Here is a 288,358-nt window from a genome sequence, read left to right as displayed (position 1 = left end):
GGGTAATATAAGCCATAAAGGTGACCACTCCCCTGGCACCCTACCAAGGTTTGAAACTTTCAGCCCTCAATCAGATGCTTACCAATTCCCCACTCCAGCATCGGGCCAACACTACACTACAACTCCTCCATAAAATAGATAAGCACACCCAAACCTGCTAGATGTGCTTGCCCCTCAGCTGGAGGGCTTACTTAGCCACTCCTATCCCTTTGACCTGGAACGCTCCTGAAAATCTCAAAACCAACATCTCTGTCTTAATTGGACCCCTGGCCCCTGGGATCCATCTCACAAATGCCAACAATCTGTACATTCCCTGAAGGTATGAACAGTACCTCTCTATATGGAAGAAATAGAACCTTAAAGAGGAATATAACCCTATGTTCAACCCCTGGTGTGTTCTGTTTTCTAATTTGGCCTACTGATGCTTAAAGGTCAACTGGACTCAGACATGCTATTCCGCCTTCCTAACCCCAGAGATATCTGTGTACACTGAAGATCAGTTCCTAACAGCTTTTAGCCCCAAGTTTGGGCTAAACAGGCAATCCTGCTACCCGTTCTGATAGGAGCAGGAATTGTGACAGGAATAGGAACCAGAATAGGGGGCATAGGTTCATCTGTAGGACTAGACCATAGACTATCTCAAGAGCTAAATGAAGACATGGAATGGGTGGCAGATCCTCTGGTAACCTTACAAAGCCAAATAAATTCTCTGGTGGCAGTGACCCTCCAAAATAGGTGAGCCCTCGACCTCCTCACTTCAGAAAAAGGAGGGACTTGCATCTTCCTGGGGAGGAATGTTGCTATTTCATAAACCAGTCAGGAATAGTTACAACTAAGTTTAAGGAACTCAAGGAACAAATTCAACGTAGACAACAGGAAAGTATCAATCAATAGTAAGGGTGGGATCTCACAGATTGGGCATCCTGGCTTCCTGCCCTCTCCATAATTTTACTTGTATCCATCGGCCCCTGTATACTGAATGCCATGGTATGTTTTATTAAAAACACAGTTGCTCGCCAAACTACTGCATGTATCTTAGCCTTCCGAGGGTACCAACCTGTAAAACTAAAAGGTGATGCCTACTAAAATTTTTTTTAAAGGCATCAAAGGTGGGGGGTGGGGGCAGAATGTTGGAGTAGTGAATACAGTACTGCACCAAAGATGGCCAATGGGGCTAAAATAAGCTCTGGTCTCTAGCTTAGAGACCCCTCCTCTGGGTTCTTCCTTTGTTTGCTGTGCACACAAAACCCCCCACAGATATGGAAGCTGACGACCATAAATTACCCTCCCCACTTGTATTCGGTGCTCAGATCTTTGGAGAAACGGTCTCTTCTGAGCCCACCGGTGTTAAATAAATCTCTGATCCACCAAGATCTCTGCGTGCCACTTGGTTTTTCTGCCAGCATTCCAGCCTGGTTCCATAACAGTCTGGGACAGGGCTTAGAGAAATAAAATGAGTGTAAGCAAGAGTGATACCCTAGTAAGTACCCATGTGGTCATACCAGCTTGTGCAGCCCTGTATACAAGCTCAACCACTTATAACATGATGAAGTCCTGGTGTGGGCTACAAATAGGGCAGGCAAGAATCCAGGCTACGCTCCTAGCTAAAATCTCTGAATTTTCCCTAAACTGCTTGGGATGGCATTATTATTTCCTTAGTGGATATTATCTTTCAACTCTGGGAAAACTGAGAATTAAGAATAGAAATGTTTAAAAGAATCAGACTCAGAACATTAATATTTACGCATTAAGAGTAAACTTGTGCCTATTTGGTAGTATAAGTATTTGTAATATTCAAGAGAAGTTGTTTGGCCTATTATAAAATATACCTACATTGGGGCACCTGAGTGGCTCAGTTGGTTAAGCATCCATCTCCTGATTTTGGCTCAGGTCATGATCTCATGGTTCATGGAATAGAGCCCCAAGTCACTATCAGGGCAGAACCTGTTTGGGATTCTCTCTCTCCCTCTCTCTCTGCCCCTCCCCTGCTTCCGTGTGAGTGCACAGACACATGCATTCTGTCCCTCCCTCTCAAAATAAATAAACATAAAAAATTAATAAAAAAAAACAAAGATACCTCTGAATAATAATTTCTGTACATGAAATACTTTCTGTTCCTGAGGGCAAAAAAAAAAAAAAAAAAATCTCCCATTTGGGGAAAAAAATGAAATCTTAAGAAAGAAATCAGAATAAATAAAGCACATACTGAACTGAAAGAGAAGAGGGCCTGAATCCAGCTTGCTGATCTACCTCTTGGCTGCTCTCAATGTCAAGCTGACACACATCCCAACACCACTGCCACCCTCTCCCCACTTATATTTGGCTTACATCTACCCAATGGGGAGAGAAGGTGTGTATCACAGGGCAGGTCAAGGTGGGGGGGGGGGGGAGGAACACACCAAGAAATGTAACAATAATCAATTTTGAATTCATATAGAATTCTGAGGTTGTATAATAATCTCTGAGAACTTAGAAAAAGTACATAAGTTCTCTGAGGTAGTTTCTTCTTTTCTAAAGTGGAATTTTTTAAATGCCTATGCCAAGGGTTATTAAGAAAAGTATATCCTGGGGTGCCTGGGTGGCTCAGTCAGTTGAGCATCTGACTTCAGCTCAGGTCATGATCTCAGAGTTTGTGGGATCGAGCCCCGCATCAGGCTTTGTGCTTACAGCTCAGAGCCTGGAGCCTGCTTCACGTTCTATGTCTCCCTTCCTCTCTTTCCATTCCCTACTCATGCTGTCTCTCTCTCCAAAATAAATAAACATTTAAAAACATTAAGAAAACTATATCCTGTATTTTCTTAACTTCCACCACTAGCCACTGGGAGTATGGTTGTGAACAAGACACAAATAGATAAAATGATGATTGTGCTTATGATTAGTGCTCAGTCAATGGCTGCTACACCTGCAGCTCATCATCACATGGAGAAAATCAACACTGCCATTGAAGTCAGAAAGATCTAGGTTACAGCTCAGCAATGCTACTTATTAGTCATGGAACTGTGGCCTCTGAGCCTCAGTTTCCTCTTCTGCAAATAAGGACAATTGACTGCAATACAAAGTAGTTGAGGGAATCAAACGAGATGGTGTGTTTGTAATAACATCTGGCACAGTGCCCAATGTATATAGGAAATTCTCGCTGTATTGTATATCATACAGGTGTGTGGCAGGTGGCAAGTTTCTCCTACCCCACTGTATTGAACAAAAACCCCAAGTACAGGGTGAACCTCAGGTCAATGTCTTGTTGACCTCCAGGGATAGAGAGAATTTTGGAATTGATGTTGTCCAGGAAGCCTGGCATTCTCTCCTGTACCCATGGCCCCAAATGAACCTGAAGAGCCAAGTCATTAGGCTGGAACAGTTAGACAAACATCTGGTTCCAGTCAAAGTTTCTCTTCATTTCACCTCTTTACAAGTTCGTATAAAACAGTACATCTTGGGGCGCCTGGGTGGCTCAGTCGGTTAAGTGTCCGACTTCGGCTCAGGTCATGATCTCACGGTCCATGAGTTCGAGCCCCGTGTCGGGCTCTGTGCTGACAGCTCAGAGCCTGGAGCCTGTTTCAGATTCTGTGTCTCCCTCTCTCTCTCTGACCCTCCCCCGTTCATGCTCTGTCTCTCTCTGTCTCAAAAATAAATAAACATTTTTAAAAAAAATTAAAAAAAAAAACAAAAAAACGCTATATCTTACCTGCCCACTGCTAACCCCAGCTCTTTTTCTTCCAAAATTTCCTGGTGGAGATACTGTCTGTGACCTCACATTGCACTCATTTTTCTAGGCACCTATGTAATTTCACACACCAAATCCAAGAGCCTTCTAGTGGCCTAATAGTGATGGGTCTTTAAGAGTGGTGTCTTAAAAAAAAAAGAGTGGCTGGTCAGTCTAGAATTCACACCAAACCCCTAGCAAGATGCTCCTAATATCAGCAAGATACTCCCCAGTAAAGATACTTCTTTTTAGAGCTTCCACAAGCTCTCAACTTGTAAAAGCACAAGCTTCTCACCCAAGTAGCTAAAGTTTGAGCCCTGGGATTCTTAGAGCAACATTCTCAACAGTCCTTTGTGCCAGAAACATATTGCTGTGTTCCCCTGGTGGGAGGTATAGGGGAGGAAAACTTTCCCTTTCTTCCCTTGTAGGTTCTTTGGCTGGTCTAATAATTAAATTAGCATAACACAGATTAATAGGAGAAAAACAAATTTAATTTTCTACATCCAGAAATCCTGAAGCTATGAGGCTCAAAGAAAGTGAAGCAACTGAGGTTTATATGCCATCCTAAGCTAAGGAGAAGGGGGAAGGAATCTTGAGCTTCAAAGGGAAAGAAGACAATTCACAGGAAGGTGGGAAGAGCAAATGTTTGGTGGAAAAAAAAAGTTTATTGTGCCATGCACAGACAATAGAACACAGAGAGGAATCTGACCAAACAGGCCCCTTCCCCCTACCCCAGTCTACCACACCTAGCCCAACCTTGAGGTTATCTCTGGTGATAGCCCTCTTTGGGACCAGATCCCCTAACTAAATTCTTTTAGGCAGTTAAGGGAGAGGTATAAAGCTCTTCCTGAGTCCTTTGGGCCTTGATTGTCATAAGCTTGAAATAATCCACATGCCAAAGTGGCACATTCTCAGGTGGCTTGCCTTGAACCCCCTGTCAAAAGCAAACCACAGAGGTGCCTGGGTGGATCAGTCAGGAAAGCATCCAACTTTGGCTCAGATCACCATCTCATGATTTGTAAGTTTGAGCTCCACATCAGGCTCTGTGCTGACAGCTCAGAGCCTGGAATGTGCTTTGAATTCTGTGTCTCCCTCTCTCCTGCCTCTCTCTCTCTCTCTTAAAAATAAATAAACATTTTTTAACTGTTTAATTATCTTTTAAAGATATCTTTTAAAAATCTTAAAAAGAAAAAATCAAGCCCTCAAATCATGGAATATTTAGACTGTGGCTACCCTATCAGGTTTCTATTCTTTTCCTCTCCTATTTTCCCCCCTTATACACAAAAGGAGTGATCCAATCATATATCCAGAAAGGCTGTCCTGACACCTGAACCCTCTGAGCCAGGAAACTATTTCTTCTGCCCAGAGAGAGGGAGAACTTATGATGGATGTTTGTTTTGCTGTCTGCTTCCAATCACCCTTCCAGTAATGATACCTGGAATTTCCTCTGAGGAAACCCCTTTCCTTTCTCAGTCCAGATGCTTGGATCTGTCAGGTTCAGCCTGGAGAAGAAAAGCCTTAGTCAGTGTGGGGTTCCATAACAAAATGCCATAGATTGGGGGGCTTAAGCAACAAGAAATTATTTCTTACCATCTAGAGGCTGGGAAGCCCAAGATGAAGGTGCTAACCAACTTGGTTCCCCGTGAGGCCTCTCTTCTTGGCTTGCAGATAGATGGCTGCCTTCTGACTACATCCTTATTTGACAGAAAGAGAAAGCTCTCTTATAAAGGCATTAATCTCATCACAAGAACCCTATCCTCATACATCACACTGGAGGGTGGAGTGTCAACATATGCATTGATGGTGAGGAGAAACAACTGAGTCCCCAGCAGAGAGCTTCACACTTCCCAGCCCTGGACCCTGGCCCAGGGACAAACAGAGAACATAAACAGAAGCAGTAAGGCCAAGGCCTTGTTTCTTTCTGGATGACTGAAACCTCAGACAAGGAGGCCTGAGCTGTAGGTGGGCAACTTGACATCACGTAGAAGACAGAAAAGCTGACAGAAAAAAAGAACAGGTCCTAAAGACACCTGGCCTGAAGCCAGACATACCTTACCCTTCTGTATGCTTTAAATTTTGTAAGGCAATGGGGCACCTGGGTGGCTCAGTCGGTTGAGCTTCCGACTTCAGCTCAGGTCAAGATCTCGTGGTCTGTGAGTTCGAGCCCCGCGTCTGGCTCTGTGCTGACAGCTCAGAGCCTGGAGCCTGTTGCAGATTCTGTGTCTCCCTCTCTCTCTGACCCTCCCCCACTCATGCTCTGTCTCTCTCTGTCTCAAAAATAAATGAACATTTAAAAAATTAAAAATAAATTTTGTAAGGCAAAATAATTCCTCTCAGCTTAGGCAATTTATTTGGTAAACTGTTATTACTTGCAACCAAAAAAGTCCTAACTTCTGCAGACCTATACCAATTCATCCAGTGGTGTGCTCAAGAGAACTCACGAGAACCAGTTGTTACAGTTTTAGGAATCATGCAGACCGGGTGTCAAGCACGGCCATTATTAATCATTAAATCATGCAAACTTACGAACAAATCAGTAATATTGTTAAAAGGTAATAAATATTCAAAAACTATCACTTCCTAATAGGTTTACATTTACTTGTGCTTGGAGGTTATTTCCATCTATGTGTGTGTGTAGTGGAAAACCTGTAGAGGGGTGTGCTGCTGCGCCCCTCTTCCCAACTCTGTATTCAATGGTGTCATTCTGGAAGCTCGAAATCAACAAGGCAGAAGTATTTTCACCACAAAAATTGACAAACACTGCAAATCATGGCCTGATTTATTGGTTTGTTGATTGCCTGGACTTAAGAAAATAGTGGAGAGCGTGTCAATAATGTAGATTAGATTGAAAGTCGTTAAATTGTAGCCAGAACAAAAACTTGGGGAACATTATTCCAGTATTTTAAAATTATTATTTGATTGAGCAAAGAATATTTGCAGCCACTAACATGACCTGGCACCACTGTGCTAGTCCTCGGAGGTCAAAATGAGCAGGACACAGACAGCCCTGTGCTCAGGGAGTTCAGAGCTCAGGGTGATTTGTTTGAAGCCAAGTATCACAGAAGAGACAGCAGTAAAAGACATTGCATCTGTCATCAAGAAGTGTATAATTTAATTGTAAAGACAAGCCCAGCACACAGAAAATACACAAGAGTCTCTAAGTCAGGGATGACAAATATCTATTATGCATGCTGCCACCTCCCTGTCTACACCTATGTGAATAAGTGCTGGCACTCTGCCTTGAGCCAGGATGTGGCTCCAGCATCCTGCCCAAGAGAGCACTCCAGGCAGCCACTGCTGGGCTCACCATGGGTGCCATTCCACAGGAGTACAAACCATGGGACATCCCAGTTTACACATTTAGAGTAGAGACCAGCTGGAACTATAGTACCTAAGAAAGGCTTCATGAAAAAGAAATTTGAAAAGGGTCTTGAATATGAATAGACACTTCTCTAAAGAAGACATCCAGATGGCCAACAGGCACATGAAAAGATGCTCAATGTCACTCATCAGGGAAATACAAATCAAAAACCACACTGAGATATCACCTCACGCCAGTCAGGGTGGCTAAAATGAACAAATCAGGAGACTATAGAGGCTGGAGAGGATGTGGAGAAAGAGGAACCCTCTTGTACTGTTGGTGGGAATGCAAATGGGTGCAGCCACTCTGGAAAACAGTGTGGAGGTTCCTCAAAAAATTAAAAATAGATCTACCCTATGACCCAGCAATAGCACTGCTAGGAATTTACCTAAGGGATACAGGAGTGCTGATGCATAAGGACACTTGTACCCCAATGTTTATAGCAGCACTTTCAACAATAGCCAAATTGTGGAAAGAGTCTAAATGTCCATCAACTGATGAATGGATAAAGAAATTGTGGTTTATATATACAATGGAATACTACTTGGCAATGAGAAAGAATGAAATCATGCCATTTGCAGCATCGTGGATGGAACTGGAGAGTGTTATGCTAAGTGAAATAAGTCACACAGAGAAAGACACATACCATACGTTTTCACTCTTATGTGGATCCTGAGAAACTTAACAGAAGACCATGGGGGAGGGGAAGGGGAAAAAAAGTTAGAGAGGGAGGGAGGCAAACCATAAGAGACTCTTTTTTTTTTTTAACGTTTATTTATTTTTGAGACAGAGAGAGACAGAGCATGAACGGGGGAGGGGCAGAGAGAGGGAGACACAGAATCCGAAACAGGCTCCAGGCTCCGAGCCATCAGCCCAGAGCCTGACGCAGGGCTCGAACTCATGGACCGCGAGATCGTGACCTGAGCTGAAGTCGGACGCTTAACCGACTGAGCCACCCAGGCGCCCCTAAGAGACTCTTAAAAACTGAGAATAAACTGAGGGTTGATGGGGGATGGCAGAGAGGAGAAAATGGGTGATGGGCATTGAGGAGGGCACCTGTTGGGATGAGCACTGGGTGTTGTATGGAAACCAATTTGACAATAAATTTCATATTAAAAAAAAAAAAGAAAATAAAGGGGTCTTGAAGAACGTGTTGTACGGAAACCAATTTGACAATAAATTTCATATTAAAAAAAAAAAGAAGAAAAGAAAAGAAAGGGGTCTTGAAGAACAGGTCCCACCCCAGGTCGACTGAATTAGAAACTCTGAAAGTGGCCCCAGGATTCTCATTTTGACAAGCCTCCAGGTGGTTCTTACTGACGTGTGAGAACCACTGAACTATGCCCTGTTTCTTCTCCAGCTGCTTTCTCTCACGTGTCACTCAGGTGGATCCTTACAACTTCACCATGCAGTAAGTAGGCAAGCCAGAACATTTACCCTCTTTATACAGGTAAGAAGCAGTTCAAAGACATTACGGGACTTACCCAGGACCACACTGCTGATGTGCAGCAGAGCCTGGGCTTCAGCCAGATCTCCCCAGCTGCCCGAGCAGTGTTATTTCCATCAGCCCTAGGGTAAGAGCATAGTGATAGCATGATTCCCTCCAGCCCCCAGCCTCCTAATTTCCTCTCTCACCTTCCCAAGGAGTTGGCCAGCTTCCTGACAACAGGCTGTGAAGAAAAGCCCTATGGGGTGATGACAGCTGCCTGACAGAACGAAGGTGATAGGGCTTGGTGCAGGGGGTGGGGGGGGGGGGCACCATGCTCATACCTGCAAGGATCGAAAGTGAACTTCAAAGCCAGCACCACCCAGCCAGGCCCAGGCATCCAAAAGCTTCAATTCATCAGATGCCACAGTTCAGAGCTGGCTGCTAATGGCAAGAATGTGGAAACTCAGCCTCCAATGAACACCAGGAACAGAGCCATGAGAGTTGGTCCAGGATTCAGCTCTTTGTGCCAAACACTCTTAGGCAGAAATGATCAGGTTTAAAGAACTATCTCCAGTCCAAGGCCAAGCTGGCAGGTCAGCCTGGGGGAGTGGAAAGGGCATCATCTCTGAAGTCCCACATGCCTGGGTTTAAAATCAGTTCCACTGTTTACAAGGTGTGCAGAGAAGACCCCCTTACTTTCTCCAAGGCAATCTCTTCCTATGCAAAATGGGGATGCTAATACCCACAGTTTGTGTGAAGGAAGTGAAATAACATGCAAAAGTGCTGGCAGAGGTCTTGGTCATTTCCTTCCCTCATTCTTCCCTTTGGGAGTCTTCTTCCTCCATCTCCATGGATCCTGAGAAGGGGATGCCAAGCTGCTAATGAACCAGGCTAAAGGGGAACAACTCTGCCTAAAGCAGAAGACAACCTCTAAAAGTACCTTCTAGCATTAGATCATAAATCTGTCTTGTGTTGAAACTGTATTCATGGGCTGTTAGCTCTGTTAGGAGTGTATCTTACTGGCTTTATCCAGCATTCAGCACTCAGTATGCACAATAAAGAGCTGCTTTGTAACTTATGCAATATTGGACATGAAGAAATTAATCAGGACTTCTCCAGAATTCTCCAATCATCTGAAATGAATCTGTAATTCTCAGCAATTAGTAATTCTCTGGCAAACTACATCCATATGCCAAATCCAGCCACCTGCCTATTTTTATAAAGTTTTATTGGAACACAGCCATGCTCATTTATCCACATGTTATCTATGGTGGCTTTCACACTACAAAGGCAGGGTTGGAATGCAAGGACTGAAATATTTACCATCTGGCCATTTATGGAAAACTACCAACCCCTGCTCCAAAAGAAGCATAGATAAATTGAACTGTTGCAGTTCAAGCTCTCCAAGAAGTAGACTGTGAGAAAGAGTTCAGGGTTCAGGATGTTAAGTAGGGGATGCCTCTGGGATCCACACATCTGGAGCAGAGAGAAAGGTAGCAGAAGTGGGCACAGAGAGAAATCCAACTGCAATATGGGTCCAGCAGCCTCAGCTGACTCCAGAAGGAACACAGGAGCAAATAACCCTTCAGAGTTGGCCTGAATGGGCCCAAGTAGCTGCACTTTTACCCTCTGCCTTAATTGGTCATTGGAAGTGGGCTATCCCCAGGAATGATGTGCCTTTGGGTGAGGCAGCTGTCAAAGGGGCTGACTGCTCAAGGTTGTCTACTGACATCAATCCTAGAACCAAGGGTAACAAATCCTCCCCCCAAGGAAACCTTAGGGGCATATCTTCATGCCCAGCACAGCCACCCAAGCTTTTTTTTTTTTTTTAATATGGAACACTTCACAAATTTACATCTCATCCTTGTGCAAGGCCATGCTAATATTCTCTGTATTGTTCCAATGTTAGTAAATGTGCTGTTGAAGCGAGAACCACCCAAGTTTTTTTTAAGTTTTCCTCCCATTTACAATTGTACCAAAAACTGTAAGATACCCAGGAATAACCCTAACCAAAGAGGTAAAAGATATGTGTGTTTAAAACTATAGAAAAGTTATGAAAGAAACTGATGAGGACACAAAGAAATGGAAAAACATTCCATGCTCATGGATTGGAAGAACAAATATTGTTAAAACGTCGATACTACCCAAAAGCAATCTACAAATTCAAAGCAATCCATATCAAAATAACATCACCTGTCTTCACAGAGCTAGAATAAACCATTCTAAAATTTGTATGGAACCAGAAAAGACCCCAAATAGCCAAAGTAATGTTGAAAAGGAAAACCAAAGCTGGAGGCATCACAATTCCAGACTTTAAGCTGTATTACAAAGCTGTAATCATCAAGAGAGTGTGTGTGCACAAACACACACACACATAGATCAATGGAATAGAATAGAGAACCCAGAAATGGACCCACAAATGTATGGCCAGCTAATCTTCAACAAAGCAGGAAAGAACATCGAATGGAAAAAAAAAACCCATCTCTTCAGCAAATGGTGCTGGGAAAACTGGACAGCTACATGCAGAAGAATTAGGCTAGACCACTTTCTTACACCGTACACAAAAATAAATTTAAAATGGATGAAGAACCTGAATGTGAAGCAGGAAACCGTTAAAATCCAACAGGAAAAAAGAGACAGAAGTCTTTTTGACCTCAGCCACAGCAACTTCTTACTAGACATGTCTCTGCAGGCATGGGAAACAAAAGCAAAAATGAACTATTGCAACTTCATCAAGATGAAAAGCTTCTACACAGCAAACAATCAGCAAAACTAGAAGGCAACTGACAGAATGGAAGAGGATATTTGCAAATGACATATCAGAAAAAGAGTTAGTATCCAAAATCTATAAAGAACTTATCAAACTCAACACCCCAAAACAAACAATACAGTGAAGAACCATCTATGGATATGGGGGTGTCATCAGTGAGATACAAAGTCAAAGTGATCACAGGATTTCCAGAATAATAACTAAAATATCACCTTAAATTTGTCCCTAATAATGTTCTTGAAAAACTTTATGTCCAAAAGTTTTATTGGAAATCATAAATAGAGAAACAGTCTATAAATATATAAATGCCATTCTCGGGAGAAACAGTCTTTCTATTTCTATCAGAATAGCACCCAGAGTTGCTGACAGAATGGTAAGATCTAAGATAAATAACATATATAAGATATAAAATGTTTTATATAAAAGAGATACAATGAGAGATAAGGTACAAAATGTTACTACTTATTAGTGCAATAGCACAAGAACAAGAGATTTTGAGTCTACAAACCTAGGCTCAGTTCCCCACCTGCCAATCACTATGCACAAACCCCTTTACCCTTCTGACATGTTTGCTCATCTATAAGATTGGACTGTGATACTCTACCCACCTCACAGTGTTGTCACAGAATCAGAAGAAATGCTATATGTGAAACAGTGATGAAATCTGAAACGTGATCAAAAAATACTTTTTCCTCTGTCTTCTGTAACACCTCCTTCAATGCTATCTTGAAGTTCTATTCAAAGATTTAATTGATTTAGTTCTTCTTTTTGTCTGGTCTTACCAAGCATATCATCGATATTTTGTCATATGCATAATAGGTATTTACAAATATTTTTTTTATTTTTTCTTGATCTACCTACATACACATGCATAAATAAATATACATTCACACACACATATATATACATACAAATACCGGCCTCATATGATATTTCCTTCCCAAGACAAATATCCTAGAGAATAGATAGGCATTGATAGTCGAAACTTTTGACAAAGAATGTTGGAGAAAATATCCGTGAACATTCAAAGTCCCACCTCTTCACAGTCCTGGCCCCACTGACATCACATGAGGTGATGGGAGCCCACTGAATGGCCCAGAACACTGAGGTTTTGTCCCACGATTTCTACTGAGCTATAAATGGCCATGTATACTACAATAAGATCCAGGGATTACCTTCATTCTTTCTTGTGTCTCTGTTGGCACACCTGTTCTGTCAATGAGTCATTATCTTTTCTGCATTTCTTCTTTCTTTCTTTCTTTCTTTCAAACTACCTCTTCACTCCATGAATACACATAATAATGTATATCGTAATAATATATATCACTTGTTTCTTGGGCTGCATTAGCAAAGGGGAAAAGAGCACCATAGTAATAGGATAACTAGCATTACTCAGGTTCTGCCCACTTCTATTTAATCTGTCAAAAATCTCCATTTTTCATGAAAAGTTCCACACAACTGGTTATGAGAGTTCTTAGAAAGCACTTGTACAGTACCATATTTCCCAGCCCTCTCAATTTCTGTGGGGCACCTTCATTTTCTTTCTCTCCTGCTCTAGGTTTGTAAAACTCCATGAACGTGCCTTGGTCTGCCTGTAGATGTCCAGCAAAGTCCTTCTGGCCCGATGTCATCAATAGGAGGTGTATGTCAGTGACACTGAATTCCAACCTGAGGAGAATCCCTCTTCCAAACCTGTTACCAAAGCAGGACTGTCTGCTCCTCCTCAGTTTTTCAAGACTTTCTTCCCAGCCCTCTTTCCATTTCATTTCCTTCATTTTCTCTTTCATTTGCAGTCCCCTCTCCCCTCTCTCCTCTCCTTAGCACTCAGGGGCATGTCCTACAGTCGAAGGGACTGGCCCTGGACAGCTGTCTGAGTTTCAAACTCCATTCAATTCAAAGAAGAAACCTCTTCACAGACACCTGTGTCACTGTCAGTGGGCCAGGTGTGTTCACCTGGTCTCCAGCTTCCTGCACAGGAACCTGGGTCCCTGCTGCCACACATACTCACCCAATCAACAAACATTTGTTGAGCAACTACACCGGTGGGCCCAGTGTCAGACAGTGAGCATCTGAATCCCTGAGGGGGCATGTCTTTGCCTTAGAGGTCATGTCTTTATACTCTGAGGCCTCTTCCTTTACCTAGGCATTCAATCATTCAATGAGTATATTTGGCAGCTACTAGGAAGGAGACATTAAGCCCTCTGTGGTAAAAGATGAATAGAATACAGCAGCTGTTGCCTTCACAGGGCTCATAATCTAGAGCAGATATAGGAAGTTCACAAATAACCATAATACAAAGTAAAATACAGTAAGTGCTACAAGAGAGATACAAAGTATTTCTGGTATTCAGAAAAAGAAGAGTGTGTTTATTAAGCACTTTCTCTTGCCCAGGCATGATCTCTACATCCCAGAGAGAGGAGGGCAGAGAAGAGTGTGTTTATTGTTGTTGTTGTTGTGTATGTGTGTGTGTGTGTAAGGGTATTTATAATATCCATATTATAAATACATAATAGTGTATATATTTTTTCCATTTGAAATTTATTACCCCCCCCCCCAATTTTATAGGTGAGCATCTCCATCTCAAAATGACTCAGTAACTTGTTTGGAAAGGGATCTTTGTCAACGGGAACATCTGGAAAGGTTTTTTTTTTTTAATTTTTTAAATGTTTATTTTGAGAGAGAGAGAACATGAGTGAGGGAGGAGCAGAGAGAGAGAGGGAGACACAGAATCCAAACCAGGCTCCAGGCTCTGAGCTGTCAGCACAGAGCCCGACACAGGGTTTGAACCCATGAACCGTGAGATCATGACCTGAGCAGAAGTCAGACACTTAACTGACTGAGCCATCCAGGTGCCTCGGAAGCACCTGGAAAGTTTTAATGAAAGAAGTCTCATCTCAGCTGGTTATTAAAGGTTTGGTAGAGTTTTAATTCATATTTATGATTTTTGGTACAAAAGTAGTACATTTTCATCATGGAGATTTAAAAAATATAGAAAAGCACAAACATGCAAGTTGGGGGTGGGGAGAGGCCATAAATCCCACCACCTCAATGTAAAAGTACTAACAACCTTTTGGTGCATGTCCTTATAAACATTTTTCTACTAATCGTCGCTTCTAAAAGAACAATCTGGACTACACTGTTTAGTCCCTGCATTCTTATGACATTTCACTTGATCTTCACAATAGCCCTGCAAAGTGAGAAGTGTTACAATCCCATTTTTTAAGAATAGCTTGAAAGACAGGGACTTTAAGCTTGTCCAAGTCATGTGACATAGCCCAAAGGCACATCCCGAATGTCTTTCTCCAGAGTCCACTCTCAGCTTCCTCCAGCCATCTCCCAGCCCAGAGCTGCACCATAGAGATGGCTTGGCATGGAAGAGAAAGGAAGGAATCACTGGGAGGGATTTATCTTAATGCAGGACTTAGTGACTGCTTCCATATAGGGCATAAAGGAAGGGGAGGAATTTTTAAATGGCACTAATTTTTGCAGCCTGGGTAGCTGGAAGAAGGCTGATCACATAAATTATACCAATTTCATAACCTGCTCAATAATACATGTAACCTCTACTAGGCAGAAATATTTCCTCGATTCAGACTCACCCCTAACTCAGACAGAGCTCTAGGCACCATGTACCAGTGAGGTCTCATCAACTCTGTAATCCAGGTCCCTAAGGAGAATTGGCTCTGGCTGAAAATCTTGTGGGAGGCAGCATGTGGGCCAGAGCACCTCATTTGTGCATGCCCAGGCCTACCCACACTGTGTTTTCCCACGGTGGCTTCTCTGCAACCAACAGAGCATCTGGAACAGACTCCAAGCTAAAGTGCAATTAAGCAGAATGGTCCCCTCCCCGCTCCACATCAAGTGGACTTCAATTCTGTCCTAGCAGGAATGGGAACAACAAGTTTTTGCCAAAAGAAAAGAAGAAATCAAAACATAAGATGTACTTCTTCCTTGGGCTGCACGTTCCTGGCTTGACTTATATCACTTATGTAACAGTGATATAATTTTTTAGAACAGTACATAAAGTTTCAGAAAAGGCCAGAAATACCAGCCCAGGATTTGGTCCCCTAGAGTTCTGGAACCAAAAGAAAGGGAAGGAATATGGCTGCATGTGAGTCAGGAATGTTTCTTCTGATTCCAGCCTCCAGACCCGAGCCACACCCTACCCCACAGACAAGGAATGCAACATGGCAGACAACAGTGGAAGAGGGACAAAGAAGGAAGAGCGGGCACATTTCTTCTTGAGACCACTGAGATCCTTGAACCCTTTGCAGGTCTAGCTGACAGTTCATCTTTGATGGAGAAAACAGTGATTCACTGGACAAAGCGTTCTTGTTCAACTGTTGGCTGAATACACAGCATCCAACTCTACCATCCACATCCCCCAAGCCCAAGATAACTTGTTTTGTTTATTTTCTCTATCAGGTTTTCTAAACCTTGCCACTTTCCAGAAATTCACCCTCAGGAAGCTAATTTTTACATAATCGTTAGTTTCTATTTCTTTCTTTTTATTTCCTTCTTTCTTTCTCTTTCTTTCTTTCCTTTTTTCTTTTTAATCAAAGCTGCTCTCCATTTGGATGACATGTGATGACCCACATCAGTAGAAAACATTAGCTTTGCCCTCTTTGACTCTGAAAACTTGGCAACAGAGTCAAATTCTCTCCAGGTCTCTCTAGTGTGAAACTTCCTGTAATCCTTTTCCCTAACACATACCACAAATCACTCACACAGATGCTTTGGAGAGAAGGCCAGGCCCTTACAAATATCCTACTGAGAGCCTTATTCAACCCTGTTTCTTCCTCTAAATTTCTTCAGTATCTGATCCCTCTTTGCTCTTTCCTCTACATTTTATCACATGGTATCCAACCAGTGTGTCCTCTACTATGTATTGGAACAGATAATGCCTGATAAACACTGATAGATGGAGTCACTGAATGAAGAATCCCTTCCCATCTTTTCCTATTTCATTCTTTTTCTCTGTTTGTCTTTATCACTGACTCCAGAGTCTATGAGCTTCCAATAGAGACCTATACCTGTTCCCTGAGACTTAGCAACTTGCCACTTACCTGTCCCAGGGTCTATCACCTCTTTTATTTCTTAACAAGACAAACTTCATTGAACTCATACCAATGAAAGCTCATTTTCCTCTTATCATTCAATAGTGAATAATTACTGACTACTCACCCTGGTCCAGGCATCATTCTAACAAAACAGATGAAATCCCAAATCCAAAGGAGCTTCCATTCTAGTAGCAGGAGACCAATGATAAGCAAATCGATAAACCAATAAATAATATGTTCAGAAGAAAAATAAAGGAGAGTCAAGAAACAGCATAATGGAGGTTGGCTAGGTCTTTTCCAAGCCTCAGTAAAAATAGTCACTTGTCCTCATATTTATCAAATGTCTAAGCCTCTCACCCCTTTGGCAACAGGCACGGATGTACTGAGATAGCTGATCCACAACATCTGTTTCTGTCAACCAACCCTCAAATAGGAACAGTAATAATGTCCACTTTATAAGGATTGAACAAAGTAGGTAATCCTTGTAAAGTGCTTAATGTAGTGTCTGATACACAAAGCATACTAAATAGAGGGCAGCCAGAAAAAAAATGGGAAGGAGCAGAGCCACCTTTGGCAAAGACTATCTCATTTGTGCTAATTTTAGCTTATTCTCCATATTATTTGTGCTTTCTTCAGGCAGCCCATAGCTTTCTGAGCAATTGGCCCTTGAACTGAGAAGCTGCTTCAGATAAAGACCTTAGCTGAATGTGACATGATAAATAAATGGCACGGTTTAGAGGGGAATGCAGGCTGAACTTTACAGTAGCTGGTGTGTCTCATTTTTCTTCCTGGGGCTTCTCTTCACCCACGAGAACTGACTAGTCATCTGACATATGGGCAAACCTGGAAGTGAGAGAGCTAATACCCCATAGGGCAACTTTGATCAATGGGAACAGGAACCAATAGCTAAACTACCCTGCTTCTGGAATTAAGACAAAAGAGTCTGAAACTTATTCTATAGTTTCTTAGAGGCTTCCCCAGAAGGACGAAGCCTCAGTCACCCAAAGCAGTGACCAGCTCAATGATATCTGTCTTTCCCTCTTTCCCTGTTCAGTCTCATGGTCCCAACCCAACTCCTGTTCATTGAAATCACTTCCCAAAATAATTATCTTTACAAGGCCTTCATACCAGGAAGAACACAGACTAAGACAGTCATACTATCGATGCAGTGGTTTTTCCTTTCAGATTTTACTTCTAATATTATACATATTAGATATAAATTGTGTGATATGAAATTACCTATGATCTCTTCTCTTCATAGCTTCTTCAAGATAGGAAGTCTCCATTGTCAGATTAATGCACAGTTTATCTCCCAAGGATTTCTTAAATTGCTTTTTCAGTGTATTTTTGGCTCCAGCCTGGCCAAGCTGATCATTACTGTTTCATATATGTAAGAAAAATCCCATAATCACATCACTTGTTACAGAAATACTCTTTGGTGCAAAATGTTTACATTGCATCCACTATAGAAGACAAGATCTTAAGTTTTTTCAAGTTGGAAAACTTATTTGGAGGGTTGCTACTGTATTTTAGAGTGTAGACTATTCCTTAATTCTGGAAGCAACATTTTGATGAACCAAAGATGAATCTTGTATAATGCTAATGCCAAGGGATCTGATATATGTGTGTGTGTGTGTGTGTGTGTGTGTGTGTGTGTACACACACACACACATATCTGCAAATGCTTCAGACTGAGATATAAAAAATTCTGTCTATGCATATAAATTGAGTACATCTAGCAAAATTATTGACCCACAGCATTAGATTTTTTTTCTTAAATCTAGATTTAAGCTGTCTTATAAGTAAACTTTTATATTTGCCCTTGGGAAGACACAAAAAGACAACAGCCTAAAGAACCAACAGGATGGCAGGAAGTGACAAGCAGAAGTGGAGTGCTGTCCCAGAGCCAGAGACTATCAAATTGCCTGGCTGGGATGGGAGGGTTTGGGGAATAGCTTCCTTAAGTTTCCAAAAAAAATTGCTTGAGGAGAAAACCCTAATAAAATACTGAACTTATTGATGGCAATAGAATAGAGATTTAGATTCTTATTATTTTGGCATTAATACCTTCTAAATGTGTGAAGAGAGAAACATCTTGATTACCCATGATCCCCAGCACTCCTGCACCCTTTTTTTTTCTTAACGTTTATTTATTTTTGAGACAGAGAGAGACAGAGCATGAACGGGGGAGGGGCAGAGAGAGAGGGAGACACAGAATCGGAAGCAGGCTCCAGGCTCTGAGCCATCAGCCCAGGGCCCGACGCGGGGCTCGAACTCACAGACCGTGAGATCGTGACCTGAGCTGAAGTCGGACGCTTAACCGACTGAGCCACCCAGGCGCCCCTCCTGCACCCTTTTCTTTTACCTTCCTCATGAGGACAAGAGAAATCAAGGATCTAGTAACATAAAGCATGTTTTATCATGTCTTCAGATCTACAGGAACTTGGTAAATATTTATTGAGTGAATGGATGAAATAGACCAACCTCTATCAACAAATACAAAATTATCTGAATACTGAGCAAGAAGGCATAAAAAAGAGAAAGAAGGAGTTTTTTTTTTTTCAACTACTACTCCATTTCCTTTCTATATTTCTAAGTGGGCTCTGATAACTATTAGTTCCTTGGTATGTAAATAAATGGTAGGGTGTGAAGGGAGAACATAAGTGTTAAATATGTTTGGGAATACTGGTTAAATAAAGTAAAAAGGACTTTGTTATTGATAGGGTAGGAATTCTCAGCTTTTAAAACACTAATTATACTACAATAGTATATATTATGCTCTGTTTCTATATGTACTGTTCACCCTTGAACAACATGGGTTTAAATGGCATGGGTCCACTTACTCGCAGATTTTTTCAATACATACAGTACAGTACTATAAATATATTTTCTCTTCCTTGTGATTTTCTTGATAACTTTTTTCTTTTCTCTAGCCTACTTCATTATAAGAATACAGTATATAATATATATAACATATAAAATACATGTTAATCGAGGGGCGCCTGGGTGGTTCAGTTGGTTAAGTGTCCACCTCTTTTTCTTTTTAATATGAAATTTATTGTCAAATTGATTTCCATACAACACCCAGGGCTCATCCCAACAGGTGCCCTCCTCAATACCCATCACCCACCCTACCCTCCTTCCCACCCCTCATCAACCCTCAGTTTATTCTCAGTTTTCAAGAGTCTCTTATGGTTTGCCTCCCTCCCTCTCTAGCCCTTTTTTTTCCTTCCCCTCCCCCATGGTCCTATGTTAAGTTTCTAAGGACCCACACATAAGAGTTTAAACATATGGTATGTGTCTTTCTCTGTATGACTTATTTCCCTTAGCATAACACTCTCCAGTTCCATCCACGTTGCTACAAAAGGCCAGATGTCTTTCTTTCTCATTGCCATGTAGTATTTCATTGTGTATATAAACCACAATTTCTTTATCCATTCATCATTTGATGGACATTTAGGCTCTTCCCATGATTTGGCTATTGTTGAAAGTGCTGCTATAAACATGGGGGTACAATTGTCCTTATGCACCAGCACTCCTGTATCCCTTGGGTAAATTCCTAGCAGTGCTATTGCTGGGTCATAGGGTAGATCTATTTTTAATTTTTTGAGGAACCTCCATACTGTTTTCCAGAGTGGTTGCACCAGTTTGCATTCCCACCAACAGTGCAAGAGGGTTCCCGTTTCTCCACATCCTCTCCAGCCTCCATAATCTCCTGATTTGTTCATTTTAGCCACTCTGACTGGCATGAGGTAAGTGTCTACCTCTTGATTGGGCTCAGGTCATGATCTCATGACTGTGAGATTGAGCCCCACATCAAGCTCCACACTGGGCATGAAGACTGCTTAAGATTTTCTCTCTCTTTTCTACTGCTCATGCTCTCTCACTCTCTGTCTCAAAAATAAAATTAAATAGAAGAAAATATGTGTTAATCGACTCTTTATTTTATCAGTAAGGCTTCCAGTCAACAGTAGGGTATTGGTAGTTAAGTTTTTAGGGAGTCAAAAGTTATACTTAGATTTTTGACCACACAGGCCAGCACCTCTAACCCTGCATTGTTCAAGAGTTGACTAAATTTAATCATGACCTTATTTTGAAGAAGGATTTTGCAAGATAGTATTTCTTGTATATATGGTTCCTTGGAACACACTTTGGGAGATACTGTTTCAGTATCATTCTGATTTCTTTTTGTCTTTTGATTCATACTGCTTTTTCCTGGCTATCACATAGACCTCACACAGAGATCATTATGTACTCATTCTCTTTACAAAGCTTCTTATGTAAGTGTAAATCACTGAGTATTCCCAAATATCCTCCTTACTTCTGTACCCCAAATTTGAAGTTTAATTTCAGCCTAAATCTCCAAGAGGAAGGTCTTCTCAGACATCTTAATTACTTTCTAAGAGTCTTACCAAGCCCCTTAATTTTTAAACCATAACCTATGAAACAAGTTGTTGTCTACCATCCATGCATCAAAGAATGGCTAATAAGAACTTCTTATGCACAAAACACTTTATATGACACAGATGCTATCTTAAGGAGTGTGTAGTTTGATAACAACTTAACTTTAAACTGAAAGGCTTGGGAATGAAAGAACCCTGATTTTGTGGTCTTGGGTAAGTTACTTAACATTTCTATCAGTACCACACTTGTGAAATAGGGATATTTTTGTCATGTTGGTCAAATACCATGATGTATAAAAATATCTAGCAGAGTGTACATTCTTGCACTAGAAGTTGTAATAGCATTAATAGTAAGAAACTCTCTTAGCATCTACACAGCAGCCTTACCCAGAAACAGGCCTTGTCCTCAATTGTATCACTGAAACCTCCAGAAGCTGCCCAAATCACTGAACTATGAGCATACACTGAGGAAATGCCACCACCTGTACCACTATACACCCTCCACCTCCTTGCATTGTTTGCTAGCTGAGGCAATAGTGAACTAAAGAGGAAGTTGCCTTTGCCAAGACTGCCTGGTTGGTCTCTGCACTCCTCTAGCCTGGCCCAGGCTTTGTGGTCTGGCCTGGTTCTCACAGTTATTTTCAACAAATTTTCACAGTATTAGTAGGGCATTTTTTGTCATTATCTACTTTTGACAAACTAGTAATCTCAGGCTCTGAAAAAATAAATGCCTTGGCCAAGGTCGCCCTGTTAATAAGTGACAAAGCTAAAATGACTCTATTTCAGGAGGTCAATAGCACATGAATAACAAGAGAAAAGGTAGAAGGTTAAGGGGCTATTGCATTAATCCACGCAAAGGGTAGATAGGGCCATTGCTAGAATGGAATGGAGAAGAAAGGAAATAATGAAAAAGTTAAAGTTGACATTTTTGACACAGTGGAAAAGCCTGAGAATCTTACAGCATCTGTTAATTCCCAGCCTTTCTCCAAGTATCTTCTCTCTCGTCCCCAAAAGAAAAGCACATCCTGGCTAACAAATGTGTGCACAGAGACATCCATCTTTGATTGAGTCTTCCACTGCCAAGTAAAACATTAGTTACATTGATTTTCACGAAATCCCTGCCTTCAAAGAGTTAAAAATTGGAAGGGGAGGTGAGAGAGACCACAAAAAAGGACATAAAGCCAAAGGTTTTCTCACACACTATCTGGTTACCTGGATTCCAAGGTTAGTTCTGCCATTAAATAGTTATGTGACCCTGGATAAATCACAGAACTTCATTGGATCACACTGTCTTCACTCATCACTCATTCATTCATATATCCAATAAATATTTCTTGGTTGCTCACCAGGTGCCAATAGTAGGCACTAGGAATACAGATGTACCTGAACCCAAGGAAGTTAGAGGCAAATATCCAGACAATTCCAATTCTATAACAGATTCCTCTTCCTCACCCCCACGACAAGTCAGTCACCAACTGCAATCTATTTTACCTCCAGAGAATATCCTGAAAATATTCATGTCTCAGCCCCTCTTTACTAACATCCTGGTTGAAGCCACAGCTCATGAACTCAGGTTTGACTGACTCCATCACCCAAGCAGAAACCTTGTGAGTCAGCGGAGGGCTCAGCTGTGGTTAGCCACCCCTCCTCGGAGCCCTGCCGCCTGGAGGAATGAGACCAAGTCTCCTGGGCAACCGCACCTTGTTTGCAAAGGCAAGGAGGTCCAGAGCCTTAAGAAGGACATCTTTCAATGCTTGAACATGATATTTGCATTCCAAAGAAACCGCAGATTATTAAAAATCACATTATGCACATAATTGTTTCAAAGGAGAAGCCAGAGATTTAAGTATCACAATAACAAAGTTATGTTTCCTGTAGGAATTTTAATAATAAAAGTGTTTTTAATAGCTTTAAGTGTTTAGCCATAAAACCAGTACATCATTAAGTAAATCCAAGTCTTTGATGATTCTGGCTTTTCTTGCTCAAGAGGAATAGCTGTTCTTTTTTTCTATCATATCATAGTCTTTTATCATTTTTTTGTTCAGAAAACAAAACACAAACCTCTCAAACAAAGCATATCAGCTCCCCCCATACAAACCCAGTTCCCCAGCAGAAAAGAAAAACTTGCCTCAGTTTCCTGGTCTGTAAAGTGAGGACCATTAATAGGACCCTCTTCAAAGAGTTATAAACAGTGTTGCATCAGTTAATATTTGTAATGTGCTCAGAACAGTGTCCAGCACAGTGTATACTCTATACGTGGTGTTAAATTAAATTAATTACTAGATAGATAAATCATACTCTATCTAATTTTTGTTATGAAAATACTTGATGGAGAGAACTATATCAAAAGCAAAAAAAGTAAATAAAATGAAAAGGAAAGGGTAGGAAATGAATCTATCACAGCACAGCACATAAGCTGTATAAAAAGGTCAGAATGAGATTCCCTCTAGAGATAAAGTATATTAGACCAAATATGCATATTCCTGAATAAGTGTGTTGTGTGCATATGTACATATACCTACATACATCTACATGCATCCATATAGAGCTAACTGTCCTACTTAAAAACCAGAGTCTGAATCAGAGGCAAAAATGAGAAATTCATTAATTGTGCCCTACTTCTCTCTATAATAACACACAAGAGGTTACAAACCTCAAATTGGGTCCAGTCCCAGAATTTGGTCAGTAAATTGAAAACAATAAGAACATAAAATGACTGAGATTCTCCATCTGCAGAAATAAACCACTCAGGAGTTGGTTGTAAATGTGCTGTTGATGGGAGTAGGGCTTCTCCCCATTTTCCGTCAAGGAGAACAGGATGCCTCACAAATTTAATTAAGGATACCAGTCTCCCCCAAGTCCAATCAGAGTGACCCCAGGGTGCCTCCCCAGGAAAACACATTAGAATGTGGTTTATGGTAACCTATTCAGTTGAATTACAATGAATCTGAGGTAATGTTGTGTTGTCATAATAGAGGGTGGGGGTCCAAAGGAGTCAAGAAACTGAAAGCCAAGTGGTGAAATTCTGAGTGTCTTCACCACTGCCCAGGGCTGTTTCTAGATCATCAGTCCTATAGGATTGAAGCAACCCTCAAAGACAACCAGTTACCTGTGGACCAATTAAGATCTCCAAAGAAAATGGAAACTAACCCTCAGTGTCCTCAGTGGTTGGCCTATAAAGATAAGTGCCCTCTCTTGGCTCCCTAACCAGAACCTCACCTGCTGTAAATTTAAAAAATTAATTGGCAAAAGAGCCAATTCTGCAGACAGGCTTCCTGGGTTTGAATCCTAGGTCTACCCTTTAATGGTTGGAAGACATTTAGCATTTCTTTCTGACAACACTACCTAACTCATGAGCTGTTAGGAGAGATCAAAATAGAATAATCCAGAAAACATGTTTTCTATTTTGTGCCCAATAAATGCTAGCAATTTTTATTATTGGTTATTGTATTGTTGGTCTTATTAAATCCTGACTCATCATCATTATGGTTGAACACCTCTAGGTAAACCAATGAAATCAAATATTTTTCTTTTTTCTTTATTTTTTTAAATTTAAATTCCACTTAGGTAGTATTAGTTTCAGGTGTACAATATAGTGATCCAACATTTCCATACATCACCCAGTGCCCAACATGACAAGTGCACTCCTTAATCTCCATCCATCCTCCCACCTACCTCCCCTCTGATGACCATCAGTTTGTTCTCTATAGTTAAGAGTCTGTATCTTGGTTTGCCTCTCTCTTTTTTTCCTCCTTTATTCATTTGTCTTGTTTCTTAAATTCCACAGATGAGTGAAATCATATGGTATTTGTCTTTCTCTGACTTAGTTCACTTAGAATAATTCTAAGAATTTCATTCTTTTTTATCGCTGAGTAATATTCTATTGATCTTCCTTACCCATTCATCAGGCAATGGACACTTGGGCTGCTTCCATAATTTGTCTATTGTAGATAATGTTGCTATAAACATTAGGATGCATGTAACCCTTTGAATTAGTATTTTTTTTCCTTTGAGTAAATACCTAGTAGTGCAATTGCTGGATTGTAGGGTAGTTGTATTTTTAACTTTTTGGGGAAGCTCCATACTGTTTTCCAGAGTGGCTGCACCAGTTTGCATTCCCACCTACAGTGTAAGGAGGTTCCCCTTTCTCCACATCTTCACCAACACCTGTTGTTTCTTATGTTGTTGATTTTTAGCCATTCTGACAGGTATGAGATGATATATCATTGTAGTTTTTATTTGTATTTCCCTGATGATGAGTGATGTTGAGTGTCTTTTCATGTGTCTATTAGCCATCTGTATGTCTTCTTTGGAAATATATCTATTTATGTCTTCTGTCCATTTTTTTAAATTGGATTATTCATCTTGGGGGTATCGAGTTTCATAAGTTCCTTATATATTTTGGATACCAACTCTTTACCAGATATATCATTTGCAAATATCTTCTCCCATTCTGTAGGTTGACTATTAGTTTGTTGGTTATTTCCCTCACTATGCAGAAGCTTTTTATGAAATCACATTTTCAATCTGAAAACTTACTCAAGCTCCTGAATCCTGAGTGCCCTTAAGAAGATACCTCTTTATAACTGTTAGCAACAATGCTAACATTGCTAACATTAATGTCTTATATACACAGGAATAAGTGATACTTTTTAAAATAAATAAATTACTGTATAAAATATTTAATGTTATAGAACTATCCTCAATTGCCTCCCAGAGACCTAGACCCAGTCAATGTTTTCCCAAATTAGAAATGGTTGGGACCTGAGAGGTAAACCCTCTAACTCTCTTATTTTACAGTTGAGAAAATGGAGACGAGAGAAAATAGGCTTTCTTCTCTTTTCTGGTTCATGCCAAATGCTCATTGCCCTGTGCCCTCCAAGTTCACAAATCATTGACAACACAGCAGAACTGTGAAGAAAACTGCTGAGCCATGGACATGAATTCAGAACACTCAAGCTTGAACCCACTTCTATGTGAGTGACTATGGGCAGGCCATTAACCTCTCTCTCAGGGCCCATTTCCATTCCTGCAGGTAGGAAACAGGGTAATGCTGGCTGTTTCTGCTGCTCAAGGTTATTGGGAAGATGGGATGAAATGAAATGTGAAGGTGCTTTGTGAAGCCTGGGTGCCATGTAAGCAGAGTGGGTGGTTTGGATGTGGACTTCAGAGCAACATTTTACTAGTTCTACTAATTCCTGAGAGGTACTAGAAGTGAACAGTGTTACATTAGTAGTACAAAGGGGGAGAGTGATATGAGGGGACAGATACCACAAGGCCAGAGGTCTAAGAAAACTTTCTGAAGGAAAAACAGTGCATTTACACATTTGTCTACTCTCCTTACCTTCTGTGCCCCCAACCATTCTTAACACATTCAAGAAAGAGGAACTGAGAACGAGGGCTCAAGCTTTGCTTAGAAAAACAGGTGATAAATCATAAGGCAATCGACTCGTAGCAAGGAATGGGAAACACATGGCAGGTCATTCTAATTATTCAATATGTTGCACGGCGTTGGGGTGTTGTTTCCAATGTTTTACGTTTGACTTGTCCCAGGCCACTCTCTCACCATAGCAACTCAAGTTTACCGGAAAGTGGAAAAGTCTGCAGTTGAGAGAGTTAAAGGAGTTTGATACAGTTCAGCTAACCACAATTAATTTTTAAAAAGAAGAAGCAGCCGCCAAATATTTCCCTCTCTGCAAACATCCTTTGGGAGATATTCTCTCCATTTCTCCTTCTTATATGCCTCATTCTCTCTCTCCTCTGCTTCCCCTCCCTCTCTCCCCACCTCTCTGAGAATGCCTTTTCTGTGTTTCTGTTTCTCACCAACTGAAAAGTGAGAGAAAGAGCAAGAAAATTAAGTCCGCATATGTTCTCCACAAATATCTGGTTCTATAAACACCATGAGGACTTATTGGCTGTGTTCTTCGTTATACCCCAATGGCAGCTCTATAAAGTTTTTTGAATGAAGGGTTACTGAGGCTCCTCCCTCCTTTTGCTATAGACTGTGGATTTAAATATGATATCCCTATTTCAGAAAGGCAGTGGGAGATAGTACAGCAGATCATAAAACTACTGGCAATCAATGATACCTTTTCTAAATAAAAGCATTACTGTGTAAAATATCAAACTATCTGCAACTGCCTCTCAGGGACCCAGCTTCAGTCAATATTTTCCTATAGTGAAACCATTTAGCACAGAATATTAGAAATGGCTGGGACTTAAGATGTCAACTTTCTTTCTGACTCTCTGACATCACAGTTAAGAAAACTGAGAAGAGAGAACATTGGCTTCTCTTTTCTGATTCTTTTCTGAGACTCTGAAGGCCAGGGGTCTGATTCAACCTTGCTCCTTCTGTTCTGCATTGGCCTTGAGTTAATCATATCTCCTCTCTGTGCTTTATTTTCTTCCCCTAAAAACAAGGACTTCAAGCAAGAAATTTTTTAAAGTCTCTCCATAGTTCTAACCTTCTAACCTGCAGAGAAATAACCATCCCTTTGTGGATGAATAGGCTAGGCCCACAATATTTGTCTTTTCTGACTACAGATATGGGCCACACTAGAAGAGAAGGCAAAAAGTATCCTGTCTGTCCATCTGTACCTCTTACTCATGTTCATACTAACTAGGCCAGAAAGGTGAAACTGAAAACAGAGCCAACTCTGAATAATTTGAGGACCAGATCACAGCCTGATTGCCCCCATCTGGGCTGGCTGCCCCAACTCAATTCCTGTCACATTTAAATGACATTCTGCTCAGTTAGCTCTTACAGGCAAAACTGTGATCTCTCAGAGACAAGAGATTCAAGAGGTCCCCCAATCCTTTTTCCACCTCCATGAAGGGTGTTGCCTAAACTACCCCTGAGAAATGATTAGATTCTGTGCTTAACCATCATCAAAGAACATTTCATAAATTTCTCCAGGCATTCCACCATCTTTGGGCCAGGCACGACTTCATACCATCTTCAGAAATTGAAGTTTAACAGGAATTCTCCATGAAACACATCAGGAAGCTGCTCAGGTGAGAAAGCCTGGGCTATACCCACAGTGCTCTGAAAGCTCCCTGGTTTGCAGACATCTTAGGCTTTGGGCTCTGCTCTTGGGGCACGGCAGCTTCTCAGATGGAGCAGTGGGACGTGAACTTGACAATTTGGTTGATTTCAAGCCCCTTCTTTGGCATCTCTTCCACTGCCATGAGTAGCTGAGCTATTTGAGAAGTCAATGTAGCCAGGTCACAGGTGCCCACAATGGGCATCAACCTAGATTCATGCCCTCTTGGGGTACTGATTGGGTGGAGAGGACTTTTCCTATATCTGACCTAAGTCCATGAACTCCAAATTTTGGAGTGATTGCTTTAGACTAGCCAAGTTAATGTTTAAAGAGCTCATAAATAAATAAATAGGTACTCTCCAGAGGAAAACTGCCAAAAGCCACTCAGACCTTCCTGCTTTCTAAAAGCCCTTTCAAAGTGGGCATCAGCTGGCAGGTCATTAAGGAAAGTGAAATGTGCTCATTCTGCAAAGCTCCCCTTTCCCTCAATGCTCCTTTGTACCTACAGGCTTCAACATACTCCATTTGACATTCTCAATTCCTTTTGATAAGAAGTTCTTAGAGGTTTATGGAAACTCAGATCTCCCTATTTTGGAAGCAGGTCTATTGAAATCCTAGTAATTATTTGAACAACCTTGAACAAGTGGCTTCATTTCTCTGTGTCTCAGTTTTCTTGTTTGAAAGTGATTTCTTACCTGTAGGACCTCCTTAATAATGCATGACTCTGCCAGAGGCAGTGGGGTCACATGGAAAGAAAGTAGCTTTGGAATCACGCAGGACTGGGTTGGGATTCTGACCCCCCACTCAGTGCTCACTTTGGGTCAGTTGCTTCACTTCTCTATGGCTCCCTTCCCACATTTATATGGGAATAAATGAAATAATGTGTGCAACTCATCTATATAAACTGAAGGTAGAAAAGATATCTTGCTTTATGGGTTTTTTGGCAAGTTGTTCAAGCCTAGTATCTCTCTCACACACAGTTATTTTGTCCACGAGTTTTCCAGAAACTCCCAAGTTTCACTCAATCCAAAGTGCCCTGTCCTCAACCAAATGACCCATCTCTTTCCCAGGGTATTGCTCTGAAAAGGCTGTGCTTGTCCATAGAGCCAGGATGGATTTCTCAATAGCATTACCTGGGGAACACCACACAGACACCAATGCTATAGATCTTCAGTCACACTCCATCCTCAGCTGTTGCTCTCCTATTGGTGATCCTGAGGCAGGAGTACGAGGTACAAGGGGCACATACCATATAAAAAACAGTCCTTGCCCACAAACCTGAGCCTTTGTCTTGAGTTTGGGTGACTGGTCTTGAGTTTGGGCCCTTCCTTTTCAAGAAATCCCTGGGATTAGATCTTTTCCCAAAGTGATCCACTTTCTTCATATCCTTGCCCTGTCTCCCTGTATTCCCTCTCCCTACTGGGCAAATTCATATATCAAGAGGTAAGACAGCATTTATAAAGCCATTTTTCAAAAACTGCAGTCAACTATATGCTAACTAATTTGGATATAAATTTTTAAAAATAAAAAATTAAATTAAAAAAATCAAAAAAAATTTTTAAATAAATAAAAATAAGAAGTAATTATAAAGGAAAAAACTGTAGTCACATCCTTATCTCATTATAATACATGCTTACGTAAGTGCCTTATATTTGTATAACTGGGAGTGTGTTCCCTGAGCTTCCAAGTTCTGCTCTGCTCCTCCCCTAGCTAAACAAAGGAGGAGTTGAAATAGTTTTAAGTACCCCCTTAATGGGCCACCCAATGTGGTCCCTTCCTTATCGATAACCTTAATATGTTTTTGCAAATATAACACACCTGATAGCACCTGACACCAAGTAGGAGTTGAAAAAATGATAGTGCATCAATTCCAATAAGAAGCACACTGAAAGCAAATGTCCCCTTACCTGTAGGGAGAGTGACTCATTGTAGAAGTCTTGCAGATCTCATTACTTCTTCACCAGCTGTAACATCCTTTTTATTTATTCCTTACTAAACCAGAGGTAGGCAAACATTTTCTGTAAAGGGCAAGAAAATATTTTAGGCTTTACACGCCACTTACAACTTTGTCCTATCTTCTTTTTGCTTTTTTTAAATAATGCTTTAAAAATGTAAAAAACATTCTTAGCTCTGGGCTGTTAAACAGGGTTGCTGCAAGTTGGGTTTGACCCAGGTGCTATAGTTTGCCTACTGCTTGTCTAAACCAATGACTACATAAATCTAAACATTAATCAGCCTCACCTGGGAATTGGGGTGTGGGACTCTGTTTGCGTCCTAACCCAAACCCACTCCGTCAGAATCTTTGAGGTAAATTCTTAAGCTCTCTGGTGATTATGATGGAACCAGTCTGGAAGACCTTCTCTGACACACATTTGTTCCTCTCTATCCTCTGTCCCTTCTCCATTTTCCATGGATGTTTCTTTTACCTGCTTTAATGTTATTGTTGAGCAACATCCATCACGCTCTATCCTCCATCTCTCCTATTCCTATCTGCTCATAAATTAATCATGTGCACCTTACTGTTTTAACAATCCTTTCTAATAATACTTCACAATGTTATTTATAGCCCTTTCTCTAAGAAACTTGCTGGCAGGACAGTGTTCTTCCAAAGTGCTGCCTTCACCCCAACTTGGCTGATGCCATAATTCCTCCCCAACCCAATCTTTTCAGCTAAGCATGGACCAGCTTCTGCCCCAGCCATGGCCACCTTTGGGCTGAATGGTAAAGCAGTTATCAGATCTCTAAACCAGACTTAAACTTTGCTTTAGGAGGATGAATATCTAGTTCTTCAGAAGTTTTCCATGATTACACTTCTCGGTTTCTGGTTCCTTGGGTTCATGGTGCGTAACAGGCAACTTAACTACAAGAGCCAAAGTTCAACCTGTGGAATCCTAGAAAAGGGTTTGTGCACAGCATGTGGCAAAAGAAAAGCCAAAAATAAAGGCAACCAGGAATGAAAGCCAAATTTGGGGGGTGTGGGGAGGTTATGAAGTCAGCACAGGATTTTGAAACAATTGGCAATCAGTACTAGATACAAACTGGATCAAAATGATTCTGAGATCACCTGGGCACAACCCAAATCTTAGTATAGGTGCAAGTGGATTGGGGATTTTTGTGGAACTACTGCTGTCAGTATTAGAATTTTTCACTGGAACATAATATACCAGTCAACTCAATAGTCTTTATTCCCAGAACTTTGTCAACAGAAAGAAGCCTTCATCAAAAGAGTCCAAAAGCCAATTCTATCTTAATCTATTCTTGACTCAGACAGAATGGGAAAGAAGCCAAGGGTAAAATATTGGGTGGGGGTTTGTGGAAGACAGGCATGGACAGCAGGCACATATAAAATAGCCAAGCACATTTGAGAGAAGATATGCATCTCTGAATAAAATAATCTAGAAAATAAGGACTGGGCTGTTGATCTGGGTCTCCCAGGATCTTCCAGAAGACTTAACTAGAAGTTAAATAATCTCCCTTTACCTCTTTTGTGTATAAGAATTTCAGTCTGGGGGCACCTGGATGGCTCAGTCAGTTAAGCGTCCAACTTGAGCTCAGGTCATGGTCTCACAGTTCCTGAGTTCGAGCCCCATGTCAGGCTCTGTGCTAACAACAGCTCAGAGCCTGGAGTCCCCTTCAGATTCTGTATCTCCCTCTCTCTTTCCCCCTCCCCTGCTCATGCTCTGTCTCTCTGTCTCTCAAAAATAAATAAATGTTAAAAACAATTTTTAATAAAAAAAGAATGTCAGTGTGTTGGGAGTTGTGATATAATCTGTTTTTTACTTGAGTGAGAGGGTATTAAAGAAGAGGTAAAGAGGTGGGGAATATTGGGGAAAATGAGTGGAAAGTTTCAGAAGCAATATAAAGTTTTTAAAGCACTGAACAAATGCAAAACAACAACACTCCCAGAAGATAACATAGGAAAATATCTAGGGAGCTTGGATTTAGAATTTTAGATACAGCATCAAAGGCATAATCAATGAAAAAATAATTGATAAGTTGAACGTCATTACAATTAAAAACTTCTCCTTATGAAAGACACTGTCAAGAGAATGAGAAAACAAGACACAGACTAGGAGAAAATCTTTGCAAAAGACATGTCTGATAAACGGCTGTTATCCAAAATATAAAATGAACTCTTAAAATTTAACAGTAAGAAAATGAACAACCTGATTTAAAAATGGGCAAAAGACCTGAACAGACACCTAATCAAGGAAGATATGCAAATGGAAAATAAGTATAGCATTAGGGAACCAAAATTTACAACAATGAGACACCACTACATATCCATTAAAATGACCAAAATCCAAAATACAGACAATACCCAATGCTGGAAAGGATGTGGAACAACAGGAACTCTCACTCATTGCTGGTGAGAATGCAAAATGGTACAGCTGCTTTGGAAGATAGTTTGGCAATTTCTTCTTTTTTTTCTTTCAGTTATACTGAGATATAATTGGCTTATACAACACTGCATAAGATTAGATGTACAGCATAACATGACTTACATATATTGTAAAATGATCACCACAATAAAGGTAGTTAACATTAATCATCACATACAGATACATCCTTATGATGAGAATCTACTCTCTTAGCAACTTTCAAATACACGATATAGCAATGTTAACTATAATTTTATGCTGTGTATTACATTCCCAGTATTTGCTTATCTTATAACTGGATGTTTGTATATTTTGCCAACTTCATCTAATTTTCCCACTCCCACCCCTGGCAGTTTCTTACAAAACTAAACATACTCTTAATATACCTATGGTCCAGCAATTATGTTTTTTGGTACTTACCTAAAGGAGTTGAAAACTTATGTCCACACAAAACATGCACACTGATATTTATAGACAACTTATTCATAATTGCCAAAACTTGGAAGCAATTGAAATGTCCTTCAGTAGGTAAGTGGGTAAATAAACCACGGTACGTCCAAACAAAGGAATATTATTCAGCACTAAAAAGAAATGAAGCATAAAGCCATGAAAACACACGAATGAAACAAATTCATATTACTAAGCAAAAAGAAAGCCAATCTGAAAAGGCTACATATTATGATTCCAACTATCTGGCATTCTGGAAAAAGGCAAAACTACAGAGACAATAAAAAGATCAGTGGTTTCTAGGGGGTAGGAGAGTATGAGGGAGGGAAGGAGGGATGAAATCATTCAGAGGATTTTTAAGGTAATGAAACTATTCTGTATGGTAGTATGATGGTGAATCCACATCATTTGTCAAAATTCATAGAATGTACAACACCAAGAATAAACCCTAATGTAAACTATGGATTTTGGATGATAATGATGTGTCAGTATAAGCTCATTGATTGTAACACATGCACCACTCTGATGCAAGATATTGATAATAGTGGAGGCTGTGTGCAGGTAGGACCAAGGGGTATATAGGGAAATCTCTGTACATTCTTTTCAATTGTGCTGTGAACCTCACACCGCTCTGAAAAATAAAGTCTGTTTACAGGGCATAGACAAGCTTACAATAACACTGAAATAAAACTGGATTGGATTTTTTTGAATTCAGAATGAGTTGAGGTCCCAACACAATGATAGATTCAGGCTGGATAACCTAAAATACCAGCTAAAGCCATGCCATAATAGATACTCTGTAACTATTTGTAGACTGAATGAATAACTTATCCTGAACCTCACTTATGTCACCCTTATCTGGACCTAAGGCATGGTTGGCAACCATCATTCAGCATTCAAGATGAGACACTGAGGAAACTGAGGCCCAGGCTCATTTTCAGGCTTCCATTGTTCAACAACTTGTCCAGAGCCACTCAACTCAAGCTATGCACACATCTGACAAGGGCTAAAACCTTGAGTGATCTTTACTCCTTCTATTTCTGTCATTCCCCACATCAAACCCATTAGCAAATGTTGTCAACTCCATCTTCCAAAAGATCCAGAATCCAATCATTTCTCTTATGTCAGCCACTACCACCCTGATCCCAGCCACCACCATTCCTACCTCAACTATTGCAATAGCCCCTATGGCCTCGCAACTTCCACCCTTGCCACTCAGTCTACTCTCCACACAAGAGCTCTCCATCTTGCCCAGAATAGAAGCCAACATGTATACTTACTCTGGATGTAGGATCGTATTTTGGCCAGGCTCTGGTTTCCTCTCTGACCCCATCTGCCCCTCCAGAGTCTACTCCAACCCTCCAGCCTCCTTGCTATCCCACACACACGTACACTAGACAACTTTCTCCTCAGGACCTTACTGTTCCCTATACCTGGAACACTCCTCCCCCAGAGATCCCTGCCATTGAGCAGACCTCTGCTCTAATGTCTCATACTAAGGGCCTAGAATAGGGCATGTCACATAGTAAGTTTTTGATAAATATTAGAAGGAAGGAAGAGAGGGAGAGAGAAAGGGAAGGAGGAGGGAAGGAATGAATGAACAAACAAAGGAATGAAAGACCTAGCATTTGCTCACCACTCTACAAGGCTATGAATAATATAAAAGAAAAATAAAGCACTCTCCTTGTTCCTAAGAATCTCACAGTCTTGTGAGAAATGACAAAATATACTAAAACAAATTGAGTGAATAATAGAAGCACTTCGCTGTGCTGAATAGAATCAAAAGCTAAATATATTTGAACACAGACAAGTGTTATGGGAACCAGAAAAGAAAGAGAACTACATGGAAACTAGATATAGCTGTAAAGACCCAGCTGTGTGTATTTCTCTAGTCCTACAGAGAATGTCCCTCCATAAAGAGTCAAGACACACTATATCATGTTCTCTGAATTGGCTCTGCGGAAATTTGCCCAAATCTTTCTGAAACGCACATTACCCATAGTTTCAGGGGTGTCCAATGACCTAAAAATCCCTGAGCTCCTTATTGTCATTATTGCCATTTCTTCCATTGACCTATAAATCCAATCTCCCCAGTTTCCCTTCCCCCAACCCTCTCTCTTTCTAGAGCAGGGAGAGGAAGGGCACAAAGTCACTCTTGTGTTTCTTTGACTCCATTACTGATATTTTACTTGTCTTTTTGAACTGTCTCTCCCACTCAATCTCAACAACCCTTCTTTACTCATCTATTCACTTAGTTTTAATCTTTTCTTTATCTCCACCAGTGTCCACTCCATCTTATTTTCCCTTCCTTACTTCTGGATTTTCCTACACAGAGTCTTGCATTTATAGCTCACCTCATTGCCCCATTTTTAATAACTGGGAAGCGTCCCCGCCAAAAGCTCTTTGTTACAAGAAAAAAAAAAAAGGTACATTCCATCATCTGCCTGCATCATCCACACAAGGTGAAGGAAGCACCTACTAAATCATTCTTCCACATTCTCATGTGGCCAAACGAATAGAGGTGGCCAGCTCAACACTATCTGCTGTCTTGCTCTCTGCCCCACTGCATTTCCTGTTCTCCAAGCCCTCCTACTCATCAGCCTATAAACTGAAGTGAGATTTTTAATTTGGTGCTACTTTTCTGGGGAAAAGGTGACTGGAGATGCCTAATGGAATGGCACATGTGAAGGGAATGTTCTCCTGACACCCAAAAATTGTATGGACCTGGAGCTGGAGTTACATGCAGCAGGCAGACAATGCATCTCACCCATACTCAAACTGAATGGGGGGGGGGGGGATCTACCTCCTCAGGAGGGGATCGACCATTTCTGCCCCCATGAGTCAGTGATGGGGAGGTCTCACATCTGTCCTCAACAAACTAAATGTGCCAATGGGTGCCACTAGTACAGAAGGAGTCAGAAAAGAAGGCATCAATCAATCCACCATATAGGACAGAAGATAAAGGGTAAAATGCAAGCTGATTAAATCAGGAAAAGTCAAAACACACGAAACCCCCATAGCTTTAGCTTGTCTATGAGGCTCTCTTTGGTAAAAGTAATGCACTTGTTGGAGAAGCAGCTGGTTTTCATTACAGCCAAAGGAGTTTAAAAATAAATACATCCCCCCCGTCTTATGCCCACCCCCAATTCACTACACATTCAATTCTAACAGAATGGACACCCGGACTTAAAAGTCAAACTGTTTGAAACCCATACCATGGAGAATTGTTGCTGTCCTTATTGCTCAGATGGTTTATTCCTTTGGAGGTCACTAACCAAAACAATGACAGCTTTCATGTCAAATTCCAGGAAATAAAAGATAGACAATTATGAGAGATTTTTTTCCCCAAATACAAACAAACGAATTAGTGCTGAGGGGCTGAAGGGAAGCGGAACAAATAAGACCAGAGGACTTCCACCAGCTTGCCTACCCCACCGCACAGCCCTTGGGAGTATTCTCCAATCTGAGTTCAGGAGTAGTCTGGGTTTGGGGACAGACTTGTAACAAAAGAAGCAGGCCCACCCAGGAGATACGGGAGCCTGCCATTAGCATTATATACTGGCACAGGGCCAAGAACTGTCTCCCTCCTCCCAACTATGGAAAAGAAGGGAAATGGCCAACCCACCATTGCCAACGAGTCTCCCCACAGCCAAGAATGGTTTTTGTGCAGGAATAATGCCTGGCACTGTGCCTCCAGAACCTTAGACTGGTAACTACATTTTTAAATCATTAATTTTTCAAACCTGCTCACCATTACCATATTAGATCATCTCAGAGCATTGCCTGATATGTTCAATGCACAGTAAATATTTGTCATTAGAATTAATTAAGCTGAAGAGGCCCTGGGCCAGAATCATTATACCACCAGTCTTTTAGCTTCCTATAGAGAAAAAGTTTATTCTTAAATCACAGTCTTTACCCCCACTGCCAACCAAACACTGAATAAGTCATATATAAGTTGTTAGATGGCTATGCCAAAAAGCAGATGATTCAGGGCAAAAGACCCAACCACCCAAACATGGAGATGGGGTTTGAAACAGCATCTTCTGAAAGTTAACACATTTCCAGTAGCCTCTTGTACAGGTGTGACTGCTGACAACCTGAGGTGTTCAAAGACTCCCCTAGAGCAAAAATCAACAATTAGATTAGCCATAAAGTCTCTTTAGGTGGTTTTCATTAAGAAAATCTTATAGTTGGATTTAAAAATTTTTAATTTCATTACTCGTCCCCACCCGGAACTAAATGCTTTCTTCAACCTCTGCCTTATATAATCTTACCATTTTCTTGTGACTTTCCGCCCCATGCCTTATCCCAGGTCATTCAGCAAATCCCAATTTCCACATACAAATAGGACAAAGGAGGCCAGCTAACCTGGGTGGCCCCAGCAATTCACGGGGTGGAATGATGCCATTGCCTACCTGCAATGTAGGTAGTGTACTGTGTTGGGGTCATTGGAGGAGCCAGAGCAGGAGTCAGTACTAAGACAGCAGATCACTGGACCCCTTGTTAGAAAATGAACTTGGACAGCATGGTTACCTGAAGTCTTTCCATGTTATGTATAAACCAAGACAAGTTTCCTTGGGATTTGTTGGAGCTACCACTAGTTGGGTACCTGGAGTTACGTTCAGCTTGGCTTCTTTGTCTTTCATTTGGGGCTCTCACTCCTTTCACAATGAGCTTCATCATGGACCATTCCCAGCCATCTGATAATCATAATTGGCCTGGCCTACCTGTCACCTGTGCTTGTCAAGGGGCTAAAGTTATGCTGCTTCATTAGAGATGTAACTTTGCAGTCTCTCCAACATACTTGATGTATGTGGTCTCCTTACAGTTGTTCTGCCTTAGCTAAATGCATAGAAGATACCTGTGGGCAAATGAGATGTTATCTCATCTGCAAAGATTCCACTTACACATAACTTTTAGGTGCATATCTGTTGTCTAGGGTAGTAGTTTCCATTCTGTGCCCCTGAAATCCTAAACTTGCATGAAAATATCTTGGAAGACCAAGAAGGCCAAGCTGGTAGGGCTGGGCCCTCCACTTATTCTTCAATACGATTCTTTCTGGTTTTATCTATTTTGTCTATTTTATTTCTATAACATATATTTTATAATATATAACATAAATATTGTAAATGATAATATATACATCTGTATGTATAATCAGAAGATTTTATGTAGAAAAATCCATCGCTGAATAAAAAGCTTGAAAAGCATGATTTAAGCAAAATAAAATCTCCTTTATCAGTGACTACATTTTCTAAAGCTCTATCAGCCTTTTTTGATGTGAATAGCCAAACACATAGGAGATTCTCTGATTGAAGCAGGCCAAAGACTCCCACTTAGGATCATACCCCCCACTCCTTATTCAATTCTCATTCTCTCTCTCTCTTTTCTTTTTCCTTGGAGAATAGTTTTGAAATTATTGAACTAGATGATCTGTGTGACTCCTCCACATTCAATGATCAAAAGATTCCTATATTCCAATAAATTTAGGTGGAATGGATGAAAAGAATGATGGTTTTGTGTCTGAGGATCTAGAGTCTAAAAGATTCTTGATTATATTTCAAACCATCACCCAAGAAAGGAATATTTAGGCAAGCGAGATATTAGGATACCTTAAAATCAGATTTAATTGCATAATTGCATAGATGAGCTCTAAGTTGGGTTTTCTGACTTTCTGGTTTTGTTTTCCTTGTGGCCACCCAGCTCCTCAGAGGTCAAGCAAGATCTTTCAGTCTAGGATTGCAACATGCCAGCTATTGTAGCAGAGGAGTAATGATGATGAAAATAGACCACCACAGTTATCTTTAAGCTCTTCCTTCACCAGTTTGTCATTCCAAACTCTGTTACTTTCAATACCCAAAGAAAATCACTTGTCCCCAACCAAGAAGAAATTTTATCAGCAGCTTTAGCATTGTTATTCAACATTTGAACCTTTTCTCTTGACACTATGTCACCACCATCTACATTTTTAAGATATAAAAATAAAGATTATCCAGGGGCACCTGGGTGGCTGACTGTTAAGCTTGATTTCAGCTCAGGTCATGATCACACGGTTCATGAGTTCTAGCCCTGGGTCCGGCTCTGCACTGACAGTGCAGAGCCTCCTTGGGATTCTCTCTCTCTCCGCCCCCCTCACGCTCTCTCTCACAATAAATAACCTTTTTTAAAAAATGAAGATGGTTCCATGCCATGGTCATTTACAGTGACAACACTATTCTCCCACCCTGCCAAAAAAAAAAAAAAGCACTTTTAATAAATACTTCACATGGTTCCCTCCCCCACCAAGGATTATGTAAAGCATTTCCACTTGTCTTGATAAATATTCAAATATTTGGGCTTTGTTTTGCATGTGTGTGTGTGTGTTTTAATTGAAGTAATGGGCACATTGCAAGTAAGTAGAGCTCTTCATTGAAGACATTTTCTTCCTTTTTTCTTTATTGTCTGGCTCATTTTATTCATTTCTTAAGTAGAGGAAGGTTGGTGCACCTGGATGGCTCAGTCGGTTGAGCGTCCGACTTTGGCTCAGATCATGATCTCGTGATTCCTGAGTTCGAGCCCTGCATCTGGCTCTGTGCTGACAGCTCAGAGCCTGGAGCCTGCTTCAGATTCTGTGTCTCCCTCTCTCTCTGCCCCTCCCCCGCTTGCACTCTGTCTCTCTCCCCCTCTTAAAAATAAATAAACATAGAAAAAATAAAAATTAAAAATAGAGGAAGGTACATGGAATATATCCAAGGAGTTTCCAATTTGCCAAAGCTCAAGATACAAAATCAGTAGGCATGGAACTGTTCTAAATGAAACAGACTGGGTAAAAGGGGCTTCCCAGAGCACTATTTGAGGACCTCACCCAATGTCAATGTTCTTTAAGGATTCCTTCAATTATAGAACTCTATGATCCAACTCAGGATTTAAAAACTGGGTAAGAGGGGCGCCTGGGTGGCTCAGTCAGTTGAGCATCTGGCTTCAGCTCAGGTCAGGATCTTGTGGTTCATGAGTTCAAGCCCCAGGTCAGGCTCTGTGCTGACAGCTAAGAGCCTGGAGCCTGCTTTGGATTCTGTGTCTCCCTCTCTCTGCCCCTCCCTGATTCATGTTCTCTGCCTCTCACTCTCTCTCTCAAAAATAAACATTAAAAAAAATTGGGGGATGGGAGCACCTAGGTGGCTCAGTGGTTGAGTGTCCGACTTCAGCTCAGGTCATGATCTCACGGTCCGTGGGTTCGAGCCCCACATCGGGCTCTGTGCTGACAGCTCGGAGCCTGGAGCCTGCTTCAGATTCTGCATCTCCCTCTTTCTCTGCCCCTCCCCTGATCAAGTTCTGTCTCTCTCTGTCTCAAAAATAAATAAACATTAAAAAAAATTTTTTTTAATGGGTAAGAAAAAGAAGTGTTCAAAGAATCAAACAAGGAATCAAAAAGCCATACTCATCACTTTAACTCATTTGTTAAAGCAACCATGCAATTTATTTTTTCTCCCCATATATCAGTATTCTGTATCTGCAAAATGGAGAAAGTGAGGATCCAAATGGCTAATGATGTTGGCGAAATGTGTTCCTTTCTCTTAATGGTTTTGTTACACCTCTCACAAAGTTACCACCCCCACCCCTAATACCAAAACATATGGGCAGAGTTAGACACACCATAAGAGGAGGGTAAAGCAGACATCAGTAGAGGCAGGGTGAGTTGGGGTCAAAAGACAGGATGGGACAGGAAGCAGAAATCACAGAATTTGATAGGCAGGAGTAATGGGATGGCTCCAACTGGTTTTCCCAAGCCTCATCTGTGCCAATTTGATTGGACACAGTTAAAAGGGGGGAAAGAAAATGCAAAAAAAAAAAAAAAGATAAAGATAAAGAACAGCTTTTCCAAATGGGTGGGCAAGTATCTGGTCCCCTGGCAGGGGAGGAGGACAACAGCCCAAAGGCATGTTTTCTAACCAGCTGAGCCCCCTCTCCTCCTGTGGCAGCTCCTTCCCACGGAGCTCAATTGTGCTTTCTTCACCTTGAACCCATTTGAGGAATTTTTTTTTTGAGGGGGGGTTGGCAAATTATTACATAAAAAGAGCCAAAGAAGAGAAAAAATAAATAAAATCATCTCTTTAGCATAAAAAATTATCCCTTTAATTTAGCCAGACAAAGAATTTTCAAACTCTATCCAGCCATAAAATCAATTCTCATGCCACCCACATTTCACATGCCTCCCCAATTCTTGTTACAGCTATTCCACTCCCTTAGCTTATCTCACCCACCCTCCCTCTCCCTTTCCTCCACCCCTGCATTCACCATCCCCCAGCCTCAAACCCAGGCATCTGTCTGAAGCAAATGTGAAGACCCAACAAACACTGCCTCTCACACATATTCACATGTGTATATACCCACAAATACAGCTACCTCTATCCCTCACTAAGTCTCAAACAAAGATATCAGCCATGATACTCAGCTTGCCCCCCATCCTTCTCCAGTGAAAATACTCAAGGCACAGCTCCCATTTAGAGGGTAGCTGCAGCAGATAGTTACTGTGCCTGGTAAAGAACCAAATTAGAGCTAATTAGACCCAAAGTAGGTAATCAAAGAGCTATGACAAATGACCCTGAGTGTGTAGGTAAAAGGTAAACTGCACATATTCATTTATCTCTTACAAATCCTCTAAGGGGTTTAGGTGACATCCATTTCATTCTCTCTTAACCCTGGAATGAGCTGTGAGTCTGCATATAATGCTCCATTCACATACACTTCTATAGTCTCCTTTATCCTCCTGCCTAAGCCTTTTTCTCTGGAAGAGCAAGTGCCAGAAGATAAGCTTCTGAAACAAGTCAGATTCTGAAAGCAGCATTCCCACCAGCCCTGGAGAGCTTTCACACAGATCAGTGTCCTGGAAGGGGCCTGTTCAGTCTACAGAAGGAAATGTGATAATGAAGGAATGTGGCTTTGAGTCACTGTCCCCCCGGGAAGGGGAGAGAGGAAGAGAAAGGAGGAAAAGCAGAGTTAAACGTCATGAAGAATTACTAGTTGATAATGCCATCTGCCTGTGACATTGAAGTTACAAAGTTACACATGGTAATAGGGCTTTAAGCTCTGGGCACTGTGTAACCTACCAAGTCTTGGGCTGAAACTTAAATTATAGTTCTGGTCTTCAAGAAATTCTCCCATTCTCCCATAATTCTCCCAGAAAATTCTCCCATAATGCCAATACCCTAGTGATTCAACAACCATAGCCTCCCCAAATTCTACTCCTCCCGTTGGATTCACCTTGAGAGTGTGATCCTTAAAATGGGAAGGAGGGTGTTATCCTTCCTCTCTTAATCCCTATCAGGCAAGTTTGATTCCATAAAGTCCTGGAAGTAAGAGTCTTAACTCTGACTTCTGGAGAAATTTGGGACACTCAAGAAATTATTTCCTTGCATTTGGAACAGCCATAGTTTCTGCTGCTGAAGAGTCCACTGGGTTTTCTTAAGACCGCCATGGTCATGCAGACTTCAGCAAGGTGCCTAGACCTAATGAAGAGATAACATGAACAGGAAGAATATTTGGTGGGCAGCAGAAAGACATGGATAATAAACTATGTGTTGGCTTCATTCTAACATACCACATCTTTAGCCATCCACATGAAAACTTTTTCTGGAGAGCTCATAAGATGTAACTCCTTAGGGAAAGAGTTATACACCTCTTTTTCCTTCTTCTTTCATTCTCCAGTGTCAGGACTAGGAAGTAACAAACAAAGTCAGGGAGCAAGAAAGAGAAGGAAGCAAAGCAAAAGTTCTGTACTGACCCCTCCCTGTATCATCCTAGTACTCTAACAAATCACAAGCTGGCCCTTTCAAACAAGATGAATTTTCCCAGCCCATATTATGGCTAGAGCCAAATTTTCTCATTATAGTAAATCAGGACAAATGTCATTGGAATTTCAAAGAGGCTCAAAACTCACATCTCCATGCAGATTCCTCAACCATCCCCTCTGATTCTAGTGGGTAAATCCATAGACAGATAGGTTCCAAGAAAACCCAAATTAGATAATCAGGGAGAAGAAAGAAAGAAAGAAAGAAAGAAAGAAAGAAAGAAAGAAAGAAAGAAGAAAGAAAGAAAGAAAGAAAGAAAGAAAGAAAGAAAGAGGAAGGAAGGAAGGAAGGAAGGAAGGAAGGAAGGAAGGAGAGAGGGAGGAGAAAGGGAGAACAGAAGGAGAGGAGGAAGAAGAAAAAATAAGGAAAGAAGAAAAAGGGTAAAAGAGAGGAGGGAGGGAGGGAGAAAAGGAGGGAAGAAAGGGGGGAAAAGGAAGAAACAATGGCTCTTAGTTTTTTAACTTGGGTCTAACCAATGAGAGTATGATTTGTGCCACTTATCAAAGGAGAAAAAAGCTGAAAAAATCAGAGAGACTAAGTGGTCCTGTACCTCTTGCTCACCTCTGATGAGCTCACTATAAGACAAGAAGAGGTTGTTGGCAGAAATCCCTCAGAAGAAGAAGGAATCCTATTTATTGTTAAGCAATTGCATCCCTTTTCAAAAACTCAAAGAAAAATGATATCTGATTTTTCAGGGAAGGAATTGGGAGAGACCAATCAAGAATTCAACAGATGATGCCTCCAAGTATGACCAAGAAATCTCCTTAGTTCCTCAGGCCTCAGAATTACTGTGAAGCCAGAGGAGAACAGCCTTGGAGAGCAAATGCTTTTGAGAACCAGACCTGGAAGGCTAAAGAACATGGTAGATACTTGTTTTGTGGGGCCACTCAGAATCCAAACACTCCCAAACTAGGGGAAGAAATGCTGAGTTAGGTGGAAGATAGGCCTCCTTTTTATGGTAGCCAAAGGGAATACATAGTTCCTCTTCCCCCTTCCCTGGCAGCTAGAGAAAGGGTATGTGATCTAAGTGTAGGCAATCAGAAGCTTCCACACAGAATTTAACTCTGAGTTAAAAGCCAAGAATCAGTTAGAGATTACTGGGAGGCCATTCTCATGATGGCAAGTTTCTAGGAGCAGTAGTGTCCAAAAGTATGACATCAGAAGCAGCCACCTAAGCCCATTGCTCCCATGGGAGTTGGCAGAGTCTTGCCTTTCTTGATATGTGTCCCAAACTGGTTCACTAGTTTTCCCAAAGATTTCAAGAGCTACCATATTACTTAGCCATAAAGAAGGATGAGATATTGCCATTGGCAACAACATGGGTGGACCTAGAGGGCGCTATGCTAAATGAAATAAGTCAGAAAGGGAAAGACAAATACTATATGATTTCACTTATATATGGAATCTAAAAAAAAAACAAAACAAAACAAATGAATGAACAAACAAACTAAAAGCAGAATCAGACCTATAAATACAGAGAACAAGCTGGTGGTCACCAGGAGGGAGGGGTGTGGGAAGATGGACAAAATGGGTGATAAAGGGGAGTGGGAGATAGAAACTTTCAGTTATGAAATGAATAAGTCATAGGAATTAAAGACACAGCATTAGGAATATAGTCAATGGTGACAGATGGTAGCTATACTTGTAGTGAGCACAACATAACACATAGACTTGAATCACTATGTTGGACACCTGAAACTAATGTCACATCGTGTGTCATATACTCAAACTAAAAAAAAAAAAAAAAAAATAGCTACCAAATATACTTAAAATAAATTTATTTTATGCCTAAGTTAATCAAATTGACTTCTTTTATTTACAACCAAGAACCCTCACTAATACTGAATTATAACAGAAAATGTATCAGAAACTACTCCCCTATTGGTTTTGAAGTGTCAAGTGTCCTTTTCTCTGGTGATGTACACCATCTCCTCTCTGGGCAGTGAGCAGGTAACTGAGAAAACTGTTGCATTTGTATTGGTCTCACACACAACGTGGGACTCTGCTCCTAACACACAACTCAACATTCTGCCCTCTGGGAGAGGACATGCTGACACTCAGCCCATGCTCACTGCATACTCATGGGTAATCTTGTTTCATGTAGTGTTCTCCTTTCTTACTCCCTTTATTCCAATGCTGTTTCCAACAAATATATACCTGGGAGATGTAAGTGTTCTATAACCCACAGGGAAGTATCTGAGAAAGGGAGTAGGTCTCAAAGACTTCCTACCAGTTTCCACCATGGTCATCTGGCCAAGGCCTCTCCACTCCAATCCATTTTCTGTGCGCCATGCATAAATCTGTTGCTTCTGCCCTCAAGGCCCTGTTCAAGAGAGAAATTTCACTCTGCCAATAGAATTTTCTCTTTTTCTCTAAAGTCCTGTTCAAGATCTCCCTCCTCCATGGGATATGGTTCCAGAAATCAACACCTGTTGATTCTCTCAATGCATAGTTCTCTGAATGCATCATGGTGCATTCTTACTCTCCTTCACCAGGAATTCCTAACATGCTCTCCATGGCCCCATACCCAAAAATCTCCACTATCCTGATTAGTTTCTACTTCTTTAAAATTTAGCTCAGGTACCACCAACTCCAAGAAGTACTTGCTGACCCCTGCAGTGTCTATTAGAGGCTTTTCTTCACTCTCCAAATACCCCATGCATACTTCCATTATTGCACTTTTACTGCATGTGTTGTACCCTATTTATGTGTGTCTACCCAGGCAGATCATGAGCTCTTTGGCAGCTGGCACTTTGTCTTACTTATCTCCTTATACCAATATTTGCTATAGTACTTGGCACATAGTAAGTGTTCAATAAATGTTTGTTGAACAAGTGAGTGAGTGAGTGAGTGAGTGAATACTGGGATCCAGCCCCAGATCTGAACTTACTCTGCCCCTGATGGCTCATCTGTCAAAAGAGGAAATGGAGAATGTTCACAAAGTTCACTTCCAGCCCTAAGCTCTTGGGAGCCATTTAAGTTGTCCCTCATGAATCCCATGGAACAACAGTAATAGTCATAGCTAATATTTACTGCATAGGTCAGCAAGGCAGCCACCCTTCCCAGCACTACATAGGGTTATCTCATTCAAACCTAGCCAATGCTTCTTGGCATGTTTGGGAGGGGGGAGCTGTACAGTAATGAAGTGCCCAGCATCGTAGGTGACTAAGTGAGGTCTGGATTCACATATGGATCAAGTTGAAAAGGAGACAGCCAAGTAAAGGGAAAAGACTGGGGCCAAGCAACTGGATGTGGTTTTCCTGCCAGAAGAGACTTAGACAATAAGCCAGGAGAGAAATAGGAAGGGAGGTCACAGTTGTTGAATGCTCCCCTGTGAATCCTCATGAAACCCCATGAGTAAGACATTGTTACTCTCCACTGAGAGGAAAACTAAGGCCCAGAGAAGTGAAAGAATCCATCAGGGTCCTGTAAAACACAAGCAGAGTCCAAAACCCAAGTCTGTTTGATTGCCAAGCCGGGCTCATTCTCTGTCCCAGGATGGTAAAATTCTGACTGTAGGGAATGGTCCCCAGAGCAAACCCTCAAAGCTCTGTTCTAGAGGTTCCTTTCAGAATATTCTCCTAAAGGAAGCAATTAAAATCACACAACCAGTCACAGCACAGCTGGCAGTTTCCAAGGGGACTTCTAATGTTATCTAGGCTAAAGTACCAAGGTGGATTATCATACAAAGAAAAAAACTTACATTTAGAATCTAAGAATGTGGATGCCAAGTTCCCATGAACTCTTTGCTGGCTGGTGATGTGGGGACTTTTGATACTGTAAAGCATTAAACAAATATTAGATACTGTCATTATGGATGCCCTGAGAATCTTGGCCTTAATGTACAATCAGATACAATTGGAGCCTGGATGCCGGTCCCTTCAAACACACAAACAGCCTTCAAAAAGGGCAGCACATCTCAGCTAAGCCTGACACAACCTCTCCAAGACTTCCTACTCTGTTTATTTGTCCTAAGCATCTGTTTGGTTAGAGAAACACAGCAAAAACCAGGAGATTGACATCCCTCTGCCTGCAAACCTCTCCTTCAGTTGGACAGATGGGCCAGAGAGCAGGGCTCACAGGAGTGGGGATGCTAAACAAGACACAGATGGCCAGCTGACCCAGGCAGGCAGCTCCACGTGCCGGGGGTTGAGCAATGTCATAGACAGCTCCTTCAACGCCCCCTCACCATCACTGTGCTGACCCCTCTGGCAAAGAGCTGATGGCTGGGATGGGCATGACAGCTGGGAAATAAACCACTTCCAATCTCCCCCACCCTCCCCTTCTCACACTGGCTAGATTCAGCATTGTTGTCATCAGAAGTGCCTGGAGCCTAGACTACAGTCAGCCGACAGGAACCCTGCATGTGTTTGGGGGGCCATGACACTGCCATCTATCATGTGGAGTAAGAGGGCTTGGGCTAGGTAGTTGGGCTAGATGTGCTCTGGCCTCCTGTACCTGGCCTGGATGGGCCTGAAATGAGGTGCCTTGCTCTCACTTACTTCAACACCCTGGGAAGTTTGGATTCCTCACTTGGAATACCTTCCACTCTGCACTCTCCACCCCCAACACAGACGCAGCACAATCTCAGAACAGTACTCTTGCCAAGACAACTTGTTCTCTGGGAAGTCTCTCTGACTCCCTGGGGCAGAGTTAAATATTCTCATTTCTATTCTCCTGTTGCACCCTATATGGACCTGTACTGAAAAGCTGAATGGTGGGGTAATTAAGAGATAGACCTTAGGGGAAGACTGCCTGGGTTCAAGTCCAGCTATGTCACTGACAACATGGAGTTGTTGCAGGGATTACTGAGTTAGTAGGGGTGAAGGGCAAAGGCAAAGTACCTGTATGTGTATCTATACTATGTACATCTATATCCAAATACACTATATCAATAGTGTATATATATACTACATGGTATACTATACAATATGTATGGATATATATACACACATAATAGCATGTATGTTATTAGTACTATATTATACATCAATACATATACAATATACTATTTATATTTTTCCAGATAAATAATAGCATCATCTGTTTATCTGTCTGAATCCTTCACTAGACTGTGCTCTCTTTAAGAGCAGGGATCATGACTTCTATTTTACCCATCCCTTAAGCCAGGGTTTGGAACAGAGTAGGTACTCAAAACCAACTGATGAATGAACAAAAAAAAATACTCTGTCACCCATCCCAACATACATACTATCAGCTGAGGCAGAAAAGTCCAACTCACCACCCACCCCTCCAGCATCTTTTTAATTTCCCAGCAGAGTCTCAAGTGGAACGTTCCAGTGGAGGCCTGGCTTTAATTTTAAGAGATAAAGAGAGCCAAGTGCTGGAGAAATGTGTTATCCCAGTTTTCAAGCCCTTCTTTCCTTAATCCCCCAAGACTCCCACTCCTGCCTGCCCTCCTCAACCCCTCCCAGGCTACACCCTGTGCTGTCCTGTCCTCCACCCCTGGGCGGCCCTCCTTTCTCACACAGTCTGTGACACCACTGCCCGCCCCCAGGGATACGGAGGAAACCAGCTACCTCAGAGGCTAGGCAGGCTGGTACCATTCCCGCAGCCATCATCCATAGCCTTCAACACCAACCATCTCTGCTGGAAGCAACCCAAATGCCTCCAACACTGAGAGTGACATCCAAACCAGAGTCTCCCATGGCCTGAGAAGCTAGAAAGACCACACACAGCAAGACATGCACACCCCCACCATGGAGCCTCACTCCCCACCCAGGCCTCACACAGACACCCACCTCACACACGGTGCTACACACAAAAGCCCCTCCTGGGGGTATCCTGCAGCCTCCACCCCTAGATGAAAACAACACTATTGAATACACAGCTCACTTAACACTGTCACTTCCTGAGTCTTCAGAACCTTCTGTCTATCTGACATCATGATCAAATGCCTTGTGGTAGGGCAGAAAAGGGAGCAGAACCTTAAGCAAAACTATCACCTTCTTCTGTTGCATAACCTCATAGAAAGGCATGAAACTTAAATGGACACTGAATGTCACATCCTACCCATGTTAGGCATGTGCTAGGAGTGAAAAAGACACTAGTGTCCCTTGTTTTTTCGGTAAGAAGAATGAGGCTCACGATACCAGTAATTTGACAGTGTACTCGGTGAAGCTTCTGTGGTCTCTCCTCCCACCCTTGGGTTCCCCCAGAGCAGCTCCACCTTGGTTTGTTTTATATACGAACTTCTAAGTGAACTTTTAGTTTGAAGACAGAATGTTATAGCAAAAAAACTTACGTTTCTGCAATTCCCATATCACTACTTCTGTTGCATATCCAAATGTAGGGGTTCAACCTAGATGAAGTGTTAGCCACACCTCTTCCCCTCCTCTTCAGCCTTCTCTGTGCACACACACACACACACACACACACACACAAAATGCCACCCCTCCCAAGCCAATGCTTATTTGTTTTTGGCTAAGAAAGAACTACTTGTAGATACCAGGCTTAAATGGCAAAGGTCAGGGTGGCCATGAATCTTTGCTCTGGGACCAATACTTCCTCTGGGAAGCATGCTTATATTTCCAGCATCAGACTCCTAACTCAGCTGCAATGCAGCCTTCTGCAGCCTCCTCCCACCCTGAGGTCACTTCTTTTTTTGAATTTCTGCAAGCCTAGAGCTCCAGGTTGGGAAATGAGGTTGGAGGGTAGAACAGATGCAATCTTGAGGATATTGTTGGGAAATAGAAGAATCTGTGAAGTAAACACTCCACTCTTCTCAAGTTTGTGTTCCCACAAAAGCTCAGTACTAGGGAGGAGGATGCATCTGACTTTCTGTAAGTTGTCATCAGATACCACTGTATGCATGACCCAGCATTTGTACTAGGAGGGGATAAAAAAGAAAGACTTCTGTCTACAAGGACCCAACCATCTCACTAGAGGCATAAGACCATGTCTGCACTTAGGAAGGCAAACATCACCCCAAAGCTGTGTGTAATCAATGCCAAGGGGAAGAAGGAACTCAAGAGGATAGGCAGAGAACTCAGGAAGTCTCCATAGAGAGATGGGACCCCATTAGGGTCTTAAGCACTCTGGTCAGGGAAAAGGGTGGATGGAAAGCTTTTCAGAGGATAAAGAGTAACCTAGGGAACACCAGAGTGGAAATGAGCAGGAAGCGCTTAGTGGATGCTGAGTAGAACAGCAGAGCTACATTTGGAGCAAGCTGAGAAGAAACGCCAGCGTCAAGAGTGGCTACTGTGTGATTATTTATGTCAGGTATATGGCTGAATGATTTATATAAATAATGTCTCACTATTCCTAATCATCCTGGGAGGTAAGTAGTGTGGTCCCAGTTTTCTAAAGAAGGAGGGTGAGCTCAGAGAACTTAAGTCACTTGCCCAAGGCCCCATCCCCTCCTCCTTCCCTCAAACAAAGCCTGAGCTTTCTCTTCTTGAATCAACATGTTATTTGGGCCCAATCTTCATAGTTTCTACAACAGCTAGAGGAATGTCTTCTACTTGATATGGAAAGCTTATGAGGTTTGATGCTAAAGTTCATCTTAATTGTTTCCCCATGGCACCTATCACCTTTAACAAAGCTAGTGATTTCTTCATTCATTCCATTCACTGTAGTGAATATGGTAAGCTGGTGACCTGAAGGAAATAGATGTTGAAAGTCTTGAATTTCAATTAACAGCTGACTTAATCAAGCCACAGCTCTCCAAGAAAGTGTCAGGTAGAGCTATGTCTGACTCAATACAGCTCTGTGAGCTGAAACTGAATTAAGTAAATGGCCTTGAGCTGCAAGGAGGAGATGGTAACCAATCATATACGAGGCACTCTGCAGGGCCTTCCTTTAACTAACCTGAATGCCAACTGACAGGGTAGTTAGGTAGTTCACTATGTGAAGAAGAGCCCCTCCCCTGGCTCAGAGAGGTTAAATAATTGATATTAAATCACATAGCTAGGATGGAGCTCTGACACAAACCTGGGATTTTGTGTGGTTATACTTTGCATAAGGCCTATGTGCCTGAGCTGCCAAAGTGGAGTGAGGGGTGGAGGGGGAGGTACTGTCCAGAGAGAGAAGCCACTTTCAGCTCATTCCCCTTCAGAGAAGCCACTGGCCATACTCTGCCTCCGTGGGGCAACCTTCCCAAAACATCTGTGCTCCAAGGGCTTAGGCACCACAGACAGCCAGGGAAAATGTGACCCCTCCTGGAAAAAGCCTCATCCCCTGCAGTTCAGAGGAGCTCTTGAGACACCTCAAGTATCCACAGTACCCACCCACCTTGGCATTTCCCTCACCCACAGCGACATGCTAAAAAAATGGCCAGGGATGGAAGTACAGCTTCAGACCTTGGGCAGACAGTCGGTAAGCATAGGAAAAGCTGAAGTTGCTGGCAGGCACTAAGCCACATGGGCTTTGGCCATGTTTCCTTCAGCTGATCAAACCCCAGACCTGGGTGTGGGGGCCTGGGGAGGCACAGGAAGGACAGGAACACATGGCAGGTATTTTCCTGAAATTCCTGGGAAGCACTGGAAACAGGGAAATTTAGTCTGTTTTTCTCCCCAGTTCTGGCTACAGGGCTTGTGATGTGGCAGCCCAGTCATATGACCCTCCAAGGCAGCCTTGGCAGGACTGGGAGGCAAGGGCAGGAGGTGAGGGACTAAAGGGACCCTCAGAGATCAAACTTCCTCTGCCCTCAGCTCACCACCTCCTCATCTGCAACCACAAACTCAGGGTTGAGCTAAAGGCCAAGGTACTGTGTAAAATTTGTCATTCAGACCAACGTACTCTTTAGAACACAAGGAGGCATCATTAATAATTATGCTGGGACAACAGATGTAAATTGGAACAGGTGCAAACTGGGGCATTTCTTCCCCCTGGTTATACGGCTCAGGGCAAAGTCCATGCAGGCCCAGCCACTGGGACTTTGCCTTTTAAGGCAAACCACTTCATTTCAGTTACAGAGAACTTCTCCCAAAGATTATTCTAGAGCCCTTAAGGGTTTCATTTCCTTCTCCTCTTTAGTGTAAGGCTCTGTAGTCAGTGAAAACAGGTGGGAGGGAATGAAAGACACTGACTATAAACTAAAAAATAGATGGTGGCAATGGTCCTATTACTGACAACTTGGTTACGCTGGAGCCATTACTCAGAATCCCCTTCCCTACATGGTTCTGAGTTAGAGTTGGCCAAAGGTAGAAATTGCAATAATTTAGTTTAGAGGCAGACGTGGAACAGAGGCCACCACTCATCAGGGTTGTCTCAGAGGTGTCCTGGGATCCCAGCTCCTCCTCCACTCCTCATCAGTTGTTTCCCTGAATGCTGGCCCTGCCATCACCAGATGCTTGGCTTCCAATGGACTTTCCCACCAGCTCCAGATTCGTGGGGCCATTAGGCAACTCAGCTTCTCAATTGATTGAGAATACCCCCCACTCTGCCCAGCACCTCCCACATCATATGAAGACTCATTCCTTTAAGAAATCTCTTCTCCCAGCAAACCAAGACACAGACTCTTAACTACAGAGAACAAATTGATGGTTATTGAAGGGGAGGTGGGCCGGGGTGGGGTGGGGAGTGAGTTAAATGGGTAATGGGGATTAAGGAGGGCACTTGTGATGAGCACATAGTATGACATGTTTGTGATGAATCACTAAATTCTACACCTGAAACTAATATTACACTGTATATTAGCTGACTGAAATTGTTTTAAAAATTGGAGAAAAAAGAAAAAGAAATCTCTTCTCTCCTAACTTATAGTGGATCTGCTTCCCTGATTAAACCCTACCTGATACATATATAGAGAGAAATGTCTTTAAATATCTGGCAGGTGCAGGCAAATAATATGCAAAGGCATCCTGGTCTCCTCTTATCCCCACACACACTGGTGACTCCAGGGAAAGTCTCAGAGGACAGGTCTGATGAGGAGAACCAAGAGATAGAGCAAATGGAGTCCAGGCTTGGGGACCATGGGCTCCTGGAATCAAATTCCAGTTCTTCCAACGAATAGCTACTTTGGACAAGTGGCTCACTCCTACATCTCTATTTTCTCCTCTGTAGTTTCTCTTGCTTTGCTACACCAAAAGGTAGACACACAGAACTGGACATTACTGCCCCCCTTCTACCCACACACCACCCCCATGACTCTTCACGCTGGTTATAAACCCCACATCCAAGGGGCAACAGCAGGAAAGGAAGAATTAGCAAAGCCAAACTAGACTGGGTAGGGAGAGGAAACAGTGGGAAGAACAGGCAAGGAGGAGGCAGAGGGAGTATCTGTGAAGGGAGAGGTGTCCTCACGTGGCCTTCCCCTAAGCTGCCTGGCTGGGAAGATTTCAAGGGATGGATTTCAGAGCAGAGTGTCACTTTTCAAGATGTCCATCTCATACAGGGCCAGCGTCTGTGTGCCATTGTGGTTTCGGTGAGCTGACTCACCGTCCGTCCCCCTCACCCTCACTGGCCCCTGCTCCTCCAGCACTGCTGAAAGATGAGTGGCCAGGCTGCCCAGATGTCATCTCTTCCCCTCCACACGAGCACTGACACTTCAGATCACTGCCTCTTTTTTCAGATCTCAGCCTGAACTTCCCCCTGCATGTTGCTAAACAGGAACACAGACAACGTGGGCCTCCTAAGAGCTGATCTGAACATTCACACATGCAGCAGAGCCTCTGCACCTTCATCAAGCCCTGAGGCCTGTTCAGGAGCTTGGCAGGTGGGATCCTGAGCAGGTGTTCTGGTGTGGCAATGAAGAAGCAGTGCCTCCATTCATTCTGGATGTGAGTGGGTAGGAGATAGGGAGAAGGTGTCCAAAGGTAAAGTCCTCAATGAGAGTTGTGAAGTCAGTGCTGGGGTCCCTTGGCCTCCCAAGAAGACAGTCCTTTCATCAGATGGTTCAACCTATGCAATGCAAGACTCTTCCCACAACACTTACTGGGCAGACCACACTCATCAACAGATGCCCACAGAGCAATAGTAGTTGTGGCCACAAATGTGTCCACAAACCCTGCTCAACAGGCTCTCTACCAGATTCTGGCATTTGAGTTCTGAGACTGATCTGGGGATAACTAAAACAACAAGAGATTTTACCTCAAGCCCTCTTTGAACTTTGAGAGATCTACACTTCATGACAACTTGATATTTGGCAATCTGAGTCCCTGCAATCTGCTTAGAACCAGCATCTCAAAGTTTTCTCATCTAGTCATTCATTGGCCCACCCTAAAGCCAATCAACCTTCCACTTCAATCCTGGTATCCCTCTAACCTTCCCAGAAAGGTGCCCCATTCCAGGACTGGTTAAGACTAGTGGTTCTCAAAGTGAGGATCCCAAATCAACAGCATCAGCATCACCTGGGAACCTGTTAGAAATTCAAGTTATTGGTCCCCACTCCTGACCTACTTACTCAGAAAATCTGGCAGCAAGCCCAGCAATCTGTGTTTTCAAAGCCTTCCAGGTTTAAGAACCACTGGTCTAGACTCATGATCTTTCCCTTTGTCAGTGCCAGAATAGAAGAGAAAGTTCTAGAGGCAAGAGAGCCAGGCAGAGCCCCAGGGCCCTGCCACAATTGGGAACAATGGCTGGAAGTAAGGAGAAGGTCCATTTCCTCTCTGATGAGCTAATAGGGAGCCTGGCCTTCCCTAGGCAGCAGAAGTCCAGGACTCTGTCCCTCTGTAAGCCTAATCTGTCCCCATTAGATTCTGACCATATGTCACTGCAAACATCACAGCTTGCTCTACCACAGAACAGATGTTTCTAAGAGCTTAGCTGTTTGAATAGAGTTAATAGGCAGCCACAAATCATCAGCTGGAGCCAAGGGGAGGCTGCAGGGGAGATGAGGCCACTTGGCTTGAGCCCCAGCATGAGAACTAGGTGTGTGCTTCATTTGAGCCAATATACAGGGCATCAGCCAAAAGGGAAGGTCAGGCAGGGCTCCTCCCTGTGCCAGCTCAGAGCTCAGACTGCAGCTGACTCTCACTACTGGATAGATCCTGAGCTAGGAGGGAAGGGATCCCAACAGGCCAGGGTCATATCCAACTGCTTCAGTGGGCAGTCTGAAAAAGGCACCATGCCCACTCCTTTTGCCTCCATTCCTTCCTCTTTCCACATGGTCCTCACCAAAGTTCTTCACCAAGAGGGCATGAGCTAAGAAAGAGGTGGGAAAGGAAGGGAGCCTAGACAAAAAAAAAAAAAAAAATGAGCCTGAAAATTTCCAGTATGCTGAGGGAAGCCAAGGGAGCCAGCAGCCTGGAGGGTAGCCTTCTCTAACATTACCATTCGGTCTTCCCAATTGTAATCTCCCCCTCAGTTCTGAACTGAGCCTGATACCGGACACTTCACTGTCCTGTGTGCTGAGGCTCTCCCAAGGCAGAGACACCAGTGCTGAGCCCTGGTCATTATCTACCAATCATGCTGAAGGGTATGAGCCACTCCAACACACCAGACCTCACACTCTCTCCATGTCCATATCCTTCCTTCCATTCCCACTCATGTCCATGGTGGATGGCCACTTAGATCTGAGTCTCCATCTGTGAGAAGCCCCTACTGAATCTGGAGTTCAATGGTGGGGACCAGTACTATTCATTTTGGACCAGTTATCTAAAATTGGGAAGGAACAATGTAAACTTCCAAGAGGAGTATGTGGGGCAATGATACCCAGCTACTTGTCAAAAGACAAAGAGGGAAGAAATCAGCTAGGATTTGGCAGGGAGGGAAGTATAACTAATTAAAAGGATTGGGGTGGAGGGGCCTGGGTGGCACAGTTGCTCTTGATTTCAGCTCAAGTCATGATTTCATGATTTGTGAGGTTGAGCCCCACATCAGTGTTCATGCTCACAGCACAGAACCTGCTTGGTTCTCTCTCTGTGTGTCTGTCTCTGTCTCTTTCTCTCTAAAATAAATAAATAAATGTTAAAAGAATTAAAAGTAAAAGAATTTAAATTCTGGGCCTATTTAATGTATAAAGAATGCTAAAATTAAAGTTTTGGCAAAAGAATCCATATAATAAAGAGTAATATCACCATGAATGTTAGACCAATCCTGATGAGTGGACTTCATACAGTTAATGTTCCAGAACAAATTGCACCACCCTGGGACCCCTGGGCAGATGAATGCTATAAGAAGGGAGCAGAGAATTGTGAGAAAAGGTGCAGGAATAAAGTTCTATGCAGAGAGCTGAGTCTGAGCTGTGAGTCCCACACCTCTCCCACTTGGGCTTACCTTCCAACTCCAAGGATAATGAGATGGGATTTCTAGGGGATTCCTCAGAAAATGTTCAGTGTTTCCTGATATTAGAATAAAATAGAGACCTGGTGTGTGAGTCATTCCTAAGAAAGTAAAGATGCATGTGGCTCAGGTAGATGTACCTACATGATCTATCCTGCAGAATGTTCCATGTGTGCTTGAGAAGAATGTGTGTTCTGCTGCTTTGGATGGAATGTTCTGTATGTTAGGTCCATCTGCTCTAACATGTAGTTTTAAATCAGTTTTTCTTAACATTTATTATTATTGAGAGACAGAGAGACAGAGTGTGAGCAGGGGAGGGACAGAGAGAGAGGGAGACACAGAATATGAAGCAGGCTCCAGGCTCCGAGCTGTCAGCACAGAGCCCAACGCAGGTCTCAAACTCACAAACTGTGAGATCATGACCTGAGCTGAAGTTGGACGCTTAACCGACTGAGCCAGCCAGGTGCCCCTGCTCTAACATGTAGTTTAAACTCAATGTTTCCTTGTTGATTTTATGTCTACCCATTAGTTTTAAGTTTTATTAAATTCCAGTTAGTTAACATACAGTGTAATATTAGTTTCAGGTGTACAATATAGTGACTCAACACTTCCATACAACACCCGGTGCTCATCACAAGTGCCCTCTTTAATCCCCATCACCTATTTCATCGCTCCCCCCCACCCCACCCCACCCCCCCATAACCATCGGTTTGTTCTCTATAGTGATGAGTCAGTTTCTTGGTTTACCTCTCTCTTCTTTTCCCCTTTGCTCATTTGTGTGTTACTTTTTTTTTAATTTATTTATTTAAATCTAAGTTAGTTAACATACAGTGTGGTATTGGTTTCAGAAGTAAAACCCAGTGATACATTACTTACATATAACCCAGTGCTCACCACAACAAGTGCTCTCCTTAATGCCCATCACCCATTAAGGCCATCCCCCCACCCACCTCCCCTCCAGCAACCCTCAATTGGTTCTCTGTATTTAAGAGTCTCTCATGGTTTGCCTCCCTCTCTGTTTTTATCTTATTTTTCCTTCCCTTCCCCTGTGTTCATCTGTTTTGTTTATTAAATTCTACATATGAGTGAGATCATATATTTTTCTTTCTCTAAGTTATTTTGCTTATCATAATACATTCTAGTTCCTTCCACACTGTTACAAATGGCAAGATTTCATTCTTTCTGATCGCTGATTAATATCCCATTGTATATATATACCACATCTTCTTTATCCATTCATCAGTAGATGGACATTTGGGCTCTTTCCATAATTTGGTTATTGCTGATGGTGCTGCTATAAATCATTTGTTTCATAAATTCCACATATGAGTGAAATCATATGGTATCTGTCTTTCTGTAACTCATTTATTTCACTTAACATAATGCTAACTCCATCTATGTCATTACAAATGGCAAGATTGTATTCTTTTTATGGCTGAATAATATTATATATATATATATATATATATATATATATATATATACACACCATGGTATATATATACCATTTCTTTATCCACTAATAAATCAATGGACACTTGGACTGCTTCCATAATTTGGCTATTGTAGATAATGCTGCTATGAACATTGGGATGGGTGTTTCCCTTTGAATTAGTATTTTTAGACTCTTTAGGTAAATACCCTAGTAGAACAATTACTGGATCATAGAGTAGTTCTATTTTCAACCTTTTGAGGAACTTCCATACTGTTCTCCAGAGTAGTTGCACCAGTTTGCATTCCCACCAACAGTGCAAGAAGGTCCCCCTTTTTCCACACCCTCAACAACACCTGTTATTTCTTGTGTTGTTGACTTTAGCCATTTTCACAGATGTGAGGTTATATCTCATTGTAGTTTTGATTTGTATTTCCCTGTGATCAGTAATAGTGAGCATCTTTTCATATATCTGTTGGGTCTCTGTGTGTCTTCTTTGGAAAAATGTCTATTCATATCTTCTACCCATTTTTTAATCAGATTATTCATTTTGGGGTTAAGTTTTATAAGTTCTTTACATGTTTTAGATATTAACCCTTCATCAGATATGCACTTGCAAATATCTTCTCCCATTCCATATGTTGACTTTCAGTCTTGTTGATTGTTCTCTTTGCTGTGCAGAAGCTTTTTATTTTGGTTAACCCTCAATAGTTGATTTTTATTTTTGTTTACCTTGCCACAGGAGACATATCTAGAAAGAAGTTGCTACAGCCAATATCAAGGTGGTTATTACCTGTGTTCTCCTCCTGGATTTTTATGATTTCAGGCCTCACATTTAGATCGTTACTCCATTTTTCATTTATTTTTGTTTATGATGCAATAAAGTGGTCCAGTTTTATTCCTTTACATGCTGCTGTCCAGTTTTCCCAAAACCATTTGTTGAAAATACTGTCTTTTTCCCATTGGATATTCTTTCTTGTTTTGTCAAAGATTAATTGATCATATAGTTGTAGGTTTATTTCTGGGTTTTCTATTTTGTTCTATTGATCTGTGTGTCTATTTTTGTGCCATACTATTTTGATCACTATCGCTTTGTAATATAACTTGAAATCCAGAAATGTGATGTCTCCTGCTTTGCTTTGCTTTTTCAAGGTTGTTTTAGCTATTCGGGTTGTTTTGTGGTCCTATACCAATTTTAGGATTCTTTGTTATAGCTCTGTAAAAAATGTTGTTGCTATTTTGGTAGGGATTTTATCAAATGTGTGGATTGCTTTGGGTAGTATAGACTTTTTAATACTATAAAAGCATGTAATATCTTTCCATTTCTTTGTGTGGATGATCTATTCATTGTTGAAAGTGGGATATTAAAGCCCCTCCTATAATTGTATTGCTATGTTTCTCCTTTCAGATCTATTAATATTTGCTCTGTTTATTTAGGGGCTTCAATGTTGGGTGCATAAATATTTACAATTTTCATATTCACTTGATGAATTGACCCCTCTATCATTATATAATAACTTTATTTGACTCTTTTGACAGTGTTTTATTTAAGGTCTATTTGTATAAGTATAGCTACCCCAACTTTCTTGTGGTTTCCATTTGCATGGAATACCTTTTTAACATCCCTTCATTTTCAGTCTATATGTGACCTTAAAGCTGAAGTGAGTCTCTTGTAGGCAGAATACAGATTTCCATGTTTTTTTATCCATTCAGCTACTCTATGTCTTTTTATTGGATAATTAATCCATTTACATTTAAAGTAATTATTGACTGGTATGGACTTACTATTGCCATGTTATTCATTGTTTCTAGCTGTTTTGTAGTCTCTTTATTCCATCGCCCTCTCTTGCCCTCTTCCTTTGTTTAATGATTTTCTGTGATGATGTGCTTTGGTTCCTTTCTCTTTCCCTTTTGTGTATCTACTATAGGTTTTTGTTTTGTAGTTATCATGAGGCTTACATAAAACATCTTACAGATGTTTTACAGTCTATTTTAAACCCATAAAAACTTAACTTTAAATACACACAAAAGCTCTACATTTTTCACTCACCCATTTTATGTTTTTGATGTTATAATTTGTAACTTTTTCTATTGTATGTTCATTAACAAATTATTGTAGCCATATTTGTCTTTAATGCTTTTGTCTTCTAACCTATATACTAAAGTTATAAGTGATGTACCTGCCACATTACAAAATTAGGGTATTCTAAATTTACATATTTACCTTAATTCTTAGTTTTTCACATATTTTCATGTTGCTAATTAGCAACCTTTTATTTCAACTTAAAAAACTCCCTTCAACATTTATTGTAAGGTCAATCTAGTGGCAATAAACTCCTTCAGCTTTTGTTTGTCTGGGAAAGTCTTTATCTTTCTTTCAATTCTGAAGGACAACTTTGCCAGGTAAAGTATCCTTGATTGGATTTTTTTTTTCTGTCAGAACTCTAAATATATCATACCACTTCTTTATGGCCTGCAAGGTTTCTACCAAAAAATCTCCTGGTTGTCTTATGCGGATTCCTTTATGTACCAAGTCACTTCTCTCTTGCTTTTAATATTCTCTCCTTGTCTTTAACTTTTAACAATTTAATTATAATGTGTCTTAGTGAGGATCTCTTTAGTTCCTCCACTTTTAGGCTTCCTGGATCTGGACGTATATTTTCTTTCCCCAGCTTAGGGAAGTTTTCAGTCATTATTTCTTTAAATAAGATTTCTGCTTCTTTCCCTCTCTTTCTCTCTTCTCCTACAACATCTTTAATATGTATATTCATTTGCTTGATGGTGTACTTAAGTTTCTTAAGCTATCTTCTCTCTTTTTTGTTCTTTTTTCCTTTTACTCTTATGATTGGATGATATCCTTTGCACCATATTCTAGCTCATTAGTCCTTTCTTCCACTTAATCTAGGGTTCTGTGAACCCTTCTATTGAATTTTTCAGGGCAATTATTGTGTTCTTCATCTCTATTTCTGTTTGGTACATTTCAATGTTTTCTATCTCTGTTGAAATTCTCATGTCGTTAATGCATAACTCTCCTGACTTTGGTGACTGTATTTATTACATTAATTTGAACTTTACATTGAGCAAATCTCTTATCTCCATTTCATTAAGATCAGTTTCTGGAGATTGATCTTGTTCTTTTGTTTGAAACATATTCTCCTGTTTCTTCATTTTCCATTTTCCTTGACTCTCTGTGTTAGTTTTTGTGCATTAGATAAAACAGCCACCTTTTTCAGTCTTGACAGATTAGTCTCCCTTCTAGGAGATGAGCCTCATCAATCAGCCATGTCTGAGCTCCTGGTTGCTTCCCAAATCTTTGTGAGTGTCCAACTCATTATCTTTGTTCTTAGTCCCAGTAGATGTGCATGTCTCAAAGGTGTGGGAAAAGCCCACACGCCTCTTCAGACTTCCAAAGGACTACGAACCACCTGCCCCTTCAGATCCTCAATACAGGCTAATTGGAAGCCCAATATTCAGGCAGCAGCTGGGGGGATAATCAGGATATTAAATATACAGTCTAGCCTCTATCAGGGAGAAATTGGGAGCTGGGTGTTTTTGCCTACACACTCTGTGCTGAACCAGAGAGAATAGTCACTGGGAATGACTATTTACCCAAATAGAACCACCTTTTTGTTTTGCATGGTCCCAGGAGACTTTCTTTAAATGCTAAATCCCATCAGGGCCCCTGGGTGGCTCAGTCGGTTAAGCGTCCGACTTCAGCTCAGGTCACGATCTCACGGTCCATGAGTTCAAGCCCCGTGTCAGGCTCTGGGCTGATGGCTCAGAGCCTAGAGCCTGCTTCTGATTCTGTGTCTCCCTCTCTCTCTGCCCCTCCCCTGTTCATGCTATGTCTCTCTCTGTCTCAAAAATAAATAAAAGTTAAAAAAAAATTTTTTTTAATAAAAAAAAAATGCTAAATCCCATCAATTCTCAGAGCTAGGTGATTTGGGATCCAGTCTTTTGGATGGCAGATATAATAGTTGGGGTGCTAAAGCTCCCTCCAGAGACAATCTGGAGAAGTGTTCTTATTGTTGGAATGAGCTGGGGGACTGTGGAGGAAGAGTGCACACATTCAAGCTCCCAGGAGGATCCTAGTCAGCTCTCAGGTGCAGGCTGATTAGAAGCCAGAACCACAGTAAGCAGCTGGGAAAGTATGCAGTCATACTCCTTCCATGGAGAAATATGAGATGGACATTTTTGCTTCATCTATGCTGAGCCAGGGGATAAGAGGTGGGTAGCTGCAGGAAGTGCTTGCACACCCATTTGAAAATTGCTTTGTTGTTGTTTTTGTTGTTGTTTCTGTTGTTGTTTAATATTGTTTATGGGATTCATGAATGTTGAGCTTCATTGGCTATCACAGGTAGGTGACTAAGGATGAAGGTTCATTCCTCAGGTGACAGCCTTAAACAATGGGGTACTAGATGTGTAGACAAGCTCCTTCCAGGGAGAAGCCAGAGGTTTGGTTTTATTGTTGGAGTGGGCCAGAAGGAGACAGCAAGGGATGTGCCCACTAACTCTTTCAAACTCCTGAAAGGGTCTCAGTTAGCACTCAGATGCAGGTTGATTAGAAGCTGGGCCCTTAGGCAGCAGCTCAGAAAATATGCAAACGTGTTTCAGGAAAAATCTGGGAGATACACATTTTTGTCTTCTCTCACTGCACTGTGTCCAAAAGAATAGCCACAGGGAGCACTTGTGTGCCTATTTGCAATTGTCTCTTTGTTTACTATAGTCCTACAGGACTTCCGAATGCAAGACCCACTAGCCTTTGGAAGTGATTTGAGGCTCTTACCTTGGGTGGCAGCTTCAAAAGTTGGGGTGCTATATGTGCAATACAAAGCCTTTTTCCTTCTAAGGGAAAAACTGGGATTTGGGGGATGCTTCCTGATTATAAATGCTGTGATGTACTGGGAGTGTAGTTTATGGTGAAAGAGTGTCTCAGCCTTTCTTACCCATTTCAATGTCTGTATTTTTTCAGGCATCCAACGTGTTTCTGGATTTCTCTCAGAGGGAATTGATCCATGTATAATTGGCTGTTCATTACATCCATGGGAGAAAGAAAGGTCAGGAGCCTCCTATGTGGCCATCTTGGTGACGTCAGAGGTGGTTGCATGGAAATCAAACCACTTTCCCTCAGTTTATCAGGGCAAGTGTGCATCATGTCTCTCAAGTATTGAGATTTTAGCCCAGGAGAAAAAGAGGAAGATTGGGGCTGTCTTGTAAATTCTGTCAAAAGGTTTTGCCTATGTAGCAGAGGGGCCCCAACCTCAAAATGATAGAGATAAATTCAGGACAGCCGAGGGCTGTAGGAGTTGAAAGCAATCACCCACATGGGACCATAAGTCTGAACACATAGGCAAATAGACATAACAAATATTACCTTACAGTACATGGCATGTTCAGTGACATGACACAATACTTTCAGTGTGTTAGCCCTCATTTACAGTGCACTGTGCAAAATTTCAGTGGGTATAATTGTTTTAACATTGCATTTTCCATGTTCACCTATTACTTTATGCTGATGTTTTGCCTCAAATTATATGAGGTTTTGATTTTCATTGAATAAGCCTGTGCTTTTAGCATACCCCCAAAGAAGCAATTGGAAAGATTCAATGTTGTTTTTTTAAAAGGAAATAATATTGTCTAGGTTTCTTTTTCAATGTCCTGGTAGATTAAAAATACAACCACTGAGTCAAGGGGTCTGCAGAAGTGAGTGGTATTGAGAATGTGGAAGAACCCACCAAAGTGCCCACCAGTAGAGAGTTCTCTATACACCCCAAGCACAAAGCCACTTTGGGACATTTCCAGTCAACAAGGACCTTTCCTATGTCTTCTCCCTGCTTATTCTCACCACTCTCCCCCACCTTCCCATCCATGGCAGGAACAGAAACCAACCAAGAGTTGAGGGAGAAAGATGAAAACAAAGGGCTGGACACCAACTGATGAATGGATAAAGAAGATGTGGTTTATATATACAATGGAATACTACTTGGCAATGAGAGAGAATGAAATCATGCCATTTGCAGCAATATGGATGGAAGTGGAAGGTATTATGCTGAGTGAAATAAGTCCATCAGAGGACAGATATCATATGTTTTCACTCATATGTGGATCTTGAGAAACTTAACAGAAGACCATGGGGGAAGGGAAGGGGAAAAAAATAGTTACAAACAGAGAGGAGGGAGGCAACCCATAAGAGATTCTTAAATACAGAGAACAAACTGAGGGTGGATGGATGAGGGGGAGAGGGGAAGTGAGTTATGGGCATTAAGGAGAGCACTTGTTGGGATAGGCACTGGGTGTTGTGTGTAAGCAATGAACCACGGGAATCTACCCCCCAAAACAAAGAGCACACTCTACACACTGTATGTTAGCCAATTTGACAATAAATTATATTTAAAAAAAGAAAAGAAAAGAAAGTGCTGGAAAATAGAGAACCAAGCACATCCCCCACTTCTCTCCCACTGTTAGCTCCAAGAGGATCCTACCTGAGGCTCACTTAAGCCAAAATAGGTAGGAGATTTAAAATTAAATCCAGTTCAGAATGATTATTATCTTTGCCTGGATATTGCAGTTTCTGAATTGAGGCCATTATGGCCATCATGTATTGGTAAGATGTACCTGCTAAGCATTTCCTTCTAAGGCAAAGGAAGATTTTGCCAGCTGAATAATTTTAAAGGGACAATAATAAGTTATATTCTGATCATGTCATGAGTTGTGAATGTTTATAGAGTGCTGAGTATGTTCTGGCCATTTTCCTTGCAATATCTAATATAATCCTTGCAACAGCAACCCTGAGTGTCTGAGTGTCATTATCCTCACTTCACAGCTGAGGAAGTTGAAGCGCAAAGAGGTTAAGAAATCTTTCCAATGACACCCAAGTACAAGTAGAGAAGCTGAGACTGACCTAACATGTCTCTGATTCCAAAGTTCTTGCTTTTAATCATCTCAAGTTAGACACATTCTCTCTGCTTGTGGGTTCATCGCAGTTTCTAAAATGTGGGTGTGGGAATCAGGGAGCATCCACGTGTTTGTTTGCATATCACTAAATTTCTTACACAGCTAAAGTCTGAACTCTATCTCTTTGATAGCCCTTACCTTCCCTCTAGTCCAAACTGCTTCCCCAGTAGAAACAGGCCCCACACAGGCAACAGCATTAAAAGTGAGCTTTCAGTTCCAGCCAGGAACAGAGATGTGACGTATGAAGGGTGTTCCTTTTTTTTTTTCTTCACTACATACTTTGGAGTTACAACTGCACTTTAAAGAGAATGTCAGATTGGTGGAGTTGGTTGAGATCCAACATAAATGTTAGATGTTTGTTTTTAAACCAGGCCTCCTGAGCTAAAAAAACCCAGCAAGCTTATGACAGGGAAAAACCTCCTTTTATGGGCATTCACGGGCACAATGACAGAGCTCCTCAGACTAAGATTTTCTTCTCTAGTCCAGAGACTCAAGGGTGCAAACAAAGTCAGATACTGGTCCAAATGACCTAATCAAACTTTTAAACAAATCCAGGTTCCTATGAAGCAGGCAGATAGGATGAGCCCCTTTTAAAGGAAAGGACTTGTTTTGGTTTAGAAACTAAAAAAAAGAAAGAGATGGCCTCGAGCACCTGGGCTTAACCCTTGACTCTCTAAGAATTATCTCCCAGTACCCTCCTGGGTCAATGGAAGTCCTGAAAGGCACCATCCACCACAGCAAGTAAGATTCTGGCCAAACCACATAACTCCTACAGTCAACAACCCATCAATAAGTCAATAGTCTGCCAGGCCTCCCAGACAGAAGAATTTGGCAGTTGGCATCTCAGAACCTTTGAAATCAGGTGCAGGTTCAGAACCCAGCTCTGCACTCACCATCTGTGTGACCCTTGGTAAACTGCTTGTCAAGCCCCAGTTTTCTGATCTGTAAATTCAGGGTTATAGCAATGCCCTTACAAAGGGTCACCGTGAGGGTTAAATGAGATATTTGTAGAACAGCTTTCATAGTTCATGGCTATTAAATCTTAATATTAAATGTTAAATATATTTTCACCAATAAAATATAAAAGCATAAATTAAACAATTATAAAAACTACCTTTGCCCAGGATCCCAGTCCCCAGTTTAGATAATTGTGATAACTTTTGTGAAGCTCAAAAGGAGGGCTGACTCTCCATTTGTGTAAAGAGGAGTAAATATAGTTTCCCCATGCCTTCCACCATGTACAACTAAAAGCCCTGGACAGAATATATAAAATAACATAAATACACTCTGGCAGGTAGAAGAAGGCAGATGAGACAGGGACCTAGGGAACCAAGGACAAGAGAGTGGTGAGTTCCCTCGGCTTATTTTTCACCTTATCTATACCAGATTTGGAGCTGAAGATAGTGGCAAACAGACCGAAACACAGACAAACTCTGAACAAAAGCCTTCTCTCTTTGGCCAAAGAACCAGGAAAAGGAAGCCAAGCAAAACACAAAACTTGCAGACCATCACAGCTCTACTCCAGCCAGATGCCATAGAAAAAAGCTGTGGCCCCACCCTATCTCTGCCAGCAGAGTCTGAATGGGGAGTTACTTTTCATCACCTCATCAGGCTGTAAAAAGACACTCACTTACAGTGTCACTATCACAAAGGCCAAGAAGAGAGCCAGGAGATTTACCCCCCACTGGGCAGTGACAAATCATCTTCCACTGAGGTGTAGGTGGAGACAAATGGGGAACTGGACTTCAAGTCCACATGGAAATAATGAAGTGTCCCCTCAGCCTGCAGAGCTTGTGTCAGAGAAAACTTAGTGGAAAATCAGGACTCACTGCCACCCAGCTGTAATGAAACCACCACACCTACCTTCCCTAGTGTCAGTGGAGACTACATGGGAAACAGGAACAAGATACTCCTACCTCTGTCAGCCAGATTTCAGTGGAGGTCTAGTGAGGAGCCAGAAACCCCACCCTTGTCCAACAGTAATGAGGAGTCCCCTTCAGGTGTCATTGGAGGTCAAATGAGGGACCCAGATATCTATTCTCACCTAGCAGTAACCACATGCCATTCTTCTCCTACAACAGTGACTTTAAAAAATAAATAAATAAAAGCTAAAGTAGAAGGTTTAAATAAGAATCAGAGTCCCAAACATAATACCCAAAATGTCCAAGTTTTAGCTGGAAATCTCACATGCCAAGAACTAAGAAAACAATTTGAATGAAAAAAAGACCACCAATAAATACATATACCAATATAATAGCAATTGTAGTATTATCTGACAGAGATTTTAAAACAGCCATCATAAAAATGCTTCAATTTATACAATGCTTAAAGACAAATTAAAAAATAAAAAGTCACAGCAAAAAAAAAAAGGAAGATATTAAAAAGAGTTAAATGGAAATTTTGGAACTGAAAAATATAATAGAAACTCAATTGGTGGACACAACAGCAGAAAACAGAGGACAAAGAAAAGAATCCATACACCTGAAAATAAAGGCAATAAAAAATACCCAATATTGGCACCTGGGTGGCTCAGTCAGTTAAGTATCCAACTTTGGCTCAGGTCATGATTTCATGGATCATGGGTTCAAGGCCCACATCAGGCTCTGTGCTGACAGCTCACAGCCTGGAGCCTACTTCAGATTCTGTGTCTCCCTCTCTCTGCCCCTCCCCTGCTCACTCACACGCTCTCTCTCACTCTCTCTCTCTCTCTCTCTCAAAAATAAATATTAAAAAAATTTTAATACCCAATATTAACAGAGAGAAATTATACTGAAAAAAAACATGAACAGAGCTTCAGGGTCATATGGGATTATAAGAACATCAAAAATCTAACATTCAAGTCATCCGAATCCTGAAAAGAGATAAAAAAGAGGCAGGACTGAAAAAGTACTTGAAGAAATAATGTCTGAAAACTTCCCAAATTTAGTAAAAATCAAAAACATAGAGACTCAAGAACCTGAACAAAGGCTAATAGGATAAACCCAAAGAAACCTATACCAAGATACATCATAGAAAAACTCTGAAAACTAAAACCAAAGAAAAGTTCCACAGAAGAGAAGTGAAACTTTACACGGGCTGAGGGGCAGGGAGCAGGATTAAAATGAGAGTGGATTTCTCACCAGAGACGAAAAATGCCATGAGGAAGTGATACAATATATTTCAAGTGTTGAAAGAAAAGAATTGTTGATCCAGAATTCTGTATCTAGAAAAAATATCCTTCTGAAGTGGAGCGACAGACCATGCTCATGATTAGAATACTCAACATAGTGAACATGTCAATTCTCCTCAAACTTATACATAGATTTGACATAATTCTTATCAAAATGTCATCAAGGATTTTTGTAACTATAGACAAAATTATTTCTAAAATTTATATGGAAAGGCAAAAGAACTAGAATACTTAGAAGAAATTTTTGCAAAAGAAGAATCAATAAGAGGATGATGTTATAGATATGGCAATAAAGATTGTGTATATTGGCAGAGGGAAAAATATATAGATGAGTGGAACAGAATAGAGAACCCAGACCCACATAAGTATGTCCAACTAATTATTGACAAAACTGCAAAAGCAATTCATGGAGAAAAAGATAACCTTTTAAAAAAAAATGGCCCTGGAATAACTAGACACCCAGAGGCAACAAAATGACTTCAATCCAAGCCTCATGCCTTATAAAAATTCACTCAGAATGGATCATGGACTTAAAATATAAAACTATAAACAGCCAAATGTTGCATGCTGACAAGTGGTAACTACATTTATAGTGGTGAGCACTGCATAATTTATAAAATTGTTGAATCAGTATGTCATATACCTGAAACTAATATAATATTTAATTCCAGTTAAACATCAATTCAAAAATAAACAAATGAATGAATAAATAAACAAATATAAGGACCTTTGTTAAATTGAATTTGCCAATTCACTCAGAATGGATCATGGATTTAAATGTTAAAAAAAACTATGAGGCTTTTTTTTTTTAACCTAGGAGAGAAATCTTTGGGATCTAAGGCTAGACAAAGAATTCCCAAGCTTGACACCAAAATTACAATCCACAAAAGGAAAAATAATAAATTGGATTTTATCAAAATTAAAAACATTTGCTCTGCAGAAAACTTTATCAAGAGGTCTACAGACTGGGAGAAAATACTTTTAAACCACATATCTGGCAAAGGACTAGTAACTAAAATATAAAAAGAACATTCAAAACTCAGTCAAAATATAAACAATCCAATTTAAAAATGGGCAAAAGACATAAAGAGACATATACAAAGAGGACATAAGAATGACAAGTGAGCACATGACAAAATGTTCAACATCATTAATCATTATGGAAATGCAAATTAAAACCATATGAGATATCACTACATACCTATCAAAATGGCTAAAATTTTAAAAAGTGTTAAGGAGAAACAAAAGCACTCACACCTTCCTGGTGAGAATATAAAATGGTACAGCTACTCTGGAAAACAGCTTGATCATTTCATAAAAAACTAACCACACAACTACCATGTGATCCAGCAATTGTACTCTTGGACATTTATCCCAGAGAAATTAAGATATTTTCACACAAAAACCTAAACATAAATGTTTCTAGTAGCTTTTTTCATTATAGCCCAAAACTTGAAACAGCCCAGATATCTTTCAATAGATGAATAGTTAAACAAATGTGGCATATCCACACCATGGAATACTACTCAGAAATGAAGAATAACAAACTATGGACACACACAACACCCTGGATGAATCCTCAGAGAATTATACAGCCTGAAAAAAGCCACGCCTGACTTCTGGTTTCCGGCCTGGCATGTAAGGAGCTTAGAAGTCATCACTCTGTCCTAACAACAAGTAAAAATCAACAACTCTTCTTAGATTTACAGAGAAATGAGGTCACAGCATACACTTCTGTGTCCAAAATTGGAGGAACAGACAGACAATGCAGAGAATTACAACCTACCAGAGCAGAAACCCATGAGAAAAACCTCTGTGGAAACCAGTGCTGAGGCAGGAAAATCTAAACTGCAATTGCAAATTTCTAGAAATTCTGTGTGAACAAAAGCCAACAACTGCAAGACAACTCTCACACTCTTGTGAGTTTTACCCCCAGGTTCTCACAGTGAATGCTAGAGGAAAATCCCTTTGTGCTTCCAGCAGGAGGAGGAGAAAATGAACCATTTTGAAATTCACCAGAGGCCTCTCCTCAAGGGAAACAATTTTACTAGAGCCTAAACTACTGATAGTTTTTTCTGAGCCTAATCCACCTGGAGAAAAGAAAATAGTCAACTCCAGATCACTCTAGCCTTCCCTGTGGGAGAAGGAAAATACCCAACCCCAGTCCCTTCTAGCTATCTTACCACCTAAGGGAGTGAAAAAACAAAACTGAGAAGTATGTGTAAAGTTCACATTCCAGAAGCATAGACTCACTAGAAGGCTTAAGATCTAATCATGTGACTATAGAAAAGTTCCTTCCCCCCACACTTTACCACATTAGTAAAGGCCTATTTACTACAGTTCCTTTTACCTAGTACATCATGTTCAGCTATCAAGAAAAAATTATAAGGCATACCAAATGTCAAAAAACACAGTATGAAGAAACAAAGCAAGTATCAGAACCAGACTCAAACATAGCAAGGATATTGGAATTATCAGGAATTTAAAACAACTCGAGTGGTCCCCCTTATCCATGGGGGATACATTCCAAAACCCCCAGTGGATTCATGAAATAATAGATAGTATTAAATGCTATATACAGTATATTCTTCTTATACATACATACTTATGATAAAGTTTAATTTATGAATTAGGTACAGTAAGAGATTAACAATAACTAATAATAAAATAGAACAATTATAAAATATACTGTAATAAAAGTTATGTGAATGTGCTTTCTCTCTCTCAAAATATCTTATTGTACTGTAACTCATCTTTCTTATGATGATGGTGATGTGAGATGGTAAAATGCCCACAAAATGACATGAGGTGAGATCAATGACACTGGTATTGTGACATAGTAGTGTTAGGCTACTATTGACCTTCTGACAATGCATCAGAAGGAGAGGCCTCTGTCTACAGACCACAGTTGAACACAGGTAACTAAAACCACAGAAAGCAAAACCATGGATAAGGTTGGGATAGGGGACTACTGTATGATTAATATGCTAAGACTGTTAGTGGATAAAGTAGACAGCATGCATGAACAGATGAGCAATGTAAACAGAGAGATGGAAATTCTGAGGAAGAACCAAAAAGTAATGCTAAAAATAAGAAAACGCTGTAACAGAAATAAACAATATCTTCCGTGAACTCAGTAGTAAGCTGGATATGGCTAAGGGAAAAAAAAAAATGTCTGAACTTGAGGATATCTCAATAGAAATTTCCCAAACTGAAAACAAAAAAGAAAAAAGACTGAAAAAAAAAAAAAAAAAACAGAACAGAATATCCAAGAAGAAATATAGGACAACCACAAAAGGTGTAAAATACATGTAATGGAAATACTAAAAGGAAAAGAAAGAAAGGAACAGAAGACATATTTAAAGCAACAATGACTCAGAATTTCCCCCCCCCCAAATTAATGACACTAAACCATAGAACCATAAAGCTCATAGAACACCAACCAGGATAAATGCAAAAACAAACAAAAAGACACCTAGGCACATCATATTCAAAGTGCAGAAGCACCTGGGTAGCTCAATCAGTTAAGTGTCTGATCTTGATTTCAACTCAGGTCACTATCTCATGGTTTTGTGGGATTGAGCCCCGTGTCAGGCTCTGTGCTGATGGTATGGAGCCTGCCTGGGATTCTCTTTCCCTCTCTTTCTGCCCCTCTCCTGCTTGTGTTCTCTCTCTTGCTCTCTTATTCTCCATCTCAAAATAAATAAACTTTAAAGAAAAAAAAGTGCAGAAAATTAAAATAAATAAATAATAAAAATAAACAAAATTAAAATAAAATAAAGATTGAAATGTTGAAAGAAACCTGAGTTTAAAAACACCTTATCTTAGGGGAACGGAGATAAGAATTATATTTGACTTCTCTTCAGAAACCATGCAGATGCAGGCAGGAAGAGAATGGAGTGACATATTTAAAGTGTTGAAAGGAAAGAAAAAAAAAAAAACATCAACCCAGAATTCTATACCCTTTGAAGTTATCCTTCACAAATGAGGAGGAAAGACTTCCTTAGGCAAACAAAAAATTGAAGTAATTTGTTGCTTAGAACTGCCTTAAAAGGTATGTTAAAATAACCTCTTCAAAGAGAAGGAAAATGATATAGGTCAGAAACTTGGATCCACAAGAAAGGAAGAGCACTGAAGAAGAAATTAATGAAAGTCTTTCAACAATAGCCAAATTATGGAAAGAGCCTAAATGTCCATCAATTGATGAATGGATAAAGAAGTTGTGGTTTATATATACAATGGAATATTACTTGGCAATGAGAAAGAATGAAATATGGCCTTTTGTAGCAATGTGGATGGAACTGGAGAGTGTTATGCTAAGTGAAATAAGTCATGCAGAGAAAGACACATGCCATATGTTTTCACTCTTATGTGGATCCTGAGAAACTTAACCGAAGACCATGGGGGAGGGGAAGGGGAAAAAAGTTAGAGAGGGAGGGAAGCAAACCATAAGAGACTCTTAAAAACTGACAATAAACTGAGGGTTGATGGGGGGTGGACAGGAGGAGAAAGTGGGTGATGGGCATTGAGGAGGGCACCTGCTGGGATGAGCACTGAGTGTTGTATGGAAACCAATTTTACAATAAATTTCATATTAAAAAAAAAAGAAATTAGTGAAAGTAAAATTAAAACTTTTATTTTTCTTATAGTTACTTGACCTCAGAGATAACAGTTTGTTCAAAATAATAATAGCAACCATGTATTCAATTACATATACTTGTGTGTGTATATATATATGTACAATATATGTATATATATGTATTTATGTATGCTTATCTATAAGTAAAATGAATAGCAGCAATAATATAAGGGACAAGAGAATAATTAGGGTTCTTTTGTTAATATAAAGTACTTGGAGTATCCACGAAGTAATATAGTGTTATTTGAAAGTGGACTTGAAATAGTTCTAAATGTATATTGCAAACCATAGGTTAACTACTAAAAGAAGTAAAAAAAAAAATTATAACTGATATGGTAAGAAAGGAGGGAAAATGGAATCATAAAATAATATTGTGACAGGAAAGGAATGGTAGACAAAAATAGGAACAAAGTCAAGATCAACATATAGAAAATGTAACAAATATTGTAGTTATTAATCCAACTATATCGATAATCACTTTAAATGTTAATGGTCTAAATATATCAATTAAAAGACTGTCACAATGAATCAAAAAAACAAAATCCTCCTATTGTTTGCAAGAAACCCACTTTAAATATAAAGACATATAAATTTAAAGTTAGCAAATAAAAATATCATGCCAACTAATCAAAAGAAAGTGGGAGTAGCTATATTAATTTCAGACAAGAAAAGTAATCAAGGATTAATATGTAGGGCTCAATTCTCCAAGAAGACATAACAATATTTTATTTATTTATTTATTCATTTATTTATTTATTATTAGTTAACTAACATACCATGAAATATGGTTTCTGGAGGAGAATTCAGTGATTCATCACTTACATACAGCACCCAGTGCTCATCACAAGTGTCCTCTTTAATACCCATCACCCATCTAGCCTATCCCCCACCCACCTCCCTCCATCAACCCTCAGTGTGTTCTCTGTCATTAAGAGTCTCTTATGGCTTGTTTCCCTCTCTCATGTTTTCCCCCCTTCCCATATATTCATGTTTTCTTTTTTAAATTCCACATATGAGTAAGACCATATGGTATTTGTTTTTCTCTGACTTTTTTCACTTACCATAATACACTCTAGCTCCATCTATGTCATTGAAAATGGCAAGATTTCTTTTTTTCTTGATGGCCGAGTAATATCCATATATATATATACATATATATATATGTATATATATATATATACCACATGTTCTTTGTCCATTTATCAGTTGATGGACATTAGGGCTCTTTCCATGTTTTGGTTATTGTCGATAATACTGCTATAAACATCAGGGTCCATGTATCCCTTTGAATCTGTACTTTTGTATCCTTTGGGTAAATACCTAATAGTGCAATTACTGGGTCATAGGGTAGTTCTATTTTTAACTTTTTGAGGAACATCCATACAGTTCTCCAGAGTGGCTGCACCAGTTTGCATTTCCCACATCAGTGCAAAAGTGCTCATCTTTCTCAACATCCTTGCCAAACCTATTGTCTCTTGTATTGTTAATTTTAACTATTCTGACAGGTGTGAGGTGGTATCTCATTGTGATTTTGATAGGTATTCCCTCAATAATGAGTGATGTTGAGCATATTTTCATGTGTCTGTTAGCCATCTGGATGTCTTCTTTGGAAAAGTGTCTATTCATGTCTTCTGCCCATTTATTCACTGGATTATTTGGGTTTGGGTGTTGAGTTTGATAAGTTTTTTTATAGATTTTGGATACTAACCCTTTATCAGATATGTCATTGGCAAATATCTTCTCCCAATCCATGTCTGCCTTTTAGTTTTGTTGATCATTTCCTTCTCCATGCAGAAGCTTTTTATTTTGATGAAGTCCCAATAGTTCATTTTTGGGTTTGTTTTTTTTTTTTTGCCCTTGCCTCCAGTGACATAAGACATAACGATCTATAATGTCTGTGTACCTCCCAAAAGATTGTCAAACTATGTGAGGCAAGAACTCATAGAAATACAAGGAGAAACAGATGAATCCACTGTTAGTGTTGGAAATTTTAATATCCCTGTTTCAGAAATGGACAGACCCAGAAGACAGAAAATCAGTAAGGACATAGTTGAACTCAACAATATCCTCAATAAATTGGATACAATTGACTTCTATAGACTATTGCATCCAACAACAGAATACAGATTCTTCTCAAGAATACACATTCTTACCCAGCTCATGTGGAACAGTCATCAAGATAGATCACAGTCTGGGCCCTAAAACAAACCTTAAAAAAATTAAAAGAATAGAAATAAAATACTATCTGCTCTCAGATCATAAGAGAATTAAACTGGAAATGAGTAATAAAAAGATACCTAGAAAACCCCAAAATATTTGGAGATTAAACAACACACTTCATCTCAAGATAAGTTTTTAAACATCTTGAATTAGATGAAAATGAAACATCAATTTCTGAGAGAAATTCACAGAATTGAATGTATATATATTAGGAAAAAAGAAGGATTTAAAATCAATAATCAAAGCTACCACTTTAGGAAAATAGAAAAAGAAAAAAAAAACTAAAATAAGCAGATGAAAAGCAGAAATCAATTAAATTAGAAAGAGGAAATTAATAGAGAAATTCAACAAAACCAAAAAAACTTGTTCCGTGAAAAGAGCAGTAAAATTGATAGGCATCTAACCAGGCTAAGAAAATAGTGGAGGAAACACAAATGATAAAAGGCCATCACTACAGATCCAATAGTCATTAAAAGGACAATAAAGGAATATAACTCTATGTTCACAACTCTGATAACCTAAATGAAATGGACCAATTCCTTAAAAGACAAACTTTGCTACAATTCACACAAGAAATGAACAATCTGAATAGATTTATATCTATTAAAGAAATTGTATCAAAAATTAATAGTCCTCCAAAACAGAAAGCACAAAACCCAGATGTGTTTACTGGTTAATTCTACCAAAGGAAAAAATTATATAAATTCTCTGCAATCTCTTCCAAAAGACAGAACAAGGGGCAATATATCTTAACTCATTCTATGATACTAGCCAGACCCTAACACCAAAACCAGACAGGCATATAAGAAAACTACAAATCAATATCTCTCATTAACTTAGATGTAAAAATCCTCAAAAATTATTAGCAATATAATCCAGTAATGTATAAGAAGACTTAGAAACCACAATTAAGTGGAATTTACCCCAGATATGCAAGCCTGGTTCAACACTTGAAAATCAATTAAAATAATCTATCACATCAACAGACATATCTGATAAAGGACTACTATCCAAAATATGCAAAGAACACTTAAAACTTAACAATAATAAATTGAACAACCTGGTTTAAAAATAGACAAAAGACCTGAATAGACACCTCACCAAAGAAGATACACAGGTGGAAAATAAATATGTGAAAAGATGCTCCACATCATATATCATTAAGGAAATGTAAATTAGAACTATGACATACCAGGGCACTTGGGTTACTCAGTCGGTTAAGCTCCTGACTCTTGACTTCGGCTCAGGTCATGATCTCCTGTTTCTCACTGACAACACAGAGCCTGCTTGAGATTCTCTCTTCTTTCTCTCTCTCTCTGCCCCTCCACTGCTTATGCACACGAGTGCGCTCTCAAAATAAATAAACAGTAAAAAAAAAAAAAAAAAAAAAAAAAGGCATACCACCACACATCTGGTTGAATGACAAACATCCAAAACACTGACAACACTAAATGCAAGTGAAAATGTGGAGCAACAAGAACTCTTCTTCACTGCTGGTGGGAATGTAAAATGTGCAGCCACTTTGGAAGACAGTTTGGCAGTTTCTTACAAAACTGAATATACTTTACCATACGAACCAGCATTATACTCCTTGGTATTTACCAAATAAGTTGAACACTAGACCCGCACAAAACCTGCACATGGATGTTTTAGCAGCTTTAACCATAATTGCTAAAGCTTAGGGGCAACTAGGAAGTCCTTCAGTAGGTGAATGGATACATAAACTGTGGTACATCCAGACACTGGGTATTATTCAGCACTGGAAACAATGAGCTATCAAGCCATGAAAACATATAAAGGAAACTTAAATGCATATTGCTAAGTGAAAAGAGCCAATCTGAAAATGGTACATATTGTATGATTATGGAAAAGGCAGAACCATAGAGACTATAAAAAGATCAGTGGTTGTCAGGAACTAAGAGGAAGGGAGGGAGGGATTACTAGGTGGAGCCCAGAGGATTTTTTAGAGCAAACTATCCTGTATGATACTGTTATAGTGATGCATCCGTGTCATTATATGTTTGTCAAAACCCATAGAATACACAACACCCTGATGTAAACCATAGACTTTAGGTAAGAACGATGCATCAATGTAGATTCATAGATTGTAACAAATGTACCACTCTGGTGTGGAATTTTGATAATGGAGGAGGCTGGTGGAGGCAGGGGGTTTATGGGAAATCTCTGCACCTTCTGCTCAATTTTGCTGTAAGCCTAATACTGCTCTTAAAAAGTCTTTTTTTTTAAATCACATTCTCCAATTTATTATAAATACAGCTCTAACGTGTTGCAAAAATATTAATGGCAAAAAATTTTGTTGGTTTGATTTTCTTTTTTTTTTCCTTTTTTTAAGTTTATTTATTTATTTTGAGAGAAAGAGAGAGGGAAGAGAGAAGATCCCAAGCAGGCTCCGCACTGTCAGCACAGAGCCGAGTGCAGGGCTCAATCTCACAAACCATGAGATCGTGACCTGAGCCGAAACCAAGAGTCAGATGCTTAACAGAATAAGCCACCCAGGCACCCCTGATTTTCTTTTTGTTTTTTTTTTTTTTAATTGAAGTATAGTTGACACACAAAAAGTCCATTTTTTAAAATGTATCAATTTGTTTTAAATGCAACTACCAGACAGCTTAGCATTTATCACTCCTTAGCATTTATCCCAGAGAAATAAAACATGTCACACAAAAATCTGTACACAAATGTTTATAGCAGTGTTTTTCATTTTAGCCAAAAACTTGAAACAGCCCAGATGCCCTTTAGTGGGTGAGGGTAAAACTGCAGCACAGCCATGCTGTGGACTGCTACTCAGAAAAGAAAAGTAACAAGCTATTGACACAGGCAGTAATATATGCAGCAAAGAAACCCAAAAGGTTACATAGTGTGTGATTCCATTTATATATAGAAATGGGAAAGAGATTAGTGGTTGCCAGTGGTAAAGGAGGCAATGGCAGGGAAAGGGAAGTCACTAAAAAAGGGTAACATGGCAGGGTGCCTGGGTGGCTCAGTCAGTTAAGCATCTGACCCTCTCCTGTCACCATCTCATGGTTCATGAGCTGGAGCCCCACTCTGGGTGAGCTCAAGCCCTGCTCTCTCTCTCTCTCTCTCTCTCTCTCTCTCTTCCCCTCCCTCTCCCTCACTCGTGCCTTCTCTCTCTTTAAAATAAAGGGGTGGGGTGCAACATGGCTCAAAAAGGGCAACATGAAGGTATGATGACAGAAATGTTCTGTGATACCATCAGTATCTTGGTTGTGACATTATCCTACAGTTTTGCAAGATGTTACCTTTGGGGGACCTGAGTGAAGACTATGTGGGCTCTCTCTGAATGGTTTCTCATAATTACATGTAAATCCATAGTTATTTCAAAATCCAAACTTTAATTTAAAACCATAACGAAAGGAGAGCTGGAGATATCCAGAAATGGAAAAAATATACAGCATCCTAAAGTCATGGTGGCAGGGAAATGCAAGATGCCATGCCGAGGTGTTATAAACCACCTCCTGACAAGGCCACCTTCCCTTCCCTTTTCCAAAGAACCATGTGAAGCCAGTTCCCTCTCAAGGCTGAAGGAAGCTTTGGGGTAGGAGCAGGAGGGTGAGGGGTGAGATGTTCATACAATTGCTTTCGAAGGAGGCAAAGAATAATGTCTATGTCAGTTCCGAGGGAGGGCAGACATATGTGGGCTACAGGCACCCACATGCCAAAGTTTCTCATTTCGAAGTCAGTCTTGAAAAATGGGCTACGGGGATGAAGAGGGTAGCAAATGAAGTTGATACTCTGGTAGAACCACAGGCCACAGACACAAAGTGCGGCTTCTTGTGGCATGCCAGCCCCATGCCTGCTGTCTCTGAGCCCCATTTGCTTCTTGAACCCATCGTTAAATTGTCTGTGATACTTCAATGGCTTCCCTGAATTCCCACTTTTTACCCTAACCTAGCTCAAAATGATGTTTTGTCTTTTACAAATAAAAAAACTACTGCCCCAAATACCAAGGCTCGGGCTCTGGCTTGTAAATACCATTAATTCAATGGTTGTCACCTAAGAAAAATTTAATCCAGCCTTCAGTTACCCTCAAGCCACAGGACCAGCTTCAACAAAAGGAAGCAGTGGGATGATTGTGACAGTAGTAACTTCTGTGTGATGCCAGGAAATTGCCTTCCTCTTTCTGAATTGATTTCAATCTCTGTAAAATAGGGATAGTAGCAATCAGTGTCCATTCCTTCCCTCTCCTTCAAGAATCAACTCGAATGCCAACTACATAAAGTCTCTTCTCATTCACTTCATGCAGCTTCTCCCTCCTCTCAACTCCTATAAACTTTATCTAAAACACTCCCACACTTTTCATTTTGGGTTTTAATTACATGAACATTGTGACATTCCCCCATTACATTGTAAATTCCCTAAGGACAATGTTTGTGTTATCTTTATTTGTCTGTCTATGGTGCCCATTATGATATAGATAAAGTGAGCAGTGAGTACTTGTTGAAAGAATAAATTAAGGACAAATTGAGATAATTTGCTCAAGATATGAATAAGCCCTTTTAAAAGTATAAACCATAAATTACAAAGTGTAAATGCACTGCATATATATATATATATATATATATATATATATATATGGTCTGGTTATGCCTCCCTGCCACTTACTGATTGTGTGGTCTGGACCTAGTACCTTAACCTTCTTGTGCTTCTTGCAAACAAGGGCTCCACAGACAAGGCTCAATGGGGAAGGTGCAGTTGCATTCTGTTTGCTTTTGTTTTAATTTCTACCACTCCTAATTTCAAAGTAACAAAAATGAAATTTAGATACAATAAAACCTCTGTGCTCTAGGCATATAAAGATAAAAGGGTGAAATTGGAAATCATATAGAGGAAATGGGGGGGGGAGAGATAAGTTAACTGGAACGACAGGAGACCACAGGTCACTGTAATTAGGCTCTACATTTAGTGCTAAGCTTCCTGGTAGCCAAGGCAAAAAGCAGAACACAAAATTGTTCTTTTTTTTTTTTCTTTGTACTGTCAGGGGAAAAAAATCATACCAAATATTAGGAATGGCAAACCCTTTCCCGGAGCTGCCTTTTGCAAGAATTATGGTGTAATTCCTTTAACAAGTCTGATGAATAACTTTGTGGGTAACATCCTCAGCTGCCTCCTCCCTGAACCACAAGGCTACAAAGAGAGCCACTAATCCAGAGAGGCCCTGAATCTGGGAGAGGATCAGAAAGGGCTCAAGTAAAAAGCCAGCCCCCAACTGACCCCTCAGCCCAAGGCAGCTGTGTAAATTGGCCAGTCACATCATTATTTAAAGCTGTCTGATTGGGTGTAAGAAAATGCCTGCCTAAAACAACTATTTTCCATTTGGCATAAGGTTGGGTTGTTCTCTCTGACAGTCTTTTGCCATTGGATTAGCTCTCTAGTAAAACAGATTGTGTCTCCTGAGTGTAAAGCATAAGCCATGATAATAAACCGTGATAACAGCATTGGTTTCCTGTTTAGTGTGGCACAAAGGCATGTGCCAAATTCACCTAAAAAGTCATCAATTGTTTGCAAGTTAAAGAGAAGTATGTTTCAAGAGAGAGATAGTGAAGCAAGAGGTTGAAGACATAGCTACGCAAAGTCTAGGCTTTTTGAATCCGGGTGATGGGGTACCTGGGCTTTCTTTGTTCTGTTCTCTCTGCTTTTGTGTGTTTGAAAATACCCATTTTTTTTTTCTTTAAAAAAAAATAAGCCAAAGAGCATTGTAATTTATACTACAAGACACTGGCTATGAAAAGTGATTTGAACCGAGTAATAAAGCAGGACCCAGGGGTTACCAACTATTCATTGCCACTGCCATGACTCAACAGCTCCAGGAGGCCCCCAATGGCTTTCCTGAGTTCACACACTGGCCTTGTCCCAGTCCTGGCTGAGGGCACCCCAGGGACCCGGTGGGCTTTGAGTACTTTTAGAAGCATCTCAAACAATGAGCTGTTTGTTCCCATCAGTGGCTGGGCCTTGGACAGCCAGTCTCAGCTCCCTCAATGCCTGCAATGAGAAACTCTGACCTCTGTGAAGGCTGGGGGAGAAGAGGGACTCTGGCCTTCCCTGGAGTGGGGAAGGGAGAATGTGGTACTGGCCCTAGAGACCCGTGGATGTGGGGTAGGAAGAAGGAAAAGAAAGAGAACAAACATGAGGGGGGAGAGGGGTAACTTTCTTGTCAAGACCTCTCCACCTGCAGGCGTACTGAAGCTGCAATACTACAGGAATGGCCCAGAAGGAAGGAGCCCAGAGCAACAGAAACCTGTATGGAGGAGAGGCTTCAGCAGTGCTGGTGGTGAATGGTTGTGACCTGGAGTGAGAAGACCCATAGAGATGGGTGAACTCTGGGCAGCCTCCTCTCGCAGGGCCTGATGCAGAACCCTGAGTCTGGGTACCCTGATACAAGCTGATGCCTGCAGATTAGCCCATGGAGGGGGTAGGCCTATGACCAGAAAGCAAGAGGCTAAGGGGGAAGGGGAAGCTCTCATCTGACCCCTCTGAACTTGGCAACCCCTGCTCCTGAGCAGCAGCCAGCTTTGCTCTTCCTCTCTTTGAAGAAAGCAGAAAAAGAAAGTGCTTTGATTTTCCTAAAACAAACACTATGCTGAGTAAAGAGATAAGCCAAGCCTTGGGTTGGCTCAGGCTCCCCTGTGCAAGGGAAGTCACACTTCATATTTCCAACATGAAAGCCGAAGAAGGGTTGAGCTGCGTGCAGGCCGAAGGCTGGAGAGGCTGTTTGCCACAATTTTCTTCTTCACAGAGAGGCCTATCAAGCTGAGGGGGGGTCTGCTGTGATCCTGCAATGGTGGTAACTGAGGGCACATTTCTCTGGCAGCAGGGACTGAATATCCAGAGCCAATAAAATCCAACAAGGAAAGAGCCAGATCTGCACAAAAGGGTCCTTGGTGGCTGACAGTCAAGGAGGTCCCACCTCCCAACCCTGGGGAGTTGGAAAAGTGACCTTGTCGGCAGAGGAACATTTTCTGCAGAGAATTTGCCTGAATAACACCAGACAGGAAAGGCTGGAATCAACGTGTGAGGCTTGAGGGCAGCAGAAGGACTCCCCCTCCTCCCATGTGCAAGTGCTCATAACTGCTCTCTGCATTGACATCTCTGTGCGTTCTTGGGGTGATCATAAGAACAGCCAGGCACTCAGCGTTCTAAGTGTTGTTCACATGTTATCTCGCTTAGTCTGCTCAGCAAACCTACCAGGCAGGTACTATTATCATCTCCATTTACAGATAAGCACACCAAAGCACAGGGAGGAGCAAAAATTGCCAAGGTCACACATAGTTCATAAGGAGTAGACTGGGGTTTGAACCTGGATCCTTGGCTCTGGAGCCTGAGCTGAATCATCATGCTTCAGCTCTCTCTCACTGTGGCTTGCAGGGCTTCCCACAAGCTCTCTTGCATCTCACCCCCACATGTGATTTCCCCCCTCAAGCCACTCTCCTGAACTTCCTGGTTGCTTGTTTCCATTGATGGCTAGTGTTGCACCTGCAGGTGATGCTCACATGACCCTGTCCCTCAGCCCACCCAGCTCACATTTTAGGCCTCTTCCTGTAACCCTCTGGCCATACTCCCCCCAGCTCCAGTATATATTCTTCTCTGAATAAAAAAGTCAATTCCACATGACTTCCCCCAAAGAAAGAATGGGGGAAAAAGAAGAAATGAACTGTTCCCTCTTTCTAGCTCAAATATTCTTTTGGCCTTGATAAGGCCAAATATTCAAGTTGGCCTTGATAAGCCAATCTCTTATGATTAAATGAAGGGCCCTGCTGGCAACAGGCTCTGGTTTGCACACAGTGAACAGATGGGGTCAGGATAGACACATACTCTGAGTACAAAGGTGAAGAACCTGGAGCATCTTAATAAGACCAGGAGAGCAAAGCCCCAGTGCCAGAACATCACCATCACCACTGACCGATGCAGACTTGACCACAGCTTAACAGGGGACCAACAAAACTGTGTTCAAGGCACAGGGGCAAGGGACAAGAATCCACAGGAACCTTTCAGAAGTAATTCATTCTACAAGAAGGAAGTGCCAAAAGCCAATCTCTTAGGTTGGGACAATGATCTAAGAAGTTATAACTTCTCTCTGTGATATGGCTATATTCAAAGAAGCCCTTGACAACCAAAAAGGAATATTGAAAATGAATTTGTCAGATCCTTCCTACCTGGACCCCACCCTCAATGTTAGGGAGATGACATCCAGCCGTCATAAGTGTTTCTATCTACTTCTAGAGATGTCTAAATGAGCTGGAATATGGCTGACTTAGTGACACTTCCCTTAAGTAATTTTCCCTGAATCTAATCTTCCTGAGCTGCCTTCTAAATTTAGTTTTCCAAGTAGATTTTGCTACAAAAGAGAGGTAAATAATATCAACAATTGTTGTCACATACTGAATTCTTACTAAGTGCCTTATAGGTATTTCCTCCTTAGATAGTCACAAGACTCCTGTGATTTAGGGTTGTTTTGTAGGCAAGGCCATGTTTGCCTATTATTAGATTACTTACAGGCAGGCATTGACCTAACTACCATTGTTCCTCTGCAGATTTTAGCATGGCACCTTGCATGCATAGTAGACTCTCAATTATTTGTTCAAATGAACTGTATTCAATTAACAACACTCTGGAATCAAGAACACACCTCTTCACTCCAAGTTGAAGTGGGAACTCTTTTTTTTTACCATAGTCATAAAAATAGCCAATATTTATTGGTCTTAGTAGATGCCAGGCACTTGCCTAATGTTTTACATTCATTACCTAATGTGACTGTCATAAAAAATCTTATTATTATTTTCCCCATTACAAATGAAGCTCCAGAGATGTAGAGAAGCAGTCACAAAGGGGTAAAACCAGAATTTGAGCCTATACTCTCAAATCATGAATCAAACAATGTAACTCTAGAGTGTGTGTTCTTTATTGCTAAACTAATATAAATTTTTTTGAAATATTAAAAATGAAATCCAAGCAATAAACAAATGGGAAAAAATTTTCCCATAACCCATTCCTACACAGCCACATCCCCTTCACCACAATGTCTACCTATTCGCTCACAAATTTCCACTGTTAAATGTTTGATGTATATCCTTCCTAATGGTTTTTGGTACACATGTGCACATATACGTTACATACATACTTTGTTTTCAAAATGTAATCATACTCGTACTAATTTTCAATTTATTACTTTTAACAATACTAGGCTCTTTTTAATTTGAGTATACATAATTTGTTATAGGCTAAATTGTGTTTTCCCCAAAAATTCATATGTTGAAGCCGTAACCCCCAGGACTTTGAAATGTGACTGCATTTAGAGACAGGAGTGATTAAGTTAAAATGTGGTCGTTAGGGTCCCTAATCCAATATGGCAGGTGTCCTTATGAAAAGAAGACAATAGGACACATACATGTACAGAGGAAAGACCCTGAGTAGACACAAGCCATGGAGAGAAGTCTTGGAAGAAATCAGACCTGATGACTCCTTGATCTTGAACTTCTAGCTTCCAGAATTGTGAGAAAAGTAATAAAGACACCTAGTTATGGCAGCCTAGTAAACTAATACATAGCTTTACCACCATTAAAAACTGTCATATACAATTCACATACAATTTTATAAATGTACCATAACCAATTTAAATAGTTCCTTTTTTGATAGGAATCTAAGGCCAGCCTGCCTGCCTTCCTTCTTTCTTTCCTTCCTTCCTTGTTTCCTTCCTTCCTCCCTCCCTCCCTCCATTCTTCTTTTCTTCTTTCCTTTTAAATTATAAATAGTGCTGTGACTAACACTCCTATGTATACTCCTGCACATTTATAAGTATGTGTTTCTATAAGTTAGATTCATCAAAGAGTTCCCATATCAAATAAGAAGCATATTTTATAAGTCAGTCCATATTGCCTGGAGGCTTTTGAGTTTTGCATGCATACAGTTTGTTAAATAATTCATCATAGTTCTTTTTCTGTACTAAACTGTCTTCCTGCTCTCCCTTCTATGCTGCCTGTTTCATTTTTTGAGTTTTTGACCTTATCATAGAGAGGGAGCTAAAAAAGAAAAAGAAAAAACAGTTACATGTTTAGCTTCAAAAAATGACCAAACCCCTCAATCTTATAGAAGTCAAACAGCCTGTTCTGTCTCTAGCTTCTATTTGGGGCTCTTCATCTCTTGAGTTCCCTAAGCAATGCCTTAAACTTACTGAGACCACATTAAATCATCTGTGAAGCCACATGACCCTAACAGCCAATATGGTTGTCCTTGCTAAATCTCTCCAAGAATAGTCACGGGAGGAGAAAAGCAGCAGTGGTGTTGGAGAATTCTCCACAGTTGGATTCAAAAGAGTTCAACACATTAACACAGAGACTCATTTCTGGTACAAAGGATGTGAGACATCAATCCTCTCTTCATTTCTCTCACTTAAAAAAATGTCAATGCCATATGATTTCAGAATGCTCTTCCCCTGTTTAGAAACCAGATCCACCATTGTTATGGCTTAGCCTAAAGCCCCAAGTTTTCTGGGCAGGAATTCAATTCTCCATAGTCTACTCTTATCTGCTTTTACCTACCACACCTTTCTGGCACAGTGCCTCTGCTTCAGGTCAGCTTCTTCACCACTCCACAGGGGCCAGAGTTATCACTGCCTGGTGCCTACACTCAAGTTAATAAGTTAATTTTACAGTTTCTCCATTAGTCTGTGAGCCCTCTGAGTGCAGATCCTGTCTCATATTCCATATTCCACTTCATATTCCATATTCCATATGGATATTCCACATTCAGTATGCCTGGATTCAACTGAGAAAAATGATACATATTGAAAAGGGGGGAAGAGGAGAAAAAGAATACAAAGGATACAGTGTCTACCTCAAGGAGACCCCCTTCCAATCCACCCACACTCACCATCTCCCATCTGTCTGCAGTCTCCACATTTGACCTGTGCCTTCCTCATCCGTCTCATCCCCTCGTCTTCCACAAAACTTTCTGGACTACCCTGCGCTATTTATTTATTTCCTAAATATATGCATAACCCGCCTGAACTAGATGACAGGCCTGTTAAGGATAAGGACCATTCCTCAGGCTTCTTTCTTATGCTCCACAGCTCCAAGCACACACTGCAATAGAAAGTTATTGGACTGAACTGAAAACACTATCCAACAATTAGTCCATTTTCTTTGTATGCTTGGGAGAGCAGCTGAGACAGGAACATAGTTTTTGAGAATTTCTGTGTGATCAGAGGCCCAGAGAGAACTGTTCTCACTGTTTCTAGCCCTAAAACCTACCAAGCTAGTTGTCACTTATCAATGTTGGTTTCTGCAAAACCAACCTGCAAAATGGGAATAATAATGGAACCTATTTCATCAAGCAGCTCTGAAAATAGACAACATGTAACACATAATGTAACACATAAATACTCATAACCTATAAACACATATAACATACACAACATATAAGGATTTAACGGTACTAGAGCTGGATGTAGAAAACCATCCATTATTAGCTGCAGCAGCCTCATTATTACCCCACCTTCCAAAAGGTATTCAGATTTCTTTGCCCAAGGCCCAGTACAAAGAGAATGTAGTAATGAGAACTACCTATTGGGCGGCAGTGCGGAATTCAAAATGGATTTTGGTGTCTAGGCATGGCATGAGAAATGCAGAGAGAAAATAGAAGTATTTCAGTATCACTTTCCTGCCCTCTGACATCCAAAACTACTTTAAAAGTCAAGAAGGACTAAGGAAACCACACAGGCAATAGCAAGCCTTTATACTGAAATTTCTCAAATATGTATTGTCCTTTTAAGGGCTGCCTACAGATAGAAGAGCAGGTAGGTATGTTTTGGGTGGGCAAAGTCCAAAAAGAGTGAAGAATTGTGGAGTTTTCCAAAGTATAAAGCCAGAAGATACACTTCCTTTCATTTCAGAAGAAATGACAGACAAAAGCATTTGAAAATTCCCCTGGAGCTCGGTTTTTCTATGTATGGAATTGATGAGTCTTTGAGCATGAAAAGAACCATGTCAAGTCCAAAACTTCATCTAACAAGTGAAAAAATGGGACACCAAGAGAAGACAAGTCACTTGCAAAAGGTCACTGAGCCCAGTGGTAGAAGAGCCAAGACAGAAGTTTGACTGTAACTCCCAGAGCCATGATTTTCCATGTACAAAGAGGTACCTTTTGAAGAAATAAGAACAGAGTGACTTACCAAGACATAGTGCCCTGGACTCATGGAATAGGACAGACTTCCCCGTTAAGCAATTAGGTATCTATCTAATTGTCTCAAAGGCAATTTATAGGTGTCAAATTTTCCCAGTATGGTGAGGAGAAAATAGCAGTGGCCTAACCCAATAGAATCTCCATTTCAGATAGAGATTGGGTGGCAAGGAGATTTACCCAGGTTTCTTTAAGAATGTTTTCTTACCCAGATACAGTACATAAACCTTCTCATTCAGAAAAAGCCACATTTTTCTCAGCCTGACTCCAATCCATTTGCCAATCCAAAACAGAGTGTGTTACACATTAAACCACAGGATTCTTTATGGGCAACATATGGAGCCATAATATCTCGTAACCCAGTGGAATTGTCCCTAGAGTTAATATAACTCTGTTAACATATGTTTCTGCTATTCCCATCCTGAGATACATGTATTAAAATATATTATGCACAATGTATGGTTAATTGAAAGATACAGGGGGTATATTAAAAAAATAAATCTGTTTATATGACCTGTGCTGCAATACATTTGAAATACCATACTGTTGCTTTCACACTAATGTATGTGGACTCTCTGTCTTTTCCTCTGATCACTCTGTCCTTTTCCTTTCAATCTCCTATGTCTCCTTGTATGTTTTCTTGGTACCAAGCTAACCACAAAATAGTAAGATTAGAGGTAGGGGGATGTGATGCCAGAAAGTAAGGCAGTCAGTATGGAAGTGTGGTAGGAAGTGAGGAGCAATAAGAAAAAGAAGTATCAGTCATCCCATCCCCTCAAATCTCGGCAGTACCAAATTTTAGAAACATAATCCAGAGAGGAGATCAAGAATATCTAATTTCCTCTCCCTCTGTTCTGTGGTCATATCCATGTGTCAAAATGGCCTAATTTTATACTTTCCTTTAAAGTGAGGAAATCATTGAAAGGGAAAACATTAATCTGCAGTTTCCTTTGACAATTCATTCACTGTCAGGCCCTGTACACAGTTAGTTATCAAGACTGGCTCACACTTGACCTTACATATTTCTGGAATTTATGTCATCCTCTCCAATTCATTTTGACATTAGTCCAGACTATCAAGGTCCTAAATCTGTATTATTGCAGGGACCTCTTACTTGGTTTTTCTAATAACAGTCTTTTCCTATCCCAGTCCATGCTCACTACAAACTCACAAGACTTGTGAGCTCTTAAAATATGATCTGATTTAAAAATATTTTTTAAAATCCTTCAATGGCTCTCCATTGCCCACCAAACAAAGCACAAACTCTTTAATGTGGCATAGAAGGCCCTTCATGATGACACCCCAATCAAGCTTTGAAGACTCATCACCACCACCCTGCCCCTTGCATTCTGTATGTAGTTCAGCCATATCATACCATACTATGCCCATTCCTAAAGCTCCATCCATACATGCTGACCCCATTATGAGGAATGCCTTCCCTCCTGTCTACTAACAAATTCAATTCATTCTTCAAGACCCAACTCCAACATTATTTCCTCTGTGAGGTCTTCCCAGATCCACTGAAAGTTATTACTGTGATTGCTTCTTCTATAATCCCATAGATTAATATGCCTGCATCCAATATAGCCTTCCCCACACTGCATCAGAATCATTTGCTTATGCCTGCCCCGTCCCCAATAAAAATGTGAGCTAAGTGTTTCATTCTATAACTCTTTTGATAAACATGGAATTTAGAGTCCTGACTCTGTCACTTACAAGTTGAGAGAACACATGCTAGATCTTTAACATCTTTGGCCCTCAGCTTCCTCATACACAAAAGGGTGCCATAATTTAATATAATTCCTAATGCTGTTGTGAACAATAAATACAATGACACAAGTAAAGACCCTAACATAATACTTGTATATAGTTAATGCTAAGTGATGGCTGTTATATGTATGCCCAGCACTTATGAAATGCAAAGTCATTTAAGGCCTACTCTCAAAGTCCTTAGAGTATAAGCCAAGAGAAAGATAACACTGTGCAATATCAGAAGGACACAGAGGATGCCAGGAGAGTATGAAATGGGTCATCTACTGTTTTGGCTGAAAGTCATTCTAGAAGGAAGGATTGAAAAGGGTTGAATCTGGAACCAGAGACAACAAGGATAGGCTATTGACGTCCTCCAGGTGAGACATGATGCTGGCCTACAATAAGCTAGCAGCAGTAGAAAGGAACATTTAGGAAGAAAGACATTTAGGAAGTGGAATCAAGTCATGTGAATCAATGAATGATAAGATGTGGGGGTCCCTGCCAGAAAGTCTGAATGTACACAGGTCCAGGAGAAGTATGGGTATGCCAATTTTTTTTTTTTCAGGAGCCATCATTATGCTTTTTTTTTTTAACTGAAGCAATGTGAGAGCATGTGATTCCCCAGGGAAAGTGTGTGTGTGTGAAATGAGCCAAATAAAGGGCTGCAAGGAACACCAGTGTTTAAAGCTAAAGGAAGAAAAGTTGCTAGAAGGGAGACTGACCGGGAACAAGCAGAGAGAGAAAAGGAAGACAGAAGCACAGAAGCAACCAAGGAAGCAGAGAGAAGAATGTTCTTGTTATTCTTAGTGCCTGATACTTGGTAGATATACAGATACTTGCAGAATAAATGAATGAATAGCTGAATTTAAATGACCCACTTAAAACTGAAGACATATGGAAGTCCTCTCATAGGAACAGGGATACATCTATTATTTTACCCCCATAGTCTTCAAGGCACTCAAGATCATGGACAGAGGGACCTCAGCATTCAGTAAAAGAGTAGGGAATCCAACAGCTGGCTGAAATCCATCCCATAAATGAAAGAATGACAGAAAGAAAGCACAAGTTTCCTCAAGACCATCCAGAAAAGAGTCAGAGAAACCAACTAATCCAACAGCTTCACTACTGGTGGAACAGCTGGCATGATGAGACTTCCAACTTGCTGCAACAGAGAGCCACACAGGAAACACGGGGGGGGGGGGGGGGGGGGGGGGGGGGGGGGGGGGAATGGAACAAGTCAAAAGGCACCATGAGGAAACAGAGAATTAAATTCAATGTGAGAACCTTGATTGGATCCTATAAAAGACATTCTTAGAACAACTGGAGAAATTTGAATATGAACTGGATATCTGGTGCTATCATGGAATTGTTAATTAGGTATGATAATGATATCAGGCTGTGTGAAAGACTGTTTTTATTCTTAGGAAATGTATGCTAAAGTATTTAGGAGTGAAGGGTCAGATGCACCTGAAAATTTAGTCTCCAGAAACTTGGAGAATCATGTCCCAAAAACTGTTCTGCAATATCCAGGAAGCAGGAACCACACTGACTCCTGAAGAGCTAGATAAAAGGCAGCATAAGAAAAGTACAAAAGGGGACACCTGGGTGGCTCAGTTGGATAACTGTCCGACTCAATTTCGGCTCAGGTCCTGATCTAATGGTTCATGGGATTGAGCTCCACATCACGCTCTGTGCCGACAGAATGGAGCCTGCTTGGGATTCTATCTCTGCCCCTCCCTCGCTCTCTTGCACTCTCTCTCTCTCTCAAAACAGATAAACAAACTTTAAAAAAAAACAAAGTACAAACAAATAGAGATATCACATGTCCTATTTTTTAAGACATTAAGGAAACAACTATGAGAAGAATAACTTTAACCTACTTATATTTCAACACAGATTGGGAAATAACCATGAAAACTCTTGGAGAATTATTTTTTTTAATGTTTTTATTTATTTTTGAGACAGAGAGAAACAGAGCATGAGCAGGGGAGGGGTAGAGAGAGAGGGAGACACAGAATCCGATGCAGGCTCCAGGCTCTGAGCTGTCAGCACAGAGCCTGACGCGGGGCTTGAACTCACAAACTGTGAGATCATGACCTGAGCTGAAGTCAGACGCTTAACCAACTGAGCCACCCAAGCGCCCCTCTTTGAGAATTATTAAGCCAATGTAATTACTCCTGGTTTAGAGTATAATGAGCTGGCATTGTTTGAGCACTTACTATATAACAGCACTGTGCTAAACACATTAGCCCACTGAATTCACACAATAGCTATAAGAGGTAGGCACTATTATTTCCCCTTTTATAGATTAAAGCTGTGTCTCACAACCAAAAGTCTCAACTCCTGTCAGGCAGCCCCATCTACCTAAACTTCTCTAACTTTGGTCCTCCAAACCATTTCTCCCTTCACCCTTCAAGGCCAGTGTGGAAACTGAGCCCCACAGTTACTAGCCTTGGTGCTACACCAGCTCTTGGGATTTCCCTACCCCACCACCCACACCTTTGTAAACTCTTCTTTATTCCACTCTTTCCTCAGATTATCTCAATTTGAGTGTGTCATCTATTTCTTTCTGGGATCTCAGCTGATAGTAAGAAAGAGAAACAGAGGGGGAAGAAAACTAGAGAAATGTGAATCCTACCCAATAGTAAGGTGGATCAGGAAGCAACCCCCCTTGGTGGACAAGTAGCCCCTGAAAAAAAGAAAGGCAAATTGGCAAAATTCTGGGCATGGTAAAACCACTTGGGAGAATGCATTGCAAATAGCCCATGATAAAGTTGAAGATGGATATACCCTATGGTCCAGAAATTCCACCCCTAAAATCTCTCATATAATACATGCACTGGGAAACATTTGCAAGAATTTTCACAGCAAAAGTTTTGTAATAGCAAAATTCTAGAAACAACCTAAATGTCTATCATGCATATCCACATAATGAAGTAATATACCAGACTGAAAAACAAGTAGAGCTACATGTATGCATATGAATGGCTCCCACAGGCTTAATGTTAAGCAGAGAAAGTAAATTGCAGAAGAACACAGTTGAGGTGCAGGTATACGCAGGTATACGCAGATGCTACCCTATCTGACTTTACCCAGTTGAAAAGCATGCAAAGCAAACTACATTGTTTGGGGAACCAGATATATGTAGTGAAAGAATGACAGAATGGCTGGGGATAATAAACACCAAATTCCGGATAATGGTTAACTCTGGCAGAGAAGGGAGGGGCATGAAGAGGGGAGGTATCCTCTGGGAACTTCAACTCTACTGGAGATGTTTCAGCTCTTACACTGGGTGATTGGCATCTAGGCTTTATTCTCTCATTCTTTGTTCCTTCTGTGTGTTTTAAGTATTTAATTACTATTTTAAGGAAGTGAAGGAAGAAAAAGAAAAACTTCTGGAGGTCTCCAGGGAAAATGAAGAGCCACGTGGATTGCTGGACTCCATTGCCAGTTTTACTCCTTGCCATTCTTTTCTGCTCCTTTGACACTCAAAATAATTCAAACCATTTGAAGTTTCTGGGGCTCATCTGAACTCTAGTTTCATTTGATGGCAGTGTGCTTCCAAGAGCCAGATGCAGGTCCTAAAAACCTCAGAAGAAGCTCCACTGGGAAACATACCAAATAAGCAATCAAGTGAATTGGTTTCCTATTAAGAGATTATGGGGATCAGGGCAAGTTTGGGTTAAGAGATCTTTTAGAAACCATAAAACCTTGCCTCAAGAACATGCTCCCAGGTCATTTCAAAAAATCTTTCAGGACAAAAGAAACAGTTAATTGTCTCTCTGCCTCAAGAGCGGCTGGAAGGCATCCTAGAATACAGCAGAGTCTTGAAGAGCCTAGTTCTGGAAGGAAACAAACTCAAGCTTACATCCTGGCTCCCACTCACTAGGCTGGCTTTGTACAAGTTACTTCACATTTTGAAAGCCAGGCTTCAGCATCTATAAGGCTGGATTGGTCAACCCTCAGAGGGTGGTTATGAAGGCCAAATTGAAACTTGTTTGTAGATTAGAACAGTGCCTGCACGGAGAAGTATCCTCATAGTTCCAGAGAAGATGGTTCTGTCATCACCTTGGGGCCAGATTCCCTAGACAGTGCAGACCCAGTGCAAAAAGGGCTCTTGAAAATGTCATGTCATCCTTCTGAATACCCTTCCTTAGGCTTCTCAAAGTCTCTTTCCTCAAAATCCTCAACACCAACACCATGACATGAGTACCTGCTGGATCACCTGTGGTGGAGGTGATGGGTCCTCTCTCTGCAGAGACACTAGGATCCCAGTCCCACAAGGTTATCCGGCAGTTGGTCAGAAGCCCCAGACACAGTGGCCTAAGCCGCTGTGTATACAGTCTAAGATTGTGGCCCAGATGGGGCATGAGAAGGGTGTGGGTAGAAGGGGACTACTGGTAACAACTTAGGGATGCGGCTGAAATCTTAACTTCCAACCATTCACCATGATGATATTTTCACCATTTTCCCGATTCCAATTCTTCATGAGGAGATCCCTCTGTCTTCCTCTCTATCTTACTCTTTCTGCCAAAATAGCTCTCCTTTGGGAACAAATAGTTCTGTTTCTTCTTTGGAATGCCTCTGGAAGCCAGGAACTCTTATCTCCCTCAACAACATTCTGGCCCATTCTCGGAATGTGATTTACATTACTGACCAGAGTACAGGAGAACAAAACAAAGGAAGGGCTTCCCAGTAGAGCATGAAGGGGGCAGGGTGGAGAGTATGGGGTGGGAGCAAAAGGGGGAGGGCAGAGTTTCTGGAGTAGCGTGGGGTCTGACCCGCTGCCCCGTCCTTCCACACACAATTGGGAGCAGTGAACGTGTCATTGCAATTCTCTTGTGGGCTGGGGTGATGCAGTGGCATCCAGAGAGCTTGAAGAGAGATGTTCTGCTCTTCTGGGATTTGTTGCTAAGACTGCAGGCTTCGGAGCTGACTCACTCAACAGTGCTGGGTGCAAGCCAAGGAGGCACGGAAAGACTCTCGGGGTCACACACGCTGCCCTCCGCGTGCCAGCTCAGGCTGCTGGGGACCAGCCAGGGCTCGCTGGCAAGGGGAGTGAGACCCAGAGAGTCAAGACCTTTTTGCAATTATTGAGGCTATTTCTCCACTGGGGCAAGAAAGCATTCCTCTCATGAGGATGGATTACAAAGCAAATTGTTCCCGCCTCTCTTCAAAGGCCAAGGAGGTTAGGAAACCACTCCTTCCTTCTCCAGAAAGCCTGAAAACTCAGGCATATTTGTCTGCTCCAGATGGCTTCAGTGTGACATGCTACCTCCTTACCCTACCTGGCTCTTTTGAACAGCCTAACTAGCTGCAGGGTGGGACCCAGACTTGTCTCCTTCCTCTTTTATTTGCTGACCTCCTGCAACATGAGAAATATACTTTTGTCTCCATGCCAAGTTCCTGACACTGGACTTGTAAAGCCCTTTTAATTTCCTGAGTAATAAGGGTACTAGCAGCATTTTTTATTCTGTTTGGTCTTTGACCCTTGTTTCTAACACAAAGCTCCTAAATCCCTTGGCTTCCTGGGTGACAGGAGCATTTCTTATTCTAACAAGGCGACTCTGGGTAGGCATCTGAATAGCTTCAGGATGGGGACTTAACACCAGAAAGATCAAGCCATGATCAGAAGCTGAGAACTTTCAGCTCAACCCCCCATCTTCCAGGGACAGGAGAAGAGCTGGAGATATTGAGTTAATAATCGATCATGCCTACATGAGAAAGCCTCCACAAAAATCCTTAAATGACAGTTTTGCATTGGTGAACACACTGAGAGGGTGACACTCCCCACTCTCAGAGACAGAAACTCCTTCACTCTGGGACCCTTCCAGACCTTGCCCTATGTATTTCTTCATCTATATCTTTCATCATATCCTGTAAAATAAACCTGTAAAATTAAGTAAATGTTTCCCCGAGTTTTGTGAGCCAACCCAGCAAATTATCAAATGTCCCCAGAGACTGTGGGAACACTCAACTTTGTAGCTAAGTTGGTCAGAAGTGTGGATGCCCTGGAGACCCACTGCTTGTGACTGGTGTCTGAAGTGAGGGCAGTCTCTTGAGACTGAACCCTAAACCTGTGGAGTCTGATGCTAATTCCAGATAGTTAGTGTCAGAAATGAATTAAATTCTAGGACACGCAGTTGCTGTCTGCAGAGTTGGAAAATTGGTTAGCATGGGAAAAAAAAAAACCCACACATTTGGTGTCAGAAGAATTGTAAGCAGAGAAGCCATTTTTTTTTACCCAGAGACCAACCCGTGGGAACTTTTCCTCAGAAAGGTTTTATTGGCAATTGCTACAATAGAAAACAGAAGGGGTAACAGAAATAACAACCCCAGGATTATGACAATGCTTTGAGAAATTTTATAAAAACCTTAAAGTTGCTGACTTCTAGCTTAGACATCAATCAACCCAAACCCTTCCTGGTCCCTTCCAGGCCTCCAACTAGCCCATAGTGTCAAAGTGGGTTCTTCTGGCTAACTCCTTCTTCCACCAGAACCTTCTATCAAGTGCTGAAGCTTCATCCAAGCTCCCACTCCACACCCCTCGCCCTGGGCCTCTAGGTTTCCAATCATTCATTCATCCCATGGCCTTGCCCTGCAGGAAAGGCATGAAAGGAACCCCATTCATCTCTGAACACCAGACTGAAACCAAATAATCATCTGCCAAAGTGTAAAATGTAACTGTGCCTAGAAACCCAGACCACTAAAGCTGGAAGCACCTTAAGGAATTAAATCTACCTTTCCCACTTTGCAGATAGAAAATGGGGCCCCAGAAGAGGCTTTTAGACCTAAGACCAACGCAAGTTTCTGGACTCCTCCTCGTTGGATGTTCATTAAAATGGGTCACACCAGTCCCCCGCCTGTATATTTGTTAACATTGTCAGACCAAAACCAAATAAGGAAGAGGGAAACAGTCTTCAAACACAATGAAACTTTCCCTCAGGAGACTTAGTAGGGCCCTCAGGGGTCTGGGAAACCCCACATGAGGGACCCTCCAGCCTTCCTTTGTGCCTTGCTCCCTTCACCACAGTCCTGCCTCAGAGGCCTTCTCTCAGACCCTCCTGCACACCTGGTCCTTCCAGTCACCAAGTCCCAGCATGCTGCTCGTCTGCTGAAAGGCTCCCATCCCCCTCTCAAAAGGGTTGTGCATTTCAATATTTGCAACCTTATTAATATTATTAATATTTGAGGGCCCAAGTTTGGCATGTATACTAAGTGAGGGTCTATTTAGTAGAGACAGACTCTGAATGCTGTCTGACACTTAGATGCTAATCACAGAATGTCCCTAAATCCCATCCTCTGCCAGGCTTTCCCTGGGCACTCTACCCCACACACCACACACACCCAGATGCAAGTTCTCTTTCTTAGCATCAGTTCATCTCTTCCTTGCACCTACCTCATCTGTCATTATTCTGGATCTTTGCTTCCCAACTGTTCACTCTGCCTCCCCAGCTAGCCTGGGGGCTGCACAGGACAGAGACTGTGCCTGTCCTAGTCACTGTTGTGACTATCATAGCCCCTATTCCCATGGCTGGTGCATCGTGTGTGTTCACAGCAGATACAGGGGAATCTATGCATGGATAAGATGAAATCACAGAAGCAGGACACAGATTTTAAATACTTACAACTTTATTAGGAGCAGGCTGTCGTCCCTGCAGCAGCCAGCTCCCATGTATACACAGTATACACAGCCTAGCCAGTACCCAGGTCCTTCCATCCTTCTGCAGCACGTGGAATGCAAAAGAACCAAACACAAAGGGGGCTCTGTAAGTGACAGTGTCTAGTGCCTTTGGGAGCCAACTCCCGGGCTGGGAACAACCAAGCCCCCCAGCTCACCCAGCCCTCTACTCCAGCACAGCAAGGTTCACAAGGTTGGACTCCTCCAGTCAGTGCACACAAAGGGCAGAGGAGGCAGGGGGCTCCAGAGCCCAGATCCTTACTGGTCCACACCCCATGGAAGAAGTTTCTGGAGCCCACAGAATCTCCCTCCTCTTCCACAGACATGAGATACCACCTTAATTTTTTTTTTTTTTTATCCCATCACCAGAAACCTATACCTTGAGGCTTGTCTCTGCTCAGCCTTGGAGAGCATGGTTGGATTAGCAAAATGGTCAAGGATAAGACAAACCTCCCAAGTTGTCTTGGTCATACTTATTTTAAAAAGAAAAAAAAAAAGGAAAAAGAAAGACATCACAACAGCAAAAAGCACTGAGACCCAGCTTGTGTCAGGAACAAGATAGGTTGTCCCTCCTTGAAATAATTTGTAAAGCTGCTCTGCTAGGGGGCCAGTCACCCCCACTGATGGCAGCTCCCTTCCCTCCCACCCCATTCCCCTGCCCATTCTGCACAGCCCCTGTGCCACCACCTCCTCACCAAGGATGGGTGCACCAAGCACAGGGTGCAGTGCTATCGTCGGCTAGTGGGGGTCCACATCTGCCCTAGAGCCCTGGGTTCCCTTTGATGCTGCAGCCCCACAGTGTTCACCCACGCAGGGGGGAAGATTCCTCCTCGCTTCAGTCTTCAGAAGTGACTGCAGCCCTGCCTCAGAAATCCACATGCCCTCAGCCCCTCTGGGGGAGCGTTGTTCAAGGGCTCAGCCTGGGGTTAGGCTGGAATTTGGAAAACCATCCCAGAGGCTTGCCTGGATGGCTGGTTTGTGGGTTCTGGCTATTAGGGGATGCCAAATAAAAGGAATGAACCCCTTTCCCAGGGAAGATACTTGCTCTGATGTCACCTTGCTAAAGTCCAGTATATATTACGTGACTCAGAAGCAGAATCTCCCATGTACATGCTGGAGCAGCTGCACCTTCAAGAAATACCCTGCTTAACCAAAGACTGCTAACTCCAAAACATCTTCCCATGTGGAGCTATAGGAAACACCCTGGTATCTATATCCCCAACATGTTTCCAGGATAGACAGGAGTTCCCATTGTGGCTGCCAAGGGCTTCTGGGTCAGATTATTGATTCTTGGTGTCACCTGAAACTTGTCCCCAAGGCACTTGAGGAGAGAGATCCTGTCTTCATATTTGGAACACCAGTGGGTGGTTGGCTGGGCTATGCGGAGCAGGACACAATGCACCACACAATCATCTTTGTGTCTGGGCAGCTCAGTCTACAGGAGGACAACAGCCAGGTCTGCTGGAAGCACCAGGGTCACCACTGCCCCTGGGGAGGGACAAATGTTGGTTCCCAGAGAGCATAGCCTGAGGTAGCAAACAGTGAACCCCACTATCCAACTGCAATGTCATGTGATGTGCCCAAAGCCAGACCACATGTAGCTGGCCAGATGAAAACCAACCTGCAGGCATGTGGATGTTCAGCACCTAGCCCTCTGTGCATTTCCCACGCCCTTCTTAGTGGGGACAAGACCATGGCCACTCTGAAGGTTCTCTGAGGCAACACAGACCCTAGGTAGCAGCCCTATTTATACCTGCCTCTCTGGAGGAAGAAGCCATCTAAACTGGGGCCTCCTCCTCCCCATCCCAGGGTGTTGTGTGCCATAAGTTCAAGTCCAGCCACCAGTGATACAGAACCCCCTACATCACTCTTCAAACTCCGTGCTTTACCACAGAATCCATCATCCCTTGTATCTTATTTTAATGGTCAGATCCCTCTTGAAGAAGGCAGTAGGCTCCCTATTGGCTTCCTATATCTATATGCAATGTGTCAGAGGGCATGTACTTGGAAGCCCTCCCACCAGCCTGATGTCATAGACAACACAGTGAGAAGAGGTGGGTGGCTCTTCAAGGAGGGCCAGGAGTAGAAAACCGATGAGAAAACTCCAGACTCCCCCTACACATATACCTCTTCCCAAACGGGGTGGCCCAGGCTCCAGTTATACCTAATCCCACTCTCCCACCAGTTTTTGCCCACCCCAGCCATTTTTTATTATTCAGTCCTTGTCAGTCAGAAAGAAAAGGTGGGCTGACAGCACCATAAAAACCTGCCTGTTCAGAAACGGCTTAGAGCCCCCCGGGGCCACCTGAGGGTGCCAAGCTGCTGGGCCATGGCTCTTCCAGCAGCCTGTGGCCTCCCTGACGGGGGCCAAGGTCCCTGAAGTTCTTCCTGGTAGGTGCCCATCCTCCAGGTCCCTTGGAAACCGGGCCCCGGCGCCTCTGCCCAGTGCCCGCACCTCTCAGCCTCTCCCAGAGACTGGGCCCTGGAGGAGCCCGGCGTGAGGTAGACTGTGCATTAGTCACTTGGCTTCCCCCACCGAGGCCAGGGAGGAAGAGGGGACCTCTCACCCCTGTCCCTGGTCCTTGTCCCTGGAAGTGGGTGACGTCATGGCATGGACCCCCAGCCACTGCCCTCTGCCCATGGCTCCAGCTGGTCAGAACAGTGGCAGCACCAATTGGGCAGAGAGTAAGAAGGAGAAAAGGACAGTCCTATTCAGCATGGCCTCAAGATGCAGAAGTCCAGCTCCTGGGGCTTCCGGCGCAGGTTGCACTGGTCCCGAGCCAGCAGCCGCCCTCCAGGGCCCAAACACTTGAGTGGACGCCTCTTAAATCCCCGGCCGCAGCTCTTGGAGCAAGGCGACCAGGCACCCAGCTCCCAGGTCGGACAGGGCTCCCCACAGGCTCTCGTTTCCACTGGCCGATAGGCTGCATCACAGGCAGACGCCACATGCAGCCCTGGGGGACCACGACAGTCGACCGCCCGCTTCTGCAGACCACTGCCACAGCTTGCAGAGCAAGGCCCCCAGCTGCCTGCCACCCAGCGTGCAGGGGGCCTGTCGCCCTGCTGCTCCACCTGATTGGAGAGGCTGAGGACACTGTTGTGGAGCACAGAGGGGCCCCGGGGGTCCTTGGGGTGAGAGGCCTTGTCTTCCCGAGGCTCCTTGGGCAGATAGAAGGAGTAGCGGACCCGGGGTGGCGTCATCTTGCCCACAGAGAGGACCTCCACGGTCAGGGGCTCCAGGATGGGCCGGGAGGCCTGCAGGCTCTCCACCGCGGTCCCTGTGCCACTATAGCGCAGTAGGCTGCCCTTCACCACCAGGTCCCGCTCCACGGCCGACACCACGAAGTGCCCATTGAGCAGGTACTTTCCCTGGCTATTCTTCAGGGCCAGGTAGTTGTCATCTCCAATCAGCCCCTTGTAGCCACGCTGGCGGATGTCGATACTCGAGGCACCCGCAGGGATGGCCACCACAAAATTGTAGCCATGCCTGTGGTGAGAAAGGGGATCGTGCATTAGACACCTGCCTGGACATAATGCCCTCATCCCCCTCTAAAGTCATAGCTGATGCCCCTTTCACAACCCCTGCAGGAGGTCACCAAGATGTCAGCGACCGCTCAACCACAGCACGGGAGGTCAGGGGGCACACAAACTGGAAGGCAGTACCTCAGATTGTCACCACATCATCTAAAGCTGCGTACACTGGCTGTACCACCCTGTGGCCTTTTTTATTCAGGATATTTATACTGTGGTGAATTCTTTTATTTTAATTTTTTTTTCATATGTCTTTATTTTGAGAGAGAGAGAGAGCAGGGGAGGGGCAGAAAGAGAGAGAATCCCAAGCAGGCTCCAAACTGTCAGCACAAAGCCCAACATGGGGCTCAATCTCACAAACTATGAGAGCATGGCCTGAGCTGAGATCAAGAGTCGGATGCTTCCCCAACTGAGCCACCCAGACACCCCTACGTGGTGATGAATTCTAGAGCAGGAGTAAAGCACAGGTTTTTGGAGCCAGACCCATCCCTATCACTGGCTTAGCTGTTGGCCTGGGATAAGTCACTTAGCTTGTCAGTTGCCTCATCTGTGAAATGGAGATCATAATCACACATACCTCATTAAAGCACATAAAGCCTATGGCATAGTGCCTGCCATCCAGTAAGCACTCAATATATACTAACTGTGAGAAGGAGGAGGAGGTGGAGGAGGAACAGAAGACAAGGCTTCAGTCCCTGAGCCCAAGGCTGGGGCTAGACGTAATGAGACACACTGGCCCTGGAGTCGGGCACCCAGATGAAGCCCTGGCTTGGACACCACCTCCTTGGTGGCTCAGACAAATCAGTCTCTCTGGGTTCCAGGGTCCTCACCCATACAGTGAGGGGGTCAAACTAGATGATATCTAAGGCTCCTTCCAGCTCCACTAGTCCATGAAAGGAGTGCCTGCCATTTAGCCAGTGAAGCAAGTCTGGGGGTGTTTACCTTTAATTCTCCACTTGGTCACCCCCTGCAGATCCCTGTGAACACCACCCACCTGCAGTGCCACCTGTTCCCAGAAAACTTGCCCACCTACAGGCCCAGCAGAGGGCACTGTGTCCAGAAGAGGCAGCTGAGGCTCCTGGACAGCCATCTAGGCCTTTCTATCAAAGCATCTGGCCTCCCAAGTTTTCAGAGCCAACCATAGCCTTGCTCAACTGAGACCTCAGGGACTCTGCTTGCTCCAGCTCCTTCCAGAACCTGGGGCAGGACTTTCCAAAGGAGCACATTCCCCCTGAAAATAAAAGGGAACCTGCTGGACTTCAGAAAGCCAGGCTCTGGAGGTGGGAATAGAAGAGGCTTAGAGACATTTCTTCAGCTGACCCTGTACACATCTCCCAGGAAGAGGGAATCTATCAGTCCTAGCCACTCACTCTGCCGTTTATTGCCATTCTCACCTCAATCTTATCCCTGAGGCCAGGGCCTCAGGCTCCGGGAGATGGGCAAGCTGTCACATTTTGTCCCCAGGCATGTTTTGTGTTTTGTGATCATCATCATGAACATTTGGTGAGCATTTATTATGCACCAAGCACTACACTGAGCATTTTACTTAGAGTAACACCCTTAATCTTCACAATAGCACAATAGGAAATATATTCATGTTAGGCCCACTATACAAGTGAGGAAATCCAGAATTCCAGAGATGTTGTCACATGTTCAAGATCATCCAGAAAATGGGTAACTGAGATCTGAACACTGGCCAGTCTTACTCTAGAACTCTAGATAGACTCTAATGTTTCTCTGCCATCTCCCTAAATATCATCTTCTTTTCAGTGGTGGACTTCTCAAGCATTCATCTCTGTCAATTGCCTGGCTGACTGGCTGAATATCATACTCCCAGAAGAGTCTGAGTGGCCCCTACACCAAGGGCACAGCCCATTTACCCCAGTCTAACCCAAGTTTCCACCACCTGGGGACAGCTCCACTCATCCCTCCTACCCCTGCTCCAGGACCCAGAACTCACATGGGCTTGGTGAAGAGGCCTGTCACCTTCTTACAGCTCTTATTGTCGCCCCCACACACCCCACATTTGTCGAATTTCTTCTTGGAGCCCAGGTTCCCATCACAGCCAGCCTTGATGCACTTGCCTTGGACACAGACCGAGGTGGAGTCAGGAGTACATGGTGTACCATCCACCACCTGCAGTGCCCCCAGGAAAGGGAGAAAAGGAAAGAAGGGCAGTTCAGCCAGATGCATCCCAAAGACTTTGTCTCTGCTTTGGTCTCCTGCCCCATGCTCACTCACCTTGGGTGCCAACACATAGAAGTAGCCGGTGCCATTGGCTCGGCAGATGAGCTTGCACTTGTCCCGGGGAGAAACACCTGAGTACTTGGGCACCCATGCCACAGCAAGAGTGAGCCGGTTGGTGCTATGGTTGTAGCCATTGAAAGCCTCACACTGCTCCTCCCGGAAGCTCTTGCCGGAAGCTGAGGAGGGAGGAAGCACAGGCAGGAAGCTAAAGGGAAGAGTGATGGGGGAGAGAGAGCCCTCCTCCCCAGGGTGCTCAGTGCCTGTGGCCTTCAACACCTCTTACCCTCATCTGAGTTATCCTCATCCCTTTTCAAAGAACTAAAGCAGGCTAGGACCAAAGGATGCAGGTCACAGCCAATCACACAACCCCCAAGCAATGGGCCGCCTTCAATTCCCTCCATAACAGACACCCTAAACAGTTTGGGGCTACACAATCCTTCAGGAGTCTTCTGAAACTATTTTCAGAATGTTATGACATGAATAAAATAAATTAGATCAATGACAAATAATACTAATTATACTGATATACAACTATCAATATATATCAAAACATATTTGTGATATGTGTGCTCCTTGTTAGCCCAGTACATAACAAGATTCAATAGTGAGTCTAATAACCACCGTCATTTTCAAGTAGTGATGAGAAGAAATGGCATTCTGAGAAATGGCAATAGCTGAAATGTCATATGAACATATCCAAGATCTCTACTGGGGACAAAGTCGCGGGTAGTGCTACTAGCATTGCAGTTTGCTGTCTAATTAAAAGAAATAATAATTTTAGATAGAAAGATAAGTAAAAACTATACTAAACTACTAACTGAAGGGAATGATAAATTTTAAATTTAAAAAGGCTAGTAAAAATAGAGATGTAATTTTCTCCCCTCCAAGCTCATGGACCCTGGATAAAGAGTCCCTGCTTATGAGTGATGGGCTTGTGAGACTTAATTAACTAAGAGGACATCTAGTGTGTCACTCTCTTGGGCCACTTAGCCCCCCAGCCTAAGTAGAGGGAAGAAAACACCCCCGCCCAAGGGGAGTGGGGAAGAAATGATCCCAAGAGGAATCTGCTCCTCTGCACTTCCAGACTTTGTCCTAGGGGATAGAATCTTGACTGCTGTCAATCTGCAGCCATGAAGTATCCAGAGTGTGGAGGATGAGGGAGGGGTGCCCTCCAGCCTCGATGTCCCCGGGCACAGGCCAACACTGCCCTCCCCTCCTCACCTGAGCTGGGGCAGGGCTCCAGGTTGCAGGATCGGTATTTCACCCTCACCCCCTCGCAGTATTTGCCCCCATTGGCAGGGGTGGGGTTGCTGCACTGCCTCCGGGCCAGCTGCACGCCCCCCCCGCAGGTGCGTGAGCAGGGGCCGTAGGGCTCCCATTTGGCCCAGGAACCGTCCACCTATGAGAAAGAGTCCGTCATACTCCTGCAGCAGCCAGATGCACACCGGGAGCCTGCAGAACAGCTACACGGGTACAGCCCCCACCATTCCATCCCGTCCCACTGGAATGAAGTCCACTGTGGATCATAAGGGGAAAATGACAAGCAAATGGTCAGGGTCCACACAGCGCCCACAGAACACTTCAACCTGGTCAGTAGCAAATGCCAACTGCACCCAGTTATAAATGAGGCCACTCAGAAGACAAGCGCCTTTGGGCTATGGAGTCAGATAGCCAAGTTCTGTCATCATCTCTGCCCTCACCACATGGGTGGTCTTGAGCAAGGGGTGAAACCTCCTTAAATTTAAGGTGCTTCATTAGCAAAAATGGGGCCAGTAATACTCAGGTGTGAGATCAGACAGATTTAAATGATACATCGTGTGTGAAAATTCCTAGCACTGTGTTTGCCACCGAGCAAGATGGGTTTCTCCTTACCTACTCTTAGTGTATTGACAAGAGTCTCTAAATCTAAGGCAGGGGCAGGCCCCCAGTCTTGCCAGAAAACCTTGTTGCCATAGATATTTGAATATTTTTATTTATAAATGATCCATAATCCAGACTCCTCTCCAAACCAGACTTAAGCAGATCTTAAGCTCAATCGGGCTGAAATTGAGAAAGTTTCACTGCAAGAGGTTCTAACATTTGTGCTCAGAGGAAATGAAGATAGGAGACTACAAAGCAATTCCAAAACTTTGTTTGGCTTCAGGGTGAACTATGCAGTGTTGTTTCATTTTTCAAGAGGGTGGAGAGGGGAGAGAAATGGTAGAGTCTTCATTATTGTTTTTCTTAGGATGCCAGTAAAGCGAGTTTTCATCCCCTGAACACACATCAGTTGGGCAACAAAGGAAGCGGCCTAGTTGTACAAGCCTGGGATTAAAATGCTCTCATACATCATCCAAAGTGACTAACCCGCATGGAGCTAATCAGGAACTGGCTGCATGTAATCTAAATACTTTAACTTAGGCATACATGCAGCATAGTTATTCTATCTGCCCTTCTGTCCGATAGCTTTTGCTTCATTGAGTCAACATGTCTCTCATCCAGTGAAAGAATTACTTGCTGTTAGCCCCGCCTCCTCCTGCAACTAGCACCCCACCTCCTCCTGGCTTTTCACTTCCTAAGAGTCTCTACATTCGCTCCTTCCACCTCCTCCCTCCTTGGTGCCTTGTAATATGGGTTTTGTCCCCATCACACCTGGGAAGCTGCTCTCTCAAAGGCCTGACATGACCACTAATAAACTGAAGAGCTGTGTATACACCTCATTTTCTCCAGTTTTCCTTCAGTACTTAACACTGTCTCTGCAGCTTCTGAGATGATGCTGTTGTGTCGTTGTTGTTTTTAAATTTGCATCACTTTTTCCACCCTATTCCTACAGAAAACATTCATCTCACAGGAAACACTCCTGCCATGTGCCATTCATTCACCAAATACCTATTGAGTTCTTACTCCATGTCAACCCTGTGTGCATCAAATCCCTGCCCTGAAAATGACTGCATCCCAGCAGGGGAAGATAGACAATAAAAATAGGCCTGGGCATATAGTGTCAGAAGCGGTTAAATGCAGGCACTGGGGAGAGAGCGGTAGAGAGGGCCTTGGTGAGGTGGGCTGCTCTCCATTACAGGGGGTCATGGAGACTTCACTGCAGAGGTGACGGTGGTGCAGATGCCTGAAGGAAGTACAGGAGGGAGTTGTGCAGATAGGAGGGAAAGAGCATTCTAGGCAGAGGGAGCAATGCAAAGACCCTAAGGAGGGATGGGCCTGGAGTGCTCCAGCATCACATGAGCAAGAGAAACAGGAGGTGAAGGCAGAGAGAGGACTCACTTGTCCAGAGCACACGGAGTAAAGTCCCTGAAGGGTTCTGAGGATGTGGCATGACCTGACTTACATTTTAAAGGATCCCTCTGGCCGCTATGTTGGGAACAGTCTGTGACGTGTAAGACCAGCAGCAAGGAGATCAGCTAGGGTGCCAAGAGCAAGAATCCAAGGGGGAGTTGACAGTAGCTTAGCACAGGGTGGAAGCAGATAAGGTGGGAAAAATAGTTCAATTCTGCATCTGTTTTGAAGATAGAATCAACAGGAATTGCTGAAATAGTAGATGGGCGGGTGTGAGAGAACAGAGGGTTGGCATAAGCAACGGGAAGATGGAGTTGCCAAAGCAAGTTCAGGACAGATGATCAGGAGCTTGGTTTTACAGATGTTATGTTTAGGATGCTTATCTGAATGGAGAAATCAAGATTCAGCGAGGCATGTGAGTCTGTAGTTCAGGACAGAGGTCTGAGCTGGAGATACACATCTGGGAGTCTTCAATGTATCAGTGTAAATGGTACTTAAAGCCATTGGCCTAAATGAATCACCTAAGAAGTCAGTGTGGATAGTGAGGAGAGCTAAGGACTGAAAGCTGGAATGCCCAACACGGAAAAACAAGAATATGAGGAAGAGCCAGTGAAGGGGACCAGAAGGGGCAGCCAGTAGGGAGAAGGGAAACCAAGACACTAGCCTGTGTTCCCAGGGGAGAGAGTAATCAGCTGTGTCAAATGTTGCTAACAGGTCAGACAATATGAGGCTGGTAATCGATCACTGCCTTAAGCAGTGTAGAGGCCATTTGGCGACCTTAGTTAGAGTTATTTTTAGAGGAATAGTGGGACTGAAAGCCAGATTGGAATGGACTCCAGAGAAAAATGGCAAGACAGGAACTGGAGAGAGAAATTTCATACCACTCTTTCCAGGAACTTTGTGGTAAAGGGAGTCAGAGAGATAGATTTTGATTTACGGAGAGGAAGTAGGATCAGGAGAAGTTTTATTTAAGATGGGAGGAATTATAGCAAGTTTGTATCCTGATAGAAATAATTCAACTCAAGAGAGGAGAAATCTGACACTGCAGGAGAGAGACAGAAGAATTTATGGAGCATTTTCCTTGAATAGAGGGGATACTATCCTAAGCGCAAAGCACTGCACCGCCAGGCCCCATATGAGAATGTGGGCAGCTCATCCATAGCAAAGGAGGAAAGGTAGAGATTACAAGCACAGAAGCAGGACAGACAGCGGATGTGGTGGTGGGAGTTGGTGGAAGTTCTCTTCTGATTACTTGATTGCTTGTTTTTTTATTAATGAGATGGGAAGAAAGGCCACTGGCAAAAGTGGAAATGAAGAGAAAGGGTTGGTAATGGCAGAGAGAGGCGAAGGTGTGACATAATCGTGTAGGATGTTGGGAGGGTGAATGCAGTAAAGGAAATAAAATACCATATGACTCCTGAGCAGTATTGCAGGCCCCCCTAAGTTGTCAGGCCATTAGTTTAAGCTGAACCCACTGAGCATGGTTCCATGTCTTTCTCCAGCCGCACTCACCTCCACCTGCACAGTTGAGTGACAGTTGGATTCCACCAGGACAGTGGTTTATCCTAGCGAGTACGACAGAGAGAGGCAGGGGCATGGGAGCCACGAGTGTACATGAAGGAGTGATTTTAACAATGGACCATGGAATTGCAGCTCAAGAAGGAGATTGGTGAGGGCACAGGAAGAGCAGGTGGGACTGAAGAATTGCTGGAGTCCAAAACTAGAGGGCTGGACAACAGGGCCTTGGTAGTCAGAGTGTGATTCTTGCAAATGAGATCCCAGGGCAGCACTGGGGCTGTGTGATCAGTAAGATAAGCTTTGTGCTTTGACCTTGGCTGATTAGGGCAGTGTCCTTTGTGAAGGGCCAGGGTGGTGAAGGGAATGTCCAGAAAAGAGACTGAGGATATGGTGGATGTTGCTGTTGATGGACTGAGAATTCCAGAAAGCATGTGGAAAAACTGTCTTCTCAGATCATTTCCTATATCCAGTATCCTCTTGGGCAACATCTTTATCCTCCAGACTCCTCTTCCCAAGAGAAGGAGCTGGCCATGGCTGGCCTGTCCTCGGGACCTTCTGGTGGTCAAGGCAACCCCAGACTAGCCCCAAACCACACCCCCAAAGCTGTTTCCTGTATAGCTCTGGCCTGTCCACCCCTCCAGCTTGCCCCACCTCCCTGACTTTGCTCCATCTCTGCCTGTTGAGACCCTACTCATTCCTCAAGTCCCTCTCCAAATCCGACCTCCTTGCCAAAGTTTTTTCAGACCCCCCCCCCAATCATCATTAATCTCTCATTCCTTATTCCCCCATGACACGTTTCCACACTTCTATCTTAACACTGAATACATGCCTCTCTGGGTCTTGGATTACAGTGACATTTCTAGCTTCCCCACTAGACTGTGAGCCCACTGAGACACAACCCATGTTTTATTTCTTTCACTGACCACCACACAGTACCTCACATAGTTCTCTGAATACAGTGGGATGATGTCTAATAAATGGCCAAAGGCTTAATTAAATATATGTTCCCAAAACATAGAACAATATTTTACATAATTGTGTACCAAACCCAGCGCAGGGCAACTGATAATGTGCTGGCAAATGCTTTTGTATTATATTGCCCCCCTGAACATAAAACCCCAAGGCAAGGCCCTCTGCATCCAAGACAAGGATGGGGAAGGGACCATCATCTCCAGGATCCAGAAAGAGGATGGACTGCTTATTCCTGTCCGACAAAGTCCCAATCCCTTTGTGACCTCACCCCCCGACCAGAAGAATATAAAGTTTTTATTATATTCAGAGAATATGTGGGGTTTAAAATTTGTTCTTATTCAACTGTTATTCTTTTTACCATGAAAAAAATAACTTGCTCAGTTATGTCTTAGCTTCAAAAAACAATCACGACAGAAACTTGGTTTGGAATGTAGCAAATTACTGAAGCTTGCCCAAACGTCTGTTTCCTTTCAGTTCTGAGCCTGGTTCACCTCTGGCCCAGAGTTCCCTGGAAACAGAACACACTCAGAAATAGATGATAGGGGCACCTGGGTGGCTCAGTCAGTTGAGTGTCTGACTTCGGCTCAGGTCATGATCTTGCAGTTCACAGGTTCGAGCCCTGCGTTGGGCTCTGTGCTGACAGCCCAGAGCCTGGAGCCTGCTTCAGATTCTGTGTTTCCCTCTCTTTCTGCCCCTCTCCCACCCACAGTCTGTCTGTCTGTCTCTCTCTCTCCCTCTCCCTCTCTCTCTCCCAAAAATAAAATAAACATTAAAAAGTTTAAATAAAGAATTTAGAGTGAGTGCTCAATAAATTTAGTCATCATTATCATAAGAAAAAGAAATAGCTGATAAGGGGAGGTTGGAAGAAGCCAACAAGTGAGGAATGCCAAATATCTAGTGATTGGCTTTGGGTTCAGTGCTCACTCCTCCCCAGGTAGGATAAGGCACAGAACTCAGGGCTGGGCCCCCTTATTCCACATGAAAGACTTTCCTCACATGTCTAAGGCCTCACCAAGTTCTCTGACCTACCATATCTCTTGCCTCCAGGCTTAGAGTCAAGAAAGGGATAGGACCACAGACAGGTAAATGGAGGCACAGTGCAGCAATGTGACACAACTATGGCTACACAGCAAACCTGTTCCCACTGGAGGCCTCCGAGTCCACCCCCTGCCTCCCGCTCAGCTCCAGCACACTCACCCTATACTTATGGAGGTTGTGTCTCTCCACACAGGTCCCCTTGAGGCAGAACTTGCCCTCGCCACAGCTGGTGCCATCTGCCCAGGGAAAGTGGCGGGTCTGGCACACCATCTGCCCCTTCGCCTTGCCAGTGCACCACAGTTTGGTGCAGTACTGCATGTAGGGACAGGGCTTCGAGCCCACACCAAAGGCAAGCTCACACTGCTGGCTCAGGCTGTAGCTGGCACCCGGTAGGTCCTCAGGCAGGGAGATGGGCTTGCTGGGTTGATCCAGGAGGCAGTCACCTACAGGGAGCCAAGGACATTCATCAAAGATGAGTTGAGAAAGGTGAGCTCAGCTAGCCGTGAGTCTGAATGATAGGGAGACATTGAAGCAAGAGCCAGTGGAATGGACTCCCTTGAGAGCCCAACTCTTTGGGCTCATGCACACCTTAGGTAACAGAGGACAGGTGCAGAGAGGTAGTGAGCAGTCACTCCAGTGACAACCCCGAAGTCCCTCCTCTGTCACTCTGGCTTACCATGCCCACTGTCCAGGAAGTCGGTGACGATGGCAGCACTGCAGGCTGACCAGGGGTTGGCACGGTCAATCTGGATGAGTGTTGGGGACATCATGTGGTTGGCTCGGAGTTTCCCAAACACCTCCTCACACACTTTCACATTGTCATGGGGCATGTTGAACACGTGGCCTGTGGGGCGAGGCAAGAGGACTCAGAGGGCAGAAGGATGTGGGCTATGCAGTTTTAAAGCAGCAGGGCGGAGGGGAGGGGAGGGCAGTTCAGCTGAGGAAGCTAGAGAGCCCATGTCAGCAATTTTCAGGCTGGTCATTTCTACCTAGTGATAGACTGACTGCTTTGCAAATGTTAAGATGGTGTTCTTGTGTTCTCTGTCCTGTCCATCAGGCTATGGGCTCAATGAGAGCAGCAGTGTTATCTAATATATTCTCCCCTTCATGCTTAATTGATGAGATACTCTGACTGCTGAGTCAGACAATATTGCTGGCCAACTGGGCTGTGGCAATCAGAAAAAATAAAACCAAGCAATTGCTAAGGCAGACTCTGACCCTAAGAAAGGATCCCTAAAGCTTCAGGACATGAGGAAGCAAAGACAGATGTCTACCCCCTGACCAAAGCACCCAGGGAAAACCCAGAAGGACCCCAGAGGGGAGCTCTCCTCCCTGTACCCAAGAGTACCCTCCAACCTTACCCAGCTCATGGGCAGTGGTGAAGGCTGATGGAAGCCCATCATCCTCGATCACAGAACAACTTCTCTTGGGGTCGCACATAGTGCCCACATCAGCCATGCCCAGCGTGTCACAGGTGGTGGCCCCACACAGGTCCTGCCAGGGTGGGGGAGAAGCAAGAAGCCAGGCAGAAATTAGGATGGGGTACAGAAGGAGCCTGGAGGAAAGAAAGGCATCCTATGGGATGCTCAGCTCATCCCAACTCCCAGTCTAACGAAGTCCAGCACCTTCCTAGCCAGGTCCTTTCTCTCAGGGGGTTGCAGGGCTACACATAGAATCAACCCAGACTGAGGGAGGAAGCATCAGGAAGAAAGCCCTATGGCTCACTGAGAAGACTGTGCCCAAATCCTACTCATAGAGATCCTGTGGGAGGAAATTAGGAGGTACAAAATTAAACTACAAGGTCATTGCTTTATATAGAGACAGACTTCCAAACCAGAAAATGGCGACTCCTACAGCTGGGTGAGGTTCCAGTCATGGATAACTGAGGCAGGTGGGAGTGGAAGGCAAGTGTGTTCCTCATCCAGAGTCAGCTCTGAGCAGTCTCGGTCCTTGCAGAGTGACTGGACAACCGTGAATTAAGCTCAGATTCTCAGCCAAAGTGTCATGGGCCAAGGACCCGCCCAAGCCAGAGATTTGGCTTCCTTGAATTGGGAGGAGGCAGAATGAGGCAGATACAGTCTCCTATCCAGACATAGCTCAACTGGCTACAGAAGTTCAAGGGGACCACTGGTTCAGCGGCTGCTAGGAACAAAAAATAAATGAACTGCCACCTAAGACAGTCCCTCTTTTTTGTACTGAAACCTGCATCAGAAACTAGGACTTCCTGCAACAACCCTGAGCACTTCTGGGGATGGATATCTTAATAAACTTATTGAGCCATCAATGCACCTACATATCTTAAGAGCCCAGGAGTTGGAAACAGGACAAGATACTTAATCACAATAGAGAAGACACTGTTGAATCAGTGATACCGGTATTCTCTCCATTACATCCTTGTCTTCATTCACAGTTTACAAGAAACTATTACATGTATCACCTCATTTTAATCCTCCAGAGAGTGTTAGGAGGCAGATACATCATTATACCTATTTGTCAAAGGTGAAAACTGAGGCCCATGCTCACAGTTAATCACGGCGATGATTTATTAAATGCTGACATTGTGTGTGTACTTAACGTGCATGACCTTACTTGATCCTCACAACATCCCACTGGAAGAATGACTACTATTATCACCTTCCACAGACAAGGAAGCTGACGCTCAGAGAGGCCCAGGTCACAGAGCGGAAATGTGCACTGGGGTCTGTACGACTGGGTACCAGCATTCTTTGCACCATGTCACAGCTGATTGGTCACCAGCTCCTAAGTGAATTCCCAGGAGAAAGAGTGGTGTGTGTTCCCTGTGGTAGCCAAGGCATTCACATAAACACACCCAGAACTGTTCTCAATCTTATTTCTCTTTAGGGCTGTGTGCACATGCGTGTGCATGCACATGCTGACGGTGGGGAACAGCTGGGCAGCAGAGTTAGTGGGGCCAGGAGGCATAGGAGGAAAAGTGGTCATAGTACAGAAAATCAGCAAAATTTAATCCAGAGCCTTCCAAAGTTTACCACCTGAGCAGTCAAACTTGGCTTCCCACGGTCAGGTGATAGTCACACCTCCTAATGAGCGTTAACTCTGGCCAAAGAACTGGGAGGGTGATCAGACTCCAGAATACACAGGTCAACCATGAGCGGTGGACACCTGGCCTTGATCTGCTGTCCTGGGCTCACATGTGGCATGTCTGCCATTTCTGGGAACCCTTCAGGGTGAACCTCAAACTCCCTCTCTTCCAAGTACTCTTCCCTTTCCAAAGGCTTACTCTTCCAGAAAGTTCTCCTTCCTTCAGAGTTCTGAGACCTAGAGGAGAACTGCTATCAAAACCTGGGAGGGGAAGTTCACCTGACAAGCAGTTTAAGGAACACAACTGCTGAGGAACAGGGTGGGGTCACACGGATCAGCTTGGGAACAGAGGGAGAAGAAGGCAGGGGACAAAGAAGGAAAGAACAGAGGTTTGCACAGAGGCATGGAAGGGGGAGGGGGCTGGGCCCATTCATCCCTAGACACTATAGTACAGCCTCCCCACTAAGGCAGGGGTCTCTGAAAATTCTCGTCTAGTGGTCACAGCCCATAGGGAGAGCCTGTAGGACAAACATGACACCATCCTGGGGCCACCATGCACACTCACTGCAGGCTTTGTGTAAGAGAAAAGGCATGGGAACAAGGATGGAAAAGCCTAGACTCTGGCCCTGACCCCACCGCTAAGTAGATGTGTGTTTTGGGGCAGGTCACTTCTCTCCTCAGGCCTCAGTCTCCTCTGCTCCTTCCCTGATCCCAGGGTGCTCAACCCCTTCTGGCCCTGTAGGTTATGAAAGGAACACACACAATGATAGACTTCTAGAATGGAAAGAACCCTAAGGATGATCTTGTCTACTAATCCGTGAAACGAACTCCCAGAAAAGTGAAGGTCACCCATGTGGACATTCAGAATCCCATCTGCTGCTCTGCTCAGCAGAAATGGTGAGACCAGACTGACAGCTCAGACTGGGGTCTAAGCAGCCACTGGAGCTCCACTGCCCAGCAGCCCGCCTCTGCCGCTGGAAGGTCCTTAAAGCCAAAAAAAAAGGCCTCCATTCTTCTCTGGGAGGGTGGATTCTCTCTGGAGCATAGACATGCAGCTGCAGACCCTTCCTGGCCAGGAGCAACCTGTTCTTTCCATCAAGAAATCCCGGTTTCCCTGGATCAAACAAGAGGAACAAGGAAGGAGCCGACAGATTTCCTGAGGGTCAGGGTGTAGCTGAGAGCAGCAGGCTTGCAGTAACCAGTGTCTTCATTGTGGGAAGATGCAGCTGTTTGGGGTCAGGGGCTCTGCCTGGCTCTCTTCCCCCAGCCAGGGACTCAAATGAAGAATTGCTGGATCTTAGTTCTTTGAACGCCTACAGGCGGGTGTGCAGGGCTCAGTAGTGCCTCATTTGTGGCACTGAATGTCTCCACCCTTCTGGAATGAACTCAGATGCACTCAAATTGCCTTAACCTCTTCAGCTCAGGCCCTTGTCTCCAGAAATAGAAACTGTTCTGGTTCCTTCTGCCTGGAGGGTGGAGGCACTTCCCACCCAGCCCCTACCTGCCTCACTATTTCTGGTAATTTGCCATTTCTCCTTGAAGCTACAGCTGCTGTTCCAGATGACCCAAGAATCATCTTGGCCAAGACCCTGGTCTTCCCAGGTTATTGTTTTCTCACTGCACCTTTTCATAAAATAATTTAGGATTGGAGAGCCATGACTTGAAAGCAAGCACCTTGCAGTGGCCCAATCCACATTTACCATGCCCACTCCCTCCACGCCTCACCACAACTCCTCGTGGCCCTCCTTCCCACCTCCTCTCATTTCCCCAGCCACATACTGAGATGCTCATATTTTCCAGCAGTATGGGGTGGAGGACCCACAAAAATCAAGCACATTAACTTTTTTTTTAATGCAGCAGAAGATATGTGTTCTCATGCAGCCAACTTCCTACTCATTATGAACTCATAAGCATGTGGGCCAGTGCTTATATTCATGGCCACACTGCAGCTTCCAAGTATTGTACTCACACAACTTGGGAGTCAACCTCTCACTCTGTAGATGAGGAAACTGAAGCTCCATGAACTCACCCAAAGCCATACAGCTATTAACTAAAGAATGAGCTACTGAACCCTTTTGACACCAAGGCCAGCAGGGGTCTTTGGTCTGAACCACAGCACGCTAGTTAGGATAGCATAAGTACTGTTGAAAACCACCCTGCGCTTGTATTAATATTGTGCCTTTAACTTGTTTCCCATCTGAATCTCTGGCGTGCATCTCTGTATTTCCTCATCCAACCCCAAATCTACCTCTGTTTGTAATCCCTAAGCATGGGAGGGCCTTGCTTTGCTAGAAGTAGGGGAAAAAAATAGCAATTCTGGGTGTCTGGGCAATGGGACTAGGGATGCCTGGTGAAGAAGAGAACCCACTCTGGAAACATCTATCAGCAGAGTGGGTTTCGCTAGAATATTAATTCCTCAAGATGTACAAAATGGTGTTACAGTGGGAGACCAAGGTAACTAAGACAAGAATAAGAGAAATCCAAAGCATGCAGGAAGACCAAGCTTTCTCTGGAAATCATCAGTTCAAGAGAGGATACATATCGAATACAATGTTAATAGCTAACACTGAGCTGCTACCAGGTGCCAGACACTGTTCTAAGAGCTTTCCTGTATTAGTTCTTGAATCTGTACAACAGCTTTATGAGGGAGATGCCATTGTCAGGCCCCATTTTACACATGAGGCTCAGAGAAGGTAAGTTACTAGCCCAGGATCAGTGAGCCCAAGGTCAGACAGGAAGGGAGGGGCAGAGTGAAGACTGAAATCCAGAAGTGCCGCCTGAGAGCTGAATGCTTCCCTCACATCAGTACTGCTTCCAGAGATGAAGGGGCTGGGGAATCTCAAGATGGCAAGACTTTCCAGCCCATACCCTCAGCCCCCAAAGCACAGGTTGGCCACTGAAGAGGGAGAGGCCTGGGAGAGGCCCGGGGAGAGGGGAATGACAGGATTGACTGCCAAGAGTGCTATTAGAGCAGCGCCTGCACCCCTTTCCTGGTTGAGCAAGCTCCTGGCTCCTTGCCCCACACCTGCACTGACACACTGACCCCGTCCCTCCTGTGCACCCTGTCTGCTGGCTCCCTGCTGGGGCCTCTCCTTTCTCCAGGGCAAAAGCTGATGGCAAAGAGCCAACACGAAATGCCAGAAGAACCTGACCCCTCCCAACCCTGCAGCCTGACAGCTGAAAACACTGAGTTAATGATCCCCAGGAAGGCAGGTGAGCTACCTAAGCACCCAGAGCTACACACACTCCTTTCACTAGTATCAGTGCCTTCCTCCCATGAATACATACTGAACAACGGCAGCATGCACGGCCCACTGGAGGGGCTACAAAGACACAAAAAAGTCTTTTTTTTTTTTTAGATTCATTTATTTATTTTTTAGATTCATTTATTATTTTTTAAAATAATTCTCCATCCCTTCCCCTGGGGTCTGCTAAGTTTCTCAAATTCCACATATGAATGAAAACATAAGATATCTTTTTCTTTTTTTAATTTTTTAATGTTTACTTATTTTTGAGAGAGAGAGACAGAGACAGAGAATGAGGAGGACACAGAGAGGGATATACAGAATCTGAAGCAGGCCCCAGGCTCTGAGCTGTTAGCACAGAGCCCAATGTGGGCTTGAACTCACAAACTGAAGATCATGGTTTGAGCTGAAGTCAGCTGCTTAACCGACTGAGCCACCCAGGCACCCCCAATATCTGTCTTTTTCTGACTGACTTATTTCACTTAGCATAATACCCTCCAGTTCCATCCATGTCTATTGCAAATGGTGAGATTTCATTCTTTTTCATCACTGAGTAGTATTCCATTGTGTATATATACCACATCTTCTTTATCCATTCAACAGGTGATGGACATTTGGGCTCTTTCCATAATTTGGCTATTGTTGATAGTGCTGCTATAAACATTGGGGTTCACGTGCCCCTACAAATCAGCACTCCTTGCTTAAAGGAGTTTACAAGTCAGTGGGAATGTACTGAGTCCATAATTTTCACACAAAAACAGACATGTATTAAGTGTACTTACAAGTACAATGAGACAGAATGCTTTAAAACAGGGCCATCCCAAGTGTAAGTTCTGGCAAAGGATCTGTAGATAATTATTCAACAACAACAAACATACTGACAGACCACAAAGGTAGTGATAACAACAGGTGCCTATTCTGGAAAACCCAGTAACTTATCCTTGATAATGCCTTTAAGTTCAGTACCATTGTCATCATCATTATCCTTCTATGGATAAGGAAAGTGGAGTCCAGGTGGCTGATTCGTTCAATGACCATTGCTAAAAGTCAAGTGGCAGGACTGAAACTCAACTCTGCCTGACTCCATGTTCTTTCCATTGTGCCACACAGCCAAGACCAGGCATCAAGGCAAAGTGTGGGTAAGCACCATGAGTGGCACAAACATCTACCAAGAAGTTCAAAGACAGGATGAGAGCAAGACCAAAGGAGGGAGAAAACCTCATTTGCCTTCCTGTCTAAACCAGCGTTCAATAAAAAGAAAGAAGAAGATTCTGGTGCACATTCCTCCTGATGTTTATAGCAGCATTATCTACAAAAGCCAGATTATGGAAACAGCCCAAGTGCCCATCAACTGATGAATGGATAAAGAGGATGTGGTATATACATACAATGGAATATTACTCAGCCATCAAAAGGAATGAAATCTTGCCATTTATGACATGGTTGGAGCTAGAGAATATTATGCTAAGTGAAATAAGTCAGAAAAAGACAAATACCATATCATTTCACTCATATGTGGAATTTAAGAAACAAAACAAACAATCAAAAAGAGAGACACAAACCAAGAAACAGACTCTTAACTATAGAGAAAAAATAGATGGTTACCAGAGGGGAGATGTGTGGGGGGATGGGTTAAATAGGTGATGGTGATTAATGAGTGCACTCATGATGAGCACCAGGGGTTGTATGAAGTGCTGAATCACTAACTCATATACATGAAATTAATATTACACTCTATGTGAACAAACTGGAATTTAAATTTAAAAAAAAAGATTCTGGTGCACACTCCTTCCTCCAAACTTCCTCCCCCATCCTCCATTATTAATATAGGCTTCCTTATTTGGTATAAGTAAAAGAAGGAGGGAGAAGAACAATCACCTTCCAAGTCTGGGAGCAACCATATTCCACTCCTTCCTCTCCTATTCCCCTTCCTCCCTCCTCCCTCCTCCCTCCCAGAAGTAGTGTTCAGTTTCCATTCAGTGATAAAGATTTACAAACTCTTAAATACCAAAGCTACAGGTACCCCTCTTTGCTAATATCTTCCAAGGTCCAACTTCCAAAAGATTCTGACAAAACTATAACTCTCTTTATTGTATTAGGAGATATGTGTAAAATACATGTTATCATTTTATTACTTTTTTTTTCATGTTTTTTAAAGTTTATTTATTTTTGAGACAGAGAGAGACGGAGCATGAACGGGGGAGGGTCAGAGAGAGAGGGAGACACAGAATCTGAAACAGGCTCCAGGCTCTGAGCCATCAGCACAGAGCCTGACGCAGGGCTTGAACTCACGAACCGCGAGATCATGACCTGAGCCGAAGTCGGACGCTTAACTGACTGAGCCACCCAGGCGCCCCTTATTACCTTTTTTTAATTGAACGCTAAATTTCACTGTCATATGGCAAGTCATTTATTATAGAAAGAACTAGCCTCTATCTCAACTGAGCCTCCAGAGTGCTGTTCCTCTCTACACAGTATAGAATACACGCATGTGCCCCCATAAAACATAGTACTACTCAAGGCCAAAACAAGGTAAGCACCAAGCTGGGGACTAAGAGGCAGAAAGGTGAGGACATGAATGAAGGAAACAGAAGAGAAGAGAACAATGGCAAGCAGCCTGCCCTGGAGAATCTCAAAAGAGGAGGAACAAGAGCATAGAAAAAATGGTGAGGGGAGGAGATGGGGAGGGAACGGCATACAGTCCTACTAAGTGCAACAGAATAGGGGCGCCCAGGTAGCTCAGTTGGTTGAACATACAGCTTCCACCCAGGTCATTATCTCATGGTTCATGAGTTTGAGCCCCACATGGGGCTCTGAGTTGACAGTGTGGAGTCTGCTTGGGAGTCTCTCTCTCTCTCTGCCCCTCCCCCACTCGTGCACTCTTACTCTCAAAATAAATAAATTTGAAAAAAAAAATAAGTGCAACAGAATAAATAAAGTAAATGAAGGAATACTCATGCAGAAAAACCACAAATGGCAAATCCTAAAAAACAAAGTCTGTTCAAAGGAGAAAATGTTACAAATAGCAAAACAGATGGTGGAATGGAGAAGAGGGACTCCTGCAACGCAGGAAACAAGTTTCCTTTCCCATCACCACCAGCTCCCAAGCCCAATACCTTCTTGCCACCTGTCCCTTGTCCCCTTCCCTCAGAGGGCCTTCCTGGCTCTAGCCACAAGAAGAACAATCCCCCACCGGACTTCCAACAGAGGGCTCATGCCTCCCCCATAGCACTTAACACACCCTTGTGTAATGAGCTATTTCCTTGTCAGGCTCCCAGATATCCAGTGAATTCCTGAGAGCTAGAGGCCACATCTTAATATCTGTACCCCCACAGCCCAGGACAGTACCTGGAAATAACAGCTGCTCAATAAGCACTTTTGAAATGTAGAATAAATTCACGAAAGCTAGTCTGCCACAAAGTTACCCAAATTGCAGAGGCATCGGAGGTTAAGGGAGAGCAGACTGAGAGAAATGCAGTCCTACTGAGCCCCAGCACCAAATACCTCATTCCTGCTGCCCAAGGCAACAAGAAGCCACTGAAACTTGTCTTCTCACGGAAATGAATGTCCACCCAGAAAGACTGGCTGTAATTCTCCACAGATCCTGGTTCCAATCCCGTGCTGACCTCACCCTGCTGTTATGAGTCTGGAGACTGATTGCTTTGCAGAATCAGATGTGCACTCCTTCTCCAAGACCGTGAACTGACTCTGAATCTTTAAGAAAACTCCTCAAATTGCCAAAATATTTGTTGTATGATCAATTCTTTTTTTCTCCTTTGTGCACAGCAAAGTCTCCTCCCTGGGTCATGTCTTTCCAGTGTTTTGATTTCAACACCCCACGCCCCTCCCTCTGCCCGCCAAGAGGACAGCAGCGTCTCCCCATAGCCTGGGCCCAGACTTGTTTTCATGCACAGCAACTCTGACAGTGGGTCAACGGGGGTGCTCCAGTGCCCATCAGTCCCAATGCTCCCACTGTTCCCCCTTCAGGTACCTGGCACCTGGAGCTCTACAGGTACTGTTCTCGCCTCTTCCTCATAGGAGGAAGTACAGTCTGATGGAGACTGACCCTTCCCTGCTTCCTTCCTGTGTGCTATCAGAGTCACCAGCCATTTTTCAGAATTTTCTGGGGCAACCAAGGAATAGGTGACTCTAAAGATGTCTGACAGTTCAAGATCCATTATAGACCAAAGGTGATTAACAAAATAAGCACATTTCTAGAAACTTGTTATCCAAACAAACCATATACAATTCACCCTTGCACAATATGAGGGTTAGAGGCACTGACCCCCATTGCAGTCGAAAATCCACACATAACTTTTGGCTCCCTAAACACTTAACTACAAATACCCTAGCGCTGACCAAAACATACCAGTAACAGTCAATTAACACATGTTTTGTATGCTATATGTATTATACGCTGTACTCTTACAGTAGAGTAAGCTAGAGAAAAGAAATTGTTATTAAGAAAATCATAAAAGAAAATCCATTTATAGTCCTATACTGTATTGGAAAAAGTCCACCTGTAAGTAGACCCATGCAGTTCAAACCCATGTTCAAGGGTCAACTGTAAATATAGATAGATAGATAGATAGATAGATAGATAGATAGATATAGATATAGATAGATAGATATGCAATCCTACTGCATATCCTATATATATATATATATATATACATATATATGCATATATATATATATATATCCTCATTTTAGTTTGAAAAAGCATTGCTTACACCAACATTACAATAATCAGGGAAGTTCATACCCGACTTAAAGGATTACTACTAAACCTTACAAAGTAAAACACAAGTTTCTCTTGCATTGGAGTGCAGCAGGAGACTCCTCCAGGTTCCCGGAGACCACATCTGCCTTCATCTACAAAGAGCAGCTGCAGGCTCGTGTTCTCACCACATACTGTACCTTCCCCAGGGGAATTCAGGAATGAGCAGTTCCTAAGACCCTGAGAATGCTGCAGGCCCTGAAGTCTGTGCTGGCAAGGAGGCGAGGCAGAGATGTTTACTCGAAAGCATTAAGCACATACCTGGATGTCGGTCCTGCCAACACAGCTTCCCCACTTTCTGGCTTCGCCCTCTAGAAGCCTAAGAGAAAGACAGCTTCCAAAATTCTCATCTTGCACATCACTGCTTCTGACCCAAGTGGCCATGCATCTTGTACCCATTATGCATGGTTAGCATAGCCCCTGGGTCTAGACACCACTGACAAACAGAAGCTGTCATGCTGCTTGATTGCTTCTTCTTTAAAACGCGAATCCTTCTGATGATGTGGCCCATACTCCCAGCAGGAGTCCTCTTTCTAGGGCTGGCTCCAAAAGTCAACCTAACCACAAAGCGGTGGAGACTGAGGTCTGTTACGTTAGAAGCACTGAGTGACCTTCACAGGGGCATCCCAGGTAGCAGATGGGCCAACAGCTGCTTTGCCCATTAAGATATCCTGTTCTTGGCCTTTGCTTTTTCCCCCCCAGCAATCTGACTGCCGAGTTGGTCTGTGTGCAGAGGTCGAAGCCACCTCCTCTGCAGTTTCCCCATGACTCAGACAGTGTGTGCAGGGGCTGGGCAGTGGCAGCTCTACAGACCTCAATTGGAAGAATGAGTGCAAGGAAACAGACTCAGGCCAAAGACCTCCCTAGAGGAACCAGGTGGTGGGAGGAGAAGGCTGGGAAAAGAGGAAGTTCAATTCCAGGAGGGGACAGGCGGTGCCAAATGGGTTAGTGTGGAAGACTTTAGCTCCAGCCCGGTGTGTGCCAGTGCAGCTCTGAGTGGCCTTTGGAAACAGTGGAGAGTGAGAGCCCCATGGGTAACCAAGGATTCTGTGCCATTCCCAGAATGACGTGGTTATGACAATAACAAAACAAGAGCATGGCACCAATTCAAGTTGCAACCCCCAAAATCAGAGGAAGTGGGTCACTTGGATGCCCCTCTTCCTCCCAGTCCCATGAATCTGAGAAATTTCAAGAATCCAAAATCTTCAACGTACCCAGTCACCACAATACCTGTGAATGTAAATTTTCATAAAGCCATAGCAAAGAGCAGAGGTGCTTCTGTGATCTGACCATCTTTCCATTCCCAACACTCAGTACCTTTCCAGTCCTGCACCTGGGGTCTCCAGATGCTCTTTACTAAGCTCACACCACCTGCACACTGCCAGGGGCAGAAACTGGAGCCCTATAGTCAAGTGTGGTCATCAGAAGTTTCAGTGAATCGGTGTCATAAGTAACCTCTGCTGCTCTGCTCCATAACACACATCAGGGCAAATGGGTCACCCTCGGCCAAGAAGGAAATGGGAAAATTGAGAGATTTTTCCCAACTCGGCTCCAAGTGCAACTCCACTTGAAACTCCAACCTCCAAACAGGTGCTTCAACTAGATGGCCTGCTCTGAATGGACTGGAATCCCCTCAAATAGAAGGCAGGCCCAGCACACAAGGGTACAGGAGAAGCAGCAAAGAAGGACGGAATGCTCCCAGTACTTGAGTCTGTCTTTTTCATTTCAACCCACAAAATATCCCAATTGATTCCCTTCGTCCCAATCCAGGTTTTCCAGGCCCAGGACAGAGGATAACTGAACATGTTACCCAGAAGAAATGTAGCCAGGCTCCGAACTGGAATGCTTGCATCACCTTCCAGTTTCACAAGAAGAGAAAAGAAGCCTCAGAAGAGCTGTGTGGAAGGATTTAGACGCCCTGGTTGAATAGGGGCGGACCTTTCCCGACCCCTCCAACACCATCCTCAGAGCGCCTCCTATCTGCCTTGGAGATACACTGCGGCTCCGGGGCGGCAACTTCCTGGGTACCGGCCCCTCCGCGCCTGATCTAGGAGGCGCTGATTGGCCACGCCAGGCCAACACCTTCTGAAGTTGCAGGCGCTCCTCCGACAGCCCACGTGCATCCAGATGCGCGTGAGCCGACGCTCCACGGAGCCTAGGAGCGGACTGTCCCTGTTAGAACCAAAGTGGGAGACGGGAGAGATCAACAAAATTTTAACCCGGGGTCACTTGCTTGGCACAAAGGGCATTTGGAGAGCTAAGGACGGTGACCCTAAGAAAATGGGGTTATCTGGGTCCAAAGAGGTGACAGATCATCTAACTCACCTGCCTGGTGAAGAGGATGGCTGTGTCCCAGTACTCTGGGTGTTTGTCACTCACTTTATTCAGCTTCTTCTGCCAGGCGCAGAAGTTGCGCAGCGTCAAGGCCGCATTGCCCGTGACCTTGGGCCCGGCGTCGCGGTCTCCAAGAAGTAGCACCTTGACCACAACGATGGTGATGGGGTTGAGGATGCTGGGATGGCGGTAGAGTCGCGCCGCTGTGGCCAGCAGCGTCAGCAAGTAATGCTCCAAGTCCGCGCCGTGGAACTTCACCATTGACTCGTCTGCCACCACCAGTGTCTCCACGAACCGCGGGATAGACACGAAGCGCTTGGCGCGCCCGGACCTGCGCCGGCTGCGACTCTCTCCTAAGCCGGTCCCTCGCGGCTTATAAGGGTCCAGCGCCCGCAGGATGGCGGGGTTCCAGCCTGAGGCCACCCCGCAGCGAGAGGTGGGATCTCCGGGTGGCCCGCCAGGGGCGCCCCGGCGCTGGAGGAGGTGTGCGCCCTGGCTGTTGCGCTGCACTGCCTGCGCGCTGGCGTTGGGGAGTGGGCTAATGACATACTCGGCGCCTCCGTAGCCAAAAGCTCCGCGTAGACCCCCGCACAGGCTCACAGCGGCGAAGGAGTCTGGTTCGGCGTTCACGTCCCCAGAGTAGAAGCAACGTCGCAAGTCTGCAGAGCTCCCGGTGAGTCCCGCGAGGGGGACGCCCAGATGCTCAGTGGCGAAGGCGGGCGCCAGGAACTGAGCATCTGGAGTTAAGTGTAGGTAAAAGTCTTCCTGAAATGCTGTGATCTGAAAAATGAGTCCCTGGTGCCCGGAGTCCTCGGGACCCCTCCGGTAGTAGTGGCGGCCATTGATGTCCGGGTCCAGTCGAATGGGAACCACCACCTCCTGCTCTGGTTCTGCCCCGCCAGCGGGTCCCCCGGCGAGAGCCAGGGTTAAGATGCCCAGCAGAAGCATGGCGCCGGGCAGCGCACTGCCGCACTCTCAGAAGGGCTCGGCGCGGCTCCCCGGCCGCCGGCGAGTCTCCTTGCAGCAGGCACACGGGAACCACCAACGCTCCGGGGCAGTCCGCAGCTCCCAGAAAGCAGAGCAAAGGGAGAGAGACTCCTCCCAGAGCAGTGAGCGTGCACCGAACAGCCCGCGCCTCCTACCTGTGCCTTTCCAAGCAAAGCGCGCCCTGGGAGCTTGAGTACAATCGCTGTCAAGTGCAAGGACAGAGATTTGCAGCCGAGAACTAGAGGGAGGTGCCGGGCCACTTCGAACCGCAGCCACTCGCTGCGCTGAGAGCCAGGAGCTGGGCGAGCCTATTAAAGGCCCCCTCCTCTTTGGACTGCCCAGTCAGCGCCCCTCCCTCTCTCCCCTCCCAGCCTCCCAAAGCTTGCAGCCCGAACCTCCCTCCAGGGGCCACCGGAGAACTCGGTCCCGCCTCCAGAGCGAAGAGCCACTTGGCGGGGAGGGAGTGGCGTTGAGCTGAGGCAGGAGGCGTGGGCTGGCTAGAGAAACCAACGCTTACAGTCTCGGTTCGCATTTTGCCCTCGCGTTATGCCCCAGTGCCCCCATACACCAGTTACTTCCGTCCCGATCGACATCTGTCTGCTCCTTGGGTCAAGGCCTTTATCTCAGGGCAGTTAGGGTCAGGAGCTGGGAATGAAGACTCACCGTTGACCCCTCCCCTCCCCTCCCCATCCTAGGCCCGCCTCACCCCTCCCGTTGCAACGTCCCTCCTGTTTCTTCATCACAGAGTCCCCTAAAAGACCCAGAACCAAGAATTGTCCCTGTAAATGTCATATCGTCAGAAGGACGAATTCCCAGGAACACGGAGAACCCTTCTCGAACCCGTGTAGGCCTACAGTCTGCCCTGAGGCAGTGGTGTGCTGGGTGGGCTGGTTCAGAGGTTAAATTTTCAGGGATTTTGCCAGGTGGCTGTTAAACACCACCGTTACTAAAAATTACACTATATAACTTACAATCATAAATTGTTTAATAACAAAGCCCATCACTTCCTAATTATTTAACTGTAATCTATGCCCTTGAGCCTCCAGAACCACCAACCCTCCAGGACAGCCCACAGCTCCCAGAAAAGACAGCAAAGGAGGTGAAAGTATGATGGAAATATTAAATGCTACCTCATTCAGGGACATCACAATAAGAGCTGGAAACAGGTCCCGGGGGAGTATCTACACCACCAAATGGGCAACTACTATCACCTAGGGCTTGGGGAAGGGAAGAGAACCAGTGGGCCAGCACCAATGCCTGGAGGGGATGTGCAGAAAGGGGTGGTTTTCCTGCCAGAGAGGGGCTGAGGGACTGGTGGGCAATAGGAATATCTGCCAGTACTTCCTTCGAGTTTCTCTCGTTAGATCCTTGACCAGGTACCACGTAGGACACTTGAAGGGAAGGCTGAGTGTGGGTCAGTGGGGACAAGACCATCAAGCCATGAGTTCCCATCTAGTTCCAACATAGTCTGGGGAGCCCTGTTTCAGGCACTGGTCCCCAAGATGCTCTGTACCTCTCCAAAAAATCCCCTTCTTTCTTCTGACAAGGAAAAAATGCAAGTAGAGGAAAGAAGGTCTTTGTAGTTTCTCCTAGTATCTAGAACATCTTGTCAGAATCAAAAGGCTCCAAGTGAGTTTCCAAGAGGAGAGGACAGGACAGGGGAGGATGCAGTGATTTGAAGCATGAAGTGGGGTGGTGCAGAAGAATTTTGGAATTTTCTTAGGGACATGGCTGCTCAAGTGAACAACTCTACTGCTAAAGGAAAGAGAATGCCAGGACCGGTCCATCAGTTAAGAGTACTTTTTGCCCATTACCTTCTCCCCACAAAAGACTCAGTCTTCCAAGAGCCCCCTGGCACCTTGGAGCAGGAAGCCTGCTCAGATACCCATATTTCTCCTGGGCCTCTCCTCAACTGAGATGCACGGGGCTGAAATTCATTATGTGAATGAGTAAGAGATGGGTGTTTATGCTCTATAAATGCAAGGGAGCATGTGCATATGGCAGGAATGTATATGAGAGCAAGGAGATTCAAATTTACAAAGCCCTTGTGTGTTTGAGTGTTTCAAGAGGGCCTATAATTAAAGGAAAACTCAGACAGACCAAGGGCAATCATAAGTCACTTATTTAGAGCAAGCAATTGTTTTCCTACACCCAGCAGTTTTAATGATGGGTTACAAGGTTTCCAAAGACATTTTACTTTCACTGTGGTGGATGGGGTTCGGTAAGGGCTGTGCCATGTCAATCAAGATGGCAGGCTCAGGGAGAGGAAGCCCTTCTCCACCTGTGTGTCTTGCTTCCTCTTCCCCAACCATGGTCCAACTGTTCTCACCACTGGGCACAGAAACCAGCCATGTGGACTTTCTCAAAGGCACTGGCATGCATTGAGCACTCACTCTGTGCTGAGCACCACACCAAGAATCTCATGTGTGTTATCTTACTTAATGCTTATCTGTCCCCTCTTGGAGGCTACAGTTCTGTCCAGTCACTTCCGCCAGGTTCGTGTATCTAGGGATATGCTGAAATAGATTACAAACAGCATTCGAGTAGAAGGCAGAATTCAGCATCAACCCTCTATTTCCATCACTAATCTGATACTCTGACTCTTAATTTTCCCATCTGTCAAAAGAGGAGGGATTACCCTAGACCAGAGGTCTTCTCTTAGAGGACCGCATTAGAAATCTCTGGTCTATATGATATCTAAGATCACTTCCAGATCAAATATTTCATGACAGTTTGACACCTATGGAAGGCAACATTGCATGATGATTGAAAGTCTAGGCTCAGAGGACCCAGAGGTGCAACCTTGCTCCACCAACCTCAGTTGTGCAATCTCAGGTACATGACTATGTGACTGGACCTCCCGAAGCCTCAGCTTCTTCATTATTAAAGTTAGGATAATAATACTACCCATCTCTATCATTACTATGAAGATTAAATAAGTTAATGCTTAAAAAGTGCTCGGACATGCTTGGTACATAAAAAAATGATTCTTAAATGTTATTTAATAACTAATATTCTCATTAGCCATTATTATTATTATCAAGCCTTCCTTGGCCCTCCAAGATAACTGCCATCATCACCTTTTGAAGTCTTCTGATATTCCTAACAGGGAAGGGATGGAAGCTAATGGGAACAACCTCTCCTAGCTCTGCCCAGAAACCCCCAATGTCACTTCGACCACCCCACCTCACATTAGGACACTGCTGTTGCCTCCCTCTGGCTTCTGCCTGTCCTCCACCATCTTCTTTTTTATTTAATCTTTATTTATTTTTGAGAGACATAGAGAGCGAGCTAGTGGGGGAGGGGCAGAGAGAGAGGGAGAGAGAGGATCTCAAGCAGGTCCCAAGCTGTCAGTGTGGAGGCTGATGCAGGGCTCGAACCCACAAACCATGAGATCATGACCTGAGGTGAAACCAAAAGTCGGACACTTAGCCAGCTGAGCGACCCAGGAGTCCCCCTCCACCATCTTAAGATCTTTGAGAAATAAAAAGCCAAAAACAACTCCTTCCCTCCAAAGAAAGACTGCCAGTGTAGTCCATGGTGTCAAATCTAAATACTTCAGCTTGGCCAGTTATGCCTTTTGCCAACTAGGCCGACCTCTCCCTGCCCTTCAGGTCTCCAGCCAGGTGCTGCCTCCTGAGAGGGGACTTCTTAGGCCACCTGATCTAAGAAGCTCCAAATCATGACCATGATTCCATGTTTTATTTTTTCCATGGAATTTAATTCTATTTAAACCTGTTTTATTCACTTGGATCTTAACTTTCTCATCCCAACTGGAATGAAAGTGGGACCTTGTCTGTTTCATTCCCTATTATATCCCCCAAGGCCTGGCACAGTGCATGGCAAATAGGAGCTCTCCATTCATAGTGAGTGGATAAATCGACTCAGTTCTAATTCCAGCTTGGTCACTCATAGTCTATGAAACTCTGGAAAAGGTACTTCATCTCTGGGGGCATCTGGGTGACTCAGTTGAGCCTCTGACTCTTGATTGCAGCTCAGGTCATGTCTCATGGTTTGTGTGTTTGAACCACATATTGGGCAATGCAGATCCTGCTTGAGATTGTCTTTCTCTCATTCTCTGTCTGCCCCTCCCCTTCTCTCTCTCTCTCTCTCTCTCTCTCTCTCTCTCTCTCTCTCTCTCTTTCTCTCTCTCAAAATAAATAAATAAACATAAAAAAAGATACTTCATCTCTAAAATGGGGATAAGACTAGCTTTTAGGAGAGTTTGGAGTGCCTGACACGCTGCTCCCATGATTATTAACTCTCTTCAACTCTCTGATGGAAAGCTCAGCCCAGTAGCCTAGTCACCTAGCCCACTCATTTCCTAGTTGAGGCAGCTGAAGTCCAGAGGGATGGTTACTTATCTAAGGCTCCCAGCCAGCTGCTTTGCTCATGTCATAAACTTGTTTCTCTCTACCCTTTACATGAAAACCTGGCTCTAACTTGCCTTCTTCTGCCCAGAAGCTGTTCTTACAATATGCATAGCTTTGTGTAAACCATTTCTTCCATATAGGATGCCCTCTCAGCCTCCTCTATGCCTATGGATTTAACTTTCACCTCCTATGTGAAAGCACTTCACTTAACTCACACAGCACAGCTTTGTTCCTTGTTTCTCAATTCCTTCAGTGTATGCTTATTCCATTTCTAACATAAGAATATTCCATTTGGGGGTACCTGGGTGGCTCAGTCAGTTAAGCATCTGACTTTGGCTCAGGCCATGGTCTCACAGCCTGTGAGTTCAAGCCCCACATCGGGCTCTGTGCTGACAGCTCAGAGCCTGGAACCTGCTTCAGATTCTGTGTCTTTGTCTCTCTCTGCCCCTCTCCCGCTCATTCTCTCCCTCTCTCTCTCTCTCTCTCTCTCTCAAAAATAAATAAACATTTAAAAAATTTTTAAAAAATATTCTGTTTGAACTTGCCTTTTCTGATTAAATGTTCAACCCTTTTCCTGAACTGGGCTATGGCCACAACAGACTAGACCAGAAACTCACCAAAACCAGGGCTTCCTTTTCTTTCATGTCCTCTTCCACAACAACACCCAAAGCAGGTGTTGACTGCTAGGCTGAGCCATGTGGATGCAGGAGGCTCCAGGTAGGAAATCATCCCTAAAGGAGGATGCACAGAGGACAAAAGGAGGCAGCCACAATGATTCAGTTTGGAGACTTAGACTTCATTTCTCTCAGATTGTGACTTTTTTCAACATGAGAACCAAGAATGACTTCCGCCTACCTGGAAAATCAAGCATCCTGGAGGATCTCCCCAAACAGGAAAAAAAATATTAAGGAAAAAAGAGAATGGGTAGGTGAAAAAATAAGAAATGATCTCTATGGTCTAGGCAATATTTTAATGAGGAGGGAAGTGACTGACAGAGGTCTCCCCATAGTTCAAATGGGGTCTACCCATGTTAGGACTCATTGGTCTACCATGTTAGAACTTAACTTAGGCTTAAATTAGATTCTTCATTCTTTGTCAAAGATCTCTAAAAGCCCCAGATGTATTCAATGTGCTCTTCATGGAAACTGCACCGCAGAAATGGGCAAAGCACACGACATCTAGAAAAGGCGTGGGTTTGAGGAAGCTTCTTGGAAGATTCAAGGAGTGTTAAGCCACTGAGCTGCATCATCCACTGGCTTCCACCAGTGCTGGATTCCTTGGCCACTCTTCTCCCAGATGTGGAGACAGCTGAAGCAGCTGGAGATTCATCTGAGACCCCATGAATTATAACCCTGGGCCTGGGTCCATTCTTCTTTGCTCAGAGGAAATACTTAACTCTACTTTTTCCCTCTCAGCCACCCACTCTGTTTGGTTCTCTGGGGCAAAGTATTTCATAGAAATCCCTCTGGTACTTAAGTCCTGTATTTGTTCTCTTGGATGCTAGGAGGTGAGAACAAAGGGTCCTGACTTGGCTTGAGGAAACTCATCAAACCATGGTTCCCTGCTGCCTCCTGCTTATACCCTGAACCTCCCCCTTATGCAGTTTGAAAAACAGCTGCTACCCTTGGATCTCAGGCTTCCCAATTTAATCATTCATTTTATAGATTTACAAACACACACACACACACACACACGTAAATTACTTTGGAGCACTTGGCTGTTCAAGAGATAACTAGCACTCAGGCTGGTGGAGGAGAAAAAACTAGAAGGGAGAAGAAATGAATACTAAATCCTCCACTCCTGTCTGGGGATTTAGAAAGAAGTTTTTTCTGCCAAACTATCGTCTATCCCCTCCGCTCCTCCCAGTATACTCTTTTCCTGTCACCATCAGCACCCAGAATAGTAGCTTCAAACTGGGCACTTGAACTTGAGCCTCAGGCCACCAGCCACCATCAGCAGGAAAGCACCACCCCTGAACTTTAGTACATTAGACAAGGATCCAAAAAAAAAAATGCATCATTCCTCCCAGGTGACTATGTTTTCTTCCCTCGGCACATTTTCCTTCTTAAAAAATTTACTTGACATACACAAAAGAGTGTGTGATTTGTAAAACGAGTTCCTACATATGATCAGACTTCATCTTCACAGAAACACTTGGGGAGGGAAAATGGTAGGACAGGAATTACTGGCATCTCCACTTTGGACAATTAAAACTAAGACTTAAAGAGGTTAGGGGGATAGACAAAGGTCATCTGATTAGTAAGTAGCAAGAGGAAGACTGGAACACTCACCTGGTATTAAGTCCCAGCCCAGAATGTTTCCTCTCTACCTCACTCAGCTGCCTCTCTTCTGGCAAGACCGTGCCATTTTCCTCACTCCCAACGTGGGCACACCCCTTCTGGCCTGTCGTATACCCCCAGCACGCAGTTCTTTCCTCATCTTCCTTCCATACCCACACCCCTCACACTCCTTGAATGCTTGCTCACAAGCTAGTTTAAATAGGATTTATAGGAACACCGTGACTTGCCTGGAAGCCAAGTCCGACTCTAGATCAACACCTAACTTGATGGCCTCAGTGTGATGGGTCTACTGTCTTTGGAGCCTTTACAAAAAGCCACAGAGAACACTCATCACAGAGGAGTACTATTTAATTTGTATTAAGAGAGCATTTTTTTCTGTTGTATTCATTTTCACTTCCTTCCTTCCAGGCTACGGCACTAAGGGGATTCGACTCACTGCAAGTCAGTAGAGATCACAGTTTGCTCTAATGTAGTGATTCTTCACCATTTGGAGGCTATGGAGATGTTATAAACACTGTGAAACCTCATCCCTAGAAAAGTACCAGGAATGTACACACACTTGAAACTTGGCCCATAACTTTGGCAGATTTGTACTCTCAGAAGCCCATTCCCTAGCTCCTGAACTATACCAAGCAAGCCCTGCCCATGCCCAAACAGGAAGAAGCCTCTTTTCACACATGTTGTTAAAATACTTGAAAATCAGATATAGTTGCTCCAGGACCTGAGCCTAAAACACCAGCCCTTATATGACTGAGAAATCAGAGCATGGAACAGTCAAGCTGACTGCACAAAATTGCAGATCTTCAAGCCAGGGCTTAGCCCCAGCTCTGTTTGATGTTGGGTTATTTGGGGATGCTAGTTAAATGGCCCAGTCTCCAAGAACTTTGAATTCCTTACTCATGAAAATGGAGTAATATTCTTATTATCATCAGTAAGAACACAATGAGCCCACAGAGTAAATAGCATTACGTGGGACTCTTGTAATTAGAAAGTATGATATAGGTCTCACTTCCGGAGTTTCCAATTTCTCTGATTTGTTCTGCCAAAAAAAAAAAAAAAAATGAAGTGAGCTGTAAGCTCTTTCTCTCTTCATGTAGGTAAAATTAGGGGGTAGGTACATAGCCTTTGGAAACCCAGGACAGCCAACCCTTCCCATCTGCGCTGTGCTCCTCCACTCTTGTCTCCTCCAAGCATTCTAGCCCCTCCCCTCCACCTGCTACACTCCCTGTCTTCCCCACCCCACCCAGCCCCTGCTCTGCTTTCTGCCCTCTCTCTAATTCTTCTCATACATCTTCAATTCCTTTCCTCAAAATTTGCTGCTGCCTGCATCTTAATTTACACTCAGGTGAAAACAGCTGATAACAGTTTCAAAGTGCTTCCCATTCACATATATTTACACCTTTAAAGTATCAAAGTCTTGTTCAAAATACAGTTGTGATGGTGGAATTTCAGACAGGACCAACAAAGGAAGTTCTTTAAGAGGGAATAAGGGGTCTCACAAAGCCTTCCTAGGCAAGGTCACCACTAAAGTTGAACAAACCACCTGCACAGCAACAGATTCCATCTCTCCACCTGTCTGTCATCCATCATGCCTCTTACTGGACCCAATAGGTTGGGAGGGTTCTTACTAAATCTCCCAGGATGGAAGGATTTCCACCTCATAAGCTACTGCCCACAAATTTTTATCTGGTTTCTCATTTACAAAATCATGTGGAATGCCTACCTCATCTTTCCCTATCTCTTACTAACTTAGTCGATGTGCATTGCCTCATGTCAGGTTTCATGCCTCTGTTTCACTCTGGAAGTGAAGTGGGTGGGCAATGGGAGATGAGCAACAGATATCATCATGGACAAGGTGAGAGCAGTGAGCCCAGAGTGGCAGAAAAGATTTTCAATAGAGTGTCCACAACCTAATACGCATGAGGCTTATAGGCATGAGCTTTCTCTGATCCTCAGGAACATCAGAAATTAAAGGGCAGAAAACTCTGGTATTTAACTACAGAATAACATCAAACTAGACTTTGACCCAGATCAGTGGTAGAAGAAAAGCTGATTCTGGCTATCCTGGCCCAGACCCACTTCCCACTTGAGTGTGGATCCCAGAGCAGAACCCAAGGCACCCAGCAGACCCCAATTGTCTCCCACCTTGGGTTCCAATCCTCTGCTGAGAAGATAGATGTTATCTCCTTCATAAAGGCTTGCTGTGCTTTCCCTGCCCTTGTTCCTGCTCCCTACAGCTCGGTGCAGCCTCCTTTGTCACCATTGAGAGCTGAGAGGTGATGGGATACAGTAACCAGTAACGTCACTTCTTAGCCAAACTGGCTGGAGCAGCCCTGCAACTTGTCCAATACTTTCAAGCTGTGGTTGATGAGACTCTAAACATCAAGTTACCCCCAGTAAAGATTTCTCCCTTTCTCCTCTCTTTCTCTCCAAGTCACCCGGGAATCTCCTCCTTCCCATCAGGACATCCCACCCTGACAGGGTGAATCAGCCAACAGACCAACTGGAAGACACTTGTAGACCACAGAGCTCCACTGGGTGGAAATCACTGCATTTCATAAAGGCACATAAAGGGTGCCTATTGCTTCTGGAAAGGTCCCAGAGGTGGGAAGAGAAGAGACAACAAGAGCAGTGACTGGACCGACAGATCTCACCTGTGCTCTCGAAAGTGTGAAAAGAGAAAAGTGGAGGAATGGGGAAACTGAAAAGATGAGTAGAAATTTAAAAGAAAACCCCAAATTTTACATATATTCATCCAGCAGACTGCATTCTTACAACTCTAACTACACATCTTGGCATTTGGCTCTGAATTCCGCATTCGTAGTCCCCATGACTGCTGAGCTTCCAGTGACATACCAGAGGGTCCCTAAACAGACCTAAAAACAAACTCATTAGTCCCTCTTCTGAACATACCCTCCACAGCATACACACATGCACACACCTTCTTCTTCCTGTTTTCCCCAACTTGGCCAATGGCATCTCTGTTCACCTCAGCCCTCAACTAGTCAGCCTTGCTACCTTCGCCCCACTGAGCCTCTGCACCCATCACCCCATGGACCCTGCGTACTCCTCTCCATCACCACCACCACGTCCTTAGTCCAGGGCCCTCACCATCTCTGGAAAGCTTGTTCTAACAGGTCTCCCTTTTTCCAACCCCTCCCTTCACGTGGTCCTCAGTCTATATAATTGCTAGAGCTGTCCTTCTAAAAGACAAACGTCAGTTACTTCCCTGCTTAAGTCTTTAATGAGTCTTCATTGCCTCTGGAAGAAAGCTCCTCAGCACCCAGGGTAACAAATACATGCCCTCACATAGTGGCCCATCTTACTGGCCCAGCTAACTGTCCCAGCTTCATCGCCTGCCACACCTGGGCAAGACCTTACACTCCAAACCTGCAAGATTCACTTTCCCAAATGCAGAGGTTCTTGTATGTGTCTGTGTGTCTGTGTGTCTAAGAGAGAGACAGCATGGCTTGAAGCTTGGCCACCATCCTAAACCAAACAGTAACTATCCAGACCAGGAATTCACGGCCAACTGACTACTTCACAACAGAAACAAATGGTCTTTGATGTCTGTCACCCCAGAAAGGTATTAGTACCTAAGATAGAAATTCAGGAAAAACAAGCCAAAACCACACCAGGTGTCACGTTTGTATTTGAATTTAGAACCCATTTTGGTGGTGGCAAGACAATGGGCTTTGGCATGATTTAGGATTCCTTGGAGTATGCAAAGAAAAATGAACCCAAACACAGACTTGCAGAATATGGCCTGTATGAGAAGAAAAAGACTTGGGGCTCCTGGGTGGCTCAGTCGGCTAAGCATCTGACTTCAGGCCAGGTCATGATCTCACGGTTTGTGAGTTCGAGTCCCTCATCGGGCTCTGTGCTGACAGCTCGGAGCCTGGGGCCTGCTTCAGACTCTGTGGCTCTCTCTCTCTCTGCCCCTCCCCCGCTCACACTCTATCTCTCAAAAATAAATAAATGTTAAAGGAATTTTTTAAAAAGACGCAAAAGGGGCGCCTGGGTGGCTCAGTCGGTTAAGCGTCTGACTTTGGCTTAGGTCATGATCTCGTGGTCCGTGAGTTCGAGTCCCGCATCGGGCTCTGTGCTGACAGCTCAGAGCCTGGAGGCTGTTTCGGATTCTGTGTCTCCCTCTCTCTCTGCCCCTCCCCTGTTCATGCTCTCTCTCTGTCTCAAAAATAAATAAACGTTAAAAAAATTAAAAAATAAAAATAAAAAAGACGCAAGAAAACAGCAAAAGGAATGCAAGAACAGAATGACGAAAGTCAGGGGCCTGCAAAAGTCAGTATTGGCACTGGCAAAAAGTGAACTAGAGATTGGACAGCAGAAGGAGTAAAGATTCTGCAGTGACTTTATCCGTGGTGATTGTGCAGACTTTTTTGTAAGAGGATTAATAAACTAAGAACTTTAAAAAGAGAGAGAGCATGGGTGTGAGCAGGTTACACATGTCACACAAACCCTGGGTTCTGCTATAGAGCAGCAGGGGGGACAATGGGATTAGATGTGACATGGAATGAATGCAGGGCTGCGGATCCACATTCTAGCCCTGAATCTCCTGTCAACCGGGGTGTGACTCCGGGAAAATGACCTCCTTGCAGATCTCAATTTCCCTATCTGTAAAGTGAGAAGTTAGAAAAGGATCTCCTCCTCTAATGTCTGTGTCCCTCTTCAAAATTCTGTAGTGCCAATGAATTTGATGAGACTCCAGACAGAGCAGAATACAAAAAAGAATGTTCTTTAAAAAAAAAAAAAGAAATCGGGGCACCTGGGTGGCTCAGTCGGTTAAGCGTCCGACTTCGGCTCAGGTCATGATCTCACGGCTCGCGAGTTCGAGCCCCGCGTCGGGCTCTGTGCTGACAGCTCAGAGCCTGGAGCCTGTTTCAGATTCTGTGTCTCCCTCTCTCTCTCTGACCCTCCCCTGTTCATGCTCTGTCTCTCTCTGTCTCAAAAGTAAATAAACGTTAAAAAAAAAAAATTTTTTTTAATAAATAAATAAATAAGAAAGAAAGAGGGGTGCCTGGGTGGCTCAGTCGGTTAAGTATCTGACTCTTGATTTCAGCTCAGGTCATGACCTCACGGTTGGTGAGTTCAATCCCCACATCAGGCTCTGTGCTGACAGCTTGGAGCCTGCCTGGGATTCTGTCTCTCCCTCTCTCTCTGCCTCTCTTTCCATTTCTCTCTCTCTCTTCTCTCTTAAAATAAATAAATTTTTTAAAAATAAAGTTTTTGTTAAAAAAAAAGAGAAAGAAACAAGTCCTATAACCTCAGGAAGCATCATCAGTGGACACCTGCACAATTTGCTCTAGGCCTAGATGTCTAAAAGAAAATAAAACTGGATTTTTTTTTAATCCAGAATCAAAAGAATGCTCATTTCCTCTGAGAATACTTGAAAACTAGAATGGATGAGGCCTTAAAGATCTCCTCTCCCACCCAATTCAAGAACCCTCTTTCCCACTCCCACTCCCACTCCTACAGTTATTCTGCCAGGCCAGATGGGAATACATGATGGTAATGATGATGATGACAATGATGATGATGGTGATAGAAACAAACACTGATGTATGCTTACCGTTCTTAGCGCTTCAAATTCCAACTCATTGTGAACATATTTCTACACAGTGGATAGTTTTTACATCAAGTCCCTTGAAATAAAGAACTTGAATAAGCATCTTATCTGCTCTGAGAAATTACCCTGCATCGGAAGATCCTGGTTCCTTTCCTTCATCTCTCTTTCCTTCCCTCTAAAACAGGGAGAAAGGGTACAGTATTGCAAGTTAATACTATACACACACTCACACACACACACGTGTGTGTGTGTGTGTGTATGTGATCAGATGTGGTTAATTAGACCCATTGTTTAGAGATTTTAGACGCTCTAGGAGCAGCTATAAAAGGTACATGTGACAAGACTACCATCTAGTGGTTAGAATCAATAATGAATATTTGGGGGAACCTACCATTTGCGTTAATAATTAACCAGACGTTCAGAAACCCAACCACCCTCACAATTAAGGTGGTCCCAAGCCCTGGAGACATCTCAGCTCAGCCAGCTCTCCCAGACTGCCTGATGATTTGAGTTGAGAGACACTGGACTGATGACCGGGAATCAAGGTGAGAAAAGAGCAGAAGGAAGGAGAGAAGCATGCGTTATGTTAAACAAGACAACCACACAACACCTCCTCCAACCTTCTCTAGTGGCTGGTTGTAAGAAATGTGATAAACACTCAGATTCTTATTTGTACGATTTTGAAGAATTCCCGACTCAGACTTTTATGACATGACAGAGATTTCTAACGTTTGAAGAAGTTGCTCCGAAAGTTGTAAAAGAGGATAAATATGAAGTTCCAACAATGCCACCTGCTGGCCATAAGGTGGTAAAGCGAACATGACCTAAGCCTCTGTTATCAACCGGGTGTCCATTGTTACAGCATATAAAACTCAGAGCGCACAAGTTACACTAGTAATCACAGATTGTAATCACAGACGCACTGCACATGAAACCTTGGGCAACCTTATATTTTGGATGCCCAACATTGAACCCAATAACTCGGCAGTTAAGTCACTGAAAATACAAACAGCAGAAACAAAAAAGCTTTATTTGCTACTTGGTATATTAAAATCCATTAAAATCTGGCCAGCAAGCAAGTCAGTGTCAACATCACACAAAAGTTTGTGCTAGATCTGGTTCTCAGAGATAGAGATAACAGGATTGAGAGCTCATCCATTGAACCTGTGACTGTAAACACCAGAACAACCAAATGAAGGTAGGTTAAGCATTCAAAGTAGCTAGCACTTTACAGAAGTAAGGAAATTGCACTTAAAGGGGCTTCAAAAATATGAGTTAGTGGTTTCCCAAATAGTGGGTGAAGTTCCAAAGGTTCTGAAAGAACATTTAGGACTAAGAAAGAATTAGACAAATAAAAATACATAGGGATACTTGTGTACATACAGGTGGCAGACACAAAAACTTGCATGTCAAAGAGATTAGGGGAATGTCAGCACATAAGTGATGTCAAAAGTCAAACATAATCTTCCTGGGATGGATGCTCAGTAGTGTGACAGATAAAGACCAGGAAACTCTCTCTCTGTTATAGGGCAATACAGGGTCATGGCTATTACAAAATAGCCAAAATTATAGAAAACGAACATAAATTGTGGCAAAAGGAGTATTATTTTGTTTAGAGAGAAAGAACTCTGTTTATGTTTAAGTGCTACAAACAGGCTTTTGGGGAAAGCTGTTTATTCCCTTCTGTGAGATCTTTAAAGATGAATCCTAGAATCCCTTCCAGCTCTGTAATGCCATGATTTAATCCTTGGTTCTAAACAAAGGAACATTAATTCAGCGCAGGACATTATCACCAGAAAATAATATATTTAATTGGTAGCTTATGAATGTGACCTTGGTTAAAAACACTGTCTCCACTACTTAATATTTTTTAGGTTTATTTATTTATTTTTTTGGAGCGGGGGGAGAGGTTTATTTATTTGAGGGAGAAAGGAGAGAGAGAATCCCAAGCAGTCTCCACACTGTTAGTGCAGAGCCCAGCATGGGGCTCAAGCTCACAAACTATGAAATCATGACCTGAGCTGAAGTCAGTGCTCAACTGACTGAGCCTCCCAGGTGCCCCAACACTGTATCCACTACTTATTAACCCAACGACCGGAAGCAAGCTAACTCACCTCTCTCATTCTATTTCTTTATCTGTGGGATGCCTTTTTCAGAGGGTTGTCATGAGGATAAAGTGGAATCATGTTTGTGAGCTGTTCAGCAGAGTGCTTAGCCCATAGCAAGCACTCTCAAAAGATGGAGACTATCATTTACCGAGGAGTGAATGAAAATTAAACTAAAATGAGCCTCTAGAACACTGCCGGACCCAGAACAAGCACTCAATTTTAATGAAAAGGTATGAATTGCCAGTGAAATTTGAAAGTAATACAATTTTTTTATCTTCATACAGGGGGGTATCACAGTATTTTAGGAAAAATTTAACCACTAATTATGTGTCTTTGGGCAAATCACTAAAACCTCTGCATTTCTGTTTCTTCTCTGCAAAATGGGAATGTAAGTAGATTAGATGACCACTTATGTCTCTTCCAATCTGGTTCTAGAAGGAGGTCCTAGAGAATACCAGAGCTTAGTATAGATAATAAATTGATAATATACACTCTATAAAATTCCAGTTATGAACTAAGATATAATCAGTGACCAATAGTAGAAGTTAATTAAAAACTTAAAATTCACAATAGACCTACAATATAAAATACCATAAACACAAAAGTCCTTTAATTACTTAAGGACTGATTAAATAATGAGTAAGTGCTAGATAAAGAATTAAGGACATAGATATTTGAATTTTAAGTTTTATATAGTTTCCTTTATAGTCACACCAAGAAATTATTTTGAGCCTCTCATTTTGTAAAAATCACAAGTGAGTTTAAATAATCCCATATTCCAAATTTTGAAGACTCGAAACTAATGCTGCTTTACTGTAATTCAGGAGTCAGCAAATGTTGCCTGCAAAGGACCAAATAGTAAATACAGTTTAGGCTCACTCAACCCTGCCCTTATAGCACAAGAACAGCCATCGTGTAAATGAATGGCTATGACTGCATTCCAATAAACCAGTATTTGTGGACACTGAAATTTGAATTTCAAACTGTTTTCAAGCATCATGAATTTTTTTTTCATTTTTTTCTATCATTTAAAAAACATTAAAATCATGCTTAGCTTGTGGACTATGTGAAAACAGCAGCGCAGGATTTAGCCAATGGGCTGGAGTTTGCCATCCTGTTGTAATTACATTATTTTGGGAAAGAACATGATAATGTAGGGAATCCAGAATTGGAAAAATACCCCTCTGGGATTTTTGCTGGTTGGTTGGTGTTTGTTTTGTTTGGACTGTTTTCATCTACCATTCTCCTAAAGGCTTTCACCACACACCAGGGACCCTTAGTCCCAGGGGCAAGGGCACACACTGGGTTTAAGCATAAGACAAGCCTGACACCTTGAGGTCTCTCGGCAAGTGGCAGGTGCTACCCTGGAAATTAACTAGCAAGGCACATCTCTCAGTAAGTGTGAATCCAGGAGGGGGCAGCCATGCAGACTCAACCCAGCAGTGAGCCAGCCAGCAGCTGTTGTTATTGTTGAAATGGGGCAGGATAAAGTCCACAGATCACTGTCTGACTTCTCTCTCCAAAGGGCTGTCTTTAGGGGCATTTCATTCTATTAAAAAAAAATAACTTCCAGAGCCTTCCCAAATGAGACCAGAGGGCTCCAAGGACATTCAAGACTTTCCCTGGGCTGGTTAAATCTCCTGCCTGCAGCTATTAATACATTCCAGAGGAGAGAATGGGGAATGGAGCCCAATGGCCCCATCCTTCTCCTTTGAGAGACTTACAAAGGAAAAAGAAGGAAAACGTATAGGGACATAACTGCTATTGAAAATCAGCACTTTGACTCTGGGACTTAAAGAAGCAAAGACCAATGATCAAAAATGTTACAACAGGCTTGAAGTAAATAGGATTATTCATCACCTGTCCAGGTCAGACTCTACCAGGGCCATTATGCCATTATGCTGGGATGCAGTTTTACTCATTTTTGGAAAAGGATTGAAGAGGCCATTCTTTCCATACCCCTTTCTCCAGAAGTGTTTCCCAAAACATATGAGACGCGAGCTATTCCTAGCTTGTAAATGATCTGGGAAAGACAATCCTACAGCTTGCTAATGCAACCTTTTTTCTCATTCAAAGCCATCCTTCCGTGTTTCAAGGAAAATAGACCGAGGAGACACTTGGAAAGAATTTGGGGGACACCAGGGTTTACCAGAGGTTCTATAGTCACAAAAGTACTTTTGTATTTGTGACAACCTCCTCTTTGGAGGTAACAAGCCCGGAGGGTCTCATATGCATGCTGAATGTCCATAGCTACCAGTTCAATTGGGCTAAAAAGAAGCAGGGAGGACCTCAACTGCCAGTACCCCCAACACAGGCAGAGAACTGGGTAGCTGGGTATAGGTGAGCTGGCAGAGGATTTTAAAGGTCCTGATGCCAGTGAATCTCCCACACTGACAACTCGGAGCAAGCACAGAGAGGAGTGACTCTAGAGCCTGTACTTAGAGAACAGGACCCTGAATCCAATCCAGAGCTGTGCCATTAAGACTGGGGTGACATTAAGTGCTTCGTTTTGTGGCCCTCAGTGAAGACTGTAGATCATGCCACCCCTCTCTCTCTCTCTGGGCTGCAGTCCCGTCTCATCCCTGGGGGAGATGGCAGTGTGGGAAGGAATCAACCCTCACACACATCCGTACCCACAGCTGTGGGCAGTGCCATGTGAGGGGGCTTCCCACCTTTCATCAAGGCCCCCAAAAAACTGAGCAGTATTCAAATCAAGTTTTCAGGGCCCAAACTGCAGTTCCTGAAGATCTGCAGCCTTCCTAGGGAAATGCTCACCTTCCCTCTGGGGTGATTCCACTTTGCTGCCAACCTTACCTCCCGTAATTTACCGCTGTGCTGGGCTCTGCGCTGCAGCCCCTGGACAAGGCAAGTAACCGAGACCTTGGTTGTGTTAACCAGGTGGTATTTGTCCCCGATCCCCAGCTTGGGGTGCAAATGTGGTTTTTAGTGGGGAGCATGATTTTAGTATGACCTTTCCTACATCCCTTTTGGGCCTTACAATTGAAAAGCTCTGGAACCTTCTCTGGAGACCTCTCTTCTACACATCGGATCCCCAGCAGTCGGGATACAACAGTCGGGATCCCCAGAGTGACTCTACAGAGATGGGAACACTGTCGCTGGGGCCAGTGCAGGAGCCTCTTGGAGCTGTGCCCTGGGCACTTGGCCTTGAAGGAGGTAGCAACTGGGGCCTTCCCAAAGGACTCTGTCTGAAGGGCCAGTCCAGCATTGCAGGAGTTAATGTGGGACCGCGCGTAAAGGGAAGGGGAAAAAAGTTGGAGTTGACACTTACGGGGGGGGGGGGGGGGGGGGGGGGGGAGCGCGTCTCCCTGACTCCTGATTGGTTTTACATTTCATCCCATTTTTTTTCTCTCTCCTCTCTCGCTCCCTCTTTTCAGTTTCTCTCTCTGATCCCAGGGGAGGGGAAACGGGAATAGTGAGAGATCAAAAATAAACCTCTTATGTCAAAGCTGGGAAGGAAGTATAAATACGAAGGGCTCGGCAGCCCACTCGGTGCTTCCCGGGGTGGGGAGGAGGCAGGAGGCGGCTGCGCGGGGACTACGTGCGGGGCAGGGGCGGAGGACGGGCGCACGCGGCCCGGGGCGCCAGTTTGCTCGCGCTCTGCTCGGCGGGCGGGCGCGGGAGGAGCGGCCTTCGCCAGCCAGAGGGGCCGCTCGGGGACTGCCGTCGCCGCCGCCAGGCCCCCGCTGGCCCAGTCGGCCAGCGAGCTGATTGATTTGCTTTTTCCTGGAGAGAGCGGCCGGGCTGCGCTCGCGCCGCCGGCACCTGCCCGCGCCGGGCCGCCTTCTTCCCTCTCCTGCGCCGCTGCCGGAGCCCCCATGCCCCGCGCCGCCCCCCGGTGGCCGCCGCTCCTGCTGCTGCTGCTGCTGCTGCTGCCGCCGCCGCTGGCCCGCGGCGCCCCGGCCCGGCCCGGCGCCCGGGGGCAGGCCTCGGAGCTGGTGGAGCCCACGCGGTTGCCGGGCAGCGCGGGCGAGCTCACGTTCCACCTGTCCGCCTTCGGCAAGGGCTTCGTGCTGCGCCTGGCGCCGGACGCCAGCTTCCTAGCGCCCAATTTCAAGATCGAGCACCTCGGGGGCTCAGGCGGGGCGGCCGGGGGCGAGCGAGAGCTGCGCGACTGCTTCTTCTCCGGCACGGTGAATGGGGAGCCCGAGTCGCTGGCGGCCGTCAGCCTGTGCCGCGGGCTGAGCGGCTCCTTCCTGCTGGACGGCGAGGAGTTCACCATCCAGCCGCAGGGCGCGGGGGGCTCCCTGCACCAGCCTCACCGCCTGCAGCGCTGGGGGCCCGGGCCGCGCCGCGGGACCCCCGGGCTCGCCGCCGCCGCCTCTGAAGCCCACCCCCTCCCTGGAGGACCAGAGTGGGAGGTGAAGGGAGAGGGTCAGAGGCAGGAGAAAGGAGACGAGGACCAGGAGAAGGAGGAGGAGGAGGAGGAGGAAACGGAGGAGGAGGAGGAGGAGGAGGAGGAGGAGGAGGGCAAAGAGGATGCAGAAGGCGCCAGCGAGCAGCCACCACCCCTGGGGGCCACGAGTCGGACCAAGCGTTTTGTGTCTGAGGCTCGCTTCGTGGAAACGCTGCTGGTGGCCGATGCGTCCATGGCTGCCTTCTATGGAGCCGACCTGCAGGTAGGATTCGCTTTGCCTGGAGGCCCCCAGTCACCTCCTAGAGCCTCCAAAATCTTCCCTTTCCAGTTCCTCTGAGAAAACCCTTCACATCCCTCATCCTTCCAAGACCGACCCCAAGCAAGGTTCTTTCCTTTCTGAGAAGGTGCAGGAACTCTTTTCTTAGCCTCTGACCCCTGGGCTACCTGCTGCCCCCCCACCCCCCCACTCCCCCCCACCCACCCCCCGTCCTTTCTAATTTAGAGTGGAGGTCCTGTTGCCTCCTCCTCTGCTACTCACCTTCACCCCTCGCATCCTGAATCTCCTTCAGCACTTGGCAAACTGAACTAAAAGTGGGTTTTCAAGCACAACAGCTCCCCCCACCCCCCAACCCAGGCACCTGCCTCTCCCAACAGAGATGAAAATTGGACATTTTGGAAGAGCATCCACCCCGCCCTCCATTTCCCAGCCCTCTACTGGCTCCAGACCTGACAGGTTCCCAAGGAAAGTCAGCTGGGTTGGAAAGATGTGGCTGTTTCATTCCCTTCATGTACAGAACTGAGGTTGCCATAAGTAAAAGACATTGTTTGGAGGGAGTTGAACCTGGAAGGGGGCTGCCCAACTTCTGTGTACCCAGCTGGTTCTGATCAAGGGGCGTGGACTACCTTGCCAACCTGGCACTCAGCCCCGGGCAGAACTTCGCAGTGCCAGCATCAGCACAAGAAGGGAGGGGAACAGAATTTCTGCCTGGGGGTTAGCCTGGGAGACTGAAGCTTCAGTGGAAAAGGGAGGGGAGAAAGCAGTGGGGATATGAACTCTTTCAGTGAACGCTCCTTGTGGAGCCAGAACTCTCCTTGGTCCACCCCAGCTGCTCTCAGCCCAGACACAGCTCTCTACTGAACTTGGCTGGGCAGGAACATGGAGTTCAGGGGACAGCTCCTGTAGCCAGACCACATCTAACTAGATTCAGAGGTGGTGCAGACTCAGCAAGAGGTATCTGTGTCACCCTGTGTCCCAACACCTCCCCCAAGCACCAGGTGAAGTACAAGGGTTCCAGGAGAGGGCCGTACTTTCTCTTCCCCTGAGGAGCACAAAACCAGGGGCGTGCTAGGTAGAGAAGACCTGCCCTCCCAGCGGTCATAGATCCCTGCAGCAGGGATCCTGGCCACTGACGCAGTTTAGTTGATACTTTTTCAGTAATGGCAATCTTGGCCAGTGATCCTATTCTAGGATCAGCCCATACCCAGCTGTTGGGGACACCGAGTGCTTCAGCACTCACCTATGCCGAACAGATGCCGAAAGATGATGCACCCCATCTTTCTCACTCTGCAATCACGGGGAAATGCATCTAGATGGAAGGATGGGAAGAGATAGGGGTGAGTGGCCCATGTGGCTGCTTCTCTGGTTACTGTAGAAGTAGACTCCTTTGCACACTGTTGTAGTATTCACTTCTGCCACGTGCTGGTAAGGCAGCTTTGAGCCATCGGTGTGGTCTTTCCAATGGGCTTTAGGTCTATGATGACTGCATATCTGCTTCCCTGCCCACCCTGAAAGCAAAAGGAGGCACCAGCCAACTCCCCTGACTCCTTTCCTCAAGCAAGTCCTCAAAAGGGTGGTTAATGGGGCTTCTCCCATCACAGGTTAGGGCCACCACACCTGGCTATTAGGGAGCTCTACCAGAGAAAGGCTGAAAGTACAATCATTGCAAACCCTGAGCTGAGGTGCTGAGCCACTCCCCATGCATGGACCAGTTTCTGACATCTGCCTGAGAACCAGGAGGTAGGAAAGACAAGAGCACAAGGAAGCATCAGATAAAGTAATTACTTTTCAGGCTTCAGAGCCAAAATGTTTTCCCTACTGTCTTCCTACCATCTCACTCAGCCCATCACCTAGTAACTTAAGATACTGAGTATTTACCTCAAGGATATACTTGGCTGGGCTGGGCTGGGTCTGCCTCGGGTTCTCTTCACAGAGGCACCCAGGAACACTTCTACCCTTACAGATTTCTGACCGGATGACCCAGTACATGCTTGTCCCATCCCCTCTCCCTCCCCATATGCTGTTTCTGGACCACCCACAGACACACTCCTTGCACCCAGCCAGCCTCCATGGGTCAGAAAAGCATATCAGAATAGGCATCAGGCACCTGTATAGGCTGAGGGCCTCTCCCTAGGGGATCTGCTTCCAGGTCTTATACCTGAAGGAAAAGTCCTGTCTCAGCTGTACCAACTCCATCACCTCCCCTTTGGTCTCATTATGTCACAGCCAACTTATACCCCTGCCTGCTGTCACCACGCTGGGGTGGGGCAGGGGCTGAGGCACAGCTGCTTCTGTGACCTCCCACTGACCCCTCTGCTTTGACTGCTTACCAGCTGTGGAGATGCCACAGGATACACTTGAACTTCTCAGCTCAATCCCCTGGACTTCCTAAACATGTCCATGAGCTCAGCTAAGACAAGAATGAATGTCATGCTCTAGTTCCCCAAGACCTTGCCTGCCCAGATCCATATCCCCAAAATAGAATCCAGTTCTTTATAAGTAACTCTCCGAGGCATCTCCTAGAGACTTCATTTGCACAGATGGAAGGCACTTTGGGGTGTCTTAGCAGGCAGTGGTGTAAGGTAAGGATGAAGGGATTTTACCCCTTGAGGGCTTGCATTTCCTCATCTGTGAGGCCAGACACCTGGACTAGGTCATCAGTGCTAATGTAAGCATCAGTGAGGCCGCTTTTCATGATGAGTCTTCTAGAAAATTCAGCACTATGTGGGGAAACCATGCTCTGAGTGCGTTCAATTTGCATAATGGTTTGTATGCATCGCCTCAGCGGAAATACCTGTGAGGGAGGCAGAGGAAAAAGGTTCAGCTCACAGGGAATCTGTGACTTTCTCAAGGTCACACAACTAGTAAGCAGCAGGTCTGGGTCACAATCCAAGTGTCCTGAACCTGAGTGCAGTGCTCTTTTACTCTTGTGCCATGAGGTTGCGTTAGCATGAGAAGGGTGTGTGGCTCTGTGGCCCTACACTTGTCCATATTGTGGGAATAGGTCATTGAATCCAGCAGTCCAAAGATGCCCAGCCAAAGTGGGAGGCCCTATCCTGGGAAGAAACCACCTCAAGGCCAAGGGAAAGAATTAGCCATGCTAGAAGCTGGTCACACTGTTAAGCGACAATGAAGTTTTCCAGAACTCTGTACACTTGAGTTCACTTAATCCCTTGACAGAAGGGCCCCCCCCCTCCACCTCCCACCTTCTTATCTGGTTTCAGAGTTAATGAGCTCAGACAAAGGGGGCTTTCTGAAAGCAGGGACCACCTCGGAAGAGGCCATTAACTCTGTCTGCATCCGGCTGCTGCTGATTGTTCCCTGGATGAATCTGGAGCAGGAACGCAGTGAGGGGCAGGCTGAGCCGTGCCCCACACTCAGTCTGAAAAATCCATCCTGCCGGTGGATCAGCTGCCAGCTGAGCTCTGAATTCTTTGCTTAGCAGGGAGAGTCCTAGAAGGGGTAATCATCATCCCCAGAGAAGACCAGAGGACTCCCAAGATGTCAGCCTACCAGCAAGGGATTTCAGGAAAGGGTTAAGTCCTAGCGATTCCATCTCCCCTTTACCCATATCCTCTGGGAAAATGTCTCCCACAAACCCACCTATCCCAGTGTGTCCAGCACAATCCCCACTTAGGCCTGTTCTGGCATAATTATTAATAGCATCATCTTCACTCTCAAAAGTGTCCTGGTTTGGATAAAAACAGAAGCAGACACACACCCCCACTGGCTCTATACCCCCCATGAGGATGGGGGAAAGACAAGTGTTACGTCCCAGGTGAATTATGTTCTCCTTCCAAGAGGAGTCTCTTCCAAGAATGGTCAACAATACACAGTTTTTCCCAAAGAAAATGCCTTGATATTCAAAGGTCTTTGATTTGCCACTTCTGCCTCCCCAGGTGTAGACAATGCCAGGGGTAAGCTTGCTTGCTGGCTTGATTTGGGTTTGTTTTGGCTATGCTGTCGCTGTCCTTGCAGCATCCAGGATAGGCAGCAGTGTGGTGAGTAAAAGCATATGCTTCGAAGGATAATCAAAATGACTGAGTGTCCTTGAGTAAGTTACCAATTTCTCTGGGCCTCGATTTCTTCGCCAGCAAAATAGGAACGGTTATACCAATGTCCTAGCATTGTCTTGAGGATACAAGACAATATAGAGACCACCTGACCCAGTGCCCAGCACATAGTAGGTGCTCAACAAAGAGGAATTAATACCAGAGTTGCCTTCGGTGATGACATTTGTCAGAGGAGGAGGGTAGTGTGGTCACACACCTTCATAGCCAGCCCACTGCTGTGTTGGCTCTGCTGTCCCACGCAGCAGGGAGGCCTTCCTTTCCAGCTTGCTCAGCTCAGAGTGTTTAAGCTTGGCTCACTGTGGTTCCAGTAAGTGCGTATACCTTTGGAGAGGGACATTGCCCCTTGCTGGTTTTTTTAATGTTTTATTTATTTTCAAGAGACAGACAGAGAGAGAGAGAGAGAGCACTAGTGGGGAGGGGAGCAGAGAGAGTGAGACACAGAATCGGAAACAGGTTCCAGGCTCTGAGCTGTCAGCACAGAGCTGAACACAGGGCTCTAACTCACAAACCGCAAATCATGACCTGAGCTGAAGTGGGAAGCTTAACTGACTGAGCCACCCAGGTGCCCCGCCCCTTGCTGCTTTGAGAATGAGGAGCGGTGAAGGACATCAGTGCAGGACCCTCTCTCTTCTCCAATTACTTCTTTACTCTCTTTGGCCTCTCCCCCACCTCCTCGGCAGTCTGGGGCCCTAGGGAGACCCCCAGTAGGAAAAGTATGGCACTGGTTGCTGAGCTCAGAGTGTTTCCATGTTGCCGTGCTCCCCTGCCTTGCCTCTCCCAGGTGTGCAGCAAGGAAAAGCGGTGGGACCCACAGTGTGAAGAGCAAATGAGCCAAGCATAGGGATGACAGAGCAGAAGAAGCTGCTGGAAATGCATTTGGCCCAGACCCAGCCTTCTCCTGGACTCCCACTGCACTTGGCTTTGGCTGCCATGGGAGCTCTGGGGGAGGAATCTCCTTGTTTGTATTGCTAAGAATCAGAGTGCTATGTCTCAGCCTAGCTGGCTAGGGCATTTCTTTCTCTTTTTCAGGTCCTAGGGGCACTAGTGGAGGAGACTCCCTAGAAAGTGCCCCGCCTTTTCCCAGTGAGAATTAAGGGCATGAGGTCCCCAGGTCATTCAAGAGCGGGGATGTTGGACCAGCCCTGGCCAGGCTGGTCATGGGCTCCCACTTACCTGACATGGTTGCTGGAGGTCATCTGCTGTGCTGGGGCCCCCACACCACCAGGGGCACCATCTTGTTCACATTCTTTAGCAAGTAGCCCACACTTGTGTGGTGCACAGAGAGGTATATATGGACACCAGGTGGTGGAGTGAGCCGTCTGACCTTCTCCTTCACTGGCTCCTGAGCCCTCTCTCTGTGGGACTGTAAGTCGGGCCTAGCCTTTTGCCTAGGGTACTGACTGAGAATCGGACTCTCACAGACTGACAGCCAACCCCACCTCCCCAGGTCCTTGCCCCTAGGTAACTGCAAGAGGCACTGCAAATGTCAGGCCTTCCTGCCATAGTTTCTTAGAGGAGCTAGCAGTGGGGATAGCAGTGCCTCCCATCCCCAGAAGCTCAGCAAGACAAGAGAGAAGGGGAGGACCAGGATTTGGAATTTTAACAGACACACTGAACCACATAGTTCTTGTAGCTCTCTATAAGAATTTGTAGCAATGGAAATTATCTTCTGAAATAGCAACCAGAAGGACATCCAAATGCTCTCAAGTCTAATCCACTGCCTTGAAAAAAAAAAAAAATGGCTCTCAAGCCTGCTCAGCCCTACAGTTATTTAGTATCTGGAGAAGATGCTGTGAGCTCCCTGAACTGCAAAGGAGGAGACTCCCTGAAAATCTTAGTTTCGGGAAGCCTCCGCTGATGCCTCAGCCCCTCCTTTGTACACAAATGTACACCCCTGTGCCTTTGGTTTTCCCTGGGGACATGGCTGGTGCATGGTCCCCACTCAGCTGCATTGCCCGAGAGCCCCAGTCTGATCTGGTCAGCTTGGGAACACAGATCCTTCTTAAACCTCAAGCCTTCCGGGACCAATGCTGAGCAGCTGGCATCTTGTGTTAACGCCTTTTTTGTAAGACATCATCTCCCCAATTTTGAGATTGTGAAATTGGGACTCAAAAGGAAGAAATCTTGTAAAGAGAGTTGCAGGTTGCCTCTGAAGAAACCCTAGGGCTTGGTCCCTGGCCCATCAGATTTGACCCTTCCTAGGGCAAGAGCACAGGAGACTCTGCCCCCTGGAAACAGGGAAGCCTGGCCAGGAAGCAGCCTCAGCGAGCTCCCATTCCTCAGCCCTCACCCCCAGTTGCATAATGATGTGATTGCTTTTTTTCCCTCAGGAATCCAGCTCCAGGAGCAAGTGCCAAGTTTCAGCTTTGCTGATAAGATGTTTACATCAGCCTAAACATAGCTGGAGTGCTTGACACGCTAAGGAACCTGCCAACCCCTGTTTGTAGGGCTTACAAAATACCTGGCTCGTTGCCTGCGAGGTGAACAGACAGATCCCATTCACAAATAATGGGATTCGTCTGGAACTCCCACACATGGCCTCAACCGACAGAGCCTTTCACCTCTGTCCCTCTTTAGCCTTTCACCCTCCTCTCCCCTCCTTCCACTCCTACCTTCCAGACCACAGGAAAGAAAAAAAGAAAGGCTTATGGGAGACAGTGCCCTAGGAAACAGGGAGCAGGGCACATGAATGGCAGGCTCAGCTGGCCACACTCCTGGCTGAAAGCACGCGTGCCTTTTCCCCCTTTTCTTCTGCACAGTAGTCCAAGAGGACTCACTTCTAGAGGTCCCTGAAGCAGGACAGTGAGCTCCATCTGGCTGCTTCCAAAGCCTTGGGAACAACCCAGGGGTAGGACAGAGGCCAAGCAATGATGTGGACTCCTTCAGCTGGCCTGGGCAGACCTGGAGGCAGGTGTGATCCTAAGCTCCTGGGTCTCATGAGGTCCACTGACTTCTCTCAAGCCCCTGGCAGAAGGGAATAGACCTGGGATTGTCTAGAAACCAGCAGTCAAGCACTGGGAAACTTAACGCAAAGGGTGTAGACCTCAGAGACAGACGTGCTTGGGCTGGTGTCTCGGCTTTAAGAGCTGTGTGACCTTAGGCAGCTTGTTTGACTTGTGTGAACCTCTACTCCCTAATTCGTAAAATGGGGGTGACAGCGTCTACTGCACAGAGTTAGCATGAGCATCGAGTAAGGTGTGGGTCTGGTGACTGGTGCAGGCTGGCTACTGTTAGTAGTGATTATCGGAGCAATCTGCGGGCTAACAGTGCCCATCCTGAAGAGTAGAAGTTACCCAACAGGCACCAGGAAAATGCTCAACTAGATTCTAAGGGGCACATTCTACTAACCTCGAACACTCAAACAATTGCTTCTGGGCTGAGAACAGAGAGGGGATGGGGGTGGCTGGCACAGAGGCGGTTGATGTCAACGTTAAGGTAGAATAATCAGTGCGGTCCAATAAGACTTTCTGTGATGATGGAAATGTTCTGTCTGCTGAGTTTAATACAGAAGCCTTGAGCCATAGATGGCTACTGATGTACTTGAACTGTAGCCAGTGTGACAGAGGAACTGTAACTTTAATTTTATTGCATTTAAACTTTAGATTTACGGAGTCACCTGCGGCTGGTCAAGACGTTAAATGCACAAGTTTTGGAACCAGGCCATCTGGGTTCAAATGCTGGCAGTATACTCATTAGCTTTGTGTTCTGGGTCAGTTACTGAGCCTCAATTTTCTTACAGGTAAAATGAAGGAATACAACGCCAGGGCCTCAGGGGTTTTGTGAGTCTTCAGCAACATGCCGCAAATCCAGCGCTCAGCACAGAGCCTGGCACATAGGACGCATATCAAGGGGTGGTGGCAGTGGGCAGGCAACAGGCCAGGAGATGTAACCCTCCCCTCGACCTGCCCCCTTCTTCCCAACAGAACCACGTCCTGACACTAATGTCTGTGGCAGCCCGAATCTACAAGCACCCCAGCATTAGAAACTCCATCAACCTGATGGTGGTAAAAGTGCTGATCGTGGAAGATGAAAAGTGGGGCCCAGAAGTGTCTGACAACGGTGGCCTTACCCTGCGTAACTTCTGCAACTGGCAGCGGCGTTTCAACCAGCCCAGCGACCGGCACCCGGAACACTTTGACACAGCCATTCTGCTCACCAGACAGGTTTGTGGGCTGGCTCCAGAAACCCCAGGGAGGAAGGGAGGCGGGATGGGCGGATCAAAAGGGAGGGCCACTAAGGCCTGCCCAAACATGGGAAATGTCTCCCTGCTGGCCCCAGCTGGACGCCAGGAGCCTCATGTGCCGAACGAAGACGAGGGGGAGGTCATGAGGACAAGTGTGAGGTATTTGCAGGGGAAGGACAGGAATCTTGCAAGGGCCCTTTTCCAAAAGTTTGTGACCAGCTGTCTGCTGAGGTCATAACAAGAGGAAATGTGCTCACACTGCCCAGTAAGAAATCGGGAGTTGGAACGAAGAGAGGAGAGCCATCTGCAGTGGTTGTTAAACACAGAGGCAGGTAACCGGAGATTTGGTAACCTCCAAACCAGGAGGCAGGCCTGCCCTCCTATCTGGTAAATTGAAACAGAGCTTCCCAAAGGCTGAAGACTCTAATAACATGAATCAGGCGCTCTTGAGGTCTTCAGTCCTCACAGCAGCCCCACAAAGCCCCGTTTCACAACTGAGGAAACTGAGGCACAGATCGGCCACACAGTGGTAGCACTCATAGTCAAGCCTACACAGTCTTGCTGCAGGTCAGTACTCATAACCCTGTGCTACCCTGCCTTCCAAAACAAGCTGGCCCCAGGACACACCAACACAGAAAAAGAAATGGGTTTCCTCACACGAGTGGCCTTTGTGAAGAAACAGGGCCTTTGGCTTAAAAATTTTCCTTCAACTCAGGAAGAGCAGAAACAGAAAGATGTTCTGTTCGATGTCTGTTCTCATGCCCTCTCTCTCTCTGCCAAGCAGAACTTCTGTGGGAAGGAGGGGATGTGTGACACCCTGGGCGTGGCGGACATTGGCACAATCTGTGACCCTAACAAGAGCTGCTCTGTGATCGAGGATGAGGGGCTCCAGGCAGCCTACACTCTGGCCCACGAGCTAGGTAAGACTTGCCATGCCACATCTACTGTACTGTGTCAGAGGGAACTGCCGCTTCCAAATCCAGGCCAGCCCAGGGTCTAAGGAGTGCAGATCTCACACACGGCCAGGTTCTACTCAGATTTATGACAGACTGATTATATGCAAATAGATACTGTGCTTTCTGCATTGCCACCCTGAGCATGAGTCCATAATATGAAAATAGGGTCTTGGACCATCAGCAGAGGTCACCAGCAAAATGCCAAATGAAATAAATGCTCAGGTCGAGTTGCGATGCTTTGCCAGAGCTAAGTGGTAAGAACTCTGGGAAGATCCATTGGCACTGCATAAGCAAGCAAATCATTGAGGTGCATGTGAATTTAGGACAGGCTGAGGCAGAAAACAAAGGGAAATCAATGTTCCTCAGTATTCTGTGAAAGCTTCCCGAGAGAGAAAAGCCCAGAGTGAAGCCTGAAACAAAAATCTTTAAGGAACAGGGGCATGGCTGTTCCCATGAGGAGCTGGTGACTGGTTAGCCCTTGAGATGCCTTCTTCTGTCAGCAGAGGGTAACTGTCTTACAAGAGGGGGGTGGGTTGGTGCTAGGCCTTGTGAGGAGCCCTCAGGGAGGGGCAGGGCGGAGTGGAGGGCAGTGGAGGCCAGTTAGGGTGGACTTCAGGTCTCTCTTTACCCCAGGGCACGTCCTCAGCATGCCCCACGACGACTCCAAGCCCTGTGCACGGCTCTTTGGGCCCATGGGCAAACACCACATGATGGCACCCCTCTTCGTCCACCTAAACAAGACACTGCCCTGGTCTCCCTGCAGTGCCATGTACCTCACGGAGCTCCTGGACGGCGGGCACGGTAGGTGTCCCTCCGGCTTCTTCCTGCTTCTTTCTGGCCAGCTGCTGGTGGTTGAGGTCTGCCCAGCCCACCTCCTGGATTGCTAGATTGCCGTTGGCACCTGCGCTGTTTCTGGCTGAGCTCCTTCACAAAGCATCAGAGACGTTTAGGATAGAAGACACCAGAGATGTGTTCCTCACCCAACCTCCCATGCTATGGCAGGCTAACCATCCTCACAAGGCATGCTCTTCCTTGCCCTATCTTCTAGCGGCCAGTGTGCTGGGCTAATTTAGATGATTAGTCACAGAGCAGGTAGAATTAGTCTGAGAAGGTTTACCTGGAAGAGGTGGGCTTGAACAGAGCTCAAAGGGATGGAAGAATGTAGTACAGAGGAGAGAATAGAGCATCCGGACTGGAGACATAGATCATGCAGCAGCTTAGAAATGGCAAAGAGGCAGGAAATGAGTGGTGTGAGAGCAAGGGCAAGGGGGATGGGGGAGAGGGGTGGCCTGGTTGAAACAGTTTGACTTATTGGGCAAAGCCCTGAAAACATAATTTATTTGTGGTTGTTCTCATTGAAGAAGATAGGGACACCTATGATACAAAAATAATAGATTATCCAAACACCAATCCTTTGACTTTATTTTGCATGCCATGGTTTTTGAGAGCACATTTACATCCCCAATTATATGTGATGTAAATTAGTATGTCAGCTAGCTGGCCTTTCCTAGGTGAACACTGAATGTATTCAAGATGTTCTGGATGACAACAAAAAAAATTCAATCCTAGTAAAATGTTTACTACTGATAGTCAAAAATGGGATAGGCTCATATAGATGATTGAGTGTTGACAGTTTTTAGCTTGTCAAATAAACTACGATGGCTGGGCCTTCAACCCCAGCAATAATGTGGGAGTGTAATGTGGGAGGCTACGGAGAGCTGAGAGAGGGAAACTCCTGCTTCTCATTCTTGTTCTTCTGCTTTCCTCCATTTCTCAGGAGACTGTCTCCTGGATGCTCCTACCTCAGCCCTGCCCCTCCCGACAGACCTCCCAGGCCGCAGGGCCCTGTATGAGCTGGACCAACAGTGCAAGCAGATCTTTGGGCTGGGTTTCCGCCACTGCCCCAACACCTCTGCGCAGGACATCTGCACCCAGCTCTGGTGCCACATGGATGGTGCTGAGCCCCTTTGCCACACGAAGAACGGCAGCCTGCCATGGGCTGATGGAACGCCCTGTGGGCCTGGGCACCTCTGCTGGGATGGCAGCTGTCTGCCTGAGGAGGAAGTGGACAGGCCCAAGGTGAGGGACAGCCACTTGGGGGTGTGGAAGGAGAGGGAGAGGGAGGCTGTTTTCAAGGAGGAAACCACACTTGAGGGCCATGAACTGAGAGACTTTGGGCTAGGCTGCAACCATGACCTCTAAGTAAAATCACTCATCTTTTAGCAAACAAAGCAAAGCATATTTACCCAAACTCAAGAGGAACTCTTCGAGGCTGTACTCTCGAATGACAGATGGTGGCAGATGGATGACGCCACCAGTGCTCAGGGCATTTTGGGAACTCCCCCTTGGTAATTGCTTTGGGGTTGACTTGAAGGCTTGTGAGGATTGGTGATAGGTATGAAGCATTCCAGCACAAAGGCCAGAACTTCGCCACTCAATAGAGGGAGGCCATCATGAATTCCATTACAAACAGATAGAGTGATAACAGAAGACGAACATTCAAGAACTGAGGGATAGGTATCCATATCCTACCTGTGTCTGAGCTGCATTCATAATCAGAGGTCAGGAGAATGAGATTAATTGTGAGAATTCAATAATCAAGAGGGGAGAAGGAATCAAAGCTGTTTCTGACCAGGCAGAGAAAACTTGGCCTAGGACAGAGTAAACTTACAAGAAAAACCAAGGCTATGCCAGCAAGAGTTTTTAAATGATTCGCTTCTTTGCCCTGCTCTTAATACTTCCAAACCGTGAGGCTGATCACATTTCTCTTACTGCGAGTCACGGAGCCCTGCCTATGAAACAGCATCCGCTGAGTTTTGCAGCCTGGTCCCGGTCCAGCACTGAATCACCGGGGTGGCCTGAGCACTCCCTGTCCAGAGGACTAACCTCAGTGGCATGTCCTTTGCACTGAGGCTCAGGAGCGGGCTCGGGCCAGGTAAGCCACACTCTATCTAAGCTCGAACCAGGGCAGGATTCACGGATTCATCCTCAGCCACTTATCCTCCCCATTCAAACACTAAGCTTCTCTTCTAGGTACTGACCCCCACCCCCATCCCCCATAGCATGTGCTTCATGCATTACTGAGGAGAAGGGAGGGGGTCTGTCCAACATTCCCCAGCACCAGAGCCAAACTCAATGCAGGGAGACTTTGACAAGGAATGATCATGGGATGATGTTTACCGTCTATTTTTAAGGACAGAAAACAGTTCATAAAACACTATATAACAGAATCAAAAGTATGTAAAGTAAAAACATCACATCTTTATTATTATTCAGAGCAAAAGTATAAGGAGTTATCAATGAAAATTACATCAGTGGTTTTATTTGGGCAGTGGTATTTTTTTTTTAATTTTTTAAATTAACGTTTATTTTTTTAAAGAGAGAGAGAGCAGGGGAGAGGCAGAGAGAGAAGGAGACAGAGAATCCGAAGCAGGCTCCAGGCTCTGAGCTGTCAGCACAGAGCCCAACGCAGGGCTCAAACTGAACGAACCGAGAAATCATGACCTGACCCAAAGTCAGACACTTAACCAACTAAGCCACCCAGGCGCCCTGGGTAGTGTTTTTGTTGTTGTTGTTGTTTTTTTTAAGTGTTATTTTCTCTTTTATACTTTTCTGGGTTTTTCTTTTTTTACATAAGTAAATAATACTTTTGTCATTTTAAAAAATTATTTCGCTTTTGAAAACTCTATGAACCTATCAAGGGCAAAGTTCTGTTCTCCTGGGTTGATTGTAAAGATAGAAGCAACTCTATTTCCCGGACATTATCCTACCACTGGAACTGGTAGCTGGTAGACAGATAGCAACAGTTCCCAGCAATTATTACTTTAAACCAGGACTTTTCAACCTCGCCCCTAGAGACATTTGGGGCTGCATAAGTCTTGGTTGGGGGGTGGAAGGGGAGGATGTCTTCGTCATTGTTAAATGTTCATTGTTGGATATTTAGCAGCACCCCATCCTCTATCCACTAGAGGCCAGCAGCATATGCCCTCCCCAGTTGTGACAACTAAAATGTCTTCAAACATTGCCAAATGTCTCCAGAGGATAAAATTGGTCCAGATGGAGAACTGCTGCATTAGACACAACCTTATTCCCATAAAATGTTGTTTCATTCAACAACTAATACCGAACACCTTACTAACAGCAAGACACTGTTTTAGACACAGGGGAGTCAGCAGTGAACAAGTCCCACACAGCCTCCATGTTCAAGAAGACGATAACCAAGCAAATCACATAGTCATTAAACAAATGATTAGGGAAGCTTACTGAACAACACCCACCATTATTATGAACATAACTAGGTGAGGAGGTCAGGGCCATGGCCCCCTGTTACACTGACAGCTGAGGCCTCCTCACCTCTTCTCCTGATTTAGTGCGGCCTTGTGTGTTTCAGGCTGTAGTGGATGGAGGCTGGGCCCCATGGGGACCTTGGGGAGAATGTTCCCGGACCTGTGGAGGAGGAGTACAGTTTTCACATCGTGAATGCAAGGACCCTGAACCTCAGAATGGAGGAAGATACTGCCTGGGTCGGAGAGCTAAGTATCAGTCCTGCCACACAGAGGAATGCCCCCCTGATGGTAATGACCACTGATGGCCACGACTGTTGTCACTGCAGCAAATCCCCAGACAAGAAGTAGGGTGGGTCTCCTGGGGATGCAGAGCTTTCCTGAGATCCAGATATGAATGGACTCTGCAAGACACCAAATTTTAGGGCAAAGCTTAGTGGCCCCTAGACAGCTCTCACTTGGGCTGGGAGAGCATAGCAAAGTCAAGGAAAGAAATTGCCCTTGTCTTCTAAGATGTGGAAGTAGAGGATGTCATTCCCAACCAAACTCATTCAGGGGGTTGGGGGGAGCTCTGCAGAGAGGCGAGAGTCTAGGATACTAATCCTCCTGGAGGCATCTGAACCCTCGTCTGTGTGCAGAATAGAAGTGTTTTCCAAAGCAACTGTCAGAGCCAAACCTCCACTGTCTTTCCAGCCAACATTCAGCCTAGGGCGGAGGGAGGGTTTCTGAATCTGATTCTAGTGCACATTCCTTCTGAGAAGAGTTGCCCATCTTCCCTTGGGGCCATGGCAACTGCCTAATGGAACCTTACCAGGGAGCAGCACCACCTCTAGTTGGCATATATTCCTACCCCCTAGTTCCCGCTAGAAAGCATACACGTTAACTCAGAGGCAGCAGGGGTAGCAGCAGAACTGGTGAGAGGGAATCATTAGACGTTTTTCCCCACCATCCCATCCAACTCCCCCTTGTGCAGCTCCAGGAAATTTTGGCAGGCAGCAAAAGACAAGCAGAGTTTTAAGGGAGATTCATCCAAGTGCAAAGACACACTGACATTGGGTTGGTGTCTAACGAGGGAATCTGTAGGCTTTGCAGTTTTGCAATGGCATGAGGGATCAACAATGGCATGAGGCTCTAGAAATTTTGCCCTGGAATCATGAGAATTTGCCTGGCATATGGGGTAAAGAGAAGGAGAGAGAAGGGAGAAGGGATGACTATAAGGCACAAGGTAAACATGGTGATAGTATGATCTCAGGATGCACCAGGGTCCGTCCTCTCAATCAAGTGGTTTTTAGTGCCTCTTGTGTGGCTCAAACTATAATAGGTGTTATAAATGACCTTGTAAAAATGCACAAGACATGTCCTCAAAGGACTTGCAGTCTAGTTAGAGACCCACCTGCCTTTTACAAAGCAATTAAAGCCTAATCTACGAGGCCTAGACCCCTAGACTTATGAAGAATTCAGAGCAAGGAAAAGCCTGAGCTAGTCTGAACCTTCACAGGGAGTTAGGGCTGAGCAGGGCCTGTACAATGGAGATAGGAATGAGGTGTAGGAGGATGTGTGCCAGGGAGGAGATGGGAAAGTTTGAGAGGGGCTAGGATTCACTCAGGTGGAGTCAAGCGGCATACTAGCCCTTCAAAGCTACACAACAAAGGTTTGTGAAAGCTAAAAATGGTATCTGGAGATTCTCTGCACTGGCTGTCCATCAGGGAAGCTTTTTGAAACACAGAGGCCCAGACTACTCAGGTGCATTGAGTCAGAATCTCAGGAGTAGGACATGGCCATCTGTGTTATGAAAAGTGTCCACAGGCAATGCAGATGTACAACTAGGGTGGAGAACCTCGGTATTAAGAGCAGGTTTAATTTCAGGATTGTGGGGTAAAAACAACAACAACAACAACAACAACAACAACAACAACAACAACAACATATGTTACTCCTGACAGATTGTTCTGGAAGTAGCATGTAGCAGGATGGGAGAGGAGGCTGGGAACTAGGTCTCACATGAAACCGCAATGCCTCTGCTCGTGGGAGGTGGACTCAGATGGTGAGAGTGGGAAGGAGATACTTAAAATCACAGATTGTCCTGAATAGAGTGTAGGACTTAACAACAGGTTGGAAATAGTGGATGTAGACGCTCAAATGTTCAGCAGAAACCTGACTCCAGTGTCACAGCAGAATGTGGCAGTATCCCCAAGTGCAAACTAAACCAGTTAATGGAGAAGCCACATGGAGTTGGGCTTTTGCTGAGCTGGAGGTAATCTCACTACTACAAATGGAGGTCCCTCCAGAGACAGCCAGAATTATAGCCGGTGAGGAATAGGGGCAAGATCAGAACCAGAGATAGATCTAAAAGTTCTTGGATACATGTCCAATGTCACCAAGGAAGTCAAAATAGAGCACAATTAGCAGGGTCCCAAAAATATACTCCATGGAGCATTCAAGCTTACTGAGTTGTCCCCTGTAACTACTAAGTTTATTCATTTATAAGATAAAATTGGTATCTTCCCCAAATGGAAAGGACATTTATCCTTACCTTGCCACATGGACCTAGATTGGGCGAGTCTAGGAATGTTGAGCCCAGATGACACTGGACCTGTGTCCTGGGATTGGGTCAAAACCAGGAGGAATAAAGGGGCTCTGAATCCTGGCATTTCTAGTGCTGGGTCATCCCATGCTCTAGGTAAGCCATGTTACCTCCATGTAATTTCTTACTCTTTGTAGGGAAAAGCTTCAGAGAGCAGCAGTGCGAGAAGTACAATGCCTACAATTACACGGACATGGATGGGAACCTCCTACAGTGGGTCCCCAAGTACGCAGGGGTGTCCCCCCGGGACCGCTGCAAGTTATTCTGCCGAGCCCGGGGAAGGAGTGAGTTCAAAGTGTTTGAGGCCAAGGTAAGAATCCTGCTGGAGCTCAGAACTACGGGTGGGGAGCAAGGCCACCTGGTTCGACCCCACCTGTGGGCTCCCTCTGTGCACACCATGCCCTCTGTTGCCCTCCCTCTCCCCACTGCAGGTGATCGATGGCACCCTTTGTGGGCCCGAGACTCTGGCCATCTGTGTCCGTGGCCAGTGCGTCAAGGCTGGCTGTGACCATGTAGTGGACTCACCTAGGAAGTTGGACAAATGTGGTGTGTGTGGGGGCAAAGGCAATTCCTGCAGGAAGGTGTCTGGTTCCCTCAACCCCTCCAGGTGAGTAACACCCATAGTCCTGTGCCTGGGTTCTAGAAGAGCTGGAATCACATCGGCCTAAGTGTGGACTGTAGCGGCCAGTTAATACCCACGCAGCACTGAGCTGTAGTTTCTCTGTAAAGCATTGGGAGGCCCCCCTATCTCAGAATCATTATAACAAGTCATAAGATGGGCGGAACCCTTGGCATAGTGTCTGACCCATAGAGAGGACGGTGCACAGGGCAGCCAGAGGCCCCGAGGATAGGGGTGTATCAGCTCTGAGTCAACCAGCAATACAGCTATGCTGACTAACCAGGGCCTTGGCCAGAAAGCAGCTCTCCCAGGCCTGTTTTGGGAAGGACATCTCGCCCTACACCTGGTGAGTCCCACCCTTTCTTCAGGTGGATCTTTCAGAAAGTAGTACAAAGAGGGGGCGGGTCTTGGTGGCCTTAGGGCTTTCATGAATCTGACAACTCTGGATGCTTTGTCACGTCTTAAAGCCATAAGTTCATAAAACTAGTATTTAAGTGCTTTTATCCCTGTAGCCTCATTTGATTCCTAAAATAAGATCAGATGGCCAATACTATTATTCCCCATTTACAGATAAAGAAACTAAGGCATGAAAAGATCACATGATGCTCCTAAGGTCACACTGATAGTTAATGACAGCCGGGAAGAGAACCCAGGTGTCTTAATCCTGCGCTATCTTTTTCCTGCCATGGCATACAATTCCCGGAGAGGAATGGCAAGGGCATATGTTACACGGCCACACTGTGCCCCTGTCTGTCTCTCACTATCTCTCACCTTATCGGTCTCAGAGAACAAAACCAGCCTACAGCAGACAACTTGGCAGTCTTCAAATTTAAACTCAAAGGATATAGAAAAAAGAAGCATGTGGTGTGAGATATTCAGATACTGGGTCCGTTAGCTGGTTTTCTCTTAGGCATTAGACATATGGGGCTGTGGATTCTTTCAGAGCTGCCCTCAACTAAGTGGCTAGCCTGAGTGGATAGAAAGGCAAGAGTAGCAGAGAACTGACCGCCTGTCCTCAACCTTCTTTGCTTTCTTCCCAGTCTATGTAACATGAGCACTTTTGCCCCAGAAGAGAAGACTAAAAACTAAGGTTTTTCCACCCCACATAAAGCCCTAGACCTACAGTAGAGTTGAAACATATTCCCCGGGGTGCCTGGGTGGCTCAGTTGGTTAAGCATCTAACCCTTGATTTTGGCTCAGGTCATGATCTCATGGTTTGTGAGTGTGAGCCCCATGTCAGGCTTCATGCTGCCAGTGCAGAGCCTTCCTGGGAATCTCTTTCTCTCACTCTCTTTCTGCCCCTTACCCTCACACACTCATGCTTGCTCTCTCTCTCTCTCTCTCTCTCAAAATAAACTTGAAAGAAGAAAGAAAGAAAGAAAGAAAGAAAGAAAGAAAGAAAGAGAGAAAGAGAAAGAGAGAAAGAGAAAGAGAGAAAGAGAGAAAGAAACACATTCCCCAAGCAGCATCCTATCTTCTCAGAAGCACACAGCTCATGCTGTCTGGACACACCGGAGGAAGGCAACTAGAAGCAGCATTTATCACTCTGGCTCCTGCCCTGGGGCCCTTTTAACCAAATACTAGGGACTGATCGGCTCTAAGAGGTAGAGTGAGATGTCCACCCTGGTTGGATTCTGGAACGGGTGTGTGGAACAGATTTTTCCACATGGGTTTGAGCTTTGAGTATGAAAGTTGCCAAGCAAAGTTATATACCAATGCAAGGAGCTAAAAGTGTTTCGAGATCTCACTTGAGCCAAGAGCGGCCAGGTTTGGCAGCACTGATGCAGCTTTGCAAACCCTTCTGGGATATCTTCCTCTGTGCTGATGTCCAGATCCACACATCTAAACTCCAAGCATTTGAAACAAAGTTACCAGGCAAAGCAAAAACGCTTGAATATCCCAATGCACAGAACATTCCTATTGGCCTCAGCAGCTTATTTATCAGGAACTTTGGGGCAATTACTTGGATGATTTGCTGGTGGTTTGTGTCTGTCCACCCTGGTCACCAGCATGCTGACTTCCTGAGGCACTGGGCTGGGTAGCCACTGGTCCTAAGGGTGTCTTTCTGTTCCTATCATAGTTACGGCTATAATGACATTGTCACCATCCCAGCTGGTGCCACTAACATTGATGTGAAACAACGGAGCCATCCAGGGGTCCAGAACGATGGCAACTACCTGGCATTGAAGACTGCCGATGGCCAGTACCTGCTCAATGGAAACCTGGCCATCTCTGCCATAGAACAGGACATCTTGGTGAAGGGGACCATCCTTAAATATAGTGGTTCTATTGCCACCCTGGAACGGCTGCAGAGCTTCCGGCCCCTGCCTGAGCCTCTGACCGTGCAGCTCCTGACTGTCCCTGGTGAGGTCTTTCCCCCCAAAGTCAAATATACCTTCTTTGTTCCTAATGACGTGAACTTCAGCATACAGAACAGTAAAGAGAGGGCAACCACCAACATCATTCAGCCCCTGCTCAACGCGCAGTGGGTGCTAGGGGACTGGTCTGAATGCTCCAGCAGCTGTGGAGCTGGCCGGCAGCGGCGGACTGTGGAGTGTCGGGACCCCCATGGCCAGGCCTCCGCCACCTGCAACGAGGCCCTGAAACCTGAGGATGTCAAGCCCTGTGGAAGCCAGCCATGCCCACTGTGATCCAGCGGGGTGAGGCCAGTCTCGTGCTCATGGACTTGGGGTGCTGGAGTGCAGACAAAGGTACCCACTGTGGCAACCCTACCTATGGAGGTGGCGTGGCCTACCCAGGCCTGCCATTGCCATGGCCACTCCAATTCGGCATGAATTCACAATGCGGAGAAGAGAACGGGGACAACAGATCCTAAAGTCTACTATCTGGTGGGTTGAACCTAGTATGGGTTCAGGTAGAGGACATAGGTTAAAAGGTAAAAAAAAAAAAAAAAAAAAAAAATGCACTTATTGACCCAAACAGGAGACTCAGCCTGTTTGCAAAGGACTAGTAGAGTTAAATGAAAAAAAGTTTTTCCTATTTGGTTTCCCCGATAAATAATCTACCTCAGGGGGAAAAAATTAGTAAAACAGAGACTCGGAGTATGGGGTTGATGGCTAATGTCAAAGCTCCACAGCTGCGCCCCCGAGCCACCTTCAGAAATGACCTTGACTGTCTTCAGTATTAAAATCCATTGCCTAAAGGGCTGCAGAGTTGCAGGACTGTGGAGAGCCGTGCAGGGTCTCAGGCTGCACCTGCAGGGGCGGGTCCATTTCAAGTATTTATGCAAATGTGTCTCTGAACTAAAGTGTGATCTTGTGCCAATGCAGTGGTCTGATGTGGTTCACTATTTCTTTGGAAAAGGCAGAGGACCCAGAGCCCAAGGACGGAGGCTAAAACTAGGTCAGCTGACCTTGAACACACACAGGGAAGCTGGCACCTTGCCTGGGTCTCTCGGGCCTTCCTCTTGCTGAATCCAGCTCATTCAGGCAACTCTTCATCATAATCTAGACCAGTCATTCTCAAATTTGAGCAGGCATCCAGAGGGATTCTTAAAATACAGATTGCTGGGCCCTACCCCAAGTGTTACTGATTCACTAGGTTAGAGAGGGAACCTGAAAATCTGCATTTCCAGCAAGTTCCCAGGTGATGTGGAGACTGCTGGTTTGAGAACCACTGCTCTGGTGGAAATACCCAACTCTGAGGTAACAGTGGCTGTGAGATGCCTCTGGGTTCATTATTCTTGAGAAAGACTACCCCATTCCATTCTGCAAACATACACAGCCTCCCTTTGATATACTGACCAGCCAGAGATACCAGATTCTCTGCGGACCTGAGGAAAGCTGAACCCATATCTAAGCACTGTCATCCCAACGACCTCAGTGCCTTCTCTCCACATCAGACTTTATCTCCACCTCACCACTCTCCTGGCCCCAACAACTTGCAATGGTCCCAATCAGCCCTTTCTACACGGAACTGCATCCCCCACCTGCTACCTAAACCCTACCTGAGAGCCCCAGAATCCCACCTTCCACTCTGTATCTGCTCACCTCTTCCTGGTTCAGTCTTCCATATGGTCTAGTGTAGAGGGAACTCAGTCCTTGCTCATAAATGGGTACAATGAAACAGACAACATCAAGAAGTGACATTCTAGTGAAAAGAAGGAACACATATAAATTCGCATCTTCCATTTTTCATCACTTTGACCCCTTTGTCCCTCCCTTTTGCTTTCTCTCAAGACTCACTCAAATAACTAGTGACATGGGCAGAGAGGATGCTATAGGGAGCCCTGGTGTGAGTGAGGAAACAGTGCCCTCTGGGAGGACTCGCCCTGGGAGCAGGAAACAAAATAAATTGGATTCTGGCCCCTACAGTGCCCTCAGCAGGTCGCTGCTGGTCAGCTCCATGTGGTGCACAGCTCCACATGGAGTTGACCACTTTCTCCCTATCTGCTGACTCTAGTGAGGGGGAGGCCAGGCTTACCTAAACATAAACAAGCACACACACAGGCATGTCGATGACGGCTAGTAAAACCAGATTCTTCCTTGCCATGCACCAGTTTTGTTGAGACTGATGTATGTTTCTGCAACTCCTCATCTCCTTCCATTTCTCACCCTCCCTAGAATAAGCAAAGCCAAGTGTGTCCCCCATGCGCTGCCCAGAGCAGTCCAGCTGTGCCAACCCTACGCAGCAGGGACTGCATTTGCCCTGGAGTTCAGCTGGCAGCAGAGCTGCCGATGTGCAAAGCAGAATGGAATCCAGCTTGGCTCTTCCTTGCTGTGTGGGCTCGGCCAGGCTCACAGAATACATACTTGTTTGTGTCTGGAAACTCAACAGCTGCAGTGCAGGGACTCAGAAAATAGATCTGCAGTGAGAGACCACACCATTATTTCCCCTGGCCAACCTCAACCACCCTTGGAGCCCCGAGAAGGGAAGACTACATTTCCTCTGCCGAGAGTTTGCGTTTTCCTGCTAGTGCTCCTGATGGAAACTGGTACTAGTGTTTGCTAAAGTCCCTAAGGCCCTGACGCGGCAGGTAGCTTGGTCATTCATCTGGATCCTCTGAACACGTGCCAGAAATATTTCAGAGGTGGTACATTAGCATCAAAGTTCATTTCTTTCATCTTTAATGTAAGTGAATCCTTGCCTGGGGTTTATTCTCTGCACTTTATGCCCCTGTAGCTGACCAGAGGGATTTGTGAATTTATAAAACTATGCAACATTATTGTTCCCCAGCCCACTTTAGCAAACCATCCCCCTCCCAGGAACATTGTCCAGGGACAATGGGACCATCTTCCCACTAACCCCACATCTTGTCCCTCTGATATGTTCACTAGGTTCTTTGTGTTTGGGGTTTTTAACCAGTGGGCCCTGGTTTTAATAAGTCCTTTTAATAAGGACTATTCCTCTTTCCAAGCATCCAAACATATAGTTCTTCTTGCTTTCCTCTGGATCCTTCTTCATTTTTTCCAGGCCTCCCCACCGACAACCAAAAAAAAAAAAAAAAAGACATGAACAATAGGAAAGTTTTTAAGCATATGTTGGCTTTTGCTTGGTCTTGATATTTTCAACTTCTGGTCCAGGGCAATTAAAGAGAGAGGCTTTGTCACCGCTGCATTCTTGAGACTGTAAAGTGGTAAGGCGATATGCTTTCACACATAGCCCAGGACTCCCAGGGTCTGAGTCTCCCCTGGTCGTAGGAAAAGAGGCTTGTGAGCCCACAGCAATCTCTGCTCTCTACATGCTCTGCCTCAGATCACCAAGCCCCTCCAGTAAGCAGCCGTGTCCCTTTCACTGTTGGAAATAAGGAGTTGTTTGTAAGAGTGAAAGAAATACAGAATCTACCAAAGAGAATCAAATGTAGTATCACCCTCAGGTTTCCAGATTTCAGCTACCACAGCCTTATCACTTCCTTGTGCCTCTTCAGTCCATCGAAGCCAGATTACTGAACATGCAGCCAAAACGAAACATGAGGTGGGATAAGCATGAGGAAGGAAGACGAGGAAGACAACATCTTAGGCAAGATTAAGCTACTGCCCCTGACACCTGTCATTCTCTGCCCTGATTCTGCTCTGTGTAGAGTGGGAGGGGATGCCCTAAGTAAAGGGAAGTGTATCCATCCAGCATGCTGCACCCCAAGGCACTGCCCATGGGTGCAGTTCAGTCAGGAGACAGAGGAAGAGAGGGACACAGCTATACTCCTGCCCTTGAGAAATACAAATGGGTTCGCTCTCGTTTAGTGGCCCTTGGCTGCAGGACAGTATGTCTATGAGAAGCTGCCTTCTGGCACAGCATGTTTTCCTGTGGTCCTTCAAGAAAGCTGCCTATGGACTGTGAGAGACAGAAGTCACTCACCTAAGCTGACATTTTTGCTGGTTCACTCAATAATCACTCAAGTGATATATTGTGGGCATATTTGCCTTACATCTGAAAAAATTCTAGATGGCACAAAATAACACGCTTCAGGGGAGCTAAATTTTGGAGCGCTGAGTGAGCAGAGTGCTGGTGTTGTGACCTCCATGCTTTCCTTGCCTCACTGGCACTCCATCAGCCTTTCCCAGGCACCTGTCTGCTTTCTAGGCTAACACTTGCCAACAACCTGGGCAGACTTATCACAATAGACGTGCCCCTTCACAGTCTGGTTCATTCTTCTTCAGATGGAGAGTTTCTCTGAGATCCCACTGAAGATACAGTTGGCCTTTCTCACGTAAAATTGAGTGCCAGCCAGCCCACACCCCTCAAAAACTAGATTGAAAAGCTCCTCCAAGACACTGTCCAAGTGTTGGGAAGAGAAAGGTGAGAACCAACATCCAAGTATATTCTGAACAGTAGATGCCAGTGCAGGGAGAGAGAAATATAGGAGCATTCAAAGCCATCTGTCTCTTTTAGAACATGCTTTCCCTCAGGTCTTGGGCTCAGTGGGAAGAGACAGGAAAGTTATGGCTAGTCTTCCATCCCCATGAGCTGCCCAGGCTACCACGGACAGATACACCCTTGCCCCAGGAAAGGAGAGAATAAAGAAGCCTTCCCCAGACCTCACCGTTCCTCATTCCCAAACATCTTGTAAGTCCCAGGGGCACTGGAAGACTTTGTCCTCAGCCAAACACAACTTCCTGTTTCTAAGAAAGGGCAGGGGAAAAAAACAGTTGAAAGAGTTTTTGGACACTGGAGATTTTGAGTTTCAGTAAACGCAAATGAATCAGACACATGTGGAATGAATTTCTCCGGAAGAAAAGATGCTGTGAGTTCCTCTTGCTGGACCAGAAAGTGGGAAAGGGGTAGGCTGAGGTAGGAGGCACATCAGAGGCTGAAAGGAAGGAGAAAAGCCATGTGAACATGGGATCAGGGAGAGGGTCCAGTGATGACAAGGGTCAATGTGGGCCCTCCCAAGGCCACATCCTGAACTTGCTTATTACTCAGAACTTCTCCATCTCTGAAGTCATAAACTTAAATATCCTACTACCGACCACAATTTCCTATCCTTCCAGATTTCTCACCAGCTCCCATTAAATTTATTCAAGGGACCCCCAGATCTTTGACTACCTCCTTATATACACATTCCTGTGTCTTTATTTCTCCTTTGTCTCCACTTTGTCTTTCCTTGTGCTGCTTTAGATTCCATGTTCCCTCACCTCCACTTCAGTCTTGCCTAACAGCCCCAACTTCCTTGTCCCATTGACATTCCATGGAGCTCAACAAGCAGAGCCTCACTCCAGAACCCCTCAACTGTCTGCTTCATGCCCATCATCATCATGTTAACAACCAGGCTCCACAACACTGAGGGAAATCACACAGGTACCACTAAAGAGTTTGGGGCCCCAGTGGAAATTCTGACCAGCAACCTAAGCAGGCTTCTTGTACACTCTCTCCACTGTCCTAAAACTCATGATCCTACCACATTTCCCCTTACTATGAGTATATGACCTTGCCTCCTACTACCAAGTGGTACCCAAAACTGCATCTCCCATGATAGAAGGGAGAGAGAGGACAGTCTCACAATTAACAGGTCAAGGTACAGACATGAATCTAAAGGAACATTAGAATTCTACCTTATTTTGGATTCAGAAGCTATATTCCAATTGCTGTCAAGTCTATAGGAAGGTGAAGATACAGAAGATAATCTCTCTACCTTATTAAATTAATCTCTCAACTCTTCCAAAGGTCATGGCATATCAAGTCTAGACATCCAGGACTCACATATGGCTCAATTTCCCCATCCCATCATCCTTGTTGACCCCTCTGTTCTCCACAGAGTAGGTGCCTTTTCTACCCAGAGAAATGCCTTTTCTTGGGCTTGGCCCCTGGCGGGATTTATCAGCCATTCCATTCCATGTAGAGTCACCACTACATGGAGCTTCAGATCTCAAGGGTGGAGGAGGTGAAGAAGGAAAAAGCCCTCACAGGGATAGGTCCAAGGGTAATATATCTTAAAGACAATAGACTCCACCACACTAACTTTGGCCTCCTGCTAGCCTATCTCTGATGTGCTGTAATGCTGAAAGAATGTCCCCCTCTTCTCCACCTGGAGTTATTTACCAAAGGCCCCTTCTGTTTCCTCAGCCTCAAAATATGCTAGATCTCAAGAAAGGGGATGGGTGGGAGGGGAGAAAAACATACCCTACAAAAAAAAATGAAAGCCATCATATAAGAATGCTCAATTTCTTGCCACCAATCCTAAGGCCTTACCTATGGCTATACCTGTTCTTTTAAAACTCATCCTTTCTTCCTGTTTCTGTTACATGACGAGGTATTTCCCTACTATCAGAATTAATTCTTTCTGGAAACCACAGCCCTCCATCTTTTCAAGCCCTCTCCTGTAGATTTAGCTTCTACCTCTCTGCTGCTTCCTTTCCATGAGAGTCTGAAGGCACTGCCTCATCTTGCTGCTGCCATGTTGCAGCCCTATCTCTTCACACTCCCCTCACTCAGTGTGCACTCTTCATTCCCTCTGGACATCCATCTGCATTATTCCCTTGTCCTGAAAAGTCCTTTTTCCCTTTTCTCTTCTCCTCACTTCAACAAACTCCTACTTATTCTTCAAGCTCCAGAGTCAAGGTCACTTCCTCAAAGAAGCCCCCACGCTGGGTTAAACACCTTCATGGCATTGTGCAGTTCACATTTCAAATATGCAGCACACTGGGAGTCCTTCCTGTTTTCTCTGCTGGACCCACAGCAGTGTTGTGTTGGCTTACATAAAGCAAGCACCTTATAAATGAAGAAACAAATGATCAAGTTCTTTCCTACCTCAATACATTTACATCACCCCCCACGTTCCTCTCTGCTCCTTCTATAGTCAAGCTTGGGAGAATTGCTCTCCCCCTCATCCCCTAATAATCCAACTCTCTCCACAACTGCCCACAGGGACTGACTTGCCAAGGTTTTCAATGACCTTGTGTTAAATTCAGCAGACATTCCTCTCTCCTACTGCCTGAGTTCTGGCCCTCCTTCATAGTTGTGGAGATCCTCAGGGTTCTACTCAGTTTTCAGTCTTCCTGGGTGATCTCATATGCTCCCATTGTTTCAGTTTTTTCCACATGCTGATCACTTCCAAATTTAAATCCCGAGGCTGTGTCAGGGGTCCCCAAGACCACCCCACATTTGGAAACACACCGAAGAACTCACAGGACTTAGCTTGTGGCTGTTCTCATGGCTGAGATTTCTTGCAGAGACACTGCTGAATTATAAGGGACAAAGACACAGAGTCTGGAAGAATCCACATGAGGCTTCTTTGTGCTCTCTTCCTCCATGAGGGGATACACAAAGCATAGTCTTTCTCTAAAACATGTGTGTGATGTTTCTGCTTGGGGAAGCCCGTGAGAGACTCAGTGCCCAATGTTTTAATTGGTGGTCAGTCTACTAAGCTACCTATGCCTAGCATGTACAAAAATTCCAGACTTCCAGAAGGAAAGTAGGTGTTCAGCATAAATCATGTTGTCTGCACAGTCTAGCCACAGGGAACTGGCCTTATCAGTCAACTGTTGACTGGGACACTCTGAGAGCCAAGTTCTCAGACACCAGCCAAGGGCCCACCGTGCAATCAGGACTGTCTAAGGACAGCATTGGTAGTTCTGCTGTAGTCACTGCTTTCTGGCTGGAGCTGGCTCCTGAAACACAGGCCCATGTGTTTCCAACTTCCACCAGACTCAGTGTCCTCAAACTCACCCTCTTCCTCCCAGCTGCTGTGACTATGACCTATCCTCTGTTTCTCCTTCTTCCCACCCATCCTATCCACTGGCCCCCAAATGCAACCACTCCCCTCTACTCCCACTGCTGCTCAGGGTCATCATACCCCTAGGATGGCTACAACATCCCTCAGAATAGGCCTCTCTCATTCTGTTTGACATCCCTCCAATCTGATGCTCATATTATTCAGAGTCATCTTTTAAATATGAAAATTGGATCACTTCATTTCATTTAAACCTTATAATGGCTCATCAATGCACTAAGAATATAAATCTAAAACTCTTTTTGGTTTTTGAGAGAGAGAGAGAGAATCCCACGAGGGTCAAAGAGGGAGAGAGAGAGGAGAGAAAGAGAAGTGGGGCTCACCTGAAGTGGGCTCACACTCATGAACTGTGAGATTATGACCTGAGCCAGAGTCTGATGTTTAACCAACTGAGCCACTCAGGTGCCCCTAAATCTAAAACTCTTAACAAGACCACCAAGTTCCTAAGTGTACTATCCCATAACAGCTCCCAGTCTTATTTTACGTGACTCTTCTCCTCTGGTGACATTTGTGTCTTGTCAGTTACTCACCAAGCCCTTTCTCATCCAAGGGCTTTACACATGCCCTTCCCAAGCCTGGGATGTTCTTTCCTCTGCCCATTCCTGACTCTCTTCAACTCATCCTCAGGGTCCCAGGTTGAAAGTCATGTCCTCAGGAAGTCCTCCCCCATTTTCCCCAGTCTAAATAAGGCCCCATAACTCTCTTTCATAAAAGTAATTGCAAATGTCTTATGTGCATTGTTCATGCCATGCCTCCCTCTCCTCCCCAACTAGACTGCAACCTCCATGAGGATGAGGACTCTTGGTTCACTGCTGGATATCCAGAGCCAAGATAGTGCCAGCCACCTGGTTGTGTGCTGTCTCCATTGGCTCGGGCTGCCCTAATGAAGTACCATGGACAGGGTGGCTTAAACAACAGATGTTTCTGGAGAGACCAGGGTGCCAGCCTGATCTGTTCCTGGTGGGGACCTACTACCTGGCTTGTAGATGGCCACCTTTGTACACAATTCTGGGGAGAGAGTGAGAACACAAGCTCTCTGGAGTCTCTTCCCATATGGACAGAAATATCATGAAGGCCCTACCTTTGTGACTTCATCTAAACCTACTTCCTCCTAAAGGCCCCATCTCCAAATACCATCACACTGGAGGTTAGGGCTACAACATATGAATTCGGGGGTGGGATCCATAGTGTGTGCTCTCAGTGTTCAGGGAACAAATGAGTGAATTGCTGATGGAGTGGTGTCTCTCAAATGCATACTTAATCTTGTTATTCCTTTCCCCAAAGTTCCTTCATGATTCCCTCTGCCTCTAGAATAATTTCCTAAGCCCTTGGCATAGCATCTGAGCCTGTAATAACCCAGCCCCTACCTCTCTGTCCTGTGTCTCTCTCAATGGTGGCCCCTGGAAAGCTCCCCTTTCCCCTTCAGGAGTGTGTCCAGTGCTCCTGTCTTCTTCCACATCCCTGCTTCCTTGGGGCAGTGGCACTGGACCTTGTTCAGCCACCGCAGCAGAGGTGGCACATCTGAAGATGCCTAGCAACCAGATGCAATAAAACTGCCAGAAGCCTGAGCTCCTAGGAGCTGGAAAAAAATGTATCCAAGAGAGGAAAGAGCCATATATATGAGCTTGACCTGAGTCGTTCCTTCCTGGAGGGAGGATGTTGTGACAAGTTTGGTGTCTACCACTCCTCACTAGGTGTCACCAGTTACACAGCCCCTTGCCGCCCTGGGGAACTCCCCCTACCTGTTGGGTGGAGTAGAGATAGTCCCACCACTCCAGCACCACCATCACCCCACACTGTCACTCACTGAGAAAACGAGGGCACCCTTGTCATACCTCTGCATGGATCCTTCCCAAGTTTGGTGAGTGATTAATGGGTGAGCATAGCACAGCAGACACTTGATCTGCATGCATTCTTTGCCTCTCTTCCTGTCCCCTCTCTTGCAAGCCCATGCCCTGACTTCCACATTAAACCTGTACTTCAAGATCAAAGGTTTCCAGCCCTGGTACTTCTCCCACCATACTTCCTCTTACTCCCTGGACAACTGGCAATGCCTTCATCATGTTGTGAACTACCTCAGTGGATATTCTATCGATGCCGGTAAATTAGTCCATAATTCCTCTTGTCTGAATAGTCTCAATATATCTGCTGATGGAAATGAAATTTGGGGGTGAATTTGCTAGAACTCCAGTCTCCCATCATATTCCAAACTGCCCACTGATTCTGATGTCACATATATGGCAAAAGGGTTCATGTGTGTATTAGAGAGAAGTAGGCTGATATTAGATGATCTGGCTTCAAGTTTTGTGCCTGTCACTCATCAATTAGGTGACCATGGGCAAGCCACATAGTCCTTCTGAGCCTCAGTTTCTTCATCTAGAAAATGTCCTTAGAAAATTTGCATAAGAATCAAAGGAAAGAATGTTATATGAAGGTGTTTTGCCAATTATCACATTCTACAGAAATGGAGGGAATTCAGTGCTTTAAGTATTAGGAGCTTGGGGGCACCACTTGCTGGAAAGGCACTCTGGTTACAAACAAACCCTTGGGTTGGAGGAGGATGTAGGCAGAGAGGAGAAAGAAAAGAATAAACTTAACTAATTTATTGAACACCAGAACTCACAGCATAATTCTCTGCATGATGGCACATTGGAGAGAATTAGAACAAAAGTGCAAGCCTGGACATGTTTGACTCAGTGGTCCAGGACTTTAAATACCGTGCCATGTAAAGTGCAGACCACACTCCTCTCCCCCCTGAGTACTGAGCTTTTGGGAAATAAACATAAGATTTGAGGACTAAACATCAATTTTATGTTTTTATAGTAGCAAAAGACTGGAAACTACCAGATGCCCATCCAGATGGGACTCATTAATTGTGGAAATTCATTCAATGAAATACTCTGCAGCCATTTAAAAAGATGAAAAAACCACAAGGTGTATGTCCATACGTTTGTATGTATTATTTGCTAATGTACTTATAAAGTATGTCTGGAAGGACATATAAGACACTGCAAACACTGGTTAACTCTACAGGGGGGACTAAGAAGCTGGGAGAACAGGAATGCTGGAAGACTTCACTCTCTGCCCTTTTGTGCCTTTTGAATTTTGAACTGTGTGACAATGAGCCTGCATTGTGTGTGCATGTATGTGTGTGTGCATGTGCGTGTGTGTACATCAGCATTATTGGACTAGATAACTCTTGGACCAAGAGTCAATGGGCTCCCCATTTTCTAATACTTAGGTCCCCACCCTAAGTTCAGACTCCATGACCTACATGGGGTGGAGGGGGGAGAATCAAATCCAGACAGTGCTGGGAAGGATAGAAACAACAGAACACTTGCCATCAGTCTCCGGGCAGGACAGACACGGTCTATGGACAGCAGCACCCTTTTGCCCAGTCTCAGCAGTGGGAAGAGAAGGATTGGAAATGTCTCCCACTGGGTGTCCTCTCCCTGCTGTGGTGGTGTAAGGAACGGGACGAGAAGCATCCTCACTCACAGTACCAGAACAGTTAGCATCGAGTGGAGGAATAATAGATGGGTCACATGTAAAACAGTGGAGCTGGGAGAATGGATGTCCAGAAGGAAGGTGATAAGAGGCAATGAGGCTAAGTTGAAGGATTAGGGGAAAAAATAAGTGGTGTCAGGGTGTCATGGGTCACAAACTCTCGTAAGGGCCAGAAAATGAGAGAATGGTCCTGAATAGGACCCAAATCTTTTATATTGCATCCATTAGTGAGACTGAAGAGTAAAAAAGATGTAACCTTTGATCTGGCACAGTTATCAAGGATGCTGACAAGATAGGTCAATGACAAACCCTCACCAGAGCATGATTCAGTCTGCTTCTAAGGAAGCCCCTCCCTTTCCTGATCCCTCACTGTTCTTCACTGCATTCCCGCCCCCCGCATTTAGAAAAGTCTCTTCGTTTGGTGTTCCAATGTTCTGTTTTACATTTGATTTTGTTCAGCAGCAGCGGTTGCTTAGCCAGTTTCTGCTTAGGAGCCCAAGAGCCAAGAAACAACACAAGAGGAGCAAGGCCTGGGCAGGCTCAGAAAATGCCAGAGATGCTGCCACCGAGCCTCCTCCACCAAGACTGCCAGGAGAGCTTTGCAAATGGAATCAATCTGAATGTAGCTGATGGGAACCATCTGAATGAAGGAAGCCAGTACAAACAGAAACTCTTGAGTTTCCCACTGCAGTAGCCTGGAGTGGCTTCCCAACGGTTTCTCCTCGTATGCATTTGCTTTTCTATCACAAGGAAGACACATGCTTCTTCTTGGAAAAGTCTCCAGATCATGACTGTTTAAACCATGACCTCACAAACCCCACTCTCCCTCAAGCCCACTCAGCGCTCAGTGCTGTAGCCTGCCTGGTGGCCATTTGCCCTTGTCGCTCACTGTGGTCAATACGTTTCTATATAAGGCAGGTGGGAGGCCGATGTTGCTCACAGTATGCTGCCTTTGCTTCCCTGGAATTTGAAAAGGCAGAAAACCTCACCTACTAACCACGTATGTCCCCACTGCCCCCAAATAAAAGACCAAGATACCTCCCAAATGTGGTCAAGGAATCTAGGGCGTTCCACTGTAATTCCCAAGCATACCTGATGTCCAACACATTCAGTGTCCAACACAATACAGTGAATGTAGTAACATTCACTGTAACACATCTCAGATGAAGTTATGATAAAGGAATGTGATTATTTCCCTAGAGCTGAGGGAAAAGAGTCAGTTAATAAAACCAGGACAGAGGTTGTCTAGCAAATTCCAAGCAAGGATTCTAATACCTGGCATTGGATCCTAGGCTGCTCTGTCTTCATGGTGGAAAATCAGAACAGTCTCAAGAGATACTAACTTTAGATGGATGTTGTTTCAGCAGGGTCCTGTTTCCTTTTCCTGATCCCATTTTTACCATGCAACTTGCCCAACTTTAATTTAGAGCAGTTAGCCAGTTCCAGCTGCCCCAACAGATTGGGACCACTATACCTTCACATTGTGCTTTATCAATCAGGCACCCTTAATGTCTAGCCAACATGGATCTGGGCAAATGCCACACAGGGATTTGGCATCTGCAGAGCTTTGGTTCAGACCAGGGACCCATGGTGATTGATGGTGCTGTGATTCAATATTTAGGAACCGTTGAGCCACCAGTCCAGAAACAATTAAACCATTGGTCAGGGAGTTGCTCTGCTTCTCAGGTTCTCTGAAGGATAACTTAGCTACGTGTTACTCTGAGCATAAACATTATGCTGACCTTGATCCAGGAATTTAAACAGTGTCATTTCGTGTAAACGCTAGCAAATACTTTCTTGCTGAAGTGGTCTGTTTTCAGGATGGGTTAGGGTTTCTTCTCTACAAAAGCACTTTGGGGCATTGGATTTTAAACTCACAGTCAGATCTGCATTTCTTCTCTCATTTACGTCGCTTAGCCTTCCAAGCATCAATACCAGCTCCTAAGGTTGAGGGAGCCCTCTGCTGATGGCTTGGGTGTAACTTCACAGCACAAAGCAAGGAAAACTGGGCAAAATCTAAACAACTCTCGAATCTGAAAGCCAAAACGTGTCTCTAGATCTGGAGCAGATTTCTTCTGTAAAAAGCCAGGTTCTAGAAATGTCCCTAATTTCCTCAGACTATGCACATTGTTTCAGGTTTCATTCTCTCTGGAAATAGAAAACAAAAGGCCTGGAAAATGGTTCTTGTCCTATGCATACAGAGAGCTGCATACTGCTGTGCACACACACACACACACTTGTACACACACACTTGTACACACTCACACACACTGCAACTTCAGCACCATGATCCAGTGCAAGAAGGCTCTGCTCTGGGTGTGCAGGTCTGGAGTAAAAGAGTGGAAGGTGCCTGAGTATATATAGCATCCCAGAATCATGGGAATGGATTTAGGAACATTCGCCCTTTGTGGTGTGTCCAGATGAAGAACTCTGATGAGGCCACAGCTTGAAAGAGGAATTCTTCCCAGCAACTGTGGCCTTGATGCTAGAGGTTAACAGCTTAACACCAGACTCTAGTGCCCAATTCCAAACTCTAAAAATTAATGGTGATAAGGGTGGGCTGCCTGCCAAGGCCTGTGGTGTGAATCCCAAGAGAAGCACCTTCTATTTTGAGATCTCTCTCAATCCACAATGTGCTGTCCTGTGCTTTGATGCATGTCCCACCTCTTTGACTACGTGCCTTTTTCCACAAGTTTTTTATTCCTAAACTTTCTTGAGCTTTCAACCCATAGACAGTGATGACCCATCTCACTCACCAAAAAGAATAGTCATGTGGAAATATGAGTCAAATACCTGACTCAGATGCCAGTAGGAAGAACTAATGGTCTAACCCTTGCCTTGCCAAAAGCATCAGAAGAAAGAGAGGGGAAATGGTAAATAGAAAATAAACTAAACCCTGGCAAAAGAGGAGAAAAACACAGTAAGTTTCTTTTCCTTGAGAGGGCTCCCCTGAAAAGGAAAAAGTACAACTCGAACCACATAGTAGAGCCAACACCATCCAATAACTGTACGTATAAAAAGAACCATCTCTGGAAAATGGAAATTTGGAAAGATGCTACACCCCGACTCGAAAGTCTTCAGTGACTAGGGCACCTGGCTGGCTCAGTCGGTTGAGTGTCTGACTTCAGCTCAGGTCATGATCTCGTGTTTCATGAGTTCAAGCCCCCACATTGGACTTGCTGCTGTCAGCCTGTCAGCACAGAGCCCGCTTCAGGTCCTCTGTCCTTCTCTCTCTCTGCCCCTCCCCTCCTTACTGTCTCTCTCAAGAAAAAATAAATAAAATATTAAAAAAAATTTTAAAGGCTTCAGTGACTCCCATTGCCCGTATAAAATCTAAACTCTGTAAGAGGATATTCAAGTGTCCTTACCTCTCCTGCCACAATCCCCACCCCTGCTCCTGCCTGCCCCAACACCTGTACACACACCTCACTCTCACCTTAGCTATTAAGCCACTCTTAGTTCATGTTTTTCCTGCTGCTATTCCGTCCTTCCTTGGTCAGGGACCTGCCCATCCTCCAAGAGGGAGCTCAAATATCCCATCCTCCATGAAAGCTTCTCCAGCTTCTCCAGCTTCTCCAGCTCTCCCAGACAAAATAACCTGCTGTCTCCCCTATGTTCCCAAAGGACTGTGTCTATACCTCCCTCCACCCCCACCATTACCATACTTACATATAGTCTTACTGTCCAGTCTTCTCTACAATTTATAAGTTGAGATCAAGATCACATATTCATTTTTGCATCCTCCCTCAAATTCCCACCTCCACCATGTCACTCCATGCCCCCCACCCCCGACCCTCATTGCTCCTGCCAAGGGTTTGTCCTAGCAGCTTCCACATGAGAGGTTCTCAATACATTGTTCTGTTAAATTAAATCCATAACTAAGAGGATTAGGAGCAAATACAGTCACTCCAAAGACAGAAGAAAGGCAGTACCATGATGACAGGCAAGTGACATATTCCTCCAGATCCTAACTAATAAGAACTCTCATTTGTCACTTTCAAGGTGGCTCATCTAGAAGCTGCTCAGGATTTTCAATTCCTTCAGTTTAAAGACCCTGTCTTCTTTCTACATGTAACAATAGAGCACTGAGAACAATTACTTTTTAAACTTTTTTAAAAGCTTTTATTTTTTGAGAGAGACAGAAAGACAGAGTGAGCAGGGGAGGGGCAGAGAGAGGGAGACACAGAATCTGAAGCAGGCGCCATGCTCTGAGCGGTCAGCACAGAGCCCAACGTGGGGCTCAAACCCACGAACCGCAAGATCATGGCCTGAGCAGAAGTCTGACACCCAATCGACTGAGCCACCCAAGCGCCCCAATTTTTGAGCAACTGTGAATTGGGGGAGGGGAGCAGACACTTTACAGCCATCTGTTAGGAACTTGTCATAAAAGGCAGGGTGGAGCAGGGCACAGTACCTGGCTGTCTCAGTCACTTAAGCATCTAACTCTGGTGTTAGCTCAGGTCATGATCTTGTGGTTTTAGAGGTTCAAGCCGCACATTTGGCTCTGTGCTGGCAGTGCAGAACCTGCTTGGAATTCTGTCTCCCTCTCTCTCTGCTCTTTCCACCACTCATGCTGTCTCTGTCTCTCTCAAAATAAATAAGTAAACTTTTTTAAAAAAAATTTAAAAACATACACAATTGAACACGTCCAATCAAGTGTTTGTCCACCAAGGTGGTCATGATAGTGACACATGGGCTTTGGAGTCTAACAAATCTGTGTTTAAATCCAGGCTAACTATTGTAACCTCTAGGTACATGCCTCTAACCTCCATGACCCTAAGATGTAGCTTATAAAATCCCTCTTCACAGAGTTGCTTTTAGGATTAAATGAGATTTTGAGTATCCAATACTTAATGACTCACAACAAATGCTCACTAAGCGGAAGCTTTTGTTATTACAGTAATGATTCTATAATTTAACACATTTCTTAAAGTTCTCTTTTGAAAGAACTTCAAAGCCCCTCTATAAGCTACATGCAAAAATCACTGATTTTTTCCCCCTGATTTTTTGTATTCCTCCTTTTGTGCTAAAATATCATGATATTTGAGTCTTCATTTTATTAATCATATTTATCTAAAAATTATATTTAGGAGATACCAAGTGAAATGTGTGCATTTTTGGTAACTGTGTACTTCTGGTGACTGTACAGTTTGAAATACTATTTTTTATCGAGTTTTATAAAAGTGAAAAAAATAAAAATAAAATAACAATTATATTTAGAGGTTTACAAAAGCCAAAGCCACTATTTAAAGAAAAAGTTTTGTGACCACTGATTATATGTTTCAGGTACTCATGGAGTTTCAAAGGCATTGTTCAAAACCTAAATTCTTTAATAAAAGGTTAGACACACTGTTCTGGCTTAATCAAATCATCAAGTACTTACTGAGTATGAATATGAAGGCTATTTTGAGATGACAATCATAAAAATCAGGTCTTCTGAGTTCATAACATAGAATCCCAAGAAATCTAAAACTGTGGAAGCAACCCAACATGGAAGCTGGGTTAAGCTGACATTCTAGAAGGCTCCAGGGAACTTCAATGGAGTGATATTCTCTGAGCTCCCTTTGGGACCTGAGAATAACTTTAATTATTACCTCATATTGCACTGCTTAGCCAGAGAATGTCCTTGAAAGGTCACTGGATTCACTAATAAATACTGCCAAGGCTCTGCTTTTTCAATAGTGGATTATTATTCCTTCAATCAATAAGTACTTCCTGGCCCCTCTTACATATAGGACATACTACTTAATACTATAGGAGTCACAAAGAAGATAATGCAAGACCCTTGACTTCCTGGGCTTTCCATTCCAGGCGACACTAGAATTCCAATCTAAAATCTGCCAATTCTAATCAGCATATAAGCCTATAGGTTATGACATATACATACAATCAGGCATTAAGTAAATAGTCAAAACAAGGCATGCTATAGAGAGAAAGATACCTGTGGATGAGAGTGGCCATGGAGGTCCTGGAATTAAATTCATCCTAATGGATAGAAAGGCTTTCAACAGTCAGAGAGAAGGGGAGCTATTTTAGGAGAGATCAGTACAGTAGTGGCATAGTGGCAGAAGTGGCCTAGGAAAATAGAAAGTAAAGCAATCCAATTAAGCAGAAGCTAAAGTAAGGATGTGGCTAGTTCTAAGATGGGAACAGTATTGGAACCAGACTGTAAAGAATCTGAATGGCAGGAATTCATATTTCATGCTGCATAGATCAGGAAGCGATGGTCTGCTGTGACACATTGTAGGAAGTCAGGCAGGAGATCTGAAATGCTGAACTTTCAATGAACCCTTTTATTTTTTTTTAAGTTTGTTTGTTTATTTTGAGAGCGAGAGAGCGTGTGCACAAGCAAGAGAGGGGCAGAGAGAGAGAGGAAGAAACAGAATCCAAAGCAGGCTCCAGGCTCTGAGCAGTCAGCACAGAGCCCAACATGGGGCTCAAACTCACAAACCATGAGATCATGACCTGAGCGGAAGTCGGTTGCTTAACCAACTGAGCCACCTAGGTGCCCCTCAATGGGCCCTTTTGACATTAGCTCCATTGTCCAAGGGATTCATAGGTGACTGAGTTGAAATCTTCTACCTCAAGAAAAATAAAATAAAAGATTTGGGGTTTAGCTGTACATCCTGGTCTTCCCATGTTTACCCTGGCCTCTCTGACCAAGGGTCATGAGTAATGGGTGACAAAAGTAGGAAGAGCCAAAGAAACTCAGAGCTGCTGGTAGCTGGAAAGACATTGTTCCTGGCAGGGAAATCCGCCCCCATCTATGCCTGGGATAAAGCAGTGGGATTAGGTGGTTTGCTGGGCCCCATGGCATGGTCTGTGGTGCTGTCAGCAGCCTTTCATCAAAACATGATGGGCTAACACACCATGGAGGCTGGTTCATGTTCTGGATATTAAATGCAGGCTTACGTGTCCCTCTATTTATACATGCACCCAGGCCTGCTGGATGACTGCCATTCCATTCACGAGAGATAGAATAAAACCCTCCCCGTGTAGCACTCTGGGACACACACTACGCATTCCTGGAAGCAGCAGGCAAGAAAGGGTTTGACCTCCAACCACAAAAAGGAATCCAGCAGGGGAAACCACAGTGGCCTAACAAACCACAAAGAGAAATCCATTTTCAGAGTGTGGAAATTTGGTCTTGGTAAAAGCAGTAGGTGGGATTTTGAACAAACCACACTGATTTTGAAGGATGGAAAGCCCAGATGAAGGGCCCTGAGAGCACTATTTGTTTCGTTCATATCAGTTTCATTGTCAAACTACAGTCTTGTCAAAATCCTACCAATGGGAGACCACATAATTTACTCCAACTTCATTCCCTGATTCATCGGGCACATCCCACAACTGTCCTTCCCCAGAGACTGAGCCAGCTTCAACCCAAAGGAGAACAGACTGCAGAAGTTAATGTAGCTGGTGTGGGAATTGGCTAAACGGAGTGTGAAGGCCCGGGGAGATACAACTGGAAAGCAGCTCACCCTTACGAAATCTATTGCCGCATAGATCTTTAGTTCCAAATCACAATCTGGTTCCCCATCCTTGAGCATTTACAGATAGATTATTTTATTTTATTTTATTTTATTTTATTTTATTTTAGGAAGTCCACTTCCTTCCTAAAACTTCCCTTAAGGAAGGGATTGTAAGACCCGGATGCTTCCTCATTTGAACTTGTTCTAATTTCCTGGTACTTTTTACATATCTCATTTTATATAATTAATCTACATAAACAGCTTTCCACACCCCCCGCTATGAGTTTGTAAACTCCTATAGGCAAGCTATCATTTCCTCCCTCCCTTCACATCACCTTAAACATCAGAGATACTCAATAAACTCTTGTTGAAACTACATAGAAACCATAAAACCTCAATGGGTTTTGAATAAATGTCGTTGATTCACTCATCGACTTTTGGAGCAAAATGGCATGCTTAAGCAAAATACAAATATCACTCCAAATAAAGATCATGATGCAAACAGTATTGCTGTCTGGCCAGACTCTGACTCCCTCTGAGCAGATGACTGGGCATTGAAACCAGTGCTATTCAAATATAAAAATGGAGGGGCAGCAGGCCTTGGAAAGTGACCACCAACCTTGAAGAAAAAAGGCAAATATCAGGATTCTGACACCCAGATTCTTTCACTCCCATCCCTTCCTCTTCACCGCCATGGTCGTACTTTCTTGGCCAGTACCCATACCTTCTTCTCCTCCACCCCTTGATTTCAAGTGCTCACAGTCTCACACTGTGGCAGTTGGCTTCCAATTGGTTTTCCAGTTGAATAGCTTCAACGGTTGCCAATTATTTTCTTGATGATTTAGTTTCCCAAGCACATCCCCTACATCCCCTTCTCCAGATCTCTGCTCAGGCCTTTGCTATGCCTGCAGAATATTTTTCCCCACATCTACTTATCCACATCTTATTTATTCTTCAGGCCAACCACTTTATGCTTCATGGAGTCTTCCTTGAAATTCCCTCCTGGAAGCATTTCTCCTTTGCTGAACTCTCATAGCATCTGGCACCTTTCTTTTTGTTTTGTTTTGTTTTTTTAAGATTGTTTATTTATTTTGAGAGTGAAAGAGAACACGAGTAGGGGGGCCAGAGGAAGAGGGCGAGAAAGAGAGAGAGAGAGAGAGAGAGAGAGAGAGAGAGAGAGAGAGAGAAAGGAGAATCCCAAGCAGTTTCCAAGCTGTCAGCCAGGAGCCCAATGCCGGTCTCAGTCCCACGACCCTGGGATCGTAACCTGAGTTGAAATCAAGAGTTGGACACTCAACCAACTCAGCCACCCAGGCACCCCAGCATCTGGCACCTTTCTGATGGCATTTAGCATCCTGGTGTACTATAGTTTCCTATGTATGTCTTCTCTCTACAATTAAAATGGAAATTCCTGAGGACAGACACTTTTATGTCCCATAGTATCATGCATCATTAATTTCATACACTATGTGCTCAGTGAGTATTTGTTGAGTGAAGGAATGGATGAATGAATGAGAGTATAAAGCAATAGTAAATCATTGAATGAATGAGATGCATTGTCAGTATTAAGTATTTAAGGAAAAGGAAAGTCATTCCAGATTTTTATCAGGTTGAACCTCTTACCTTTACTTGGGTTAGTTTTTTTTGTTTTTTGTTCTTTGGGGTTTTTTGAGACAGAGAGCTCATGAGTGCACGTGCAAGCAGAGGAGGGGCTGAGAGAGGGGGAGGGAGAGAATCTAAATCTTAAGAGAATCTCCATGCTGAGCATGGAGCCAGACGAGGGGTTTCGCTCTCACAAACCATGAGATCATGACCTGAGCCGAAATCAAGGGTTGGATGCTTAACCGACTGAGCCACCCAGGCGCCCCTAAGTTAGTTATTATTAGTGTCACTTTACAGACCATGCAACTGAGGCCAAGAGAGACTAAAAGCCTTGTAAAAGGTCACACTGGCCAATATAGAGCTTTTTATTCTTCACTATTCTGCTCAGTATTAGTCTCTGTCTTTTCAATACTTGGCAATGTATCATGGGATTATCTTCCTGGAGACCCTACCTGGTTCTTTTCATCCTTTTCTCATTAACCCCTTCTTAGTCCCATGCCTAAGGTATAGGGTATAGATGAACACTTACTTACAATAAAATGTTGTCCTACTCATTATAAACAAGGTAGACCTGGTCTAAATAAGTCCAAAAAGCAAAAACTTTCAAGATCAAAAGTAATTCCCAGATTAGATCTATGGACATGGGGAGGAAGAAACTTAGATCAAAAGAAATAATCAAAATGTTCTCCTTGGTAGAAGTCTCCCTGGACTTGGTTCAGAGCCTACAACTGGAAATTCTCAGGGCACGCTTAGTCTTCTTGCTGTTGGCAAACTGCCACAGAAACATTCCAACCCAGCCAGGATCCACTGGAGAAGCAGGCATCGAATCAAAAGAGCAGAGCACCTGCTTCTAGGGACAGAATGGACCCGGCTTCATAGTGGCCCCCCCCAGACCCCAAGAAGCATAAAGACAACTAAAGAGGCTAATTCTGATATAACAGGAAGAGTTAAGTCTGCTCTTGGGAAATCTCTGGCAAATGTTCTCACAGTTTGATTTGTGAGAACAGCAGTTCCTGATAAAAGCCCAGAAAGAAGATAGTAACTATTAACACCCTTGGGCTGAAGCCCGTAACTCTTTTGACAGTCTTTCTGCATGTTAGACAAAGGTGAGCAGAAAATTTACAGGCAGGTGGCGGATGGAGCAGCAGCCCAGCATTAAGGGGTAGTTCTCACCCAGCTTTTTTAAAAGATACAAAGCCATATGATCCTGTGCCTTTGTTTCCCTCACAGTAAAATGGGTTTGATCCTGGGTGAGGACTGTTGTGCTTGTTGTAAAATATCAAATCTGTGCTCTACAACTGCAGGTGAGATGTCTCCAAGCTGCGTCAGCCTGGAGTGGGAACGTCACAGAACAATATTCAATACTCAACTAGAAGGAGACTTCCTCCTATCCTGCCTTTCTAGCCCGGGAGCCCCTGGGTACCTGATGTGTGCTCTGCAAGGTCCGCTTCCTCCTGACAGTCCCTACCATGTACCCAATGCCCCCAGAACACTGTGCCCTTCTCTTAGCTGCACTGACCCCATTTGTGCCCCTACTCTGGGCTGAAGGATGGTCCCAGCCCCACAAACATTTATGTGGTGCCCTAGTGCTCTCCTCCAACACTCACCTCACCAAAGCGTTGGAAATCTGGTTCTCTTCATTTGCACTGTCCTCTCTTCCCAGACTCTCAGAGCATATAGACCCTTGAGTGAAGTATTTGACTGGTTTCTGTAATTAAGGTTCCCTGAAGGGTTGGGGTAAAAGACCATTGGAGAAACATTTATTTCACTGTGTTACAGTCTGTCTAACATGTCCTTATCTTGATGTTGAGGACATGTTTTAAACATAATAACTATACCTTCATCATACTTATCATAAATAATAACTCCTGGGACACCTGGGTGGCTCAGTCAGTTAAGCGTCCAACTCTTGATTTTGGATCAGGTCATGATCTCACGGTCCGTGAATTTGAGCCGCGTCTTGCTCCATGCTGTCGGTGTGGAGCCTGTTTTAGATTCTCTCTCCCCTCTCTCTGACCCTCCTCCACACACTCTCACTCCCTCTCTGTGTCAAAATAAATTAATAAACTTAAAAAATTAAGAAAAAATAACAATAACTACTTAATGACCTCTACTATCAATCTTTATGCACATTTCCTTGATTTTTCTCCAATAGGCAAAAACTCATTATTGCTGATTTATTTGAATCAGGATCTAAATAAAGACCTCACAATGCATTTGGTTGTTTTATCTCCTCAGTGTATTTTATCCTATAATAACTCACTCTGCTTTTTCTCTACTGCCATTCTTGTAGGAGCATAAAGCATATTTGGAGAAACTGAGTTACACTTCCTATAGAATGTCCCATTTTTGGGATATAACCAATCATATCTTTGTCATTTAAGCAATTCTTCTATCCCTCACATTTCCTGTAAACTAGTAGCAGTTCTAAAGACTCGATTGGAATCAAGTTCAATTTTTTAGGCAAGAAACATCATAAGAGATACTTCTTGTTGTATCATCTCATGAGGCATGTAATATTTAGGCTGTACAACTTTTCAAGACACTAAGATTGATCACAGGTTGTATGTGGTGTCAGCCTGACCCTTCCATTATAATGTTCCCCATCAACATCTCAGCTAATAGTTTTAGCCTCATTAGTGAATGCTGCCTAGATCAATTACTTCATTAGAGGTTGAAAATGGCAAATTTTTAAAATTTCTACCTTTCGTTTTGCATTTATTGTTTGGAGTTCTTCTATATAGAACCCACTTTATCAGATATCTAGTAACTGAAATACAGTTGGCGTACAAAAGATAAAATGAATGCTTTCTCATTATTTATTCATTTACAGAATAATTATTATCTAGCAACTTCCAATGGAAACTATTAGGCTGTATTTTGTGTTTGTTGTTGTTTTAGGTATCATTATGAACTCACGGGTTTTTTACATTTTTTCATTTTTTTAAGTTTATTTATTTATTTATTTATTTGAGAGAGAGTGAGGCAGAGAGAGAGAGGGAGAGAGAAGATCCTAAGAGGCTCTGCACTGTCAGAGCAGAGCCCAGTGCGGGGCTCAAACTCACAAATCATGAGATCATGACCTGAGCCAAAATCAAGAGTCAGAGGCTTAACTGACTGAGCTACCCAGGTGCCCTAGGATTTTTTTTAATCAAGCATTACAAATATAATGGAGACTTCCTAGGCAGACATCTCCCCTATCTCATTGCCCTTCTTTTTCTGTCAGAGGTAAATACTATCATGAAAACATTTACCATTCTTGTTCAAATTTTCATTCTTTTACCACATATTTTATATACATACACATTTAATAGCATTGTTTTATGGATGTTTAAATATTACAGAATTGTATTACACTACAGGTATTTTGCTTCAACCAGTTTTTCCCATACGATACTATTTTTTTCATAATTACCTATATTGGTAGATATATTGCTGGTTCATTTTAACTGCTGCATGTTATTTTATTTTATATATCACAATTTTTTCTGTTAATAAATTCTGAGGTTTTCAAATTTTGCTATTATAAACAATACTGCAATGAATATTCTTCAATACATCTCCCTGTGCACACAGCATGAAAATTTCTCTAGCGTATATTTCTAGATGTAAAACTATTGGGTCATAGCATATAAGCACCTTCAAATTTGCTAATTATAGGCAAATTGCTCTCCAAAACGGTTGTGCAAATCTATACTCCCACCAGCAGTGTACAAAAGACTTCATTTTCCCCCTATACTCAAGTAAAAGAAACAATTTTAGTGGCACCTGGCTGGCTCAGTTGGTGGAGCATGCGACTCTTGACCTTGGGATTTTGTTTGAGCCACACGTTGAATGTAGAGATTACTTTAAAAAATAAAGTCTTTTAAAAAATTTTTAATAAATAAGTACATCCAAAAGTAAGATAACATTGTATGTCAATTATACTCAAATTTTAAAATTCTTTTATTTTTTTATTTAAAAAAAATTTTTAATGTTTATTTATTTTTGAGAGAGATGGAGACAGAATGGGGCAGAGAGAGAGGGAGACACAGAATCCAAAGCAGCCTCCAGGCTCTGAGCTGTCAGCACAAAGCCAGAAAAGGGGGCTCAAACTCACAAGCTACGAGATCATGACCTGAGCCGAAGTCAGACACTCAACCAGCTGAGCCACCCAGGTGCCCCTCAAATTTTAAAATTCTTAATAAATAAAAGGTTTCATGTTCTTCCTACATCCTCACTCAAACTTGGTATTGTCAGATTTTTTTTTTTTTTTTTTTTTTTTTTTTTTTTTTTTTTTGGTCCAACTCATGGGTATGAGATGATTTCTCCTTGGTATTGTAATTTGCACTTCTCTGATCGCTAGCGGGGTTGAGATTCTTCTTATATGTATGTTGGCTACTTGGATTGATGTTTTTATAGTGTGAGAGCAAACATAGTAGCTAAGACCACAGGAACCGGAACCAGACTTCTAGGCTCAAACTCGGGTCCACCAGTGACTTTAGGTAAGTTATTGAACATTTTCTGTGCCTGTTTCTTCATCTATAAAGTGGGGACAATAACTACCTATCTCACAGGGACACAGTAAAGATTAAAAGAGTTAATATATCTCAAGTGCTTAGGACAGTGCTTGCCTGTTACCATTATCATCATTATTGGTTTGTAGGGGCTTTTTCAATATTCTGGATACCTTTTCTCTGTTAAATTTTGCATTTTAAATATCTTTTCCCAAATGTCTGCATTTTTATCTTTTTATTTTGTTTATGGTATCTTTTGTTGTTGCAGAAAATTTGCTGTTAATATAATATGATAAAAATTATCCTTATTTTTTCCTATAGGTGCAAACTCTAAGAAATATTTTTCTTTTTTTAAAGTTTATTTATAATCTCTACCCACAACATGAGGCTTGAACCTACAACCCCAAGATCAAGAGTCACATGCTCTTCTGACTGAGCAAGCCAGATGCCCCTAAGAAACCTTTCTATACACAAGGTCATAAAGACTAATATTTTCTTACCTGTAGGATTAAAAAATTTTTTTTACTTGTAGGATTTCAACCCACCTATGATGTAAGAGAAGGATCCAATTTTGTGTTTTTCCATACAGATAATCAGTTTCCCAAGCATTATTTTTCCACCAATTTGTAATTCTACCTTTATACTGAGTATATGATGTACGTATGTGTGTGTTCCTAGGCTTCCTATCCTGTTTCAGCAATTTATTTTCCAATTCTTGCATCATCCCATGTCCTAACTTTTAAGACTTATTTAAAAATAAGTCTCGGGGCGCCTGGGTGGCTCAGTCGGTTGGGCATCCAACTTCAGCTCAGGTCATGATCTCACAGCTCGTGAGTTCGAGCCCCATGTCAGGCTCTGTGCTGACAGCTCAGAGCCTAGAGCCACTTCGGATTCTGTGCCTCCCTCTCTCTCTGCCCCTAACCCACTTGCATTCTGTCTCTGTCTCTCTCAAAAATAAATAAACATCAAAAAAATTTTTAATAAATAATAATAAAAAATAAAAATAAGTCTTCATATCTAATAGAACAAGTTCCACCATCTTTTTAAAAATGAAATCTGGGATCTAGGCCCCTTGCTCTTCCATGAAGTCTCCTAGAACTCGAAGAACAGTGTAGACTGTGTCTAACATCTCAGAAAGTTAAACCGGGAGAGACTGGCTGCTAGCCGCTCCAACACAGAGCAAACAGAGGCAGTGGAGAAACCCCACATTCCCAGAGTTTATCTGAGCGAAGTGTGGAGATATTTATTATGAGCCAGTTGTGGGGCATAAGAGAATATGTGCCTTTGTGGGATCATCTTAGTTCCATTTGAGAGGATCAGCTTCTATAAAGAAGTAGTGCTGTCATGGGTGGAAACTAAGTAGAAAGGGTGCATTCTTTTGCACGAATTAAATTGTAGGTGAGAGATTCTCAGAAATAGGGGGTCTCAAAGAAAGCCCATAGAGAGTTCCATGATTAAAAAAAAATAAGTTAGCTTTAAACTTCCGCCCAGTCTAGGATGTTCTGGGAACAGTTCATAATAGTGCTGGGCAAGTAGGAGCTTTCCTACTGCTCCCCTCCCTTCCCCTACTTCAACCCCAGAGGAGTCAGAGACTAACTAATGAATGCATGAGATGGAAGAGGAAATCAACTGAGGGAAACAGATGAGATAATACCCTGTTGTCTATTCCAAACTTTCCACCTGCTGCCGGCCCAGGTTGAGGATGAGGATAAGCTTTAACTTTGTAGTGCTAGAAGTTCGACTGTTATCTAGAACTATACGTTTTAATGCATAAACTGAGACAGTTTTTCATGATCAAAAGACTTTTTACTTGGAGTGGCCAGAAAAGACTATAGATTTTCATTTATTCATAGGTAAGAAAGAACCAGTGCCATATATCAGCTTTTAAGGACAATAGCAGGAAGAAAATAATGACACTGCATGGCTGTGTTCCATGGATCCTACTTATTTGAAGTATCAGCTATCTATATTTTTTTAGTTTTTATTTTAATTCCAGTTAGTTAACATACAGTGTTATATTAGTTTCAGGTATACAATATAGTAATTCAACAAATCCATTCATCACCCAGCATTCATCACGACAAGTGCACTCCTTAATCCTCCATGACTCCCTAACCCACACCTATTTCACCCACCCACCCTTCTACCTTCTGGTAACCATCAGTTTGTTCTCTGTAATTAAGGGCCTCTTTTTTGATTTGTGTCTTTCTCTCTCCTTTTCCCCTTTGCTCATTTGTTTTGTTTCTTAAATTCTACATATGAGTGAAATCGTATGGTATTTGTGTTTCTCTGACTTATTTCACTTAGCATTATACTCTCCAGCTCCATCCATGTCATTGCAAATGGGTATCTATTGTTTTCATTGCACTTCCAAATTAAGTTTACTAGTCCTTTGTTTAGGAATCCTACATCTACATTTTTCTTTTCTTGTTTTGTCCTTGTCAGCAGGACAAAAGTTATACTAATTCATAAAAAGATCTGAGTGGCCTTCCTCCCTTTTCCATCATCTGAAACAGGCATAACATAATGGTTATATGTTTATTGATGATTTTGTAAAACTGGCCTCCAAAACCCTCTAAGCCTGGGGACTTTGGGGGACAGGATCTGTAATTCTCCGTAGGTACAGATAAGGTTTCAGGGGCCTGGAAACTAGCAAAGGATGGGAGCATCATTATCTCTGTGCATTGTGGGACCACCTGCCCTCCTCTGAAGACACCTCAGGTATCATAAATGCCTCACAGGTGCCTCAGGAGAATACCAGTGCCAATTTGGATATCAAGTTTGGTAAAGTTGAATTTTTTCTCTTTTTAAATAAAAATCAGATAGAAATTGGAAAAAAAAAAAAAACAGGAAAAATATTGCCTCCCCAGACACCACCAGAACCTCTGTATGCCCCCTAGTCCCCATCTTTGGAGACCACTGCTCTAGAGAGTGAACTGAGCATAGCCAGCAGCTAAAGCAATTCCCTTACATGCTCTGTGGAGAAAAGGAGCAGACAGGAAAAGGGAGCCAGCATTGGGCAGTGGCCATGTGCAGGTATTTTTAACCTGTGGGAGGCAGCATGATATTGTGCATTTTAAAACTAGTCTGATCATAAGAATCACAGAGCACACTTGTTAACAAAAGAGATTCCCAGACTTTAGCCCAGACTTATTGAATTATAATTTCTGGGGCAGAGCTGGGAGTAGAGGAGAGAATGTGCCTGAGAACCTCTATGTTCAATAAGCACTCCAGAAAGTCTTGCAAATGGGCAAGTTTGGGAAACACAGAAAAGGAGAAAAGGCAAGTACTTTGGAGTTAGGCTCCAGTTGAGTTATAACTCACCTTTTAATAGTTGTGTGGCTTGGAGCATGTATTGTTACTCAATCTCCATCTGCCTCCATTCCTTCATTTAGAAGAGAGGGGTTAATCATACCTGCCTGATTCTTTAGTTGCAAGGATTAAATGAGAGGATATATGTAAACACTCCACACAATGTCGATACTTGGTAAATGGTCATCTTTATTATACAGAGAGTTCTGGGAGAAGACATTAAGCTTAAATTACCAACCTACAAAGACATTCATTCCTGAAGTTGAGATGAAAGTACAGTACCTCAGTTTTTCTTGCTTGTTCTGTATCCAGTCCCATTTTTCTGATAACAGTGCCTGTTTTTTTTCTTGGGGACACACGACCACTTTCTATTGCTAGTTCACATGGTTCAGGTTGATGGATTTGACCCTGCCTTTCACCCACAGGGGTGAGCGTGATTAAGGTGTGGCCAGTGAATATACTCCATTCTCCCTGGCCATCACGATGGATTCAGAATAAAGAGCGTAACTCAAGCTGGTCTAGTGAAATTCCATCTTGGAACTTTCACCAGAGATGTGAGCCTGGAACTAAGCTGCCACCTGCCATCTTGCCTGAGAAGGGGAGTGCCCATCTAAGAATGCAGCAGTAGAGGAGAAGACTCACGATATGGAGAGCATTGGACCAAAGCTTGAAGATATTTTTGAGCCCTGGAATCTAGACATGCTGAAGCAGTTCCACCCCAGGATTTTTCAGTTATGTGAACCAATAAAAATTTTGACATAAGACAATTTGATTTAGATTTTCTGTTACTTGCATTCAAAAGAGTCTTGATAATGATTTTAAGGCATCGCTTCTATTTTAGTCTCCAGCTTACTGTGTAATCATGCAAGCCTTTTCCTTGTCTGCTACATTTCCTAACTTTATTAGGAAGAAGCAATCCCATGGCCTTAGCATTTAGACTTGATGGATAATGGAAATTGCTACGGCATGATCACTCTCCAGGGATTAGAAAACGCAAATCCTTTCCATCTAAATGGATTCTTTTCTCTCAGGGTGGGAAGGAGCTGATATTTAGGTAAGTCTCTGTTTTTGTTCTCTAAACTCTGAGAATGGTTGCCATTAAAGGGCAACACAACAATTAAAAGCTGTTGGATCAGAGAATGACAAGCTTGGCTGGTATGCAACACTGTGCAGCTGAGATGATTATTCTCAATTAATGGGCAAACATTACACAATTGTCTCTTTCAAGTCCAGAGTGCTAATATATAATACACAATCAGAGGGCATTGTACATTGGAATATAACTCATTAGCCAGTGCCAATTCTTTACTCCCAGAAATGAAATAGTCCCTTGTCTATGAAAGCTGCTATTTTGAGTCTTTTAAATTTGCAGTTACAGACCAGGTGAGGGATATCAAATTGGGAGGAATCCAAATGAAATTTGGGGTAGGAACTCCTATGGGAACTCATTATTAAGGCAAAATGGCAGTAGAACAAGGAGCGTGGCAGGGCAGCAGTGGAAGGTATACTTTGACCTCCCCAGCCTCCCACCAGGAGCCAGACTTAAGGACCTTTGGCAAATCTGGCTGAGGCAGCATCTGCCCTGTTGAGGGACATCCCAGAATGGACATGTCCCTATGTGACTGCCCAGTGAATACCAAATAGATTGGGTCATTTTATTCAAACCTGGAGTACTTGGCTGTCCCGGCACATGCTCTGTGGATGAACTCAGAGCATGCTTTAGTCCCACATAGCTGCTGAAGTCTGAGCAGCTCATAGAGCAAGGGACAGAGGTGAGGAAAACACAGGGAGGGTGATCAGAGAAGTCTAAGGAAGGGGATTGGATTACAGTCAGATCACAGGGTGTGGGAGACTCTGGGACAAATTCATGGGAGAGCCTAACCAGCTGGCACGGAGCTGAGAACTGTCACAGTCAGCTGTGCTGAGCCAGCTGCACTATGTGTACATGTAGAGTGCAGAGTAACTGGGAGGAGGAAATCTTAACAGTTACCAAAAACACCCACAGTCCATCAACTCATTCAACCGAAAAACAAAGCATGCCTCTTGGACTCTAACTCTCGCAAACCAAAGAGATGTCTACAAGGTTATCCAGTTTCTTGCTTCATAGGACATGTCTTCCCCAGTCTTTCAAAGGAAGCTTCTAAATGTCAGGGCTGTGCTAGGTTCTAGGGATATGGGGGAAATATGTACAGTACTTTCCTCTAAGGAGCTCACCACTTAATCAACAATTACCAACAACAACAACAAAAAAAAAATGCAGTAGAAGCTGGGACAAAAGAGAGCATAGGTACTACAGGAGCCCAGAAAACAGGCACCAGATCATGTAAGTTGTGATTTAAAGCTAAAGAATTTGTGAGTTTCTTTAAACACACATAAACTGCTCTTCACATGCCCCCCAACATTATGCCTACCCAACAGTGTTCTTTCCTCCAAACCAGTCTCATATAGGTGACCCCAACATGGCAAAAAAAAATCCCACCATGACTGTCAAGGTCTAGTAATAAATTGAATGTTTTATTCTCCCCTGTGTTCTCTGTATACATTTTCACATCTTTTTTTTTTTTTTCTTTTCAAGTGTGTTGTTTACTCTGGTTGGTAGAATATGATATTTAAAAGGTCAGGGTTTAATTTTATGGGCCATTTAGCTTCATTTGGAATGAGGACAAAGCCCCCACAACCAGAGGTATATCTGTCAATCAAAGCCAGAGGCCGCGGAAATGTCTGCTGTGACCTTGGTTACTGGGAGCCAGAGCAAGAGACCAGAGGCGGTTTACTCCTTTCAAAGCTATCATTACCAGGTAAGCAATCAGTTGGAAATAGGCGTTAGTTTGGCAGCAGTGTATATTCGTAAATAAGGGTAAGTGTGTGTGTGTGTGTGTGTGTGTGTGTGTGTGTGTGTGTGTGTAATGTTTTGCAATTCCCCTGAGGGCAGCAAAAATAATAATTATTATGAACCTACAAGCATAATTCCAGATACTGACAAGCACTTTCCCTTATAACTTTCATGTCTGTGTTCAATATCGCCTCTTCACAAAGCCCTTCTCTGATCAGCACTAGAATGTAAATTCACAGGAATTGTCTATTTCGTTCACGGTCCATAAAATGAAAGCCCTGAGCTTTTAAAATATCAAATTCCATCAATTACATTAAACAACACACTCAAAAAGAAAGACAAACAGAGATGTGAAATCATATACAAAGAACATCCACAGTGAAGACACAAGCATTAAATGGTCACTAGACCTGAAGGGCCTGGGGGCTGTTTCCCCATGTTGAGGCAGTGATTATGAGACCAGATGGGATGAGAGAACTGTTGAATGGGTGTAATAGAAGATGTGGCATTTCAAGAGTGATATACGTCAAAGACAACCACTAAACTCTTCACAGCTTACATGGTCTGGTGCTGTCTTCTGGGAGCAGTTCCTAGGACGGTGCCTGTCACATGGTCGCTGCTCAATAACTATTTATTGAATGTCTAGTGGAATAAACAACCAAGTTCTTTAGTGAAGCTTTTCTTTCTTTTCACTTAGCTTTATAAAAAAGTAGCACAGTGAGGGGTGCCTGGGTGGCTCAGTTGGTTAAGCGCTGACTTTGGCTCAGATCATGATCTCAAGGTTCTGAGTTTGAGCCCTGCATTGGGCTTGGTGCTGACAGCTCAGAGCCTGGAACCTGCTTTGGATTCTGTGTCTCCCTCTCTCTGCTCCTTCCCCACTTGTACTCTGTCTCTCAAAAATAAATAAACATTAAAAAATTTTTTTTAAAAAAAGAACATTGAAATAGTTAAACATTTATTTTAGTGTAAAAAGATAATGCCAGGTCTTGATCTCATCCCATTTTTCACACACCCAGTTCCCACATCCTAATAGCAACCTCCCCCATTATCATTTCCATTAGTTTCTTATTTATCCTTCCAGTTTGTTTATGCAAATCACATACAACTATATTTTTATTTAATTATGCAAAATATAATGTGATATACACTCTGATATTAACCTTGCCTTTTTTCACTTAATAATGTAACCTGATGAACAAAGAAAGTATTATATTTGAATACTATATGAATAGTATACAGTCATAAAAAAAGAAGGAAATCCTACCATTTGGACAATATAGATGGATCCCCAGGGCATTATGCTAAGTGAAATGAGTCAGACAGAGAAACACAAATATTGTATGATCTCATTTATATATGAAGTCTAAAAAAACAAAGAAACTCATAGAAGAGAACAGGTTGGTGGCTGCCAGAGGCAAGGGGTAGGGGTGAGCAAAATGAGTGAAGGTGATCCAAAGGTACAAACTTTCAGTCATAAGATAAACAAGTTCTGGAGATATAATGTACAGCATGATGACTATAGATAAAAATACTGTATTGTATATTTGAAAGTTGCTAAGATCTTACAAGATCTTAAAAGTTCCCATCACAAGAAAAAAAATGTAACTACATGAGGTTATAGATGTTAACTAAATCTACTGTGGTGATTATTTTGCAAGATATACATACATCAAAGCATTGTGTTCTATAATTTAAACAAATACATTGTTATATGTTGGTTATATCTCAATAAAACTATGGAGGAAAATATAACTTGGAGATTCTTACATATTCAACTTGGAGAATGACTTAAAGTTTTTTACAGTTCCAGTTAATTCCATTGTATGACTGTTCCACAGATTATTAAGCCAGTCCATGTGGATGGATGTTTGTGTCGTTTCCAATCTTTTGCTATTGAAAAGAAAACAAAATCACTCTATACTATATGATAGGGTAAATTCCCAGAGATGGAGCTGCTGGGTCAGATAGTTGATATATTAATAATTTTACATATATATTGCCAAGTTGCCTTCCAAAGTAGTTATACAAACTTATATCCTCATCAGCAATGTAAGAGAAAGTCTGTTTCCCCACAGCCTTGCCAACAGAGTTTTATTTAACTTGGAATTTTGTTAATTTAATAGGTAAAAAAATAGTATCTCAGGATGGTTTTGATTTGCATTTCTCTTATGACACAGAGCACTTTATTTCTAAGAATGGACACTTCATAGTTTTCTTATGTTTCTATTAGGTTAATAGTATTTTTATACTTCACTTACAGGAACACATTATATAGGGAGATTAGCCCTTTCTCTGTAATGTGAGTTGCAAAAACTGTTTTCCACTGCTGTGTTGGTTAATGTTTAACAGTGGTCTCTGGGGAAAATATGCCCTGGTTCACAGCATTTGGCAACTTCCATGATGTAAATGTTCCCACCACAGATAATGTCAAGCTACCAATATGACATCTCTAAATGTGGAATTGGAAAGAGATGTGCAGCAGCGGACCATTATATAATATCTCCACGGTACAGACACAATACGTATAAATAACCTCAAGAGCATGGATGACAGTAAAATGTAGTTAAACAATTAGAAAGGGATGCGTTTGGAGTATTTTTTACCTTTGTTTGTAACATTCTGTGTTTAATTATAAGCCTGTATGACTTAATTTTAAATAATGGCTGTGTTTGATAATCAGCTTTCAAAATTTTTGAAAATTAAATAATCAGCTCCTGTGAGCCAGTGCAGGCCACCTCCAATGCATTACTGCCTCTTATTCCATTTGTTTTTTGCCTTTTGACTTTTTCTCAAATGATGTTTTTCACCATACAAGTGTTTGATTTTGATGTCATTCTTTTGTTTTTGTTTTTTAAGAGAGAGAGAGGCACCTTGGTGGCTCAGTCAGTTAAGCATCCGACCTCGGCTCAGGTCATGATCTCTCAGTTCATGGGTTTGAGCCCCACATCAGGCTCTGTTCTGACAGCTCAGACCCTAGAGCCTGCTTTGGATTCTGGTATCCCTCTCTCTCTCTCACTCTGCCTCTCCCCCACTTGTGCTCTGTCTCTCTCTCTCTCTCTCTCTCTCTCAAAAAATAAATAAACATTAAAAAAAAATTAAAAAGAGAGAGAGAGCACTAGCAGGGGAGAGAGGCTGAGGGAGAGAGAGAGAATCTTAGGCTCTATGCTCAGCGCAGAGCCCAACACGGGGCTCCATCTCATGACTGTGAGATCATGACCTGAGCTGAAATCAAGAGTCATATGTTTAATGAACTGAGTCACCCCGGCGCCCCTGATGTAGTTTTATTCATCAGTCATATATTTATGAGTTCAGAATTTTGAATAATGATTAGAAGACCATTCCCATTCCAAGATTATAAAAGAATTTTCTCATGTTTTCTTCTAGTACTTTTATGGTTTCATTTTTACATTTAAATCTTTAATCCATTTGTTATGTGTGAGAGGTAGGGCTTCTACTTTCATTTTTTTCAGAGGCCTATCCAGTTATTTCACACCAGATGTTGAATGGTTCATCTTTTCCCATCCTTAATAATAATAATAAAGCCATCTTTATACAGTGCAGCTTTCTTGATTTCAATGATCATGGTATTTACCATCATTTGAATAAAAAGTTTTAATTATGATTGCATTTTATGAACAGCTTCCCTGTATCTGCTCATTTGATTCTTTAACCTGTAGTGGTAGGTTGGATAGATTATAATAGCTATAATATTTTTATGCCCAGCATACTTTCCCATCCTCTGCTTCCTGAATCCTTTAGGGAATTTTCCCTCCATGCAAGGTGATCCTGGAAAGGATCTATGGTATACTGGCCAAGTCACTGGGTTACACATATGATTTAGGCTGGCCAATCAACAAATCCCACCACACAGTGATTGGCTAGGGTTTAGACATCTAACCTGAGCAAGGCAATGTAATCTTCCTTGGGACTGATATCTGAATGAGATTTTCCGTTAGAATTGTTAAGCTGGTAGATACATTTTTTAGATCTTCTTAGCTGACACAAAATTAAAATGGTGTGGGAATAAATCCAAATAAAAACAAGTAGAGCTAAGAAATGGAGAGCCAGAAAGTTCTGAAGGGATTCTTTAGGTCTCAGGATCCAGCCAATGCCCCTTGGACATCCAGAATGAAGCCTATAAATTCCTTCCCCCCCCACCCAACTTAACCTAGTTCAACATGGCTTCTTATAGCTTACAATCAAAAGAGTTCTAATTCTCTTCAATAGATATTATTGTTCCCACATTACAGAGGAAGAAACAGAAGCTAGGAGAGTTTAGATTCAATCATGATGAAGAGTGTTTCCCACTCTTAGCTCTTACTTCCTGGTACCCATTTTTCTAGCACTGACACTACCCACTCCCCCCAATGACCACTTTGTGTACTGTATCCCAAAGAAGATTCTCTGATGATGACAGGAAAAAAGGCCATGAAAAGGAATGGAGGCTGCTTATTATCCTTTAAAATATTCAAGATCCTAAATTAGATTGTTCTATTATTTCTTATCAGCTTTTCCTATAGCAAGGTGAAAATCTCCTTGACTCAACTTCTCAATATAATCAAGGTCTTGGCTTTATCCCTAGTGTCTCTGGCTAGACGAATGTAAAAGGTTGTTATCCAGCAATGATATACTCAAATCAGCCCCAGAGCTTCATTGCACACTGGGAGAACAAATTTGTTTTTTTAAAGCTCTTTTATAATTTGTATTTCTTCATGCGCTCTGGAGTAGTGAATACCTAGGAAACAGAATAATACTGAGTTGGAACAAGCTCCTCTAAAAATTCTTTTTCCTATTGAACAGGTAACAATTAGAGCTTCACAATTAGACATCTTTTCTTTTATCTTGAAGTATAGATTGCTGTTAAAATGCAAACAGCCCCTGAACATGTTTACACTCAAGTCTTATTCAATATGTACACCTTAATGTGAATTCATTTAGCAGATTATTTCCTTGGAGTATTATTTTCACTGAGGGAGTAGGAGGCAAAAGAGGATAAGTAGTCAGAGAAGAAGACTGAGAGGAGAGGTAGGAGTGCTACTGGCAGGAGAAAGAGGTTGGAAATGGAAAGATGGAGACAATTACTAAAGGCTTACCTTCCCAAGTCACTTCTGAAATACAGCTGTGAACCACAGTCAGGATTAGGACAAACTGATATGACAGCTACCATTAGGAATGAATTGAATTAGACAGGTTCTCTCAGCCCTGAGGGGAGGCTCTAATTTAGCACCAGAACCAGCCATCTCATTATTTTCACATTTTCTTCTACTAGATCATTTTTGGCATTGCTCAAAACCCTTCATGAGCTGGAATCAATTTGCATCCAGAAACAGACCCTACCATTTGTAGCATGTAACTGCAGCTGTCCCATACTGTCAGCAAGCACCAGCTCCCTGAGCAATTTACTACCTGGACAGAACATTTCAGAAGCTTATCTGTTCTCAACTGTCATCCAATATCCTAGTGGATTCCTCATCTATAAAACTTTAACTACCCAAACAAGTTCTTATTCCAAGTTTCTTGTAGTGGCTAAGAGTGTCTTTGTTCCCATTTTTTGTGACTGCACCCACCTTCATTTGGGTCTCATGCCAAGGCCTCTAATGTCCTTTGGTCAAAGTCCAAGTGAAGGCAAAACTATGTTGAAAAAGAAGACATCATCAAAATGGCAGCTAGAAAGCTCCAAGCTTTCATCTCCCCACAGAAATATTTTCTAAAAGCAGAAACTAAACCAATCTTACTGGATCTCTGGAAAACACTCAAAGGTTTACAGCCACCAACCAAACACCTAATAATAATAATAATAATAACAATAATAATAATAAAAAGTGATCTTCAAACAGTAGGGAAGTTTTGTGGCATTTTTACTCACCCTTAGTCTACCCCTCCCCAGCATGGCAGTGGTTTTGGTCTTGAAGTGGTGGTAGCCTAGTTCCCAGTATTATCACTCAAACTGGAAGGAGCAGGGAAGACCTTATTTGCAAATTAGTGTGTATATCTGTTCGAAATTGTCTGGTGGATACCTAAAGGACTGAGGTAAGGAGCTTGTCTCTGTTATGTCTAACTCGGAAATCATACAGGAAAAGCAGTGGACACTACTCATAAATTTGCAAGATGACTACAGACCCACAGACTTCTGGGGCAAGAGATTACAAGTGGAAACACAACAGACTATTTAAGGCACAGAGGAAAACCTGGGATGCAACTGGGAAATTAATATGCGGGGGAATTTAGGAAGCCACATGCATATCCAAGCAAGATGCATGCTCAGAAAAAGTCTGAGAAGATCTTAAGCTTTCACCTTGAGCAGACTGCTAGCCTCAGAACAAGCCTGCCTAAGTGCTGAAGGAATGCCCTAGCATAAAATCAATCTACAAACACTGGAAGAGTTCTGGGCATTTAAGGAAATCTCGATAAAAACAAGTGCCAAATGTCAGCTAAAGGCACAGAGACTTCAGTGATCATATGCAGAGGATTGGCCTCTGCAAAAATAGTCGGGAGAACACTAAAAAACTACAGACTACTACAGACTTCAACAACAACACACACACACACACACACACACACACACACACACACACACAAAATCAAACCCTGGGGAAGGGGGAGAAATGTGATCTCCAGAGGTTACTATATTATAATAGCTAAATTCCAATTTTCAGCAACAAATCACTAGGTATAGATAAAAACAGAAAAATATATCTTATTCAAAGAAACAAAATAAATTCACAGAAACCATTCCTGAAAGAGCCCAGACATCAGACTTACTACAGAAAACTTAAATATGCTCAGAGACCTAAAGGAAAACATGGATAAAGAACTAAAGAAAACCAGGGAAATGATGTACAAACAAAATAATAACAGCAACAAAGACATAAATTTTAAAAAAGAAGTGAACAGAAATTCTGGAGCTGAAAATTACAACATTTGAAATGAAAAATTCACTAGAGAGATCCAACAGCAAACTTGAACAAATAGAAGAAAGAATTAGGAAACCTGAGAACCAGACAATTGAAATTATGGAGTCTGAGGAGCAGAAACAAAAAGAATGAAGAAAAGTGAACAGAATCTAAGGGACCTGTGGGATACTATGAAACATGCCAACACCACATTATGTGAGTCCTAGAAGAGAAAAGAGAAAGGGGAAAAGACTATTCGAAGAAATAATGTAAAACATCCTAAATTTGATGAAGTACATAAATCTACAAGTCCAAGAATACATAAATTTTATGACTCCAAGAAACCCAATGAATTCAAAGTAGGGTAAACTCAAAAAGATCCAGTTGAGACACATTATAAGCAAACTGTCCAAAGCTAAAGAAAGAATCTTGAAAGTGGCAAGAGGAAAGTGAATCATCACCAAGTATTAGGGATCCTCAATAAGAATATCAACCAATTTCTCACAAGAAACCTTGGAGGCCAGAGGAATGTAGAATGAAATGTTTAAAGTGATGAAGAATAAAAACTGTCAACCAAGAGTTCAATAGCCACCAAAACTTTCCTGGAAAAATAAAGGAGAAATTAAGACGTTCCGAGGTAAACAGAAACTCAGGGTATTCACTATCATTCAGTAATGCCTTACAAGAAATGCTTCAAGTTAAAACGAAAGGATGCTAGACAGTAACTTGAAGCTCTATGAAGACATAAAGATCTCTGATAAAGGAATTAAGAGAAAAAATGCATAAAATAATTACAAATCTATGTTATTGGGCACTGTTTGGGGTCAAATTATGTCCCCCTCAAAATTAATATGTTGAAGTCTTAACCTTCTGTACCTCAGAATATGACTTTGTTTTTGTATAAGGTCATTGCAGATAAAATTAGTTAAGATGAGGTCACAATGTATTATGGTGGGCCCCTAATCCAATATGACTGATGTAACTATAAAAAGGGGAAATTTAGAGACAGGCCCACAGAAAGAATGTCATATGACCATGAAGGCAGAGACTGGGATGATGTTTCTGTAAGTGAAAGAACACCAAAGATTGTTAGAAAACCACCAGAATGTAGGTAAGAGGCATGGAACAGATTGTCTCTCACAGCCTCAGAAGGAAGCAGTCCTGCTGACATGTTGATCTTGGACTTCTAGCTGCCACAATTGTAAGATAACAAATTTCTACTGTTTAAACCACCCAATATGTGGTAACTTGTTAGAGTAGCACTAGGAAACTAATATAGGTACATAATATATAAAAATGTGACTTGTTACATCAGTAACATAAAGTTGGGTGGGGAGGGGGATACAGCTGTAGAGAAGTGGAGGTTTTGTATGCAATTGAAATTAAGTTATCAATTCAAATTAGGTTGCTATAACTTTAGGATATTTTATGCAATTATCATTGTAGTCACAAAAATATAGCTATTGAATACATACAAAAGGAAATAAGAGAATCACCATCTGTCACTACAAAAAAATTAACAAAACACAAAAGAAAGCAGTAATGGAGTAAATGAAAAACAAAAAACTATAGGACATATAAAAACGAAATAGCAAAATGACAAATGTAAGTTCTTTATTATCAGTAATTATTTTATTTTTTCTTCCAAGTTTTTTATTTAAATTCCAGTTAGTTAACATATAGTGTGATATTAGTTTCAGGTATAGGATTTAGTAATTCATCACTTATCAGTAATTACTTTAGATGTAAATGGATTAAACTCTCCAATCAAAAGGCAGAGACTAGCAGAACTGATTTAAAAATATGATCCAACTATATACTGTCTACCAGAGACTCACTTTAGATCCAAAGACACATAAAGGGACTGAAAATGGAAGGGTGGAAAAAGATATTCCATGCAAACAATAATCAAAAGAGCACTAGGATGACTATACTAATATCAGACAAAGTAGAAATAAAGTTAAAGTCTGTTACAAGAGACAAATAAGTATTGAGGAGGGCACCTGTTGGGATGAGCACTGGGTGTTGTATGGGAACCAATTTGACAATAAATTTCATAATAAAAAAAAGGAGATAAATAAGGACATTATATCTTGACAGAAGATTCAATTCATCAAAAAGATATAAGTATAAGCATGTATGCACTAATCAGCATATATATATATATATATATATATATATATATATATGCATTCATACATATATTCAAAACAATTCTGAATAAATTTTAAAAAATTGATATCATACATCTTTAGGATTATTTATTTAATTTGAGAAAGAGAGAGAGTGCACAAGCAGGGGAGTGGCAGAGAGAGAGAATCTCAAGCAGGCTTTATGCTGTCATCACTGTCAGAGCAGAGCCCAATACAGGACTCAAACTCACAAACCATGAGATCATGACCTGACCTGAAACCAAGAGTCAGATGCTTAACCAACTGAGCCACCCGGGTGCCCCCAATGCATCATCTTAGCAAAATAGAATGAAACTAGAAATCAAAAATAGAAGGGAAGTTTAAAAAATCAAAAATATGTGGAAATTAAAGAACATAGTCTTAAACAATCAATGAGTTGGAGAAGAACTCACAAGTGAAATTAGATAATACATTGGTAAAAATTAAAATGAAAATAAAACATATCAAAATTTATGGAATGTAGCAAAAGTAGTTCTAATAGGGACATTTACAAGGGTAAAAACTTACATTAAAAAGAGTAAGGGAGAGGGAGAAGCAGAAAAGGAAGAAGAAGGAGGGAAGAGGAAGAAAAAAGAAGGAGGAGAAGAGGAAGAGGAGGAGGGGGAGGTAGAGGAGGGAAGAAGGGAGGGAAAAAAAAATATGGAAGGAAGGAAGGAAAGGTATCCACATGGGCGGGGGGGGAGAAAAAGGTAAAATTACCTGTGTTCACAGTCAACATGATCTTATATGTAGAAACCTTAAAGATTCTACACACACACACACACACACACACACACAACACACATACACACAAACACTGTTAAAACTAATAAAAAATTCAGAAAACTTACAGGATACAAAAATCAACAGTCAAAAAGAGTGCATATTTCTATATTGCTATTTCTATATAATAGCAATAAACAATCTAAAATGAAAATTCCATTTACAATAGCACCAAAAAGAATAAAGTGTTTAGAAACAAACTTAACCAAGGAGGAAAAATAAGTGTGCACTTACAACTATAAAATGTGGCTGAAAAAAATTAAAGACAGAAATAAATGGTAAGACATCCCATGTTTATGGATTGGAGACTTAATAATATTAAGATATCAATACTATCAAAAAGCAATCTACAGATTCAATGATATTTCTATCAGAATCCCAATGACATTTTTTGCAGAAATAGAAAAATCCATTCTAAAATTCACACAGAATCTCAAGGGACCCCAAACAGCCAAAACTATATTAAAAAGAAAAATAAAGTTGAAGAACTCACACTTCTTGGTTACAAAACTTACTATAAAGCCACAGTAATCAAAACGGCATGGTACTGGTATAAGTATAAACATATAGAATAGAGCCCCCAGAAATAAAGTCTCATTTTGTGGTCAAATGATTTTCAAGAGGGGTGCCAAGACTATTTAATGGAGAAAGGGTAGTCTTTCAACAAATGGTGTTGGGAAAGTTGGATATCCATATGCAAAAGAATGAAACCGGACCCTTACCTTAGCATCGTATGTAAAAATTAACTCAGACTGGATCAAAGACCTAAACATAAGAGCTGAAACTATAAAACTCTTAGAAGGCAATATAGAAAAAAACTCTTAACATTGGATTTTGGCAATGATTTCTTGGATATGACATTAAAAACAAATAGACAACAACAATAAAAAGTAGATAAATTGGACCAAATTAAAATTAAAACTTTTGTTACTCAAAGGACACTATCAAGAGAGTGAAAAGATAACACACCAAAAGAGAGAAAATACTTGCTGATCATATATCTTTTATCCAGAATATATAGAATTCCTACAACTCAACAACAAAAAACAAACCAATATAAAAAGAGGAAAAAGACTTGAAAAGGCATTTATCCAAAAAAAGATATACAATTGGTGAACAAGCAAATGTAAGGATGCTCCACATCACTGCCATTTGGGAGATGCAAATTGAAACCACAAGGAGATACTAGTTCATGCTCAAAAGCATAGAAAGGAAGGGAGGGAGGGAAGGAGGAAGGAAGGAAGGAAGGAAGGAAGGAAGGAAGGAAGGAAGAGGGAGGGAGGGAGGGAGTAAAAAGGAAGTGTTGGTGAAGATGTGAGAAACTGGAACCCTTTTTCAGCCATTTGCCTCATCGCATCCAAGCAAACAAGATGGATCACCAGCAGCTCTACTGGAGCCATTCAAGGAAATGTGGCCAGCATTCTCATTTCTTGCTGCATCTGCTCAAACCAGCACGCTCTGAACTGGAAATACAGCCTCAATATGAGCTGCTGGTGTTTCTGTCAGGACACGAAGGATATAGGCTTCATTAAGTTGGATTAACTGAACTTCCTTGAATGGGTTATCCAAGATACCTACCTTAATTGCAGATATCCAAGATACCTACCTAGTGTCAACTCATTGTACATAAAATAAAAATACTTCAATTATGAAAAAAAAAAAAGAGTTGGAACTCTTGTTCACTGCTGGTGGGAATGTAAAATGCAGCCACTTTGGAAAACAGGTGTTGTGGTCCCTCACAAGGGTAAACATAAACTATACTACCATAGGATTCAGCACTTCCACTTCTAGGCTTATATTCAAAAGAATTTAAACCAGGGACTCAAACAGATACTTGTATACCAATATTCATAGCAAGACACTCCAAGTGTCCATCAACAGACAATGGACAAACAGAATGTAGTATACATATACAATGGAATGTTTTCTAGCCTTAAAAACAAATCAAATTCTGGTACATGCTACAACATGAACAAACCTTGAAAACAGTATGCTAAGTGAAATAAACCAGATTAAAAAAGGACAGATATTACATGATTCCACTTTATGAGTTACCGAGAATAGGCAAATTCACAGAAACAGAAAGTAGAATAGAGGTTTCTAAGGACTGTGGGAAGGGTAGAATGGGAGTTATCGTTTAATGTACACAGAGTTTCTGTTTGGGATAACGAAAGTGTTCTGGCAAGGATTAGTGGTAACGTTTGCACCACAATTCAAATGTACTTAATGTCCCTGAATTATACACTTAAAAATGGTTAAAATGGGGGGCTCCTGGGGGGCTCAGTTGGTTATGCATTCGACTTCAGCTCAGGTCACAATCTCATGGCTTGTGGGTTCGAGCCCCATGTCGGGCTCTGTGCTGACAACTCTGAGCCTGGAGCCTGCTTTGGATTCTGTGTCCCCCTCTTTCTCTGTTCCTCCCCCACTTGCATTGTCTGTCTCTCTCCCAAAAACAAATAAATATTTTTTAAAAATGGTGAAAATGGTAAATTTTCTGTTATGTGTATTTTACCACAATAAAAAAACTTAACTATACTGGGGATGAAATGTGTTTTCATAGCCCTCCCAAACCACCCATTAAGTGTCATTTAATTTTTTTCCCTTTATTTAACCAAAATTTATTGAAAGCTAACCAATTGTCAGCTCTCTGGCAGGTTCTCAGCTTTCAAAGATACACAAAAAAATAGTCTTTGTCATAAAGGACTTTATAATGTGCTTGGAAAAACATAAAATAAAATTAACAGATAAAACCATGTGATAAGTATCATGGTATTGGTTAAGTATACAGAAGTTATGAAGCACATAGGTAGGAGCATTTAGCTCAAGCAGGAAATGTCTGGAAACATCCTTTCTAAAGGATATTAGTGACTAAGCTGAGTCTCAACATATATGAGTTAGCCAGAGGAAAGGGGAAAAGGGTTTCTCAGGCAAGAGACGTGATACATAAAAAGACACAGACAGTAAAGACAATATAAACAGATTGGGAAAATATGCAGATTGAGAAATATAAGCAGAATATAAGCAGATTGGGAAAATATGATAACATGAAATTGGTGATGGTAAGGTGATGAGAGGAAGATAAATATTGGAGAGTAGACAAGGCTCAGAAAATAGATATCTTACATTATATGGGAGTTTGAACTGTATCCTAAGGGCAATGAGTAAAACATTGTACAAGCTTTTAGAAAGAGAAATCATGTGATCAGCTCTGTATCCCTGGCTACACTGTGGAGAATGGACAGAAGAGGGGCTCAACTCACCAGTCTTACACATGAGAACTGGTGAAGGGCCTGAACGAAGGTGTTGGTAATGGCCATGGAGACCGGCAGAAAGAATTAACAAATGTTCATGATAACAACTCAGGAGACTAGTTACTGGTTGGGTATGGGTGATGGGAAGACTAAGGTTTCTACCTTGGGAAATTTGGTGAATGGTAATACGATTCACTGAAATGAGAAACTCAAAGGAAGAAATAGGTCCAGGGCAAGATAAATAATTTTTCTTTGGAAATGTTGCATGTGAAATGATCGTGGGGCAGGAACAGATGGCTATTCGTTGTGGAGCTCAGGAAAAATGCTTGATGTACAGATATATATTGGTGAGCCCACTAAATAAAAAGGAGACTTTGCCTTAAATTCAAGGAATTGACATCTAAATATAGAATCCCATTGTAGAAGCAAATATACTCCTTCCAACACAGGGCAATTTAAGGAATGGAGCAGCTCCTCCACATGACATCGAAATCGAACCATAGGAGCAGTTGCCCTCTCAACTTTGAATGCAATAAACTTATGATAATAAACCAATTATTGGTAAACCTGGAAGCTTTCCAAATTGGTTCTCATTTTGAAGCAAGGAGGGACTTCTTCTGTATACCTTGCCTATGGCAATTCAAATCCTAAATCTCCTTTTATATTTGAGATGAATCCTTTGGAAATTTTGTCAACAACCAGAAAAGAATAACTAACAAAGAAAAACAAAATGAAACAAAAATAAAACAAGTGTTAGGGTGCTGTATTTTTTTATGGATATTCATCAGTTTTTCCCATACCTGTTCTTCCTTCCTTGTACTGCCAACAGAAATTCTTCTTCCTAACAAGTGCATTTTATTTGTAGAAGAGTCCTAAAAGCAGAAGAAAGGGATGAAATAAATACTGACACATGCAACAACATGACTGAGCTGTGAAAACAGGCTGAGTGAAAGAAGTCAGGCACAAAAGTACATATTGTATTATTCCATTTATAGTAAATGTCCACAACAGGCAAATCCATAGATAAAGAAAAATTTTTGCTTGCCAGGCTCTGTGGGTGGGGAGAACAAAAGGGTGACTGCTAGGGTGTACAGGGTGTCTTTTGGGGATGATGAAAAATGTTCTATATTGGTTGTAGTGAAGAACAATTCCATGGATACACTAAAACTATGGGAGTGTACACTTTAAAACAGGTGAATTGTATGGTATGTGAATTAGATCTTCAATAAAACTGTTACTAAAAAATAGTGGAAGAGGGAAACACAAGATTGGGCCAGAGTAACATGTGATGATGGGAAAAGGGTCAGAAAGTTGCTGACTTTGCAGATGGAAAAAGGAGACCGGGAGCCAAGGAATGCAGGTGGCCTCTGGAAGGTGGAAAAGACAAGAAGATGGATTCTCCCCTTGAGCTTCCAGAAAGGGACAGCCCTGCCTACACCTTGCTTACAACCCAGCAGGACCTGTGTCAAGGCCCATAGAACTAGAAGACAATACATTGTGTTGTGTTATGCCACTAAATGTGTGGTAATTATTGTTATGGTGGTCATCAGTTGTGAGTGAGAGTAGGAAAGGAGGTATTGGGGGTTTGACAGAAGAGATGTTAGGAAATAGTCATCTAGGAAAATAAAAGAACAAACTGACTAGCAAAATGTAGTACGAGTACAAGACCTCATTAGGAAAACACTTAAGGGAATTGGGAACACCTTTTCCCCCATCTAGATGGCTACTATGGGAATTCTATTTTTGTAATACCTATCACTGGACAGTATTGCATTGATCTAAAGATGACCATCTGTCACAGGTTTGGTAAATCCCCATCTTACACTCCTTACCACAAATGCCTTCTAGATTGGGTTATTAACAAACTCACTGTCCCCCAAAATGAAAACAATAGGCAGCTAACTAAAGTCTTAAAGAAGTACTGACAAAACAAAAACAAAAACCCTCAATCCTTGCATAGGGTGCTGTTATTATTGCTTAACCCTTAAGACAAGCCACAGTCCAAACGTATATGCCAACAAAAAGTACACCCTAAAATAGTCAAGTCCTCCCTCTTCAGAGGAATCTCCCTAAGCTCTTTCTCAGGGATGGCCCTGTGAGATATAAACAGGGGAAATTCTCCCAGAAGACAGAACCTGGGGCACACATACTGAAATTATTCCTTACTAAGGGGGTGAGTTAACAAATGAATGTCTATGAGATCTGCTGGTCCTATGATCTCCTTCACTCAACTCTTCAGCAAGATAGGAGATAAAATCTGTAGCTGTGACCAGTGTATGTCACTTTCTCTTTTCTTCTTTCTAAAGGTTTTTAAGTTATAAATATCCTGTTTGTCTTTCATCACTTTACGTTTGTATTCTAGAACAACATACACACATTTAATTCATATGAATTCAAGTGGGCCTGAGAGAAAGAGGCATCAGATCATTTCACTCAGCAAGTGACTGTTCAGGGTAAGCATGAGAGAGAAGACATAAATGTGTCAATTCCTCAGCTGGTCTCAGTTTCCTGCCTGTTGCAGTGTGGACACCTAGCAATCTGAGTGCACATCTAGAGTCCCTAAATAGAAACCAACAACTTCCTCTGGTGCTCAATTGAAGAAAGAGCAATCTGTTCCAACACAGGAGGAAAAATCCACTGTGTTGGACTTTATTGAGAGGCAGCGTGGCAGCCTCCAATATGGCTCGTAAACACTACACATTTTGCTTTACAGTGATTTAAGAGATTTTCAAAGGTAATTTTAACTATACGTGATTTTTAAATTTGTAATATGCATTTGTTGTATTAAGAATTTTCAGGGCGGGGCACCTGGGTGGCTCAGTTGGTTAAGCATCCGACTTTGGCTCAGGTTGTGATCTCATGGTTCATGAGTTCAAGCCCCACATTGGGCTCTGTGCTGACGGCTCAGAGCCTGGAGCCTGCTTCAGATTCTGTGTCCTCCTCTCTCTCTGCCCCTTCACCACTGTCTCTCTCTCTCTCTCGCAAAAATAAACATTTTTTTTTTAATTCAGAAAAAAAAAAGAATTTTGGGGGCACCTGGCTGGCTCAGTCAGAAGAGCATGCAGCTCTTGATCACAGAATTGTGAATTCAAACTCCATGTTGGGTGTAGAGATTACTTTAAATAAATAAACAAATAAACAAACAAATAAATAAAACGTTTAAAAAAGACTTTTTAATTCTGTTATAGAAAATAAGAAAAATAAAAAATAAGGAGGCTAGATGAAACAGTACAGAAGCAAATGGCATTAGGGGTATATTGGAGAGATATAAAAATAAGTAGATCATACGTGTTCTGAACTACAAAGTGAAAGAAGAACCAAGATGTACCAAATATTCACAATTCACTAAAGATGCATGAGGTACTTTAAGTGTTCAACATTTATGAGGTCTTAAATCAGCCATCCATAGATGATACCATTCTGGCCTCACTTGTCCTCTGCCCAAGAAATGTGGAATAAATCCACAGCTACTCACCAGGCTAATTTGTGAAATACAGCTATTGACTAGGTGTACTTGCCTTTGCAATCTTTCTAATAGACAAGTGTGTCTGTTGGCTCCATGTAGCTTCAGTCTGTTGGACCCCTGCTCAAACTCAATTCTGATCCTCATTACCTCACCATAGGTGAGGAAAGTTGACACAGGAAGGGAAAAAAAAGGATTAGGAACATTGTATGGCCTATATTTGGGTAGTATGGGTCTTTCAGCCCACTTGTACCTTATCCACAGTATGTTAATCTCCCTCACCTCTTTCCCCTTACTTCTCACTACCAGTACCTCAAGGTAATTTCTCACATGGCAGGAGCTGATTTTAGACCCTTTGCGAAGGTTGTGACTCTACTGTTTTGAGGATCATTAAATTTGTCATTTAGCCCATAGATTGCAAAATTGTGTACAACCATATCCAGACTTGATTCTGTTCATTCTGGGAATCAGATAAATGTAGCAGCTGGGATGTCTTTGAATAGTTTCTCAGTAAGAGGTGTCAAGCTATCTGTTGTTCTGTGTGATGAAATTACATTATATCAGACAAGGGACTTTATGAAATTGGATACATGGGAAGAAATATGTGTGTACTCTACTATGAGATTGTCTGCCTGGCATGCCCCATTCTCCTGGAAACTGTTCCTCAGCGTCCACATATCTGGCATGAAAGCCTCATGTTCTTATCATGTCCATTGCCTTGAATTAGGTGAGTGGTTTAGGGATGAGTACCTGACCTGAGCTAAACCAGTAAGCCCCTTGGTTGGGATTTTTGAATTTAGGATTCAAAAAATTAAGATCAGTTCCTCTCCAACGTAGACATTTGCGTAGTGTATTCCTACAAATTGCAGTACATTAGGATTTTAACCTGATGCCTTGGGTTCTAGAGCTAGATTGTTTAGATTTGAATCCTGACTCTGACATTTACTATCTACGTGAGCTTGGGCTTAAATCTCTCTTAAATTTAAGCTTTAATGGCTTAAATCTCTCTTTAGCTTCCTTAACTGTTGAAGTAGAGATAATTATAATATCTACTTCATATGGTTGTAGTGAATATTAGAAGAACTTAGAATGGTACTTTGCACTCAAATAACGTTACTTATATTTGCTCTTTAAAAATAGAGACAAAGTATTTTATTTTTCCCAAATCTGACTTCAATTCAATGTTGTTCAATTCAGCATTTATTATTTGTGCACATACTATATTCCAAGCATTACGTTAAGCTTAGGAAAAAAATATTGTGCCCAAAGAGACATGGTCCCTACCTTCATGGAACTTAATAGTTCAGTGGCAGGGGCAAATATTAAAGAAATAGTCACATAAATACAACTACGAGAAGTGCTATGAAGGATAAGTAGAAGGTGATATGAGAGGTTATAATTGGAATACCAGTCTAAACTTCCTTATGAAAGCAATTTAAGAGTTAGTATGGAAAGAAGAAGTTGGAGAAAGTTTTCCAGACAGAGGGGTCATGCACAAAGGCCCTGAAATGGGAAAGACCTTGAAGATTTAGGAAATTTAAAAAATGGTCAGTGTGGCTCAGATATAGTAAGAAAAGGAGCTAGAAAGAGGTATAAAATGAGGTGCCTGGGTGGCTCAGTTGGTTAGGTGACCTACTTCGGCACAGGTCATGATCTCATAGTTTGTGAGTTCCAGCCCCGCGTCAGGCTATGTGCTTACAGCTCAGAGCCTGGAGCCTACTTCAGATTCTGTGTCTCCCCTCCCTCTACCCCTTCCCTGCTCATGCTCTGTGTCTCTCTGTCTCTTAATAAATAAAAAAAATGTTAAAAAAATTTAAAAAAAGAAGGAAAGAGGTATAAAATGAGGTTTTTATAGGCAGGGAGAAGATCATTCAGGACCTTGTAAGAGGAGGAGGATAACAAAGATTCAAGATCTTGGAAGTTAGGTTAAGAATTTTTTATCAGGATGGTAGTAGTTGAAAATGAGAGTAGATGGGGTTAAGAGATATTTAGTAAAAAGGGAAAGAAGCAAGTATCTATCCTGCTGTCTTATATAAATTAAACCACTAAGTAATCCGATAATTGAAGAGGGGTAACTTCCCTCTGTAGAAACATTGCAGCTAATATGTGAAGAATGATAGAATTATATCCCCATTTAAAACTCCTAATGAATGAATTTCTCCAGGCATTACTCAACAGCAGTTACAAAGGAGATTACATTAGAAGAAAGAAAAGCACACACTGTATGTCTTCTAATGGAAAAACAAACCACCACCTATGAAAATACCTTGTTAAAAAATTAAACCTGAATCTAATAAAACATCTAGATCTTACTACCAATTTATAAAAAATACAGAGGACAAAGGAACATGTTAAGTATACCATGGGGATGCAACTGACAAAATTCAGATTGTGGCCAAAACTACAGGACAAACAACTTACTTCCTTAAATAAAAATAAAATATTACTAGGAAAACAGAGACAAAAATATAGAAGATTATTTTTTAAAAAATAGAGAATTGGGGCACCTTGGTGGTGCAGTCGGTTAAGCATCTGATCTCAGTTCAGGTCATGATCTCAGGGTTCGTGAGTTTGAGCCCCATATCAGGCTCTGTGCTGACAGCTCAGAGCCTGGAACTTGCTTCGGATTCTGTGTCTCCTTTCTCTCTGCTCCTCCCCTGCTTGCACTCTCTCTCTCTCTGTCAATAATAAATAAATGTTAAAAAAAAAAATTCTGTTAAATACAGAAGATTTAAAAGATACAGCAACAGGGGTGCCTGGGTGGCTCATTTGGTTAAGAGTCCAACTTCCAGGGGCGCCTGGGTGGCTCGGTTGGTTAAGGTCCGTCTTCGGCTAGGTCCTGATCTCACAACCCATGAGTTCGAGCCCCGTGTCCAGCTCTATGCTGACTACTTGGAGTCTAGAGCCTGCTTTGGATTCTGTGTCTCCCTCTCTCTCTTCCCCTCCCCTGCTCTCTCTCTCTCTCTCTCTCAAAAATAAACATAAAAAATTTTTTTAAAAAAAGTCCAATTTTGGCTCAGGTCATGATCTCAAGATTCTTGAGTGTAAGACCCTGGGGCTCTGTGCTGACAGCTAGAAGCCTGGAGCCTGCTTCAGATTCTGTGTCTCCCTCTCTCTCTGCCCCTTCCCTATTCATACTGTCTCTTTCTTTCAAAAAATTAAAATAAATTGGGGAGCCTGGGTGGCTCAGTCGGTTAAGTGTCCAACTTCAGCTCAGGTCGTGATCTAATGGTTTGTGAGTTGGAGCCCTGCATCGGGCTTTGTGCTGACAGCTCAGAGCCTGGAGCTTGCTTTGGATTCTGTCTCCCTCTTTCTCTCTGCCCCTCCCCTGATCACACTCTGTCTCTCTCTCAAAAATAAATAAACATAAAAAAAAATTAGCAAAAAAAAATTAAAAGAAAAACATTTTAAAAAATTAAAAAAAGATACACCAACCAAAATCAGCCAGTTCCTCTCTGAAACAAATTATACATATATAGTAATATTTATGAGTCTATTGGAAATGTAAATAATTTATATTATAAAATAATTGCTATTTTTAAATTATAATGGCATTGTGGCATTTTTTCTATCTTTTGTAGAGATATAGACTCAAATATTTACATAGAAAATCATACGATATCTGCAATTTGCTTCAAAATAATATGGGAAGGGGAAAATAGCTGGGGGTATGGAGGAAGCAACATTGGCCACTGGTTGGATTTGGGGGCTTGGGTGATAGGTACACACTTATATATTTTTTATGTTTTTTTTAACTCTTTTATATTTTATACGTGTAAAATTCTTCACTGCAAAAAAGTTATTTAACTTGGAAAGCATAATTGACATAAGTGAATAATAAATTGGATATCCTGCAAGGATGTGTATGATGGAGGTGTCAGGGATGATTCTGGGTTTCTGAGTTTTATTTCTAGATCTGAAGTGGTACCCTTCAGTGACTTAGAAAACAATGGGCGAGAACTATGTTTACAGAAGGCCATTACTCTATTTTGGACATGTTGAGTCTGAGGTGTCTCTGAGACAACCAAGCAAAGTAGAACTAATAGGCAGTTAGATAGGCAGACAGGGAACTGGGTAGGCAGAACTGGGCTAGTGGTATACATTTAAGAATCAATAGTTGCCTGGGCATTGGTTTCCAGACTTGAGCATTGATCCGAAATACTTGGGAGAGTTCATACAAACACAGATCACTGGGCCCTAACCCCAGAGCTTCTGATTCATAGGCCTAGGGATGATTTAAGAATTTACATTTCTCAATGAGAAAGAATGAATCATGCCATTTGCAGCAACATGGATGGAACTGGAAGGTATTATGCTGAGTGAAATAAGTCATTCAGAGAAGGACAAATATATGTTTTCACTCATATGTGGATCTTGAGACACTTAACAGAAGACCAGGGGGGAAGGGAAGGTGAAAAAAATAGTTACAGAGAGGGAGGGAGGCAAACCACAAGAGACTCTAAATACAGAAAGCAAATTGAGGGTGGAGAGGGCAAAGGGGTGATGGGCATTGAGGAGGGCACTTGGTGGGATGAGCACTGGGTGTTGTATATAAGCCAATTTGACAATAAATTGTATTTTTAAAAAATAAGAATAAAAAAAGAATTTACATTTCTAACAATTTGACAGATGACACTGATGCTGTATGTAGGCCTGAGTACCTCATTTTAAGAATCACTGGCCAAGGAATATAGTATGAACACTGGTTCTCAACCTTGGATACACACTGGGAATATCAGTAAAGACAAGGAAGAGAGTGTTCAAGTTGCAAAGAATGGTCAACAAGACCAAATGCTGCTCCAAAGTCCAGTAAAATAACAGTGAAAAGTGACCTTTGGATTAGCAACATCAAAATAACTGGTGATTTTAAGAAGATTTTAGTGGAGTGAAGGGAAAATAAAATTAGAGGGGTTGAGAAGTAATGAAGAAAGTTCAAAAATGAAGAACAGTGAGTATAGATAATTCTTTTGAGAAGTTTGGTTGAGAATCATGTGAAAGAGAAAAATAGTATTGTGTCCGGTGGGGAGGTGGGACTAAGAACAGACATAAGCATTAAGATTAAATCACTGCCCACTTCCTTGAAAAAATTAAAATTAAACCATAAATTCCCTTTCTGAAGATGAGTTGTGTTCAAATAGTTGTATCTTAAAGACCAGAAGAATCTTCAAAAAATAAAAAGGATGAAATCTAATCTTGGGTATTCTGGCATCTTAGGGAGGAATGGGTACATTTATTGAAACACAAGCTTTTTCCCTGACATTGTAGGTCTTGGGAAGCTGCCATTCTACCAGGTGATAAAATTGGCTTCCACATTCATGTATTTCATCATCAACTTGTTCATCCATTAAACGTTTATCAAATACCTATTATGTGCTAGACACTGTGCTAGGCTCTGGGATTACAGTGTTGAATGACGAGTCATTAGAATTCCAGTGGTAATTACTGCTAATGAGTATACGAGTTTCTTCTTGGGGTAAGGAGAATGTTCAAAAATTGATTGTGGTGATGGCTGCACAATTCTGTGAATACACTAAAATCCACTGAATTATACACTTTAAGTGGGTAAACTCCACGGCATGTGAATTACACCTCAATAAAGTTCATATATAAATGAGATACGAATATTGAGAGGAATTAGCTAAGGAATGAAAGTATTTCTACACAGAGGGAATAATGTGTGCATTGGCAGAAAGAGTGTGGCATTTTTGAAGATGTGGGGGAAAAATTCTCTGACTGGCATGTTCCTTGACAGAGTATAATAACAGATGAAGCTGAAGATATTGACATAGCCCAGATTGTACAGTGTCATAAACCCTAAAGGTTTGGGGACTTTATCCTAAGAACACTAGGAAGCCAATTGTTGTGCAATATGATCCTTATGCATTCTTATACTGCCAACCATGTAGAGAATGAAGGGAAGAAAGAGGGTATTTGAAAAACCAAATAAGTGATATTATAATTCTCCAGGCACAAACTATTGGTATTTTATTTTTTATTTTATTTTTTTGTTGTTTATTTTTGAGAGACAGAAATGAGAGGGAAAGGGGCAGAGAGGAGGGGGAGGGGCAGAGAGAGGAAGACACAGAATCTGAAGCAGGCTTCAGGCTCAGAGCTGTCAGCACATAGCCCCAGGGGCTTGAACTCAAGAATCTCGAGATCATGACCTGAGCCAAAGTTGGACGCTTAACCAACTGAGCCACTCAGGTGCCCCCAAACTACTGGTATTTTAGATTAGGATGGTGGCAACAGGAATGGACAAATTCAAGACTTGTTAATGGATTGGAATCACGATGTAGTCGTGGTAGCCGACATGACTTGTTCTGTTACGGAACCTGGTCTGGATCACCTGGTGAAGGAACCAAGTGGCACTCGGAGATCTTGGAAGGCAGGAGGCTTATTTCACACCAGAGGCTCAGAGGAGATCACTCTCCAGGGGTCTGAGTCCTGAGCATAAGCAGAAGGAACAATTTATAGTCTGTTACTTCTGTATTAGTGACAACTTGGCGCACGCATGGCAAGTGGGGCAGGAAGAAGAACCCAGAAGAGCCTTCCCTCTGGGACTGGAATTTCCCTATCAGTCCTGTTGGCCATCTTATAACAGATTTTTTCCTATCAGTTCAATTAAGTGGATGACGAAATGAAAATACAAGAGGTGCAAAGTTTGGGGTGGGGAGCAAGTTATTTTTAATACAGTTGGGATGATCTAATAAGAGAACAAGGATGATTTGTGCAGTAATAAACTCTCCTCCACTGGGATTATCCAAGTCAGACTAGAGATCTTTCTGTTGAGTTGAAAGCATTCTAGCTCTAAAATAAATTGGGGACTAAAAAACTAAATACCCATTCAGTTCTAAGGGTCTACTGCAAGAAACTGCCATTTGTGCCAAAATTTGGTCCCCAAAACATCTCATGGCTGAAATAAGCTGTCTCCCTGGAACTTGATTTCCTCAGAATCATCTATACCAGGTTAATAATTAAAGTTCCTCATGGGGTTTTCATTTTTTGTTTCACCTGTGAGCAGGATTCTGGTTTCATAAAATCCTGCAGCAGTATTATTTAACCTACTGTCAAAGAAAGGCCTACTTATTCCACCAACCCAAAGGCAAGTCTCTTCTCGCCCAGGAAGAAAAAGGTGGGAGGCTGCAGTAGCCACAGAAACTGACCCTGCCCAAAGCCAAAACAGAGAGAGGGCTCCTACAAAATTAATCTCGGTATTTTTTCTCACACCCTCTCCAAGTATCTAGCACTGTGCCCTTAGGGCCCAACAGCCTTTTGTTGGTTAACTGATCCTCCACACCTGGGGTGAAGGTGGGGTGAGAGATGATCAGTTTTTAAATATAGAATTCAAAAGCACAAAAGGAAGAGAAAAGGAGAGGTGAGAATAACCTCAGGAAAGATTTTTGTGTGTGTCAACACCACTCCTCTAGCCTCTGAAGGAGCTGCCACCTGGGTCCCTTAAGAAACAGTCAAGGTTTACCTAATGAGTTTTACTGACTGACTTATCAAATACCCTAGGTAGATAGATGGGATTTGTTTCACTCCTTTATTCCCCTGACTCTTCTCCAGTTTTTACCTTCTGCTCACACTCTAACACAAACCCCACCAGGGCCTCAAGCTCCTGCCCCTTCCAGATCCTTGCTGTTGCTGTCATCCCTCTCCTAAGGTTAAGCCTCTGCCTTCTCCTTCTGCAAATCTCAGCACAAAACTTGCTGGGCCTAATTCGCATCCTTCTGACTTTTCTCATCTGTTAAATGGGAATAATAAAAATGATGGTGGGCATAACTGTGAAACCTATATAGTATAATTGCCATGAGGGATTGAACATTTTACATACTTGAGAATGTGTTGTAACTGTAAAAGACTATAAAATTAGACGTTATTTTCATTGCCTTTATTTCTCAAGTAGAGTACAATGGTTAGAATTAGGGCGCCAAGGGGCGCCTGGGTGGCTCAGTCGGTTAAGCGTCCGACTTCGGCTCAGGTCACGATCTCGCGGTCCGCGGGTTCGAGCCCCGCGTCGCGCTCTGGGCTGATGGCTCAGAGCCTGGAGCCTGCTTCCGATTCTGTGTTTCCCTCTCTCTCTGCCCCTCCCCCGTTCATGCTGTGTCTCTCTCTGTCTGAAAAATAAATAAACGTTAAAAAGGAAAAAAAAAATTTAAAAAAAAGAATTAGGGCGCCAAGATGCTTGGCTTTTTCTCAAAGGGATTAGAGAAGGGGTTGATGTTAGATGCCGCCAAGTATTTCAGAGAAAAAATCCACTCCACGTCAAGCAGGACGTCAACTCACCTTGCACAAAAAGCCCTTTGGAGAGAAGTCTTTCGGCTCCAAAGCTGGAGGCGTGGGAAAACACACTACTCAGAGCAAAAAGCCCGAGGCGCTCTGGGCCTCTAGGCCGGCAACCCAGTCAGCCTCCACGCACCTGGGGCGCGCTTCCGCCTGCAGTGCGCGCCCCTCCTACCGCCGGGTCTCAAGTCCCGCCCGGCCTGCGGAAGCGAGCACTTAGGGTCTTGGGTATTTTAACACTTTACAGGACTCTGCAGTAGACCAAGAACTTTAAAATCCCTCAGGCAGTATCGGTCACTTTGGGGTGCAGCGCACACTCCCCCCGCGGGAAGGCCCCGAGGAAGTGATGGCGTAATAAAATGAGACTCGAGGTTGTGTAAGGAATTGGCACATTTTTTGAACAGTTCTAGGTGCCCCCGTGTTTGGGGGAATGAGACAGATTTGAGTGTTGATTTCTCCAGTCATTTCAGAACCGCACTTCCTGCCAGATCGCCCAGAGAGATGCTAGAACAATCTTAGAGCACCTTGAGAGAATGCCAGTGGGTGCAAAGGCGGTTCGGGATCGGGCAGACCGGCCGCGGGCTTGTTGTCTACAAAGTAAGGGACCGCGTCCCTCACCTGTTTGGTCTTACCTCTTCGCTGGCCTTCGTTCCCAGGGTGAAAAATGGGCGGACTACTGACTCACCCACCTCACCGAGAGAAAGAGGCTGGGCGTTCCGGTTTCAGCCCCGCTACAGAAACCACTCGAGAAACGAGGAGTTTCTTTCGTTTTCAGTTCAAAGAAAAAAAAAATGCAAGAAGCGTGAACCATGCCTAGAAATGCTTCTCTCAGCGTTAAGTGGGGACGGCTAGAGGAAGGACAAATTGGGCAGTACTTATGCCGCATATTAATGTAAATCCGCACGTGTACGTATACATAAACACGCACAGACGGTGTCAAAACCCCCGGGTGTGCAAGGACACCAAGGCACCCACAGCTCTAGTCCCGACGACCGGGAGCGGCCTCTTCTGCGCTTGCGCTTTAACCGCGTTTTCCCCGACCCCCACCCCGCTGGCGCCCCGCCTCCGAGCTCGTTCCGCCCCGCCCACTTTCCCTCCCCTTCCCCAGCCCGGCCGCCCGCGCAGAGCATTGTGGGACACAAACAAAGTGCCCCCAAACAGGCTGGAGTGAGCGGAGCGGCAACGGCCGCGGCGCCGGCCCGCACGCGCGCGGCGGCGGCTCCCTCCCAACCTCCCCCTCCCCTCCCCTCACTCCCCTTCCCCTTCCCCACCCCGCCGAGAAAAACGCGAGCCGTCGCCGCGCTCCCCAAACCGCCGCCAGCCCTCGGCCAACCGCCCCCAACGGCCGCCCGCGCGCGGCTCCCCGGGCCCCCTCGCTCCTCCCCTCAGGCCCCTCGGAGCGCCGCGGGTGCTTCCCTCCAGCCGCTTCGCACTCTCCCACCTCGCAGGCACGCTGCTGGTTATACCGCCATGCCCCAGCCACAGGCTGTCCACGGGCCTAGGCGCGGCGGCCCGAGATAGGGTCCCCTCAGCCTCCCGGGGGAGGAGAGAGGCAGCGAGCCGCGCGCTCCGCCCCCTCCCCCCGGGCTGTCGCCGCCGCCGCCGCCACCTCGCCGCCTCAGCCTGGCGGGGAGGAGGAGGAGGAGCACCAGGCCTCCGGGCCCCGGCACCGCCGCCCGCAGGTAATGGGGAGGGGAGGGCGAGAGGGCCGCCCGGTCCCAGCGGGGGTCTGGGCCAGCCACTTCTCGCCGCCTGTGTCTTCGGGGTGCCCCCGCCGAGGGGCTGACACCACGCGTCCCCCATCTGGGCGCTGGACGGAAAGGAAAGCCTGGTCTTGTTACCCCATCCGCTCCGGGAGACACCCCACAGGGTCCCCTCGGTGGCATTTAATCCTTCAGGGAGGAGACTAGCCTTGCCCACCCCCCACCCCCACCCCCCAGCCAAGAGAAATCACCCCGATCTTTCAGGGTGTTCCCCATCATTTGCATGCCCGTTTGCCCCGACACCCTAACCCAAAGAAGGCAGAGGTGTTACCTCCTCTCACCTGGTCGAGCCTGAGACCTCACTGTTTTCCCCCTCTCCCCTGCTGCTTTTTCTCTGGTGCTGGAAAGAAAAGGATGGCACTCTTAAAAAATAATAACAGCGGGCACCTCTTTTTCTTCCCTACCTGAGGATCCCTCTTCATCTAGTCATTTTCTGCTGGCCTAACCAGGAAAAGAGGTTACCTGCAAGTGAAATGACAAGTATATTAGAGCTGATCAAAGGAAATTGCATCCTTGTGAGTTCTATGAGTCTTAACCGGAATTTAAAATAAGGACCAGTAATTGTATACTTTATTGGAACTTACAGAAATGAAGACAAAAACTTAAGTTTTTCAACACATAAGTAGATCATTGAGGTCAGGAAGAAATTCGCTTCCACTTATTTTCTTACAGTTTTATTCGGATATAGGCTAATACCATAAACTAAACAATTTGGTAGATGGAAAATAGTTTGGATAGGTAAAAATTTTGTGATTTCCTTTTGCCTAGGCTTTCAGTTGGAATTATTGGATTAAAAAAAAAACATTATATAAATCTTCATTTCCCTCATTACTTCACATTGACTGCCAGTGGTTAATAACATTTAATTGTAGCTAATGTAGTTTCCTTATCACGCAATGTGAAAATCATGCTTTCCTGTAGTCTCGTATTTTAGGCTAACATTCATTAATTCTGGAAACCAGATTTATTTTGTGCAACACTGCTAGGCATTTTACATATGTGGTCTTATTTAATTCTCAGGACAACCTAATGACTTAGATACTATTCCTTGAATTTTATAGATGAGACATATTTAACGATAATTGCCTCACGCCCCACAACTACAAGTGAAATTTGTACCCAGATATAATTCCAGTGTAGGAATATTTTCTACCTTGCTTTTCAGTACAGGTGCACTTTTAACTTTATTACGAAAAATTTGCCTTATGAAGTTGAGAAAAAAATAGTGAATACTCCACAACCTAGGGTCAGTAACATTTATTGTTTCCTGTCTTCTCCCTGTCTTTCTGTGTGTAACATTTGAAAGTAAGTTGTAAACATCAGGACCTTCAAATATTTGAGCATGTATTTCCTTAAAATAAGGACAGGCTTCTACTTAACCCCCAAATCATTATCTAAATAATCCGTATGCAAATTTCCCCTTTATTCTAAAGCCTCCTTGAGAAATTTTTTCCCTTTCAGTATTTGGTCAAGATGAATACATTGCATTTGATGATTATGCCTTTAGTCCCTTTTAAAAAGATTAGTACCCATCTCCTTTTTTTTCTGACACTTAGTTGGCCAAAGCTGTTGTCTTATAAATGCTCCCACATTCGAGACTTTATCTATTTCCTCATAGTGGCTTTTAATTTATTCCCCTATCCCCTTGAATTTTCTGTTACTGGAAGTTAAGTCTAAAGAAAAACTTGATTAGCTTGAAGTTAAACTTCTTTGGCAAGAATATTTTTAATAGGTAATACTATGTACTTCATATTGCTTCATAAATAGGGAGATAATGTCAGACTGCTACATTGTTAGTGATGCCAGATGACCACTAAAGTGGTGACTACCAAATCTGTTATAAGGGTGTGGTTTGCCTGTCTGTGATTTGTACGCAGCCTTGGGGTAATACTTTGACACCAAGCAAATATCCTACCTTTTACTTAGTGATTTCAGCACTCCTTGGTGACTTTTGAGTAAATCACTTTTACTGGAGATTTTCTGTAAGAAAGATTTTCATCATTAACTAGGGGCAACTAAAGTTCTTCCTAAAAAATGTGGAGCAAATGCTTAATTTCTTCCCTTCAGTGATCAATATTCAGAGTAAAGGGTTAGGGAAATAATTACCCCAGTGATGGCGAATGAGATTTTTTTTCTTCCTTTTTTGCATGACACACTATGGACTCCTGGGTTTTAATGCGTGCATTTTTTTGAATAACCATTACAGTCATTTTTCTTTTCGATCAAATTGCCCCACATTTGGACAGTAGGAACCCTTTCACCCTGGCTCCTGTGTCTTTTTTTTTTTTTTTTAACTCCTGCTTGCCATTGAAGCACTCTTGGGGTGCTTTCTGGCACAAGGTACCCTACGCTTGCCTTGTTACTTTCTTTGCTCTGGATCTGGAATGGGTTGTTTAAGGAGTCTTGGTTCTTTTTGATGAGAAATGGTATGTAGATACCAAGATCAGGATGTTGGCATATTCATTGCTGCTGGAATATCATTGCTTCGAGGCCCTTTCAGAGGAGAGAACTGAAAAATGTTTTTTGCTTATTCAATCATACGTTCATAGTGATATATCCAATTCAGATTTAACATAGCTGACTTCTTTGATTTTATATTTGTCTCAAATGAAAATCTTGGTGCCTAATAGAATTAACATACTTAACTTTATCCTACTGTGTATACATGCAGTCATTTAAAAATAACCGTAACAATATTCTACTATCATTAAGCTTCCCCCACATTTTAAGAGTTCTTTGCACTTATTTTTGTCCTTAGAATATATTCTATGAAGGGTGTATAATGGGAATGCTTAGGGTGTTCAGAAGTCCCTTGGAATATTTTTCTGTTTGTTTAGCTACCAATTTGATATGGTTCATTGGTTTTATTTATTATTTTAGAGTTGTATTTATTTTTGAATATGTAAAATACATGGTTCAAAAGACAAAATAATTTTTTGAAAGTATGGCTAAAGAAGTCTCACCCAAATTAATTTTTAAGATGAAGTATTCTTTATCTTTGCCATACCTTTTAATATCTAATATATATCTTAACTGCAGAAGGTTTATCAGTAGACAGAGTATGTTACTTGCTTGAAGTGATATAGGAGTAATTTTAAGTTTTGCAATTAGATTCTGATTCCTCTGGCAAAGAGAAAACATTAAGACTAATCTTTCAAGGTGAGCAGAAAAGTAGATTTCAAGCTTGTTTTTACAAGCTTCTACTTGAAAATCATGTCTTTAAAGAGGTATGTAGGTGGTGGAAGTTTTGTGTCTTTCATCCACTTGCATGCCACACAACAAAATTGACATACATATGCTTTCTGCAGATATAAAAGGCATTTGGACATGTGATCAGTGACAACAGCACATTTTATTTGGATTGGGCAAAATTTTATAGAAATTATAATTATGTGTTCAAATGAGGGATTAGGAGGGAGCAGTGGTTATCTAAAGTGGGCAGAGCACAATTAGGCAGTTTATCAATCACCTGTCACCCAGGTGCTAAAAAGCAAAAGATGTGTCCAGTGTGTTTTCCTCGTGTATACCACTACTGCTTTTGGTAACAGAGTGAATATAGATTTCCTTAAGGGAGTGGAGTGGGAAAATGGAGAATGCATGTGCTTTGGACCTATTCCCCCTCATTCTCTCTTTAATCTCAGTAAAATAGATTTCCCAGTATTATTAGAACACAAAGTAGGAGGGAAATGCCACAAATAATTGCATAGGTATGTATAACCACATAACAAGTAGAACCTATTGTGGGTAGACTGAATGGACGAATATGCTAATGATGATAATTGCTAACGTTTGTTGAGCCCTTTCAAAAAGCCAGCATTGTACTAAACATTGCATACAACATCTCATTTAAATTTCACACTAACCCTTGATATTGCCTAATATCTTATTTAGCAAGTAAGGAAACTGATATCCAGGTTTCAAACTCAAGTCTGTCATCAGAATTAGCATTTTACTACTTTGGTACACCTCATAGCTAAATATAACGGGTAATAAAATATATTCTCATTCACCATGAATTAAAGGAATTATATGGTTGATGTTTGTCCTGTAGCAACACCGAAGATTACATGCCAAGAGCCCCAAGTGCTTGTCAGGTTTATTATACATCCTTAGTATTACCAACAGACTTTGCTTCAGAAACTGCATAGTTGAGGAGATGCCTTGGTGGCTCAGTTGTTTGAATGTCCAGTCCAACTCTTGATTTCAGCTCAGTTCATGGTCTCTGGGTTTGTGGGATTGAGCGCCGTATCGGGCTCTGTGCTGACAGTGCAGAACCTGCTTGGGATTCTCTCTCCCTCTCTGTCTCAAAAATAAATAAACTTTACATAGTACAACATCAGAAAGCAAGATGGATTGGCAGATGGATAGATATGTGATAAATCAAGTATTATAATGTTAATGGTAGAATCTAGGTATGGTTATGCAAGCATTCATTTGTAAAATTCTTTAAATTTCTGCTTTGTCTGAAATTTTTCATAATAAAATGTTGGAGGGAGTGATTAACAGTATATTGTAATTATAAGACAATTTTGATGGCTGTATAAAAACCAGTAACGAGCGATATCCTCTATGCCTAGAATGGTTCTCTTAAATTTTTAGTATGTCTTCCTAGCCTATAAAGGATAAAACACTTGTCACTGAAAGTGGTCAAGCATCAAAGGCTCTTTTAAAGGGGTTTTCTTCATTAGTTAGGGGATCCCTAATTAATTAGGCTCCTTCCGGCTATAGTTTTTTAATATCTTTAAAAATATTACATATATCAAATGTATGTATATATTTTTCTCCTTGTAGTTTTCTGATATTTTGTAGACTGCTATTGAGCATACTTTTCATATAAACTTTATGGGGAGTTTTTACTTTAAAAAAATTTTTTTAACCTTTATTTTTGAGAGACAGCACAAGTAGGGGAGGGGCAGAGAGAGAGAGACACAGAATCTGAAGCAGGCTTCAGACTCCCAGCTATCAACACAGAACCCCATGCAGGCTGGAACCCACAAACTGTGAGATCATGACCTAAGCTGAAGTCGGACACTTAACCGACTGAGCCCCCTCCCCTCCCCCCCTCTCCCCCCCTTCCCCTCCCCCCCCCCGGGCCCCCCTAGGGTGTTTTTACTTTATTTTTTTTTTTTTTTTTTTTCCAACGTTTTTTTTTTTTTTTTTTTTTATTTTATTTTTGGGACAGAGAGAGACAGAGCATGAACGGGGGAGGGTCAGAGAGAGAGGGAGACACAGAATCGGAAACAGGCTCCAGGCTCCGAGCCATCGGCCCAGAGCCTGACGCGGGGCTCGAACTCACGGACCGCGAGATCGTGACCTGGCTGAAGTCGGACGCTTAACCGACTGCGCCACCCAGGCGCCCCGTAGGGTGTTTTTACTTTAAATGCCCCACGTTGATGACCAGATACTGGACACTTAACTGACTGAGCCCCCCAGGCACCCCTGGGGTGTTTTTACTTTAAATGTCCCATGTTGATGACCGCAACAGATGATTCTCCAGATACCTAAGAATGATTGGGCAAAATTTATCCCCTGTTAAACTGAAAGCCACGTTGGTTTTTTTGTTCTTTATGTTAGAAATACATCACCCCATTTTAGGCAATGAGCTGGAAGTCTCTAGATTCTTAGTCACAGGATCTAAAATAGTGATTGTATACATTAGATTTGTATTATACTCCTGCTTGAAGGTACATTGACTATTACATTAATTTCTTCACTAACATTATTAGTGCCAAAGGTGAACTTAGCACATGTTTACATAACTCATTGTGGAGTAAATCACTGACTTGTATCATCATGGTATGTCATACTGATATTTCCTTCTTAGAATAGTGAAAACTGGTGGATGAAAATGTGTCACTCTTCTTGGAGAACATTGTCCTTGTTTCCACATTGAATGTTCTCCTATTTTAATAATTTTTAGTATAGCTTCAAAAACTTACAATTGGTTTATACCCACTCAATTTACAGTTTCTGTATTCTGTATTGCTATCCTACAGCTATTAAAATGTATGTATTTCTATGTGCTGAGGGAATTGGCTATTCATTTGGCTTTGATTGTTTTGGATGTATTCAGCACAACTACAGACGTGTTGGGGTAGCATATAACCAAGACTGAATCTCTGGAATCAGAATTTTGTGGAACTGCTACCCCTCTGGCCTCTGAAGCAACTTTAGATTTAACTGATTTCCTCTTAATTTAGATCTTAACTTGCTAAGTGTCTGATCCTCACCTACTATTAGCAAGGAAAAGCAAGCAGATTCAATACTAGTTTCTATTAAATATCTTATTTGTGCTCTTTGATAAAATTGGGAAATCTTTGGTCTAAACAGAAAAATAAAATGTATGAGTTTTCAGGGACTCAGACATACCTACTTTGCTTCCATTTAGTATTTCTTTTACTGGTGGTATTTACTGGTGTGTGTGTGTTGTATGTTTTCTTTCTTCCACTTTATCTTTTTGTCCTTTTTACGTTTTGACTACCTGAATTTTACTTTTTTTTTTTTTGGCTCTGTTTTTCTCCTTTCTGCTTTGGATCTGCCAACACTGCTCACTTTTTTTGTGACTTTCTGTTACTGTATGAGCACAGTTGCTTTTATATTTGGTGCCTTTTGCGTGCCGTATAAAACTATACAAACCATACTTCTGTGAGAATTGTTTGTATTACAGGAGTCACTGCCTCTGTTTTTTTGGCCAACTTGGTATTATGTCTTCCTCATTTCTTTCTACTTTGCTCAACTAGGTTTACTTTGAGAGCCAGTACAGAATAGTGTTAAGAGCAGACTGGGTTCAAATCTTGACTCTTTTACTTACTACTTGTGTGATCTTGGGCCAGTTCCCTTAACTTCTTTGTGCTTTGTTTTCCTTGTTGGTAAAATGAAGATGCCACGGGATACCTATTCCCAGATTGTGTGAAAATTAAATTTTTTAATATGCAAAAAGTACTTAGAACAATGCCTGGTACATATTGAGTACTATATAAGTGTTAATATTGACTTGTGATTATTGTTCTTTTTTAAAGAATAATTCAAAGTCATTGATTATTTTTTTTTTACAGTTTATTGAGATAAAACTCAAAAGCCATAGATTATTGCCACCACAGATTTGTGGTTTCCCAGTTTTATTTGGGTCTTTCAGTACCTCCTAGCCGTCCTTCTGGGTTTTTTATCTCCATACATTTCTCATGTTTCATTTTCCTCAAAATTGTACTTTATCTCCTCTCTTCTCAGCATTCTACCTCTACCTATAGTTTCAAAGAGAAATAACATAAAAGCCAAAGCTGTCAGACAAGAACTCTCACTACTTGTCACCACCCACCTATAAACTGTAACTGCACCCTTCCTTGAACTCTTTTTTCCTGTCACTGGGTCTCCTGTTTAAGGCTAATTTTTTCACTCAGGCATTGAATCCGGTTTCTCCCTGTCCAGGGACCTTGTGTTGTCTGTTATCACTGTTTCCTGTATCTTCAACTTTTCCTTTTTCTCTGAGTCTTTTCCAACAACTATCAAAACAATCTGTCTATATTTTACCACAATAAAAATAATAAATCTGGGGGAAAAGCATTCTCTAGTTTCTCCCATTCTATAAAAATACCAGCATCCTCCTTTGAGCCCTTATTTCCCTCCAGTGAACTCCCTTGCTCTATCTTTAGAAGCAGACTTCTTCAGATTGGATTGTCTATACTCACAGTTTTTACTTCCTCATTTCTGTACATTCTTTATCAATTGCAGTCTAACTCTCTACTATGTGCTATTATAAGGTCATCAGTATTTCCTTGTGATTATATTGAATAGACTGGTTTATATCTTATTTGACCTATCAGCAGCATTTGACACTGAAAACCACTCCTTGAGATATTCTGCACCCTTGGTTTTTGGAATATTCTACCATCCTGGTCATTCTGTATATCTTTTCCAGGTTTTCTTTTTGCTGTCTCCCACCCGCTTTTTCCTCCTCTGTTTTTCCTCATCATTCTAGCTGAAGGTTTATCAATTTTGCATTGTAGCTAGATTCTCTTTAAAGAACCATTTTGGCTTTAATTTGTTCTGTGCTCTATTTCCTATTCAATGGTAGAAGCCTAGGCCATTGATTTTTTAAATTTTATTTTAATTTTTTATTTATTTTTAATTTAGAGAGCACCTGTGTGAGTAGGGGAAAGAGCGGGGGGGGGGGGGGGGGGGGGCGGGGGGGGGGGGCGCGGGAATCTTAAGCAGGCTCCATACTCAGCACAGAGCCGGATGCAGGGCTTCATCCCAGGTCCCTGAGATCATGACCTGAGCCGAAATCAAGATTCAAGATGCTCAACCAACTGAGCCACTCAGGCGCCCTGATTTATTTTAATTGCAGTGAAATATACATTTACATATTTATTTCCTTAACTATTTTTAAGTGTACAGTTCAGTAGCATAAAATACATTCACATTGTTATGCAACCATCACCACCATTCATCTCTAGAACTCTTCTTATCTTGCAAAACTGTAACTCTGTACCCATTAAATAATAACTTTCCATTCTTCTCCCTCCCTAAGCCCCTGGCAGCCATCCTTCTACTTTGTTTCTATGACTCTGACTACTCTGGAAACCTCATATCGCCATCATACAATGTCCTTTTGTGACTGGCATATTTCATTTAGCATAATATCCTCAGGACTTATTCCTATTGTAGTGCCTATCAAAATCCCTTCATTTTTAAGACTAAATGATATCCCATTGTATGTATATATCACATCTTGTTTATCCATCATCTGTTGACAGACACTTGGAGTATCTCTACCTTTTGGCCATTGTGAATAATACTCCTATGGATAGTTGCATACAAATAGATGTTCATGTCCCTGCTTTCAATTCTTTCGGGTATATACCAGAAGTAGAATTGCTGGATCATATGATAATTCTATTTTTAAGTTTTTATGCACCCCAATACTGTTTTACACAGTGGCTACACTTACATTCCTACCAGTGGTGCACAAGGATTTTTTTCCTCCACATCCTCACCAACACTTGTTGTTTTCTGTGTGATTTGTGATTTTTTATTTAATCGGAGTCATCCTAATGGGAGGTGGCAGGGTGTATGGTCATAGGCCATTGATTGTTTTTTTTAGACATTCTTTTCTAATATGTATATTGAAAGCTATAATTTTTACCTTAAGCACTGCTTTAGCAGCATCCCACAAATGTTAATAATGTATTTTAATTATTACTCAATAAAAAATACTTTTCTGTTTCCCTCATTGATTCCTTCAATAAACCTATGGATTATTTCAACATTTTATTTCCAAATATTTGAGGTTTTCTCGATAACTCATTGATTTCTAATTGTGTGTATATATAGAGAGAACACTTTTGTGTGCATTCATTACTTTAAAATTTATTAAGATTTGTCTTATGGCCCAGCATATCTGTTTTGATAAGCATACTGTGTTACACTTGAAAAGAATGTGTATTCTGCACTATAAATATCAAGTCAAGGTGATTGGTGGTATTGGTCAGATCTTTTTATGTCTTCACTGACTTTTTTTTGGAAGGGGGCCCAATTCTACCAGTTATTGAGAGGGGTATTAAAATTTCCAAGTATTTTTACGGGTTGTCTTTCTCCTTAATTCTGTCAGTGTTTGCTGCTTGTATTTTAAAGCATTGTTATTAGGTGCACACACATTTCTTATTGTTACACACCTCTGTATCTCTGGTAATATTTTTGTCTTGAAGTCTATCTGATATTAAAAATATCACTCCAGCCTATCTGTCTTTATTGTCTGCATGGTATATCTTCGAACATACCTGTGTCCTTTTATTTCCTTCTTTCTTATAAAGAGCATATAGTTGGGCTTGGATTTTTAATCCTATTCTGCCTTTTATTTTTTTTATTTTTATTTTTTTTTAATGTTTATTTTTATTTTTGAGACAGAGACAGAGCATGAACGGGGGAGGGGCAGAGAGAGAGGGAGACACAGAATCGGAAGCAGGCTCCAGGCTCTGAGCCATCAGCCCAGAGCCCAACGTGGGGCTCGAACTCACGGACCGCGAGATCGTGACCTGAGCTGAAGTCGGACGCTCAACCGACTGAGCCACCCAGGCGCCCCCTGTTCTGCCTTTTAATTGAAATGTTGAGTTCGTTAAAATTTAGTGTAGTTAAATGAAGTCCACAATCAAATTGTTGGAAGGGTTGGTTCCTTCTGAGGGAAGGAACCTATGAGGGAACTATCTATTCTTCGGTAAATTTTTTTAAATGTTTGTTTATTTTTGGAAGGGAGAGAGATACAGAGTGCCAGCGGGGGAGGGGCAGAGAGAGAGAGATGGAGACACAGAATCTGAAGCAGGCTCCAGGCTCTGAGCTGTCAGCACCGAGCCGTGGGATCATGTGAGCCGAAGTCGGATACTTGACTGACTGAGCCACTCAGGCGACCCAGGCACGATCCCTTCTATGCCTTTCTTCTTGCCTCTGGCTTGTGGCAGTATACCTCCAGTCCTCACTTGTTCTCCCTGTGTGTCATATCCCCTTTATATAACGACATCCTAATTACATCATTTTAACTTGATTACCTTTGTAGAGAGCCTGTTTCCCAATAAGGTAACATTCTCAGTTGTGGGGCATAAGACTTCAACATATTGGACAGGGAGGAGACAAGATTGAATCCATAATAAGACACATTTAAAGTTCAGCAGTAGGGACACCTGGGTGGCTCAGTCGGTTGAGCGTCTGGCTCTTGATTTCTGCTCGTGTGATGATATCACGGCTGGGTTTGTGAGTTTAAGTCCCACGTCAGGCTCTGCACTGACATTTCGGAGCTGGCTTGGGATTCTCTCTCTCTTCCTCTCTCTCTGCCCCTCCCCTGCTTGTGCTTTCTCTCTCTCAAAATAAAAATAAAGTTGGCAGCAGTGCAAAGGCCTGTTGGGTAAAGCCACTGTACTTGTGTACATATTTTAAAACAAACACATTGGAACTCCAGTAGTTGATGTGAGCACTTAAAAACTCTTTAGGGAAAAAAAAAGAACTCTTTAAATGCTAATTAACTAAAACTGACTTGAATTTAACTTGCTCCTGTAAGGATCTGTGAATAAGACCCGACTTCAAGCTTTCTGTCTAGTAATAATGAATTGATGTTAAAGCTGATACTCCTTGTGTATTATGATTGAATCCTTGTGAATGGCAACATGATGGGATAGGGGAAGGGACTGGGAATTTGAATTTTTTAGTCAGATAGACCTCTGTTCAAATCCTGTTCTTATTTATTTATAGGACTGCAGGCAAATTAATTTAACGTTTAGTTTCCTCATTTATAACAATTTAAAAAACTACTTTCTCTGAATTCTGAGCCAAGAAAGAGATAAAGACACTTGGTGAATTAATCAATCTATATTAACTGCTCTTCTCTTGATACAGAAATTAACAATCAGCGTGACTCTGGCTACCAGCAATGAGAGGAAATTCTAATAGTTGAATGTTACAGGTTTAACTGATTTATTGTTTTAGTCCAGGTAAATCTCAGTCTCTTAAATTCTGAACTAAGAAGGACTTCTTCATGTAGCAAAATGATTGAAATCTTTGTTTGATTATAAAATATGGCTAGTTATAAAAGTTAAACGATTTCTTTATAGCTCAGATTCAGAAATCTCTTTGAAATTCTTCCTGAAAACGTTAATAAACACTTAAGGAAGACTATTGGAAAATAAACCATCATCAAATTAAAGATCACATATACTTTATAAGTGTTCAGAGAAAGTAAAAGTGTTCTCAAATATGAGTACTCATGTGAATCCATTCTAAAAAGTGTACGTCCTTTCATAGAAAAATACATATATTTGGTTTTGCTTAGAGTGACAACAGAATAACAAGTTTTCTTAGAATAAAATTTAAAATTGTGGTACTATAATATTTGTAAGGGAAAAAAAAAATCTTGATTCTAAGGAAAATAATAGTGAAAAACATACTCTTGTAACTTAATAAGTTTTTAGAGAGAGAAGTAATTGAGTAGCAATTTTCACTAGTTCCTTCATATTCTGTGTAATTTTAGCATGAGGTTTTTACTTTGAGTTATGGCTCTTCTGTTCTTAAACCAGCTGTTTTAACAGGTTTTCTATAAAATATTTGCATGTTGTGTATATTAAACTCTTTACTTCATGTATTTTGTTTCAAGTTTTATTTTGTTGTTTGCAGTTACACTTTTATTAATAATGTAATTCAATGTAAAAGAATATGTTTATTCCAGAAATAAGCACCATAAACCACAAACGTTTCTTCCAACATTCTTTAATTGCCCTTTCTGTTAGGCATTTATAGAATGCACACAACCTCAGTCTCTTAAGTAGCATGTGGATCTATAAGACAGCAAGATCTGTAAACAGTTGATCATCTATTATACGTAAGCTACTGAGGTAGAGCAATGATCCTTTTGTGGCCATAAAGGGATGCCCAGTGAGAATCACTGCACTATAATTAGTGTTACTAGAAAGAAGATAATATGTGAATGGTATAGAAAAAGAAATTATTAAGAACCTCCATGTAATGTCCACATGAAGATTTTACACAAATGTTCGTAACAGCTTTATTTGTAATAGCCTCAAACTGGAAATAACTCAAACGTCTGTCAACAGTTAAATGATAAACAGATTCTAGTATATCTATACAAATAGAACAGTAATAAAAAGCCAGATTCTTGAGCCCAACAACATGGATGAATCTCAATAATTATACCCAGTGAAAGAAGCCAGATAAATAAGAAAGTCTATATTATATAATTCTATTAATATAAAATTCTAGAAAATGTAGCTAATCTAAAATGAAAAGCAAATCATTAGTTCCTGAGAGGAGTAGGAGGGAGAAATTGCAAAGAGGCACAAATGTCTGGGGGTCATGGAAATTTTCCGTATCTTGATCGTAGTGATGATATATGTTAAAACTGATCAAATTATACACTGTATTATACAGTTTATTGTACAGCAGTTCTAGCTCAAGCACTTATGAAATGATTTTTAAAGAACACGGGTATGATTGATTTCATAAATATATTGGAATTGTCCTTGGAGAGGAGACAGAGTATAATCCCTGGTAAACCTAAATTGGTATTATATAAACTGCCAAATTAGTGGTCAAGACAGAAAATACTGCAGGAGTTAGATGGAGGGAAAGGCATCATAGCTTAATAATAAAGTAAGGACAGGATGTAATTAAAGTCAGAGTTTCTGATTTTAAGCCCCTGTTAGGCCACTTATTTTCTCTGATATTATTTTTCTTTAAAGAGTTTTCCTTATCTACTTCAGAAGGTCTTTAAGATCCAAAGAAAATATATTTGAAAGCATATTGTAATCTAAAAAGTGACATACAGAGGCACCTGGGTGGCTCAGTCAGTTGAGTGTCTGGCTCTTGGTTTTGCCTCAGGTTATGATCTCACAGGTTTAGTGAGTTCAAGCCCCAAGTCGGGCTGACAGTGTGGAGCCTGCTTGGAATTCTCTCTCTGCCTCCTTTCTCTCTGCCCCTCCCCTGCTCACAGTTGGTCTCTCTAAATCAATCAATAAAAACTTTAAAATAGAAAATAAAAAGTGACATACTAATGAGAGGTATTGCTGATAATCTAGGGTAGAAGGAAGAGCAAATAAAATAGTATTTGACCTGTTGAGAGCAATGAGGAGGGAATTCCAAAAAGGGATGAAACATATAGAAGTGGAAATTATATGTAATTGGAGAATGAGTCAAAATCAGTTTGGAGCAAATAGTTAATATTGGAGAGTAGAAAGGGAAAGATAACAGCCTAAAGCATCTAAAACTGTAGAGTGAAGAGAATATGAAACAGTAAGAAATATTAGCATCAGGATATGATTTTCTGTTTATTAGCCCTATGATTTTGAATAAGTCAGTTCTTCTCAGCTTCAGTTTCCTCACCAATTTAATGGGAAGAGGATAATCTGCCTTATCTCAAGGGTTTTGTATATTGAAATCAATATCAAATGTATATGAAAGTGCTGAAAAGAACAAAGTGTACTGTTTAGTTTTGTGTAATGGGGCCCTGAGGTTGCTCAGTCAGTTAAATGTTCAACTCTCGATTTCAGCTCAGGTCATTATCTTACAGTTGGTGGGATTGAGCCCCGCATCAAGCTCTGTGCCGACAGTACGGAGCTTGCTTGGGATCCTTTCTCTCCCTCTCTCTCTCTGTTCCTCTTCCACTCACATTCTCTTGCATTCTCTCTCTTAAAATAAATAAACTTAAAAAAAAATGTTCTGAAATGAGAATTTAAGAAAAAAGAGTTGTTTTGTGTGATAAGGCATGAGGTAGTAAGTGCTGGACTCAGACGATTATATTTAGAAAAAAAATTTTTAATGTTTATTTTTGAGAGAGAGAGTGTGTAAGTGGAAGAGGGGCAGAGAGAGAGACACAGAAACCAAAGCAGGCTCTGAGCTGTCAGCACAGAGCCCGAGGCGGGGCTCGAACCCATGAACTGTGAGGTCATACCTGAGCCGAAGTCCAGCGCTTAACCTACTGAGCCACCCAGGTGCCCCATGATGATTATATTAGAGAATATTTGAATAATGGTGAAGGATTAATTTGAGGTTGGTGAGGCTAAAGGCAAGGAGACCAGTCAGAATGTTTGAGTAGTCCAAAGCAATGACTAATGAAGAAAGGAAGGAAAGGATGGATTTGAGATCGGTTTTAGAGACCAAGTCTATGTTAGGAAGAAAAGGGAAAGATAAAAGTTGTATTTGTTTCCTGTGTCTGTTGTAATAAATATCACAAAGTGGAAGGCTTAAAGTAACAAAGGAGGGGGTACCTACATGGCTCAGTTGGTTGAGTATCTGACTCCTGATTTCAGCTCAGGTCGTGATCTCACGGTTCCTGGGTTCAGGCCCCTCATTGGGTTCTGCACTGACAGTGTGAAGCCTGCTTGGGATTCTCTCCCTCTTTTTCTGCCCCGCCCCCCCCTTTCTCTCTCAAAATAAACATTTTTAAAAAATAATAAGGGGCCCCTGGGTGGCTCAGTCAGTTAAGCATCAGACTCTTGGTTTCAGCTCAGGTCATGATCTTGCAGTTTGTGGGATCGAGCCCTGCATTGGGCTCTGTGCTGGTGGCATAGAGCCTGCTTGGGATTCTGTCTGTCGCTCAAATAAAAAACATTAAAAAAATTTTTTTTAATAATAATAACAAAGTAACAAATGTATTCTCTCACAGTTTTGGAGCCCAGAAGTTCAAAATCACTATCACTGCCATGAAATCAAGGTATTGGCGGGTACCCACTCCTACGGAGTGGCTTCCATATGGCTCTAGGGGCAAATCTGTTCCTTGCCTCTTCCAGCTTCTGGTGGCTGCAGGCACTCTATGGCTTGTGGCCACAATACTCTAATTTCTGCTCCATCTTCACATCACCTTCTCCGATGGGTGTCAGATTTCCTTTTATCTCTCTTTTATAAGAATGCTAATGTTTGTATTTAGGGCCTACCTGGATATTCCAGGCAATCTCCTTAAGATACTTAACCATACCTGTAAAGTCTTTGCCATAATAGTAACTTTTGCAAACTCCAGGGATTAGGACGCAGACGTATTGGGGAGAGTGACCTTTTTAAGTCATAGATGACTCCCAGGTCTTTTGCTTTTGTATTGGTGGTCTCATTGGCCAGAGAACTTCAAGAGGAAGTCCTCACATACGTGAGGAACGATGATGAATTCAGTTGGACCTGTTGAAGTACATCTGTATATGAATATTCATTTTGGGGTCAGAAAACCTGAATCAAGTGACTTAAACATTGAGGACATTTATTATTTCACACAAAAACAAAACAAGAAATCCTGGAGTAAGATAGTTTCAGAGTTGGTTATTCAGCAATTCAATGACCTCATTAAGAACCCACGTTCTCAACTTTTTGCTTTGCTATCCTTAGGCTGTATCTCTCCTTATGGTTCCAAGATGGCCCCGTAATTCTAGGCTTTAAATTCAGGGATGAAAACACCTAGCTGGCTAGTTTTCTGTGCTTGTTTATTGTTGTTGCTGTTCAAATAAGCAGCTCTAACTCCTGGGACTCCAGCAGGTTCTATTCCTCTTAGCCAGGTAAACATTTTCCTTGACTATCTTTGACCTAAATAGAGCTATTACATCTACATTGCAAATTTGTTGAAGCAGATAGCATGTGTATACACGTGTGCGCACGTGCACACACACACACACACACACTCCTCTATGATGGTCTTAAGTGACAGTGGATTTTAGTACTTTTTTTTTTTTAAGTTTTTATTTATTTTGAGTAGTTGGGGGGATCCGAGGAGGGCTCCATACTGACAGCAGATAGCCTGATGCAGGGCTTGAACTCAAAATCCTGACCTGAGCCGACATCAGAGACATCAGACGCTTAACCAAATGAGCCACCCTGGGGCCCCAAGATTTTAGTACCTTTTGATGTGCAGATTTGAAGATAAGGAACCAACTTTTTCTGGGCTTGGTCAGAGTTTAAGCAGCCCATTCACCTTGCTTAGTCTTTAAGTTCTTGTCTGCAAATTTCTAACCATTTCTTGATTTAACATTAAACATTAAAGTAGTGGGTAGTGTGGTGTGGGGACTCTCCTGGGAATCCTCAGAACCTTTCAGAGGGTTTACAACATCAAAACGGTTTTATAACAGTATTAAGATATTAAGGTATAATTAAATTAATTATATTAAGATATAATTTTTTTAGTTTAGTTTTTTTTCCCCCCAAGTAATCTCTATACACAATGTGGAGATCAGACTTAACAGTTTCAGGATCGAGTGTCTCATGGTCTACTAACTGAGCCAACTAGGTGCCCCCCTCCCACCCCACCCCCACACACCTCCCCCATTACCTGTTTGTCAATACTTTCAACGTTCTTCTGGTTTTTGGTGTTTATTGACTTTGCTGGATTTAACAATATCCATAAACACTTCAAAATGAAGCATGGAGAGAGCAAACAAGAGAGCAAAGACTTAAATGACCATGCAGGACCATTTTATATCATCTCTTGGAAGTAGGCATATTTAACAGTCTTGCTCCTGAGTATGACTTTGATTTATCAATAAAAGTTGATTAGTAGGGAAGTATCTGTAATTTTTCTGAATTTGCCTGTGAAGGGATGGTAGCTGAGAGAAGATTTCCAGGTTTTAACAGGAGGCGAGGGGGTGACTCAAAAATGAAGACTAGATTTTAAGCTCTGGGTGACTGGGCAATTCAAAGTACCCATCATTAACAAAATTAGAAATTCTCCATGAAATATCAGTTGAGAATTTAAGTTCAGTTTTGGATGGTGAATTTGAAACATGGCAAACACATTCAGAAGTAATTGTCTAGTGCTTTAGCTGGTCATTAGAGACCCAGAATTGAAGTTCAGGAATTCAGCCAGAGTTGACAGAGTCAAAGATCTATCAGTAAGGATAGTTCATCTATTACTCAGTTCTGTTCCATATTGTGTACATACTGTGTGCTAGGCATTGTGTGCTTTCCATATGCTCATTTAATCCTGATTAAGATCTAGATCTGTCTGAACTACAAAGCTTCTTAGTATACATGCTGTCTCCAGGCAACATTAGAATATTAATTGGTAACAAGTATAGTGAAATTAATAAAGCTTAACTATATCTGAGGTGGAGAAATTTGTTACCGGGTTGGGGCAATGTGAAAAACTATAATTCTTTTAATTAATACATAGTGCTGTGTCAAAAGATTGAACATACATCCTTATAACAATGTTTGTAGTTAAAAGAGACAGGGCATATCTAGAATTCAAAGCCTCAGTAGAAATTGAGTTATGATGTGAGGTATGTGTGTGTGTATATATATATATATATATACATATGGTTTATTAGGAAGATTTGAGCTAGTAAGTTCGTTAAAAAATTAAAGCTAATAGTGTTTTTAAAAAACTTTATTGTCGATTTTTATATTTATGGATTAAAAAGTTGTTTTTTAAATATTTATTTTGGGGAGAGCCCAAGCGGGGGAGGAGGAGGATCCGAAGCAGGCTCTGTGCCAACAGGCTGACAGCAGCAAACCCGATGCGGGGCTTGAATTCATGAACCTCAAGGTCATGACCTGAGCCTAAGTCGGATGCTCAACTGACTGAGCCACCCAGGTGCCCCTATACATTGAAAAGTTGTAACTGTAGATAGATGTATTTTCCCTGGACATTCAGATCATCAGAATAGGCTAATGTTTGGTATTTTCACACTTTTTTTTCTCTCCATAGTGTTTTACAACAAATATTACGACTAAGATTCAGCTTTTACAATTCTGGCTCAACAGCAGTTCTTGTTTTTGTTTTTGTTTTTGTTTTTTTTCAGACATTGTTTTGTTATAGAATTTGACATTGTATCAGTTTGACGATTTAGAAAGATATTTTACTGCAATGAGTCTTAACTTTTTCCCACCTGAGTCTGGCTTTTTTAGTTGTATAAAAGCAGTTGGTCACTTTCAGGATAGTTCATTACTAATTTGAACAGATTGAATGTGAGTTCTAGAAGTAGTAAGATAAAAATTTTATTCTAATAAGAACAATTGTTCCTGTGTGGAAACAATTATTCTTACACTATTACCAAAGCAATGGAAAGAGTACTTGTCACAATTTAGTAATACTGGCTCCAAGTTCTGTTTTTAACTGATTTTGTACAAAACAGTAGACTCCCAAGAACCAAGTAATCTCGGTTCTGCTTCCATTTTAACTTCCATTAATAACTTAATCCAATTAAGTTATTGACTTGGTTAACCCTTCTGGGCTTTCTTAAACAATTTTTTAAATGTTTTTTTTATTTTGAGAGAGGGCCTCGGCATGCGAGCAGAGGGAGAGGGAGACTCCCAAGCAGGCTCCACGCTCAGCTCAGAGCCCGACACAGGGCTTAGTTCCACCAACTGTGAGATCATGACCAGAGCCAAAATCAAGAGTCAGACACTTACCCAACTGAGCTACCTCTTTAACTTCTAAGATAATGTTTAGGCCACGAATAATATCTATGGTATAGAAGAGTGAAAACTCTCAGTCCCAGAGTCAGACCTGTCTGGCATATGGTTCCTCTGAAGACAATATAGTAGTGACTGTATCAAAACACATTGTTTCTCCATAGTCTGTCTACAAAGACTGATAATCTCCAGAGTTGATACAGGTTCTGTTCTTGACCAACTTTAGTCAGGGTCCTCAAAGTAGCAGATCTTACCAGAGGTTTTGTGATAGATTTTTTATCCATTGAGAGTTAAAGCTAGAGCTTAAGAAATGGAGCTTCCATGGCTTTATTGCCCCATCCTGTGTAAAGAACTTTTACTAAGGTGGTTGTGACAATTACGAATTATTCATGTGTGATTATTATAGTTACTTCAGTTTTATTTTATCCATGAGTAAATTCTTTTAAATGTTTTATTTTTGAGAGAGAGCACAAGTTGGGGAGAGGCAGAGACAGAGGGAGACACAGATCTGAAGCAAGCTTTAGGCTCTGAGCCGGGCTTGAGCCCACAAACCTCAAGATCATGACCTGAGCCAAAGTGGGATGCTTACCGACTGAGCCACCCAGGTGCCCCAATCCATGAATAAATTTTTAATGAGAATGATGAGTAAGAAAAGTGTATACATCCATATTGCCTATAAGCAAGAGATGATGCAATGAAAAAATTTGCAGTAACATAATATACAGTGTAATTCTATAAATTTTACCTACATAAGTGCTTGCCTTTTTTTTTTTTTTAACGTTTATTTTTGAGAGAGAGGGAGAGAGAGCGCGTGGGGGAGGGGCAAAGAGAGAGGGAGACACAGAATCCAAAGCAGGCTGCAGGCTCTGAGCTATCAGCAGAGCCTGACACAGGGCTCAAACTCACAAACTGTGAGATCTGACCTGAGCCTAAATTCGGAGCTTAACCGACTGAACCACCCAGGAACACCTCCCCCCCCCCCTTTTTTTTTAATGTTTACTTACTTTGAGAGAGGAGAGTGCACATGAGCCAGGGGTGGGGTGGAGGTGGAGGGGCAAAGAGAGAATCCCAAGCAGGCTCTCCACGCTGTTAGCATGGAACCCAACGTGGGTCTTGATCCCATGGACTGTGAGATCATGACCTGAGCTGAAATCAAGAGTCGGAAGCTTTACTGACTGAGCCTCCCAGGCGCCTCTGTGCTTGCCTTTTTAAATATTATCTGTGAAGAGAGTCAGGAAAAAAAAAAAATCAAGATTTCTTTTTTTTTTTTTTTTTTTTTTTTTTTTCCTCAACGTTTTTTATTTATTTTTGGGACAGAGAGAGACAGAGCATGAACGGGGGAGGGGCAGAGAGAGAGGGAGACACAGAATCGGAAACAGGCTCCAGGCTCCGAGCCATCAGCCCAGAGCCTGACGCGGGGCTCGAACTCACAGACCGCGAGATCGTGACCTGGCTGAAGTCGGACGCTTAACCGACTGCGCCACCCAGGCGCCCCTCAAGATTTCTTATTGTAAGAGCTTAATTTTTATAAGTGAGATCGAACATACTCCTCAATTTTCTTTATATAAAAATGAAGTTTTTGATATATTTAAATAGATGAACTTATTTCTTATATAATTTGTAAAATCTGTTTGGGAATATCATCCCAAAATAAAGTCTGTGATGCTACTGGCCTTTGTTCCCTGCAGCCCTTTTGTATGTCATCAAAATCTGGCCTTGCCAGTGGAAAAAGTTTTGGAAACAGGTAATTGTGCTCGTTGCACAGCAGTGTGAATGTACTTAATGACACTGAACTGTACATTTAAAAATGGTTGGAAGGGCCGGGCACCTTGGTGGCTCAGTCAGTTAAGTGTCCGGCTTTTAATTTTGGCACAGGTTATGATCTCGTGGTTTGTGAGATCAAGCCCTTTGTGAGACTCTGCACTGATAGCACACAACCTGCTTGGGATTCTCTCTCCCTCTCTCTCTGCCCCTTCCTGCTTGTGCTATCTCTTTCTCTCTCAAATAAACATGGGAAAAATATGGTTAGAAGGGCAAATTTTGTTATATATACATTATACACAATATTTTTTAAAAATCTGGGTTTGCCCATGGAGGTGTATCACACATATGAACATCTGTCATGTGTGTCACAATTACATAAATTAATTAAAATACTGATGATAATTGCTAACTTGGAAAAGAGAAGTATGAACAGTTTAAAGCAGTAGCCACCCTTACTCAAGATGATACAGTGAAATAACAGAACTTCATGATTGTGATAACATTAGAAAGCTGTGAAATTAGATGACCTCCAGGATTCCTCTCTGCTCGAATATTCTTTGAATTTGGAGTAAACATTGCTTTCATTAGTTAAGTAGGGATTTAAAACCCCTGGAAACAAATTAACTGTCCATCAACAAATGAATAAAGAAAATATGGTATATACATACAATGGAATATTATGCAGCATTTAAAATTTTTTTTAATGTTTTTATTTTTGAGAGAGGGAGAGAGAAAGAGCGAGTGAGCAAACAGGTGAGGGGCAGAGAGAGAGGGAGACACAGAATCCGAAGCAGGCTCCAGGCTCCGAGCTGTCAGCCCAGAGCCCGACGCGGGGCTCGAACCCACGGACCGCGAGATCGTGACCTGAGCCAAAGTCAGACACTTAACTGAGTGCCCGACTTAACTGACGCACCCGTACAGCCTTTTAAAAAGACGAAAATTGATACCTGCTACAGCATGGATGAACCTTGAAGACATTATGCTAAGCAAAATAAGCCAGTCACATAGGACAGATACTGGATGATTCCATTTATATGAGGTACCTAAAGTAGTCAAATTCATGGAGACAGAAAGTAGAAGTACGGTTACCAGGGGCTGGGAGTAGGGGATGGAGAATAAGGAGTTATTGTTTAATGAGTGCAACTTACAGTACAGGATGATGAAAAAGTTCTAGAGATGGGTAGTGATGATAGTTGTACAACAACAGGAATATACCTAATGCCACTGAGCTATATACTTAAAAATGGTTAAAATAGTAAATTTTATGTGTATTTTGCCACAGTGAAAAAGAAACCTTAATTAACTGCTGTTAAAATAACGTAGATGATGTAGGCATTTTAGTTTATAATAGTTCTAGAAAACTTTCTAAATACAGTAATGTGGGCACATTACCAATATAATAAAACTGCTTTTTTATATACATATACTAGTTGAATTGTGGCAGGCACATGAGTTTGTATTTAATTTTACTTAAATTAATTTTATTTAATCTTAAGATAACCACATGTGGCTAGTAGCTACTTCATAGAAGTAGAGTTTTATATTTTCTCATCCTCTTACTTTCAGCTCACCTATATCATTATATTTGAAGTGAATTTCTTATGGATAGCATGTAGTTGGCTCATTTATTTATTTTCTTGTTTTTTAGAGAGAGAGAGTATGTGCGCATGCATGCACCAGTAGGGGAGTGGCAGAGGGAGAGAGAGAGAATCTCAAGCAGACTCCATGCCTAGCAAAGAGCCCAATGCAGGGCTCGATCTCACAACATGAGCCAAAATCAAGAGTCAGACGCTTAACTGACAAAGCCACCCAGGCGCCCAGCTCATTTTTAATTGGTTTTGTTTGGACTATTCAGTGAAATTACTGATACATTCAGGCTTAAGTCTGTCCTCTTTATTTTTGTTCTCTCTGTTCTTTGTTTCCCTGTTTTCTTTCTCCTCCCTTCCTGTGTATTGCTTTTACCTTTTTGAGAATTCCATTTTGATTTATCCATAGTATTTTTAGTATATCTCTTTGTATAGGTTATTTTGAATTAACCATGGGTATTGCATTATATATGAATAACATCTCACAGTGTACTGATGTCAACATTTGACTAGTTGGAATGAAGTATAGAAGGCTTACCTCCTTTTAAAGTCCCTTTACCCTCTCTAGTTTATAATTGTCTTAAGTATTTTCTCTATATACTCGGAGAACCACATCAAACAGTGTTATAAATTTTGCTTCAGTTATGTCAAACATAATGTAGAAAAGTTAGAGGAGAGGAAGGATTATTGCCTGTATTTTTTTCTATCATTCTTCCCATTTCAAGATCTATACCCATTCTTTTTGGGTAGATCCGCTGGCAGCAAATTCTCTACTTTTCATTCATCTGAAAATGTCTAGATTTCCCCTTCATTACTAAGGGATATTTTCACTGGATATAGAATTCTTGAGTGACAGATCCTTTGAATACTTGCAAAGTGTTGTGCCACTTCCATCTGGGCTCATGAGTTTTTATGAAAAATTTTCTGTTATTTGAATTGTTTTCCCCTAATAAGTAAAGAGTCATTCATTCCTGTCTTGCTGCTTTCAAGATTTTTCCTTTGTTTTTAGTTTCCAACAGTTTGATCGTGATAAATCTAAGCATGGATTTCTTTGGATATATCTTCTTTGGATTTTCAAATCTCTAGGTTTAGGGTTTTTGCCAAATTTGGGAAGTTTTCAACCTCTTTTGTGTGGGGAGAGGAATAGTTTTTCAGCCCCATCTTCTCTGTTCTCTTCTTTCAGGACTCTAAGGATATGAATGATCTTTTTTTATATAGTTCCTAGGCCCTGGTTTCCCTTCATTTTTTAAGTCTATTTGCTTTCTGTCCAAATTGAGTAATTTTTATTCTTTCCTCAAGTTTACTGATTCTTTCCCGTTTTCTTCATTCTCCTGTTCAACTTCTCTCTTGACAAATTTTTTATTTTCAGTTATATTTTATAATGGTTTTAAAATTAGCATACCACACATGCTATTCACCATTTAAAGTGTCAGAATTTAGTGACTTTTTAGTATGTTCACTGATTTGTACATCCGTCACCACGATCAATTTTAGAATATTTTCATTACCCCCAAAAAACTTGAACCCTTTAGCCATCACCCTCAAATTTCCCCCACCCTCCAGACCTCAGCAACCATAATCTATTTTCTTGGTACTGTATCAAAATACAATTGACTTTTTCCTGTTGACCTTGTATCCTGTCATTTACTAATTCTAGGAGGTTTTTTTTTTTTTTCTTTTAAGATTCCTTAGGTGTAGATAATCACATCAGCATAGAAACAGTTTTATTTTTTTCCTTCCATACACACACACACACACACATACACATACACACTCCTCCTTCTGGTTCTTTTTCTTGCCTTTTTTTTTTTTTTTTATCTTTGGGGGAAAGTATCCAGTCTTTATCTGGTAAGTATGCTGTTACCTGTAGGTTTTTTTATAATGCTTTTTATCAAGTTAAAGAAGTTCCCTTACATTCCTAGTTTGTTAAGAGTTTATCATAAAGGGATTCTGAATTTTTTCAAATGCATTTTCTGTATCAGTTAAAATTATCATGTAGTATTTCTTCTTTAGACTGTGAATATGACTGATTAAATTGATTTTTTTTTTTTTTTAATACTGACCAGCTTTGTAATCCTAAGATAAACCCCACTTGATTGTGGTATTTTATTTTTATTTTTGTATTGGTAGATTTGATTTGCTAATATATGTTTGAGGATTCACATCTAGGTTCACAAAGGGTATTGTTCTGTAGTTTTCTTTTTTGTACAGACTTTGGCTTTGGTATCTGAGTAAGTCTGGACTTAAAAAATTAGTGGTGTTCTCTTTCATTTTCTGGAAGAGAGTGTATGATTGGTGTTAACTTCTTTAAATGTTTTATGGAATTCTCTAGTAAAACCATTTGGGCCTGAAATTTCTTCTTTAGGAGGGTTTTAATTCTCAGTTCAATTTCTATAACATTTATAAGACTGTTTAGGTTATCTCTTTCATCTTGGTTGAATTTTATGTGTAGTTATCTCAGGAATTGGTCTGTCTTTATTTTTGAATTTATGTGTGTACAGCTGTTCATAGTATTCTCTTTTTTATATCTGTAGTGTGTTAAAGAAAAAAATCCAACAATCATAACTTGTGAAAAGATCTGGTTGGCTTTATTCAGTGTTTCATGAATTGGGCAGCATCTATTATAGAGACAGAGTGGAGCTCCAGAGTATTGTACTAAGTGGGAAGGTTTTAGAGACTACATGAGTAGGAACGAGGAATTTATGGTAGGCATTTGTTGATTGGTTAAAGCCGGGTTACTTTCCTTTTATGGAGCAAAGGAAAGTCTTGGAGGCAGGTTGTGCTGAGCAGGCAAGTGCTATTGGTTAGCCTAGGCTTTACTTTTCTGGAAGAGCCAAGCACAGAAACTTAGCTAAGTTCTAGTTTGCTAATGTGGGGCTTAGCATAGTCTGGACAATTGATTTGTATATGGTAGTATTTTTTTTTATTAGTATATGGTAGTATTTCAGTATTGATTAGTATATTCTATTGATCGGTTTATGTTTCCTTTTACCCACTGTGAGACATAAGTCCACTGCTCCAATCAAGGAGGGACATGGAGACTTGGAGCAGCGTGAAGTGAGGCTTTAATCAATGTTCTTGCAAGAGCAGGTGTCTGATGGACAGGCACACTCAGGTCAGTTACAGCAGGCAGTTTATCTCCTAACATCCCTCCCCTGATTCCTCATTGGCTGAGTACCACAAAAGTTACAGCCTTATCCAGAAGTCACCTATGCTTATTTAAGGCCAAAAAGTAGTCTGATTGGAACAAATGTACATTCCTTAAGGTGATGCAGAAACTTCAGTTCTTTGGCACAGGCTCATTGCAAAGCCCGCAAAAAATAAACCCGCGAAATGGAAGACAGGGAAAAGTGAAGTGTCAGGAAGTGAAGTGTCTTAGGGTTTGGGACTCCATTGTGCAGAGAGGGCAGGGCGGGGGGGGGGGGGGGGTGCTCATACATATTTCTAGACAGCACAGCTTTTATTTGGTATTTCAGAAAACGAATCATCTCACTTCTCATACCACCTAAAATATACTTGAAATGTGTTTCTTAGTAGAAACTTGTAGAAATAGTGTATTTGGATAATTTTCCATCTTTCTGTCTTTTTTCAATCCAATCTGATAGTCCTCTGTCTTTTAATTGATATGTTTAGGCTGTTTACAATGAATGTAACAATGAGTGAAGTTTGATGAGTTGGGCCTCCTTTTTTTTCACCCATGCCCCACTTATGGAACCTTTGGCACAACTGAGAATACTGGGACCCCAGTCATCCTTGTCTCAGCTCATGAAGTGATGGTTCCTTAACAGACAAGTCAAACTAGAAGACCACCAATTATTATTCCCCCTTCACCAAGCACTCAACACCTAGAGCAGGGGTATTGTTGAGAGAGGAGCTTGCCGTTATCTCCATCCTCTGCTCCAGAACTCATCTCAGAGATTTTGCCTGGGAGGAGAAGCAGACCATGAAACAGTTCCTCATCTCTTCTCAAAACAACTGACTTCATTTGAAACACAGTGTGTAGAACTTCAAAATTACAGGTGCTGTCAAGAACAGTAGTTGTGTTGAAAGGCAATTGGGAAAAGACTGTATTTAGTCAACCTACAGCCTAGACTGCTGGATGGTCTGCAGGAGAGAACCAAAAGAATAAGACGACCTATGGTCACAACAAATATCAAATCAAGGATCTCAGAAGCTGTTCCCTCAAAGGAGCCATAATTGGTTTGGATTAATTTATAGAGCAATTTATGCCCCAGGTCACTGTTGAAAAACAACAGAGCAATTAGTGGAATTTAACATCTGAGTGTGGTAAGGGAAAAGAGCCCTACTGATATCACTGTAAGTCTGGTAACTGTGGACATATCCAAAGATGCACCTCCCTGAGGAGTGACCTCAGGATTAACACTGTGGGTATTGGGGTGGCAGAATAGAGGTCACTTTAAAAAATCTAGCTAGTCACTAAAAAATAAAGCAGATATCAATAATAAATATCAGGAAGTGGGGTGAGGGAACAGTAACTGGAGTTGCTTACAATATATTGTTGGATTTGTCCTGTTTCCAACAAAAAAATTGTAAAACATGCAGAGAAATAAATTATGACCCAAACACGGGGGGAAAGCAGGCAACACAAAAACTGCCTGTGCCTATAACAGACCAGATGTCAGATATAACAGAGAAAGACTCCAACGTAGCCATTTATAAGTGTGTTCACAGAACTAAAGGAAATAATGGTTGAAGACGTAAAGGAATGTATAGTGACAATTTTGCATTAAATAGAGAATACCAATATTAAATAGAAACTGTGAAAAAGAGCAAAATGGAAATTTTGGAATTGAAAAGTACAGTAACTGAAGTTTAAAAAAAATTTATTATTATTATTTTTTTGCTATTATCTGGCAGGAAAAAGATTTAGGAAACTTGAACATAGCTCAGTAGAGATTATACAAACCAAAGAACAGAGAGAAAAAAAGATAAAAGTGAATAGTCTCAGAAAAATCTGGGACACCATCTAGCACACCAACATATGTATAAATGGGAATACTAGAAGAACTAGAGAGAGGGGTGAGGAACAGAAAAAAAAAAAAAAAAATTCAAAGAAATAATGGCAGAAAACATCCCAGATTTCTTGAAGAATGTAATCTATACATCCAGGAAACTCTGTGAACTCCCAAGTAAGAAAAATGCAAAAAGACCTATAAACTGACACATTATAGTAAAAATGCTGAAAGTCAAAGAAAAGGAGAAAATCTAGAAAGCAGCAAGAGAAAACAGCTCTGTAATGGAACCCTCCCTCAGGTTAACGGATGACTTCCTAGGAAAAAGTGGAGGCCAGGAAACAGTTGGAAAATACGCTCAATGTGTCCTTCAAAGAAGGAAACTGTCAACCAAGAATTCTATATTGTCTTTCTAAAATGAAAAGCAAAATATTTTACCAAAGAGATAAAAACTGAACTTCTTACTGGCAGTCTTGCCTTACAAGGAATACTAAAAGAAAACCTAAGGCTGAAAGCAAATGACCCCAGATGGTAATTTGAACGCATGCATGCATGCATGCAAAAAAAAAAAAAAAAAAAAAAAAAAAGGCACTGATATAGGTAGATATGTAATTATAAAAAACAGTAGAAATGAATATTTTTCTCCTCATAACTGATTTAAAAAGCAAGTTATAAAATACGTATATAGTATAATGTTGGGCCTATAACATGGAATATATTTGCCAGTAACAGCACAAAAATGGTAGGTGGGAGCAAAGCTTTATTGGGATATACAAATGACTACAGATGGTAAAGTAATAATCATAACCATGTGTTTGTAATATTTATAGATATATATAAAGAATACTATAAAAGAGGGAAGTGAATAGAATTATATATGAGTAATGTTTTATATGTCACTAGCATTATTCTAGTAAAAATCTGAAGCTGATTCTGATAAGTTTAAGGTTTCTATGGTAAATTTTTGAGCAACTACTGAAAATATAACAAAAAAAATAGTGGAAAATTGTGGAAGAGATTAAAGTTCTATATTAGAAAATGTTCACTTAATGCAGAAGAAAGCACTACAGGAAGAATAATGGAACAAAAAAGACAAAACATACAGAAACAAAGTAGAATGGCACACATAAACCCAGTATGTCAATAATAATAAATATGAATGAATTAAACAGTCAAAAAGCAGATATCAAACTGGAATAAAAAACATGAGCTAGCTATATGCTGTCTACAGGACATACATTTTAGATTCAAAGATAGATATAAATTGAAAGTAAAAAGGGATAGCAAAAGATATGTCATGCAAACAGCAACTACAAGAAAGCTGACCTGGTGGTACCAACAACAGACCAAATAGACTTCTACAAAAAGTTGCTAGAGACATTTTAGGATAAAAGGGTCATTTTATCAGGAAAATAATTACAGTACCCAAATATATATAACAAAAATGGATAGAAATGAAGAGAGGAACAGATAATTCAACATTAGCAGTTGAAGACTTCAATATACTGCTTTCAGTAGTGTATAGCTAGACAGAATCACCAGGAAATAAGCACTATAAACCAGCTAGACCTAGAAGACATCTATAGAACAGTTACAGAACATTACATACACCCAGCAACAAGAGTAGAACACATTCTCATATAGCATATGGAACATTCTCCAATTGTAGACCATAGGCTAGGTCATAAACCAATAAATTTTGAAAGGTTGAGATAATGCAAAGTATGTTCTGAGAATCGAATGGCATGAAATTAGAAATCAATAATAGCAGGAAAATGTTTCGGAAACTCAAAAATATGTGAAAATAAAACAACACACTCCTAAAGAACCAGTGGGTCACAGAAGAAATCAAACAGGAAATCAGAAAACATTCTGAGGTAAATGAAAATAAAGATACAACGTGTGGAAATTTATATGCAGTAGTAGCAGAGCTTAGATGCACACGTATAACTGTGAATGCCTATATTAAGAGAGAAGGAAGATCTCAAGTTAAAAACCAACCTTCCACCTGAAGACACTGGAAAAAGAGCAAACTAAACCTAGAAAATAATAAAAATTATAAAGTAATACTATGAACAATGAACCCTCAAAAATGAAATTAAGAATACTGTTCCATTCACAGTAGCATCAAAAAGAATACTTGGAATAAATTTAACAAAGGAAATGTAAAACTTTTTTTTTTAATGTTTATTCATTTTTGAAAGAGACCTCATGACCGGGGGAGGGGCAGAGAGGGAGACACAGAAACTGAAGCAGGCTCCAGATTCTGAGCTGTCAGCGCAGAGCTTGACACAGGGCTCAAACTCACAAACCATGAGATCATGATCTGAGCCGAAGTCAGACGCTTAACCAGCTGAGCCACTCAGGCACCCCAAAATATTTTTGAAAGAAATTAAAGATAGTCTAAATATATAGAAAAATACCCCATGTTCATGGATTGAAAGACTCAATGTTGTAAAGATGACATTACTCCCCAAACCGATTTACAAATTGAGCACAGTCCCACCTGACTCTTTGTAGAGATTGACAACCTGATTCTAAAATTCATATTTTGTAGTTGCAAGGAATCCAGAATAGGCAAAGCAATACTGCAAAAGGACAAATTCAGAGGACTCACGTTTCCTGATTTCAGAGGGACTACAAAGCAACAGTGACCAAAGCATTTTACTGGTATAAAGATAGACATATAGAACAATGGAAAATAGGGGCATCTGGGTGGCTCAGTCGGTTGAGCGTCGGACTTCAGCTCAGGTCATGATCTCACAGCTCGTGAGTTCGAGCCCGTCTCCAGGCTCTGTGCTGATAGCTCAGAGCCTGGAGCATGCTTCAGATTCTGTGTCTGCCTCTCACCCTGCCCCTAACCTACTCTCATTCTGTCTCTGTCTCTCTCAAAAATAAATAAACATTTAAAAAAATTCAAAACAAAACAATAGAATAGAATCGAGAATCCAGGTATAAACCCATACATCTGTGCTTAACTGATTTTCAACAAGGGTGCCAAGACCATTCAGTGGGGGAAAATAGTCTTTTTAAGAAATTGTGCTGTGACAGCTGGAGAGCCACATACAAAGAATGAGGTTGAACTTCATACCACATATTAAAAAAAAAAAAATAACTCAAAAATCAAAGACCTAACTGTAAGAAGTAAAACTATAAGAAGACATAAGGGTAAATACTCATGATGTTGGATTTGACAAAGGATTCTCAAATATGACACCAAAAGTGCAAGCAACAAAAGGAAAAAATAGATGTTCTGCTTCATCAAAATTTAAAACTTTTGTGCTTCAAAGGACACTGTCAAGAAAGTGAAATGACAACCCACAGAATGAGAGAAAATGTATGTAAATCCTATGTCTGATAAGCAACTTGTATGTAGAGTATATAAGAACTTTTACATTACAGTTCAGCAAGATGACAACGAATAACCCAGGTTAAAAATGGACAAAGCATCTGAATAGACATTCCTCCAGAGGTTATACAAATAGCCAATAAGCACATGGAAAGACGCCTGACATCATTAGTTATCCGGGAAATGCAAATCAAAACCACAATGAAATACCACTTCACACCCACTAGGATGGCTAGACTCAAAATGTCAGCATACTAAAAAAATCTTTGAATTTAAACACTTTTAAAAGGGTGAATTGTATGGGATGCGAATTATGTCTGAAGCTGTTTTATAAAATATATAGTCATGTTACATATTAATAATTTCTTGATACCAGTAAAAACAAATTTCCAGTTATCTCATAAATTTATTATTGTTCATTTGTTTCAAATAAGATACTTCTGCACAGTGTGATTGATTCATAAAATCTTTTAAGTCTCTTTTAATCTACAAGTTCCCTATTTTAGTTCCCTCTTTATGTCTTTTTTTCGCCTTGCTATTTATTAGTTTTAAAAAACAAGTTTTTTGTCCTATGGAGTTTCTCATAATCTAGATTTTGCTGTTTGCATTGCAGTGGTATAGTTTAACATGTTCCTGTCACCGCTGTATTTCTTGTGAATTGATAGTTGGGTTTAAAGTTTTGTTCAGTCTTTTTTACTGCCTTTGTCAAGTTGTAAACCATTGATCAATACCTCTTCATTTGGGGGTAGGGGTTGCAAAATGGTTATCTTATACTTCTGATATTCCTTCATTTATTAGCTGGAACATTTCTAAAGAGAAGCCTCCTTTCATATTGTTTGATTATCCAAAAATACCATTTGTATTGAAAAGCCAGGATAAATGCCTTATTCTTTCCTGTTTTTTAAAACCAGTTTTCAAAATAATTATTTGTTTCAATAGCATCTTTTAAAGGTGACAAATTAGCTTTGCTTTTGTTTCTAGTGTTAGATGAGCTCATGAATCTAAACCTGTTTCATGTGTTTATTAAAGAAGCTATCTTTAAAAGCCTCTTTGCTGTCTGTTAAGATGTTCCAGGTAGACATTTACTGGCCCAGAAATGCAATCAGCCATTTCTCTAAAGAACCATGATTCTTTTTAGTGGGAAATGGAATTTGGAAGCCAGTCTAGGTGCTAGAGGTATTCATTATGAGTTCATACTGATGCTTTTAATTCAAATTTAAGATTTTATAAATTCTAATTGCAACTTTTTATTTACCTTCGACCCTTGATAATAAATATATATAGATACAGTACTTTATATAGCCAGACCAGATAGAAATAAAATCTATCCATTCACATATTTCAAAGACACTTCTGTGTATATTATGCTAGATACTAGACAGGATCAAAAAATAAATTAGATACCATAAAGTGTTTTCACTAAATCCTTTTGTTCTGCCTGCCCCAAGCTTCTCACAGCTTGCCTTCACATTCTTGCCTACATGTTCTTTAGATGTCTTTAGTTCTAACAAAATCAATAGAATGAGATTCATCAGTGACTTACATAGGTCCAGCCCTAACGGCTCTTCCCTGAACTCCAGATCAGAATGGGCAATTTCATATATAAATTTATACAAATATTCCTCTCAAAAGTTTTTCAAATTTAGTATGTCTAAAACCAAAATATTCTTTCCGTTCATCATTAATCCCTACCAAAACCATTCTTCTTTCATTCTCTATCTTGTTTGGTGAAAACACCATCCGCTCAGTCACCCCCATGTCGTAGACCTAGAGTCAGATTCTTCTCTCCTAGCTACTCCCCTACCTGATCCCTGATAGGAAATCATGCCTAGGTTGTTTTGCCTCCCAAATATTTCTTAGATGTATTTTCTCTATCCTCGGTGCTTTATTTTATCATATACTCATACTGTTAACGATAGCTACCCTCAAATCTACCCTCTGAATTGCCATCAGAATAACCAAAAAAAAAATGTAGATATAACTATACTACTCCCCAATGGCTACTCATACCTATTGAATAAGATCTCATTAGGTCCTTAGCAGTGGCATAAACAAACATAAATGCCTTGAGCAAAGCAATATCCCAAGTCTCAATTTCCTCTGTAAAATCGGATTATCATTTTACGTCATATGTGATAACATGTTTAAAGCTCCTACTGTTAACATCTGCTACAGAGTAGATAGTCACCTGGTATAGACAACTTCATATATTTCCAGCTGGATATTCCTTTTCTTAGAGGCATCTTAAAATCAGTGTCCCTTTCCGTAACCTTCTTTCTTTGATTGGTTTTAATTAGGATATAGGAATGAAATGAAATTAGCTCAGTTTTCACATAATGAAAACCTTGTTAGTATCATTGGGAGAGGTAGTGTCCAGTTTTAAATGTGTCAATATTTAAACATGCAAATTCTTATTAAATATTAAGTTTTCCCATCTTCCCAAATTAGTTTCAAGATCAGCAGTCTTCATCACTTTTTCTTTTATCATTTTAGGCAGCCATCTCACTTTATATGCTAAGAGCTACTCCATTTTAATCTCAAATCCGCTGATAATTTTTATCAGCCAATCTCTAAATCAAAATAAACATAATTCAAGATATGATCTGTGTCATAAATAGAGTAGACATGAAATTTGATCTCCATTTCACTTCTATTCTGACTTTTTCTGGAGGTAATAATAGTAACTAACATGTATTGGATGCTTACTTAATACCAGGAATTGTGCTAATTTAATCCTCTTGACTGTCTTGGAAGTGTGATTTCCATTATTCCTTTTACATATGAGCAAACAAGAATAGAGAGATGAAGTAACTTGACTGAGATTTAATTCCTTACTTACAATTGGAAGAGTCAGCATTCAAAACCTAAGATTTGTCTAACTTAAACCTTTTTTTTTTCTACAACTAGGCTATATACCTTATTTGTCAAAAACATTTCAACCCAACTGCAAAATGACCACATAGGATTTAGCAACTACTGCTTACTGCTTTCATAAGCATGTATGCTATTCATCAGGGATTTGGAATAAAAGGGAGGGGTGGGCAGGAAGGAAACTATTTCTGAATTACTAGTTCAAATTGCAAACTATTACACAAATACATTTTATTACTTTTAAGTGCTGCATGAATTCTACATTAGTATAAATTGGAATTAAGTAATATTTTATTCAAGAATTTTGAATGAGCTCTTAATCTATAACTACATACATATTCATATACATATACACACGGGAAAATGAGAAGTTTCTTTAAAAGAATTACGTAATTGATAAAAATTTCAGGTTATACTCTCTGGCTTCCAAAGTATCCATATTATGGATGACTTTTTCAAATAGTGTCGTTTTATCATAAGTTTTGTCACAATATATGATATTGCAGTATCTCCAAAATATGTTAGTCCATGTCATTTTTTTATTATAGAATTTATCGTGAGACTCAGTTTCCACAGACATGTATTGGGAGATGCATATCATAAATGCATGGTATACAAGGCATTTCCCAGTCTAATCTTCATCTTCCTCTCTTCCCATACAGCTAGCTATATCAGGCTTTGTAGTTTATATGTGTAACCATTACATTGAACAAGCATAACTTGTGGAAGCTACTCATAATCCATTTTATTTTTGTCTTCCATTGTCCATTTAAGTGTATTCTGTGGTGTTAAGTTCTTCCTTCGGCTCCTTGAAGGGCAAGTCTTTTCTGGTTATTTTCAGGAATTGACTATTTTCAAGAACGAATAAACTTAACTCGAGTTAAAGGATTCCCTCCTTTCCCACCTCAGTTGTACCATAGGCCTATAGTGAAATGTGAGGTTTGTTTGGCTTCCTTTTTCTTTCGGTTTTTCTCCTCTTTGTCCTTTTATTCCTTTTCATTTGCTAACTGGTTTCTGGCCTCTTCAGGTTGAGAGAGGCAAGGGTTGAGTAAGAATAAAAGATCTTTAATAGTAGTAAAAGCAGCAGCAGCAACTAATATTTAATACAACATTTATTTTCTGCTAGGGACTGTACATATATTAGACCAGTTAATCCTCAGAAATCTCTGAGGTGGATTCTGTTATCCTTTTTTTACTGTTGAAGAAGTTAAAAGCACAGGTTAGTGACTTGCCTAAGGTCACCAGCCTACTGAACATAAAGGCAGTGCCAGGATGCAAACCCAGCACTCTGGCTCCATAGTCCCTTCTCAACCACTCTACTGTATTGCTTTTATATACTGTTGGGTGATGATAAGCATACTTCCTAGTCTTGGCCAGACTTTAAATCAGACTTCTACCCTTTAGATTTTTTTCAAGTGTGACATACATTTTCCATAGACCGAAGACAAAGAGCAAACATGTCTCAACCCATTTGCCTTGCAGAAGAGTAGGAGGGAGTAGGATGGGGTTTGGAACTCAAAGCACACTGATGACTGTCTGCAAAAATCCTTTTGTAACATTTAACTCTTTGAACATTGTAGGTGAATATAACTCAAAGTTGAAAGACTGTTTTCTACTACCTTATTGCATAGGTGGACTTGCATCTCACTTTGGCCAGCAGTATCTGAGGCCTCTACCCAAACCAAGATTGAAATGGTTTCATTTTAAGACCCCCGTGCACATGCTCTCCAAATGCCATTTAATTCTCTGCCTTCGACATCTTTGTTCATGCAGATAGTCCCTGGATTAAGACTATGTCACTTGCTCTGAAGGCATGTGCTTTCCTCCCTGAACCACATGATCCCAATCAAACCAAGCACTCTTTATAGCCAGGCTTTTAAAGAAGGCAGTTTACTATAGTTCAACAAATCAAAGAAAAACTTTATATATAGTCTTCCCATTTTCTTTCTCTCCATTTCATTCCTATGAGAGAAATCAGCAAGTATGTTAAACATTAAACAGTGGTTTGCTTAGACCAGTTTTAGCTGCTTAGTGTGTCGTGGTTATTTGACTTTGGGAATGGTGTATAAAGTAGATTTGTATTTGAACTCATCTTTGATAATGGTCAGATAATTACTTCAGTGGCCTTGCCTGGCTATCTTGACAAAGGGCTTTATGACTTTTATCCTTTCTGTTATCAGACAAGAAAGAGTCTCAGATTGAACCTTTTGTCTTCCCATGTTAGAATATTCAGTGGCCTTATATTTATTCAACTGGAAAGCTTTAGGTTTTTTCTTTTCTTTTTTCTCCTTCACATACACATTTATCTGCATAGAACATTCAAAGGGATGTTTATGGGATTGTTTGATGTTTGAACTGACATTGCCTTCTGCATGCTCACATTTTTTTAAAACTTTTTATTTTAATTCCAGTATAGTTGACATACAGTGTTATATTAGTATCAGGTGCATGCTCACATTTAGAATGTCATACGGTGCCCATTAACGTTTTCCAATACAATGCATAGATTGCACAGGGAGGCACATCATGATGGTGGGCAGTCATTGAGATCACTGTGTGATCCCATGATAGCCTGGAACTCCTTTCAAATGCTTTATCACCTGGAAGAATTCTACTTTCATTAGGCCCTATCCTCAGTGATGCCTCTTCTACCTTGTACATTCAGAATTATTTCATTTGTTGCTTTCACTGGTGGATGCTGCACACCTTTTGTACCTTGGTTAGGAACATGTCTTTTTCATGAGGCCTGTTAGCTTATTGAGGTCAAAGACAGTGTTTTATTTGTACTTGTGTACCTCCCTTCATGTAATAAAGTGTCTCACATCTCTTGAATCCACTATTAAGGTTTCAATAATGTGAATAAAATTGGTTATAATTTGACTATTAGAATCCTGATTCAGTCTTACTAATACTTGTGCCCAAAACAAGGAGGTAAAAATAGTAAAGTTATGCTCAGTTATAATCCTACCATACCTGCCATATTGTGTACAGTTCTGAAAAACACTTTTTTTTTTTTTTTTTTTTTTTTTCCTGAGAGAGAGAGAGCTGGGGAGGGACAGAGGGAGAGAAAATCTTAAGCGGGCTTCATGCCCAGCACAGAGCCCAACGCAGGGCTTGATCCCGTGACCCTGGGGTTATGACTTGAGCTGAAATCAAGAGTTGGACGCTCAACCGACTGAGCCACCCAGGCACCCCCTTGGGAACCAGTCTTAAAGGAACATTAAAAAGTGAAGATTGTTGACAGCAAGGAGAGCAAGCAAATTTTAAGGAGCATTTAAAGGGACTAGGGATCTTTGAAGAAGAGAAATCATAGGAAAGAATGGAATGTGATTGCCATCTTCATTTTTGAAGGCTTTTTCAAGGGGAAGGAAAAAGTAGACCTACTCTGTATGACTTCGTAGTTTTAACCAAGAGTACCTGAAACCCTGGTTTTGTAGCAGTATGATGGAGTTTTGTTTTTTGGGTTTTTTTTAAGAAAAATTTTTTTAATGTGCAAAAAAAAAATAAAACCAGAGGGAATAAATATCCATACTCCTACCAATGATTCCTTTGAAGATGATGAACATTCCATTTGAATATGATACTTTATTCTGTATACAGTTTCAGAAGGATCTGTATACAGTTCCTTTAGGGAACTCATGAATCTCAGGTTAAGACCTCATGTTCTCTTGCGTTGTGTGTGTGGCATAGATACAAATACTCTTTCATCACGTTTTTCACTAAATATATAATAATAACTACTATTGAGTGTTCACTCTATGTCAGTAATTGTGCATTCATGTAATACTCAGAAGCAAACATTTTTCCAGGTCCATTAAAGATTCATCATCTCTAGCATTTTTTAAAATTGATGGTTGTATTTTTGAAGCATTTGAAATCTTCTTTTATCTAGAGACAACTTACAATAAGTATTTCTCCAAATTGGCTTTGTTTTGCATTTATTTAGTACTAACAGTAAAAAAAAAAAAGTTATTTATCACAGATAAAATGACTGATGTACATTGTTGATATTTTTTTACACTGGAAAAGTACTGTGATCTAAGAGTCAGAGGATCCAGATCGTCGCTTTGGTTGTCATTCATTGGTCACATAACTTTTCTGAGCATTAGCTTTCTTATCTTTACTAAGGGGATAATATAAGCCTTCCTGACTTCACATAGAGGGTGTAAAAAGAGGTTAGGGAGAAAGTGCTGTAAAAACTGAAGCGTTATTAGATGTGCTAATTTAAAACTATTTGAGAGTATCAGTTTTTTGTATTTTTAGTAAATAAATGTGAAATCTTGTCAAGGCAAAACTAACTTCTTTTTTTAAGGGAAAATCCAATCAACTGATTGATTTCTAACCATTTTTTAAAATAAATTTACTTCCAGAAAGGTTGTTTCATTGTATTGGTAATATAAATAAATTATTAATGTATTAGTAATATAAATAATACAACAATAATAACTGGTTTCATTTGTTGAGCATTCACAAAGTGCCAAATGCTGTGCTAACCACAGTATATATTGTTTCATTTAATCCTGTAATAACCATGGAGGAATTGTTGAGGAAAGAATCCAGACCTATCACATTCTAAAACTTGAAGTCTTAACTACCTATATTTATTCACTTCATAGCCTAAGAGAGGCAGTATATATATAGCATTGATGTTAAGAGGGTAAGCTGTGGAACCAGCCTGTCTGGATTTGAATCCTGGCTCTGCCACTTAATAACTTTCTGACTTTAGCAAGATAGTTAACCTTTTTCTGTTAAACAGGGGTAATGATGTACTTCTTGACAGAGAGATGACAATCAACTAAATTATCAAATGTGAAGCATTTAGAACAGTGTCTGACATATAGAAAGCACTCTTTAATTGTCTTATATACAAACTATTATTATTTAAAACTATCCAGCTCCTTTAAACATTAGCTCACAGACTCCACTGATAGGAGAGTTTGGGGGAATGTTAGAGAAAATAATATATTCTCTACCTTGAACTTTCTCACTACCATCCTTCAGCTTTTTTATTTAACACAGTGGCTACATGAAAATAAAGTAAGCCACCTTCTATTTCAACCACTAAACTATCAATTAATGCTTATTTTATATATTTTTTAGGACATTTCTGATTCATTTGCATCCTTGAAGAGCATCTGTAGAAGAGGAAGGAAAAGATGGGTGTGAAAACATTTACTCATAGCTCCTCTTCCCACAGCCAGGAAATGCTTGGAAAGCTAAATATGCTGCGAAATGATGGACATTTTTGTGATATCACTATTCGTGTCCAGGACAAAATCTTCCGGGCACATAAGGTGGTACTAGCAGCTTGCAGTGATTTCTTTCGCACCAAACTTGTAGGCCAAGCAGAGGATGAGAACAAGAATGTGTTGGATTTGCATCATGTTACAGTAACTGGCTTTATACCCCTTTTAGAATATGCGTACACAGCCACTCTGTCAATTAACACAGAAAATATCATTGATGTTCTAGCTGCAGCCAGCTATATGCAAATGTTCAGTGTTGCTAGCACCTGCTCAGAGTTCATGAAATCAAGCATTTTATGGAATACACCCAACAGCCAATCAGAAAAGGGTCTAGATGCTGGACAAGAAAATAACTCAAACTGCAATTTTACTTCCCGAGATGGAAGTATTTCTCCTGTGTCTTCAGAGTGCAGTGTGGTAGAAAGAACCATTCCTGTCTGCCGAGAATCCCGGAGAAAGCGCAAAAGCTACATTGTTATGTCTCCTGAAAGTCCTGTGAAGTGTAGCACGCAGACAAGTTCTCCCCAGGTATTGAATTCTTCAGCTTCCTACTCAGAAAATAGAAATCAACCAGTTGACTCTTCTTTAGCTTTTCCCTGGACTTTTCCTTTTGGAATTGATCGAAGGATTCAGCCTGATAAGTCTAAACAGGTAGAAAATACCCGGACTTTAGAATTACCCGGCCCATCTGAGACAGGTAGAAGAATGGCTGATTATGTGACTTGTGAGAGCACAAAAACTGCCTTGCCGCTGGGTACCGAAGAAGATGTCCGGGTCAAAGTAGAAAGGTTAAGTGATGAGGAAGTCCATGAGGAAGTGTCTCAGCCTGTCAGTGCATCTCAGAGTTCACTGAGTGATCAGCAGACAGTGCCGGGAAGCGAACAAGTCCAAGAAGACCTTCTGATTAGTCCACAGTCTTCCTCTATAGGTATAATGTCTTCTGTGTGTTTCATGATGTTTTTCTGTGTTTTTCAAGTCAATATGAGCATTTTTAAGTATCTTTTAGATCAAAGTTTTGTGCTGGATCCTGTAGGAAACATTAAAAAGAATAAAACATGATAACTGGATTTTTTTAGATGCTATTAGTACTTTTTTTTTTTTTTTATAAGTTATGGATTGGGAACGAGAGAGAATAGTTAAACGATTTCTGATGAGATAAAGGCAGATTATGTTACATATGAATTGTGAATTATTTTCAATGCAAAATATACCAGCTTTTAAAGATCCAGTTAGTGTTTTATTCTTTCTCAAAATATTTACTGAAAACTTACCATGTGCCAAACGTTGGGGATACATGATAAAAAAGACATAGTCTCTGCAACTGAGGATTTAATAGTCTAATTGAGAAAGCAGATGTGTAAATCTAGCACTAGGCTGGAGATATGAACAAAGTGTTAAGGCTTCACCACAGAAAGAGCAAGTTAACACTAATATATTCGAGATGTGTTTTAGTTAGTAAGTACAAGTTTGCCCAGGAAAGGGAATGACATTTCTTTGAAAATGAATAAAAGCACAGAGGTGTGGAAGACCTTTGCATGTTTGGTGAGTGGCAAATTCAGTGCAAAATAATGTGAATAAAGTATGGAAGCCTTCAAGTATTGGAAATAATGAGAGAAGACAAAATGAGCAGTTGAGCATATTGTGAAGAGTCTAAACACAAGTTTCAGTTAGGATTGCATTCAACTGCAGATAACAGATCCCTTCAAAGTGGCTTAGACCAAACAGGATTTTATTTTTATCACATAAAGTGTTCAGAAGTAGGAAGTCCAGGACTGGTATGGTGGCTTTACAGTGTAATCATTGGCCTAGGTTCCTTGCATATTTGTATCCCTTGTATATTTATAATCCACCATCCTTAGTTGGTCAGTTTCATCAATAAATTTATTGCTTCATGGTTACATGATGTTTGCTTCATCTTTAGCCTCATATTCTAGTAAGGGGCAGTGCTTGTGTCAGAAAAGCACAGATGTTCCCAGAAATCCCTAAAAAGCTTCTGCCAGATTATGTCATGTGGTCTTCCCTAGCTATAAGGGAATTTGAGAAGATGTATATTCACTGGGTATATAACTGCCTCAAACAAAATTGGAGAATGGATATTGTGAGCAACTAGCAGTGTCTCTGTCACAGCTAGGCCATTTAAGTTTGAATTTTATCCTAGTGGTAATAAGGAGTCTACCTTAAAGGGAATAAAAATAACACATTTACAGATAGTTGGGAAAATTAATTTAGTATTGGTATGCAGTGGAGGTTGGCTAGACAGAGACGGTCTCAGAAACCAGTTACACTAGTTGTTTTTCTATGAATGAAGATGCTTAGAGTAAAACTATAAAGATAATGGATATTAAGAGATTGAGAGACTTCATAAAGGGAGAATCATTACTGCCTGATGATATTGAATATAGGGATTGAGGGAATGGGAAAGGTTAGAGACCTCTAGGTGACTAGAAAAATAGTGATAACATTTTAAGTTCATTGATTTTTGTCATAATTTTTCGTATTATCCAAATAGAAATGTCTTATTATAATTAATCTTTTACAGTTACTTTTTCTTAGTGAATGGTACAAAAAATATTGGTAATTATGTAATGGGTAGGAGTCTATGAAATTCAGTTACTATAACTTGAAAATCATTGGAAGAAGGTGGGAACCTAGTTTTAAGAATAAGCCAACAAGGTCAATTTGGTTAATTATGCTTGGGTGATGGTCCAAGTAATGTTATGCTACAAAGCAGTTGAAAAAGGAAGATTGGTGAAATCAAGACTGAAGATTTCCAGTTTCGGTTTTTTGTTTTTGTTTTCTTTTTTAACTTTTTGTTTTTAATGTTTATTTTTGAGAGAGACAGACATACAGAGTATGAGCAGGGGAGGGGCAGGGAGAGAGGGAGACACAGAATCCGAAGCAGGCTCCAGGCTCCAGGCTCTGAACTGTCAGCACAGAGCTGGATGTGGGGCTCAAACCCATGAATCACGAGATCATGACCCTAGCTGAAGTCACACTTAACTAACTGAGCCACCCAAGCGCCCCTGAGTCTTTTTCTTTTAGCAGTGACTGAATGAATCTCAAGGAAAAAAAATATATAAGAGCTAAAACCAAAGGACTGATCCTTAAGAAATAGCTATCTTCAGGGAGAAAAGAAAAGCCAATAAAAAATAATAAAGAGGATTTCTCCAAAAGATTGGAGAACCAGGAATGCTGTATTAACTTTGTTGATTTCTTGAATTTTGACCCACTCTATGAATTTCCCAGTGTTGCCACAACAAAGTGTACCACAACTGGATTATTTTAAACAACAGAAGTTTATTCTTTCGTAGTTCAGAAGGCCAGAAGTCTGAAATCAAGGTGTCAGCAAGGCCGTGCTCCTTTGAAGGCTGTAGAGGATTTTTTTGCCTCTTTCCAACTTCTGGCAGTTACTAGTACTTGCTGTTCTTCAACTTGTAGTTGCATCCCCCTGAGTTATACCTGTCTTCATGTGCCTTCCTTGTGTTTTTGGCACCAAATCTCCCTTACCTTACAAAGACACCATTTCTTGTATTAGGGCCCCCCTACTCAGGATGACCTTGTCTAATTTGATTACATCTGCAAAGACCCTATTTCCAAATAGGGTCACATTCCTAGGTATCGGGGGTTAGGACTTGAATATATCTTTTTTAGGGAGACACAGTTCTACCCACAGCACCAATTAAAGATCATATTCCTGAATTTGGATCAAGTCATATTTTTCTTTTCTTTTTTAAATCCAGTATAACTATCATATAGTGTTATATTGTTTCAGGGGTACAATATAGTGATTTACCAATCCGTACATTACATGATGCTCATCATGATACGTGTACTCTATTTTTGAGAGAGAGAGCACAAGCAGGGAAGGGGCAGAGGGAGAGAGGAAGACGCAGAATCTGAGACAGACTCCAGGCTCTGAGCTGTCAGCACAGAGCCCGACGGGGGGCTCAAACTCGAGAATGGTGAGGTCATGACCTGAGCTGAAGTCGGACACCCAACTGACTGAGCCACCCAGGCGCCTCGGGTGATACGTGTACTCTTAATTCCCTTTACCTATTTCACTCAAACTACCTCTCCACCTTCCCCGTGGTAACATCAGTTCTCTATATTTAAGAGTGTTTTCGGTTTTCTTTTTTTTTTTTTCTTTGTTTTGTTTCTTAAATTCCACATATGAGTGAAATCATATGGTATTTCTCTCTCTGACTTATTTCACTTAGCATTTTACCCTCTAGGTCCATCCATGTTATTCCAGATGGTGGGATTTCATTCTTTTTTAATGGCTGAGCAGTATTGATTGCTTTGTGTGTGTATATGTGTACACACATATACACACATTACATCTTTATCCATTCATCTGTTGATGGACATGAGTCAAGATAGTTTTGAAGGGTTCAAGTGAACACACATTCAGTAATGTATTTGATGGCAGGAGATGTTAGCTATATGTTCATGAGTTTTTGTTAAATTACTAGTCTTTAATCCTCAACATTTTCTGAATAATTAACTATTTAATGAATATTACTGTTTTTAAGTATATTTATTTACTTAGCAGGGGAGGGGCAGAGGGGGATAGTAGAGAGAATCCCAAGCAGGTTCCATGCTGTCAGCACAGAGCCTGACACGGGGATTGATCCCATGAATCAGGAGATCATGACCTGGGCCAAAATCAAGAGTTAGACATTCAACCAACTGAACCACCCAGGTGTACCTGAATATTACTGTTTTAATCGTTTATCTGAGAACTTAGAAACCAAATATTAATCTTAATATCTTGCTAACTAGGCATGTGAAATAGTCTGATTTTATCACTCTCAAGTATATCTAATCAGTTCAGATTTTGCCTTTCTATCTTACTAACATGATTAAGAGAAGTTAGGAACTTCAGTAGAATATACCTATCAGTTATATAATTTACTTCCAATATATACTCTCAAAGATGTAGACTCTATTTTGAAGCTGACATGTGAGTAACTATGATCTGAATATCATATAGTCAAATAATCTAAAAGCTGTTTTCCTTGCCTTCATAGTAAATGTAGTAATCACTCTCAATTAACCTATCTTAACTTCAAATCTATACAATAAAACAAAGCCTTACAGTAAAGTTAAATTGCTATAGTAGGCAGTCAAAATATGTGGGCAGAAATGTCCACCAGTGGATGAATGGATAAAGAAGATGTGGTGTATATATATATACTCGGCAGTCAAAAAGAGTGAAATCTTGCATCTACATGGATGGAACTGGAGGGTATTATGCTAAGTGAAATTAGAGAAAGACAAATATCATATGACTTCACTCATATGAGGAATTTAAGATACTAAACAGATGAACATAAAGGAAGGGAAGCAAAAAGAATATAAAAACAGGGAGGGGGACAAAACAGAAGAGACTCTTAAATATGGAGAACAGAGGGTTGCTCGAGGGGTTGTGGGAGGGGGGATGGGCTAAATGGCTAAGGGGCATTAAGGAATCTACTCCTGAAATCATTGTTACACACTGTATGCTAACTTGGATATAAATCAAATAATAAATAAGTTAAAAAATTAAAAAAAAAAATAAAGTAGGCAGGAGTAAGGAAAAATGTTTATAGTACTTTTTTTTTCCATATTCCGTAAGAATACTTCATAAGAGTTATTTACTTTTACTTACTAATTTATTTAAAGAAGATATCTAAAAGTAGTTTGTCTTTCCTAGGGACTGAGAATATAATATTTAATACATCCATTATTACAAAATTCTGAAGTAATAATTTGGTTATCCATGAAATTAATCCATATAGGATTTTACTTGTTCTTTTAAGTTCCTTTTATTGCCAGTTGCACAGCATAGGGTTGTAAAATCGGACATCCCCAGTTTAGAGAATCAATAAATACAGCAATAAAAGAGAAAAAAGACTACTAAATTTAGGTTGGGTCCTGGTACTCAAAAAGGTGTGGTCATCAATATCTGGTATAGTTTAAGAAAAAATATAAGCGAGAAAGAATTCATAATATGGCTTTTTAATTATTTGTCTTGAAGTATCATCTTTATGTATCAAAGACAAAATAAATAGTACTATAAAGTCCACAGTTTGCTATGTTAAAGGAATTCAGTTTTTCCTAAATTTTAAAATCTGCCATTAAAAGTAAAGTGATTGTTACAGGGGTCAGTTAGAATATTGAGAGGTAATGTGACATTTTTCTCAGCAGTAGTGAATAAATAATTAGTTTGAAGTGGGCAGCTAGAATTACAGGTAGAATTACAACACTGAACATATAGAGAAGTCGTATAACTAGTGATTAAAAATTAGAATTTGGAGTCAGACAGATCTAGATTCTGTTACTGGTTTCTGCCACTTAATAGATGTGTGACTTTGAGCAAGTCCTTTAACCTCACTGAGTTTCCATAACTATAAGGTGAGGATAGTAATACCTGTCTATTAAGTGTGTCAGTGCCTTCCAACAAAAGACCACCAGGAACATAGTTCATAGTTCAACGTAGTTCAACGTAGTTGAACAGTTTGATGTGGTAGTTTTAAAATCTGAAAATCCCTAACAGTTACCCCAAATACACAAGGTAAATTAGTGTGCAGCAGGCACCTGTAAACCCTATGTTCACATAAGAAGTAGTATCCTAGTGGTGGGAGTTTGGGGAACATAAACATCATTCATTACAACAGAAGTGAGTCAGTTTTATGTCCCTTAAAATGAACAAATTCCTTGGGGCTCCTGGGTGGCTCAGTCAGTTAAGCGTCCAGCGTCAGCTCAGGTCATGATCTCACAGCTCATGAGTTCGAGCCCCACATTGGGCTCTGTGCTGACAGCTCAAAGCGTGGATGGAGCCTGCTTTGGATTCTGTGTCTCACTCTCTCTGCCCCTCCCTGGTGGGGAGTTTGGGCTAATATAAGTTTCATTCATTATGACAGAAGTGAGTCAGTTTTATGTTCCTTAAAATGGACAAATTCCTTGGCTAAAGTTAAAACAGTTTCTGCAAACTAGGCTGAAGTGTCTCCGAAGAGAACAAGCTCTGACTATCAGAAACAGGATAGCCCCAGTATTAGTGTGTTTCTGATTGAATAGGCCTTGATGATGGGATTGTAATGACATCAGCAGAAGCATTTTGATGATGTCAGATCAAGGAACATTTTTTTCACAAGGCTCAGAGCTGAGATATAATATGATACAATGGGCCATTAAAAGAGAAGCTACCTTCTGACATATTTAAAGGAATATTAAATTTTTTCAGATCAGACAGAGGATAATGGATTCAGTGATCTGTTAAATTTAAAATAGTAGCTAAAGGGGCACCTAGGTGGCTCAGTTGGTTAAGCGTCCGACTTTGGCTTAGGTCATGATCTCATGGTTTGTGAATTCAAGCCCTGCACTGGGCTCTGTGGTTGCTGTCAGTGCAGAGCCTGCTTCAGATCCTCTGCCCTCCCTCCCCCCCCCCCCCCACAACTCTCTGGACCTCCCTCACCCGTGATCTTTTTCTCTCCCAAAAAAATAAATAAATAAACTTAAAAAAAAGAGTAGCTCTGGTCCGGAAAAACCTATGAGTTTTGTTTTTCCTTAAGTGACAAAATGAGATCTTAGGGAGTCAAAAACAATAGGATAAAGATGAGAAATCACATTAGTTGTAATAGACAGGACTGGTGGTGATTAGTAATAAAGGGATAGATAGAAAAGACTACTGAAGAATCAGAAAATTAATCTTGGAAAAAGCTGTTCATTTTTGAAGTCTGTATCTTCTGGAGAATCCCTCAGAAGGAACGGATGTATAGTAGTTTGAAGGATGTGATGTATGTCGTTCTAAGTTAGGAAATGTGAATCTACTGAACAACACCTTGAAATTTTACTGCTAAATCAGTTGTTAATACCTTATCAATTCCTTTCTACGTGATACTCAGTGACAAATTTTCTCTGGTGGCATCTTTTCCAGAAGAACAAAACTCCACAGATTTTAAATCATTCAGAAGCTTCTTTGGTGAATGTTTTCAAAATGCAGCTCGTACTTGTTTGTGATAAAGTTGCAAATCTCTTAAAGTATATTCATTCATATCAGCTGGGAAAAGGTTAGAACCTAAGATTTAAACTGAAATTCCCACTTGTAAAAGGTAGTCTGTTATTAACTCCTAAGGAGATAACTTGTGGGTCCAAAAAAGGATTTATCTTACTGCTATCAAGGCTCTTCTGCTATCAAGTATTGCCATACTTAGGGCTGTGGAAGTCTGAGGGTTTTTAAGTGCTTTGATGATTATAGTTTTAGAATCCATTTACTCCCTTGTTTTGTTTTGTTTTGTTTTGAGGTAAGAAAACAGTAAACATGGTATTCAATTTTTTTAGCATTCCACTTGTGGGGTTCTTTGCCCCGTTTTTTGGGTCTCTTAAAACTTTTAATTTAGACCAGGGATATTTACTTTTATTATTAATATTCAGGTATAATTGATGTACAGCATTATGTAATCATGTGATATTTGCATGTAATCCAAAGTGATCACTGCAGTATGTTTAGTTAACATCTATTACCACACATAGTTACATAATTTTTTTTCTTGTGATGAGAACTTTTAAGACCTCTCTTAAGCAATTTTCAGATGCACAATGTAGTATTAACTATACTCACCATGCTGTACGTTACCTCCCCATGACTTAATTATTTTATACTGGAAATGTATACCTTTTGACCACCTTTACCTATTTCTCCCACCCTGCCAACCCTCTGCTTCTGGCAAGCATCATCTTTTCTCTTCTCTGTTATGAGCTCAGTTTGTTTAAATTCCACATATAAGTGAGCCTGGTGGCTCAGTCAGTTAACTGTCCAACTCTTGATTACAGCTCAGGTCATGATCTGACAGCGCAGAGCCTGCTTGGGACTCTCTCTCTCCCTGTCTACTCTTTACCTACTCATTCTCTCTATCTCTGTCTCTCTCTCAATAAAAACATTTTAAAAAATATAAGTGAGATCATACAGTATTTGTCTTCCTCTGATTTCACATAGCATAATGCTGTGTCAGTCCATGTTGTCACAAATGACAAGATTTCTTTTTTTTTGACTGCTTAATATTTGTTCTCATTTTTCTTGAAGTTTGTGGATGATAAGGACAGTGGAGAGTATGAGTAAGATATAAAATTTATGGAATTCTTCAGTAATAATACTAGTGAATGTGTGGTCCCGTTACTAGAGAATAAATTGGGATTTCCCCACTCAGGAATACAAAATCTAGTAATTTTTCCCCACCGTTACAGCATAGCTCTTTAGCATTGTAAGCCTCAGTCTGCCCTAAAAATAAACAATAACCAGAACAAACTGATTGCTCATTTGGAGGTATTTAAAAGTGTACTTCATTGTTTGGTCTGTAGCCATGCTTTTTTTTTTTTTTTTTTTTTTAAGGAACAGGACATCCTGTATTTTTTTTTTTTAATGTTTATTTTGAGAGAGTGAGTGAGCAAGCAAAGGAGGTGCAGAGAGAGAGAAAGACAGAGGATCCCCAGCAGCCTCCGTGCTGTCAGCACAGCCTGATGCAGGGCTCGAACTCACAGACCATGAGATCATAACCTGAGCTGAAACCAAGAGTCGGACACTTAACCAACTGAGCCACCCAGGTGCCCTGGTCTATATCCAGGTTTTACCAGGGTTGTGTCAGTGACAGCAAAGGCACACATTGGAAATATCCACAGCAGTGCCTTTTAAAATCCCCACTCCAGTGTTCCATGGTGTTGATGCATCTCAAGTGAACAGTCTTGTTTATGTCAGAAGCTCCCCCCAAAAATGGCCACTTGCAGCTCCAAATTGTCATTGGTGAAATGTGTCAGCTGAGAGATAAGTGTACTCGTTGGTGTTACAGAGAAGAAACATAAAGGAAGCAGATGTTTGACCTAGAAGAGATGGCAGTTTTGGATTGAGACAACCCGTTGAGAATTATGATGGTCCATAAGAATAATGCTTGTGTAACTTTTTATTTCAGGGCTTGGCTAAAGGACAGTTGTCATTGATCAGGAACCAGACAAAACCTGATTCTGGGCATATGAAAGTAAGCAGAGCAGTGTTCAGGGAAACAAAGACAAAATTGAAAAAGTATTTATATGGTTTTCCCTTTTTAAAACCTCTTCATTGAAAGAAGTTTTCTTTTCACTGAAATACAAACTTACAAAGGGGCACCTGGGTGACACAGTAGCTAAGTGTCCAACTCTTGATCTCAGCTCAGGTCTCTATCTCAAGGTCATGAGTTCAAGCCCTGCATTAGGCTCCATGCTAGGTGTGAAGCCTACTTAAAACAAAAGAAGAGAAAAAGAAATACAACTTACATACAAAATTCACCCATGAAAGTGTATACTTCAGTGGCTGTTAGTATATTCACAAAGTTGTGCAACAGTCTAAGTTTATAACCTTAGACTGTTTATAACCCCCCCCCCCGCCCACAGTCTAAGTTTATAACCTTTTATTTTATTTTACTTTATTTTATCATTTTATTTTATTTTTGAGAGAGAGAGAGAGAGAGCACAAGCAGAAGGGGGGCAGAGAGAGAGAGAGAGAGCACGAGAGAATCTGAAGCAGGCTCCAGGCTCCAAGCTGTCAGCTCAGAACCAGACGCAGGGCTCAAACCCATGAACCATGAGATCATGACCTGAGCTGAAGTCAGATGCTTAATGACTGAGTCACCCAGGCACCCCCCCCCCAAGTTTATAACATATTCATCACCCTAGAAAGAAACCCTGTTAAGCCATATAACTCTTAGCCGTGACTCCCTCCTAGTCTCACCCTAGCCCTAGGCAAATGCAAATACACTTTCTGTAGATTTGCCTCTTCTAGATATTTCATGTAAATGGGATCATGCAATATGTGGTCTTTTCTGACTGGCTTCTGTCACTTTCTGTAATATTTTTGGGTTTGTTTGTTGTTTTTTTTTGTCTTTTTTTATGTTTATTTTTGAAAGTGACTGCATGAGTGAGAGAGGGGACAGAGTATGCTAAACAGGCTCCTTGCTGACAGCAGAGAGCCCGATGTGGGCCTCAAACTCATGAACCATTAGATCATGCATGACCTGAGCCAAAGTCAGACTGAGCCATCCAGGCAGGTGCCCCTATATTTTCAGGGTTCATCTATGTCATACCTCTTAGATTTTTGAAAAGTTTTTTCTAATCAGAGATCTTCTGAACTCAGCCACCAGGGCCAGTTCAGATGGACTAATCGCCATCCTCATTATAATCTCATCCTCTTTTAGACAGGAGTCAGCACACTAGACAGATTATAGGAGCAGGAAGGCTAGCAAACAGTTTGACCAAGAAACAATGACAGATTTGATTAGATAACCAAAATATTCTCAAAAGGTTTTCTGGGAAATGAACCCACCACTGAAGGACTTTAGTGTGAAATATTTGAGCTCAATTCATAATGAACTTACCTCCCAGCCAAGGGCAGGTTGCACCTCAAAAAGGATTTTAGATGTACACTCTGTTAACAAGGTGCCCAGTGCAAGACAGCAAGAACTTCAGTTGAATCTTCACAGGTCCTCCATTTCTGCCAGTGCCCAGTTGCCAGAGACTACCAGAAGCACAACTATAATTAGCAGGTTGAGTTTGTTGCTCAGTTGCAGCATAGGAGATCACATACCTTGGGGTTCTTAGGACTTCTCACTAAGGGGGTGTTAGAAAGGGCTTAGAGGATTTGGCTTGTGTTAGGTGACTTTAGGAAGGATTTGTGGAAGTGGGGTTTGCTCAGGACTGGTGATATCAGTAAGCAGGGAAAACTGTGATTGTATATATATATTTTTAAGTTTATTCTTTTTTAATAAGAATACCCACCCAACATGAGGCTCTACACCCAACATGAGGTTCGAACTCGTTCATGATCAAGAGTCGTGTGCTCTTTTTACTGAGCCAGCCTGACACCCCTGTGATTGTGTATCTTAACAAATATCTAGGATTGCAGACTAATGTGAACCTAAAGCAGCAGTGACTTTTATTAACTAGAGAGGGGAATGTTTGATTTTTTCGTGATTGCACAATGACCTTGTTTTTGGCTCTGCTGAAACAAAATTATGTGTTTTGTCTCAGACCATTGTGACCTGGTCTGATGTTGGTGTTCTGTGTGATTATGTCCAACATAAAGCACCAGGATCTAGCTGTGAACACCAGGCCCATTCCTAAGTGTCAGTGTCAGGCCAGTTCCTGGATGTTAGGGGCTGCTTTTCTATTTGTCAGTTGAATGGGATAAAATCTGTATAACATTTGGAAGAATGGCTGGCATGTGGTAAATGTTCAGTAGCGGATGGCAACTGTAGTTATTTTTCACCACCAGGAGAGTTTTTGTGTCTTGGGTAGCAGCAAAAAACTGGAATCCGTTTGATGCAACAGAAGCTATCATACAGTACTTACTGGTGGAAGAGAACAGAATCTCTCCATAAGATAACCCCTACCATGGAAAGCTGGATTGTCTCTGTAACAATCTGCTTTACTTTTTCATAGGGTGAGAAGGTTCTTCCTGTTCAGAATTCTTAGCCTTCATTACCACTGCAAGCAGAATCGCTATAGTATAGAAAGAAAACTCCATCTTAAGAATTCAAGAAATAATTCAAGAATTCAAGAAACAGGGACACCTGGATGGCTCAGTTAAGCATCTCTCTTTTGATTTTGGCTCAGGTCATGATCTCACAGTTGTGAGATCAAGCCTTGCATCAGGCTCCATGCTCAGAGTGGGATTGTCTCTCACTCTCTCTCTCTCTCTCTCTCTCTCTCTCTCAGCCCCTCCCCCACTCACCATAAATAAATAAATAAATAAATAAATAAATAAATAAATAGAATAATTTTTAAAAACATAATTTATGAAACATCACCATACTTCAAGGAAAGTAATATTGCACGTATATTCTGTTGTTAAATTGATTCAGTTAAATTCCAGTTCATATGATTACTTGTGTTATCACTGGCAGAAACTTTAACCTCAGGAAAAAGATTTTTGTCAATAGTTACATAAGTGATACAGCACTATTTATGTGTCAACAGTATAGATAGAATTCTTAAAGTGTGCTTTAACTCTTCATTTAACTTGTGGTAGTTTTTATTTTTATCTTTTAGTGTATTAATAACCATGGGCAAGAGGACAATGTCCTCTGTTTTAAGAGGAAACATCTACTAGATGTATCTTATACTGCATTTTAGTTCTTTTTGACCAGCATTTTAAGCAAACTCTTGACAATGCTAGAATCACTCCAGAGCAGAGTGGGTTTTATTTCCACCTCACCAAGACTGCACTACCTCCTAGAAGTAGTGTAATCTGATTGTGAGGAGCAAATGTCAGATCAGTCTTCCTGACTTGCCCTAGTCACAACCTCCAGTCTTTTTTTGCAGGTCTTTGCCTGTAACCTTTAATATTGCCAGCACTCTGAATAACTGCAGAATACTACTATAAAGTAGATTTTTCTGTGTGTGTCCATGGTGATCAGGTCCAAATACTGGGAATTTTCCAGTTTTTATCCTAGGACAGATTGAAATGTTAATAATATTTAGTTCCCTTTTCTTTAAGGAAAAAGTGAGAATGGGGAAATATTGACAAGTGAACGTTTCTTAAACAGAATCAACAATATCAGGTCTCCTAAGCTGTATTAAAAACAAATCAAAAAGGGATACCTGGGTGGTCGACTTCCACTCAGGTCACGATCTCTGGGTTCATGAGTTTTGAGCCCCACATCAGGCTTGCTGCTGTCAGCGCTGTTGCTTTGTATCCCCTGTCTCCCTCTCTCTCTGCCCCTCCCCCTCCTTATGCATGCATGCTCTCTCAAAAATAAATCTTAAAAAAAAAAAATCAGAAGGATTTGGAATAAGTTGGATAAGTAGGCATAAGGAAAAGCGTAAACGTCTTTGATAGTAAGGGAAAGAGAAAAAGACAAGGCAGGCACTGGGGCGCCTGGGTAGTTCAGTCATTTGAGCCTCTGACTCTTGATTTCAGCTCAGGCCATTATCTCAGGGTTGTGGAATTGAGCCCCATGTCGGGGCTGAGCATGAAACCTGCTTGAGACTCTCTTATCTGCCCCTTTACCACTCACACACCTGTGTGTGTGTGCGCTCTCTCTCTCTCTCTCTCTCTCTCTCAAAAAAAAAAAAAAAAGAAAAGAAAAAGAAAAAGGCATGTGCAGAAATGCTAAACACACCAGTAAGGGTGAGGTTGAGGGGTGAGGAGGAGGTGTGCAGGAAGAATATGGATACAGTTAGGGATGAATGTAAATACACATAGTCCTGTCTCCTTTCAAAAATTTTATCAGTGTATTAGAACATAGTATAATAATTGGTGTTCTTGATGATTGCTATGAGTCATCAAGAAACAAATTATATTAGTATTCTTTTTTTAAGAAGTCAAGGCAAATTGTCACAAATTTTCTAGCACAGATCCCTTACTAAAGTAAGTTTGGATGCCTCAAAAGGGATTAGGTTATATTTTTTTTTTTTTTGGAAAATTTTATTTAAGTGGAAAATGTATTCATTTCCTAGTAATGCCAACTAATTCAAGTGTTCCAAAGGGGAAAATTGAAGTACTGGATTCTAAGTTTTCATCAGAAGGAAATTTCATTCTATTAACAGATGATATTTATTAAATATCCACATGTATATTGTATTATGCAAACTGTTACAATTAGTTCAGTTTAGCTTTCACTAAAATATTGCAAGCAAAAGCATGCTTGCTCTTAAAACTTCAGCAAGCTCAGGTTTTTCATTTGGTGAAACAGCATACAATAAATACATTGACAAATTCAGTCTCTGATTTGAACAGGCTAGGTTGTTTGATCTCCCCTCCCACTAAAAACAGCAATGTGGGTTTTGTTTTTTTTCTTAAGTTACCTTGAAAGTATTTGAAAGGATAATTAGGGACCTACCAGGTTAAATTTGGGATGGAGGGAGCACAACCCAGAGAGGTAAGTGGATGTCAGAGCACTAAAACTGGTTGTTTCCTAAGACATTTGTCAGAACACAAATTGGCTTTGGTTCATCAACTAAAAGAGCAAGGCAAACAGAAGTTAAGGCCCAGAGCATGTTAAAGTTGTGAAGTCTTAGAGAAGTTTCTCTACACTAAGTAGGGACCCCAAAGGACTTTCCCACTACAACTAAACCTGTTCCCCTTCCTCCAGTCTCCAGGGGACTGACTGTAGAAACAGCTGCCTTGGCAGTGAGCAAACTAGAAGATGGAAAGGAAAAGGGGTAGAAAACGTATCCCTGAGAAGTTGTAGCCAGTGACCAGCCTTCTTGCAGATTTAGATCCAGATTATTCCTTGCACCAGGAGGCCAGGGAATTTTATTGAATTTGTTTAAGTAGTGCCCTCCAGGAACCTAGCAGAAGAAGCAAACAAAGCTTCCCTGGAACAGGGTATATGCATCTTTACCTAAGCAAATCATTCCTCTACAAGTCCTTTTCAAGGGCCGTAACCACTGTGAAAAACAACCAGGGCACACAAGGAAACACGGCAGAAAGATAACCAACAGGAAAACAAAAACAGGCAGCAGAAATAAATTGGCGTAGTTTTCACGCACAGATATAAAATAAATATGCTTACTAGGTTTAATGAAATAAACAAGCTTGAACAATAATTACAGACAACAGTATACTATAAAAAAACTTGTAGCACATTTGAGGGGATAAAATAGAACTTCTAGAAGAGAAAAAAGTAACCAAAATAATTCTGTCAACCTTTTAGCAGCAGATTGGATTTTGCAGAAGAGAGAATTGATGAATCAGAAGATAAATTTAAACAAATCACCTGAATGCTACCCAGAGAGAGACTGTATTGTATTTTAGGGTCCTCCAGAGAAACAGAACCAATAGGTATATAGGTATATAGAAGGAGATATCTTAGGAGGGACTCAGTCACGTATTTATGGTGGCTTAGTCCCACAGTCCACCATCTGCCAGCTAGACCTGGAAAGCCGGTGGTGTCATTCCAATACAAATCTTGAAAGTCTGAGAACTGGAGGGTTGATGGTATAAGTCCCAAGTCCAAAGGCCCATGAACTGGAAGTGCTGGTGTCCAAGAACAGGAGAAAATGGATACCCCAGCTCAAGGAGAGAGAGCAAATTTACTCTTCTAACTTTTTGTTCTATTCTGGCTTCAACAGATTGGATGATACCCCACCGTGGTGGAGTATCTTCTTTACTTAGTCTACCAATTCAAATGCTAGTCTTTCCAGAAATGTTCTTAACAGACACACCCAGGAATAACGGTTTACCAGCTATCTAGGCATCCCTTAGCCCAGTAAAGTTGATAGACAAAATTAACCTTCACAGTGACAATGGTAGAAACTACAGTGGAGAAGAGGATAAGGGTTATGGAAATGCAAACAGAGGTTTGATGACATCCTGAGAAGAGAGAATGAGAATTTTCTAAAATTGATGAAAGACATCAATCCATAGATTCGAGGCCAGCAAATCTCAAATAGGAGCAATAAAAATACAAACCTAGACATATTACAGACAAAATTTAGAAAATAATAAGACAAAACAAGACATTATCTTCAGAAGTATGACGTTTTAATAGCATCAGAAACCAGTGAGATAATATCCTCAGTGTGCTAAAAGAAAATAACGGCCGGTCTAGATGTCTACACACAGTAAAAATAGCTCTTGACAATGAAACTGAAATAATAGATATTTTCAAAGAAACAGAAACAGGATTCATCAGCAAAACCTCACAAAAGAAAATTCTTAAGGACAGACTTGAGGCAAACACAAAGTGAACACAGATGGAAGGTCTAATATTAGAAGAAATGAAGAGTGAAGGAAGAAGTGAAGTGAATGGACAAATGTAGGTAAATGCTGCTTGCATAAAAGAGTAACAATAATTTATTGAATCTTATTATTGAATCTCAATAATTCATAAGTTGCAGAATAAGATTGTGTGGAAATTGGATTTAAACTGTCCTAAGATCCTTAATGTTCAAAAGTTTTGTTTAACTGAGACTTTGATAATTATGTGTCTAATTTCTAAAGTAACCAGTAAAAAAGGGGGAAGGATTATGTAATTTCCAAACTAATAGAGAGGGGGGAATAGAATGATTATTAACCATTTATGTTTAGCAAGCTCATTTTAAAATGTATAGAGAAATGCAAAGGGCCAAGAACAGCCAAGTTATTCAGGAAGCAAATGAACAAGATGAGAAGACTTGCTGGTCTACCTGATACCAAGATTTAAAAAGCTCTAGTAACTAAAGATTGGCATTAATATTAAGTTGAGACAAACAGATGGGACTAATAGAGAACCTGGAAACAGACCCATGCATGAGAGCACTTAGAGCACTGCAGAGCATGAGAGCACTTAGAGCACTGCAGAGCAGAGAAGAAAAGACAGACTTCAATAAATGTGGTTGATTATGAAATCAGCTCCAAGTGGATTAAAGAAAAGATCTAGGGGCACCTGGGTGACTCAGTCCGTTGTGTCCAACTCTTGATTTCAGCTCAGGTTATGATCTTACAGTTTGTGAGATCGAGTCTGTGAGATCTACATGGACAGTGCCGAAACTGCTTTGGATTCTCTTGCTCTCTGCCCCCACCCCCCCACACACACACTCTCACACTTGCTTTCTCTCAAAATAAATAAACTTTAAAAAAAAATTAAAAAGACCTAAATGTCAAAGGCAAAGCAAAAATTTTTCATAAGATAATTTGAAATAAGGAAGAATTTTTATTTTTATTCTTTTAAGGTTTTATTTTTAAGTAATCTCTATACCCAACATGGGACTCAAACTCACAACCCTGAGATGAAGAGTTTCTCACTCCACCAACTGAGCCAGCCAGGGGCCCCAGGACTTTTAAAAATAAGACCAAAAAGCCAGAGCCATAAAGGAAAATACTATTTTTAGGGGCACCTGGGTGGCTCAGTCAGTTAAGCGTCCACCTTTGGCTCAGGTCATGAGCTCATGGTTCACGAGTTCAAGCCACACATCAGGCTCTGTGCTGACAGCTCAGAGCTTGGAGCCTGCTTTGGATTCTGTGTCTCCCTTTCTCTCTGCCCCTCCCCTGCTCATGCTCGCTCTCTCTCAAAAATAAATAAAAACATTAAAAAAATTTTTAATGTTAAAACTCTTGACATACATAGTAATCCTATTTTTAAAAAATAATAAAAATAAAATTTAAATGTTTGGTCATCAGAAGAGTAAAAAGATAAACCATGGAAGAGGCAAAAATATTTGTAACCTGTATTACTGAAATACGAAGGAAAAAAAAAACTCATAGTAAAAAGCAAACAACTGAATAACAAGCCTCAAACAGGCATTTCACCCACTACGGGGTTCAGTATATATATGAAAAAGTGCTCAACCTCATTGGTAGTAAGGGAAATAAAACTCAAACCACAAATGAAATATTGCTACACACCCACCAAATTAGCAAAATTTTAAAAATCTGACAGTACCATGTGTTGATGAGGTATAGAATGACCTAACTCTCATACACTGGAAATAGTGATGTAAATTTAGTACTATCACTTTGGAAAAGAGTTTAGCACTTTCTAATGAAGTCAGATAAACGTAGCCTATGATCTAACAATTTCATTCCTAAGTATAGGTATCCTAGAAAAGGCATGCATGTATGTATTGTGTATTAAGTTACTTGTACAAGAATACCCACAGCAGCATTGTTCATAATAGCCTGGCACTGTCCATCATTAAGAGTGAAATGGATAGATTATGAATGTTACAAACTGTTTAAACTTCATAATACTGAAGGAAAGAGGAGATAAGAATACATATAGTGTAACTCAATTTATATAAAGCTTGCAGGCAGTAACACTAAACTGTATGTTGATGGTGAGGGTTGCCAATTACCCTTAAAGGGCATGATAGTAAATATTTTAGACTTAGCTGCCACATGGCCTCTGTCATAACTGCAGTTATTCCACTCTGCCACTGTGGTGTAAAAGCAGCCCTAGATGGTTCGTGGCTGTGTTCCAGCAAGAACCAACCTCTAGTTTATAGGTACATGTGTTGGAGATAAAATTACTTTCAAAAGGAAGAGGGACAAGGAAAAAGGGAATGAAATAATGATAAAAAAAAAAAAAAAAAAAAAAAGACAGGAGAGTGGTTACCTCTTGGAAGGGTTTGTGATTAGGGAGGGGTAAATGGGGACTTCTAGGATGCTGGCATTGTATTAGTGGAACTTGTGTGGAGGTTGCGCAAGGAGGCATTCACTTTATAGCTGTCTTTTTAATTCTACATAAAATTTCTATGTACAATAAGTCCTATGTCACAATAAAGTTTTCAAAAATAAAAATAGTACTTCCTTAAATGATTGTTATAAGATTATTTAATTTTATGTGAATTTTTGTTTACATTTGAATTTGTCTGCTTGTTTCTGAAATTTCTATCAAAGAAACACTCCTAAAAGAATTTAAATAGTAATATAAGACTGTTGTCTTACATACAGTTTCTTTTTAAAGATTTCTTTATATTCTTTGTTTTATGGGCTTGGAGATACAGATTGCAGTTAATAGCTTGGCTTATATATACCAAAGTATTGACTGCTATCCCTTTTTTTTTCCTTTTATTCACAGGTTCGGTAGATGAAGGTGTCACTGAAGGGTTACCTACGCTTCAAAACACTTCTAGCACTAATGCTCATGCAGATGATGATGATCGGTTAGTACCAACATAGTCTGTCATTTTCTATAAAGGGGTGTACTTGCGAGGCACCTGGTTGGCTCAGTTGGTTAAGTGTCATACAAGCTGAGGTCATGACCTCACAGTCATGGGATCAAGCTCCAAGTCTGCCTCCATGTTGAGCATGGAACCTGCTTGGGATTCTCTCCCTCCCTCTCCACCTCCCCCACCCCCTTGCACATGCTCTTTCTTGGTCTCTCTCTTTCTCTCTCTGTCTCTCAAAAATAAAATAAACTTTAAAAGGGGGGGGGATATACTTGCAACTGTAAATTCAAACATTTTAACTTGGAATTACATAAGTAGTTTATTGGGTACCTCATTTTCTCTTTCAGAGTAAAGAGGTAGCATTATTACGTCATAAAGTAGACCACCTATACAAGGTTTATTCGGCATTTTAAAACTGCTCAGGCCCATCATTTTTAAATAGTATCTATATCTAGTATCTATCTAAATAATGATCACTTTTAAGTAGTTTTTTAAATTTTTTTTTACATTTATTTTTTTTGAGAGACAGAGCACAAGTGGGGGAGGGGCAGACAGAGCATCAGACACAGAATCTAAAGCAGGCTCCAGGCTCTTGAGTTGTCAGTACAGAGCCTGACATGGGGCTCAAACCCACAAACCATGAGATCATGACCTGAGCAGAAGTTGGACACCCAACCAACTGAGTCACCCAGGCACCCCAAGTAGTATTTTAAATAGTATCTAAGGGTTGGTGAACTGTGAACTGTGGGCCAATTCCAATTTACCACCTTTATTTGTAAATCAGGTGTTCCAATATAGCCGTGCTCATTTGTTTACCTATTGTCTGGATAGCAGAGTTGAATAGTTGAAACAGAGATCATGTGGTGTGCAAAGTGAAAAATATTTACTGTTTGCCCTACTACAGAAAAAGTTTGCCAAATCCTCGTCTCTTTGCCCATAAATCCCAGGTCATTATCTTAGAGTTGTCCCTCTCTGCTTCGTATCTATCTCCACATAGATATATAAGGGCATTTCAGACTTAACATGGCCAAGACCTCTAACTCCCCTTCTAAACCTCACTTATCCAGTCATACCCATCTCTAAAGAGCATCATCATCAGTTAAATGAACAAAAGGACAACATTGAGAGAGAACTATTAGGAACTGCTTGGTATATGGTATGTTTGGGGAATATGAGAAGAAATGAGGCTGGAAAAGTACACAACCCAGAACATGAGGAGGTTTGTATGCCTTGCAGAGGTGTTCAGACTTTATTCTGAAGGTAACAGCCATTGCAGGATTTTAAAATGGGTGTTGATTTAATCAGAGAGATCACTGTGAAACAGAAGGATGTATTGGAGGGGTTGGGGGCTAAAGAGAGGGAGTTATTAATTCAACCTTGTGTTGATGAGGGCCTAAATTAAAGCAGTAGTAGGAAGGAAAAGATTAAAGAGATTAAGAATTTCTAAGGTAAAACCATTTATGATACATTCTGTGATAGTATGTCCTTAGGATGTTGGACATTCTGGACAATTCAGCATTGTTTTTCATATTGCTATAAATGGAACTTTTAACAGTTAAACTCTCAAAAAGTCATTTTTTTCTTTTGTTCATTAAAGTTGTGCAGGAATGTTTATTCAACTTAAAAATCAGAATCTTCCTCCCTCCTTTGGTCTTTTTTTAGATTGGAAAATGTTCAGTATCCCTACCAACTCTACATAGCTCCTTCTACCAGCAGTACGGAACGACCAAGTCCAAACGGTCCAGATAGACCTTTTCAGTGTCCAACTTGTGGGGTACGATTCACCCGTATTCAGAACCTAAAACAGCACATGCTCATCCACTCAGGTAATGTCGTCTTCCCTACTGTTGCATAAATGAGTACTTGAAACATTACATTTGGAATCTCAGTTAAAAATAGAAAACAGATGTTTTTGAGTTTAAAAAATATGTCTCTGAGAAATCAGATAAGCCTAAGTCTGTTGGTAAAATGGTACAGTGTCAGAAAGCTATTTGTTTAATACATTTGCCACAGGCATAAGTATTCAGATTAAAACTCGGTGGGGTATATGTGCAGACATAAATGAAAGGCACTGGGTATATTAGGTGTGTGTATATATGTGTGATAGAGAAGCACAGGTACAGATAGAGCAAATGGAATTAAAAGGGTATTTATTGCTGTTCTTTGTACTATTCTTGTAACTACTCTTTATGAATGGAATTATTTCCAAATAAGAAGTGTTTTTAGAAATTTACATTTAATTATTTAAAATTTAATTTTAATTCTGCTATCCTAAATTTCTCTGTGCCCTGACTAATCAGCTTTGCAGCATTTTTTAGGATAAAAGATTTTAAATAAATTACATGTAAAACATTTGAAATTTAAGTTCAGTGATCACAAAAAGGCAACAAAATTCTTGTGGGTACACCTCTGATGAGTATAGGAAATCTTTGCTCCTGTTTTCAGCTGTGTTGTCATCTTGCTTTCCTCTTCTGTAGATAGGTCTAATAGTCCCTGAGCTAATATCAGTTCCCTATGACTTAAATCAACAGATTGTATTTTGAAGGTTTTTAATTTTTTTTTTGCTAAAACTATGATAATTGAAGAGATAATTAATATACTTCATAATTCACATATTAGTTTCTACATATTTTTTCTATCACTTTACATAATATGCCCATAAATCCAATTCACCAAATGATAGTTCTAGCATTATTATGTTCAGAGATGTTTCTTCTCATTTCTCAGGTAATGAAGAGTAGGTACATTTTCACATCTTTTCAATATAAACTTTACTACTTTAATGAAATGATGTTTTATGGGGATTTGATTCTGTTTAAATATTGTGGTTATGTTTTGAAGTCTGTAAAATAGATGATTTAGAAGAATTTTCAGAAATCAACTTGAGTATAAACTAGTTCACCTCTCCTTCTAATGCCTTTTTTTTTTTTTTTTTTAAAGCCCTAGTGACTTTTCAAATGTTCTGTACCTTTTCTGAGATGTTGAATTGGAATCCATTTTTGCTGGTGATTTTTGCCTTTTTAAATTGCCTATTGCTACAAAATTGTAGCTCAGAAATTTGTGAGGTTTGTGACCTTTCACTTTACTTTGTTTTTAGATAATACTTTGTTCTGCCTTATTTTGTAGGAATTAAACCATTTCAGTGTGACCGCTGTGGGAAAAAGTTCACCAGGGCTTACTCGCTAAAGATGCATCGCCTAAAGCATGAAGGTAAACGCTGTTTCCGGTGCCAGATATGTAGTGCCACTTTCACTTCCTTCGGGGAATATAAACACCACATGAGGGTTTCCCGGCACATTATCCGCAAGCCTCGGATTTACGAGTGCAAAACATGTGGCGCCATGTTCACCAACTCTGGAAATTTAATCGTGCACCTGAGGAGTCTGAACCATGAAGCGTCAGAGCTAGCAAACTACTTCCAGAGCAGGTGAGGCGCACAACAAAAACGAGCCAGGAAAACCGCTTACTAAACTCTCTTTCCCTGCTGTCGGGGCGGCCTGCTATGCTTATCAGGTTGCTGGCTACTCAGTCACGTTCCTTTTAAATTTCCACTGTCCATACTCTCATCTCCTGATCTGATACAATTTTGCTGGATCTTCTAGGTATATACAATTATAAATATTTTTCTAGTTGGTATTGGAAATTTTTCCCTGCAGAAGTAGACTACTTACCTCTTGCTTTGTCTTTTTTGTTTCTTGGGTTTTAGTTTTTTGTATTTTCAATAATTAAGCTTAAAGTAATATAGACCTTATTGGAAAATTTACCGTGTTAGATGATTCTTAGTGGTATTGGATTAATTCAGACTCTTCGGATGTCAAAACTTTTGACCACTTCTCTTTTTTTTTTAATTCTATATAAAGGGATATATATTTACCAATAAAGAAAAGAACTTCAACAGCAACTATAATGGATATGATTATTTTCAATTAAATTTCCTTTTTCTTTCAATTTAAAGCTCATGCTTTTCACTAATAATTTATGATAGAATTCCTTTCTGATTTATAGAGTATCTAAGGAAGTCAGGTTTTAGTTCTGACTCTACCACTAACTAGTATTATGACTGAACATGTCTCTTTACAAATGAAGAAGCCTGAAGCATAAAGACCGATAAAATGTAAGCTTTAAAGGTCATTTCAGAGGTCTCTAAATATAAAACTCTGTTGTCTTTTTTTAATACTTTATCAAAAATGTACATCTGTAGGAATCCTTAATTTTTTATAAAATGAAATCTTCCTAAACTTAAATTTTAAACCATCTTTACTTCTTAAATCTTATTTTTCAATAAATTCCAAACTATTCCTGCAGATTTTTTTCCTCTTCAGACCTGACATTCATGTTGTTTACTCATGTCTGAGTGTCTGGTTGTCATCTCACAAAACCTAAATTACACATATCATATCAAACATTGTTTGTCCAGAACTAAGATAGTGTCATAGTTAACCACTTCTATTGCCTGTATCTTCCCTGTACAGAACCTTCTGTCCTCTGTTCTTCCTGTCTAACACCTGAAGACTTCTTAAAAAATAAAACATAGGACATTGTAAATTGTTTTGCAAATGAACATATTTTAATTTTTTTATTAATACTGGACAGATTATAAAACCACCTTCTTAAATGTATCAGTTATTAACATTCCTAGTAGAATGAACTTTTTAAGTCCAGCAATAAAGATTTAATTAAAGCATCTAAGAGATATTTTATGTTTGTTTTAACTACAAAAAATGTTACAGTAGAAAACTTAGTAAATGTACGAAAGTATAAAATATAAGAAATTAAAATACTTTCTGATCTCACCACTCAGGAGTAATATCCACTGTTGTTAAAATTTTGGTATATTTTACTCTCCATATTTAATAATTAAATGTTTAATCCTATCAATATAATATTAAATATTTTCAGTATTAATAAATACTTTCTTAGGACTAATATATAACTGATCTCATGGCATTCATTTTCAAATCCTACTTCAAATGGAATTTATTGTTTTCATATACTAAATCTAATAGCAGAATACACATAAATTATTTATATTTCTCTATATAGTACATTATGTATAATGTCATTTATGCATAAGGACTTAGTTTCTTAACTAACTTATATCCAGGAAGTAATAAAAAGTTAGGTTTATATACCTCTTAATTAGCATATAATCCAAGAAAAGTTAAGCATAAGTTATTCAAATGATACTTGCTTAAGTGAGCATGCTAATTGTATCTGTATACAGAAACTCTTCTACATAGAACAAGAAAGGCTGCTTAGGGGTCTAAAGTGACAATGAAGGTGATAATTAATCCTATCTATTGATAGTAGAGTTCATATACTTTGGTTCTGATGGATGGCTTGGGTTCATATTTAGGAAAGTTTAGAAATTTGAATATCCTGAGTTATAATTAGTCAAGAACTAGAGAAATGAAAAATCCCAATCTTGTTTTACAAATCAGGTCTTTTTATTGTGGCTAATTTATTACTGGTTTGAAAATTAACTCCCTCTTTCATCCTTTGCCTCTTATCTAGTGATTTCCTAGTACCGGACTACTTAAACCAGGAGCAAGAAGAGACCCTTGTTCAATATGATCTTGGAGAACACAGTTTTGAAAGCAACTCCTCTGTTCAAATGCCTGTAATTTCACAGGTCTCCTCGACCCAGAATTGTGAAAGCACTTTCCCCTTGGGGTCTCTTGGTGGGCTGGCAGAAAAAGAGGAAGAAATGCCAGAGCAGCCAAAGACCAGTGCTTGTGCCGAGGCAACCAGAGATGACCCCCCCAAATCAGAGCTGTCTTCTATAACCATTGAGTAATTTCATGGTTTGGCTTCATTTTTGGTTTTTGGAAAGTGCCTGTGCTTGGTCTTGTACATTTAAATTTAATTTAATTTTTTAAACAAAAAAGGGTTTGGGAAAGAATTTCCCTTTTTACTTTGTAAGCCCCACAACTGATGTTTTATTTTTCATGACTGAGAGATTGCTTCTGTAAGTGCACAACAACATGATGTTGAAACATAATTGAAACTATGAGACTTAAGGAGAACCAGTTGACTTCAAGCCTGTATCAGTTTCTTCCATTGTTAAAAGCAGGCTAATGAGATCATTAGGTAAAGAAGAATTCAGATGATTGTTGACCTTCTGAGATGAAAGGGTACACCGGAAACAAATTACTGAACAGAATTTGACAGCCTGAATAGATGTTTACTCCTATACACAGGACATTGTACAATATTTTGTAAAGCCTGTTGGTTTAGGAAATATTTACGGTAAGCTTTCTTAAAAATTATTAGGGTAAATACTTCTGAAATCCAATGTATTCTTTTTTTTTTTTTTTTTTTTTTAAGCTTTGTCATTTCTATTATTTTTCATGGTGAAATTTGGTGTAGGGATAGGCATTCCCTGAACTTCTTTAGTACCACTCCAAATAATCTTTCTTCTGTGAAAGAAGGCAGAGAACCATGATTGAGAATAGCCGGGCTGTGCATGAAATGACCAGGAGTGGAAAATGAAGTACATAAATCCCAACTTCATAGGAACTCTTAATATTGCTTTTCTGACTAAAATTGTTGTTTACCTGGTCTTTGAATGTTAATGCCTGGCTAATTAGGTCATTGCCTAAATCATTTTCCCCTCTTGCCCCATGAACAGTACTCCCTCTTGCATATACTGGCATGATATTATATAAAGGAAAAATATTGGAGATATTCTATATTTTATATATAGGTTTATGTATTGTTGAGGATGTTTTTATTGTGCTGATTTGGACAAAATAAAAGAATTCTCTGTTAAGGCTATGTTCTTAACCCAACTAAGATTGTTTACAAAGTTCCCTGTGTCGCTGATACATTGTTTTTGTTTGAAAATATTTTTAGACTTTGACAAGTTTATTAAAAGGATTAGTGTAGTTTTTACACAATGTAAGCAATAATGTAACAGATGAGAAAAGGCTTTAAATTGATCAACTAGGACTCATAAATCTAGGGGAAAAAACTAAGACTAAAGGAAAACTTAAAAACCTTAAATTAATATCACCTCTTTTGCTGCTAAAAAAAATGAAACTTCCTGATTTATAGTCGAAATTTATATCATACTCTGGACTGGAGTATACTTTGCATCTGGTGCCATTAAAGCATCACTGACCTTGATCCTAAATATTCATGAGTCCATGAACAATGAACTTTTGAATAACCTTTTTTCTATGTATATACCCACAGGTTAATAATTATGAAAACACCTGATTAAATTAGAAAAAGAAACTAAATAGTTTCTTATTCAAAACACAAGATCTGAATTTTGTTTGGGTGCTAGACCTTAATAATAAAATTAATTTTTTAAGTTATAGTGATTTTATTGTTTCTTTTTTTTTTTAATTGGCTAATTCTGTGATTGATTTTCCTCCCACAAATGTAAAGGAAGGGAAAGTAAACTCATTGAAGATTTTTTTTCAGGTAACATTCTTTTTCCAAATTCTGTCAAGTTTTAACTTGTTTCCAACTGCTTATCTCAGTCTTGAACCTGTTTCCCCGCCCTCTGCTCCCAAACATAGGTATATTACCTACAGGAAGATCAACATACACAGGTTATACTGGGCTTCCATCATTTATGCTTCTTTACTAACAGGATTGAATTTACTTTTTGCAACAGACTGTAATACTAGTAGCAGTACTGCTGTGTCTCAGCTGGAAAAGTTAGGAATTTTTATTTTTAACGTCATACATACTCTTGAAAAATGTTATGCCGGCCAATGGATAAACCTCGGAGTTAATTTTAGAATCTTTATATGGGCAAAACAAAGAATAGGTAAAATTAATGACCAGGAATCATTGTTGCCTTCAGTTCTAAGAGTTATTTTTTATAACTAAGTAAAGGAAAAAAAAAAAAGAAGTAAGGGTTAAAGAAAATAAACATGTAAGAATTGTTCGGGGATTTGTATGATTGAAAGTGTTTTAGCATATCCCCTACCTATCCTGAGAACTCTGTGTTAAGAAAGCCCACAATTTTGGCAGCTCTGAAGTATTCTGTGTTCTCAGAATGTAGGATTACCACCACTGGCTATTCTTTCCCAAATGGAAACTAGATTTTCATTGGTAATTACAAATTGCACAGATTTCCAAGTTTTATGAAAAACTTGAATATACTATGAAAATGTATACTTGGTTTATTTTCTGTACCCCAAATCTTAACAATACAGGTAACTAATTAATTAGTATTTAACATAAAATGATATAAACAAAGGCCTTTTTTCTCTGTCATTGAGGCTCTCCATTTTGCTTGATACACAATTTAAGGATTTTTAGCTTAAACTAAGCTGCAAGGGGTAATTGTATATAGTGTTATTTAGGTTTATTTAAAATTCATCTGAGAGAGGGATAATTGAATGGATAATTTTACCAGAATATACGGAAAACATTGCAAAGAGATGAAAGCCAGTTCCATTATCCCATCCGTTAGAAATTACCAGTATAACTAAATAAAAATTCCAGTTTAGAATACTTAAGTATAGCTGTCTTTCATAAGGCCCAAGAGGGTAACTTTGTGATATTTAAAGGGCTTAAATTTTAGGATGCAGGATAAATTGCCTTTTTAAAACCAAGAATTTTATACAAGAAAAGCATTTATTTTCCATTTTTATGCTACCAAATAGGTATGATACACTTTAGAAATGAGCAAAGATGCTTTCTATGAAACTGGGTGTTCAATCTCCTGCAGTCATTCTTTCCATTTTTAGGGGTGCATTCTAACAATGGAAACATCTAGCATGAGAATGCTTGTAATAATTCTCGAAAAAGAGATTAATATTGGGTTTTTTAAAGGTTTTTATAAACAGAAACAGATGGAGATTATCATCCATAAATATATTTAAATGAATTTTTCTTAATTTGAATTTCAAGTAATCTTTTTATTTCACATAATTAGTTGCATATTTAATTATATTGCCAGTTTTGTTTTTTTTTTTTTAAGTTCTTGATTTCAGTGAGACAAAGTGTACTAAAATGTTTAAATAACCTCATTCAGTTTTATGTATTAACATTTCAGCATGTAAACCATTCCGGCTTAAGTAATTTGGTTCCGTGTTATGACACATGCTCTTTGGTTTCAAAAGCAAACAGAAAAACTTGCATTTTGTTAAAATAGTTTATCAAACGGAATGGACTAGTCAGCATGTCTAATGTAGTATCATTGTTACATTCTAACTACTGAGCCAGACTCTCCTAGTGTATAAATGATTCCCTGGGAGCCTTCGGAAGCTGTATTAACTCTTTCAGTCTTTTGTTTGCTCTCTCATTATTTTATTCTTGTACTCCATCTAAATAGAAGCCAGTTATCTTATTTAGTGGCTTTTAGTTTGAAGATTCTCAGATCAGTTTTAGTCTCTCAACTTTGTAGTCCGTGAAAAATACATTATTGTGTAAGGTAATGTCAATTCTGTACTTTACCACATGGAGGGAATCATTGTTATTACTTGAGGAATGAACAGTCCTAAATTGTAATGCCGTAACAGAAAGGAGTTTGAGATTTGATGAATTGATGAAGAAGAGAACAAGAAACTTTGATGTGGCACTTACTCTATTGTCACTCATCTGCAAAATGTGAAGTTATAACTCTGAAATATACATCCAAATGAGGGAGAATAGTTTTCTAGATATAATATTAACTGGGGGGTGTGGGCGGGTGCTAGTAAAGTTTGTGTTTGGAAGCGACCCAAAGTTGTTAAAAGGTAATAAGTGTGATTTTCACTATAAGTTATTGACATAAGATACTTTATTTATAATATATTCAGATTTTAAAAGTAACAGAGAAGAATGTATTAGAAACTAGATTTTGTTTTCTGAAGCAGTGGAACAAAATTAAGGAGAGTTCTATTATAGTATATACACATCTATGAGGAATATTTATAGCTAAGCATACTCCTTTAGCTTTAAGCTAAAATGGTCAAAATTTAAATTTATTTTTTATTTTGCTTATGTCCACTTTTATCTTTTAGTGTCATTTTCCTTGACAGAATGTGGTGATATAGGGTATTTTTTATCTAGGAAGTCCTCAGCAAGATGAGTTTGCCAAAAGCAATAATGGTTCAGATTAAACAGTAAAGTGGAATTGAACCAGTTTCCAGGTTCAACTAAGGAACAGACACTCTGTGGATATTTCGTTTTTAGATTATAAATATGTTGAAATTTATTAATGGGAGGAAGTAAGCTTATATCAGATTATGGGATGTAGACTCTTAGTAACATCACAGTTGTACTTTTTTTTTTTTCATACTAAACTAATACAGTTAGATAGTTCCACTACATTGTAGTGATTCTATTTTTGTGATGAGAAAAAACAATTCTGTGTCTTTACAAGTAGTCTCTGCAGAAATGTCAGGCAATGTTATTGGAGTCTCAGTTTGGCAGTATCCAAAATACAGAATCACCTCAAAGTGCTTGTGCTACTTGAAGAGAGCCTCCTCTGTGCAGGGCCCAGGCAAGCTACAGCTAATACCAGGGTACCTGTGCACATAATAGTTTACAAAGAATTTAAAAGTGGAGACCATTGATTGAAAACAATTTTTTTTTTAAAAAAATTGTTTTAACTTTAAAATCTTTAATTTCAGTTTGAAGTGCCTGGTTTATAAAATCTAATTCTTTGATTATTGCCTTTCTCTTTAAATTGACTAAGTTTGCTGATTAAACTTAAAGCCTTGGGCTCAATTGTGATGATTTATTGATAAAATTGCTGCTTGATGGTTTGAGGGGCTAGTGTCATGACTTTTATGAAATTATCCTTGTTTTCCCAAATGCTGGTCTAACTATATCCAGATTTCATAATCCAGTTAAGCTAAAAAAATCATCCTGTAATTGAATGTTCAGGTTACCAAAGTACATCACCTTCTAAGGAAGGATAAATCTTCCCTACTGGAAGAGGAGCTGGCCATCTCCCCTTAACATACATTGATTCCGTTGGCATTAGTGGAAGCTGTGTTCATTTAAAGGTGGTAAAACCTTTTGTGCAGTTCCTAGAAACCTCTGCTTTCTAGAGAGAACCTTTTCTATGATTACCTTGTAAGTGTGTTTTTTCTAAGAGCTTTGTTTTCCTTCAGTTATCAATTTAATTTTCAAGTTGATAGATGCTATGTAAAGTCTCTCATACTGAGAGTAGTCCATTAAATTATTGAAAGTTGCACTGCTTTTCATCTTTCAGGTGCCTAAAATGAATGCCACCAGGTATTTGGAAGGTGTAAGATCATAATCTTTGTTCATTTTCTTCCTTATACAAAGTGATGGCTTCTAATGCATATATTTCAAAATATTTAAAAAAAAAAAAAAAAAACAGCCCTCAATAGAGTAAAATTTGGTTTTGATCCAAGTCCCAATAATATGTTTGATATTTCTGTTGTTCCTGGTGCCTCCTGTTGCATCAGATAGAGATTGCCTGCCTCTTTGTATGGCACCCTTGTGGCACCTTATGTCCGATTGGAAGATAGTTTATGGCTTCTTTGTGCCTCTACTATCTTTTCAAAAGCCATTTTATAAAAATCCTAGGTAGCCTATTTTAATATTTAAATATATATATTTGTGAGATACTTTTAGAACAGACTTTTTTTTTTTACTTTGAAATTCCTGTATTCTCATTTTTAAGAGTAAATTAAAATTTTCCAAGATTAGGACTTGTCTTTTTCCACAGCAGCATAATGAGAAAGTCAGATTGAAATTGAAATTGACCATACTTCAGTGATA

The 288,358-nt window shown here is 41.7% G+C and overlaps 3 protein-coding genes, 3 long non-coding RNA genes, 1 other non-coding gene and 1 pseudogene across 11 annotated transcripts; 4 read left to right on the top strand and 4 right to left on the bottom strand.

Annotated features, from left to right (window-relative positions):
- Positions 1-10,320: 10,320 nt before the first annotated feature.
- LOC122201483 lies at positions 10,321-10,426 on the bottom strand. The gene has a single exon (XR_006194193.1). It is a non-coding gene; the product is annotated as a U6 spliceosomal RNA (small nuclear RNA).
- A 15,104-nt stretch (positions 10,427-25,530) lies between these two features.
- LOC122201004 lies at positions 25,531-29,034 on the top strand. Its single transcript, XR_006194037.1, has 3 exons — positions 25,531-25,702; positions 27,643-27,740; positions 28,840-29,034. It is a non-coding gene; the product is annotated as an uncharacterized LOC122201004 (long non-coding RNA).
- A 67,284-nt stretch (positions 29,035-96,318) lies between these two features.
- On the bottom strand, positions 96,319-122,654 carry ADAMTS15 (ADAM metallopeptidase with thrombospondin type 1 motif 15). Its single transcript, XM_042906601.1, has 8 exons — positions 121,660-122,654; positions 109,611-109,743; positions 108,926-109,093; positions 108,409-108,692; positions 102,673-102,850; positions 101,446-101,627; positions 101,165-101,340; positions 96,319-99,160 (listed from the first exon to the last, which is right to left on the bottom strand). The coding sequence occupies exons 1-8, from the start codon at positions 122,614-122,616 to the stop codon at positions 98,386-98,388; spliced, it is 2,853 nt and encodes a 950-aa protein (XP_042762535.1). The 5' UTR covers positions 122,617-122,654; the 3' UTR covers positions 96,319-98,385.
- Positions 122,655-140,411: 17,757 nt separating this feature from the next.
- On the top strand, positions 140,412-161,655 carry ADAMTS8 (ADAM metallopeptidase with thrombospondin type 1 motif 8). The gene is made up of 9 exons (XM_042905848.1): positions 140,412-141,657; positions 149,669-149,908; positions 150,713-150,848; positions 151,518-151,685; positions 152,662-152,963; positions 155,275-155,458; positions 157,889-158,061; positions 158,183-158,358; positions 160,451-161,655. The coding sequence occupies exons 1-9, from the start codon at positions 140,479-140,481 to the stop codon at positions 161,019-161,021; spliced, it is 3,129 nt and encodes a 1,042-aa protein (XP_042761782.1). The 5' UTR covers positions 140,412-140,478; the 3' UTR covers positions 161,022-161,655.
- Positions 144,185-217,636, bottom strand: LOC122200305. Of its 4 annotated transcripts, XR_006193786.1 has the most exons (8): positions 217,255-217,636; positions 205,677-205,748; positions 197,346-197,409; positions 193,546-193,668; positions 182,745-182,861; positions 162,814-162,949; positions 162,381-162,480; positions 144,185-144,466 (listed from the first exon to the last, which is right to left on the bottom strand). It is a non-coding gene; the product is annotated as an uncharacterized LOC122200305 (long non-coding RNA). The 4 variants fall into 4 exon arrangements; XR_006193785.1 differs by lacking the exon at positions 197,346-197,409; XR_006193788.1 differs by lacking the exons at positions 193,546-193,668; positions 197,346-197,409.
- Positions 202,996-203,167, top strand: LOC122200304 (annotated as a pseudogene).
- Positions 217,637-217,879: 243 nt separating the features above from the next.
- ZBTB44 (zinc finger and BTB domain containing 44) lies at positions 217,880-287,961 on the top strand. 2 transcript variants are annotated; one of them, XM_042907260.1, is made up of 6 exons: positions 217,880-218,304; positions 256,911-257,984; positions 276,565-276,649; positions 278,318-278,481; positions 279,782-280,082; positions 282,170-287,961. In XM_042907260.1, the coding sequence occupies exons 2-6, from the start codon at positions 256,967-256,969 to the stop codon at positions 282,450-282,452; spliced, it is 1,851 nt and encodes a 616-aa protein (XP_042763194.1). In that variant the 5' UTR covers positions 217,880-218,304; positions 256,911-256,966; the 3' UTR covers positions 282,453-287,961. The 2 variants fall into 2 exon arrangements, with proteins under 2 accessions (XP_042763194.1, XP_042763195.1); XM_042907261.1 differs by having other exon boundaries at positions 217,881-218,304; positions 279,782-279,865; positions 282,170-282,265.
- LOC122201399 lies at positions 225,507-235,932 on the bottom strand. The gene is made up of 3 exons (XR_006194130.1): positions 235,184-235,932; positions 233,852-234,045; positions 225,507-225,626 (listed from the first exon to the last, which is right to left on the bottom strand). It is a non-coding gene; the product is annotated as an uncharacterized LOC122201399 (long non-coding RNA).
- Positions 287,962-288,358: the final 397 nt, after the last annotated feature.

This window comes from Panthera leo, chromosome D1, assembly GCF_018350215.1.
Source record: "Panthera leo isolate Ple1 chromosome D1, P.leo_Ple1_pat1.1, whole genome shotgun sequence".
In the NCBI taxonomy this organism is placed as follows: Eukaryota; Metazoa; Chordata; class Mammalia; order Carnivora; family Felidae; genus Panthera; species Panthera leo.
This window is presented reverse-complemented; position numbering and strand designations above follow the sequence as displayed.

What these genes read in the sequence shown, in the direction of transcription:
- ADAMTS15 (XM_042906601.1), bottom strand. Translation starts at nt 122,616, where the DNA reads ATGCTTCTGCTGGGCATCTTAACCCTGGCTCTCGCCGGGGGACCCGCT. An exon ending in CTTCCTGGACAGTGGGCATG is followed by an intron (nt 108,693 to 108,925) that starts GTAAGCCAGAGT and finishes GGCTCCCTGTAG; the next exon opens with GTGACTGCCTCCTGGATCAA. An exon ending in GGCCTCTTCACCAAGCCCAT is followed by an intron (nt 99,161 to 101,164) that starts GTGAGTTCTGGG and finishes TTCTCACCACAG; the next exon opens with GCATGGCTACAATTTTGTGG.
- ADAMTS8 (XM_042905848.1), top strand. Translation starts at nt 140,479, where the DNA reads ATGTCAAAGCTGGGAAGGAAGTATAAATACGAAGGGCTCGGCAGCCCA. An exon ending in GCTCCTGGACGGCGGGCACG is followed by an intron (nt 151,686 to 152,661) that starts GTAGGTGTCCCT and finishes TCCATTTCTCAG; the next exon opens with GAGACTGTCTCCTGGATGCT. An exon ending in AGGAAGTGGACAGGCCCAAG is followed by an intron (nt 152,964 to 155,274) that starts GTGAGGGACAGC and finishes TGTGTGTTTCAG; the next exon opens with GCTGTAGTGGATGGAGGCTG.
- ZBTB44 (XM_042907260.1), top strand. Translation starts at nt 256,967, where the DNA reads ATGGGTGTGAAAACATTTACTCATAGCTCCTCTTCCCACAGCCAGGAA. An exon ending in GCACATGCTCATCCACTCAG is followed by an intron (nt 278,482 to 279,781) that starts GTAATGTCGTCT and finishes CTTATTTTGTAG; the next exon opens with GAATTAAACCATTTCAGTGT. An exon ending in GCAAACTACTTCCAGAGCAG is followed by an intron (nt 280,083 to 282,169) that starts GTGAGGCGCACA and finishes CCTCTTATCTAG; the next exon opens with TGATTTCCTAGTACCGGACT.